At 35.6% G+C, this 234,752-nt stretch overlaps 3 protein-coding genes and 1 long non-coding RNA gene across 4 annotated transcripts; 3 read left to right on the top strand and 1 right to left on the bottom strand.

The window, feature by feature from the left end:
* Positions 1-22,938: 22,938 nt before the first annotated feature.
* Positions 22,939-24,913, bottom strand: LOC127537820 (uncharacterized). Its single transcript, XR_007947615.1, has 3 exons — positions 24,780-24,913; positions 23,778-23,959; positions 22,939-23,599 (listed from the first exon to the last, which is right to left on the bottom strand). It is a non-coding gene; the product is annotated as an uncharacterized LOC127537820 (long non-coding RNA).
* A 36,956-nt stretch (positions 24,914-61,869) lies between these two features.
* Positions 61,870-111,727, top strand: LOC127564905 (sodium-coupled monocarboxylate transporter 1-like). The gene is made up of 15 exons (XM_052001740.1): positions 61,870-62,578; positions 70,800-70,865; positions 75,352-75,403; positions 80,788-80,855; positions 81,382-81,536; positions 91,560-91,700; positions 93,420-93,549; positions 97,293-97,381; positions 100,535-100,647; positions 101,692-101,759; positions 102,860-102,946; positions 104,725-104,939; positions 105,386-105,489; positions 105,984-106,063; positions 108,017-111,727. The coding sequence occupies exons 1-15, from the start codon at positions 62,228-62,230 to the stop codon at positions 108,137-108,139; spliced, it is 1,842 nt and encodes a 613-aa protein (XP_051857700.1). The 5' UTR covers positions 61,870-62,227; the 3' UTR covers positions 108,140-111,727.
* Positions 111,728-130,796: 19,069 nt separating this feature from the next.
* On the top strand, positions 130,797-167,163 carry LOC127564901 (sodium-coupled monocarboxylate transporter 1-like). Its single transcript, XM_052001738.1, has 16 exons — positions 130,797-132,715; positions 133,781-133,846; positions 136,264-136,315; positions 141,950-142,017; positions 143,179-143,333; positions 145,217-145,357; positions 149,112-149,241; positions 151,290-151,378; positions 152,903-153,015; positions 156,305-156,372; positions 156,972-157,058; positions 158,373-158,560; positions 159,991-160,094; positions 162,042-162,121; positions 164,645-164,746; positions 166,844-167,163. The coding sequence occupies exons 1-15, from the start codon at positions 132,368-132,370 to the stop codon at positions 164,732-164,734; spliced, it is 1,779 nt and encodes a 592-aa protein (XP_051857698.1). The 5' UTR covers positions 130,797-132,367; the 3' UTR covers positions 164,735-164,746; positions 166,844-167,163.
* A 4,247-nt stretch (positions 167,164-171,410) lies between these two features.
* On the top strand, positions 171,411-213,934 carry LOC127538761 (sodium-coupled monocarboxylate transporter 1-like). The gene is given in 16 exon segments (XM_051962502.1): positions 171,411-171,761; positions 176,037-176,102; positions 180,308-180,359; positions 180,797-180,864; positions 181,655-181,809; positions 182,762-182,902; positions 185,941-186,070; positions 189,997-190,085; positions 193,930-194,042; positions 196,352-196,419; positions 200,289-200,375; positions 206,598-206,771; positions 206,773-206,804; positions 207,522-207,625; positions 212,198-212,277; positions 213,812-213,934. Coding segments are annotated over 16 exon segments (1,833 nt in total).
* Positions 213,935-234,752: the final 20,818 nt, after the last annotated feature.

Raw genomic sequence — 234,752 nt, 5'->3', positions numbered from 1 at the left:
AACCCCTATTTTTTTTTAAGATAAACATTTACACTTCTGAGATTTTTTCTGTAGATATTGTTAGTTATAGCTTCCCTGCTAATTAAATGATGACACCATTGCCTCTGGGAGCATTCCCATATGAAATCTGATTTGCTGAAGTCTACAGGCAAATGCATTTATTATATACTTAGATCCCCTTCCCAAGAAATTCAGCACAAAATAAAAACATTTTAATAAGTACTTGCTATGGGTAAGACAAGAGGTGGCGTATCATAGTAGATGGAGGGCATCTGAGTCAGGGTAACTTGAATTCAAGTTAAGCTTCTTAAACATGCTGAGTGACTTTAGGTCAATCATTCTAACTGCTAAGAATGACCTGACAATGAAACAGCAGATTCCATTATTATTCTGTGTTGGTAGGAGTTTCCTCAACAGCTATTCATTTCCTCAACAACAAATGAAATCAATGCCTCCTGCTCCAACCCTGAAATATGTAAGGCCATATAGTAAGGGTTAAGGATATAAAGTTTAATAATAAATTCCCTGCTCTTAAAGACATTCTACAAGAATCAAAGATGGGAGAGAGAGAATAGAAAAGGGTAGGGGAATAATCTTGATAGATTGAATCTTTCAATCTGTATTTTCTTTTCAAAGATTTGCTTTCTCCAAAGTAATCTTGATGTTATAGTTAATTAGTTCAACTCTATATGCTTCCCACTCCTTCTGCTAGGTAGAGATGGCTATGGCCACTGCTTTCTGATCCCAACTGGACTATTTAATATGACAAGACAATCCTTTTATTCTTCAAATCAGTCAATTGAGATTTATTAAATACCTACTAAGTGTGCCAAGTACTGTGCTGAGCACTAGAGATAAAAGTAAAAAAAAAGATAAAAGACACTTTCAAGAGTTTACAATCTAATGTAAACATATGTACCAACAAGGTGATCTCAAAGGTGGTCCCAGAAATTCCATGATATGAGGAGCAGTTGAAAGAACTGGACACTTTTAGCCTGGGAAGTTGGGTGGTCTTTCCTCTAGGAAAGAAGACTGAAGTTGGAATCCAGTGGAATGGCAATCAATCAATCAACATTTATTAAATACCTACTATAAAGGAAGGACCAACAACAACCTCTGTAAGTGAAGTAGGAGCTGCCCCACTGGGAACCCACATGGAACTGGCTAGTTGAACAAGAGCTCCTCTTTTCTTCTCTTTTCCTTTTCTTTCTTCTTTCTCTTCCCTTCCCTCTGTCTACATGGGGTATAATTCCCAAAGGAATATAAATTCTTATTGCTGAAACCTCAGGATAGCTTGGGGTTTATGGGTTAGGATCCACCTTAAACCTAAACCACTCTCTCACTGATTGATCAACAATAGATTCCAGGCCAAGCCCCGCTTGGTTATTGTTTGGACCCTGATTGGCTCAGAATAAATGTAACTAGCAATTCATTCTCTTTTGGCCTGAAACACTCTGGGTTTTCCCTCCTCAGATTGAATTTTATTTTATTTTTTTTGGTTAGGTAAAAGTGGCCATTTTTTTGCCAGTTCTTTCTCACTTTGCCTTAATCACTGAATGGGTGTTGCCTCAGTCAAACTTAGACTTGTTAAAGTCTTAGCTCAAAAAGGCCAAAGTCTCCCATTGCATCCAGAGCAATTTCCATTCATCCCAATCTGTATGTTGTCACTGGACCCAGCTAGCTCTGGAGGGAAAAGTGAGGCAGGTAACCTTGCATAGCCCTCCCCCACTTCAATCCAATTCACTTGCATGTCATGGCATTATTGAGGTTCAGAAGGAACCCCCAAAAGTTGGAGGTGCAGACTGGTGTCACAAGGTGTCTCAAAAAGAACTTGCAGGCTTGAACCCATATCCAAGTCAAGGGACAAAGTTTATTGTAATTGTAACGTCAATTGAAGTCTAAGTTCCAAAAGAATTTAGCAAAGAACAAGGAGCAAGGAGACAAATTTATCTTGTTCTTCATGTCACTGATATGCTAACTTTATGGCCCAAAGATAGAAGTGAGGTCTCAGGAATTTGGTCATCACTGACCAACAGATTGTGTATCTGATAGTCAGCAATATTGGTAGGATTATCCTAAGGCCAGAAGACTTTAGAGTCATTGACAGACAGATTGTTAGACTAATAGCACTCTAAGGTCAGAGGGCCTCAGGATTCCTAATATATCTTTCCTAAAGTCTAAGGGAAGAAATATTATATTCCTAGGTCAGAATATTTTTACAATCATTGATGGACAGATTGTTAAAACCATAGCCCTCTAAGGTCGGGGGTCTCAGGATCACTGATTCTACTTTAGAATCATTGACAGATTGTTAGAAGAGAAATGTTCTAAAGTCAGGAGATCTTAAAATTATTGCTATATCCCTATCAGCATCATATTCTGATGTTGTGGTTCTCCTTGAGAACAGAGGACAAGCAACAATAACTATGTGCCAAGCATTGTGTGAAATACACAGTGAAAGACAAAAACAGTCCACTCCTTGAGGAGCTAACAATTTAAGGAGGGAAAGAACATGCTATGTACAAATAGGTATAAATTAGATAATTATCCTCTAATTCATTTTTTTATCTTTTGTGTGGGACAGTAGTGACACAAAAACAGACTCTAAGAGTAAGAGAAGAAAAAAAGGGGTTTATTACAATCTGGGAAGAAAGGGCAACTCCCATCTGACAAGGAATGAAAAGCACAAATTGCAGACACAGGATTATAGAGACCCTCACCAGAAGCCCCACCCCACCCTCTGACCTTTTCTTCCATTGGCTGGAGAGTTCTAATTTACCCAGACAAATAAATATGGAGGGGGAAAGACAGGAGAGAAATGTTTGTTTATCTAAAATAATTGAACACCTGCAACTTTTAACTATAGCTCAACTTGTTAATGCAGTCTCAAGTCACAATTAGGAGATAGCCTCATCCTTATGAGAGGTCTTCACTCAATTTATTCCATACAATCCCTCCTCTTTATTTATGAACCTTTGAAGACATCTTACACCATTCTTTTTTTAATTATTTATTTCTTTAAATTATTTATTTTATTATTTATTATTTTTATTATTATTTATTTCTTATTCTTTTTTATTACATTATTTTTATTTTCATTATGTTTCATATAGTTATTATAAGTTGTATATGAGTTGCTTTTTATTTTCTCTCTTTAAAATAGTATTTTCTTTTTTTTTTAATTATAGCTTTTTATTTACAAGTTATATGCATAGGTAATTTTTTAGCATTGACAATTGCCAAACCTTCTGTTCCAATTTTTCCTCTCCTTCCCTCACCCCCTTCCCAAAATGGCAGGTTGACCAATACATGTTAAATATGTTAAAGTATAAATTAAATACAAAATAAGTATACATGTCCAAACAGTTATTTTGCAGTACAAAAAGAATCAGACTCTGAAATAGTGTACAATTAGCCTGTGAAGGAAATCAAAAATGCAGGCTGACAAAAATAGAGGGATTGGGAATTCTATGTAATGGTTCTTAGTCATCTCCCAGAGCTCTTTCGCTATGTCACACCAATTTTGGTACATTTCCTTAATCATCTGATTCTCAGTTTCCAATCCCTCTGATTCATCCTTTTTCTTAGTGGAGTACTGCTTCTCTAGTCTGAGTGGCTTGTTCTGCTAATAAATCCAATGCCTTTGTGATCTGGTTAATAATTATTTCGACCATGGTCTGGAGTCTAATGATCCTATTCAGCATATTAATTGAGGTTCTATACCCCCAACTCCCATCTGGGGCTACTGCCCCAACTATTTGTGTTTCTAGCAATTGGAGTAGATAACCTTCCACAAATAAAAATTCTTATTGTGAAAGTCAGCAACAACAAAAATACTAAAAGAAACAGACAATTATGTACATCTAGCAACAGATAAATGACTAAGCCAAAACTCACTTACTTATTTAGGATATAATGACCACATATTTTCAGATAGGAATCTGCAAGATCTTACACATTTGAATTATGCACATAACTTTTACTGAATATTTGCCCTGATTATAGAAATTTACTATAAGTGGAAAAAGCAGGGCATGGTTATAATAATAATAATAAAAAAAAACTGGTCCTTCAGTACTCAGCCTGAAGGCTAACGTACCCTTAGCTAATTGTATGCAATAATAATTCCACTTTATAGCCAGACTCAAGAATGATCAGATAGGAGATAAATAAGACTGATGTGATTTATAATGTGGGATTTGGCACCAATTGATGGCAGGTACCAAAAGCTGGGGTACGGTCATGTGAAGAATTCATAATGGCCATTCTCTTTGGCAAAAGATAGATTTATTTAGGGGAGACGTTATAGACAAAATGAAGGGATACAATAAACACCAAAAATGATAAATTATATGAAATAGAGTGGGAAGGCATATAACAGACAAGTTCCTCAGTGAAATTCATAATTATCCAGTAGAAAGGGAGCACCCCATGAGGTTGGGATATGCCCTTAGCTGGCAGGCTAAATCTTGAAAGGGACTTAGCCCTCTAAAAGAGTAGGAGAAGTGGAGTTGGGAAGCAGAGTGGAGTTAGGGAAGATACCAGGCAGCGTGGGGGAGGAGAAAGATACTATAATGACAACTGAAGTGGGCTAAAATTCCAAAATTTTTGCAAAAGGATTTAGCAAAGAACCAGGAGCAAGGAAATAAGTTTACAGGAGGCAGGTAGGTGGCTCAGTGGATAGAGCACCAGCCCTGAAGTCAAGAGGACCTGAGGTCAGATTTCAAATCTGAACTCAGACACTTTACACTTCCTAGTTGTGTGACCCTGGGCAAGTCACTTAACCCCAATTGCCTCAGCAAAAAATAAATAAGTAAATTTATAAGAAGAGTTAGAAAGACCCAGAACTTTATGTTACTTATTTGCTAATTTTATACTTACAAGTAAGTATGAGGGATGGTCTATTCACTCTTGTCTCAGGAACTTGGTTATCACTGACAGCAATGTTTGTAGGACTATACTATATAGTATTCCTAAGGCCAGGAGACTTTAACATTATCTGACATTGATAGACAGATTGTTAGAACAATAGTGCTCTAAATTCAGGGGACCTCAGGATTACTGCTATATTTCCTCTAGAAGGTGCACCTTATCAAAACTCAGGGGAAAGTGATCCTCTACAGGAGCTAGAAGTAGCAAAGTGTTAGATCACATCCTCTTGTCTCTCCCACTTATTTATTTAAATGTGATTAGAAACTAAGTTAGGCTGAAACTCATTGAGATGGTCAATAAGCTTTTCTTAAGTGTGTGGCAGATACTGTGATAAGTACTGGGAGTACATAAAAAAGTCAAAGATATTCTGTGCCTTCAAAGAGCTTTCTATGGAATGGGAGATCCAACAAGCAAAGAAATACGTATAAGCAAGTTATACAGAATAAATAGGAAATAATCAAGAGGAATGGCACTGGAATTGAAAGAAGCTAGAGAATGCTTCCTGTAGAAAATGGGATTTTAGATGAGACTTTAAAGGAAATCAAGGAGATAGGTAGTCAGAGGTGAGGAGAGAGAGCACCCTGGACATGAAGGATAGCCAGAGAAAATGTCCAGATGGAGTGTCTTGTTTATGGAGACAAGTAGGATATCAGTACTGCTGGATTGAAGACTGTCTAGGAGTTAGGTGTAAAAAGACTGGAAAGGCAAGAAAGATTAGGTGATAAGGAGCTTGGAATGCCAAACAGGATTTTGCATTTGATACTGAAGTTGATAGAAAGCCACTGGAGTTTATTGAGTAGAGATAGGGAGATGATGACACAGTTAGATCTTTTCTTTGGAAAATCACTCTGGCAACTGAGTGGAAAATGAATTGGAACAGGGAGAGATTTGAGTCTGGAAAGTCCACAAAGAGCTCCTTCAATAGTCCAAATATGAGGAAATGAGCACTTTTACTAGAATGGTGACCATGTCCAAAGAGAAAACAGGTCTTTTCAAGAGATGTTGCAAAGATAAATTCAACAGACTTGGATATGGGAAATGAGAGATTGATAATGAGGAGCCCAAGAGGGACTTTGCAAGCCTGAGGGACCAGGAGGATAGGGTTGCTTTTTACTGTAAAAAAGAAGAGGAGGTGGATACTGGGAAAGGTTTAGGGGAAAAGATAATGAGTTCCATTTTGAACACGGTGAGTTAAAGATATCTACTAGATATCGAGTTTAAATGTCTGAAAGACAATCAGAAGTTTGAGACTGAACCTCAGTAAAGAGATTAAGGCTGAAAAGATAGATTTGAGAATCATCAACATAGACATGATAATTAAATCCATGGGAACTGATGTAGTATAGAAAAAATATAGTAAATAAAAATATCAAAGAAGACGCAGTAGAGAATGTGGTAGGAAATCTATGCTAGCTGTGACCTTGGTGAGGATCCAAAAAATAAGACGGATTGACAGGGAGGAGAAGAACTCAGAGAATGCCCAAAAATCTAGAAAGAAGGTATCAAGGGAGAGAGTGATGAAGTATCACAGGTTGTAGAGGGGTTAAAGAGTGAGGACTGAGAAAAAAAGCTTTTGGATTTGGCAGTTAAGAGGTCATTGCTAATTTGAGAAACAGCGGTTTTGATGAAATGATGAAGTAGGAAGTCCTATTGTAGGGGGCTAAGAGAGTGAGTTTAGCCACAAAGGGCATGGGATGATAGTTAAGGGAGATGGAAAGATCAAGTGAGGGTTTTGGAAGATGTTGGAGACATGGTCATATTTGCAGCCAATAGGAAATGAGGCAGTAGGCAGGGAGAAATTGAAGATCAGTGATAGATCAGGGATGACTAGAGGGAGCAATCTGTTAGAGGAGGTGGGATGGAATGGGATTTTTTGATCGGATAGAGGGGTTAGCCTTGGCAAGGAATAAAACATTGTATCAGATGAAACAGGGATGAAGGAGGAGAAAGTGTCAGAATACACCCGAAGGAGATGAGGAAGAGGCAAAAAGAAGAAGTTCATATAAATATCCTCAATTTTTTTTTTCTGCAGTTCTTAGCTGAGAGAGGATGGGTATAAGGAGTTATGGAAAATTTGAGAAGGGATGAGAAATGGGAGAGTGAGAAATTAGATTGATAAGGGATCAGTGAGGGTAAAGTTGACTTTGTGGTGGAAACAGTTGCATGATTTTTTCCACTTTCCCTCAGTAGCTTAAGTGGAGGAGTGAAGGCAGTAGATAGTGAGATAGTAGAGATAGTGAATGCAAGGGTGAGGCTTGGCCAACCGGAGATATGATAAAAATGTGTGACCCATATTTATCTAGTACTTTGGGGCAATTATCTAAGACTTTGTGTCCTTGAGATTCTCTATCTGGATTGATATGAGGAGTTTTCTATATCAAAGTTTCTTAGACTGTCGGGATGGTGACCCCATCTAGAGTAACGTGGGGGTCTCAAAAAATTTGGGCAAGTATCAAATATTACCCCAAGATTTAATTATTTATGTAAAAATAAAGCACATCCATCTATTAGGATGCAGATTTGCTTCCATCTTTAATAAATGGTAAAATTATATACATATATGGCAAAGAATTATTTTAAAATAAATCTCTTATTTATATGAACTGATGCTAAGTGAAATGAGCAGAACCAGGAAATCCTTATACAGACAACAAGATTATACGATGATCAATTCTGATGGACATGACTCACTTCAACAACAAAATGATTCAAACTATTCCAATAACCTTGTGATGAAGAGAGCCATCTACACCCAGTGAGAGGACTATGACAACTCACTTTGGTTCACAACATGGCAGTTTCACTCTTTTTGTTGTTGTTTGTTTGCATTTTATTTTACTTCTCACTTTTTTTTCTGGTTTGATTTGATTTTTCTTGTGAAGCACGATAATTGTATAAATATGTATGCATCTATTTGATTTAACATATATTTCTACCATGTTTAACATATACTGGACTACTTGCCATCTAACGGAGAGGATGGGGAAAGAGGGGAAAATTGGAACACAAGGTTTTCCAAGGGCTAATGTTGAATGATTGTCCATGTATATGTTTTGAAAAATAAGAAGTTTTAATAAAGGAAAATAAAATAAAATAAATCTCTTTATGCTTTATTATCAATAAAAGTTTGATTTGCCAGCAGGCTTTGCTTTGCTTTGTTGGCTTTATGGCTTACATCTCTCTGGATACAAAGGCAAGTGAAAAAAAGCTGCCCTCTGGGAGCTTACTTTCATTTCTATTCTTGCATATAACAGAAAATGTTTATTGAATTAAGTGATTGAGAAGAGCAATTAGTTTCTGTGGTAGTAGATGCAAAGGCCTGCAAATTGGTAAACCACTCTTAACTTTACTTAGCCCCACTTCTGAATGAACAGCTTTCAGCACCTGGGCTTTCATATTTAAATATGAAATATTTCTTTGAATGAATTTTTTAGTGAACCATATAATGGAATTGTGGTGTTTGTCATGGGGCAGCTAGAACACAATATCCAAGAGGCAGCCTCAGATGCTCAATTAGGTTTATGAACCTCAAGATAAAAATTGTAACACTACAAGAAGTGGCTGGCAATTCCATACAGGAGACAAACAGCGACACAGAGAGAGAATAAAGGGAGATAAAGAGAGAATAGAGACAGAATAGAAAGAGAGAGAGAAACAGAGAAAGCGAGAATAGAGGGATAGATAGAAACAGAGATATACAGAGAATAGAGGGAGAAACAGACACATATAGAGAGAAAGATAATAGAGGAAGAAACGAGACAGACACAAAGAGAGAGAGAATAGAGGGAGAGAGACACAGAGAAACATATAGAGGGAGAAACAGAGACAGACACACACAGATAATAGAGGGAGAAACAGACAGAGACAGACACAGAGAGAGAAAGAATAGAGGGAGAAACAGACACAGAGGGAGAAAGAATAGAGGGAGAAACAGAGAGACACACACACAGAGAATAGAGGGAGAAACAGACACACACATACATAGAGAGAGAATGAAGGGAGAAAGACAGAGACACACAGAGAGAGAGAGAGAAAATAGAGGAAGAAACAGAGAGAGAGAAAGAGAGACAGAGACAGAGACAGAGAGACACATAGAGGAAGAAAAAGACCGAGACAGATAAACACACAAAGAATAGAGAGAGAGACAGACAAACACAGAAAAAGAGAGAATAGAGAGAGAAACAGACATACAGAGGGAGTGAGAATAGAAGGAGAGAGAGATAGGGAGAGAAAAAACAGAGGGAGAAACAGTCAAACACAGAGAATAGAGGGAGAAACAGAGACAGACACACAGAGAGAAGAGAGAGAAAGACAGCAGCAGAGAGAGAATAAAGGGAGACACAGAGAAAATAGAATAGGAGAGAGAATAGAGAAAGAAATAACAGACACGGAGAGCGAGAATAGAGGGAGACATAAACACACACACACACACAGAGAGAGAGAGAGAGAGAGAGAGAGAGAGAGAGAGAGAGAGAGAGAGAAGAGAGAGAGAATGGTGGAGAGAGAGACAAAAAAAGACAGAGAATAGGAGGGGGAGAAAAGAAAGAGAAGACAGAAACAGAGACAGAGAGACTGTGCTGGACTGAAGCCCATTTGAACCTTAGCCCAATTTGGTTTTGTAAACCAAATCCAAACAAAACCACATTTAGTTTGATTTTGACTCAATCACAAAACGAATTCTTGACCTTGTGACCGGACTTCTGGCCTTTTTTTTTTTTTTTTTTTTTCTGTCTTGAGTTTTATTATATGTGTGTATATATAAGTTTGACTTTTCAGACTTGGTACTTGGAACTGTTTGTTCTTGGAATACAAGAAAAGGATTCTACTTCTTAAAAGAGTTTTTTTTAAATAAACCCAGAAGTTGTGGAAGGTATGTTCTGTTTGTTGATTCTCTTCTGAGCCTGGGGAATCTATAAACTGGTGGGAGCTGGATTGGGAGAAATGGAAAGCTGTTTGAAGGAAAGGAAAAGTATAAGAGGAGAGAGTTCCAAATAACCAGAGACTCTGGGCTTTAAACAAAGAAGCTTTGTCAAATCCAACTAACCCAGCAAAAGCTCCCAGGTCCTTGGCCTTGGTGGGAGGAGGCACAAGGTAGCCTGACTACGTGGGAGGGTTGACTGTTGAAGGCCAACAAAGCCTTCTGTCTGTCAAAGCCCAATTTCCTAGTCCTTTGTTGATCTAATTGGCTTTTGTTGATTCTGGAACCTTGAATATCCAGATTTCAACCAGGTATTTTGGTTGTTAAAATGGTGAAAAAATAAATCCAGAAAAGATAGTCCAGGGAAAGGGAAGATTGCATAATTTGCTTCTGGTTTTAAATATTTACTTTGTTAATCCTTTAAGAAGCTTTTTTCTACCCCCTCACCCTACCCCCCCCAAAAAAAAATTATTCTGAGTACAATGTGTTCTATTATTATGTACATTTTCTTGAAATGGAAATTTAATTATATAATTTGATTCCTCTCGTGTTCTATGCACATGATGTTTTTTCTTTTTCTGTTTTCTGTGTATTTTGTATATAACTTTTAAATACACAAATATATTTTTAAAAAAGAAAAAAGAAACTTATTCCTTTTTCCTTTCTCTTTCTTTTTTTCTTTCTCCCTCCTTTTCTTCCTTCTCCTCTTTTCTTCTCTTCCTCCTCCTCTTCCTCCTTTTTTCTTCTTTTTCTTCTCTTCTCTGATTAAATTAAGAATAGAGGTTGAATTACATTGAAGTCTTCTTGATAGGAAAGCAGCTAAGTGGTATAGTGGATGGAGTCTGTAAAATAGAAATAATGTAATGCTGGAGAAACTGAGGCAGGAGAGAGATTAGAGAGTTTTTAATATTTTATTAATGGGAGAGTAAGATTGATTGGACAGGACTCTCGTCTCAAATTATCCAGTCAGACAGAGATAAGTATACTGGGACCAAGGAATCCATGTTGGTCCCAGGGCTGGAGGAGACTGTCATCCCAAAGAATCCAGCGTCCAGCATACAGCCGCCAGCCACTACCCTCCAGGAATGAATGGAGGAACCCCAACTTCTTAAATACATTTTCTCTAAACAAAGGAAGGGGTAAGAAGTGAGGGAAAACCTCTATCAGGATAGGAAGGCCATAAATCCTAGAAAACCCAGAGACAGGATGTCTGAATACAAAGATGTAAAGATATCAATGAGATATCTTGGAATATTTTAGAGGGATATTGTAAATCCTTGAGGACAGAAAAGAGTCAGGAGGCCTACTCTCTTGTTTATCCTGCTAATTTATAACCTTTGAACAAATAGTCCCCAGTCTTACTGGGTCAGAGGGGGATTTACAACTAAAGAGATTGAGACAGAACAGTTAAGGAAACTGAGACAAGGGAAACTGAGTCAGGACAGTTAAAGAGAACTGTGACATAACAATAATAATAGCACCTACCTTCACAGGATTGTTGTGAGGATCCGATTTTATTTGATGTAAATTGCTTAACACAGTGTCTGGCATATTAGACACTGTATAAATGTTAGCTATTATTATTATTAGCAGGTAAAAACTCTTTCAATTTGAATCAGGAAGGCCTAAGTTCAAATCCAACCTTAAACATCTCCTAGTTGGGTGATTGAATGTTTCCTCATCTATAAAAATGGGTATAATAAACTTAATAAATTACTAAAAATGAATTTTAAAATTAATAACATGAAATTATACCAATAAAATTGATATAACAGTATTTACCTCACTGGCTTGTTATAAGGATCAAACAAAATAGATTAAATATAGCAAATTTCAAACCTTAAAGTGTCGTATAAATGCTAGCCTTTATTACTGATATATTTTGAGAGAACCAAAAAAGGGCTTCTTAAACTTTTTCCACTCATGACTGAAAAATTTGTGTGCAACTCCAGATACATTAGTATATAAATAGGTATACAAATCAAACATTTACTGATAATAAATTATAATTTTGTGACACCCCCCTCTCCCCCCCTCTCCCCCCCCCCCCCCCCCCGCTCCCCCATACATTGTTATATGATCCCATATGGGGTCATGACCCATAGTTTAAAAAGCTTTGCTGTATAGCAATATATGACATCCTTGGAAGTATGGTGAAACCTATGGCCCTCTTCTCAGAATCATTTTCTTAAATACATAAAATAAAATAAAATAAAATGTGGTCTTACAAAAGAAACCAATTGGATTGAAATACAATTATCAGAATACTAAAAACAATAAGTTTATGGAATCCAGGCTATGAATCCCTAATTAGGGAGACAGTGCTGTTTGGTTGTAAAAAAAAAAAAAAATGCTAGATTTGAAACGAGGGGAACTGGTTTCAAATTTTGTCTCTTCTTATTAGCTGCGTAATTTTATTTTATTTTTTTGTTGTTCTTTTTTTTTTTTTAATTTAAATTTTATTTTATTTAATAATAACTTTGTATTGACAGAATCCAGGCCAGGGTAATTTTTTACAACATTATCCCTTGCACTCGCTTATGTTTTGTTTTTTCCCCTTCCTCCCTCTACCCCCCCCCCAAGATGGCAAGCAGTCCTATATACATTAGATATGTTAGCTGTGTAATTTTAAATAAATCTCTTTTCTGATTTTGGGATTTGGCTTCAAAGTTAGTCCCTTGTGGCTACTCCATCCATTCATTCCCTTGATTGATCCATACAATAACCTTTTGGGCTTGACTACATCCCTATCTCACATTTTGTAGGTGAGGAAAGTAAGGTTTAGGGAAATTAAGTGAGTTCAAATAGATCTTTAGTAAGTGAGTCAGGTACTATTCCCTTATCATTATGGTTTCTAGCCTTTTTTTTCCCTTATGAATGGTTTGTATGTTATTGATAATTCTTCCTTCAGTTATATGCCAACCCTGATTTCCAGAGAAAAATCCAGCTTGCTATAGGAAATGGATGCTTTTATGTGATAGCATATTGTCTGAATATTTCTTATAGGATTTTGCATTTCTGTTTTTGAGGACAACTAACTTAACTACATTTTTCTTTCTTGGTGTTCATTTTTTTCAGAATATGATATTAAAATTGTATTTACTATTTGAGTTATATAGCAGATCATCCTTCTCTACAAGACTTCATTTAACATGGAAAGTATTTGTTTTTCAAAAATTTGGAAAAGTCTTCTAATGCTCAACTTCTTAAACCCCATATGGGGTCTCATAACTGAATGTGGGTGTTGCAAAATTGTGATTTGTTATCAGAAAATGTTTGATTTATATACCTACTTTGGATGTCTATATACCCGGGGTCACTAGTGGAAAAAGCTAAGAAGCTCTAATCTAATGAATCCATCAAGATCAGATGCCTTTTAAATGGTGGATAATTATTAAGTTTTTTTCTACTTCTGCTTCATTCTCTATTTTTTCTTGGGTTAATCTTGGTTTGTTTTGCCTGAGGGTTTTTTGGAAGTAGTTATTCAATAATATTTGCTTTATTGAAACTGTTAGTTCACAAATATGATATTTAATTAGATATCTGTATATTATGTATTTGAAAATAATCTAATTTAAAAAAATCTATATTAAAGGTTATAGCTCCACTTTCATTCTTACATTCATTGATTTAAATACATTTTAAATCGAATTTTTCTCCATTTTTTATTAACTGGTCTTGATGAGGTATGGTTTGTGGCAGGAAAATGGGTTGGTCTCCTAGTTCTCCAGAATACCAACTTAGGGTTCGCAGTGAGAAACGCTACATAAAAGGCTATGATAGGAAAAGGCACTTTATTAAAGAGAGAGACACCAAGATGTTCTCTTAGTGGGCAAAGTCAAAGAATTGCCAAGAGACATTTTCTCAGGGCTTACTTTTATATAGAAACAAAACAATTGCATCCGAAAGGAGCATACTTGAGATAGGTGTGGGAAGAGTCTGTCCCAGGGAATGTAGGTTTTGCATCCAAAAGGTGCATAATGTGTGGAAGAGAGTCTTTCCCAGGGAATGTAGGTTTTGCATCCAAAAGGTGCATAATATGTGGGAAGAGAGTCTTTCCCAGGGAATATAGGTTTTGCATCCAAAAGGTGCATAATGTGTGGGAAGAGAGTCTTTCCCAGGGAATGTAGGTTTTGCATCCAAAAGGTGCATAATGTGTGGGAAGAGAGTTTTTCCCAGAGAATGTAGGTTTTGCATCCAAAAGGTGAATAATGTGTGGGAAGAATCTTTCCCAGGGAATGTAGATGCTTTTCTGGTCAAGGTTGTATTGTCCTCATCAGTCTAATAGTTTAGCAACGTTATTTTAGCAATGTTATTTTTAAAATAATCAATTATTGTTTTAGTTGATTCTATTTTTTGTGCTTTTGCTTCATTTTGCTTCCCCTCCTATTTGGTATTAGTATTTCCCTTTCCCACTTTCACTTGTCATTTTCTGAATTTGGAGTATTTTTAACAGTGCTTTGGGGGGATTTGAATTCCTTTTGCTTATTATTTATTCCTAATTTTATTGAACTGGAGCATTAAGAATGTGATCGAATTCTGTCTCTGCATTTACAAAGTGTATCTTTGTAATTGACAATATCATGGTTTGGGAATGATCATGTGCACTTTGGAAAAAAAGTATCTTCTCTTTTCCTGTGATTATATTCTTAATATATTGTACTCAATAAATTAAATAATCATATAAACAAAATAAAATTAAACACCAATTATATGTCAGGCAGTTAGCTAAGTGCTGGGGATACAAAGACACAGTCCCTTGAACTCAGAGAGTTCATAATGTAACTTAAAGTCTCATAGTCTAATTTCGGTCTTAAACAGGTTATTAAAAAGTATTTGTCCAGCCAGGTTCACTTCCAAAATTCAGCCTTGAGGATGGATAGAGTCACTCCTTTATTTGCAGGGCACTTCAGAGTTGAATCACCAGCTAGGTGCTTTTCATTGTTCCATCATTTTTGAGTTGTACTTGACCCTTCACGACCCCATTTTAGGTTTTCCTAGAAAAGATACTAGAATGGCTTGCCATTTCCTTCCAGAAAATTAAGTGATTTGCCCAAGGTCACATGGCTAGCAAGGCTACATTTGAATTCACCGAGAGCTGCACTTTATCCACTCCACCACTTGGCTGTCCCTTTACTAAATCCAACTGCCAACGAACTCCAGTAGGGTTCTAGTTCTTAATCCTTTCAAGTTTCTAAAGGCCCTTTTTGCACTAGAGAGGAATAAAGAGAAAAACAGGAAAGAAAAGGCAGCCCAATCCCTAATACATGTACTCATTGGCTGATCCTGTAGTGAGAAGCTCTAAAACTCAGCCCAGAGGGGATTCTGCAAACATGGAGCCTGAGATTCCATCCACTGGAGTAGGAGTGAACTTGATGGAACAATGTGATAGTTCTTTAAGTTTGAGCCACCTGCCCCCAGGGATAGAGGTGAAAGAAGGGAACACTCCCTTGGGAGGATGTTTTGGTACTGTGGGTCTTATTCTATCTTTTCAGTACATATCCCTGTGTAAAAGCTGATTGAAGGTAAATGGTAACATGATATCAAGGCAGTAATCACTAACTGATATTGGAAGGAAACACACTGGAATGGGCGCTTGAGCCAATAGAGTTAGAAAGATACCACCAATTCCTCCGAGGTTATCCCTTAAATGCTGGCAGGAAGATGTAGCCAGCCTTGCTCTAAGGACCGACCTGCTAGTTGGAAGAATAAGTCTAGAATTTATAGGAACTATGTGTTCATCTGCCAAAAAATGGAGTGATGAAGTTAGAGATTTGTGTGGGTAGAGAGCTGCCTCAAAGTCTGAAAGACCTGTGTTCTTGTCCTACTGTAATGCCGGAGAAACTGAGGCAGGAGAGAGATTAGAGAGTTTTAATATTTTATTAATGGGAGAGTAAGATTGACTGGACAAGCCTCTCATTTGGAATTATCCAAGTGCTGAATGGGAGAATCTCAAATCTTTAAGTACCTTTTTGGAGACAAAGAAGAGGAAAGGAGGGAAAGTTTCTATCAGGAAAGGGAGGCCATAAATCCTAAAAAAAAATCCAGAGATAGGATGTCTGAATACAAAGAAATAAAGATATCGTGGGGTATCTTGGAATATTTTAGAGGGATATTGTAAATCCTTGAGGACAGAAAAGAGTCAGGAGGCCTACTCTCTTGTTTATCTTGCTAATTTATAACCTGAGAGCAAATAATCCTTAGTTTTACTGGATCAGAGGGGGATTTACAAATAAAGGGATTGAGACAGAACAGTTAAGGAAATTGGGACAAGGCAAATTCGTACAGGGAAACTGAGTCAGGACAGTTAAAGAGAACTGTGGCATAACACTACTTCTGATCCAAATTGTCTGTGTGACAAGTCACAACCTTTTAATGTAACTGCAGATGTCTAAGAATTCTTTTTTGGTAGAGGTAGCTCCTTAGACCAGTGAAAAGATGGGAATGGACCCTTCAAATGGAGTGTCCATCAATTACATCATTCTTGACTTTATACTAATTTTCCCCACACCTGTTTGATGTGAGAATATCTATAAATTTTAAAATGCTCTATAATTATGAAATATTATTGCTATTGTTTGGGTGCTAACTAATCCTTTTATTTCCTAGCTCTCTTTAATCATCCTATCAACAGCATCCACCCTGGACATCCTTCTATTTGCCCTCCATTACCTCCCTTCCTAGAGGCCATGTTCCTTCCTGCCCTGGTAAAGTTAATCCACCAGGTTGCCCAAGGAAGAACGAACTGAGCCAGGTTAGAAACACAATTCCCAGTAGTGACTTCAGACTCTTGAGTGGACACTGAGCTTCCATCCAAGGAAGATTCAGTCTTAAAAAAAGAAAAAAAAATCATTGCCCTTTAATTTCACTGATCTTTCCCCCTGATGAAAAAACTCCCTCACTATCAATCACTCCCCTATGTTTCTTATCATCCCTTCTTGGAACATAAGTTCCCTGAGAACAAAAATTTTTGCACTTTTGTATTTATATTTATCCCAAGTGCCTAGAACTTAGTAAATGCTTAATAAATTTGTATTGACTAACTACTTGGCAAATAGTAGTCACTTAAATGGTTTTTCATTCATTCAGTGTAGTATCTTCTCAGGTTGCACGAGTCCTCCAGGCTAGTTTTAAGTTTCATCACTTGAGCCCATAAATCTGGCTTATGTTATTACATTCTACTTTGCTTACCTGTTGCCAAGGTACAAACAGAGTCTGACAAGAGAAGGCTTGTTCTTCTGGATTTCAGAATATCTGGGGCTCTCTGCCCTCCTCCCAGCGCCATGTATCTGTGGGACTCGGAAGAATCAAAATGGCCAAAAGGGCAAGGGAAAGAATTGAGATGAGGATTGACAGTGGATTGGGAAAAAGGCCTTCTTAAGATCTTGAGTACCTGGGAAAGGAGGAGAACTAAGGGTCTCCTAATAAAACAGACTCAGGTTCACTTTGTCCCAGTCTCAATTGAGAAAACTTGAGGAAAGCACTTTGAAAAGACAAATCATGGCAATGTGGGAGGCTGATACCAACTCCCTTTGCAAGCAAACTGTTTAGAAAATTAGCAGGTTGTTTTATTGAGGTCTTGAGAAAAGCAAAACAGAACTCACAATTGGGAAGGATTAAGGTTGTTTCCTTTGGCCTTAGGGCAGCAGGGGAATAATGGATGGCAAGCATAGAGGGATAGATTTAGGGTTCATGGGAGGGGCAAGTTTCCTAATAATTAGAGCTCCGGAGGGGTTGGGGTTTCACCTCACTGGAGGTCTTCAGAACCTGGATGACCATTTGTTGGGTATATTACAGTAGGGGATTCCTTTTATGTATGGTATGAGATCCTTTCCTATGATGGGATTGACAGCATCCAGTGAACAACCCTTGATTTGTGCCTTAGCAACCCACAGTCAGGACTAAGCAGAACTCCCAGTAAACATTGCTCCTCTTGATTCCTTCCAACAGCTTTACTCCCTGAGCTTCTCAAACAGCCAATCAATCAACAAGTGATTTTTTTTCTATTTAGACACTGTGCTGTCATTGGGGTCAAAATAAAGTTCCTGTCTTCAAGGAACAGATTTGGGGAAAAAACATAAAACAGAATGAGATTAGCTCTGATTTATCCTGCATATATCTTACTTGTACATAATTTTTTGCATGTTGTCTCTCCCATAAGCAGATGAATTCCCCAAGAACAGAAATTTTGTTTTTCTTTGTATCCCCATAAGTGCTGGCACTTAGTACAGTACCTGGCTTAATAAATGTTGGTTGATTCTTTTTGGCCTTTTCATATCCAGCATTCAGCAGAGTGCTTGGAACATACTAGACATTTAATAAATGCTAGTTGACTTTCCTGTGTATCGCTAGCTTTTAACACAGTGCCTGGAATATAATAGACATTTAATAAATGCTGTTTTATTATTATTTTTGCTTTTTTTTTGTATTCCCATTGCTTATTAGCACTGTGTCTAGCATATAGTAGGTGCTTAATAAATGCTCATTGATTTAGTTTTTTGGGAGGACCTTTCTTTATATCTCCAGTGCTTAGCACTGTGCTTGGCACATAGTTGGTGCCCAATAAATGTTAGTCGAGGAGTATGTGTGTGTGTGTGTTTTGCTAGATTTGAATTCAGGAAGACTCATCTTTCTGATTCTAAGCCCAAAGGTAGTATAAACATCAGAGAAAAGTTCCATCTTTAGCTAAATTTTTAAAGAAAAAACAAAACAAAACAAAACAAAACCCCCCAGGGATTCTGCAAGGTAAAAAGATAAAGAAGGAATGAAAGTTCTATAGTTTATAGTGTCAGATATCATTCCCTAATATTAAGGGAGGAATCTGGGTGACCATAAATAGCCACTTCCTGGAGATAGCTATTTTTATTGTCATTCATTATCACCCAGAACTATAAAGCTGCAGACAGTTTCAGTTATTTAGATGTTCTAGATCCCTTTAGGGTAAAGAGCAGAGACTGAGGAGGAGGTCATGGTAGGAAAAGTGAAAAAAAGATGTGTAATGGAGGAGTTTGGGATGGGGGAGGGGGACAAGTGGTTAAGGCAAAAAGGTAAGAAATGAAAGTTCTATAGTTTATAGTGTCAGACAATCATTTCCTAAAATTAAGGGAGGAATCTGGGTGACCATAAATAGCCACATCCTGGAGATAGCTATTTTTATTGCCATTCATTATCACCCAGGACTATAAAGCATCAGACCATTTCAATAATTTTTTTTTTGTTCTATATCCCTTTAGGGTATAGATCAGAGACTGAGGAGGAGGTGGTGGGAGGAAAAGTGAGAAAAGTTGTGGAATGGAGGAGTTTGGGATGGGGGGGTAGGGACAAGTGGAGCTGAGCTCCTGTCCCTCTGGTCACTGAGCTGTGAAACTGAACTGGGTGAAGAGAGATTAGAGAGACCTTGTCCTCCTGAATGCTGATAATTTCAGGAGTTCTGATCCCTCACTATGGATCCTTGAAATTCTGTGTAACTCCTGAGCATAAGAATAAATGCGTATTGTCAAGAATGGATGTGAGGGCAATATCAAAATTATCCCATGATCAATTCTGATGAACGTAACTGTTTCCAATAATGAGATGATTGAAATCAGTTCCAATGATCTTGTGATGGAGAGAGCCATCTACAGCCAGAGAGAGAGAGAGGACTGTGGGAGATAAATGTGGATCACAACATAGCATTCTCACTCTTTTTGTTGTTGTTTATTTGTATTTTGTTTTCTTACTCATTTACTTTCCTTTTTGATCTGATTTTTTTTGTGTGTTTGCAGCAAGAGAATTGTATAAATATTGACTTTAACATATATTTTAACACGTATAACATAGATTGGATTGCTTGCCATCTAGGGGAGGAGATGGGGGGAAGGAGGGGAAAACCTGAAACACAAGGCTATGCAAGGGGCAATGTTGAAAAATTATCCTTGCATATGTTTTGAAAATAAAAAACTTTAAAAATTTAAAAAAATATTACATCACACAAAAAAAGAATGGATGTGACTTACAGTGAGTTTCAGGACTGACTCCCAAATGAGTAATTCAGTGTTTATGAACTGTGATTTATGAACTGACATGATGAGAAAGAAAAATGATGAATGTTTGAAAAAGGCAACTGGGGTTAAGTGATTTGTTACACAGGTCACATAGCTAGCAAGTGTCTGAGAACTCAGATTTTTCTGACTTTAGGGCTGATACTCACTATATCACCTAGTTGTCCCACTAATATACTGTCAGAGAGAGGGGGGAGAGAGGGAGGGAGGAAGGAAGGAAGGAAGGAAGGAAGGAAGGAAGAAAAGAAGGAAGGAAGGAAAGAAGAAAGGAAGAAAGGAAGGAAGGAAGGAAGGAAAAGAAGGAAGGAAGAAAGGAAGAAAGAAAGAAAGAAGGAAGGAAGGAAGGAAAAGAAGGAAGGAAGGAAGGAAGAAAGGAAGTTATCTACAAAAATATAGCAGCTATATTCCTATAGCTAGGAATTAAAAATCAAAGAGATATCTATCAATCAGGAAATCACTAAACACACTGATTATAATGATATATTATTGTGCTATAAGAAATGACAAGCAGGATGATTTCAGAAAAATCTGAAAAGTCATATATGAATAATGCAAAGTGAAGAGAACCAGAATAATGTTATAAACAGTAACAATATTGTTTAATGAAGAATTGTGAATGATTTAGCTATTCTCTGCAATACAATGATCCAAAACAATCCTAAAAAACTAATAATGAATCATACTATGCACTTCCAGAGAAAGAACTGATATTGTTTGAATCCAGACTGAAGTATGAGATTTCTCACTTTCTTTCACTCTTTTTCTTTAATCAAGTCTTTCTTGTACAAAATAATTAATATGGAAAAGTTTTATATGATGTCATTTGTAAATAATCATGAACATAAACATGACCTGGGAGATCTTGTTTTTTTTTTTTTAACTTGTTGAGATTTAATAGGTAATTGAGAGATGCCAAGAGGATTAGTAAAATATCTGTGGAAAAACATTGAGTGAAACTAGAGTTCATATAATAGAAGCAATGCTAAGTTCATCTAATGTCCATGTCCAAAGCCACTGGCAACATGCTACTTTTTGTTTAGCAAAAAACAGTGGAACTTAGTGAGTTCCAAAGAAAGCATTCTGCATAAGGGAGCAAGCCCCCTACTACACAAATAAGCTATTGTTCCATTAGAGGACGAAAAATAGCTTCTTAGTGCTCAGGAGGAAAGACAACGTTTAGATCATTGCTACTTACCTGATCACAGGGAACTTGTCTGGATGGAAAAAAACAAATGATACAGAGAGGACTTGCCCTAGCCTGTGACATAGACTCTGGACTTCAGAGTCACAGAATCAATCAACAACCATTTATTAAGCAGTGCCAAGAAACCCCATGGACTGTTGGTTCACAGGGTCCTGAAGTTGGACAAGACTGAATATAAAAAGTACCAGGAAATGTGCTAAGTGCTAGCAGTATAAAAAAAGTAAAAAAAATTAAACCGAAAAGATGCTTGATCACAGGAGAGAAAACAAACAACTATGATTATATAATATATGTGTGTGTGTGTGTGTGTGTGTGTATAATCATATTATATTATATATATAGTAATTGGGAAGTAATTTAAGAAAGAACACACTGATACCCTCTGACCCAGCAGTGTTATTACCAGGCTTATATCCCAAAGAGATCATAAAGAAGGGAAAGAGACCTGTATGTGCAAGAATGTTTGTAGCAGCCCTATTTGTAGTGGCCAGAAACTGGAAAATGAATGGATGCCCATCAATTGGAGAATGGCTGGGTAAATTGTGGAATATTATTGTTCTGTAAGAAACGATCAACAGGATGATTTTAGAGAGGCCTGGAGAGACACATGAACTGATGCTGAGTGAAATGAGCAGAAATGAGCAGCGATCACTGTATACAACAACAGCAAGATTATAGGATGATCAATTCTGAAGGACTTGGCTCTCTTCAACAATGAGAGATTCCATTTGTTCCAATTGTTCAATGATGAAGAGAGCCATCTACACCCAGAGAAAGGACTGTGGGAACTGAGTGTGGACCACAACATAGCATTCTCATTCTTTCTGTCGCTTGCTTGCATTTTATTTTCCATCTCAGTTTTTTTTTCTTTCTAGATTCGATTTTTCTTGTGCAGCAAGATAACTATATAAATATGTATACAGATATGGGACTTAACATATATTTTAACATATTTAACATGTATTGGACTGCCTGCCATCAAGGGCGTGGGGGGAAGGAGGGGGAAATTTGGAACAGAAGGTTTTGCAAGGGTCAATGTTGAAAAAATTTCCCATGCATATGTTTTATAAATAAAAAGCTATAATAAAAAGAAGGAAAATAGAGTTATGTAAAAGTTAAAAAAAAAAAAAAAAGGAACGTACTGACCACTGATGGGATTAGGAAAGACATCTTGCAAAAAGTGGAACTTCAGGTAAGTCTTTAAGAAAGGCAGAAGGTGGAGAAGAAGGAGAATGTTCCATTGAAAAAATAAGGATTTGTGTGCTAGGAACAGCAAGAAGTATTTGATCTTTCAGACTCCCAACTGCCTGGCTTCTTAAACTATGGGTCACCGCCCTATCTGGATTCTCATAACTGAATGAAGCTATAATATATTATCAGTAAATGTTTGATGTGTATACCTATTTTATATACCTATATACCCAAGGTCATGAAAAAAAATTCTGCACTGAAAAGGGGTTGCAAATGGAAAAAGCTTAAGAAGCCTTGCCCTATTCACTGTCCCACTTATCAGTCTCAGTGTCCTAGTTTTATTCCAGGTAAAAAAGGTATGTAAAACCTGTGTCACAGGGTGGTTCTAAGTGGCAGACATTCATGGCTAAGAATCTGCTCATCTTTGAGTCTCTAGTTCAAAACAAGTCTCATGTACATTGAGACACTCATGATTTAGTTGTAGCTGGGTATCTGCATATGGGAAGAGGGGACCCTAACAGAAAATGGAAAGAAAAAAAGTCAAACCCTACAATGACATCTTGAGGTTAAGTTGGTCATTCATTGCTCTAGTGATGATCTGCTAGTTCTCTCTCATCCATTAACCGGAGGCCAATGAAATGGTTGATCTATAAATCGGTTTATGTGAAATTCAAACCTTAAGTAAACATCATATCTTGAAAACAACAAGATCCAGCTCAGAGTTCACATGTGTCATTTTCTTAATTCCACTGGTTAAAAGTACAGGAGGAAAAAAAATTTCCTAGAATAGTGCTACCCTCCTTTTCTGGGTACCTCCTATGACTCTTTAACTTTCTGTAGTGGGTACAAAACTACATCTGGGGGACCACATTCAGTTCCAAGGACCATATTTTCAAAGGATGCTGAAAACCTGGAGCTGGCCCAGAGAAGGCTAACCAGAGGGTCCTGAAGGCCATGCCATATGAGAATAATCAAAAAGAATTAGGAATTGATTTTTTTTTTTTTTTGGCTCGGAGAAGAAAACATGTCTTACTTAAGTCCCTTTATTTTCTCTTTCATAAAGGTTCCAAATGCCTTGTCTTTAGTTAGCTCTCACCATTTTCCAACTCTCTTTCTCTTTCTGGGTCCCTTAAATGCATGTGATCTTCTGTGTTGTTCCAGATCTTTGTGTAGCTTGGGTTCTCTCCATGTAACTATCTGGGCTTTCCTAAGGCCCATAGAACAAGCCCAAGAACCCATCCAGGAATGGGAACATCAACATTTCTAGGATGTCAGTTTGACAATGCCAGCCATAGTGATGAATCCTAGATGATCCTAGACAGCACCAGAACAAAAATGTGTCATTCTGTGTGGGACAAGAACCTCAGACAAGAGATTATCTTCCTTTTATTTTAATTTTTTCATTGATTAAAATTTATTTAATCTAAAACTACCATTAAAAATTATTAAACTTTTATTTTTTAAATTATCATTTTTTCTTTCTTCCTCTTACCTCCTAGTGGCAGAGCCAACACGGTTCAGGGAATCCATAATTCTTGGAACTTGCTATTCAAGGAAGGTGACATGACTTGCAAGTGAATTGGATTTGAGTGAGGCAGACCATGCAAAGTCCCACCTCACTTTCTCTCCCAGAGCCATATGGGTCAAGTGGCAAGATGTAAATCAGGAGATGCCCTGGATAAAATGGGAGGCCTTAGTCTTTTTAAGCGAAGGTCTTTCTCAGGTCTCAGTTTGTCTGAGGCAACACTCATTCAGTAATTAAGGCTAGGTGAGAAAAAATTTATTATTTAAAATTATTTAACCTTAGCTTCAGTTTCCTCCTCTGTAAAACGGAGATGATAATATCCTGGGGTTATTGTGAGGATTAAAGGAGATAATAACTATAAAATGCTTAGCATAGAGCATATATATTTAAATATTCATATTTATGTGATCTATGTTGATATTACATATAAATATTAGCTATTATTATGTTGCTATTGAAGACAAAAATTGTAATCTTTTTTCACTTTAAATAAAAAATGTCTGAGTTGCAGTTGTTAAAAAAAAAAAAAGAAAGAAAGGAGGCCGAAAAAAATGGCCTCTTTTACAGTTAAAAAAAAAAACAAACAAACAATCTGGAAGGGAAGACTCTGGGTTTCTGGTCAAAACAGAAACAACTGCTGTTTACATTTACTCTGAGCCATCAGAAATCAAAAAATGACCAGATGAGGTTTGGGCTGGGGCCTATTGTTGATCAATCAGTGAGTCACGATAATTTAGGTTTAAGACACTGTCCTTAAAAAAAGAAATCTAGCCTATATACATGATATCGTTTCAACAATCAAAATTTATATTTCTATAGGCAGAGTAGCCACAGATGAGGGTTTGATCCCTATGTAGAAAGAAGGATAGATGGGAGGGAGGGATGGTGGAAAGGAAGGAAGGAAAGAGACTCATTGCCCAATTGGAATCGGCTACTTGGGTACCCAATGGAGCAACTACTATTACTCACGGGATGTTGTTTCTCCTTGGTTCTTGAAGAAGTTCTTAACCCAGAGAAGCTGGAACTTGCCCTAGAACAAGGACAACGGAGTCAGCAGTTATACAAAGGTATCCTGTGATCTTCTTAACCTTATAATCACCTGCACTGTGGCCAGTAGTGTGAGGATGGAAATTATTTACTCTGAAAAATCAATATGCCATTTCAGTTCAATCATTTGTACATACTGTTAAATGATTTGCATACTAAAGGAGACAGTACATTCCAGTAATTCTGTAATGAAGTCATGGATTCAGACCAAAACAAAACAAAACAAAAAACAAATTTCCAAAACATTTTCCTTGTTAATAAGAGCAAATTAAAATTTTGAGTGAAGTGAATAATTTGAGTGAATAAGAGTGAAATCAAATTCTTCTTTTTCTCCTCCTCCTCCTTCTTCTTCTCTCTCTCTCTCTCTCTCTCTCTCTCTCTCTCTCTCTCTCTCTCTCTCTGTTTCTCTCTGTCTCTCTGTCTCTCTCTCTCTCTCTCTCTCTCCCCCCCCCCCCCCAGCCTCTCATGTACCCAATTGATATTGATGGGCACAAGAGCTTTAATTGCTTCATTTTTCCAACTAAAGCCTGTTTTCTTCTCCTTAGGGAACCTTGCGACCCCCACTCCCAAGAGACTCCATATTGATGTCAGACTTATTACAGACAGCCCATTATGGTGGTCCTATTGCAGTGCGTACCTTCTATCCACTGCATCATCTAGATGCCCCAGGACTTAATCTATTCTCCTATAAAATGAGGGCTCAAACTAGGGGATTTCTCAGCAAATTTTAGGCTTTAAATCTTTGATGAAAGTTAGAATTTAAAACATGAAGGATTAGCAGCAAGTGGTAGCAGATGTGAGAGTTTTACTTGCTGCCTTACAACTGTCTTCAAACTGTTATTAAATGTGTACACTGATTAAGTTTGTTTACCTCTAAGTTTTGGACTGTCCCTTGGCTCCAGTCCACTCTATGTAAGGCTTTTATTGGGGTACTTCCTGGGTCTCAGGGCTTGTGAATGCTGAAGGTGATAAGTACATGGAGATGGTGAGCATGGCGGTTCTTGGCTTGCCTCCCGGTGTACTTGTTGGGTTCATAGCTTATCTAACCAATCAGATATTATAATTGCCTCTGCTGTTGCTAGAAGTTAAGCTTTACTTTCTCCATAAATTCTACTGTAGTGTATCAAAATCTTAACCCTTTAAATAACCATATCAGTTTTATTTCATGGTCTACTTTTAAACCATTTGTCCTATTAGTATAATCCTGCTCAATCTTTCATAAACCACAATACTGGATTATTCCCACCATCTATCTTCTTCGACCCAATTGAATTCTACTGAGTGATGCTGAAGCAAGTTAACTCTCACTTCTATACATATGGCTTTGAAACTGACCTATCCAGCCCTCCTCTCCTCTCCTCCCTCTCCCTTGCTTCCTTCATTCACTTCAATACTCTATCTCCTTTCGTCTCTTCTTCATTTTCATTTTCTTCTTTGTCTTCTCCTTCTTTCTGTCATCTTAAGGAAAAAGAGCTTAAGGGTCACCTCAGCCATGCTAGTTACACCTAAAGAGGAACAATATAACCTAATTATTTTCCTCCATCATCCCCCCAGATTCTCCATTTGTGCAACTTGAATTAGCTCTCTGTAACTGAATAATTTGTGAAAAAAGCCCTAATTTTTCATTTAGAAATCAGGTTACCTAATCTTGTGTCCTGGTTTATATCCTGTTAATTGTTTGCCTTTAATGCATAACTCTTCCTGTCTCAGAATCATGAACCTTATTTGCTCTTCTATTTCTTACCCTTTTAGCTTTGTTACTTGAGCTCTTGCCGTATTGCTTGTGTACTATCAATGTGGGGAATTCCCAGTAACTATTTCCTACAATCAATGCTCAATGTCTTGTTCCCTAAAGCTTGAGGCACTTACAAAATGTTTGTGGCAGCCCTGTTTGTAGTGGCTAGAAGCTGGAAAATGAATGGATGTCCATCCATTGGAGAATGGTTGAGTAAATTGTGGTATATGAACATTATGGAATATTATTGTTCTGTAAGAAATGACCAGCAAGATGAATACAGAGAAGACTGGTGAGACTTACATGAACTGATGCTAAGTGAAATGAGCAGAAACAGGAGATCATTATATATCTCAACAACGATACTGTATGAAGATGTATTCTGATGGAAGTGGATCTCTTCAATAAAGAGAGCTAATTCAGTTTCAATGGATCAAGGATGGACAGAAGCAGCTACACCCAAAGAAGAACACTGGGAAATGAATATAAACTTCTTGCATTTTTGTTTTTCTTCCCGGGTTATTTATACCTTCTGAATCCAACTCTCCCTGTGCAACAAGAAAACTGTTCGGTTCTGCACACATATATTGTATCTAGGATATACTATAACCTATTTAAAATGTAAAGGACTGCTTGCCATCTCGGGGAGAGGGTGGAAGGAGGGAGGGGAAAAATCGGAACAGAAGTGAGTGCAAAGGATAATGCTGTAAAAAATTACCCTGGCATGGGTTCTGTCATTAAAAAGTTTAAATAAATAAAGATTAAAAAAAAAAAAAAAGCTTGAGGCACTTATTATCTTGGTGTCCCATCCTATTCCTTGGTTCCTTTGGAACTTAAACCTAGGATTTTGTTGCCTCATATTTTCTCAATCATTAAATACTAGTAGCTTAAATAATGTCATAAAGGAGTATGGATTACTTAAAAGAACACAGAGCTAATACTCAGTATATCTAGGTTCATATTATGGTTTATAGATGCTTAATGGAAGGAGGGCTAGACTTAAAGGCAAAAGACCTTTCTAGCTAGCAAATTGTGGGTATTGTATGAACCAAAGTGATTCCATCTTGTAAAACTGGCTCCATTTTGAAACCAAAGTTTCATTTTTTCCTATAAATTCTACCTGCTTTTAATTATGGGAATTGAGTAACATCCTGTTTCATATTTGGAAAAGTCTATCTTCTCTTTCTTCCCCCTACTAGCTCTTAAAACTCACTCAACCCTCTCTCAACTTGGAAAACTCCCCTCATTTTTCTTCTAGTTAGAAATCACATTATCTAATCTTGTATCCTTGTTTATGGCCTATTCATTATTTGCTTTTAATGTATACAAATCTTTCTACCCATGTATTTGGGATCTAGTTCCAAGTTGAGGCTTCCTTTTCCCAATTTGTTATGTAATTGGTATGTATTGCATAATAAATCAATAAGTTTAGAAGCTTTATTTACTCTCAGTTATTTAAATCAGCACTTATGCTACACCTGGGAAGATCATATTGCAACTCTAGACTTCAGCTTCTTCACCTGTAAAATCAGAGGATCCTACCTGTGAGCAACCTATAGAGCTATATTTCCATATAGGAATAAAGACTTAGAGAAAGGTCATGTCAGCTGACAGAGTTTGTCGTACAAACAAGACACTGACCCCCTGAACTGATAAATGGATAAAAATCACCCCAAAACGAAAAGTCGGTGAAAGGTAACTGCAAGCACTAGTGTGTATGCTTAATGACTTAGAGTTTTCTGCCATTTTTGAACATGGGTTGTATGATGAAGGAGGGGAAATATGTCAAAAGGAAAATACAATGGAAGGACCAAGAAATCTGTTAATTTTGTCATCCCCAGTTAATTGGGATGATGAGGGAAGATAGAAAATAAAAGCCACATTCTTCCCTCTCTTCCCCCTTCCCCACTATCTATAAGCATGAATCCTCCAGGAAGTGTTCCTGGGTAGATCACCATTTTAAACCAATTTACTTCATATAATCCTGATCCCCTTTTATCTTTGACCCTTTATCTAAAAGATAGACATCTTTTATCTATCCCTTATCTTTATCATATTTCTAACACAGCTCTAAATCTATAAGCCTGTGATATTTTTAGACCTTATCTAAAAGGGCCCTTACATACACTAAGTTTAGAAGATGTTAAACTGTTTATTCTTTTTAAAAATTAAACTTTTAATGAACAAAAGTTATTTTTCTTTCTCTTTCCTCCATTAAAAAAACAGTGAAATAAAACTCTTGTCAAAAACATACATCATCAAACAGAGCATATTCCTCCTGCATTGGCTGTGTCCAAAAATATATGGCTCAGTCTGTACCTTAAAATCTTTATCCTTTTATCAGGAGCTAAGTAGCCTCCTTCATCACAGATCTTCTGCAATCTTAATTGATCATCCCATTGATATAAATTCTTAAAGCTTTCAATGTATAAATTGTCCTGGTTTCTTTTTTTCACTTCACTCTTCATCAGTTCAAACAAATCTTTCCAGGTTTCTCTGAAACCATTCCCTTCATCTTTTCCTCTGGAACAATAATATTCCATCACATCCACATGCTAGAATTTGTCCAACTGTTCTCCATTGATGAATACCCATTAATTTCCAATAATTTTAGCCTCTTAAGTAGAAATCAAGATGTGTCATGTCAAAAGGAATCTGTGATCTTATCAACTGAGGATCAGTTCTTCAAGTTAGCAAATAAATGAGCTGTTATCCTTGAGGGAAAAGAACCAGTTTGTTTTTATTTGTTTGTTTTCACAAGCATGGATCTCCAAATGCAAAGCTTGGCTATTTCTCTTATTAACATGAATGGTCACAGTAAAACAGTCCATTGAAAAAAGAGCTAGCCATTTCTGCACCCATCACAGATGCTACAATAGTACACAGAATTGTTCAAGTAGGACATGAAGCTGAATGTCCCCAGTGTCCCCAGTACTTCCCCGGGCCCCATAACCCCCTATTTATGGTTCCATGGAGTCACTCTAAATACTATAGCAAGGACCAGCGTGAGCAGAAGCCAGGAGAACCTCAAGAGGAGCTGAAAAGCCAATACACAGACAAATATCCCTCCCACATCTTCCACTCAGTCCCCAACCTCATTTCCTCACCAACTCAGCAGCATCTGCACAGGACTTAGCCCACTTCCTGTCCTTACACATTTTCCCTGAAATGTTAATCTTTCCCAGAGGGATATTACAGTACAATCTGTCCATCTGTCCTCCCCTAGTTCATGGTCAATCAATTGACACAACACACCAGGGACAGACTGGAATGAAGCTAGGAAACCAAGGGGAAGAGGCAGGAACTCAAATCTGTATCCACCAGACATAAAATGTCCTGAGACGGCTAAGATCATCTGATGAATGCTAAGAAATTCAGAGGATCAAAGACATTCAGGGGCTGAAGGGAGTGCAAGATTGATGAGAATGGTTCTCACATTCTGTGAATTGCTTCAAACTTTGGCAAAAAGAACTATGATCTGAGAATCCTGGAGCTGTCCAGCTCCCAAAAGGCAGAGGAGAAGAAAAGTCCAACCCTATGGCTTGGGGCAGGATGGAATAGGAAAAAGATGCAGAAAAAATGGAGATAGAGATGCTGATCTAGGCAGACATATGAGGGATCCAGACCGAAAGCTAGGGAGCCCAAGACATAGAAATGGAGACCAAGGCCATAGGGACAATGAGACAGATAAACTATGCTACCCCATCCCCAAAACACACATTCACTGGAACTCAATGTGGAGTTTCTTTGCCACTTTCCCCCTCTCTTTCTGCAAGGGTCCTTCCTCCTTCCACTTATTCCAATCATATCCCTTATTTTTTGGACATCCCTTCCCCCTCATTCCACCCGTTAGTGCATTTCTTTCATTTGGGGTAGAGATTTGAAGGGGTCCTAAATCTCCATTCCTCTATTGCTCCTACCATCCCATCTCTGCTTCGTCATTTTTGGTCTTTTTATTTGTATGGATAAAATTAAGAAGAAAATAATATAATTTCTCTCCTTATCCCATAAGTTATATTGTCCTACCTGTACCTACCTCATTTATCCACCCTGACCTCTAGACAACTTATACATTATTTATTTGAGGTTCATGCTATAGTAACAAACTAGTATTTAATTGTATATACAGATGGTTGCTAGGTATATTCACTGTCAATTTTATCTAATCTGGGCTTATTGTTCGTTTTGGGGGGTTGTTTGGAGTCTATTTTATTTTTGCTTTTTAAATATAACCAAAAAATCATCTTAAAAAAGAACTAGATGACAATAATCAGAAATGAGAGGGGACTTCAGTTTAAAATTCTCCTGATGCTGGTGGGAGTGGAGGAGGAGCAAGGAGGCTGTCCAACAAAGCTCAGGTCCTGAAGTAACTTGGTTATCTTTATGTCTGAAAGAGCTCCGTGTAAGACTCTGACTTCCCCAACCTGGCTTAAGGGAGTGTCCTAATGCCTCTATAGTTCTCCATGATCCTCTTATAATGTCAGCTTCACATTACATAATATATGCTGTAAAATTCCAGGAAGACAAAGAAGACATACAAAAATGAGAGGGCAGAGGCCTGTGATGTGCTCAGAAAGGCATTTTATATTTTTAAAAATATTTTAACAGCAGTTATTACACTGTCTCCTATTTCATCTTTGACCTGTTCAAATTTAGTCGCAGCTACTTTTATGGGTCTGTTCTTTCTATTGCATTCTTCCTCCCTTTATTTATTTGAGCAAATCATTAGACCCTTCTAGACCTCAGTTTCCTCATCTGTAAAATGAATAATTTGGCCTAGATAACCTTTGAGTCCTTTCCATAACTAAATCCAAATTTGAGTTTCTCATTTTTGTATTTTTGGTATTTGACAGCTTTATTTGAACAGGCAAGGAGAGCCTTCCTTTTGGCAGGGAAAAAAAAATGCAAGGAGGAATGTGTTTTTCACAAATCAATAAAGAGAACTTTAATCCTTACTTTTGAACTCATTGAGTAAGGTTATTTCCTTGTGGGTATGCAGATCAAAGCCCAATGCATGAGATTCTTATCCATAACCTCCTTTAAAGAAGTTCACTTCATAATCTGGGAGAGGACCTTCCTTATTGTCTTTTGATTTTGAGAGTTTGCCAGTGGAACACATGGATGAGTTTTCCCTTGCTCTTGCCACATTACCAGCCCATGCCTTTTTTTCAATCATACATTTCTTTCAGGGTATCCCTTTTCCTGCTTCTTCTTTGCAGTTCCTTTTCTGTTAAATGCTTTAAATTCTCATATCCACCGTGTGCTTTTATATGACTTTTTTTACACTGTAGTAAAAATGTACAGCAGTTTAAATAAGAGAAATGATGCCTAAAAGGACTTAAAAATTGGTTTCTGGGATACAGTAGAAAGACTCCTGAATTTAGAATCAATAGATTTGATTTTACTCATGTATGACCTTGGGCAAGCTAATTAACTCATTAAGCTTCATGTTTCTTCCTTGGATCTCAAACCCTTCTATCTTCTTCAGGGGATTGTCTGCATAGTATTCCAGATTCTATTTCTAATCTTCAGTCTCTCCCTACCTGCATTAGTTACCTGCTACCTAGACATGCCCATGTCTCCCTCATCCTGAAAAAAATTCTATAAGAAATGATCAGCAGGATGATTTCAGAAAGGCCTGGAGAGACTTAGATGAACTGATGCTGAATGAAATCAGCAGAACCAGGAGATCATTATACATGGCAACAGCAAGATTATATGATGATCAATTCTAATGGACTTGACTCTTTTCAACAGTGAGGTGATTGAAGGCAGTTTCAATAGACTTGTGATGGAAAGTGCCATCTACATCTAAAAAGAGGACTATGAGGATTGAATATGAATTACAACATATATTTTCAACTTTTTTGTTATTTGTTTTTTTTTCTTTCTCATTTTTTCCTTTTTGATCTGATCTTTCTTGTGCAGCATGATAAATGTGGAATTATGTTTAGATGAATTGCACATGTTTAACCTATATTGGATTACTATATTACTATAATAGAATATATATACTCCATACTATATATGGAAGAGGTGGAAGAAGGGAGGGAGAAAAATTTGGAACACAAGATTTTGCAAGTGGATGTTGAAAACTATCTTCACATGTATTTTGAAAATAAAAAGCTAGAGGCAAGTAGGTGGCACAGTGAATAGAGCCCCAGCCTTAGCCCTGAAGTCAGGAAGACCTGAATTCAAATCTAGCCTTAGACACTTAACACTTCCTAGCTATTGACCCTGAGCAAATACTTTACACCAATTGCCTCAGGGGGAAAAAAGGAAAGGAAAGAAAAAAAAATTTAATGCCAGCTTAAAGAAAAAAAAGGATAGTTATTTAGCTCTCTCTCTCTTAGACCAAAGATGATCATGGTGGGCTCATGACTTATATGCCCTTTGGAAGAGGGGTGTTCCCCAGGGTGACAATCAACTCTGATTAGTTAATAATTAATGAAAAAAATGAATATTACAATGAAGGAATGAACTTATTAAAATGAATTTTGATGATGTCATTTGCTTCTGAGTTACCCCCAGCCTTGGGCAATCTATTCAAAGGACTGATCTCCACCCAAACATGAGTGGAACACAGTGGCTTCCCCAGCTGAGCACAATGGCTTCCCCACCTGGGCAAGGTCCAGATAGTAGAAAAGCTTAACTCAGTCTTCAGAGACTAAGGTCTTGAATTGAAGATAAAAGAAAAGGGGGAAACCATTGATTATTAATTATAATTTCTCTCAAGCCCTAGACAATTTCCACTCATAAACTCTAGTCTCCCACTATCAACTGTCTTTTGGATATCTCAAAATGAATATCCACAAGACACGTCAAACTCAATAGGTTCAAAATAAAACTTATCTTTCCTCTAAAGCCCTCTTTCTTCCTAGCTTCCCTATTCCTATTGAGGGCACCAACAGTCTCCAGTCACCTAGACTCTCAATCTCCATGGACTCCTTAACTCCTTACTCTCATTCACTCTACTGTTTCTGTTTCCAAATGGTAGATCTTAATCCCATAGGAATAAATGGGCAGGATGAGTTGATCCTCCTATGGAGCATGCACTGAATGGCCTTGGTCACTTGGGAGAAAGCTCTTATTTCTTTGACATGACTTAGCTAACCCTGGATAGTTCCTTATATATAAGGGCTAAAAAGTATTTGTAGCTTTAAAAAGGAGGGAAACTACACCAAAGTTGTCAGAGTGTTAGCTAATAATCCAGGGCAAGTAGAATTTAAAGAGGTTTTTTCTTTCCTGTCCACTTACCTTTTCTTTCTATTTCTCTCTGTCTCTATAGTTATTCCTTGACATTTTCCACATGGCAAATAGATGCTCCTCTCTAGACTACTTATAAATGGGTAGTTTGGTAGCTGCATAAATAGAACTAGAGGGACACCTAAAACTGGGCTCACCTATGTGGTACAGTGGATAGAACAGGAAAACTTACTTAGACTTAGACTTACTTAGTATAGAACTGGTTGCAGCATGTCTTTATTTTCAGCTAAAATCAGCTAGATGTTGACATGCTCAAGTTGCAGAAAGGAAGATATGAGTTCAAATCTAGCTTCAAAAAGTTACTAGCTTCATGACCAGGCAAATTATTTAACCTATGCTACAATTTCCTTAAATGTAAAAATGGGGATAATAATATCTTATGGTTCCTATGTGACATCTAGGTGATATCGTAGTAGATAGAGTAGAGGATCAGGACTCAGGAAAACTTCCTAAATTCAAATCTGGCCTCAGTTACTTACTAGCTGTGTGACCCTAGGTAAATCACTTAACCCTATTTGCCTCAGTTTCCTCATCTGTGAAATAAGACACAGAAGGAAATGGCAAAGCATTCCATTATCTTTGTCAAGAAAATTGCAAATGGGGTTACAGAGAGTTGGACTGAAACAACTGAACAATGTTTGAATACTAGAAACCTGTTAGTTCAAAGTTGAATTATTTTCCCTTTTAAGACAGGCTTTCCAAGTCCAGTGTGTTTGGAAATCAGAGATATGGCTAGGTGGATGTGGGGGGAGGGTGGAATCAGTAAGAGTAAATGACATTTTAACCTTCTGTTAGATTCATTTCAATCTGCTATCTCTTGAGTCATCCTCAATCCTCTCCATCTATCCACAATCCCAGCATCCCATTGACAGTCAATATGTCCTGAACATCCTGGGACTTACTAGCCCAATTTTGCTAATTCTCCCTATACTAACTCCCTCCTGCTCCTTTCCTACCCCTTACTTATAACTAGTTTTCCCAGATTTGAGATATTTCGAGGTAAGCACTGAGACCCAATCCCAAAAGAGATGGAGAAAGGTCATTCCCAGGACCTATCTTGGAGACAGGGCATTGATGAAGAGTCAGTACCCATCACCAATATCACACAGACGTATACACCCAGATCAGACAGGGATGAAGAGTAGTAAACATCAATAATCGGAGGACACGAAGTGGAAATCAGTATCATCCCTATCCCATTTGGAGCGGGGTAATAAGGGGAATAAGATATTTTTCTCATTAATCCCCTAAGAAACAGGAAATTAAATTTTATAAAATTTATAAAATTATATTTTAAAAAATAAATTTACAAAATTTCAAAGAGAGTTTAGAAAGAGAGTTTAGAATTTATTTAAATGGAGCTAAATTATCTTCTTACTACCAAATTTCCATTTGATTTTAATAATCCCTTCATTCCTGGGACTCCTGTGATAGTTATTATTTGTTTGTTTAATTTCTAATTTATAGAATAAAATATATGTTTATTATTCCATATTATTCCATAATAATAATAAAAAAGATAATAAAACATAAAACTACAAACCTATTATGTACAACTGGCTATTTCTTTTAAATATATAATAAAGCTAAATGTACATTTCTTTTTTCCTTCCCTCCCCCTATCCTAGAATTGGCTACCATTGGACATAAATAGGTGTGTGTGTGTGTGTGTGTGTGTGTGTGTGCATGTATAAATTTATATACATACTTCTACTTATTAGTTCTTTCTGCAAATAATATCTTTCTTTATATGTCCTTTATTTTTAATGTATAATAGGCAAAATGACTTAGATATTCAAAATCATTCCTAAAACAATATTGCTAGCATGATAAATATGGAAATATGTTTAGAAAAATTGCATATGTTTAATTTATATTGAATTTCTTGCTGTCTAGGGGATGGGGGAAGTAGGGAGGAAGGGAGAAAAATATTGATCACAAGATTTTGCAAGGGTGAATGAATTGCATCTATTTTGAAAAATAAAAGGCTATTATAAAAAAAATTCAAATTTAAAAACATTGCTAAAAATTTAACCCCAGTTGCCTAAAAAAATAGAGAGAGAAAGAAAAGAAAAGAAAACAATATTGCTGTTACTGTATGCAACATACTCTTGGTTCTTCTCACTTTGCTCAACCATTTCATGGAAGTCTTCTCTATGCCTTTCTAAGATCATTAAGTTCATCATTTCTTATAGCCATCACAACATACACCACAACTTGCCCAGCCATTTTTTTAATCAATGGAGAATCCCTGCAATTTCCAGTTCTTTCCCACCACAAAGGGAATTGCTATAAACATCCCATTCACATTCAGAGTTATAATTACTATTTGTGAATTTCCTTCCAGCTTATTTTTAGTCACCACTTTCTTTCTCAGCTTCTCTTTTTACCCCATATCTGTCATTTTCTCCCCTTCCCCACTCCCATTCCACTCACTCCTCCAAGTTTTTTTAAATGTTTTTTTTTAAGTGAGATTTGAGTTCCAGCATTTGAATTATAGAAGACAAATTGTAGTATGCTCAAATGAGTTCCTGAGACTTCTTTTTGCTTCTCTTCCAGCATTTGGAATCCTCTGATCGTTTCTACCTAGTTCTTAATATCTTGCTAAAGGGCAAAAGGATATAGTTCTACCAGAAATTCAGCTCTTCTGACCTGATAGAATTCAGAGTATTCTATCCAAGCAATCCTTACTGCTTTCCTTGCTGGTGTTATTAACGATATTAGCAAATTAGAAATATATTAAAGGATTTAGAATATATTTTCCATGTTTCTTTGAAGTGGGAATAAACATGTTTACTTCTCTAAATGACTTTCCCAATTGTGGGTTTGTTTGCAGAAGGCATCAAGAGTACTTATGTTGAAATATTCTCCCTGAATTCCTCTCCTGTTTTTCAGGTTTGGTTGGGATGGTAAATTATAGTCTGGCAGCCTCCAGGTTCCTCTCTTTGTTTTCATTCTCATCTTCTCTGTTCTAGGAAACTCAGAGTCTAAAAGAAATTAAAACCATTAGCACCAAATGCTGACCAAGCACCACTGCTGGGGCAGGTGAATTAGCCTTGTTGGAGTATCAAGGGTGTTGGAAAGAGAAACTGAAGGTGGTTCAAACCATCACCACCCACTTGACCCAATTTTCCCTCTCACCCTGGTGATTGCTGACCAAGGATCCTGAACCCAAGAGTCTTGGGAATAGCAATGTCCTCTGGGGAACTCCAGCCTCATCCCCCACCCTCATTCTCATCATCCAAGATCCCAATGCATGTTCTGTAGATAATATCCCTATCCAAGATCCAGGGAAGAAAATTCTCATCATCACAGTCCATGTCTTAGTCAAACAATTCAATCTAGGAATAGATTTGGGGTTTAAAATAGAGAGTGAAACATTCATTTTTGAACATTCCCGTTCTGAGACTTTGTTTTGCTTGAATATGAAATTTGTTGGGACTTTTTTCATTTTCCTTCTTGTTTAATTGTACAATTGAGGAAGGGATGGAGAGCTAGAGAAAATAATTGCTTACTCATTGGAAAGCAATAAAATTAAATTTGGGAAAAAAGAAACAGATATGTTCTTTTCAGTGGGAATGGCTTTAAAGATGTGATACTAAACGGTAGCTTAGTTTACTGCTGCCTTATGATAATAATAATAGCAATAACATTTATGTAATGCTGAAACCTTTCCATGTGACTTATAACTGAAACCTCCTATATGTATTGCCTCTATGTGAATTACTTGAAAATAGGGAGTTTTGGAGACACTAATGCATTGTTGGTGGGGTTGTGAAATGATCCAACCATTTTGGAGAGCAATTAGGAACTTTTCCCAAAGAGCTATAAAATTGTATAGACCTTTGATCCAACAGTCACTACTGGGTCTGTATCCTAAGGAGGGCATAAAAGATGGGAAATCACCCACATGTGCAAAAAATATTTGTTGCAGCTCTTTTTGTAGTGGCAAAAAATTGGAAAACGAATGAATGCCCTTTGGTTGGGGAATGGCTGAGTAAGTTATGGCACAGAATGTAATGGAATAGTATTATTCTCTAAGAAATGATGTGCAGACTGATTTCAGAAAAGTCTGGAAAGACTTACATGAACTGATGCTAACTGAAATGAGCAGAACCAAGAGAACATTGTATATAGTAACAACAAGATTATGTGATGATTCATTGTGATGGATTTGGCTCTTTTCAGTAATGAGATGATTCAAGGCAATTCCAATAGACTTGGGATAGAAAGTGCCATCCACATCCAGAAAGAGTGTAAAGAATATGGATTCAAACATTGTATTTTCACCTTTTGTTGTTGTAGTTTATTTGCTTGGTTTTTTTCTTTCTCATGTTTTTTCCCCTTTTGATTTGATTTTTCTTGTACAATACCACAAATATGGAAATATATTTAGAAGAATTGCACATGTTTAACCTATATCATATTATTTGCTGTCTTGGACAGAGAGAGAAAAATTTAAGGTATTTAATGAAATTCCTTTCTTCCTTTCTTTCTTTCTACTCTACATGTTAATAGTATTTTATTTTTCCAAAAGCATGTAAGGATAGTTTTCAACATTCACCCTTACAAAACCTTGTATTCCAAATTTTTCTTTATTAATGGTAATTACCTAATGGAATTTATGACCAAACAAGAAACAGAGAACATTATGAAATGCAAAATGGGTAATTTTGATTAAATTAAAAAGGTTTTTGCACAAACAAAACCAATGCAGACAAGGTTAGAAACTATGTAGAAAGCTGGGAAACAATTTTTATTTGATAAAAGTCTCATTTCTTAACTATATAGAGAAAGGAGTCAAATTTATAAGAATACAAATCATTCTCCAAATGATAAATGGGGGAAAGCTAGGTGGTGCAGTGATAGAGCACCAGCCCTAAAGTCAGCAGGACCTGAGTTCAAATGTGATCTCAGACACTTAACACTTCCTAGCTGTGTGACCGCTGGGCAAGTCACTTAACTCCAATTACTTCAGCAAAAAAAAAAAAAAAAATCAACACAAATGATAAATGATCAAAGGATATGAACAATTTTCAGATGAAGACATTGCAGGGGTCCTCAAACTTTTTAAATAGGGGGCCAGTTCATTGTCCCTCAGACTGTTGGAGGACTGGACTATAGTAAAAACAAAAACTTTGTTTTGTGGGCCTTTAAATAAAGAAACTTCATAGCCCTGGGTGAGGGGGATAAATGTCCTCAGCTGCTGCATCTGACCCACGGGCATAATTTGAGGAGCCCTGCATTAAAACAATCTATAGTCATATGAAAAAATGCTATAAATCATTATTGATTTGAGAAGTGCAAGTTAAAGCAACTCTGGCTAAAATGACAGGAAAAAATAATAAATATTGGAGGACATGTGAGAAAATGGAACACTAATGCATTGTTGGTGGAGTTGTGAACTGATCCAAGCATTCTGGAGAGCAATTTGGAGCTATACCCAAAAGACTATAAAACTGTATATACCCTTTGATCCAGGTAGTGTCACTACTGGGTCTGTATCCCAAAGAGTTCATAAAAGACAAGAAAGGACCCACATGTGCAAAAATATTTGGAGTAGCTCTTTTTGTAATGGCAAGGAATTGGAAATTGAGGGGATAGTCATCAACTGGGGAATGGCTGAACAAACTGTGATGTATGAATGTAATGGTATTGTTCTATAAGAAATGGGCAGGCTGATTTCAGAAAAGTCTGGAAAGAGTTACATGAACTGATGTCCAGTGATATGAACAGAACCAGGAGAATATTGTACCCAGCAACAGCAAGATTATATGATGATCAATTATAATAAGCTTAATTCTTCTCAGCTATGTAGTAATCCAATGGAAAATGCCATCCACATCCAGAGAGAGAACTATGAAGACTGAAAGTGGATCAAAGCACTGTATTTTTACCTTTGTTGTTGCTGTTTGTTTGTTTGTTTTTTAATTTCTCGTGGGTTTTTTCATTTTTGTTCTGATTTTTCTTGCACAATATGACAAATATGGAAATATGTTTAAAGGTTTTATACATGTACCGCCTATATCAGATTGCTTGCTATCTTGGGAAGTGGAGAGGTAAAGAAAGAAAGGAGAAGAAAATTTGGAGCTCAAAATCTTACAAAAATGAATTTTGAAAAACAATCTTTATGTGTAATTGTAATGTAATTGGGAAAATAAAATACTACTAAAATAACTAAATTTTTTTTAATGTTTCAAAAAAATCAGCTGCCATATGTATCATATAGATTGTTTTTGGAGGAGGATATTTTCTTTCAATATATTTCAATTTATCTTTCAATAACAGCACCCTATCAACAAATGAATATTTATTAAGTTCATACTTCTATATAGACCAGATATTCTGTGAGGAATGGAAGATGGGAAGAAAAATTAAGATGAAGCAATTTCTACCCGCTACCTCTAAGGGGAGACCATATAGAAATAATATATATGCAAAGTGTGTGTGTGTGTGTGTGTGTGTGTGTGTGTGTGTGTGTGTGTGTGGTGCACGTATAGGGGCAGTTAGGTGGTGCCATAATGCATAGAAAGCAAGCTCTAGAATCAGAAAGACCTGAATTTAAATTCAGCCCCAGACACTTCCTAGCTGTGTGACCTGGGCAAAGTGTGTGTGACCTCTTTCTTCCTCAGTTTTTTCATCTGTAAAATGGTGATAATAAAACTCCTACCTTCTGGGGACTACTGTAAAGCATTGTGCAAATCTTAAAGAATGCTAGCTGATATTATTATTATTGTTGGGGAACTACATAGCATAATGAATGGAGCATTGAACCTGGACTTAGACATTTATTAGCTGTGTGACCCTGGGCAAGTTACTTAACTCTGTCTCAGTTTCTTCATCTGTAAAATGAGCTGGAGAAGGAAATGGCAAACCACTCCAGTGTCTCTGCCAAGAAAACCCAAATGGAGTCAGAGAAAGTTGGACATGATCGAATAACAACATTTATTATTGCTACAAGATAATTTGGTAAAATCAGGAAAGGCCTCAAGTAAGAACCAGCATTTGCTGTTGTTCATCCTTCATTCTTGAAAAGGACCAGTCGATGGGATGATGTCTTGATTTGCAATTGAATTTGATTTAAATGAGACAAAGCTGATCAAAGTCTCATTCTCCTCTCCAGAATCCTGGGAGTACAATGGGAATCCACAGATCAAAACGATTAATGATGATCCATTGGCCAATCAGTGTATATATAAGATATGTAAATATAGTGTTATTCTTTGTACATCACTTTGAAGAGGACCAGTGATATCACACGTCTTGATTTTTCCAGGAATTCGATTTAAGTGAGGCAGAATTACCCAAAGTTGTCAGGCTCACTTTCACTCTCAGAGTTATCAGTCCCAAGACAAAAAGTCAGTATAGTTGGGGATGGTCTAGGATGCAGACCTAGGTGTGTGATGTCTGACTAAGCTTTAAGCAACCTTCCCTCATTTAAATCCAATCCATTTGCATGTCATGGTATGAGTCTCTGATGTCAAGAATAAAAAACAAAAAATAATAAGTGCTCCACAGCCCCTGCTTCAGCCCCCTATTTAGTCTTTAGAACAAATTGTTCTCATCACCCATCCCAAGAAGAAGCCCTCATGTGCTTGGGGTAGACTTCCCTCTCGATTCATCAATGGGTTTGAAGCCTATCAATTACACTACTTATGCTCCCTCAGTTTTATTGGGGTGTGGCCACTGTGCATGCTACAGCTTGTTGGAGCCACAAGTGAGAGTTAGGAGAAAGGTAAATATCAAAGGTGGATGATCCACCCTGAAAGGGGTTTGACAAGCCCTTATACCAGAGGTGCTATTCCTTCCTGAATACCTCACAAACAAACAAACAAATAAGCAACAAACGAATAAATAAATAAAGAATGGTAAAAGAATTTCATCCAAATATTCATCCAATATCATACATATGTATATAATAAATTAGGATGATCAATAGAGGGAAGACACCCGGAGCTGCTTCCCTATCATTTTGAGTCAGGTATTAAATTTAACCTATACTGGAATGCTTTGAAGAAGTGTAAAGTGTACTAGGAATTGAAAAGTATGTTGTAGTATATTTTATAATCACCCTTCCCAACAGTCTCATTCTGAAGTTACAAGAAAGCCAGCAATAACACCGAACAGTAATAGAGCAATTGAGTTTGCTTCCTGCTAAAAATGAGTGAGTGATGAGTGAGGAAAATGACTCAGATTGCCCTCTTCAAAATATGACGTAGAATAGAGGGAGGGTTTCTTCTGACACTGATAAATCTGAGTTTCATGTACTGTCTATGATATAAACCACACCTTTACCAGTTGCTTCCTTTAAATCTTACAAATTAATACGTTATTGCTAGAGTGTTAAGATGGCTCGATTCATACTGTGTTTATTTTAATCTCCTAGCAAGGAACAAGGAAACAAACTAACTCTCAACCACAAACCTTTTGTTGCAAGACTTAGCTCCAAGAATTGTCTCTAGAAGAAATATTTTGTCATTCTTGGGATCAAGGTACATTTATTCAATACTTCCTCCTTGGGGGAAAAGAATGTTGGCCAAAGTTCTTATTGGATTGTGACCTTTTAACTGTGGTTATTGTTCTAGATATTATCACTCAATATGATCATCCTTTAGGGAGCTCTTCTCCTCCATATTTGGAATCAAATTTACGGAAAATGTGTATCTTCCTGGCCAAGCGCCAAGCCATCCACCTTTGATATCAGTGATAGAAACCAATTATAGCAGTGTCAGACTTTGCTTCTTCCTATAAAACACCTGGCTCTCTTCCATATGCCCAAGTAACCCTGATGAATGCTCTCACTGAACCAAGAGGAGGCGTGAAAGCCTAGAATGACCTGGGTATAAGGGCCATTTGCTTTAAATGGTATTACAAAGTAGAAGTCATCAAAACAATCTGGTACAGGCTAAGAAATAGAGTAGTTTGAGTGCCCAAGATGGACACTAGACATCGATTTCTTAGTGAGCAATTATCAGCAGTATTATCTCTTAATACAAGTGTAGTTAGGAGGACATTCTTAATACAAGTATTCTTAGAAGAATTGCACATGTTTAACTTATAATCTAATATATATACAATCTATAAATCCAATAAACACGGGCAATTTAACCTATGTTAGATTATTTGCTCTCTAAGAGAACGGGGGGAGGGAGGAAGAAAAACTTGAAACACAAGATTTTGCAAGGGTGAATGTTGAAAATTATCCTTTCCAAGGGAATCCCAATAAACTTTGGATAGAAAACTTCAGAGACAGAACTATGGAGATTTAATGTAAATCTACACATTTTATATGAACTTCTTTTTTCTGTTTTTTTCCTCTCTCCTGGGTTTTTTCCTTCTTGTTCTGATTTCTCTCTCTCAACATGATTCATAAAGAAATGTGTATTAACATTGTTGGTGGAGTTGTGAACTGATCCAACCATTCTGGAAAGCAATTTGGAACTATATCCAAAGGACTATCAAACTGTGCTTATTTTTTGATCCAGCAGTGTTTCTATTGGGTCAGTATCCCAAAGAGATCATAAAGGAGGAAAAAGGACCCATGTGTGCAAAAAATGTTTGTGGCAGCCCTCTTTGTAGTGGCAAGAAACTGGAAACCGAGTGGGTGCTCATCAGTTGGAGAATGGCTGAATAAGTTATGGCATATGAATGTTATGGAATATTATTGTTCTGTAAGAAAACATCAGCAGGATGATTTCAGAGAGTCTTGGAGAGACTTACATGAAGTGATACTAAGTGAAATGAGCAGGACCAGGAGGTCATTATAAATGGTAATAGCAAGATTATATGATAATCAATTCTGATATTTGTGGCTCTCTTCAACAATGAGATGATTCAGGACAGTTCTAATGGCCTTGTGATGAAGAGAGCCATTTACACCCAAAGAGAGGATTGTGGGAACTGAGTGTGGATCACAACATAGTAGTTTCACCCTTTTTGTTGTTTGTTTGCATTTTGTTTTCTTTCTCATTTTTTTTCCTTTTTGATCTGATTTTTCTTGTGCAACATATTTGTGGAAATATGTATAGAAGAATGCACATGTTTAATATATACTGGATTATTTGCCATCTAGGAAAGGAATGAGGGGAAGGAAGGGAAAAATTTAGAACACAAGATTTTGTAAGGGTGAATGCTGAAAATTATCCATGTATATATTTTGAAAATAAAAAGCTTTAATTAAAAAAAAAGAAATGTGTATTAAAAAGTTAATATACATGTATAACCAGAAAAAAGCAATAAAAAAGAAAAATTGTTAAAAGAAAACTATCCTTGCATGTATTTTGAAAATTAAAAAATATATATTATTAAAAAAGAATACATCAGTTAAAAAAATACAAGTATACATAACTTCACACTGCAAGCTTGATTGCTGTTTTTTAAAGACTGTGCTAATTGAATTTTTATCATTTCAAGTAAGTGCACTGGGAGGAAAGGAGTTTGCAGTGAGAGGAATTTTTAGGCATGTATTTTTTTTTAAGTCTTTTTTTTTTTTTTTTTTTTTTGAGGCAATTGAGGTTAAGTGACTTGTCCAGGGTCACACAGCTAGGAAGTGTTAAGTGTCTAAGTTTAAATTTGAACTCAGGTCCTCCTGACTTCAGAGTTGGTACTCTATCCACTGCGCCACCTAGCTGCCCCATGTGTTTTTTTTTTTTTAAGGGGCAGAATTATTTCACAGGATGAGCAATCATCCCCAATTGATTTAGTAATTATGAATTTTCATATTTCACAATTGCTTTGAGTGAGATAAACCTTTATCTCTTCTGGGATATGGGTAAGCCTGTGGGAGATTTCTAGTTAATGTGACAACATAATGACTATTCTTAACCAAGAAAACACCTTTCCACTGGTACTGAAAACAATGAGTCAACCAGCAACTGTTTATTAAGCATTTCCTTTGTGCCAGGCACTATGCTAGTCACTGAAGATACAGAGATAAAAGTGAATCAATCCCTGTCCTCAAGGGGCTTATGTTCTATCAGGAGAAAAAATAAGTACCCTTACAAGTACAGACAAAATGATTTTGGTGAAGAGGAACTGATAATTGGATGTATCAGGAGGTTTCCTTTATTTCATTATATACACTCATTCCTTCCTTCCTTCCTTTAATTTATCAGGAGGCTTCATTTAGGAGGCAATGAAAGAATACTATTCAATTTTCCTTTGGGTGAGAAAATACAGCAGAAATGATTGTATCCTAATATTAAGGAGGATTTTCCTGGAACTCCTGCATTTCATAAAAACACAAAACTAAAAGATAGGCCCACAGAATGTTGGGGTATAAGAGACCCTAGAAATTATTTAGTCTAATCTCATTTCTTTTCTATAAATATTTTCTACAAAAATTTGTAGATGTAAACATTTAGAAACCTTGAAATAAGTATGTGTTTTTTTTTGACAAGTATAGCCTAAGCATGCTATATAACATGATGTCTATGGAACAATTTGTTCGAATTTCAAGTGATCTTTTTATAAACTCTTGAGACGTGACCTGTTTATAACTTACAGGCTGATTATACTTCAAGAAAAATAAGGAAAATGGGAAGCTAGAGTACAGCAAGCTAGTCCAGGTCCTAGAAAATCTTAAAATCACTTCTAAAACTGAATAAGTGATCTTGGGCCTCTCACTTTACTTCCCAGAGTGTCAGGCAGCTCTCTAAAACAGGCTTTTAAAAAAAAATAGCTTTTTTTTTCAAAATACATACAAATTTTCAACATTCTCCCTTCCAAAACCTTGTGTTTCAAATTGTTCTCCCTCTTTTCCCCCCACATGTTTAATATGTTAAACATGTGCAATTCTTCTAAACATATTTCTACATTTATCATGCTGCACAAGCGAAATCAAATCAAAAAGGGAAAAAATGAGAAACAAAAGTAAGCAAACAACAATAAAAAAATGAAAATTCTATGTTGTGATTCACAATCATTCCCCATAGTCCTCTTTCTGGATGCAAATGGCTCTCTTCATCACAAACGACAGGCTTTCTTAACATTTGTTGGTATTATGGATCCCTTGAGCACTCCAGTACAGTCTATGGCTTCCTGCTTGGAATCATGGTTTTAAATGAGTAAAATAAAATGCAGAGGATTGCAAAGGAAACCAATTGTATAGAAAGACAGTTCTTAAAATATTTTTTAAAAAGTTCCAGACTCCAGGTTAATAACTCTTGTTATAAAACTATTAAGTTATAAAATAATTGCCACATTGGTAAAGAGAGTTGTTCACTTAACAGGGGTCCTTAAACTATGCCAGATGCAGCAGCTGAGGGCGTTTATCCTCCTCACCCAGGGCTATGAAGTTTCTTTATTTAAAGGCCCACAAAACAAAGTTTTTGTTTTTACTATAGTCTGGCCCTCCAACAGTCTGAGGGACAGTGAACTGGCCCCCTATTTAAAAAGTTTGAGGACCCCTGAAGAGTACCTCATACCAATTGAATTCAATCACAGAAACAGATTTTTTTTTAAAAGGGTAAAGCACTAATTTTGAGGGTATTAGGATTCTATTCCCCTTCCCTCTAAAACTCACTCCATCCTTCCTTAGGATACTTTGTGTTGGTGTTGGACAGAATTTCATCTTGTTGTCTACTTCTGTCCAACTCTTTGTGACCCCATTTGAAGTTTTCTTGGCAGAGATTCTAGAGTGGTTTGCCATTTTTTCTCCAGATCATTTTACAGATGAGGAAACTAAGGCAAACAGGGGTAAGCGACTTGCCCAGGATCACACAGCTACTAAGTGTCTGAGACCAGATTTGAACTTATGAAGATGAATCTTATTGACTCCAAGCCCCATCCTCTGCATAAGATGGCACCTCCTAGAAGCATATTTTATCTTATATTAATGCAAAAACATCAGTCATGACTTGGCTATTCTTTCCCTAGAAGCTATCTGTTTGTTATTTGTAGCCTAATATAATGGGATGATGATGATGATGATGATGATGAAGATGATGTTAACATTTATATAGCATCTATTACATGCCAGGAACTGTGCTAAGTGCCTTACTCATTTGATTCTCACAACAATTCTGGGAGGTAAGTGCTATAATTGCCATTTTATAAATAAGGAAACTAAGGCAAACAAGGAGTAAGTGACCTGCTCAGGTTCACAGAGCTATGGAAGCTATGAATACATCTCTACCAGTTTCATTCGAAGGCGATATCTCTCCCAAAATCTCTTTTGTCAAGGATCTCTACCTAGGATTGCCCAGGAACATAAGAATGTATAACTCATATCTTGGTGTAGAAAAAGAGCCCTTTGTTTCTATGCAAATACTCAAAACGTCAATATAATTTCTTTCTATAATGCTGGACTCTTAATCTGGGACATGTGAATTTAATGGAGTTTTTTTAATTAAAAAAAATTAGGTTATATATGTATATTCATTTTTTACATTTTCCATATGAGTCATGTTGGGAGAGAAAAATCAGAAATGGGAACAGCTATGAGAAAGGAAAAAAAGAAGAAGAAATGTGAAAATAATATACAGTGGTCCACATTCAATCTCTATTAGGTCTGTCTTTGGGCATGGATGCATTTTCCATCCAAAATTTATTGAGATTTCCTTGAATCACTGAATTGAGAAGAAATATGTCTATCATAGTTGATCATCAGACAATCTTATTGTTACTGTATACATATTTAAAAAATATTTTTAATAACTGATTTCCCTTGTAATCTGATATATTTTATTTTTTGCATTTAAACACTGAATTAAGCCTTCATCAAAGTGCCTTGTCTTTTTAATCATTTCCAGTTTTTCTTGTATCTGACTTGCTTTCTATATATTTATTTGCATGTTTTCTTCTGCCCTTGGATTGTAAGTTTCTTTGTATCCACAGCACTTATTGTAATGTTTGCCACAAAATAAATGCTTAACCAATATTTATTGATTGCTTGAAAAGGATCCGGTTACTTACCATCTAGGAAAGGAGATGGGGGGAGAGGGAGAAGAAAAAAATTTGGAACACAAGGTTTTGCAGGGGTGAATGAATGTTGAAAACAATGCATATTTTTGAAAATAAAAAGCTTTATTAGAAAAAGAATTTTTAAAAAGGGATCCAGGATAGACAAAAAAGTTAAGAATTACTGATTTAAGAGGTTCCTCAGCTTGCTGGATGGATCCCCTGTGGGGTGATTTATGGAAGGGCATGAATGGGGAGTCACTCTGGATAGGAAGGCATGGATGCATGAACCCTTGGAGACTGTACCCACCTGGTTGAGAACAGAGTTCCATAATACAATGGAATATCCAGAAATCTGCCCTGGGAGGGGATCCTGGAGGTAATCATCTTCTTTCCAGAGGAAAGGCCTTATAAAAAGTAACTGACGGCTGGCTCACAGAGAACTTGGATATTCCACCAATAAATACAGTCATAATTACATTATCCTGGTCTCCACCCCAGGATCTTCCTTCTTTAATCTTGGCTCCACATTGCTCAGCGTATATCTGACGTCTTCTTCAAATCCCACTTATATCCTTTCTGTTGCAACACTATAATTTTCTGTGTGAAAAACCACATCCTGATTTCAGTATTAATGGGAAATAAATTTTGACCAGAAGAAATGAAGGCAGGCAGAGGAGCCCAGAAGAAATGAGTTTCTATCCCTTTCAGCTTTGAAAAAAAATAAATTTTTATACTTTAACATATTTAACATGTATTGGTCAACCTGCCATCTGGGGGAGGGGATGGGGAGAAGGAGGGGAAAAATTGGAACAAAAAGTTTGGCAATTGCCAATGCTGTAAAATTACCCATGCATATAATTTGTAAATAAAAAGCTATAATTAAAAAAAAAGAAAAGAATAAATTTTCTTTCATAGCAGAAAGAATGTTAGATTTGGAGTCAGGAATCCTGTCTTAGAAACTTACTAGCTGTGTGACTTAATCACTTGGTGCCTTAATTTCCTCATTTGTAAAATGGGGAGAAAAATAGCTACCTTCCAAGGTAGTGTGAATCAAATGAAATATGTGAAGTGCCTCGCAGATCTTAAATTGGCTTATTATTGTTGTTATTTTTTGCATGATTTTCTCAAACTCCAATTTCACAGATACACAGAAACTCAGTTTGGGAAGAACCCTTGCCTGACCAAGAACTGTCTTCTGTACTGTCACTTAACATTCTAATCTCTTCCAGTCCTAGTGATTGTATTTTCGAATGCATATGTGTATTTTACACAATTGTTGTCATTGTCTATAGTATAGACAATATTATTATTAATATATTGTATAGACTCTATATAATACTCTTAGTTATGCTTATTTTATTTAGAATTATTTCATGAGTGGCTAGTCAGTGTCATGCCTGGAATCAGAAAAATCTGAATTCAAATCTGACCTCAAACACATAAAAGCTGTATGACCCTGGGCAAGTTACTTAACCCTGTTTGTCTCAATTTCCTCATCTATAAAATGAGCTGGAGGAAGAAATGGCAAACTTCTCTAGTATCTTTGCTTAAAAAAAAATCCAAATAGGGTCACAAAGAGCTGAAAATAATTGAAAATGCCTAAAACATTATTTTGTGTAGACTTTTCAAGATTTCTGCACATTCTTCTTTGGTGTTTATCCCATTAATAAAGGCTAATTAATAATATAAATAACATCATATTGTTATATTTTGCTATGATATTATTTTTCTAATTATATTTTTCTAGTAAATTTATTTTTAATACACATTGCTTTATGAATCACATTGGGAGAGAAAAAAAAAAAGAAAATATAAGTGAACATAGCATGTGTTGATTTACATTCAGTCTCCTTAGTTCTTTTTCTGGATGCAGATGGCATTTTCTGTCCAAAGTCTACTGGGATTGCTTTGGATCACTGAACCACTGAGAAGAACCAAGGCTTTCATGGTTGATCATCGCACATTTTTGCTATTATTGTGGACAACGTAGTCCTTATTCTGCTTGTTTCATTCAGCACCAGTTCACGTAAATCTTTACAGGCCTTTCTAAAATCGGCTTGCTTATCATTTTTTATAGAACAATAATATTTCATTATTTTCATATACCACAACTTATTCAGCCATTCCCCAATTGATGGACATATTATTATTATATTTTGCTATTACAAATATTTCATAACTATACATATCTTTGTACAAATGAAACTTTTTTCCTTCTCAATTACTTATGCAAGGCAGTTTGGTATTATAGGTGGCTTGCTGGACTCTGAAGTTGGAAAAACTCTGAATATCAACACAGTATGAAAGAAGAGCCTTGGCTAGCAGTTATGTCTGACTTTTCACATCCCTGTTTGGGATTTTCTGGGCAAAGATCCTGAAGTGGTTTGCCATTTCCTTTTCCAGCTCATTTACAGATGAGGAAACTGAGGCAAACATGGTAAAGTGACTTGTCACCAGGCTCACACAGCTGGGTCCTCATAATTCCAGGGCTGGTATCCCTTCTACTTCATCACCCAGCTGCCTTCACAAAGTACAATATGAAGGCAGTATTATTCCTTGGAGACACGGTCTCCATCATGGGGCCAAGTGCTTATCCTGAAAGAGCAAGCTTTTCAGAAAGCATTCTCCAATCCGCATTATCAGGAACTCTGAATGAGCAGACATATTTCCCCAGAGCCCTGCCAGAGCTGGGATTATTCTTGGAATTCTTTGGGATTTCCCCCCTTTCCCATTTCCTCCCTTGGTTTCTTTATATGAAGTGATACCTCATCATTATTTGAAGTTGCATTGCTGGGATAGTTACGTGGAACACCTATTTCAGGATACGACAGTCTCTTTCTCTACGTTGTACAAAGCTTTCTGGTAAAACTCCCTCCACCCTTGCCTCTCCCAAGTATAACTGACACAGATATTATTACTGACAACCTTTCTCTGTAAAACAGAAAGAGGTTTGTGGTCTAGCAAAAGACTTTTTTGACTTAACTCAATACTCAGAACCAGCAAAAATAAAAACTGGGATAAAAAGTCATGGGATCATAAGTCTAGAGGTGGAAGAGACTTCAGAGGCTAATCTTTTCATTTTACAAGATCAGGAAACTGAGTCTCAGAGATGGGAAGTGATTAATCCAAGGTCTCAAAGGTAGTAAATGCCAGAAGGAGGATTTCAACCCACATGCATCTGACTCCAAGACCTGTCCTTTCTATAGATTTCATCAACAAGAAATTGATCATCTAGATCAGCTGTGGTGGACTTAGCTCTTTTCAACAATGAGGTGATTCAGGGCCAATAGATTTGTAATGAAGAGAGCCATCTGCACTCAGAGAGAAAACTGTGGGGATTGACTATGGATCACAACATAGCATTTTCACTTTTTTGTTGTTATTTGTTTGCTTATTTTTTTCTCATTTTTTTCTGTTTGATCTGATTTTTCTTATGCAGCATGATAAATGTGAAAATCTGTTTTGAAGAAATGCACATGTTAAACTTGTATTGGATATTCTCCCTGTGCAGCGGGAGAACTGTTCGGTTCTGCAAATATGTATTGTATCTAGGATATACTGCAACATATTTAACATTTATAGGACTGCTTGCCATCTTGGGGGGGGGGTGGAGGGAGGGAGGGGAAAAAACGAAACATAAGCGATTGCAAGGGATAATGTTGTATAAAAATTATCCTGGCATGGATTCTGTCAATACAAAGTTATTATTAAATAAAATAAAATAAAAAAAAAATAAACTTGTATTGGATTGTTGTCTACAGGAAAGGGGTGAAGAAAGAAAAGGAAAAAAAAATTGGAACACAAGGTTTTGCAGGGGTGAATGCTGAAGATTATTTTTACATGTATTTTGAAAAATAAAATGCATTTTTGTTTTCCTTCTCAGGTTTTTTCCTTTCTTTCTAGATCCGATTTTTCTTATGCAGCAAGATAACAATATAAATATGGATACATATATTGGATTTAACATATACTTTACATATTTAACATGTATTGGACTACCTACCATCTAGGGGAGGGGGTGGGGGGAAGGAGGGGAAAATTTGGAACAGAAGATTTTGCAAGGGTCAGTGTTAAAAAATTACACATATGTTTTGCAAATAAGCTATAATAATTAAAAAAAACAAAAAAGAAAAAGAAAAAACTATTATAAAAAAAAGTTGATCATCTTAAATCTTGGAAAGGATGTGGGAAAACTGGGACATTAATGCATTATTGGTAGAGTTGTGAAATGATCCAACCATTCTGGAGAGCAATTTGCAACTACACCCAAAGGGCTATCACACTTTGATTCATTAGTGTCTCTACTGGGTGTATATCCTAAAGAGATCTTAAAAGAGGGAAAAGGAGCCATATGTGCAAAAATGTTTGCAGCAGCTCTTTTTGTAGTGGCAAAGAACTGGAAAGACAGTGAATGTCCATCACTTGGGGAATGGCAGAATAAGTTATGGTATAGAAATGTAATAGAATATCATTGTTCTATAAGAAATGACCAATAGGATGATTTCAGAGAGTCCTGGAGAGACTTATATTAACTGATGCTAAGTGAAGTGAGCAGAACCAGGAGATCATTGTACACGGCAATAGCAAAATTATAGGATGATCAGTTCTGATGGATATGGCTCTTTTCAACAGTGAGATGATTCAAGGCAGTTCCAATAGACTTATGATGGAAAGTGCCATCTGCATTGAGAGAGAGAATTATAGATACTGAATGTGAATCGAAGCATAGTACTTTCACCTTTTTATTATTATTTGTTTGCTTGCTTTTTTTCCTTTCTCTTGTTTTTTTCCCTTTTGATCTGATTTTTTTGCACAGCATTATGAATATAGAAATATGCTTAAAAGAATTGCATGAGTTTAACCTGTATTGGATTGTTTGCTATCTTGGGGAGGAAGGAAGAAAATGAGAAAAATCTGGAATACAAGGTTATGCAAGAGTGAATGTTGAAGACTATCTTTGCATGCATTTGGGGGTGGGGGAATAAAATGCTATTAAAATTTAAAAAAAAGATCATTAAATCAGAAGTTCAGATTTATATCAGAAAAGGACTCTAAACTATGCCTAAAGAGCTTTCAAACTATGCATCCCTTTTGATCTAGCAGTGGCTGTACTGGGCTTGTGTCTCAGAGAGGTCATAATGTGTAAAAATGTTTGTGGCAGCCCCTTGTGTATTGACAAGGAACTGGAAGCTGAGTGGATGCCCATCAGTTGGAAAATGGCTGAGTAAGTTATGGTATATCAATGTTATAGAATATTATTGTTCTGTAAGAAACAATCAGCAGGATGATTTCAGAAAGGCCTGGAGAAACTTACATGAACTGATGCTAAGAGGAAGGAGAAGAACCAGGAGATCATTATGTACTTCAACACAATACTATATGATGATCAATTCTAATGGACGTAGCCCTCTTCAACAATGAGATGATTCAGACCCTTTCCAATGATTTTGTGATGATGAGAGACATCTATACCCAGAGAGAGAACTGTGGGAACTGAGTGTGGACCACAACATTGTATTTTCACTTTTTTTATTGTGATTTGCTTGAATTTTGTTTCCTTTCTCATTTTTTCAGTTTTCAATATGATTTTTCTTGTGCAGCAAGATAATTGTATAAATATGTATACCTGTATTGGATTTAACATATATTTTACCATGTTTAAAAAAATAAAAATAAATTTAGTTTTTTTTAAAAGATCAGACATTGAAGAGAAGGTTCCATCTTGCACTGGTAGAGTTTTCTCATCTAGAATTTCCTTATGCCAGATGAAATCACAAGTTCAGTCCCTATTCATTATGTAGCATTTTAAAGTCTACAAAGAGCTTTCCATACATTTTAGCATTGGATCTTTTTTTTTTATTAAAGCTTTTTATTTTCAAAATAGATGAATGGATAATTTTCAACAATTACTCTTGCAAAAGCTTGTGTTCCAAGTTTTTTCCCTTTATCCCCCACCCCCAACCCTAGATGTCAAGTAATCCAATGTATTTTAAATGTATAATTCTTCAACATGTATTTCCACAATTATCTTGCTGCATGAGAAAAATCAGATCAACAAGGAAAAAGAATGAGAAAGAAAACAAAATGCAAACAAACAATGACAAAAAGTGAAAATACTACGTTGTGATCCATACTCACTTCCTACAGTTCTCTCTCTGGGTGCAGATGGCTCTCTTCTTCTTTTTGCTAATTTTTTATTATAACTTTTTATTTACATGCATATGCATGGGTAATTTTTCTTTTTTTTCTTTTTTTATTTTGAGATTTTTTTCTTTTATTATCTTTTTTTTTTAAATAATTTTTTATTGATAGAATGCATGCCAGGGTAATTTTTTACAGCATTATCCCTTGCATTCATTTCTGTTCCGATATTTCCCCTCCCTCCCTCCACCCCTTTCCCCAGATGGCAAGAGTCCTTTACATGTTGAATGGGTTGCAGTATATCCTAGATACAATATATGTGTGTAGAACTGAACAGTTTTCTTGTTGCACAGGGAGAATTGAATTCAGAAGGTATAAATAACCCGGGAGGAAAAACAAAAATGCAAGCAGTTTATATTCATTTCCAGTGTTCTTTCTCTGGGTGTAGCTGCTTCTGTCTATCTTTGATAAATTAAGGCTCTCTTTATCAAAGAGGTCCACTTCCATCAGAATACATCCTCAAATAGTATCATTGTTGAGGTATATAATGATCTCCTGGTTCTGCTCATTTCACTCAGCATCAGTTCATGTAAGTCTCGCCAGTCCTCTCTGTATTCATCCTGCTGGTCATTCCTTACAGAACAATAATATTCCATAACGTTCATATACCACAATTTACTCAACCATTCTCCAATTGATGGACATCCTTTCATTTTCCAGCTTCTAGCCACTACAAACAAGGCTGCCACAAACATTTTGGCACATACAGGTCCCTTTCCCTTCTTTAAGATCTCTTTGGGATATAAGCCCAGTAGAAACACTGCTGGATCAAAGGGTATGCACACTTTGATAACTTTTTGAGCATAGTTCCAAATTGCTCTCCAGAATGACTGGATGTGTTCACAGTTCCACCAACAACGTATCAGTGTCCATGGGTAATTTTTCAACATCAACTCTTGTAAAACCTTCCGTTCCAACTTTTCCGCTCCTTCTCCCCACCTCCTCCCCTAGATGGCAGACAGTCCAATACAGATTAAATATGTTAAAGTATATGTTAAATCTAATATATGTATACATATTTATACAGTTATCTTGCTGCAAAGGAAAAATAGGATTTAGAAAGAATGTAAAAATAATCTGAGAAGGAAAATAAAAATGTAAGCAAACAACAACAGAAAGAGTGTAAATGCTATGTTGTGGTCCACACTTATTTCCCAGAGTTCTTTCACTGGGTGTAGCTCATTCTATTCATTACTGATCAAATGGAACTGATTTGGATCCTCTCATTTATTGAAGATGGCCACTTCCATCAGAATTGATCATCATATAGTTCTGTTGTTGAAGTATATAATGATCTCCTGGTCCTGCTCATTTCACTCAGCATCAGTTCATGTAAGTCTCTTCAGGCCTTTCTGAAATCCTCCTGCTGATCATTTCTTACAGAACAATAATATTCCATAACATTCATATACCACAACTTGTTCAGCTATTCTTCAGCTGATGGGCATCCACTCAGTTTCCAGTTTCTGGCCACTACAAACAGGGCTGCCACAAACATTTTTGCACATGTGGGTCCCTTTCCTTCCTTTATGATCTCTTTGGTGTACAGGCCCAAGAGAGATCCTGCTGGGTCAAAGAGTATGCACAGTTTGATAGCCTTTTGAGCACAGTTCCAAATTAGCATTGGCTCTGTTGAGGCTACTGGATGCAATCACTCTTCCTGTATTAGATCACTAGAGGCATTGGATATAGGGTGAGATCCCAAAAGTATGCTGGGATTATGGGCTGGCGTCACAAGACATCCCAAAAGAATCTGTAGGCATAAACCTCCAAATCAAGGGGCAAAGATTTTTTTAAAAATGATAGCTTTTTATTTTCAAAATACATGCAAAGATAGTTGTCAACATTCATCCTTGGAAAACCATGTGTTCCAAATTTTTTCCTCCTTCTCTTCTCCCACCCCCTCCCCTAGACAGCAAGTAATCCAATATATGTTAAACATGTGCAATTCTTCTATACTTATATCCACAATTAACATACTGCACAAAAAAGACACAGATTTTATTGCGCTAAGAATGGGCTACATTCGAAGAGGAGTTACTTAGGAAAGGGATTTTAGCAATTAGCAAGAGTAAAGTGGAACTCGCAATTAACCAGGACTCATGAGATGGGAGTACACCATGGTAAGCTAACCCTAAAAAGGATTTAGCATCCTAAAAAGAGTTAGCAAAGATCTACAGTATGAGCAGACTTTTTATAGGGGAAATATAATTCTGGGGTTTGAGATGGCTTTGAACTTGGCTTTCTGATTGGATTATAGTAAAGGTGGGATTTGTAGTGACTTCCACCTGGGGTGGAACTGTAATCATATGAACATTTGAGCAAAAGGCTAACTTAAGAACGAAAGGTATAAGTAACATCAAAATGGTCCATCTACAATCCTATCAATGCTCCTTCCTGCTTGCCTCATAAAGTAACCAGGTTTCCAGATTGTTTATAGATTGGCTTTCTCTTCTAATACCTCTTCCTGGCTACCCAGGAAGTCATCAGATCCTCACAACATCCCTAGAGAGGTAAATGCTACAGGAAAAGTAGAAGACAACAAGCATTTATTAAACACCCGTAGACCAAGCATAGTGCTAAGCTATAATTATTATCTCATTTGATCTTTATAATAACTCTGTGAGGGATATGTTCTTATCATCCCCATTTTACTGTTGAGGAAACTGAGGCATACATAGTTTAGGCCCTAGCCCTGGGTCACAAAAGTTAGTAATTGTCTGAGTCAAGATTTGAACTCAGACTTCCTGACTTCAGACCTGTAGTCTATCCATTGCTTCACGTTATTATCCTTATTACACAAATGAGGAAACTGAGTTAAGTGATTCACTTGAATTATACAGCTACTATATGTCAAGGATCACTCTAGAACTTTGATCTTATGGCTCTCTTCCAACAATGAGATGATTCAAACCAGTTCCAATTGTTCAGTGATGAAGAGAGCCATCTACACCCAGAGAGAGAACCGTGGGAACTGAGTGTGGACCCCAACATAGCTTTTTCACTCTTTTTGTTGTTGCTTACTTGCATTTTATTTTCTTCTCTTTTTTCTTATGAAGCATGATAATTGTATAAATATGTATGCATATATTGGATTTAATATATATTTCTACCATGTTTAACATATATTGGACTACTTGCCATTTATGGGAGGGTGTAGGGGAAAGAGGGGAAAATTGAAACACAGGGTTTTTGCAAGGGCTAATGTTGAAGAATTGACCATGCAGCATATGTTTTGAAAAATAAAAAGCTTTAATTAAAAACAAAAAACAAAAACCTTTGGTCTTCTTGATTCGGACTCCAGAACTTTTTCACTTCTTCTTATAGCTAAATATTATGTGTGATGTAAATATTATAAATGGAGACTGACAAGAAGGAGTGGGAAGTAAAACCAGATAAAACGAGAAACTTTCAAGGAGTGATACTCTTAAGACTTTACTAACACCCAGAGATTTCTCAGTACTAGAAACAGGTTAAGCAATTCTATAGGGTGGAAAGCAGCTGAAGAAACACCTACAGTGTTCTCTGGTATCTTCATGACCCATGGTTCTCTTTAAAGTGTATGAACCAATGGAAAGGTATTCATTTCTTCTACCACCATTTCCCTATTTCTTTAAATCCTAGAGTATCAACTTCAAAAAGGCATCCTGAGAAGGCGATTTGATTCTTATGGTAAGCACCAAAACTCACCAGACTAGTTCCTACAAATGAACCAAGTGTGAGACATAATTACAAATCATGCATTTGTTTAAATGATTGAATTACCTAGATTAAGTTTTCCTCCAGGAGATTATTATTCCTTCATAAAAAATACAGAGAGAATTCTTAGTTACAAATGTATATTCTATGCATTCTCTCATATAACTATGTATTATATATAACAACATGTGTAATATATATCCATATATTATCAGGACATTTGTATATCCTGAATGAAGCATATGCGTGATAACAATGTTGTATTTTTTTCCTTTTTAGAAGAGATGATAAACTTTATTTTACTTAATAATCTTTGTTGAATAAACATTTTCCTTTTTTTCTTTTAACATTTGTATTTAAAGTTTTGAGTTCCAAATTCTATTCTTCCCCTTTCCCCCTTTATGAAATGGTAAGCAATTAGATATACATTATACATGTGCAATTAAGTAAAACATTTCCATATTACCCATTTTATACAAGAAGACTTAAATAAAATAAAAAACTAAGAGAAAGTTTCAGTTTGTAGTCAATCAATATCACATCTCTCTCCGGAGTTGGATAGTCTTAGGTCATTGCATTGTTGAGAATAGCTAAGTCATTCACAATTCTTCATGGAATATTGTTACTCTTACTGTGTACAATGTTCCCCTAGTTCTGTTCACTTCACTCTGTATCAGTTCCTATAAGTTTTTCTAGGTTTTCCTAAATCATTATGCTTGTCATTTCTTATATCACAATAATATAAGAAACAACTAAGTTTAATACCTTCACAAATAAATAGGTAAAATAGGAAGCTGTGTATTGTATATGCCAAATAAAGAAGGAAAAAGGCAGTCTTAGACTGAAAAGGGATCTGAGAAATAATAATAATAACTTGAATTTATATAGTTTTTTAAAAGTTTGCAACATATTTAACAATTTTTCTTATTGTATTCTTAAAACAACTCCCTCTTATAGATGAGAAATTTGAGGTAGATAGAGAGAAATTGAACGGCTCAAAATCATAAGCTAATCATCAGCTATTTAAGGTGAGATCTAAACTCAGATCTTCTTCCATTTTGGTACAGTGGTCTATCTTCTCAACTGCCTAGCTATTGGTACCTGATCTACCTTAATCCTGTTATTTTCCAGAATAGGAAATTGAGGCTCAGAGAAATTATGAATAATACTAATGGCAAAGAATACCTACTTCAGAAGGTGAAAGTAAGTCCCTTAGAAGAAAACTGTGGCATTGGAGAGACATCATTTTTGTGTAATAGTTATTTTATTTATAATGCCAGCATTTAAAATTTTATTTATTTATTCAATTTTTCACAGCTACATTCAAAACAATTTTTACATTTGTTTTTTTTTAAACTTTTGAGTTTCAGATTCTTTCCCTTATCCCCAGCTCTAGACCCCATTAAGAAAGCACATGTGAAGTTATGCAAAACATTTTCTTAAAAGTCATATTGTGAAAGAAAACATAAATATCCTATCCTAACGCCCCCAAAAAACTTTTAAAAAAAATACAGGGGAGATACAACACACAGAAAGAGAGAGAGAGAGAGAGAGAGAGAGAGAGAGAGAGAGAGAGAGAGAGAGAGAGAGAGAGAGAGAGAGAGAAGAGAGAGAAGAGAGAGAGAGAGAGAGAGAGAGAGAGAGAGAGAGAGAGAGAGAGAGAGAGAGAGAGAGAGAGAGAGAGGGAGAGAGAATTCTTCAATCTGTATTCAGACACAATAAGTTCCTTCTCTGGGTATGGACAACATTATTCATCATAAGTCCTTCAGGGCAATTGTGAATCATGGTACAGCTGAGAATAACCAAGTCATTTGCAGCTGATCCTCCCAGAATATTGCATTTACTTGGTATACAGCACATTTCACTTTGCTTGTGTTCATGGAGGACTTTTCGATGTTTTTTCTGGGAGCATCCTGCTCAGCACTGCTCATAGAACATTCCATCATAGTCACATACTATAACTTATTCAGCCATTCCCCAGTTGATGGGCAACCCTTCAATTTCCAATTTTTTGCCCTGAGAAAAGAGGTACTAGAAATATTTTTGCATCTATAAATCTTTTTTCCTTTTTGTAAAATCTCTTTTGGTACTAATGTCTAATAGTGGTATTATTAGGTCAAAGGATATATGTGAATTTATAATCCTTTGGACATAGATCATATCTTTTGATCATTTATCAATTGGGGCAGGCTCTTAAAATCTCAGCATTTAATGAAAAGAGATCAGTGACACTCTGGAACGCCAAAGACAATCATGGCAATAGGCTCTCTGCTTATCTGCCCTTGGAAGAGAAGTATTCCTGAGAGTAGCACTTAACTGATTAGGTAAAGATTGATGAGAGGTGGTCTTTAGAGAAGGAGCTCATTCCAATGACAGGCTGAGAGTGACTTTGTGCCACTCTTAGGCAGAATTATCTCTATACCAAGACTTGGGCAATTTTGATGAAAAGATCCACTGCCATCTGGTGAATAGAATTCCCCTAAGATTAGAGATATCTGCTAAGACTGGGTGGAGTCTGGCCAAGATTGAGGAGAGTTAATTCCGTGTTCTTCAAGATATTGAACTTTGAAATGAGTATAGAAAAATGAGGGAACTCTCCAAATCATTGGTTGTTAATAATCATTTGTTTCTCTCAAAAAATCTACTACCCAGCAATCATATTACATAAGGCTTGTGGCTTGAATGACTGGGTTATTAGAAATATTTTTAAGGTAATGGGGTGCAGTTTTGATTCTTCCTGTACCAGGTCACCAGAATGAGGAGGTTAGCCACCAAATGATGAGGTACAGGGTCAGACCCCCCCCAAAATTGAGGTTACAAGCTGGTGTAGCAAGTTTCCTCAAAAGAGTTTGTAGGCGTAGATCCTCCAAATCCAAGAGCAAAGAATTTATTGTGCTGTTATAGGCTAAAATTCAGGGGTCCTCAAACTACGGCCCGCGGGCCAGATGCAGCAGCTGAGGACATTTATCCCCTTCACCCAGGGCTATGAAGTTTTTTATTTAAAGGCCCACAAAACAAAGTTTTTGTTTTTACTATAGTCCGCCCCTCCAACAGACTGAGGGACAGTGAACTGCTCCCCTATTTAAAAAGTTTGAGGACCCCTGGAAGAGAAGTTAGCAAGAAAAAGGGGTTTTAACAATTATCAAGGAGAAAGACAGGTTCCCTAATAGAATTCATAATTAACCAGGAGGAAGATGCCATAAAGTGGAAGATGCCATAAAATGCTACTGACTGGAGGGCTCAATTCTTAGAGAAGTTAGCAGACTAACGCCCAAAATGGGGTTAGTGGGCAAGTGGATTACACCATTGACTGGTGGGCAAACCATGAAAGGGATTTAGCACCCTAAAAAGAATTAGCTATAACAAGATGTAAACCATTGACTGATGGGCTAAATCCAGAGAAGTTAGTGTAAATCTACAGGACAAACAGATCTTTTATAGGGGAAATATAACCTGGGGGTTGGCCATCATAACTGGGCTTTCCGATTGGATAAGTAAAGGTGGACTTTCTAGAGACCCTCATCAGGAATGAAACTGTAATCAAAAGTCCACTTGAACAAAAAGCCCTACTTCATAAGAAGGAAAGGCCCACTGAAGGCTGAGAACTCTATATTTCTATTTCTATACGATCAGTGCTCCTCTTAGCTTGGCTAAGGGAGTATTATAATCCTATTGATGCTTCAGTTTTCCATGCTACCGCCTACTTAGATACCCATTGAAATTGCATCAATGCATCAATGCATAATTGCATAAATGCATAGAATTCGCATAATTATTGCAACACAGAATCTTGAATATTATCAAGAGTAGGCTTTTGTATTATCTGATTTGCAGATGTGTCTTTATAAACATATGTGTCCCAATATTACTAAGATCACACACATGGCTATAGTCCCAATAGCAAACAAATACTTTTTTTTTGTTTGTTTGTTGTTGTTGTTGTTGTTGTTGTTGTTGTTGTTTTTCCCTTCCATCCTTTAGAAATCTGGAGAAGGTAAAATCTACGGATCTTTCTCCACAATCAGAGAAGTTATTTGTTAAAAGAAAAATCCCTCGGTTTATTTTCCCGTAATGCAAGGAGTTGCAGAGACAGTCTAACACATACTCCTCCTCCAGCCTCTCCCTCTCCTTTTAAATTTGCATCTGCCCTTCCCGATGGGGTGGCCAAAGTTCCCACTTCCTGCTAGTTGGCTGGCCAAGGTTCGGAGACATCGCACTCCTTACCTGTGTCACCAGCCTCACTCAAGTCTCCGGGATCCAGCCCAGCTTTGCTGTCCCCGGAGGCTGCCAAGCAGTGAGTCGCTGGCAGCTGAGTCACTTACACCTGCTGAATCTCTTTGCACACCTTCCCACACTTCCAGTCCCGGGTTCCGAGTGCCCGGCTCCAGGCGCGTCCAGCTGCGCTCTCTGCCCGTCCCCCGGGTGGGTGGGTGGGCCAAGCAGGAGATCCTCCCCCAGAAGACTCCAGGGGTCCGGCGGATTGACATAAGGACACTTGTGTCACCCTCCGCTCCAGCCAGGTGCTCCCCGAGACGCCGGCTCCCTCCGGCACTTGCGCTGCGCAGTCATGAGCGCGCCGCGGGAAATCGGCACCTTCGTGGTGTGGGACTACTTGGTGTTCGCCGCGATGCTGCTCATCTCCGCGGCCATCGGGGTGTACTATGCCTTCGCGGGGGGCGGCCAGCAGACCTCCAAGGACTTCCTGATGGGCGGCCGGAAAATGACCGCCGTCCCCGTGGCGCTGTCCCTCACCGCCAGCTTCATGTCCGCGGTCACCGTCCTGGGGACCCCCTCGGAGGTCTATCGCTATGGAGCCATTTTCTGCATCTTTGCCATCACTTACGCCTTAGTGGTCATCGTCAGCGCTGAGGTCTTCCTTCCAGTCTTTTACAAACTAGGAATTACCAGCACCTACGAGGTAAGATGCCCCCTTGACCTCTGGGGAGTTTGAGATCTTACAATATTGAATTTGGCTTTCCCATTGGAAAAACAAAGGTGGAGTTTCTAGAGACCCTCATCAGGGATGGAACTGGACTCAAAAGTCCACCTGAACAAAAAGCCCTTCTCAATAAGAATGAAAGGCCCACTTAAGGCTGAAATCTCTAATATTTCTGTTTCTATACAATCAGTGCTCCTCTTAGCTTGGCTAAGGGAGTATTATAATTATATTCTAAATCCACAATGGGATTGTAGATTTAGAATTGGAAGAGACCTTAAGGGTCATCAAGATCAACCTTCCCTTCCTATTGGGTCCCAGAAGAGATTAAATGACATGGCCAGGGTCACTCTAGTATTAAGTGCTAAGTCCTCCGATTCTAAATTCTGTAACATACTTCCTCCCCATTTACGAAATCCTTTCTCCTTTCCCTGTCATCTCTTGGGAACGCTGCAATGACACTATCAAATGTTTATTTAGTCATCCTCTCAACCTTGTTGGTTCATTGGGAAGCAGAAGGGTGGAAGGATTTCCACTACAATTTGTTGATTTCAGGAGCTTAACACAGTCCCTTTCCCTCCTGAAATTTGCCATAGGGATGATATATCCCAAATTAAAGTTGGAATGAGAGCTAGAAAAATAATATTACTAGCTCAAATTAGTGAGAGGGGACAAACAAACTGAGCAGGGAACCAAGAGAGCTGAGCTTGGATCTATTTTGAATTCATTTTCCAGGTAAAATAGTAAAGCACCTGTTAACCCCCCAATCCTGGCAATTAACTTTCTTATGTCCTGGCACAAAGCAATTATCCTATTTCTTCCTCCATTTGTTATCTCTAAAGGGTGAGATTAAGTACATCCTGTTCTTCTCTCATACCTATATAAAGAAAACAAGGCTTTTTCTAGAGGATAGATAGCTGATCTTGAGGTCACGAAGGCCTGCATTCAAGTTTTGCTTCTCAGTGACTATAGACAAGTAACCTAATCTTTCAGTGTAGGGCAATTCATTAAGACATAAATGACAGATGATTGATCTGCATTAATGAAGGGAGTGTTCAGACTGGGAGTTCTATACAATAATAAAATCTCATATCTGGAAACACAGATACACACACACACAGGTATGTAATAGAGATCGGGACATATACTATGTGTATATGATAGAAATAAACATTATCTTAAGATGTTCGTGATACTAGCACTTTTCTCCAATATACTTCTTAGAATCATGGCATACATATGCATAGGTGAGGTGACATGATTTAGTAGATAGATAAATGACCTTACAAGATAATTTACAATATAAAAATATAATAAATATTTATTGATTTAAATTTTATTTATGATTTAATTTATGTTTATGTGTAAATAGATCTTTATATATATATACAGAGAGAGACTCGTATGTATATTTATATAACCATATGTGTATAGAGAGAGGGGAGGACAAAGAGATGGAGAGACAGGGATAGGCAGAGAAAAGGAGAAAGATAGAGAGAGGAAGAGGAGAAAGAGAAAGAGAGACAGAGAAAGGAAGAGAGAGTGACAGAGAGTGGAAGAGAAAGACAGAAGGAGGAAGAAAGAGAAAAGAGGGTTAGAATGGAGAGAGGGAGAGAGGGGTAGAGAGAAAGGTGAAGGCAGAGACAGAGACAGATACACAGAGAATGAGAGAGATAGAGACAGAGAGACAGAGAAGGGGGAGGAATGGAGGGAGAGAGGTAGAGGGAAAGAGAGAGGGAGGAGAACAGGAAGAGAGAGGGAGAGGGAGAGAAGAAAGGGAGAGGGAAAGAGGACTTTTATTTTTATCAGGAGAGAAAACAGGAGGTTAGGGCCAGAAGGACTAATCTACTCTCCTTAGAAAGGGGAAGGTATAGTTCTAGAATTATAATGCTTCATTAAATATTGTTAGTCTAGGGGATATGATTTTCACATTCAATCTAACTTCAGATGAATCTTTCATTACTGGGGAAAATGAAATCCTACTTTACATCCAAGGCGACCACTTTTCACAAAATAGAGAGAGAGGGAGAGAAGAGAGGGAGAGGGGGAGAGAAAGGGAGAGAAGGGTGGAGGGGGAGAAAAGGAGGGAGATAGGCAGAGGGAGACACAGAAGGAAAGGAAGAAGAGGAAGAAAAAGAAGGAGAGAGGGGAAGAGAGGGGGAAAGGGAGAGGAAGAGAAGGGAAGAGGGAGAATGAGAGGAGAGGAAAAGGGGGGGGAGAAAGAGAGGGAGAAAGGGAGGAAGATAGGCAGAGGGAGAGGCAGAGAGAGAGAAGAAATGGGAGGAGAGGGAGAAGAAGAAGGAGAGTGAGAGAGGGGAAGGAAAGGAAGAGAAGGAGAAGAAAAGGGAGAGGGTGAGAGAGAGGGAGAGAGAGGAGTAAGGAGTGGATTTGTGATTTTATTGTAGTAAAAAACTCTCTCCCCACTGCAGATCAGAAACTTCTCTGAATCTTTTGGTGTCAGTGATTTTTGCTGCTTCCACAGCCAGTCTCGTAGGTCTGAAGTCAGACTTGCAGCTTTCCTGGCTTCTCCCCATCATCGGGATGACCCCACAACTCCGGGACCCTCCTCTGTCTCTGTGATCTTTTGAACCTGTACCGTCCTGACATTCATAGCAAAAAGTGCACACAATAGAAATATAGGCTGTGCTTCTGTAAACTACTTTAGAGAAAGCTGTTGGGCTCCTGGAAATCATTCATTGTCCTTCTTTCTACCTGCAGTGGGACTGGGAGCTCCGGGAGGGCCATATTGTCTTTTTTCTAAATTCTCTCTCACCCCAGGCCTGGCTCAAGGGGTGCTCTGCGTACTCAGGACACTGAAGAATCTGTTGACACTGCACAGGGTTCAGGCTTAATCAAGATAGCTTGAAATTTAAAAAGGGGGTGGGAGACAAGAGCCATGACGGAGAAGGGTTTTTGACAGGTGACACAGAAAGTTCAGCCTTGAATTTGTGGTTGGACAGAGATGCCTTCAGCGGTCATCTTCACCTCCCTCCCTTCCTCGTCTGTTAATTAATACTTTGAATCCCAACAGATAGTGTTCTATTTCATACAGCATAACAACCAGGGGTCAGCAGTTCCTAGTTAGTCTGTTGGCTCCAATTGACAGAACCGATGGGCAATTTCATAGTGAGGATGGTTCTGTTTCCGTGAGGTACAATGGAAAGGGTTGTTTTTTGAGTCAAAGGATCTGAGTTCGAATCCTGATCTTGCCACTTCTGTGACTTATCCACCCTTTATGGGACTGTTTGCCTTTCTGTAAAATGAAGGGGTTGAGCTATCTCTGGTCTCTTCCCTATCCATCCAAGTTTGTGTGCTGCCTCCCCTTAGTTTCCTTCAATGCTCAGTTTAAGTGCAAGTCTTTTCCTGGAAAAATTTCCAGATCTTCACAGTTGATATTGGTTTTTATTTCCTCTCCTCTTACTCCCAGCAAATTATCTCATTATTAATTTGTTTTAGATTCAGAGCTGGGAGAGATTCTTTCCTTATCCAACTGTCAGATTTTAAAGATGAGTAAACAGACAGGTTAAGTCACCTGCACAGGTAGTAAGTAGCAGTGCCTAGATTCAAACTCAGGACCTCATTTTCTAAATCCTCTTTCACCTGTCCCAATTATCTCATTTATATTTCCCTATAGCTCTATTCTCCTATGGAATGTAAGCCTCATAAAGCAGGGGCTATTTTTTTTGTTTTGTTTTGTTTTGTTTTGTTTTTATCTGTGTATCTCTAATACTCAGGGGAGTGTCATGGGCAATTGTTTGCTCTATGGGGAGGGGTGGGGCTCATGTTCTGATTTTATTGGTACTAGAACTCCTCAAAAAAACCACACACACACAAACAACTCCTACTACTCATCACTGTCTTAAACTATTAGACTTCTTTCTTTCCCTTCCTTCTCTTCCTCTTCCCTTCTTTCTCTCCCTTCTTCTCTTCTTTTCCCCCTCCCTTCTCTCCTCCCTCCCTTCTTCTCAATGTCTTTCTGTTTTTGTCTCTTTCTCTCTTTTCCCCTTTCCCTCTTCTCCTCTTCTTTCTCTCTATCTTTCTCCCTTTGTTTTTGTGTCTGTCCTTCTCTCTGTCTCTCTATCTCTTCCCTTCCTTCCCTTTCCTCTCCTCTGAATTTCTTTTGCAGTCTGATGAACTTGATGGATCCTTCTCAGGATGATTGGTTTTAAATGCATTAAATACATGAGGTTAAAGAAACCAATTATAATGAAATATAGTTAACAAAATATTGAAGAAAAACAAACAATAGCAATTTCATGATCCCCAGATTAAGAACTTTTGTCAGAGCAGTCATTTTCAAATTTTAGGACTCCCTTATTCTCTTAAAAATTATTAAGGAGCTTTTAAAATCTGATAGCTTTTGTTGTTGTGGGTTATATTTACTATTATTAACTGTATTGGAAATTAAAAATCCTGGTATTGTTAGGAAATTTATTTTAAACCCATAGGGTCCCTGAAGGGGTCATGGGATCCCCAGGGATCCCTCAACTCTCCTTTGAGATTTGCGGTTTTAGACAGTTGTCTGGAGGAATAAGATTAAGTGAATTGCCCAGTGTCACACTGCTGCAGAAGGAGGAATCAATCCCAGGTCTTCTTTCACAAGCCCTTTCTCTGTCCCTATTGCCACTCATATGGTAAGTGCTTGATGAATGCTTGTTGGAATGAACTGGAGAGTGTCATTTAAAAAAAATCAGCTGACATTGCTGTGAGATGGATCATGGCTATTTCCCCATGTTCCTGCAGGAAGTAGCATCTTCTTCTTGTTTAGCTGTTTCAGTCATGCTCAACTCTTTGTGACACCTTTTAGGGTTTTCTTGACAGAGATACTGGAGAGATTTGCCATTTCTTTCTTCAGCCCATTTTACAGATGAGGAAACTGAGGCAAGCAAAGTAAAGTGACTTGTTCAGAGTCACACAGCTAGCAAATATCTGAGGCTGGATTCGAACTCAGGAAGATTCCTGATTGCAAGCTCAACACTCTTATCTATTGTTCCCCCTAGCTGCCTATGATTACTCTGGAGTGATGGGATGTAACCCAGGTAGACAGGGCTGAGTCTAGGAAAATATGGGAAAAATGCCTGGATAGAGAGCAATCATTCAAGAGAAATTGGTCAAAAGTGAGAGGAAAAGGGAACTTTAGAAGCACATCAGATAAATAGAAGCCGTGAGTTCCAGTGGTCTTGTGATGAAGAGACACAACTACACCCAGAGAGAGGACTGTGGGAACTGAGTGTGGACCACAACATAGCATTCTCATTCTTTTTGTTGTTATTTAATTGCATTTTGTTTTCTTTCTCATTTTTTTTCCTTTTTGATCTGATTTTTCTTGTGCAGCGTGATAATTGCATAAATATGTATACATATGCTGGATTTAATATATAATTTAAACATGTTTAACATATATTGGATTACTTGCCATCTAGGGGAGAGGATGGGGGGAAAGGAGGGGAAATTAGAATGCAAGGTTTTGCAAGAGTCTGTTGAAAAATTATACATGCATATGTTTTGAAAATAAAAAAAACTTTAATAAAAATAAATAAATAGAGGCTATGGAAGAAGCCATTAAAGAAGGAGGTTTTCATCTCTTTTGTATTGTTAATTCTTTGGAGGACTGATGAAGCCTATGAACAATGTTTGTCAATGAATAAGATATATATAAGACTACAAAAAATCAATTATATTGAAATATAGTTAATCAATTAAAAAACAAGTTTACCAATTCCAGAAAAGCTAAAGTGTTTCTCTAGGACTTTCTTTTCATGTAAGATAAAAAAAAAAAATTGGGGCATCTGGATGGTACAATGGATAGAATACTAGACCTAATATCAATAGGATCTGAATTTAGATTTGATCTCATCTGTATGGCCCTGTTTGCCACCATTTCCTCATTTGTAAAATGAGCTGGAGAAGGAAATGGCAAACCACTCCAGTATCTATGCCAAGAAAACTTCAAGTAGGGTCATGGAGAGTTGATTATAATTGAACAACCCTAAAAATTGATTGTTCAATTGGAAGTGTAAATATTCCAAGCTCAACCTTATTGCTTGGGTTTCACATCTTTTTAATGTTTTGCCTTCCTTTAACACTAGCTGCTAAAAGTCATTTTGGGAAAATATAATTAACTATGTCTTAGAAGCCTACAAGAAAGGCAGTGTGACCTAGTAGAAAAAATAATGCAAATAAGAAAACAAAGGTTAGAATCCCAATTCTGATACTTACTGGCTCTGTGATTATGGGCAAATCACTTAACTTGTCTAAACCTCCTCATCTGAAAAATAGGGAAGAATAATACAGTTATCACCCACATCATAGGATTGTGTGATTGTGAAGGATTTTTTTTTTATTTTTATCTATATCCCTGTTTTTTCTCCTACTCCAGTATTGATCAAGGGCGGGGGGTGGGGGGGAAGGGGGACGGAGCTCTTAAGAAATGAGTCTGTCCCCTTTGGGATGACTTGATTGTAAAGAAAGAGGCCTTCAAAGAGACTTCTTCCTAAAGTGCTGTAACAAATTCCCCAAATGGAGAGAAATCTACTAAACCTCAGTTTCTTCTTTTTTTTCTTTTCTCAATAGTATTTTATTTTTCCAAATACATGTGAAGATAGTTTTCAACATTCATTTTAATAAGACTCTGTATTCCAATTTTTTCCCTCTTTCTTAACCTCCCCTCTCCCCAAGATAACAATCTGACAAACAAACCTTTTGAACACAATTCCATATTTGTCATCTTATGCAAGAAAAGTAAGACCAAAAGGCAAAAAACCATGAGAAAGAGAAAGCAAACAAACAAACAAATGAAGGTGAAAATACTACCTTCAATCCACAATCAGCTTCCACATTTTTCTCTCTGGATGCAGATGACATTTTCTATCCCAAGTCTATTGCAATTATCTTGAATCATTGCATTGATTATCACATAACCTTGCCATCTACAATGTTTTCTTGGTACTGTAGAACCTTGTTTCTTAAACTGTGGATTGTAGCCCCATATGGAAACTTATAACTTATAATTTAATGTGGAGGTTGGGAAATTTTGATTTATTATTAGTAATGATTTGTATTACTATTTTATATACCTAGATACCCCAGATCACATAAAAATTTCTTGGGGGGAAAGAGATCTCTAACAGAAAAGGTTTAAGAAGCCCTAGTCTAGAGGTAGAAGCACATTGGGGCATCTTTGGGATCTCCACTTACAGGAAAGAGATCCTCTTTAATAAACATTTTTGTAGCAGCCCTTTTTGTGGTGGCAAAGAATTGGAAAATGAATAGATGACCATCAGTTGGAGAATGGTTGAATAAATTATAGCATATGAAAGTAATTGAATATTATTGTTCTATAAAAAATGACGAACAAGCTGATTTTAGAAAGGCTTGGAAAGATTTACATGAACTGATGCTGAGTGAAACAAATAGAATCAGGAATGCACTGTACACAGTAAGTACCAAAGACTTGGTTCAATGATCCAAGGCAGTTCCAATAAATTTTGGATAGAAAATGCCATCTGAATCCAGAGAAAGAACTATGGAAACCGAATGTAAATCAACATATGTTGCTTTAAAAAAAATTTTTTTCCTCTGTTTTTTTTTCCTCTTGTGATTTTCTCCTTTTGCTATGATTTTTCTCTCTGTCCAACATGATTCATTAGAAATGTGTTTTAAAAAAGCAATAACATATATGTATAACCAGAAAAAAGAAAACAATAAAAAAGGGGAAAACACTCTATTAAGATAATATCAGTCTTCTAGGGGGGATAACAGATAACAAAAAGTGAGATAAAGGTATTTGTCTTTATTTAGGTCAAGCAATATTCTATGTAGGACTTGCAAATTTCGTATAGATAAACAAGTAATAGTGTCCCTTTAATTAATTCACTTCCCCTGACTTTGAACCCTGTTTTGTTTGCACTGTCCTATATGGTAGAGTTGGACTGTTGTTAACTTGAGCCATCAATGGGAATTTCTTCCTTTATCATTAGTTTCATGATTCCTAGATTGCTCTTCCAATTTCTCAAGGATCCTGAGAAGGGTTTATTCATTTGGGGGATGGATGACAGGTGATGGTCCTACAAAGGATCTGGGCTCTTCTGCAGAGTTTGATCTTCTGATTCTTGTAGATCTAAAACTATGTTAGACACTCTTCTAGCATGGGAAGTATTGGTCATGTCTACTAAAGTATTTTACCTTTTTTTCTTTTCTAAAGTACTTAGAGCTTCGTTTTAATAAATACGTTCGCCTCTGTGGGACCATTCTGTTCATCATTCAAACGGTAAGTAGCTCTCCAGTGGACTTTTTATACTTTTGCAATCTAAAGTGTTTTGGTCAAATATCTATGGAAACTGGGTGTCTTGTTCATTGAGAAGCTTCTAAAAGAGTTTACAAAAGGTCTAAGTGAGAAGGAAAAGGTAAAAAGAGAAATAGGAGAAAATGAGGATGACAGTACTTTTGTTATTATAGAGTATAGAGAACAGAGTTTCAATGAACTCAGAAAATGTTCGGAGTTTAAATCTTACTAGACAGTCACTAGTTTTGTAATATGGGGCAAGTCAAAGCTTTTCTGGGTCTCAGTTTCCCCCAGACAATAATAGGATCTACCTCCTAATGAGATATTTCTAAAGTATGTTGCAGACCTTAAAGTACTACATAAATTCTAGTTGTTTATAATAACAATTATTATTGCCACAATAATGATTGTTATTCACAAATAGGATTATTTAGATGAATCTGTAGACCTGGTCTGAAAAAGGCATATAAGCTTACTCACTTGGGGCAATATCTATTAAATCCCAATTTCTTAAATTAAAAAAAAAATGTTGTGAATGACTTAATATGGCAAAGATATTTAAAGACTGTATTGGAAATGCTCAAGAATTACTGATAATTCCCCACATATAGTTAAGAATTGCAAAGCACTTTTCTCAGTGTACCCTTATGGGGTGTGAATATACAAAGGATTTGATGTGTTCTGCAAAAAGGGCTCCTACTATGGGACAGTAGTAACCACTACAGAACCAGATAGCAACTCTGATTGACAAACTCATATTGACATAGATTTGGAACTGAAGGAGTTAAATCCCCTCATTTTGACAAATGAGGAAACTGAGACCTGAATAAGAATAATAATTTCCCAAAGCCACACAGCTGGTAAATAGGATAGCAAGATTTGAATCTGCATCTTGCTGATCCCTGGTCCAGAACTCAATGCCTGCTCCTATTTGATCATTAGCTTATGTCTTTAGAGCTAGAAAAGTATTTGACAAGTCTTATTTTTTTTACTTTTATACTTAAAGAAAGGAAACTGAGGTTTAGAGAAGTTAAACAAACTTGAAATGATTTTTTAAACTAAAATAAATTAGAATGTGTATTTTTAATATCTGCTGATTATAGGATGACAAAAATGAGTCTGGAAGTGATTGAAAATAGCCCAAGACAGTCTTTTGTGAGAGAATTTAATAAATAAATACTTGGAGGAATGGAAACAAAAATACTTAAACTGAGGAAAATTTAATTTTTGAAATGAAAATTTAATTAAAAATGAAAATGGTAAAGTTGTAAAACCAGGATTTGAATCCAGATCCTCTGACCCCCAAACTCAACATCCCTTCCTTTTCTTTTCTTTTCTTTCCAATCATATGTAAAGGCAATTTTTGACATTCATTTAAAAAAATTCAAATTTTCTCCCTCCCTTCTTCACCTCTTCCTTCCCTAAAATAGTAAACAATTTGTTATAGGTTACATATGTATACTCATGGAAGATATATTTTCATACCACTCATCCAACATTCTGCTTTGTTTTCACTTAAAAATATTATTTTAGATAATGTAAATTTATGGTTATTATTTCCGCTTTAGAGATGAGGACCCTTCGTTTTAGAGCAAGGACCTAATTTGCTTTGGGCCATGCAGTTTCTATGAAGCTGAAGTAGACTTCACACTGAGTTCTTACTCTCAATGTACTTTTCTATTCATTGGGATGATAAGAATCAAATATCAGGAAGAGGAATTAAAAAACAACAATGGCTACTTGTACAGAGAATCATCATTTTTGTTTGACACTTTGAGGAGAAGAGATTGAAAAAGGCATGTATGAATCAAAGGTGGCTTTCAAAAAAATTATTAGGTCTTTAATAAAAGAAATACCAAATGCTTACTCAACTGAAAACCAGCCTTTAAACTGGGAGGTCATAAAAATCACACATTGATGAGCTCTCCTTCAAAGCCAAGCATTTCCTAAAAAAAAAAAAAATCCTAGAACACAGGAATGTGCCAGGGAAATTGGCTCAACCTGGTTCAAAAGCTTGGCAAAGTAAGTCATTTTGAAGCCAGGAATGCTAATTGTTGCCTGAAGTGTTTGGGGTTACTGATGTGGCAAAGGGCTGTCCCAAAGAGCCTCTCTGATTCATCAGGTTCCGTACTTCATCGTGGATAAGGATTTTGGCAAAGCACAGTCAATCTCTGAGGAGTGAACCAGTGATAAAAGGTAGAAGACTTTTCTTCTTCATTTTGCCCATCGAAAGTCACGTAGACCTTTGTCATGGTGACTTGAATGTTGTTTGGGCCAACTTTATCCTGATTCTCCAGGTGTAGGAGCGGAATAAAGAGGGAGAAAAGGGAAACTGGTCATGCTTCTTGGCTTGAGCTACTGAGAGAAGTCTATAGCTAATGTGTACAATTAATGATTCCCACTTGCCCTGCCAATTCAATCCTTCCCTACATTCTTTGAAGTGCTCAGAAAAGTGATTGCTTAGGAGTGAGAAACTCTCGTTCCCTCCCACCCCAAGAAAATTTCTGGACATGTTTATTGCTTTTTCAGTTACCCACACACATACATAGCAGTGAACATGAAATGTAATTTTGTTTTAAAAATGATGTGGGGACAGTTAGGTCACAGTGGATAAAGCACTGGTCCTGTATTCAGAAGGACTTGTGTTCTCAGACACTAACCAGCTGGGGGACCCTAGACAAATCACTTAATCCTGATTGCCTCCCTAAATAAATAATAATCATAATGGTGCCAAGTTATTAGGAAATGGTTCCATTAAGAGAAATAAAGATTATATTTTACTGGTCGGAAAATAGTTAAGCAGACTAAGCTATACCAATGAGTATGATATAGTCCCACAAAGAAAAAAAAAGAAGAATATGTAGAAATATGAGAATATCTATAAAAAGTCCTTCTAATGAAGAGAGAGTAAAGATGGAGCATGGGAGTACAGAATGCCAAAGCTGGAAGCTAGAATGCCCTAGTTGAATAGGGATCCCTTTCACATCATCTCCACAATGGGGCAATGGAAAAATCACTGGCTCCAGAAGAGAACCTGAGTTCCAATCTCATCTTTGGTGATTGCTACCTGTTACTTTTGGCACATCATCTAGGAGCTCAATTTTCTCATGTGTAAAATAAAATGCAGAGTCAAAATTAGGTAGATTCCATCCAGCTCTGTGTCTGAGCCCTATGCTTGTCCAGTTTGCATGTGAAGATCTTCACCAATGGGAAACTCATCTCCTTGAAAGGTCATCCCACTGTTGGACAGCTCCAAATTCTGCCTCTGACATTTTGATACTTTTTTCTGGTTCAGTTCTCTGGAGGGGGGGAAGAGGATGTTCAGTCCCTCTTGCACAAGAATTCTTCAAACACTTGAATTTAGCCATCTGGCCTCTCTTCTTTATGACCCTCAGCCCATATGCCACAGATTTTCTCTTCTCTAGGCTGACTATCTGCTAGCCCTTTAGTCAACGCCAATTTTGTCTGTCTCTCTGGCGATAGGCTCTAGTTTTTCAGTGTCTTTCTTGAAATGTGATCAGATTCAACAAGAGTGGGTGTGGGTGTGATTCATTTTTGGAAATTCCTGAACTGTTCAACAAATATTTATTGAGTCTCTAATTGTATGCAAAACATTATATTAAATACAAAGAAGAAAACAAACGAGTTTCTCCACTAATGAAGCTTATCATCTAGTAGGAATCCAAAGATATGTGCATAAATAACAACAATAATGTTATAATAAAAGGTGTAATGTTCAGAGTTGGCAATAGTTACTAGATCCAATTGAAATATTATTCATATGTGGGGTACATTATTTTTAAACATAAATATGAGCTAATATGTACAAAGTGTTTTGTGAAGTTTAAAGTACTATATAAATACTACAGTAGTAGTTAGATATAGTTACTACTATAGCTACTACTAAATATAGTACTGTATAGATCTTATTATTATTAACTACAAGTTGAAAACTCAAAAGAAAAGAATGGCCAGAGAGTAGGAAAATAATTAATAGCTAGTAATAAATAAAGTTGACATGAAGGAGGGGGAAAGCAAGACTTTCCTAATGAATCCTGACCCAGGTGGAGGTATCAGGGTAAAGAAAATTCAAAAGGTTCTCATGGAGCTAATGGGAGAAGACAAGACCATCCAGGAGGAGCAGGTAAAAACATTGGATAAAAGGACTTGTAGTTTTCATCCATTTATCATTTAATGATGAACATATATGTAATTTAATAGGAACGTTAGTTACACATGTAGTCAACAAAACATGAAAATTAATTGTTGGGTCCATACAATGAAATTACTTATTCTGGAAATGAAACCAGCTGGAAGACACAAAAGGCAATGGATGCTTTCTCTCCATGTACAAAATAAGTTAAATAAGAGTTATTATTCAATTGAACAATAACTGGGCTTTAAATTTTAAAAATTAATATATTGTTAAGCTATATTATTTGAGTTTCTTACTCTGGTTTTCCTTTTCTAGATTCTGTATACTGGAATTGTTATTTATGCTCCAGCTCTTGCTTTGAATCAAGGTAAATTTTTGAATCGTCAAGGAGAATGGTTTGACGTAGCACCATGAAAGAGATGATTTTCCGGTGATTTTCATGGAATCATGGGAGCTTAATCTAAGATCAAAGGTTTTTACATATTGTAGTTATGAGAAGAAACTTTTGAAGTGAGCTCAATCAACCCTTCATTTTACAGTTAAGGAAACTGAAGCCCACAGAGGTTAAGTAAATTGCCTAAGGTCTCAGAGATACTAAGTGGCTCAGTTAGAATTTGAACTCAATTCCTTTGATATCCCTCCCCTCAAATCCAGTATTTTCTTTCCAGTTCATAAAGTTATCTTTTATAAATTTCATGAGAGGTATGGGAAATATTTCCTCCTCTTACACAGTAATTCTCTTTATGTGATAAAAACACTTTCTAGAATCTTAGAATCTTTGAGTTGAAGAGACATTAAGCTCCATAGTTCCATTTCATAATACTTTATTTGGTATCTTATTTATTTATTTAATATTTTTCACCAAATACATTCAAAACAAAAATTTTTTAATATTAACATTTTTGAGTTTTGGGGCAGCTAGTTGGTGTAGTGGATAGACCATCAGCCTTGAAGTCAAGAGGACCTGAGTTTAAATTTGACTTCATTCACTTAACTCCTGGCTGTGTGTCTGGGCAAGTCACTTAACTTCAATTGTCTCAAAACCAAAACAAACAAACAAAAAAACCCTGAGTTTTAAATTCTTTCCCTTATCCCCACCCATAATGAAGAAACCACATGTGAAGTTCATAAAAGTTCCATAAAAGTCAAGTATATAACACTGTATTTAAAAAGCATATGTTTACTTTTTTCAAGCAAAAAGACTAAGAAGAAAGTTCTACATATTTTACGCTTTAAAAATTATCCTATCTCTATGTCCTGCTCAATTGCCTTCTGTCTTTATGTGCTTTATTTATTTATCTTTATTTTTGGATTAATAAGCTTTTTTCTTTTTTGCTTTAAAAATATTAGAATATACAAATCCATAACTTTGTCCCATACTACTCACCTTTAATGTTATCTCCTACATCTCTCCCTAAAGGCAGTCATCTGTGAAGTTCTGCTGACTTGCTTCTAATATACCTTTAAAAATATTACAGTGACCCAATTTTAGAGTTATCTGTCATAATTCTCATTTCCTTTTTTTTTTTTTTGCTGAGGTAATTGGGGTTAAGTGACTTGCCCAGGATCACACAGCTAGAAAGTGTTAAGTGTCTGAGACCAGTAGATTTATCTATTCTCAATCCATTTTGGCACAGGGATGTCATTTTGGTCTGCTTCATTTCTGACCTCAGCTTATTGAAAACTTCCTAGGCAACCTGGTGTCCCTTTCCATTTTGTCATATCTGTACTGAACAAATTCCAATACCTGATTGTTTTAGCCTATTAAAATTTAGATCTCTCAAATTCAAGAGATTGAGTAGTCTGTGTCTTTCTGGTAACAGGGTACCTAGAATTATAGTTTTTATTTTAATTTAAATTTGAACTTGAGGACTTTGGTTTAGACTTGCAGGGGTCCTCAAACTTTTTAAATAGGGGGCCAGTTCACTGTCCCTCAGACTGTTGGAGGGCCGGACTATAGTAAAAACAAAAACTTTGTTTTGTGGGCCTTTAAATAAAGAAACTTCATAACCCTGGGTGAGGGGGATAAACGTCCTCAGCTGCCGCATCTGGCTCATGGGCCGTAGTTTGAGGACCCCTGGACTGTACACCATCACACTCAGCCTAAGAGTAATTTATTTGGGAAAGAAAAAGACAGGGGAAGCTAGATTGTGCAGTGACTAGAGTACTGGCCCTGAAGTCAATCTGGTCTCAAGACACTTAACATTTCCTAGCTGTGTGATTCTGGGCAAGCCAATTTTATCCCCAATGACCTTGCCAAGAAATCAAAAACAAACAAACAAACAAAAAACAAAAAGAAAGTAATTTTTATTTTATCTTTGAAAAGTGGATTTTATCTTTGGAAGTCCAGCATGGAATTCAGAAAGTCAGCATTGTACATGCAGCTCCTTAGTGGGGAGTTCGTGCTTATCTTTGTACTTATCTTAATTATACATATGATGTCTGTTACGTAGTGCTGATAACAAACTCTTGGAATTATGATACTATGGAACTTGAACTCTTCTGATTTTTTACAATAGATATAAAAAAAAACCCACTAGTCATCAGTTACTTGGGATGTACTTTGGAATCATTGTAATGATGTTTGACTTGATGTTCACTATTCTATCCAGAAAGCTCAGAATCCTTTGTAACTCTAACATTGTTATACAATCACATTGGTTTAGTTCATATTTCATGAATACATCTATTGCCATTAGAAGTAATCTTTACAAAATATTTATTTGCTTCTAAATGAAGTTCAGTTTTAATTTTAATTTAGGAAAAAAGTCTAGGAACACTAATTTTCATCTATTAAAATATCTGGGCCTTTTATTTTTATTAGTGCCTTGGTCTCTCTAAGAAAGGGAATAGACATTTATACAGCTCCTTCTGTGTGCTATGTACTATACTAAATATTTTACTAAAATATTTAGTATATATAATATATACATACTATATGTTATATATATATTATAATACAAATTTATTTTATATATATATATATGTATATGTAATGTAAAATACTAAATACTTTGATCCTCACAAAAATCCTGGGAGTTAAGGGCTGGTATTAGCACCCAGGTTCTCTGATCCTCTGTTCCTTCCTTAACACAGTGCTGCCTTGAAGAAAAGGGCTTGCTTATGAGGCATTCGGCCGCAGAAATCTGAATGTATATTCCTTCCTACTATCCGTGAGATAGTGGACAATTCTCTTAACTTCACCTCAGTCTCAATTTCCCCATCTGTAAAATGGGGATGGCCAGTATAACTCAGGAAGACAAGTTAAAATTGGCTATGAGACATTGGGCAAGTCATTTAACCATGTTTGCCTCAGTTTTCTCATCTGAAAAATGAGCTGGAGAAGGAAATGGCTAACTACTCCAGTATCTTTGCAAGAAAACCCTAAATAAGTTCAGGAAGAGTTGAATATGACTCAAACAGCAATGGGGTTGGGGATAATAGTAAAAATTCTTATAGTACTTATATCACTGAAGTTTTATGGATTAAATGAGGCATTGTAAATAAATAACTTTACAGCTCTTGTAGTGGTATAAAAATGTCAATTATTATTATTATTATTAATTACTATTCCTCTTATTATGTTTCCTGACATACACTCAGTGATAGATTTCTTTAAACATTTAACTTTGACCTAAAAAAAAAGCCACTAGGTGGCACAGGTGGATAGAGGGCTAGACTAAATTCTACCTTAGATACTTTCTGGCCATATAATCTTGAATAAGTCACTTAACTTTTGTCTGGCTCAGTTTTCTCACCTGTAAAATGGAATAGTAACAGCACTGACCTCCTGAGGTTTCTCCAAGGATCAAATGATATACACAAAGTGTTCTGTACACTTTAAAGTATTATATACATGCTAGCTATTTTTGTAATTGTTATTATTTTTATTGCCAGTCTGCTTCTCTGATCCCCTTCCATTCCTAATCTGCTGGAAGGGCCTACTTCATTCTAATCACTTTCATAATCCTGCTCCTTTCATAAATACCTTCTTTCATTAATGGAAGGAGAGGGAACACTTTTCTGAGCCCTATCTTTTCTAAACATACAAGGTATAACTACTCTTCTCTAACCTGACACCCCATCAACTACACTGACTTTTTTGCTTAGAAAAAATAGAAATACGTGTTTTATTCATTCATTCCTTTCAGGCTTATTTCTATTCTTTCTATGTCTTTGAGATTCAATGAATTAAAAAAAAATGGAATTCTGGATCTGGAGTCAGGAAGAATTGGATTCAGATTTTACCTGAGATGCTTACTAGCTGAATGACTATGGGAAGGTCCATTAATGTCCTTGGTCATGTTCGTTGACCTCAGTTTGTTCTCTCTAGTCTAAAATCCCACTGAATTCTAAAGTTCCGCTTGTGATTTATGTCTGCTTACTATCCGTCCACACTTTAGAATCATAAAAACCAAGGATAAATAGAACAAGAAAGGATCTTAAGAGCACCTCTTCCTCAGCTCCTTTATTGTACAGTTGTGATAACTACACTAAATTGTTTTGAATTGTAAGGTATTAGAGAAGTAATTAGAACATGACATCTTTTTTTGTTTATTTTTATTTTTTATTAAAGCTTTTTATTTTCAAAACGTATGTATGGATAATTTTTCAACATTGACCCTTGCAAAATCTTGTGTTCTAAATTTCCCTCCCGCCTTCCTGAGCATGACATCTCTTAAATTCAATCTGTCTCATAAACTGAATCAGAAAATGTCAATGGCATCCAGAGAGAGAACTAGGGAGACCGAATGTGGATTGAAGCATAGTGTTTTCACCTTTTGTTTGTTTGTTTTTTCTCATGTTTTTTTCCACTTTTAGTCTGATTTTTCTTGCATAACATGATAAATATGGAAATATGTTTAAAAGGAATGCACATGTTTTATCTACATTGGATTATCAGCTGTCTTGGGGAGAGAAGAGATAAGGGAGGGAGGAAGAAAAATTTGGAACGTTGTCTTATAAAAATGAATGTTGAAAACTATCTTTGCATGTTTTTAGAAAAATAAAATACTATTGAGGAAAAAGTAGAATCAATGGATTTAGTGTTGGGTGAGACCTTAGAAGTATGTTATTTGCAAAGATTGTGAGATTTGGTGTTGGAAGACGACCTTAATTTAAATCCTGGCTCTTTTGCTACCTATCTGTGTGACCTTGAGTAAATTATGTAGAGCTTCATTTTCCTTCTTTATAGGATGTAGAGTTTCTTTGTCTAAGAGCGCCTCTCAGGTCATATCCAGCTCTAAGTCCTTTGAAAAGAAAGAAGGAAGTAAGGAAGAGAGAAAAGAAGAAATGGAGGGAGGGAAGGAGGAGAGAGAGAAGAAGAAAGGGAGGGAAAGAGGGAAGGAAAGAGGGAGGAAGAGAGGGAAGGAGGGAAGAAGAGAGAGAGGGAGAGAGGGAGGGAAAGAGGGAGGGAAGAAGGAAAGGAGGGAAGGAGGAGAGAAAGAGGCAAAGAGGAAAGGAGGGAGAGAGGGAGGAAGGAAGGAAAAAAGGAAGGAAGGAAGGAAGGAAGGAAGAAAGGAAGGAAAGAAGAAAGGAAGAAAGGAAAATGAAGTTCAGAGATATGTAGTCATTTGTTCAAGTTCACACAGCATTTGGATGCAGGTCCAAAAAGAATATTCTGTACTGTGACTATATTTATTTCATGACAACTTTCTGAAGTTTGGAAAATAACTTTCAAGAAGCTATGGCACCATACCATTTCATGAAATGAAGATGCATTTGTTTTTTTTTTTTTTTCTGTTTTTGCAGTCACTGGATTTGATCTGTGGGGCGCAGTTGTTGCCACTGGGGTGGTCTGCACTTTCTACTGTACGATGGTATGTTTATTCCCTGTTTCTACAGCCAATTCTCCATTGGCTTTGCACAATTTAAATTTCTAGTAGCCAGTCACTGTTCTTTTCATGACAGAAAATTGATTGCCCATATTTTTTAAATTACACTAGAAGGATTGTCAAGTTGGAATTATTTTTTAAAAATCCACTAATTATTTCTTCCTCAGTCATTTGATTCTTTGTTGGTAGTATAGGGGGGCAGGGTGGAGGGAAATAGGACTAGAAGGTGGAATAAAGAAGAATACTTTGGGGAAAGAAATTTTGGATACAGTGCTCTGTTCTGAACTGATGGAGCAGTGTGGGAGGAAGAATGCTGGATTCCACATCAGGAAATCAGGATTCAAATCTTATTTAACCTTGAATAAGCCACTTATAATATCAGTGAATCTCATTTTTCTTATGGGTAAAAGAAGGTGTTGCACTTAATGGCTTCTAAAAGCCCTTTCAGGTCTAAATCTATGAACTTGTCATCAGAATGATAATTCTCCAAATGAACTTTTTCTCAATGAAGGGTGGTCTCAAAGCTGTTGTCTGGACAGATGTTTTCCAAGTTGGTATCATGGTAGCAGGATTTGCATCCGTGATCATACAGGCTACTGTGGTTCAAGGTGGGATCAACAACATTCTTAATGATTCCTATTATGGAGGAAGACTGAACTTCTGGGAGTAAGTTTCCATTTATCCTTTGTGTTATTTGTTATTTGTCAGTAAATAAGCAGAATAAATTTTCAATAGAAACACAGTACCCTTTAAAATAATAGCGAGTGAAAATATGTTTAAAAGGCTTGCATATGTATAAACCCACATCAGACTGTTTGCTATCTTGAGGAGGAATGAGGTAAGAAAGAGAGAAAGAAAAAATTTGAATCACAAAATCTTACAAAAATAAATGTTGAAAACTATCTTTACATGTATTAGGAAAAATAAAATACTATTGAGAAAAATAAATAGACCCTGAATAGTGTGTTGGACCTAGAGAGAAACCAAAGAATTGACCCCTAAGGCAAGCAGATAGGAAGCACTGGTAGAGTTATGTTTAGCCCCACGGTCCCACCCTTTGGAGAGATTGTCAAGTCTGAAATCCAAGTTATGTCCAAACCCCTCACTTTTCCATGTCCTGTCAAATATTTCAATCATGTCCCTGAGGTTAAATTTTCAAAAAATCTACTCATGGGCCATCCCATGACGCTGCCTTCTTTCGGGTCAATCATCCGTGGCATTCTGCCTTGTGCTATCTTCTTCTTACTTTTCCCTCATACCATGTGGTATCTACCCTGATTCCGTGCTTCTAAATCCCATTTCTCCTCCTTACAGCTAATTAACTCTGTTAGGGTATTCAGGATTTAGCCTGTCAGCTAAGGGCATGCTCTAACCTCATGGGAGGCTCCCTTTCTACTGGGTAATTGAGTTCCACTGAGGAACTTGTCTTTCATACGCTCTTTCACTCTATTTCAGATTTACCATTCCTGATGTTGATTGCATCCCTGCATTTTGTCTGTAATCTATTTCCCTAAATAAATCTACCTTTTGCCAGAGAGAATGACCACTATGAATTCTTCACACGACTGAACCCCACTTTTGGCGCCTATCATTATCTGGCGTCTACTTCATCCATTTTGGTCATAGAAATACATGAGCATGGCAAAGGGGAAGGAAAAGGGGAAAGACACCACCAGGCAGAGTGCTATGGTGGGCTGACCCAACAGAAGGCAGCAGCCATAGGATGGCCCATAAGTAGATTTTATAGGGAAAACTTAACTTAAGGGACATGACTAGGCTTTCTGATAAGACATGGCAAGGTGAGCCTGCTGGAGATCCCTACAGAGGGTGGGGCTCAGGGGTTTGATATAATTTGGATTTCAGAATGGACAGCCTCTCCAGAGGATGGAACTATGGAATTAAACTGATCTCTATCAGTGCCTTCCGCCTGCTTGCCTCAGGGATCAATTCTTTAGTTTCTCTCTGCCCAAAATGCCATTCAAGATCTTATCTCTCTCTGTCTTTCTCTGTCTCCGTCTCTATCTCTTTCTCTCTCTCTCTCTCTCTCTCTCTCTCTCTCTCTCTCTCTCTCTCACACACACACACACACACACACACACACACTGATTGTGTAATCATTGACATATCATTCAGACTTGACATTTCCTACATGACTCTTAGAAAATGACAAATTTGGGGGCTATTTTGCTAATGTGTTGTGTGTGTGTTTTTTTTTTTTTTTTTAATAAAGAAACTTTTTTATATACACCTACTATGTGCCAGACTATGCTAAGGACTTTGCAATTATAATAGCCTTAGGAGATAGACTGCTATTATTATCCCCATTTTGTTACTCTTGTTGAGTCTTTTATTGAGTCTGACTTTCTGTGATCCCCCCCCCCCCACTCCTGCATGATCTAACTTCCTAGGGGACCATGTAAGAGAGACTAGGTGACTTGTCCCTGTTCACATACTTAATGATTAGGTACTGAATGTTTCTGACAGAGAGAAACTAAAGAATTAATCCCTGAGGTAAGTAGGGAGAAAGCTGATAGAGATCAGTTTAGCTCCATGGCCTCACCCTCTGTCCATTCTGCAATTCAAATTATGTCAAGCCCCTAAACCTCATTTTTTGTAGAAGTCTCCAACAGTCTCACCTTGCCACGCTCTGTCAGAAATCCTAATCATGTTCCTGAGGTTAAATTTTCCCTATAAAATCTACTTATGGGCCATCCCATGGCTGCTGTCAAGTATTGGGTCAAACTGCCTCATGTTGTGTTTTCTCTTTCCCCTTCTCCATACCACGTGGTATCTCTCCTATTTCCATTATGCTTCCCAACTCCACTTCTCCTTACATCTAATTAACTCTTTTAGGGTGCTAAGTCCCTTTCAGGATTTAGCCTGCCAACTAAAGACATGCCCTAATTCATAATTGTGAATTCTCCTTGTTGTTCATATGCTCTCTCACTCTTTTTCATATTTACCATTCCCAGTGTCTATTGTATCTCTCCATTTTGTCTGTAACGTATTCCTCTAAATAAATCTACCTTTTGCCCAAGAGAATGGTCACTGGGAATTCTTCACATGACCGAACCCCAACTTTTGGTAACTCCCATGATTTGGTGCAAAATCCTACATCATAGACCATATCATCTAATATGGCTCAAAGATAAGATCTAAACTCAGATTTCTCCTGATTTTGCTTCCATCACTCTTTCAATTGTCCCAGGATAAACTATATGAATACAGCATGCTGCATTTTAGGCACAAATCTACTAGAAATAATTTTACTTAATTTAACATTATTATTCAAACATTTCAGAGGAGGAATGGGGAGAGAGAAAGAGACTGAAACAGAAAGACAATATTCAAACTGGCATGCCTTACTCCCATTGTCTTTCCCATGACCTTAGAAATGTCCTTCTACCCCAATGCAATTTGTGGTAACATTTATAACAATCTTTAGCAAAGGAAAATGATAATAATAGTATATTAAAATTTAGTTTGAGGTAATATTCCAGAACAAGACTCAATACTAGATTCTTTTCTTGACTATTTTCCTTAAGGATTATAAGGATGTCTTCCCAGAAATCAATATCTCAATCCTTTCAGAATGGAAAGAGGTTCACTTGCTTTAGGGTGGGAGGAACAAAAGGTCTTAACAAGACATGAGGTGCCTTTGTTTAAAATTTTTTTTCAGTCCTTAATCCACTTCTTTAGAAAGGCCTTTTGTCTTCAATTTAGAATTCGTCTGTCTTGGGATGGGAGGAAAGGGAGGAAAGAAAATCTGGAAAACGATGTTAGAATAGAGAAATACTTTTTCTTAATTTCTATTGAACCCAAAAGGAAGTTTTAAAGGAACTTCCATGGTTCCCCTATTTTGTGCAAATAGCACAATTAATTGAAGCATAATCTACTTTTGTTTATTTTATAGCTTTTTTTTTTTTTTTTTGGTGGGGGGAGATATTACTTTCCCAGGGTCACACAGCTTGTATTTGAGGTCATATTTGAATTCAGGTCCTCCTGATTCTGTGACCAGTACTGAAAGATCAATCCCAAAATTTAAGATCAATCTTAAATGCTTATTTGTCATCTTCTACTTACATGCTACTATTTCATTTATTTATTTATTTATTTTATCAATAGCTAGCTGCTCCCATTTGCTCATTTTAAATCTCAATTTTGTATTGAGACACTTAACAGTGTGGCTCTGTGGGCAAATCCCTTAACCCCAATTGCCTTGCCCCCCCCAAAAAAAGTAGCAAAATATTTGCTCTCATTAGTTCAGAATATACCATTACCTGTGTTTTCAGATAATATAGTTAATTTAGAAAAGAGGCAAGCTATTTTAGATGTTAGAACACTCTGAGTTGAGGTGCAAAGGCACAGTTCAAACATGTCTGAGTCTCCAGCCAGCCATTTACTCTCTAATAGTAGCCATAAGGATATGCAGATTAACAGTCCTAACTGAGATCAGGGTGGGTCCAATATAAAAGCCAATGCAACTCTATCCTGCTGGTCAATTGGCCAAAGTAGATATGATATGGACTTACTCAGATATTCTGAGTTTATATTCTGATTCTTTTAACATAACTGTAGCTATCACCTGGAAAATATCCTTATTATTTGTACAATCCTACAAATTATTTTAAGTATTATTACTATTCCCTAATCTGAACTTTTGGAGCATACTACAAGTGGATGATTGGAAAGGTTATAAAATACCTGGCTTATATCAGACAGTTGACATTATTTTAGGAGCACATTTTTTAACCGACTTTGAGATTTCTTTGAGGGATTGTCGCAATGCACTGCTCAGTCCTGCATGCATACTTCCAGACATCCCCAAGTCATGTCCTAGATTCATTTCATAAGACTATCGGCTTAGAAGTTGAATGATGAGAAGCTGCACTATCATTCTGAGAACCTCCAATTATAACTCCATAGTCATAGGTAGAATCATGAATCTTTGAACTGTCCAACATTGATGAGTGAGTCCATCAGATATGGCCCATGGCTTATCTATCATTCAAGAAATTATGAATGTTGGGTCATTGCTTTGTCTACATCAGAGTATTAATTTGTTGTTGTTGTTGCTTGTACTTTGTTCTTGGAGAGCACCATGACATCAGGGAGATGATGCCGTGACATATGAGTGAATTGGATTTAAGTGAGGGAGGGCTGAGCCAAGTCCCCAGCTTCACTTTCCCCTCCAGAGCCATTGGGGTCCAGAGGCAAGCTATAGATCAAGATGACTGGAGATGACCCTCCGAGAGTGACAATTTCATCCACTGATGGAGAGGACAGAATGCTCGTGAGGTTCTCCACCATAGGAGTGATGTAGAGACTTCCCAAACCCATCTGGAACTGATTTAATAAGTTCCTATAAGAAAAGTGCAGGGCTTTGATAATTGTACCAGCTAGTGTATACTCCAGATTGAAATGGCATTGTTAGTTTTGTCACAGAAATAAAAATTTAATTAAACATGGCTTATTTTCCCTATGCAGTTAGGACCCTAAGTGGTTGAGGGGTCTAGTTAAATTGTGTCAGACAGTTTTTGTCTTAGAGCAATGAGTACTGGAAGGTGTTAAAGAGAGGGTAATTTTAAAATCCCAGAAATCAATATCTCAATCCTTTCAGAATGGTATGTCTTAGTTTGCTTGTTTTACCTAATAGCCTACTTTTAGATTCTATAATAAAAGAGCAATATCTCAGTTCAGTTGTACCAGGAACTATAGTTATAATTTATTACCTTTCATGTAGTAACAGTAGAAAGAACAGAATGGCCCTAAGTGATAACAATTCATACATCATTCATTACATTGTGTATACTGATATACAGATTTAATACCTCTGGCCATTGAAACTTGTTGCGTTCAGTCATGTGTGATGGACTTTTCATTGGCAAAGATCCTGAAGCGGTTTGCCATTTCCTTCTCCAGATTATTTAACAATTGAGAAAACTGAGGCAACCAGGGTTAAGTGGCTTGCTCAGGGTCATAGCTAGTAAGTGTCAAAAGCCAGATTTGAACTCAGGTTTTCTTAACTCCAAACCCAGTGTGAATTATCCACTGGGCCATCTACTTGTTCACCAGAACAGTCCCTTGTGCAATTTCAGTCAAACATTATGAAATAACAGCAACAATAATATTAACCATAGCTAACATTTATATAGGGCTTACTATATATATACTCTCTCTCTCTCTATATATATATGTATATGTATATTTATTTATTTATATACTAGGCACTGTGCTAAGTACTTTACAAGTACTATCTCATTTGATCCTCATAACAACCTTGAGAGGTAGGAGCTGTTATGATCCTTATCTTATGGAAAATGAAATAAGCAGAGTTTGAATGACCTGACCAGAATTACATAGCTACTGTCTTAGGGCAGCTTGGAACTCTGATCTCTGTATTTACAGATCCATAACCTAACTGCCTAAATGACTAGAAGACTTTCTTTTATTTAATTTTTTATTTTGAATCATTTATTTTATATCACCTATATGTTCCTGTCTCTCCTCATTCCAGAGAGCCTTCTCTCATGAAAAAAGACAGAAAAAAGAAAACCTGTTCATTATGTGTGAAATTAATTGAGTGAAGACTCTCTCATGGGAATATAGCCTTAAACCATACCTTAATTGTGATTTGAGATTTTATAATAACAAACAGAACTATAGTTAAGAAGTTGCAGGTTTTTGTCCCCTCCTGTTTCCCACCACCTTTTAATGCAATTAAGTACTTCTTTTTTTATTCTCTTATTTCTGGGTTACATTTCTGCCCAATTAGAATGTAATCCTGGACTCCTCCGAACAAGTAAGAAAAGACCAGGCTGGGGGTGGGGGTGGGCTTTGGGGGCTTCTGCATTCAGGCTATTTAATCTTGTATTTTGTAGTTTTTACTTTGCACTCCATTTACTGACAAATATCTTGTCAAATGGGAGATGCCCTTTCTTGCGAGATCGTAATAAACCCCCTTTTGCTTTTCTTTACTCTGAAAGTTTGAATGTTTTTGTGGTGAATACTGTCCCACACAGTTATAAGTAACCAAATTCTGATATTGCTGTAGTTTTGCACAACCAAATTGCTCCTTCTACCTTCCTCCCATCTGCAGAAAAAGGATGGGGAAGCTTTTTTTTTTTTTTTTCATATCTCTTCTTTAGAAGACTTTCTTTTAGAAAAGATGAAGTCCTTCTTGAGGATGGGGATGAGGAAATCCTTGTAATCACATGCTCTTTTATGTGAAGGGTTTACTTGATTTTAAGAACAGTTCCTTCCCAGGTCTTTATACCTCTAAAAGCACAACAAAGTCATAAACACCAAACGAGCCAACAAACAGTGAGATGGTGTAATTCCCTAAGGAGAAGGAAGCAATTCATATCTACTCCATCCCACATTCCCATCTGCCCAGTGCTGAGGACTAAGCAAGGTATAATTTGGATTAAAATCAGCTTAGTTCCAGAGCTGGGAGATGAATTATAAGAGTTTATTATTTAATTTTAGCTTACCTCTAACAACATACAAGATGACTACAGACAAGGATGGTAATAAACTTCTTTATCTAATGACAGATTTGCCCTGTCTCTTAAATGATCAAATTCTGCCAGCCTAAGCAGTTCAACCCTGCTACACCAAAAAAAAACAAAAACAAAAACAAAAAAACTTCTTATAAGCATTTAAATGGTCCCTCATTTCTCTTTAGTTGATCATGGAAGTCTTTTGAAGAGATATTGCTCTTGGACCCAGCTGGCTTTTACTTGGGATTCAAGTCACAGAATCCTTTCACCATCAAAGAAAAATATATACTAATATTGCACTCTGTGTTTTAAGTACAAATCCAACAGAAATAATTATTTGATATTAATCTAATATTCAAGCATTTTTATTTTAGAAAGATGTCTAAACTGGTATAGCATAACCCCTTCCCAACCCTTATGTTGTTTAATCAAGTGTGATTCTTCATGATCCCATCTGGGGGTTTTTTGGCAAAGATACTGGAGTGGTTTGCCATATCCTTCTCCAATTTATTTTACAGATTAGGAAACTGAGGCAGAGTGAAGTGATATGCCCAGAGTCATCCAGCTAGTAAGAATATAAGGCTAGATTTAAATTCAGGAAGATGACTCTACCTCTACCAATTACTTAGTTGATCCTCAATATATACCTCTATCTCAGGATGATTTGAAGTAGCAGGGATCTTGAACAAGGAAAAAAAATAATAAAATTTTTTTAAAAATTAAAAAATTAAAAATTAAAAAAAACCCAAAAAACAAAAATCAGGACACTGTTGAAAGAATTTTCAGGGTTCTTACCAGCCACGGAACGAATAAACTAGTATAGGTAGTTATGCTGAAGTTTAGGTGATGGACATATGTGTCTAATAACCTGAAAGATGAGGCCCATAAAGTGACAGTATATTTTAGGACAAGAGGGGATGCTAAAAGGGTTATAAACATAGCTATTTACATCAGACTAAAGAAAACAATATCTTCTTTATCAGTGAGTTAATAACATTTGCTAAATTCCTACTGTACATTTTATAAAGAGGGAAGAAAAGGGAGTGAGTTCTTGGAACTATTCAAAAGTTTAGGAGTTTTGGGGGGGTTCTTTTGTTTTTGTAATTATAAAGTGATGGGGGGAAATGAAACTTAGAAGTAGTCACTCAAAAAATTGTGTTACACAGAAAAATAAAATAAAATAATTAATAGCAAATAGAGCACCAAATGGAGTCAGTTATGTTCTCCTAAAAATCTATTCTCAATACCATTCTTTTCTTGATTCCTCCCCTCAAGTTATTCTAAAAATCTCCATCTAAGAAACAATATTTCAGTTCTTTCTAAATGAAAAAAGGTAGGTCACAGCTCATTTATTTCTGGGTTTGAGGAGAAGACCAGGCTCTAAACAAGACAAGAGATATTCTTTCTTCAAAATTTATTTTTCATCTCTAATCCATTTCCTTAAGGAAGGCCTTTTGTCATTGACTAATTAATTGGTCATTTTTCAAAGAATAATTGGTCATCTTTTCAAGATCAGCAAGGGGGAATCTTGAATGGTTTTAGGCCAGGGAAATATTATTTCTTAGTGTTTTCAGTTGAACTAAAAAGGTTTTTTTTTTGTTTGTTTGTTTGTTTGTTTGTTTGTTTGTTTGTTTTTTGCTGAGGCAGTTGGGGTTAAGTGACTTGTCCAGGGTCACACAGCTAGGAGGTGTTAAGTGTCTGAGACTAGATTTGAACTCAGATCCTCCTGACTTCAGGGCTGGTGCTCTAAAAAGTTTTTAAAAATATGCTTCTGTGATATTCTACTGTACTATTTTTTAAAATGCTAAATAGCAAATATATTAATGATTAGAATCTCATTGTGTTTGACTTGAGGGAACTTTAGAGATTATTTAGTACCTAGAGGTCAAATATATGGGCTACAGGTAGCACAATATTTCTTAGTATATAAAGAGGTCTTCAATGTCAGGTGTGATTAACAATGGAATTGATAAAAATTAATCCCTGAGGTAGGCTGATAGAGATCAATTTAGCTCCATGGTTCCACTCTCTGGGAAGATTGCCCTGTCTGGAATTCAAGTTATGTCAACCTCCTGAGCCCTACCTTCTGTAAAAGCCTCCATCAGTCTCACCTTGCCATGCTCTGTCAGAAATCCCAGTCATTTCCCTGGGATTAAGTTTTCCCTATAAAATCTGCTTTATGGTCTATCCCATGGCTGCTGCCTTCCATTGGGTCAGTCCACCATAGCCCTCTGCCTGGTGGTGTCTTTCCCCTTCCCCTTCCCCCATGCTCCCTGATATCCCCCCTAACTCCATCATGCTTTTCAACCCCACTTCTCCTCCTTGTAGCTAATTAACTCTTGTAGGGTGCTGAGTCCCTTTCAGGACTTATCCTGCCAGCTAAGGGAATGCTCCAACCTCACAAAGGGCTCCCTTTCTGCTGGATAATTGTGAGTTCCACAAAGGAGCTTGTTTTTATATGCTCTCCCACTCTATTTCATGTTTGCCATTCCCATTGTTTATGTGTCCCTTTATTTTGTCTGTAACCTATTCCCTAAGTAAATCTACCTTTTGTCAAAGAAAATGGCTATTGTGAATTCTTCCCATGACTGAACCCCAGCTTTTAGTGGCTACCATCATCTGGTATCTCTACACAACCCACATCATTTTGGTGCTCTAACTATATCAGTATAGACTCAGATTAAAATATAATTGGAAAACATTTAATGAAATAATTTTTTAAAATTTACACATATTTAAAAGAATAGCAAGTTATACACAATAGATTTCCAATTTCATGTGTAAGTATTCTTTTTATTACATAGTTATAAAAGTGCTTGTTTTATTCCATAAATTAATAATAAAACAAATAAAATATTTAAAAAGAGAAATAAAAAACATGAATGTTACATTTTAAAACTAAGTCAATTTGTACTCTGCAGGGATTTTTATGTACAAATTAATGGCGCCGCATTTATATTGGAGTTTGGTTTAATCAACACCATTACTTTGTGGAAGAGGGAAATTGAGGAACATTGACATTCATGAGTATCTACATAAAAACAAGGCATCCTTCCTCCCCCTTATGTTTTGAGTGTCAAAGAAACAACTTTTTATTTCATCAACCTCAAATGTGAAATAATTCAGCAATGTAATTTTGTATGTATGGCAGGTTGACATTGTCTGTCTCCTATTATTTTCTGTCTAGTTTCAATCCAAATCCTTTGCAAAGACATAGCTTTTGGACAATCATCATCGGCGGGACCTTCACATGGACCACCATCTATGGTGTCAACCAGTCCCAAGTCCAGCGGTACATTTCCTGCAAAAACAGATTCCATGCAAAAATGTAAGAAAAATTCTAGTATACATACATATCTTTTAATTATAAAGGAGTATAACTCTTTTATGTAATTAGTTTATATAACAATAGTGATGATAAAGATGATGGTGAAAGGCAGTTTGGTATAGGGCAGTGATTCCAAATATATACATATATATAAATATATTTGTTTTTGTTATTCTGAGAATCTCTTTTATTTTACTCATCACATTCTTTTAGATTTATTTATTAAATGCTTATAATCATTACACTGATAAGTTTTGTACCCAAATCTACAAATTAAACTTGATTTCATAATTTCATATAATTATAAAATATTTTATTTTACTTCTAAATATGAAAACTGACGTAATTGCTGCATGACCACCAAAATTATTGATCATGATCAATCACTGTAGGAATAGATCTATAATGTCTCAAACATATCATACTTGTCACAGAGGAGAAATATATTTGTAAAATAATCAAGCAACTTCTTACTGTTTAAGATACCATTAAATAATTTTTAGGCCAACTAGGTGGCACTGTAGAGTGTCAAATCTGGAGTCAGGAATTCTCATCTTCTATTTGCCTCAGTTTCCTCATATGTAAAATGGACTGGAGAAGTGTCCAACTAATATCTCTGTTATTAGAGATCCCAAAATGGAGCATGAAATGACTGAACAACAAAAATAATTTTTAGTTTAAATGCTTTATACCTTTGTATGAATTAATATATAACACTCCCCACAATTTTGTTAAATGGCTTAGAAATGTTAATAAACTTAACTGGGTTAAACTGAGCTAGTTTTTCAAGAGTAGGGGGTTCTTTTCTTTTGGGTGATTTGAGGAAATGACACTCTAACACAAGAAGTATCTTCCTCATTAGCCTGCCCCAGTACCTAAAGTTCCCATCATTAAAAATATATTCTTCATCAAAATGGAAATATCTATAGGAGGGGCAATGGATTAAACCATTATTATCCATTAGTATGAATGAGTTGGAAAGTAGTCTAGCTTAATGGGTAGAGGCTGCTCTAAGAGTCATCACCAGTTTCCAGTTCTGTTTCTGATACACACTAGCTGTGTGACCTCCTCTATGCCTTAGACAGCTCCATAAGAATATAGATAACAGAGCCAATGGGTATCAGCTTTGGATTGTAGGGGAGCTTCCTTAATGGGAAATCCCTATACCAATAACATCTTAGGTCTGGACACTCTAACTTATCAAAGTAGAGTTTCCTAGTCATAGTAATAGTAATAATAAAAATGATGATGACAACATAATAGCTAGCATTTATATAGCATTTTAAACTTTGAAAAGTTTTATAAATATTATCTACTCTGAATTTGTGTCTTGATTTTCTCTCATACCATAATAATTTTCTGTAGTCAGATATTTTTTTTAGTTTTTTTTCTCATTTTTTTTGGCCTTTTCCCTTTCTTTTAAATTTGAGGAAATTGAGGCAGACAGAGTTTAAATGATTTACCCATATTACATAGGTAATAAGTATCTGAATCTGAATTTGAATTTAGGTCCTTTTAAAAAATATTTCAAAGTCAAAACCCAAATTTATTATTGTACCAGTATAATGGAACATATGAAATACAATAACTTAGGTCTTCCTGACTCCAAGCCTAGTACTCCATCATCTGTGTCATTGAGCTATAATTTTAGTTTCTAAAATGTTTTGAACATAAGTGATTGATTTATTAATTATTTGTTATTATCATTATTTTCACTAGGTCCCTTTACATAAATCTCATAGGACTCTGGGCAATTCTTACCTGTGCAGTATTCTGTGGACTTGCTCTTTATTCAAGGTATCATGACTGTGATCCTTGGACAGCGAAGAAAGTATCAGCCCTCGATCAGGTAGTTTTCTTATGACTGCCTTAGATGAACTAACCAAGAGAATTACAAAACGATCTCTTCATTTTATTTTATTTTTGTTTTTTAATTAACAAAGCTTAATAATTGCCAAATAGAACAAGGATTTCTATATGCATAATAGAACAGAAAAAGAGTATTGTAGTGAGCCTTCTACTTGATCTGCCTTGGGAATTTCTGCAAGTTAAAACACATAAGAAATAGACACACTAGAAACTCACTTTCATGAACTTCTGGAAAACATATGGAAAATTTATACCATAGTTGTGATAGATGAAGAATCCTAGACCCAAATTTAGGATGTAGATATGTGAAGAAAAATACTTATAATGATAAGCAGAAATATTTCTATCTGAATAACAACTCAAATAGAACTCAGTAATGAATTCATTTGGTCAGATTGAGTAGGAGTGTAAAAATTGTTGAAATGATTCTCACTTGTGTCTAGTCTTTTGAAAAGAAGTGATCCTCAAACTATACATCAGAAACTGAGTTACTATTTAAAAAAATCACAAAACTCCGGAAGGCTTTTTCTGAGAAATGACTCCAGAACATGGTCTGTCTTCTGAAAAGTTTCTTAATAATGATGAAACAGGTTCATCTCTGTTTATTGAATTCTAATTTTAAAAATACTAGTGAATCAAATGCTACTAGTTCATTCACATGCTAGCATACACATTGTCATAAAATACACTTTTTGGAAAATTTAATTTGTAACATCTTTGAAAATTCTTTGGCAATTAAATTTTCCAGTGGAGGAAAAAAGGCTGTAATTAAGTAACTTTAACAAAATATTCCTTGTTTTAGAACTATAGGCTTTTTTGAAAATAGAAAAACTTTCTTATCATTTGACATTTAATAGAGTTCATCCTAAGAAACCAAGTTAGTATGTGTGTATGTACATAAGCATATATGTATTATACACACATATACATATATACATGTAGATATTTTCAACCAACCTGGTTCCTTGAAATAAATTCTACCAATGTCAAATAATAGAAAAGCTTTCATATACATATAAGTGTATATGTGTTTATATATACATATATCTTTATATAATGCATATATATACATATATTACATATATATGTGTATACACACACACACACACACACACACTATTTATTGTTAATCATCTGACAGTGATATCTCAATAATTCAACTTTTGGATCCAGATCTTTTTCATTAAGGAAATTAAAAGAATAGTTTTTATTCATATAATGCTTTAAGATTTACAAAGGACTTTCCTTACATACAACAATACTATGATACTAGTAGTATAAGTATTGTATATATTATTATTATATTAATAATCCATTTTTATATTAGACTATAATATATAATATGTAATTATGCAAAACAGTATTAGTAACAGTAGTAACATTGTAATATTATGTAATGATATAAAATTATAAATTATCATGATATGTAATAACATTATTATATTTTTATTATTATGACATATGCCAATTATATTATGCATATGATATACACAATATAATACATGTTATATATGTGCGTTATACCTATTTTACAAATGAGGAAATTAAAGATCACATAGGTTAAATGATTTGACCAGTTTGTAAGTGCCAGAATTTGAATCCAGGTCTCTTCACTTCAGTTTTAGAAGGTCTAACCACTATATTACACTGTAATGATTATGAAAAAAAATTTAATATTCTAGAACTTTGATCAAATTATGACATTATATATGCTCCAATTTCCAGGGGAACCTTTCTTAGAATTCTGTTTGAAGATTGTTATGAAGGACTTGGAGAAAATTATGGCTTTTAGAAATGTCTTTTTCTTTCAATGTCAGTATGTAATTTGGGTTTTTTTTATGATAATAGCTTTTTATTTTTCAAAATGTATGCAAAGATAGTTTTCAACATTCACCTTTGCAAGATTTGTGTTTTGCACAGTTTGATTGAGGCAGCCCCCATTCAATGATATAAATTTGAGAGACAATCATCTCCCCAATAGTATAGTGCAAATTAACTAGAAAGTGCATTTCTTCATATTTGATTTAGAATCAGCTCCAATGAGATGAATAAGTGGGTCAAAGCTTCCTCGGGAGGTATCTGTGGTCTTTCATGTTATTATTGCAGAAACAATGTAGTGAATATTGGTCACAAGTCAGAGAATCTTATTAACAATAACAAGGGTTTTCCAAAAGGTGAGAAAACCATTTGGGGAAGGTGACTTAGTCTTCAAAGGACTGTGTGTTCCACTGTGGTGGGAATTATATCGCTGCCTATTCTTCACCCTACCTTTATAAGAAAGATTCAGATGATCAAAAAGAAAGCTGATCTCAAGGGACTTGTTTGAGAAAGCAAACACCAGGATTTCTCTTGGACTTCATGGTCATTCGAACCTATTGTTTAGATCAAAGCTTCTTAAACTGTGGTTTGCCACCCCATGTATAGTCTCACAACTAAATGTGGCGGTTGTGAAATTTTGATTTATTGATAATTTGCATATTTATTTTATATACCTATAAACCTGGATCGTGTAAAAATTTCTTAGGTGAAAAGAAATTGCAAGTGGAAAAAGTTTAAGAAACCCTGGTTTAGAACACCTGATTCAGACACAGGTATTTTGAAAAGAATAGAAAAGGGTTATCAAAATCTTGGAATACTAAATCAATTTTTTTTTTCATAAAAATCATTTCTGTAGCAGTAGCTTTTATTGTGTCACAATTATCCTGCTCCAGACCTTGTACTCCCTTGCCTAAGACTTCAGGCAGCTTAATAGCATAGTCTCACACATAATATTTGTCCAGAAACACATTCAACAGAGGGAACACATAAACACTCAAAGAAAAGTTATTCCTCTAAACTGTGAAAAAGATCAACTGATTCTCTTGCTGTTCTCTGGCCAAGACAATCAGCTTTGCAGCCACATTTTAAGAGCCAGTTTTGGAACAATAGCCTAGAGACTATATCCCTGTTTTTATCTATTAACTGCAGATAGCCTACACCAGTAGTTTTCAAACTTTTGTTTTCAGTATCTTTATCCTATTAAAAATTATTGAGGATCTCTCCAAAACATTTTTGTTTATCTGGATTATATTTATAGATATTTACCATATTGGAAATAAAAACTATTTTTGAATTTGTAGACCCTCTAAAAGGGTTTCAGAGATCCTTAGGATTCTCTAGACCATACTTTGAGAACCACTGGCTTACACAATTGGAGAGAAGCCAATACACAATTAAAATATTGACAGTACTTGCTGCTTTTCCATCCCAGAAGCTCACATGCTCTGCTTTCCGTTAATATGCTAAAACTTATCCAATACTATATACATATACACATCTTTAGTATAGTCCAAGAGTTCTTAACATGGATTTTTTTGGAGGCTTGTAAATAGATTTGGGGGGAGGGTCTGGATGAAAAAAAAAAAACCTTTATTTTATTTCTGACTGAAATTTAAGCATTTCCTTCAATTGTCAATTTTTTAAAAAACAAAATACTTTATTCTGAGAAAGTGTTCATGGGTGCTTTAGGGGTCCATTGCACAAACAAAAGAATGCAATATAATTTAGAAATATTTACTTTTAAAAAGGTAAAAAAAAAGTTTGTCACACGTTAAATAGTTATTTGAATTATGCATTTGGGTGAAATAGCTCATTCTCTGATAATGATGGATAAGTGAAAAATTGATCTAGAATAGTATATGCCAAATGATCAGGGACACATTAGTAAAGCTTGAACTTTTTCAGCTCATGCCCTATCTGGTGCTGGACATTTTACAAGATTATCCAGGACTCCCGGGACTTTTTGTGGCCTGTGCTTACAGTGGAACATTGAGGTATGGACTTTATTTAATTAATGAAATGTAATTTCACACAATAGTGTTTTATAAAAACTTTCATATTCCATAAGCTAAGACAATTTACATATGCATTCCATGTAATACTTTAAGAAACTATTGTAGCCAGGAGTTCAGTATCAATTCTGATGTTTACCTGCCAGTGCAGATCATTACATCTCATGTTATTTCAATTAACTCATCTATAAAATAAAGATAATGATACTTTAAGGACAGTATTATTGAAAAACAACAAAAACAACAAAAAAACTATTGTGATTTCATCAATGGGTATACCAATCAAGACTGAGAACTCTCTACTCCTTTATAAAATGCTCTGGACTTAAAAAAAAAAAAAACAAAAAACCTAGAGAATACTTATTAGTCATCATTGCCTTCAGATTCGACACGGTTGATTTTTAGACAATGGTCAATTGCTGACCCCATACTAGATGCTTATCTAACCTTCAAGGAACCATCAAAGCTATTCTTTATAACCCTAGAGAACACAGGATCATCTCCATGACACAATGCAGCATCCAAGTATAACTTTGTTCACTGTGTTAATTAACTATATCATAACTGTGGTTATTTTATAACACAATTCCACTCCAGACTTTTAGCTATTTGAGGCTTCCATGTTTAATGACTTTTTATGGGAGTGCATGAACTCCATATAACTTCTGAAGCTTTAATAATAAATCTCTTTCCCAATTTGTATAGAAGAATCACACATGTTTTAACATATATTGGATCACTTCCTTCTAGGGGAGAAGTTGGAGGGAAGGAAGGGGAAAAATTACAACACAAGGTTTTTAATTAAAAAAAAAAAAAAAGAAATCTCCCAGAGATTTCATTTTTTTTTTAAAACAGATGCCCAATTCATGTATTGAAAATACATGGAAAGACCCTGTAGCATAGTGGATAGTGTCAGGAGACAGGAAAACCTAAGTTCAACTTCTGCCTTTGATACTTCCTAGATATATGAACTTGGGCTAGTCACAACTTCTCTGATTTCAACGTAACACTAAAATTGTAAAATATAGAAGCATTACAATCTGTGTTCTAGGAGGGAGCTCCTTCTCTTCCCAAATCACTATTGATTTGTTATTAGACCAACATGGCTACAAAATGGATAAGGACATGTAGAAGCTTTAAGTACCTTTTCTTTTATTTAATTCAATATATGTATCCCAACTAAGGATTTAAGCTATTTCCCTGATTCATCTATTTTGGAAACTTGATCTTTAAGATTCAATCCCTTTTTTTGTTGTCAAATCAATTTAGTCATATCTGACCTATTTGGGGTTTTCTTGACAGAGATGCTAGCGTGATTTGCCATTTCCTTCTCTAATTCATTTTACAGATGGGGAAACTGAGGCAACAGGATTAAGTGACTTGCTCAGGGTCACCCAGTTAGTAAGTGTCTGAGGTCATATTTGAACTTAGGAAGATGAATCTTCCTGCTTCCCAACTCACTGCTCTGTGCACTATGGTGTCCCTCAAATCGTTTTAATGAATGATATTCATCAGGCTGTTTGTAGAACAGAATGGAGAAAAACAAGTCAATAAGACCTGCATTTAAATTCTACACAGATTGGTTAGCTCAACCTAAGCAAGTGACTTCACCTATTAGTGTCCCCAGGTTACTCTCTGAAGGACATGTTTCAGAACAGTTGCTGCTCTTATTGATAGAGTATTCATACCTAGTTCCCCATACTAAGGAATCCCAAATACAGATTCTCTCCCTTTCCTTCCCCTGCCTCCCACCACTGTAATATATTTTAGTGAAGATGGCCTCTAATAGTCCTTTTATTAGACATCAAACATAAACATATATATATATATATACATACACTTGTATATATACAAGATATACCGCTCAATAAGCATACATATATACATACACACATATATATAGGTAATTATGTGTCAATGCATGCATTGTGTATGTATTTATGTGTGTGTCCATAATACCTGAGACATTTATGTATTGTGAGTATATGTATATTTCTAGGTAAATATACATATATATACTCATATGTGTATATAACATAAATATCTAGAGAGATGATATATGTAAACAATATGCATATATGTGCACATGTATACATTTAGACACATGGATAGATATACATGTATATATGTGCATGTGTATATGTACATGTGTATATACATGTACATATGTATATATACACACATGCACATATATATGTGTATGGATAGAAGTTTTTTCTTCAGCCTTGTCAAATCATGTCTTTCTGAATTTCAAAGGCAGAATAATGCAATAAAAGTCCTGAATTTGAACTTAAAATATCGAATTCAAGATATCTCAGGCTTATCACTTATTAATTTTGTCATCAAAGTTATTTTCTTTATCAGAACCTCAATGACTTCCTTCGTTAAATGAGAGTTTTGGAATAAGGCACTTCCAGTTTGAAATTAGATCCTTTCAGAAAGCATGTAGGTAACATTAACAGAGTTACAGGAGAATATAAGCTCTTTAAAGGCAGGTACTGCCTTATATTTTTATTTTTGCATCCCCCACATCTAGAACAGAACTTAGTATATAATATGAATGTTTATTGATTGGATTGTCAATTGAACTGAGTTCAACTGGGTGTGGAAAAGTATGGAATCAGATAGTGGGGAAAGTCTGGAGTCAGAGGCCTTGGATTCAAATCCTTCTGAAGATTACTATCAAGGAGCAGCTAGGTGATACAGTGGATAGAGCCTCAGCCCTGAAGTCAGGAGGACCTGAGTTCTCAGACACTTAACACTTCCTGGCTGTGTGATCCTGGGCAAGTTACTTAACCCCAATTGCCTCAGCAAAACAAACAAATAAATAAATAAATAAATTACTATCTGTTTATGACTTTGGGCTTAAATTTCCTTGCAGCCATTCTAAGGAATATCTCCCTGAATTTCAGGGTCCTCATGTGTATTAGTTAGATGGTTTCTGGAATTTATAGTTCTAGAATGAAGAGCTTATGAATTCACATTGATGGTCATTACCAATTTTTTTAAAGTTTCTTCTTTCCAGTTATTAAGTTATTAACAATATTTATTAAATATGGTAAATGAATAAATAAAAATAAATAAGCAAATGAATGAATGAATGAATGAGTAAAAAACTTTCCTTTCTCTCCCCAGCACAGTATCCTCCAGCATCAATGCTTTAGCTGCAGTAACAATCGAAGACCTCGTCAAACCTTACTTCCCATCCCTCTCAGAAAAGACTCTGTCTTGGCTTTCTAAAGGAACAAGTGAGTCTCCATTGAATATTTTAACTTTTTCAAATGACATCAAAGGGATGGATGTTTACAAAATCAAAACCTTTATCGCCAGATCTCTGGGTCAGTTTAGGTTAAACAGACATTTTTGTGCTAATGTGAGAGCCTAGATTTAGGATTGAAAGCCTAATTTATATTGGATTTAGATTCTGAAGGGAATCTTATATCATTAGAAAATCACAGAATCTTAGATTCTGAACCTTATTTGCCATTTCATCCCCTGTATCTTAACTGGCCTTCCTTCTATATCACATCTATAAAGAAGCCATCCAATCTTCGCTTGAAGACATCCAGCGCTGGCACAGAGGGAGAAGGGGTGTGGGAAAAAGATGGCAATCACCTCTTTCTCCAGTAGTTTGACTTTTTGGCAAGTTCTAATTATTATAATGGGTAGTTTGGTGCCTCCAAAACACCATGACTGAAGTCAGAAAAGCTGGAATTCTTGAATACAAATCTGGCCTCAGACACTTTCTAGTTGTGTGACCCTGAGTAAGTCACTTAACCATGTTTGCCTCAGTTTCCTTATCTGTAAAATGAGCTGGAGAAGGAAATGGCGAACTACTCTAGTATCTTTGTTAAAAAAATACTCCAAAGGGGCTCATAAAGAGTTGGACGTGACTGAAACAATGTTCAGAATAGAAATGCTCTATTACTGGTAAACTGGATGAAGATATACATTTTCTTCTAAACACAAATGTTTGTAGAGGATTAGATTTAAAACACAATAGTTGTTAGGTTTATAATCCCCACAGTTAATCCCAGGGATTCTTTTCTTGATATAATCTAGTGTTTCAACTAATCCTAAACACAATACTAGAGTATTACTTATCAACCTTGCCTATTGATGTTCTGGCAGAAAAATACATCCCATTTTTACCTTTTACCTGTTTTGATCGGTGTGGCTATTCTTTAGCCCAGTAAATTATCTTCTAGTATGAAAGCCATGATGAATATATTCCACTGAGAATGTTAACTATTAACATTAATCTGAATTTAGCTTTCCATCTGCTCTTTTAGGTATACTGTATGGAGCCCTGTGCATTGGAATGGCAGCCCTGGCGTCACTCATGGGAGCCTTGTTACAGGTGAGAGTGAAATTTTGGCAACTCTGGAAAACAATAAATTGTGAGAAGTCAACGAGGAGTTTACTTTTCATTTAAACGATACTTCAAAATTTCTAGCTTTTGCTCACTCTGTGCACTGGAAGGCATTTTCATAGCTGACGAATCTACTTTTAATCATTCACTGAAATGTGGACGATGAAGAGAAATTGAATCTTGGAATGCCCTCATGAGATGCCATTTCTGTTAGTCATTTCCGTATAAAACTCTGAGATAAACTGAAAGTGTCTTTTAGGCGGCATGTCTTTCTGTATACAAACACACACAAACACATATGTCTCTCTATATGTATATATACACATATATGTATATATATGTGAGTGATTATAGACATACATCTATGTGCATATATATGTAATATCTATTTCTCTCAGCATATTCCTTGCATCCATCTATCCACCTTTCTTTCCTCTCTCCCCTTTTCTCCTTTTGTTTCCTCATCTCTCTCCCTTTTCTTCTCTCTCTCCCGCTTTTCTCTCTCTTCCTCTCTCTCCCTCTGCTCTTTCTCTCTCCCCTTTCTCTCTTCCTCCTCTCTCTCTTCTCATTTTATCTCTTTTTTCTCCTCTCTCTTTTCTTTTTCTCTCTTCTCTCTGTCTCTTTCTCTTTCACACTTTTCTCTTATTTTCTGTCTCTTTCTCTCCCTCTCAGTTTCTCATTGTCTCTGTCTCTGTCTGTCTGTCTGTCTCTCTTTTCTCTGTGTGTGTCCATGTGTGCGTCAGTCATTACTCAGGTACACTCTAAATGAGTGATATCAGGAACTGATTTCTTTCTATCTACCTTTCTATATTTCTGTATCCAATATCAGTTTACCTCTACTATAATATATGTACCAACTTCTTCCACTTAGGCATTCTTGTAGTGACTCCCCTAAGGAAGATTTGGCTTTCTTTTGTGATTCATTCCCACACTCCAGCAAGCTTCTTTTCTCCTCTGGGAAAACCAATATGTGTTGTTGACTGGTTATGGACTAATATTGCATTATTTGCCACTCAAATGGAAAAACTCATCTTTTCTTGAGAATGTACCTTTCATGACTAATTTGTGACATTTTATTCTCTCGATAGGCAGCGCTCAGCATCTTTGGTATGATTGGAGGACCACTTTTGGGCTTGTTTTCTCTGGGGATCTTGGTCCCCATTGCCAATTCCCTTGTAAGTATGAACTAGGATTATGGAGATAATCTCCTTCCCCAGAGTGAATGAATGAATGAAAAAGAAGTCAGTAAGCATTTACTATGTGCCAAGGATGATGCTAACTAAGCACTGAGGATAGAATTGTAAAGGGAGTTTCTACCCTCAAGGAGATTACACTGTAAGAAGGGAAGACAGTATGTCAGGTAGTGGTGCTCAGGGAGGAGTTTTGGTGTGGCGAGTCCCTGGATAGTGGGTTGGTATAGGAGGCAGTCCATTGACTTGGTCAGTGCTATGAATTCTGTGTCCAGAACATGACAGGCAAGAAAGAATGTGGATGAGGCACTTGGAGGTGCGCCGATGATAAGACCACCCCCGGGGCAGTGGGATGGTATGTAGAGATATAAAATCATATAAATCTGGAGCTAGAAGGTTTCTTGGAGACCATTTAGTCCGATCCTTTTGAGAATTTAAGTGACTCGCCCAAAGTTTCACCTGGTAAACATCAGAGGCAGGATTTAAACCCAGATCCTCTTATTCCAAAGCCTTTACTCTGTACCTTAAGAGGAAGCAATATCTGTTCTCTGGTGCCTGCTAGATGTTATTGTTCAGTGATTTTTAGTCATGTCCAATTGTTTGTGACCACATTTGGGGGTTTCTTGGCAAAAATATTGGAGTGGTTTGCCATTTCCTTCTCCAACTCATTTTAAAGATGAAGAAACTGAGTCAAATAGCTAGGGAGTATATGAGGTCAAATTTGAACCTAGTAGGATGTAGCTTCCAGACTTGATCTGGTGCTCTATGCACCCAACAGCCCTATGAGGTAAGTATGTAAATGGTAACGAGCAGGGGAAAGAAGTGAAGATGGGCAACTGTCTAAAAGAGAAATGGACAAGACTTAGTGACTGACTGAGTATAGGAATGAACAGGAAAGATCACAGGATCATAGATCTACATGGGGAAAGAACCTTAGAGAAGATTGAACTCAGTTTTCTTATTTAACAAATGAGCAGACTGAGGCTGATCTAGATTAAGTGATTTTCCCAGACTCAGGATGCAGAATAAGATATCCATTTGTTAGACTCAACAAGAATTTGTTTTCTTCATTATGTATATTTGTAACAAAGATTTTGTTTTGTTTTCTTTTTAGTTTGGGAGTGGGAGAAATGGGAGGGAGAAACATTAGATTTCTAGTTGAAAAAATATTTTAAAACTTTTTTTTAGACACAAAAGGTTATTTCTCAAAAATTATATCAGTAGTAACAGTCAGAATTTAAGCAACTTTGAATCCTAATCCTGAGCTTTTTCTCTTTCCCCACGACTAAATAATAAATAAAAATTTGCTAACTCTGTGCTATGTGTGTCAGAATGCTTGGCACATAGTAGGGGTTTAATGTTTGTTTGTTTGTTTTTAATATTTTGTTTGTCCCAGTTACATGTAAAACAATATTTTTCATTTGTTTTTAAAACTTTGAGCTCCAGATTCTCTCCCTTTCTTCCTCCCCACTATTGAAAAGGCACATATGAAGTTATGCAAAATATTTTCATAAGTCATATTGTAAAAGAAAGCATCGATTTCTCTTCCCCAAAAAAGTTATAAAAAATGATGCTTTAATATGTATTCAAACACAATCAGTTCTTTCTCTGAGCATGAATAGCATGTTTTATAGATATGTTTATTGCTTTATATGTGCCAGGAACTCTGACATGGGAAAAGTTTGCTTCAATATTTCACCGTTTCCTTTTTCCTTCCAAAAAAACCTTATTGTTTTCTTCTCAAAAGCACTTCTCTTTTACAGGGGGCATTTGTAGGACTCATTTTTGGATTTGCCATTTCCCTTTGGGTTGGAATTGGAGCTCAGCTTTATCCCCCCCTTCCAGAAAGGACTTTACCCTTGAGTCTTGTTACTGATGGTTGTAACATAACCAGTCCAGACCACCAGGGAAACTTGACAATGACCACCACAGAAATGCCATTTTCTACAAGTCCCCTTCAAATTCACAATGTTGAAAGGTAAGTGTAATAAGTTTTACAATATCATGGTGTTTTTTTCCTACTAAGTAAGAAACAGGTAGGAGGCAGATGATTCCAAAAACTGTCCCCACTTTGCCTTGGAATCACTGATGTCTGTATATTTTGGGTTGGTCATCCCATATACCTCCATGGATCTTTGAACTCACCAATATGTGAACCTCCTTTGAAAAAAAAAACCAAACCAGATGCTCCCCAAAAACCCAAACCAAATTAAATCAAACAAACAAAAAAAAGATCCCAATCCCAATATTATTTGCCTGTTCATTTTATTTGACTCTCCTCCATGTCTTCCCATAAGGGGGAGCCAATGTAACATTCTTCCCCTACTTGTCTTAACATTCTATGGAACATACTGATTGCTCATTGTTTTTGATATGAGATTTGTAGATTAATCTTATAATGAATCTTTTCCTTTTTCTTTATAGAACTCCCCTAATGGATAATTGGTATTCCTTATCATATCTGTACTTCAGCACCATTGGAACTTTGGTCACTCTATTGGTGGGAATAATTGTTAGCCTCCTATCAGGTACCTGTTTCTGCATTTTATTTATTTATTTTTTTTGAGATAACTTTTACATGGCAATTTACAGTCACTTGTAATCGGTGATTCTGTATTACAGTTCTGCTATGTGAATTGTTTCCTCCAATTGTAAATGGGAAACTTGAATGATTTATTTGAACAACAAACATTTATAAAGATTTCACTAATAGGGGCATTGGGATAGAGAGATGAAAAAGAAGTTTTTTTTAATTATGTTTTTACCACTTTTTTGGGTTTTATTTCCCTTTCTTCTTGAAAAGTTTCCTAAGAGAGCAGTTTAAGACTAAGAGAAAGGAGGAAGAGAATTTTAGTAGAGGATAGTGTTTCTTGGGGGTTTTGATTAAAAACTGATAAAATGTCTTTTCTTCTGGTAAATCAAGATAGGATTTTAAACTGGAGGAATTTTTATTTCTGAATGTTCTCAGTTTAATTAAAAAAGGAGATTTGACTATGCTTCCCTAATTGACTGTGTTTTTCAGGAGGAAGAAAACAGACAATAGATAACAGTTTCCTACTAACAAAAGAAGACTTTTTATCCAACTTTAACTTTTTAAAGAGGGTACGTTTTTTCTTTATATAAAAAAGATCATTTCTATCATTTTGTAACTCCTTCACTCTTCTCCTCTCCAAACACAGTGGGAAAAAGAGCCAATTAATAATCCCCTAATGATACCTCCACAAAAGTCTCACTTCTAGTGATGGAGGTTGCTCTCAAGAGGTCAAAGCCTAGGCCAATGGAATAGGAGCTCTGGCACCTGGCAAGTGCTATCTCTAAAAACCCCTCTAGCTAATTTTATAAAGGTTTAACACCAAAAGTTTGGCTATCAGATAATGGTTCCCCTCCCCTTGCCATGGTAATTTGTGAAGTCATGGTGGAGAGAGAGCTAGCCATAAGCCCAGAAGACCTGAATTCAAATTCTGCTTTTAATATAATTGGCTGTGTGATTTTGAGCAAGATAGCTAGCAATTTTTCAAGACTCCAGGTTGCTGATTGATTATAGGCTTATAATGGAAGAAGGAGTTCCTCATACCAATGAAATTGCGAAATCACAAAAACATAAACTTTCTCTGTTTCTCTTTGAATCTGTCTCTCTCTCTCTTTTTCTCTCTGTTTCTGTACCTTTCTCTTCCCATATATAGGCTGCTTTAAAACTCTAAGTACAGTTTTAAGTTTATTAAAGTTAATTAAAACTTAAAATTGCACTATGACTTTTGGGACATCTGATAGATTTGTTTATGTGTCTGTAATATATATAGATATGAATATGTCTATCTCTATCTAAATGTCTGTGTGTGTGTATGTGTGTATAAAATTGGATTTTGCAATGCTAATGTTCTTGTATAAATTTTTCCCCTGGTTATGCTTACTTACTCTGTATCAGTCCATATAAATCTTCCTAGATTTTTCTGAAACATCTCTTTCTACATTTATTACACTACAATAGCATTCTATTACATTGATTTACCAAATCAGCCATTCCCCAATTGGTGGGTATCCTTAGTTTCCAATTTTGATGTCACAAAATGAGATGCTATAAATATTTCTTATGTATTGGACCTTTTCCTCCAAAAGTGATTTTTATCAGTGCATATGCCTTCCACCTATAAACCCTTCTCCAACATAAATACATTCATTTTTACACATTTACAAATATGTGAATATATAAACACATGCACATGTGTGTATATGTGTACACATATATTATGCATATGTGTATATGTGTGTATATTTACATTGTTGAGGAACAGTTATATATGGAAGAAATATAAACTGATAAAAAATTTTTTTTGAGCTTACAAAATTTAATGATGTGTTTGTTCTATATTATTCCTTCATTAGAATAGGAAGCCAGTTATAATAATATCAACTAAAATTTATGTGGCATTCTGAGGTTTACAAAATGCTTTATAAATGTTATCTCATTTTATTTATTTTTATAATTTCTTTTTCTCATTTTGTTTCTTTTAAAACAATTAACCTGAGAGATTCATATATTATCACCCTCATTTTATATATGAGGAAACTGAAGCAGAAAAGAGTTTAAATTCTTGCCCAGGATCACATAGCTAGGAAGTGTCTAAGACTAGATTTGAACTCAGATATTCCAACGCCAATCCAATGTGTTACTTAGGAATTTTTTGATTAAACTATCAATAATTTGTAATTTTGCAATTGTGTGTTTACATGGTCCATCCTACCCTCATTCCTTCATTAAAATCCAAGTCTCTTGCTTCATAATAACAGGGAATCATTTCTGGGTTCTTGAACATTGTAGTAGTGGAACCCAAGCAGACGCTTCCCTAGTTGGAAAGGCTTTGAGCTGAGCAACTGAAAGGTTCATCACCAAAAGGTTGGCTAATAGAAGGAAAAGTTTGTCAGCTACAACTCTTGAAGACATCTAGTACGACAGACTGGGGTATGATTCCTACTAGTGGAGGGAGAACCTTGGCTGATAAAGCTACCCATCTTCAAAGTATTGATGAAACTAGTTAACTTTTTTTTTTTTCCTAGAAGTCAATTTTAAATCATCAACCTTATGCGATGGAAGATGGCGGCACTTATAACCCTACTTTCAGCCACAGTGAAATGAACTTAACAGAAGGCTGGGGGAAGACCAATGAGGCACGTTTTTGAGGCAGCTTTTATACTGGATGAACTTGAATACCTTGCTGCTTTTTATATTTTTTCTAAGATCATTGAATTGTATTAAGATTTTGTTTTAGAATATCTCTGATATTTTTATACACTCTGCTGAAACTCTTAGTGCTTCAGGTAACTCTCTAGGTGATTACTTTCTTTGAGAGAGGATGTTTCCTCATTTGAGAATTCCTCCTGCCTATGAAATCACGTGACTAATACCCATTATTCTTCCTGCATGCTTTTTGTTGATCTTCCTTTTTTTTTTTTTTTTTTCTGATTCATTTTGACTTCTAACTTGGCTGCATTTCTGGGTTCTGATGATGTCTCATCCTAATATTTATTCTTTTGGTCTTTGTTCTTCCTGTTGGATGGAATACCCTTTGCTTTCCTTGGTCCTGGTGCTGATAACCTCTCTTTCCCACAATCTGCCATGAAAAACAAACCAACAAAACCATATGCAGCACCTTCTATTCTTGATTTGACATCTCAAGAAAATGTCTGTAATCCAAAGTGGATCACCTAGAAATCAGATCATTCCATTACATCTGTAATCCATAGTGGATCACCTAGAAATCAGATCTATAATCCATAGTGGATCACCTAGCAATTGGATTATTCCATCACGTTTGCAATCCATAGTGGATCACCTAGAAATCAGATCATTCCATTACACCTGTAATCCATAGTAGGTTACCTAACAATCAGATCCTTCCATCACTTCTGTAATCCATAGTGGATCCCAAAAATCAAATCATTACATTTTATCCACAACAAAATCTTTGAAAATATAATCTAAAGACACTAAAATCAAGATAATGTTTCAATGACTAGAATTTTTTTTTTCTTGCCTAATTATTCATTCAGTTTAATAATTTAATCACTGTGTAAAGACATTGGAATTTTTCTTCAATGATGTCCTTCAGCTCTTTAGATACAAAAAGCTGAAAGTTGATTTATTAACTTCTTTTACCTTCTTTTCAGTCTAACTATCTGGATCTATCAGGATTTAGTTGTAAACTTCTCCACCTCCCCCTCCCCCCAAGCCCCATCCCATTTTTACAACATATACAATTTGAGGAATATGTAAATTGCCAAGTTTTGGGTTTTTTAAAAATTACTGTTGACTAAATACTAAAAACAGCTTGGCTGTGTCACAGTGGTATCAAATGAAAACAGAGTCTCATGTTAACCAGGAAAACCACCAATTAACATTATCTGTATTATATTGTATTTTTATTTATTTTTGTTAAACATTTCTAATTACACTTTTAAATGAATTGGCAGTACTGGGCAGTTTTGTTCTTAGCTCCCTCCTGCTGCCCTGTCCCTGAATGAGATATATCTGGTTTAGTGAATGCTAGTCTAGGACTAAGGGAGGTCTGAGTTCAAGCCTTACCTTTATGACAAATTCAGATTTTGTGGTCCCTGGGTCATAAAGTATCTGAAGTTCTTAGTGCCTTAAGAAACTCCTTAATTAAGCCTGTGAATTGTAGAGTAAGTCTCAACCTACATTCCTAAAGGGAATTATATCTCTGGGAGGTCTCATACCAAAGAAGTTTCAGAAACAGTTAAAAAACAAAAAGAAGAAATATGTATATGCCTTTTTAAAGTTTTATAATAAGAAAACAGTTTCTCTACTATTTGAGTAATAGTATATTGTAAGACTATGTTGAAATATTCCAGCACAAAATGTTTTTAAAAATAGAAAGAGGGTTATTTTCAACAAAGAATATAAATATTCATATATTCATTCAATAAGGATTTATCAAGTGCCTGCTATGAACTTGGCACAAAGAATAAATGTAGAACAGCTTCTACTCTCAAAGAATTACTTTCTATTAGACCCAGAATGTAAACACATACATCTATGTAGCATCTAACTAAATTATTTAATATGCATATGCTTCAAGCACTGGTGGAATTCTAGTATTGATACTTTTAAAAGACATGTTAATGTTTTAGACAAAGTGGTAGTTTTGAGATCAGGAGTCATGGTTCAAAAATCTGATTCAGACCTGGGAGGGTCACTTATTGAGAGCTCCCTTAGTTTCCTCATTATAAAATGGGGAAAATAGTATAACATTACCTACCTCACAGAGCTGTTGAGAGGGGAAGGCTTTCTTTGAAAAATCTTAAGAGTTCTGGAGAAATGTGAGCTACTATTATGTATAAAGGGGAAATGTAATTAATTTTTCTTATAATTTTACAAATGAGCAGGCTGTTGATGTTTTTATTTTTGTATCTAGTTTGACTGAAATCAATTAATATTTATTTCAAAAATAGTTAAGTAGTCATATAAATGTCAGCCATATTCTGTATGTTAAATGAATATTCATATCAGGTATTTAAATATTGTCTCGGGAATGAAAATCAACCATCTTATTTATTAACCTTCTTATTTGAATTGAGCTTTAAAGTGACTGAGATATGAGAAGGTATAATTCTTATCTTACCAAGAGTTATCCTGACATTTCCAGTCAATCCAGTCACATTGGGAGGATCAGTGGATGATGTTATACTCTTGAAAGTGGCTTTGAGATAAAGGCAGATACTAAGAAAAGTAATGTGGGTGATATAATCCTGGGGAATTCCCCTTCCTTTTTAATTTTGGTGTATTTTGGACAAAGCTGAAGTGATGGCCTTAAAAGGTGCTACCCATCATAATCAATAGGCAAATGTTAGTCATTTATCTAAAAGTTAGACTGTTCTAGACTTATTTTGAAAACACAAAAGGCTTTATTTAGCTGAGAGCAACCTAAACAAGATTTAAAAGCTTAAATGGAGATAGCTAGCATTTAGTTATTCAGAGTTTGGAAAGCATTTTACATATATTAACTCATTTGATTCTCTATTCATTTGATTCTTCAACTTCCTAGAGAAAGATTTCCACAAATGAGGAAACTGAAAGTAATCAGTCAGAGGCAGGATTTTAATTCAGGTCTTCCTGCCTCCAAAGCCCACATAAATATTTATGCTACTAGCTGTAGGCCAGAAACCATGGAAAAAGTCCAAGTGGGTTATGAATAATAGAAAACAGGTTTGAATCCCACTTGTAAATACTTGCTTAGCCTGTATGAACCACAGTTTCCTCATCTGAAAACTGGGCATGTAGTCAAAGAGATTTTCAGAAGACTGTGGGAAAGGGGAAGAGAAGAACCATTGGTAATACAGTTAACAGGCTGTCTGTAGCCTTCTAGGCACACCTGTGTCTCAAAATCTCCTTCACAAGTAGACAAAATGATGTAAACCACTAAGTAGTATATATAAATGTCAGCTATATTCTGTATGACTTTGGTGATGTCACTTAACTACTAATGCAAATCATACTTGTCTACCTCTCAAGATGAATGTGAGTTGCATTTGTGATATGATGACCCAGAGCATTTCTATTGTATAAGAACTGTTAATATTGTGATATTCTATTACAGGCATCAGCATTTGCTTCTAAGTTATTGACTAGGTGACTTTAAATATGCTAAGTTGTGAAAAAATATGTGGGTCTTTTGTGTTATAATAAAAATTATTGCATTATTTTTGCTTACTCATTTTCCTTGATTAAACTTTTCCAGAGATCTTCTACAATTGTGTATTTTTTGGGGAGTGGAGAATTTTGAATTGAATTTCATTTATTTTATTTCATACTTTTTACAGAGGGATATCTTACTTCCTGTATCAAAAAAATTTTTTTTTCAAATAGTATAAGTATTTTGTATGGACGTGTAAAAAAAGAAATCCTTTTCATTTGAGACTACTAATTGACATTCCATAACAGTCTGCAGATTATTAAAAGTCTTTCATTGTTATGCCACAGTTCTCTTTAACTGTCCTGACTCAGTTTCCCTGTACGAGTTTCCCTTGTCTCAGTTTCCTTAACTGTTCTATCTCAATCTCTTTAGTTGTAAATCCCCCTCTGAAAACTAAGGATTATTCACCCTCAGGTTATAAATTAGCAAGGTAAATAAGAGAGTATATTCCTGACTGTTTTGTATCCTCAAGGATTTACAATATCCCTTTAGAATATTCCAAGATAACCCACGATATCTTTACTTCTTTGTATTCAGACATCCTGTCTTGGGATTTTTTAAGAGTTTTATGGCTTTCCCCTCCTGATAGAAACTTTCCCTCCCTTCCTCTTCTTTGTCTCCAAAAAGGTATTTAAGAAGTTGGGGTTCTTCCATTCATTGCTGGAGTATGGCGGCTGGCAGTTGTATGCTGGACTCCTCCAGCCCTGGGACCAACATGAATTCCTTGGTCCCAGTATATCTTTATCTCTGTCTGACTGGATAATCTGAGACGAGAGTTCTGTCCAGTCGATCTTACTCTCCCATTAATAAAATATTAAAACTCTCTAATCTCTCTCCTGCCTCAGTTTCTCTGGCATTAGATCATCTATACTAGCTGTGATTTCTAAAGTGACTTAGTTATGTTCTTTTCTGTTTTTTAAAATATAACAATATTTTAATTTTTAATTTAATTTTTAAATTTTAATTTAATTAAAACTTCCCAATAACTGCCTTTCTCAAAAACTAGAACTTTATTCTCCCCCCCCCCCAAATTGTTATGCAAAATAGATTAATATGGTGGCTGTATATTTAACATTTATACTCTTATACTCACAGTTCCTCTCCATTGCCCAACTCTATTGATAAGAGAGAAGCATGTTCTAGCTCCTAGAACTAAGTGTAATAGTCATTCTGGGATTACTCTTAAAACATACTCAAATTTGTCAGATTTGGTCTCCAGAGAATGACTGCTACTCCTAGGTTCAGGTGTACTTTAGGTACATCAAGTGTATATTTGTGGAGACAATTAGATGGCACCGTGGATAAAAGCTGAAATCAAGAGGACCTGAGTTCAAATCCAGCTTCAACACAATACTTACTAGCTGTGTGACTCTGGGGAAGTAACTTTTTTTTTTTTTTTTTTTGCTAAGGCAATTGGGGTTAAGTGACTTTGCCCAGGGTCACACAGCTAGGAAGGTCACACAGCTAGGACCTGGGGCAAATCACTTAACCCCAATTGCCTTGTAAAAAAATAAAATAATTTTTTAAAAAGTGTACATTTGTGCTCCCAAAATTGTAGCCCATTAGCCTCCACTGTTAGGCTACTTCTTAACAGTCAGCCTACAAAAGCAATTAGCTCAAAGAAGTAGCAATTACTAAGCTGTTATACTAAGAATAGTAGCTACAAACTATCCCCCTCATAAGCCAGGGACACACTGTCCCACAAATGTACAGTGTTCATGGGAAGACTGAGAATGAGGATGAGGGTGATAAGGAATGCTCACAGGGAACATAATCCCAAAGGCAATTTGTGTTTGAGGTACTGGAGGCCATCTGTCCTTTTCCTCTTACTTCGGTAGTTCTTACATTACTTCCCTCAGTATCTCTGCTGGGTGGTTTCTTCAGTTGGGTTCCCATGTTCCATTCCTCTCTATAGATTGTATTCCTTGAAGCTTCTTCTGTAATGCCGGAGAAACTGAGGCAGGAGAGAGATTAGAGAGTTTTTAATATTTTATTAATGGGAGAGTAAGATTGACTGGACAGGACTCTCGTCTCAGATTATCCAGTCAGACAGAGATAAGTATACTGGGACCAAGGAATCCATATTGGTCCCAGGGCTGGAGGACCCAAAGAATCCAGCATCCAGCATACAGCTGCCAGACGCCATTCTCCAGCAATGAATGGAGGAACCCCAACTTCTTAAATACCTTTTTGGAGACAAAGAAGAGAAAGGGAGGGAAGGTTTTTTTATCAGGGAGGGGAAGCCATAAAACCTAAAAATTCCAGAGACAAAGAAGTAAAGATATCATGGGTTAATCTTGGAATATTCTAAAGGAATACTGTAAATCCATAAAAGAATCAGGAGATCTACTCTTTTATCTTGCTAATTTATAACCTGAGAGCGAATAATCCTTCGTTTTACTGGGTCAGAAACAGAACAGTTAAGGAAACTGAGACAAGGGAAACTGAGTCAGGACAGTTAAAGAGAACTGTGGCATAACATTCCACACTCTTTCTCCTAAATATTCAAACCTTTGAATCTTAGCACCTTCCTCTAGATACCCAGGAGTTCTTTGACCCACCTTATGTAAAGCAAATGAGCCAAAAATAAAACTAGAAAAAATGTAAGGACTCATATGGCAAGAGCAAATCTCTCCCTGATAACCCCAGAGTTAACAGCTGTACAAAGGCTCCCTTGTTGCAAGCATGTCAGGCCCTCTCCAGTTCTGGAGCACCATCTCAGCCAGAGAATCCAGTTTGAGATGGACAGTTAGGTCTGTGGTCATTTATGCACTTAACTCAGTCTCTGCTTACAAAGCAGCAGGGTCCAAGGCCCAGTCAGAGAGGCAGCCCTCTCCATGGGGGAAGGATGAGGCTTGTAGTAGCTCCACCCGTCCCCACCCAGAGAAACAGGACTGCTATTAGAATACAGATTTCTGAGCAGATTATGCAGTTAGACCATCAAGGCAGGCAAACTCCAAACTTTTTAGGTGCCTCAAGCCAAACTTCAAGGTCCTTTGAAATGCTGAAATACTTAATGAACTGGGGTTACAGGAATGGAAAAACAGATCGGAGAGACTGCCAGTGTCAGGACAGGTGTCTGATTTCTAAAACTTTTCTAAAAAAAATAATCTCAAAACTGAGTCTGCCAGGGAAATTTTAACAAAATAAGGGAGTCTAAAACTAAAGCATCCAAATTCAATCTGAACTAGTGAGATAGGGGGTGGGGCAGAGATGCCTAAGGCAAAGTGAATAGGAAACTAGGGGTTCCCATTCTTTCAGGTATTTTGAAAAAAATACACCAGTTTCCCCAATGTTCTATCTCTACCTCCCCTTTTTTTCTCATGGAAAGGAATTATCAAATGACCATTCCCCATATAAATCCCAAGAGCAAATCAAAATCCCTATACATAACAGACTAATACAGTAGCATTTCCTAAAAAGGCCTAAAAAGCCCTCAAACATGACAGCAATAATTACATAGTTTTAACAAATCCCATCCCAAGTCTTAAACACACAGTAATAGATGATCCAGGCAAGGTTTAACAGTCAGTCATCAACCATTCCCAAAGTCCCTCATATCAGTCCAAAGTACACTCGATGCAGGGTCCAGTCCATGGTCTCATTTTAAAACTGCTGCTTCAGGCTATGAAATGACAGGAGGCTCTCATTCCTTGCAGAGTGGGTGTGTGCCTGGTGACAATCAAAGCTGATCAAAGCTGATCCAGGTTCCAGAAGCAAGCCAATATCTGTAATTTGACCAAAATCTAGAACAAAAACACAAATCTAACACATAAAGATTGGATCAGTCTCAGATAGAAAGACTCAGTTCACCAGACTGTTGCAAAACATGAGGAGGCCAAAATGGATTGGCCAGCAGTTTCCTATGTGACGAGACGAGTTTGCTTACAGGCCAAGCAAACGGCTGCAGTCTTACAGACCCCTGTTAATTGTCCAGTTATCATGTAGAAACCTTAAAGGAACAAAACACAAATATCCAGTAACAGACAGATGACCAGGCGAAATACTCAGTTGCCCAAGCATTTAGGATACAATGATTACATATAACCAGACTGAAAATAGCAGGGCATGACATAATTGAATTGCATTAACAATTCTATTGACCATTGCTCTGATCAGAGAGATCAGTTACAAAAGGAAAAAATGCAAGAACATAACTATAACATAACATAAGCAGCTGAGTTTTAACAGCTTATCAATCAATTGTCCCAGTAACTGTCACAGGGTGTGTTATGCCACAGTTCTCTTTAACTGTCCTGACTCAGTTTCCCTTGTCTCAGTTTCCTTAACTGTTCTGTCTCTGACCCAGTAAAACTAAGGATTATTTGCTCTCGGGTTATAAATTAGCAAGATAAAAGAGTAGATCTCCTGATTCTTTTATGGATTTACAATATTCCTTTAGAATATTCCAAGATTAACCCATGATATCTTTACTTCTTTGTCTCTGGAATTTTTAGGTTTTATGGCTTCCCCTCCCTGATAAAAAAAAACTTTCCCTCCCTTTCTCTTCTTTGTCTCCAAAAAGGTATTTAAGAAGTTGGGGTTCCTCCATTCATTGCTGGAGAATGGCGTCTGGCAGCTGTATGCTGGACGCTGGATTCTTTGGGTCCTCCAGCCCTGGGACCAATATGGATTCCTTGGTCCCAGTATACTTATCTCTGTCTGACTGGATAATCTGAGACGAGAGTCCTGTCCAGTCAATCTTACTCTCCCATTAATAAAATATTAAAAACTCTCTAATCTCTCTCCTGCCTCAGTTTCTCTGGCATTACAGGTGGAGCTTTAAAACTCCCAAATAGCATTAACTAATTAATTCTAAGCCCAAAAACTCCAATAACAGATGTCATTAATCAAAACAATTATTTATCATATCCTTATAAGTCATAACAGAAAGCAATTTTGTCTCAGTAAGTTCACAACTTAGAACAATTATCATATCTAGACATTATACATACAAATCAGTTTGCTTTTAAAATACCCAATACATAGAAAAATATCCCAAATTGCATATTGTCCATAACAAAAACATTTTCAAAAGGACAAAGAAAAAAACCTATTATGTTCAGAGGCCCTTTAAATAACCTCAGGATGACCCAATACAATCAATTTAAACTTATACAAAAAACCCAATTCCACATAAAAGAATTCAAGAAGGTTCTTTTTAACATAGCAATTAAACTTTTAGAAATACTCAGACCAAAGTATGGATCACATTTATGACCATATCTCTTAACCAAGAAAACTTTTATCTATCAAAAAAAACAAGTATTCAATCAATTTAACCTAAAAATAAGCATGTCCTTAAAAATCACACTTTGCTGCACTGCCGCAATCAGATAAGAAAAAAACGGCAGGAACACACTTTAGAGGGGTGAGGGGAGGAGAGGATTCCACATGGCCACCCTTTCCCCACTCCTGCCCCCTAGAAAAAAAATTTCCCTCAGCTTCCCCACTCAGTTTCCTACATGGGGATCCTTTTCAAGATTTAACCCATCAGTTTCCCAATATCAGGTTTCTTCCCAAATCCACCCATTTCCAACTTTCTCTTTCCCCCTGACTACATACTTAAACAATCTCCTTAAAGAACTTTCCTTCCCAGATGCTCCTTTGGTAAAGTAGCAGAAGGCAGTGGGAGTGGGTGACTCCTTCCCCCACCTCTTCACCTACTCCCAAAAGTCTTTCACCTTCCTAAAACCATGCAAACCTCTAATTTCCCCTACAAATCAGTCCTTCCTAAATCACCTGTATTCCTCTTTCCTTTTCCCTTCAAAAACCTGTAAGATTCACCCTATAGTGAATAACCCAAACCTCCACAAAACCCACACATGTCCAGCAGAGCTGGATTTAAAGTATAACTTATGTTAACAATAACTCAATATATTTCAAAAGGTAACAAACTGAATCAAACTAATACAGCTGTTTTTAAAAGTTTTTTTTCTTCTACCACATTTCTTCTAAAAGCTATTAGCATCTTATCTCTAGAGCTTTTTATTGCCCAGGCCAGGCTAAGCTTGAATTTTATTGCTCTTTACTCTAGTAGGCTTTTCCTAAAAAAAAATTTAAAATCACAAGCAAATTTTCCTTAATCATTGTTCTTAAAACTTAAAGCTCTTAAATCAGCAAACAGACTAGGGGGTGTTTCCAAGACCTCCACCCCCCAGAGAGAGGTATGTTTCACCTTGAATTCCCTTTTCCCATTCCAGAATCCAAAGGGACTTCTGTGAACTTCCAAGGAAGCCCATTTAGTGCTTTTCTCTGCCTTCACAGAGAATGCCTAGATATTCCATTCAAACTTCTTTCCTTTAAAATGTTAGCACACTGCTCTTCTCTCTCTATATATATATTATAACTTTCCAAACTTTCAAATCCCTTTCAATCTATTTTTTTTTCCTTTTTTCTTCCTTTCCCTTTTCTCCCTTTTTCTCACAGGCTGCTGCAGTCAGCCAGAGACAGAGAGAGAGAGAGAAAGATTTTTCAAACTTCTTGATATTTTCTAAGCCTGCAACACAGAGGCTGAATTCTTATCTCTTACAAGCTTATTGTAACTTTGAACACAGACACACACAAACAAACATGGAGCTCCAATTTACTATGCACAATTGCAACGTTGTTTTCCAACCAACAACATAACAGACAAACCACACAGAACATAGAACATATATCACACAGACTACACAGTTACAACATTAAGCAAACATATACCCAGAGGATATTTTCCAGCGTCCCAGAAAATACCCGTCTCAGAATTTTTAAACCCGTCGGTATTTATTCTGAGACCACAGGTTGCTAGCAACAGAACAGACCAGAACCAGAATCAGAACCAGATGGTACCCCAAAAGGTACCCAGACAGACTTACTCTCCCGAATGCCGAATCAAATGCCGAATCGATTTCGTTGTCCACTGTAGGCCGGACTGAGGCTGAAGAACCGCTTCCTTTTTTTTTTTTTTTTTTTCCTCAAGGAACAGACCCAGGTCCTGATCCCCCCTCAGGCCTAGGTGGAGACGGAGAGGTCTCTAATCTCTAATCCAGTTCTCAGTTTCTATTATCTCGGTAGGACCTCCAAATTGTAATGCCGGAGAAACTGAGGCAGGAGAGAGATTAGAGAGTTTTTAATATTTTATTAATGGGAGAGTAAGATTGACTGGACAGGACTCTCGTCTCAGATTATCCAGTCAGACAGAGATAAGTATACTGGGACCAAGGAATCCATATTGGTCCCAGGGCTGGAGGACCCAAAGAATCCAGCGTCCAGCATACAGCTGCCAGACGCCATTCTCCAGCAATGAATGGAGGAACCCCAACTTCTTAAATACCTTTTTGGAGACAAAGAAGAGAAAGGGAGGGAAAGTTTTTTTTATCAGGGAGGGGAAGCCATAAAACCTAAAAATTCCAACTCGAGAATGTATTTCCCTATAAAATTCAGCACAAATCTTTATATTTTGATTTTTTTACTAGTTCTAAAAATCCATTGATGCAGGGAATTGTTGGTAAGGAAACTCTCTTTTCTACTCCAGTACAAAATCTAATCACTTTTGGCCTGGAGTTTTACAACAGCTTCCTAATTGGTTGGCCTGCCTCAAAGGAATTCCTCTGTCCAATCCAATTTTTACACAGCTGCCAAAGTGATTTTCAGAAAGTACAAATATGATTATTTCATTCTCTCACTCAATAAACATGTGACTCCCAATACTGACAGGAACAAATGTAAAATCTCTGGAATTCAAAGTTGTTCACCACTTGACCCCTTTTTGCCTTTCCAATCTTATTGCTGTTCCTCATGTATAAATTCAATCTCTAGTCTCTGTGCTTTCAGCAACCAAATGGTGTCAACATCTAATAGAATTCGACATGCGTCAAGACCGGTTCTCTTGGCCAAGACTTCCTTGACCAATTCAATAGAAATGAAGGATCTTTTTGAGCCATTATAATAAGCTTTGTTTTTTGGAGCAGAGCTGCTCGGTTTTGTAGACTCTTCATTTAGGTTCCTGAAATCTAATTGTTTGAAGAGAAAGTCTAGTGTACCAGATACAATGAGTATTTGTGCATGTCTTTGTTTATGTCTATATTTGTAACTACCTTGATTTTCAGATATGGTAAGTTTTAAATTATCCCAGCATGTCTATTTTTTTTTAATTTAGCATGGTATTCAATGCTTAGCAACATATCTAGAACATAGTAGGCATTTAAAAATGCTTGTTCACACAACTATATCATTACCCCATCTGGAAACAAACCAGTTTTAATCATTCTAGACCACTTCAGATCCTCCAAGAGAAAATAAGGAGCATATTTCTTATCTTACTCTTCGCTCCTCTGGGAATTCTATGAATCCCATGAGTCTTTGCCTATAGCCCTCCATCTGGCTACAAGTAAAGTTTGGTGTTTCTTCACCAAAAATAAATGGGATGGGTGTATTAGTTGTAAAAGTTCCTGTTTCACATCATTGGTGTTGAACTTGGTACACAAGGTTTTGTTCTATGTTTAAACACTTAACAGCCTAAAAAGAGGAACTGACCTCAAGGTCAATAAAACCCCCAGAAATGGAAAACAATGTAAGTGATATCACTTTGCCCAGAAAAAGGAATACCAAGTTCCCTGTAATAAAAGTGGAGCTAGAATCAACTTTCTTGGAGCAATACGCTTTTAAGTGATGAGGTTCGGCACCAAATGATGAGGTTAGGCAACAAATAATGGGGTTCAGAGAGCAATCCCTAGTTCAAATATGAGGTACAAGGCACACATGAATTCATATGGATTTTTTGTTTGCCCAAAGGTACTTTTATTTATGAGAAGAGATTACAGACAAAATGAAGAGGGAAAATAGACACTGGGACTGGTAAATATGAAATAGATTTGGGAGAGCATAGAGTTAGCAAGAAAAGGGGTTTTAACAATTAACAATGGAAAAGACTAGTGCCCCAATGGATCTCACAATTAACCAGGAGAAAGGGAATACATCATGAAGTGAGAAAAACCATTTACTGACAGCCTAAATCCACAGAGGATTTTTAGTAGCCTAAAAAATTTAGCTATAACAAGGAGAAAGACACCATAAGACAAGGGGGAGGGGAGAGCAAAGACATAATGAAACCCCAGGGAGAGGTGAGAAAAGTAGGTAACCCCACCTAGTTACTCAGAACCTCATCATTTGGACAAATGTCCCACTATATAGATTAGTTCTGTACTAAGTATCTTGAGGAAATATGGGGAACATAGCATACAAAAATATATCTCATCCATGAAAAATGGACAATTATATCTCCCCCACTAAGGAAATGAAACATTCAAATTCTTAGGAAAAAAATAGATGGGCTAAAAGTTTTTTTACATTTTAAAAATATATTTTCCCTCAATTACATATTAAAACAATTGTTTAGTGTTTTTTTTTTTTAATTTTCAGTTCCAAATTCTATCCCTCCCTCCCTGAAACAGTATGTGATTAGATATAGTTGCTACAATTTTTTTTGTTTTAAAGATTTAATCTATTTAATCTAAAATTTTTAAAAATTAAACTAAATTAACAATACATTCAATAGATTTTTTTATAACATTGAGTTAAGTAATAAATATTTGTTTTTGTCTTTTCTTGTGAGTTTATGTTGATATATCTTCATTTATTTGAAATTTTTTCTTTCCAGGAGAAAAATGCATATTACAGTATCTGTAAACACAACAATATGTTTACACTGATTTTTGAATTCAGTACATTTTGGAATGTTGGAATACTCATTAAATCCAACATCATTTGTAACAGAGAAAGAGAAAGAAATACATTAAATTAAGACATTTTATGATTAAAATAGCAGCAGCTTTTGAAAGATGATTTTTATTAAATCAAGTCATTGCACTTGGTAATTTTATTGCTACAGCAAAACAAGGTCATTTTATTATTCTGACACCTTTCATTTTTTAAGTTTGAGTGATTCAACATAGCATTTCCACTCCCTCTGTTTTTGTCCGCTGGCATTTTTGATTTCCTTCTCAGATTATTTTTATCTTATTTCTCTAAAGGGCTGAAACTCTGAGTTAATGCACTGGAATTAGACAACTGAGCACTTAAGGCTAATTACTGATTAGACAATACTCTATTAGCATATGCTTGGAAAATGGCCCTTCCCACTATTCTGTGTTGGCTTGATCTTTTGGTGTATACAGAGAATTGTAGGAGGGATTAGGGGGTGGAGTAAGACAAGCCAGAGTCACTTTGTCGGTAGATGAGGAGAAGGAAGGTTGTGGAGATCCTGTGTCCATTCCCTGCACTTCTACCCCTAAAGATCAAGAATAAAGACCAAGGACTTTTGCTTATCCTGACTTTGATTGATTCTAAGGTATCCAGGGTGCTTACTCGGTCTTCACATATTTCTAAGTCCAATTTTTCTTGTGCAGCAAAATAACTATATGGATATGTATACATATATTGTATTTAACATATACTTTAACATATTTAACATATATTGGTCTATCTGCCATCTAGGGGAGGGAGGAAGGAGGGAAAAAGTTGGAACAGAAGGTTTTACAAGGGTTAATGCTAAAAAATTGCCCATGCATATATCTTGTAAATAAAATATAGTAGCTTTTTATTTATATATATATAATATATATATAGATATAGATATAAGATATATAGATATATATATATAGATATATTAAAAAAAGTTTGAGTGATTGTCTTATTCTGCTCATCCATTATAAGTTTTTGTGTGGACAAAATGTTTAAAGATAATTTGGAGCATTTTGTTATGCTATGATCACAATGAGGAAAAAGAAGATAAAGTTCTATGACATCAAGAGTACTTTTCCATTTTCATCATCAGAGAAATCTTAATACCTCTAAAGAAAAAAAGTTATGGACACAACAAATATATTTTTTTAAATTGGGAGTATTCATTTGTGATTCCTGTAGGAAGGTATTTGAATACTGAATTAATGCATTACATGTCAAAAACTGACATGCCTATACATGCAGTACATTCTCAGATATTTCAGCATTTTAATGGCCACAATAGATTGTTGATATACCTTTAGTAAAACAATACTTATTTCTTAACAGATCTGAAGCCAGTTTAAAAGCTTTTCTCTCCATGACTCCAAAAGTGAAACAAAAAAGAAAGGAAAAAAAAGACCTAAAATCTGTTTTGTAACTTTCAGATCCTAGCACCTCAGCTTTATCAGTTGCTTAAGAACTTACCAGAAAGATATCATTCTTAATTTTTCTCAAAGTTCTAAACTGGGACAAAAGATTTGCTTTAAATGGCCTTGAGGAAAGGAGTTGCTCTGGGATAGGGAGAGGCAATTAAAATGCTTTTTTTAAAAAAAGATAATTATTCATTTTATAGGAAGGGTTTGTTTATCTGACCTGAGTGATCAGGCAGCATTTAATTGCCTTGCAAAGTCATCAGGAAGAAATGAAAACAAACCATTGTATCTTCAAGTTCTGAAGTAAGAAATTAAATTGGAAATGGATTTTGTGGCAAGAAAGAAAAATTGCCCACAAACTTGAAAGTTTTATCTTCACTCTTCCAGTAGCCAATTGTGCAGTGGATTTGAGATGTAGAAAAAAATGATGCTAATTTGTAAAAAGACACATTCAGAGGGGGAAAGAAGGAAAACTGGATCTGAAAATACAATCTGATGTGTGATCTGGATGGAGAGAAATGCCAGCAAGATTGTGCTGGAGCCAGTTGGACTGACTCATGAATTAATTGTTCAATTTTCTATCAGTATATTTACATTATGGAACTCAGAAAAAGGTTACAAATATGGACTTGGGTTATTTTTCTGTTGTTTGTGACTTTTGAGATGAAGATTGTTTTAATAATAATAATAAATAGACTAAATTTAAAACTGAGTGGAAGGTACATGATTTTCTCTCAGAGAGCCAATTGTTAAATATTTACCAGCATTCTCCAGAAAGGTTAAGAAATTAGTGTTAAAAGAAGAGGGTGAAATAAAACTGAGCAAACTTTGATACCTTTGCCTTCAAAGCCTATGTAGAGGAATTTTTTTCAAAGTATAGTCCTCTTATAAATGACCAGTAAGTTAAGAAAAAGGAAATTCTGGCTGCTTCATAACCTTGTTGTCTTACTCCCTGTGGAAAAAATGATTATTTCTTTATGTTATTTCTTCCTGAGCTTCCCTTATGTAACTTCGAAAACCTAGCTTGCTGAAACAATTTGTACCTTAAGGAATTCCTCCTTACTTTATTCCAGTGTTGGCATAATATGCGTGAGCAGAAGATATTGGGGTTAATTGGTCGAAAATTTTTCTTTAACAGCCTGACAATATTAGAGTACCTATCTTGTCACCAGGCATATATTTTGGAAATCAAAACTAAAGAAAGACAAAGCGACAATATATCTACAGAGACTGCTTTCCTTTTGTTTTTGTTTTTTTGCAAGGCAATTGGGATTAAATGACTGGCCAAGAATCACACAGTTATTAAGAGTTAAATGTCTGAGGTCAAATTTGAACTCAGATTCTCCTGACTCCAGAGCCAGTACTCTAACCATTGTGCTATCTAAATGCCTGTGTTTTCTTTTTATTAACAACCGAAATGATTTTATTCCAGTGAATAAATGCTACAGTGATAATGGGAACACTAAACCAACTTATTCTTATCCTTTATCAGGAAATGCTAAAAGGAGCCCATTCCTGAAACATGCCATCCAGTTGCAATCATCAATCATAATTGCACACAAAAAAGGTCACTTTAGCCAGACTATCTTGTTAGCATATAACATGTGAAGCTGGAACTCTTAATTAGCTCTCACACCTAATTATTGTTAGCAACTCTAATCCATCCATCTATCCAGTCTCCAACTTCTGAAACTGTCTTAACTTTATACTAGTGTGGGGCTGGTCAGTCATACCTGGCTTCTCCTTGATACTTCCCTAACCTCTCTCCAACTCCTCTCCTACTTTTCCTCTTATTCCCTAAACCTTACCCTTATTCTTCCTGTCTCCTGAGACTTTAAGGGTTCTCCAATGTGGAACCAAGTTGCCTAATCATTATGATTCTGTCTCAACTAATCATATTTGCTTAAACCCATGAGTGTAATAGCTAAGAAACCTATTAACTATGTAACTGATAAATGTCTAACTGATTGTTTCATGTCAAAATGAGCCATTATTCTCTCCCAAAAATCATATGTGCTTGTAAGAGAAAAGACGAAGTGTGAGAGTGACAAAGGCAATGCATGGTGCAGAGTGATGGACTGATCATAGACTTATCCTCTCCAAGCTAAATAGTCACATTCAACAAAAAGCAGTTGTACCAAGAAAAAAATTACTACCAGGAGAATTAATGTCAACACATTAGAGCACTCCTCTGAGTAGGAACAGTTTGCCAGCTTGGAGGGAAAGTTGAGTCAACATATAGTTGACAACAATAGAGCAGAAAAGGAGAGGAGAGCTTTCAGACATTTGCCAGTATTCATCTGGGTTAGAACACTCTCATACATCAAAAATGATTTGATGAAAATGTTGGGGAAATTCTGCAATTGTTAAATGAAAAATCAAAACTCTATAGGGTTTACCAGCAGGATAGTTCATCCATCTCTAAGAAGGCAACATTTAATTCCATCAAAAGTAAAATACAAGTGAAGCTTACAGAGATGCAGGATTCTTGGTTTAGTAGGAAGGCAAATGAAATTAGTTTTATTTCTAATAACAATTCAAAGGGCTTTTATCATATCCTGAAACTTATGTAAGAGCCAACGACTTATAGTAAATCTCAACTACTCAGTGTGGATGGAGCCACATCGATTAATGATAATGGCATGATCATAGAGAGATGGGCTGAACACTTCCAAAGTGTCCTCAATAGACTGTCATCTATTGGTAAATGATAATATCACTGACTGTTTATCTCAGGTTGAAATCAATCTCTCCCTAGCTGAAATTCCAACGGAAGAAAAGCTTTTTAATGTCATTTGACTCATTTTCTAATGCAAAATACCTGATACTGATTCAATTCTAGTTGAGATTTGCAAGGTGGGGAATCCACTGGGGTCTATATACAAGAAATTTTCCAGATTGTGGGGAAAGAGGAGATTATCTCCAAAAGTTTAGGAATGCCTTTATTATCCATATCTATAAAGTTAAATGAAATAGATCATCCTACGACAATCACAGTGGGGTTTCTCTCTTAGTCATTTGCTAGCAAGATTCTTGCCAGAGTCCTTCTTAATAAGCTGATCCTTCAGCAGGAAGATAGTTATTTATTAGAGAGTCAGTATGGCTTCAGAAAGGGCCAAGAACAGTCAATATGGTATTTGCTGCCCCCAAACTTCTGGAGAAATGCCAGGAGCAGAACAGAGATTTGTACATAATATTTATAGAGTTGACCAAGGTCTTTGATACTGTCAGTCACGAGGGTTTGTTTATGTCAAAATTATGTCAAAATTGCCCAGAGAACTTCATCAGTATTGTATATTATTTTCATAGCAGCATGCTTCTGGATAATGAATGATGCTCTTGTACTTTCCCAGGCTCCAGTGGAGATTTCCAATGTTTTTAAGCATGATATTATCAGTTGTGTCGGTAAAAGCCTTCAATGAGGATTAACAGAGTATAGGGGTCAATTATCACACTTTTGGCAAATTCTTCAACTTGAAAAAGCTACAAGCCAAGATTAAAGTAGAGGGAACGTTTGTGCAGATGATTGTGCTTTCAATGTAGTGGCTGAAATTGAAATGCAACAAAGTGTGGATCAATTCTCCACTCTGATGCTAATTTTGCCATAGCAATTAACACCATCGAAACACAGGTGGTCCATCAGGATCAGACCATCCAGACATGGAACCATTGTTATAGCAAATGGAAAAATTTTGAATACTGTGGATAAGTTCACTTATCTTGGCAGTATACTTTCCAGGGATGTCCACATTGATTATGAGACTGAAACATGCACTGTCAGAGCTAGCTCAGTGTTCGGGAGACTCCAAAGGAAAGTGTGTGAGAGAAGAGGAACTAGATTAACTATCAAATTAAAGCTCCACAGAGCCATTGTCCTGTTCTCATTGTTATATGGGAAACCTGGACAGGATGTTAGCCATGTCTGGAAACAGAGCATTCTGAACTCGTATTGGTCTGATCAGGCACAGTTGGATACACTGTAACGTGATTCTAACACAGTGATATTATTCTGGTCCTCTTCAAGAACAAAGGACAATAATCACACCATTAACCATTCTTCAATACTGAGTTCATGTATCCTGATAGAAAACAGCCTTTGCTCCTCTGGCGTTTGAGACAAAAAGGACAGGATAACTGGGCTAGTAAACTTTTCTCTAACTAAAGAAGAAAATGCACCACTTTGGAGCTGACATTGTGTTTTTAGGTAAGATAAAAATTAAAACTAGAATGTTTATTTCTAGGGTACAACTGTACCTTCATTCATGATGAATGTTTTTCTGGAAGGAACTGTGAAAAATTTAATAGAGAGTGTGTGATCTATTGGAACTGAACTTTGAAATGGCTAACTATATGTATGAGCACATCCAGCTTCAATGTCTACAAGTATATATATATTATGAGAGAGATTTTATTATTCAAAAAAGTTTTCTGTTGATATCATTGTTTTTATATTGCCTAAACTTTCCCCCTAATCCTTCTCCTCTTCCTCCCAGAGAGCTATCCCATATAACAAAGAACTTTTTTTATAAGAAAAAAAGAAGAGGAAGAAAAGAAAAACAATTCACAAAATCAATCAATTCATCCAAAACATTTGGAAATATATGTAAATGTCCCCCCAGTGGAACTCCCATCTCTGCAAACTGTCTTCTCACATTTCTTCTTTGAGCTCAATGCTTGTTTTTTAATTTTGCCAATTTTACTTTTTATTGTTTTGTAGTTATTCTTGCCTTTTACATTGATTGATGTAGTCACTGAATATATTGTTTTCTTATTTTTGTTTAACTTTATGTCATTTCATGTAAATTTTCCCATGCTTCTTCCCATACATCATATTTTTTCTTTCTTACAATACAGATGTATTCTTGAAGAGGGCATTTATTAACTGTGCATGGTCGGTAGACAAAACACTTCTAATGATTGATATCACTGATGATCATATTGTTGTTTACCTTGATATCACTAGCTGCATTTTGTAAGGTAATAAAGAGTTATCGGGTGCTTGATACAGATAATCTAAGTGAAATAGCTATTTTACTGTAGAATCTAAAGTTGAAAAAGAAACCAGTCTCCTTACACGTTACTTCCTATCATGTACTCTTTGATTCAGTGATACTGATCTCTTTGCTGTTCTATGAACAGACTGGGTATTTTCTCTGGCTATCTTCCAAGGCTGGACTGCTCTTCCTCCTCAATTCTACTACTGACTTCCCTAAATTACTAATACTACTACTGACTGCTATTGATTACTGTTAAGTCCCAGCTAAAATCCTGTCTTCTATAAGAAACCTTTATCAAACCTTCTTAATTCTCTCATCTCTATTAATGATTTCCTATTAATCAGGTTTATAGCTTCTGCTTTGTGTCTTCCCCATTAGATTGTCTGCTCCTTGAAGGCAAGGGACTGTGTACTTTCTCTTTTTATGTCCCCAGCACTTTGCACAGTGCCTGATACAATGCCTAATTAATGTTTATTGTTTGATAGATAAGTGGCTCTAAATGCTATTCTAAAAATGATTAAAATGACATTTTCTTTAACAACTTGCAAATTTACAAAATTCTTATTTATTTTTCAGGTTCATCTCCCATGGAAATGCATCCAGGTCAGAACCAAAAATGACAAGACACTGATTTGTTGGGTACTGAGGTTATTTCATTCTTTATTTTTTCTATTTATTATATTTACATTTTAGCCATAGGAAAAATTATCCATATGCAGCTGTTTTTTTTTTCTTTTAAGTTATGTGTATGAAGAAATATGGTATTGTTGAGGTTACAGGGTGTGCATGGTTTGATAGCCCTTTGGGTATAATTCCAAATTGCTCTCCAGAATTGTTGGATCAGTTCACAACACCACCAACAATGTAGTAGTCAGACTGAATGCCAACAGAGGGTTAGCAGGGAAGGGGATTGCCATGCTGACTTGTGGGCTAACCCTAAAAGAGATTTAGCACCTTAAAAAGAGTTAGCTATAACAAGGAGTGGGTGATTGACTGGTGTGATAAATTCATAGAGAATTTAGGGAATATTTTCAGTACAAGCTGATCTTTAGAAGATGAAATATAGCCTCAGAGATTTGACATCATAACTTGGCTTTCTGATTGGATAGTACAGATGGGGTTTCTATTGGCCCATCAGGGGTAGGACTATAATCAGAAGTCCATGAACAAAAGGCCCATTTAAAGATAAGATCACCCCATCCATACCCTTCCTTCACTACATTTGTGTAAGTTAACCTTATCTATCAATCTATCTTATCAAAAAGCTTCAGGCTTTTTCTGCTAAAGCCCACCTAGTTGTCCAGGACCCCATCAGTATCATGGATTTGCCAATATTGGATCATGGTGTCAGAAAGCTCTCAGTTCAGATCCAACCTCAGACATTTACTTGTTGAGTAACATTGGGCAAGTAAATTAACTTTTTGTGTCTTAGTTGCCTCATTTGTAAAACAGGAATAATAAAGTGAGGATCAAAGGAAACTTTCCTCCCTTCTTTCCTGCTTTTCTTCCTTCTTTTTTTTTGTTTTTTCTTTTTGTTCTTGATCAACATCATCTTCTTCTCCTCCTCTTTTTCCTCCTTCTTCTCTCCATATATATACATACATATATCACTTTGAAAAACTAAATTTTTTCTAGAGTTCTAGCGTCAACATCTGCATTCAAAACCCTCCTCTAATACTTCTTCTGTGATCTTGGACCCATGATTTTACCTCCCTAGATGTCATATGCCCTCACATGTAAAATGAAAGGGTTACACAAGGTAGCCTCTTGGGTTCCATTCAACTCCCAATCTGTAAGCATAAATCACATTATCATCCTGGATCTCAGTTTCCTCATTTGTAAGCTGAGGATGTTGCGATACAGAGTCTCTTTCTCTAGAATGAGACAATTCTTGGTTCAATGGATAGAGTATTGTAGCTGGAGTTAGGAAGATCTGAGTTTAAATCCTGATTTCTATTTGTCACACTTATTACTTATGACTCTAGACAAATCAGTTAACCTCTCTGACTCTGTAAAATGAGGATATTACTAGTATCTAATTCCCAGCATTATTATAATGGTGAAATGAGATATTTGTAAAGCATTTTGCAAACCTTAACATGTTATATACATTTTAGTTATTATTCACCTAAAATTCTATGATCTTCTGTAGGGATATGCCAAAAATGTTGAGGTACCATGGTAGGGGTTGCAGTGTCCTAAAGAATTTAGGCTCAACCTCTGTCTAAATCAAACAAGGGCATTTATTTGGTCATTTACTTGGGGGTAAGGGTGACACACCTTTTGGTCCTCCTCCTTAAAGGAGAAGGGCAAACCAATGGAAGGAGGTGAGAAGGGAAAGTAAGAAAAAACAGAATTGGGCAGAGCAAGAAAATTGGATGAATTCAGAAAAAAGTTTGCATATATTTAAACAATATTAATATATATATATTATATATTTTGTGTATCCCTGTAATTGGATTAAGGTGTGCTTGGAAAAAGGTAAAAGATCCTTTCTTCTAATGTGCTTCCTGAGATTGATAGCGATAACATTATTTGGACTGGGGTAGAAGCTAAAATTTCATGGCTTCTTCCTAAAATGGGGATGATAATCTCCAAAATGTTTATTTATCCCACAAAGCTGTGGGGTAGGGAAGAGTCAAATGAGATGCTATATGTAAAAGATTTTGCAGTTTTCAAAGAGTAATAAGAATGAATGAAAGAGCTCATGAAGTAGGGTATTGTGAAAAGCCAGTTCAAAAGCTAGTTACCATTATTCTCTTAATATTCTCACCTGGGAATTCCAGGTCATGGGGTGTAACTATTTTTATGGGGCTTGATCTAGATTTCTAGACCAGATTATCTTCCAGAAATAACGCCCCTGACTATATTGCTGGGAGCCATGAATGAATGGAATTGTTTCCCGAGTAGATTCTCTGCAACTGGGTTTGTTTTATCATCTCTGTCTCCTGTTCCCCACTCCTCAGTGTTAGAGTGTGAAGTGGTGCCTCATAATTTTTCTAAATTACATTGCTGTAATCGTTATGTTGAGGTCTAGCTTTGGGGTACCTAAATGAAATTAGGGTTAAAGTCTAGTGGCAGGTTTGGGGTACAGATTCGGCGCAAGGGGGTCTAGTAGCGGCGGGAGTTCCCAATAAAAGCATTTATTGGCCCAGAGAGCTAGATTGATAAAAGAGGTTTATTATTGGATAAGTAAAGTTAAAGTATAGGCGAAGGTAGAGATAAGGAGGGCACTGGACAGAGGGTCCAGTGGACAGAGGGTCCTCACATGGTAGCCATGTTTGGAATCTCTGCAAAGAGGGGTTCCCAGCAGGGCCTTTTTATAATAGGAGACTTAGCTCGGAGGGGCTTTCAGGTGTAGCCCCAAAGTTGGCTCAGATCCGGGTGGGGCTGGGAACAGGTCAGATCTTCTATTGGAATTCAAAAGGACCAGGATGTGTGAGTTAAAGGGCAATTTACATTATAAACTAGGAGAGGGTGGGAATCTAGAAAGGAATCTTTCCCGCATCAGTTAGTCAATTCAACACCAGGCTGAAAAAAGTGTTTTTCCAAGACAGAAGTCTCTCTTCTCCCCATGCCCCTCCACTCTGGTACACAAGACTCCTGTGAAATTGCCTTCACTCCTCTTCCCTTCTATAAATTTATCTGGTGAGGATATTCCCAATTCCCTGTTCCAGAGACACCTTTTAATCTCTTAGTCAAAATGCCCCAAATGAAGCCCTTTTAATTCTAGTGGAACTTAATCTCACTCGAAACTGAACGAGTTTCGGACAAATTGGGCGTAAACTGATTTCTTGGTAAATTTAATTGTATTGGCGATGTACATAATTTAAGAAATAGCTGTTTCCTTCATAGTTATGCTTAGTAAATTGAGACTAAACGGCAGTAGAATTAGATTAATTAATTAGACTAATTAATTTACAACTCTAGATTAAGGAGCCATAAAGTTCGAAAGCAGGGGAGGATTTTTCTTTTCTTACAGCAGGGGATAGTAAAGATAAGATTCAAACACCTTTCCATTGTTCTCTCTTTCTTTTATATTTACATTTTCCTTAAGGGGTAGCCCAAACTTTTTGCTGGGTCAAGGTCTCAGACCACCAATCTGGATCCTCCCCACTCCGTCAATTTTGACGTCTCCAAACTAGCCAATCGGAGAAGCCCGTCTCAGCTGAACCGAGGTTAGCCGGGCAATTTTAACCCAGACCATCCTCCTAGAGCCAGATCTCCTCCTTCCTCCACCCCTTCACGCCAGCTTCTAACTCCAGGCGGTTTTCTTAGTGGACGTCTCTTGTCCGAGATTCTGCTGGAGTCTCCGGCGCGCTCTCTCCACCCAGCTAAGCAGAGCCTCGTCTGCCCCGGGGGTTCAGTGGAGGCAGAAGCGCAGCGCTTCTGGAGTCTGGGCCATCCTTGGAGAGACCAGGCTGACGGAGGCCTGCACACTGGAGGTCAGGACGCCAGCCCTCATTGGCACGGACAGCTGCAGTCCCCCGAGGACCGGGGCTCTTTAAGCAGGCAGCTCCCCTCGACGTTCTTTGGAGAGCAGAAAGTTTGCGCCTCTCAACCATGGGCACACAGCGGGACGCCAGGACCTTCGATGTGTGGGACTACGTGGTATTCGCTGGGATGCTGTTAACGTCCGCAATCATAGGCATTTATTATGCCTTCAATAAAAAGCAGCAGACCCAGAAAGACTTTTTGATAGGTGGTCGGAAAATGACGGCGCTGCCCGTGGCGCTGTCCCTCACTTCTAGTTTCGTGTCTGCCATCACTATCCTGGGTATCCCTGCCGAGATCTATCGCTTTGGGGCTGTATTCACCATGTATGGCTTCTCCTACATCCTTATGGTGGTCATCACGTCGGAAGTCTTTATTCCAGTCTTTTATAAACTGGGAATTACCAGCACTTACGAGGTAAGGAGACATCACTGCCCACCATCTTTCGGGGTTTGAGGAAAGTGTGGAAGAAATAAAATGGATTTGGAGCTGGAAATGAGATTAGAGGGGATCTCTCTAACAAAGACTCGGAGACCAGTTTTCTTACATGCACACACAAGGAAAATGCTTCAGACTTCCGGGCTCCAGAACCCGGGCCACCCATTCCAAATCCAGAGCACTGGCTTCCCTCTAGGTAAACAAATTAGAATACTTGCTGGATTTCTTCAGCAGACGGTTAAGGAAGCCATCGAGGTTAAGTGATCACACATCTAGTAAGTATCTGAGGTTGCATTTGAACTCAGTTGAGGTGTTCTGTCCACTGTTCCACCTAGTTGCCCTGTTCCTTAAAGACAGGGACTATTTTCATTTTTATCCATGCGCTCAAAGCATGCTGTATAAAACTTTGCATAAAGTAGAAATGCGATTAATAAATTCAGAGTGGAATTTTTTTTTTTTTAAATGAGCAGGATATTTTTGATCATTCTCCTAGTGGCTTTTTCTAGAAGTTTTGAATGAACATCTGTGAATGGGGTCTTTGCAGAGTGGAGGATGGAGTCTCTTTTTTTGGTAGTGTTGTACCCAGGGGAATATGGGACAACTATCTGGCTGCAAAGCCAGAAGATAAGTGGATGAAAAAACAATTTAAGAAAATAGATCGAGACAATTCAAGGAAAAACTGATCATAAAACAATTCAAGGAAATGGACAATCCAAGAAAAAACAAATCGATCAAAAACAATTCAATAGAGCAATAGAGATTTAATAGTTCATTTTAATTTAAATTAAGTTGAAATATTAAAATTTAATGGAGAAACAGATCAAGATAATAGATAAAACCAAACTGATCAAAGCCTGCCTCTGCCACTAGTTAACTGTGACCTTGGGCAAGTAACTTAATTTCTCCTAGCTTGTTTTCTTATTTTTACAATGACAGGGTTGGACTCCATGACCTCTGGGTCCCTTCCAGCTCCAAATATGTAATAGTGTGGACAGAGTGGGTCATCCATACTAATGATTCTACTCTCCTTTTGATTTTTCAAAGTATCTAGAGCTTCGTTTTAACAAATGCATTCGCCTCTGTGGAACCTTTCTGTTCATCCTTCAAACGGTAAGTGATTCTCCAGTGTGTCCCATCTGTTTACCCTCATCCTCTTTTGTTTAAAATATTTTGGCAAAGTTATTTTTATCAAGACATTGCTAAAAGTGGGAAACAAAAGAGGGCTAGAAAGATCTAGGAAGAGAATGCACAAGTTTCTGCCACTGCAGAAGCCTCAGCACAGAGATATTGAGAATTTAGCTTTCTGAGATGATGTAATGATTTAGATTAAACTGAATTTCTCACCTGAGCAAATCCCACAATTCATTTCCTTTGAGCAATAGCTGTTTATTCTGAATTTCCTAAGTTAAAAAAAAAAAAAAAAGACTGCAGACATAATTCAGATGACAAAGATATTTGAGTGATTCATTGATAGCACTCAGGAAATAACAATAAATAACAAAATCCATAATTTTAAGGATTGCAAAGGATTTTCCTCCTAACTACTCCATGGGGATAAAGGCTGTTAACTATACAAAGGATGGTAAACATATGAAGGCTGTGAATATTCTAAGAATGGGATGGCTTCTGAAAAGGGGATTCCCATTGGGAGAACAGTCTCTGTAACCTGATCCAGTTGGCCACTGTGGTTTAAGAAATAAGCCTTTAAGCATTGCTCTTGAGGTAGGACATTTGTGGCTATCTACCCTAATTCCTAGCATTTTACAGATTATTTTACAGATTTTGACCAGGCCACATCTATAGTGAATTAATGAGTTAGAATCTGAAATCTGCTCCTTTGAGCACTTCAAGGTGCTTGCCTGAGGCATGGAGATATTTTCTGTGTACACTCTCTGTTTTTTTTTTTTTTTTTTTTAATATATGAAATTTTTGAGTTTCAAATTCTTTCCTTCTCTCCAGTCCCTTTCCCACCCATTGAGAAGGGAAGCAATATGTCAGTTATTCATATGATTTCATCATGCAAAATATATTTTCCTATTAGAGGTGTAATGTTAAGTCATTAGTTCCCATAGCTACTGTCAGCTTTGATTTGAACTCACATCTTCCTGACTCCATTTCATTCAGCAGAAAACCACAGAATCCTAAATTTTAGAGCTTCAAAATGACCTTAAATATCAACTGGTCCAACCTTTTTCTTATATACTTAACAAAACTGAGTTTCAAAGAGATTAAATAACTTGTCTCAAATCAATCAAAAAAGAATTTGAGTTCTCGGACCAGAGCCTCCATTGGTTTCCCATAGAGTTCCATAGTACTCTATGGTATTGTGGTGCTTCCCATGCTTTCTCTCACTTTGAACAATTAATCTTATTATCACCATTGTTCCCATTGACCCCTTTCTCTTCAACCCCATTTTAAAGATGAGGAAGCTGGTGTTCATAATTGGGTTTTGAACTCCAGATCTGTAGAGCAGGACTCTGAGCTCCACTGAAATGGGAGGGTGAGAAATGAGTGTCAGAAAGGAAAGAAATAATAGAAGGGAATAAGTATATTAAGTATCTACATGTGCCTGGAACTGTCTGGGGGATAGGGTGCTATTTATTATTTTCATTTTACAGTTGAGGAAACTGAGGCAAACTTAAATGATTTGATCAAGGTCATACAACTAGTAAGTTTCTGAGGTTAGATTTTAACTTCTTGTGGATTCCAGGCCCAGCATTCTTATCTACTAAGATACATAGATTCATTGAGAGATTTTCTAAGACCTTTCTAGTAACTACAAATTTTGTTGCCCTAAAGACAAATATGAAGGCTCCCCAGAAATATCTGTATGAAGCTCACAAAATTCTTTTGTCTGTAGTTATTTGAAATGGAATTGCTCTTTCTATCTGTTACTGATGAGCTTTGCCAGTAATATATAGAAATGCTGATAATTTGTATGGGCTTATTTTATTCCCTGCAACTTCGCTAAAGCTGTTGTTTCTGGTAGGTTTTTGGATACAAAATATTTGAAATAACATATTAATATTTGAGAAGCAGTTGGGATTAAATGACTTCTTCAGGGCCATATAGTTAGTAACACATAATTAATTGTCTGAGATCATATTTGAACTCTGGTCCTCCAGAGCCTGTGCTCTATACACTGCACTACCTAGCTACCCTCATCTGTAAAATGGTTTTAATAGTACCTCTCACCTTGTAAAATTGAGTGAGAATTAAATGAGAATTATGTATGGCATTTTGCAAACCTTAAAGAACTTTTAAAATGCTACTTACTACTATTAAATATAAAATCCATCAAATGCACAGGTTAATTATTGGATTTTATGCAGGGAGCCCAGTTATGCTGGAAACAGAACTGCATATGCTGAAGAACATAGACTAGAAAGAGATGGAGCTCTTAATTCCTCACCCAAAATATATTGCATTGATAGGAAGAAAGAGAATAGGGAATTTGAATGCTAAGTAGGTTATAATTAAGGTTGGATAATTTCATGTTCATATTTCATACTGATTTTTTTCCCTAGGTTTTGTACATTGGAGTTGTCATTTATGCGCCAGCTCTTGCTATGAATCAAGGTAAATTTTGTACGGTAAACAGTGTTTCTGGTGGTCATTTTTGGATAAGCCCAATTAACTCTTAGGGATGGGGATGAACTGATAATACTTTTCCATGATGAACAGGTGAGCTTTTGGTGGCTTTCATGGGTTCATCTGAGCTCTCAGAAAAAGATGAATCTTAGATATTATTGTTTAGTCATATCTGACTCTTCATGACTTTCCCTCCCCACCTCCATCCCCCACCCCCCTGGAGTTTTCTTGGCAAAGATACTGAAATTGCTATTTCCTTCTCCATCATATTTTACATATGGGGAAACTGAGGCAAACAGGGTTAAGTGACATGTCCAAAGTCACACAGCTAATACATGTCTGAGGTCAGATTTGAGAGGTCTTCCTGATGTCAGTCTTAACATTCTGTGCACTATATGGCATCACCTAGTGGCCACTGGAGTGAAAATACGTAGAGAAAATCCTGGGGGGGAAAAGTACCAGAGTGCTGTCTGCAAAGGATAAAAAAGCATCGATGGATTGGTTCATATCCAGAAATCCTTATTTAGAGAAAGAACTATGGAGTCTGAATGCATATTGAAGCACACTATTTTCACTTTTTTTCAATCTTTTTTCCTTCCTGTGGTTTCCCTTTTTTGTTCTGATTCTTTCACAACATGATTAATATGAAAATATCAAATTTGATTATACATGTATAAGATTGCTTACTGTCGAGGGGGGGAGAGAAAAAATTGGAGTTCAAAATCTTACAGAAATGAATGTTAAACTATCTTTACATGTAATTGGAAAAAGATAAAATACTTATTAAGTAAAAAAAAAAAAAATAGAAAAGGGGATGTTGGAGAAACCAGCCAAGCCAAGGAAGGGGCCAGAAGGGACTTCCAAAAGTGAAGTTCAGGAATAGAACTTCCACAGGGAAGAAATAATACAGGGTATAAAACAAAAAAGATTGGTCTAGATGAGAGCTTTTGAAATGATAGGGTCATAGAAAGATAGTCATTACCTGAGTTCAAATCCAGTTTTAGATGTTTAACACTCATTAGTTGTGTAAATCTTGAGCAAATTACTGAATCCCACTTGCTTTGCATAAAAAGAAAATAAACGCAAACAGATTTCCTGTTTGAATGACTAGAGCAGCATTCAGGTAGTTGCCATTTTGCTCTCAGCTGAGTAATGAAACAAAGCTCCTTGTCTCTGTGCAGATCTCAGTAACAGAAAGTGTTTTTCACCTGGTATTTATAAAACATCTTGGAATTGTTAGAAATAATTACATTTCCTGAGTTTTATCCCCCTGAAGCAATTGAGATTAAGTGACTTTCCCAGGACATGCTAAGTGTCTGAGGCCACATTTGAACTTAGGTCCTCTGACTTTAATGTTGCTGCTCCATCCACTATACCAATTAACTGCCCCAAATTTCTTGCTTTTTAAAATAGACACAATAATATTATTAATCAGAAGTACTTTGGAATCACTGCAAGAATGGAATTTTGTGTATCTAAAATGCTGTTCCATACAGAATTCTTTGAATGTCCTATAACATTATCAGAAGTGCCAATGATGATTTTTGTAAATCTCTAATCATTAGAAATAGTCTTCTTGTGGATTTCTTTGACAAAGGGACCTAACTGAGTTTCAATTGATAAATGATGGACAGAAGCAGCTACACCCAAAGAAAGAACACTGGGAAACGAATGGGAACTATCTGCATTTTTGTTTTTCTTCCTGGGTTATTTTTACCTTCTGAATCCAATTCTCCCTGTGCAACAAGAGAACTGTTCAGTTCTGCAAACATACATTGTATCTAGGATATACTGCAACATATCTAACATATATAGGACTGCTTGCCATCTAGGGGAGGGGGGGAGGGGGGGAGGGGAAAAATCGGAACAGAAACGGGTGCAAGGGTTAATGTTGTAAAAAATTACCCTGGCATGGATTCTGTCAATATAAAGTTATTATTAAATAAAATAAAAAATAAAATAAAATAAAATGGAAAAAAATAGAAATAGTCTTCTTAAATTATTGGTTTGTTTGTAATTTGATCTAAATTAATTAAATTAACTAATTTAAATTAATTTTATAAAGTCTAAGTTTTAGATTTAATGTAGGTTTAAATTGAATTCTAAGAACACTTTAACAAAAGTGGTCTCTGTTTTCACTATTCCCAACCTCAGGGGGTTAAAAGGATTTGGGAGTATCGGAAAGGTGAATATTGGCTATTAGAAAAACACCTGCTTCATACTTTGTAACTTAGGAAGATTAAGCTTCTATCTCCTTTATTGAAATAGCTTGAAGTTAAGTAAGATCCAGCAGTAAGTGCTTGAGAAATTGATGATGCTTGATCTCAGGTTGGGGTAGGGGCCATGACTTTGACATCATAGCTGGACTGAGGTTGGATCCTGTTTTTGCCACTTCCTACCTGTTCTTCAATCACTTTTCTTATCTCTAAAATGATAGGGTTGAGCCCTTCCAGATGAAAATCCTATTATGATCATGTATGGACTTATGTCTTATATACATTTTATTTTCCTCCAAAAAATTCTTTTTAACCATTCTATTTTTTTTTTTTTTTTTTTTTTTTGGTGAGGCAATTGGTGTTAAGTGACTTGCCCAGGGTCACACAGCCAGGAAGTGTTAAGTGAGGCCAAGATTTGAACTGAGATCCTCCTGACTTCAGAGCTGGTGCTCTATCCACTATGTCCCTAGCTGCCCCCCTTTTAAAGCACTTAATAAGTATTTAGTGACTTGATTCAAAAGAAGCACCATTACACATACTGAATAGCAAATAAATCCATTTATCCAGTTTATCGCAAATGAAAAATCAGAGAACTTATACTTAACAGAATATGCTGAACAAGTCACAAAATGAATGAGTACTTCCTTAGGGAAGTTTTATCCAGAAAGATCTCTTAAGTTTTTGAGTTCCAAATTCTTACCTTCCCTTCCCTCCCTTCCTCCCTCAGACAGTAAACAATCTGATAGATGTTACACATGTGCAATTATGTAAGACATTTCCATATTTAGTTATTTTGTGGAAAAGGAACAAGAAAAAGAAAATGAAAAATAATAAACTTTGTATTTGGTCCGTATTCACACACCGTCAGTTTTTTCCTCTGCAGGTGGATAGCATTTTTCATCATGAGTCCTCTAGGAGTGTCTTAGATCATTATATTGCTGAGAATAGTTAAATCACTTAGAATTGTTCACCGTCTAATAATACCGTCGTGTACACTGTTCTGGTTCTGCTCACTTCATTGAATAAGACATTTTGAATGTGGGGTTTATCTTTCAAAAGTCACCCAGTCCAATCTGTGCCCCTTCCACAAACCACACCTGTTGTCTTCCTGGAAGCTTCCAGTAAGGGTGGAATCACTATTCCTACAAGCACTATAAAATTACATTGCAAGTTGTGGAATCATAGAGTCTAGAATGAGAAGAAACATTAGAAATAATCTGACTCCTCCTTTCCTTTCATAAGTAAGGGTACAGAGAATCACTTGTCCCGGGTGATACAGGTGGGTTTTGAGAACTTGCTATCTCTGATTCAAAATCTTGATTCTATGGTGCTTTGAATGAGGAGAAAATGGGGTTCAGTGCAGATCGTTTCTTATAGAACAATATTCCATAACATTCATATACCATAATTTATTCAGCCATTCTCCAATTGATGGGCATCCACTCAGTTATGGAATATTATTCTACAAGAAATGATCAGCAGGATGATTTCAGAGAGGCCTGGAGAGAATTACATGAACTGATGCTAAGTGAAATAAGCAGAATGAGGAGATCATTGTACACAGCAACAACAAAATTATATTATCAACTGGGACAGACATGGTTCTTTGCAACAATGAGGTGATTCAGATCACTTCCAATGGTCTTGTGCACCCAGAGAGGATGGATCACAACATAGTAGTTTCACCATTTTTGTTGTTTGTTTGCATTTTGTTTTCTTTTTCCTTTTTGATCTGATTTTTCTTGTGTAGCATGATAATTGTGGAAATATGTTTTGAAGAATTGTATATGTTTAACATTGGATTGCTTGCCTTCTGGGGGTGGGAGAAAGGGAACAGAAAAAAATGGAACAGAAGATTTGCAGGGGTGAATGTTGAAAATTATCTATGCATGTTTTAAAAATCAAGCTTTGATCAAAAAAGAAGATACATGCAGCTTTACTTACTTGTTAGCCCTTTGAGCACTTTGCTTATATGCAATCTCTATATATATCTGTATTGTCTACATGATTTTTCTGGGTTTGATCATATATTGTGGTAGTTTATAACTCTTTTCTGTATCTCTTGGAATCACAGGGTTATAAACTCCAGCATATGAAGGACTAAGTTGTAAACTGGGCGATAATAAAGCTCTTGAATCATATGGCATTAAGTCCTAAAAACGATTGATCTTGGTGGAAGGAGGCATGATACATTTTAGTAACTTTTTAAAACAGTTCATATAAATATAACTATGTCTTGAGGAGTGGAAGCTTTCTAGTAACATTTTATTCCACAGGAAAAGTGATAACAATCTGGCCTCCATTTGGAAACCTTATGTATTAATATATATGGTTAAGGTTATGCCCCAGTTCCATTAGCAGGATTGGAGTACATGAGCATACACATAAGTATATATATGAATAATTGCCAGAAGAGCTTGATGACAAATGACAGTTGCTGTGAATATAGTTTTCTATTGTAATCTTAGATGATTTCTGGACATAAAAAGAGAATGTGGGATGACGTGGTTGGGAGAGGAGGAAGAAAAAACTTTAGAGCTCATTGACCCTAGTTCCATCATCCAGATGAGTTAAAGTGAATTATTGTTTTTGAAAGAGACAATGGAGACGGAATGTGAATCCGAAGTGGTGTACTTTCACCTTGTTTTGTTTGCTTTTTCTTTCTTGTTATCTTCTCCCTTTTGGTCTGTTTTTCTTGCACAACATGACAAATATGTAAATATGTTTAAAAAGATAGCACATGTTGAACCTATATCCTGTTGCTTGCTGTCTTGGGAAGGGGGAAGGTAACAGGAGATAGGGAGAAACATTTGGAGCACAAAGTTTTATAAAAGTGAATTTGGAAAAAATAAACACAAAGAAAAGATACGTTAGAGATGGCATATTGTAAAAAACATTGGAATCAAAGGAACTGGGTTCAATTCCCAATTCTAATAAATATTTCCAATTATCTCATTTTGTGGGCATGTCACTTTACCTTTCTAAGCTTCCATTCCTTTTGTAAAACCTTAGACAAGATCTCAGGTTCCTTCAAATTGTAAATTGTGTGTGTTTGTGTGTGTGTGCGTTTATGTATGCGTGCTTGTGTGTGTGGTGTGTGTGTGTAAGTGATGATTGAGTTTAAGTAACATCCCAGGATCACACACTTAATAAGTGCTAAATGTTTAAGGCCAAATATGAACTGACTATAGGGCCAGTGTTCTGTCCACTGCTCCATCTAGCTGATGTTCAAATGCTAAAATCTTTAAGGTCATCTAATCAATCCCTTCATTTTGCAAACAGTGACTTAATCATACTCCCAAAGTCTCCATGCATTTGGAACCATAATTTGATTCCCTGAACCCAAATGAAAAGCTTTTCCCACTGACGTAGTGTTTTGTTTTGTGACATATCATTTTTCCTGCAGCTACGGGACTCAATTTGTGGGGCACAATTCTTGTCACGGGAGTGATCTGCATCTTCTACAGCTCAATGGTAAGACTATCTTCAATTTCTATAGGATATTGCTGATTACTTATACACTTAATCACTTTTACATCATTGTGATTTTGATATATTGTGCAGTGGCATATGAAATTAGATGAGAATGTTGGGAGTTCTGTGGAAGTCACAGAGGACACAAAAATTTAGAAACTCAGAAATACATAAATTATATACACATGTTTTATCTGGTAAACCATAATAATTCAGGCCAAAACTTTTTACATAGATTTTTCAGATTCTGTGAGTGACATACTCCTAACTCCCATGACTTGGTAACATTTAAAGGTCTACTGACCAAGCACCCTACTATAACTTAATTTTTCATAGAGGAATATTGTAGTGAAAACCAGCTTATATTCCCTCCTCAGATGATTTTTTTTTCTGTTTATTTTTGTTGACTCTAATGGGAAGAGGTTATTCACTTTTTTTTTTTTTTTTTGGATGGGAGAAGGAATCCTGGATTCCTTACAAGTTGCTGGATTTTTTTCCTAGTAAGAATTAGAATTATATGGGGTTTCTCCTTAAGCTGAATTCAGAGTGAGTTAGTTTAAAATTCCTGTGTGACCATAGAAAGGTCAGCTCTCTGGGCTGCAGTTGCATCATTTATAGAATGAGTGATCTCAAAATGTTCCTTTTAGTTCACATCTATGATCCTATAATTGGAATGGTAATATGTACTATAAACAGTAAGATTAATGTAATAGAAACAATACATTGTTATGTGGGTCAAACATATGCTATATTTTATATAATAGATTTTGACACCATTTTATAATGTAATTATCATATAATGTGCTACAGATGATGTACAATTTATATCGTAATATATCGTATGATGTTATGTGATACATTGCATTATGTTGCATGACATGTTTGTTACATCATATTTAATGTTTATACATTACATGCAATATAATATGTTATATAACATACAACACATATAGCTTATAACCATAAGTATTTATTAGTAGATGGGACATTTATATTATCATTTATAGATTTGTGCATGTGATATCCCATTTATCCATAAACATTTGTGTGCCACATGTGTTAAATGTAATAAACAGATTGCATATAACATGTCATAGGCCATAATGTATTGTGATATTAAATATACGATTTTTATAACACAAAATATTCTTTCTCCAAAAGGGTGGGTTCAAAGCTGTTGTCTGGATACATGTTTTCCAAGCTGGGATCAAGGTGGCTGGAATCTTTTCCGTGATCATACAGGGTACTCTGGTTGAAGGTGGAATCAGCAATGTCCTAAACAATTCCTATTATGGAGGAAGGTTAAATTTCTGGGAGTAAGTTTCCATTTTCCACAGGGAATGCATATGTGTTTTCAAGATAAATCTTCAATTTAAAATGGCTTTAAGGATGGCATGAAGTCCATCAGCAAGCACTTAACATGCCAGGTCTTGTGCCTTGCACAGGGAAAACAAAAATATGGAAAGATTGAAAGAGGCTGCCTTCAAGGAGCTTACATTTTAATGGGGGAGACATTATACATAGAAGTAGAAAATGATAAATAAGCTAGGATTTACTTGATATGCCTTGAACCCCATGTTGGGATGGATCTTAAGTTCAAAAACCACTTCTGATATTTGTCATTTTTGTGGCCATAGGCTGGTGAAATGACTTCTTTTTCACCCTTAATTTTCTACAAGATGAGGATGACACCATTAGTATCTTCTAAGAGGCAGCATAAATGTATTTATAGGGTTGGCCTTGAGGTATGAATATTTGGGTTCAAATAATGCCTCTTACCTATTCTAGCTGTGTGAACCTGGTCAAGTCATCATTTTCCTGTGGCCCAAACAGCTCCCTAAGGTTAAAGATTGTAAATGAGTTGCCAATCTGGATTGGTGGAGAGTATTTCTATGTTGGGATTTCCTTATACTAAAGAAATCACAAAAGTCTTAACTTTAAAAAATATATCTCAGAATAATTATGAGAATGAAGTGAGATCATTATCCATTGCCATTAGAAATGTATTTAAGAGACAGCTAGATGGCTTGATGGATAGAGCACAGGACCAGTGCTCCCAGTCGTCCTGGAATCTGTCTGCAGACACTTAATAGTGTCTGCTGTGTAACTCTGAGCAAGTCACTTAACCTCAGTTGCCTTGGGGTGGGGGTGGGGGGAGGAATGCTATCTGGAGATTATAAGATTGTAACTTTTTATAGATCACATATTTAAAGGTTGGAAGTTCCTAGATTGTTCTTCCAGTTTCTTCTGTATGCATTGAGCTATTTGATATTAATTACCCACATGAAGTCACACAGAACATTTTTATATTAGCCATGTTGACCAAAAAAAGCAAGAAAACTAAAGTGAAAAAAGTATATTGCACTTTTAAAAAAGATAAATGCAGTTATCTTAAAAAATATAAAAAGTATCTTTTTTAAAACATAGATTTCCTATTTCAAAGAGATGGAAGAACCTACAAAATTCATTTTGAATCTGATTGTCACTAATAATGAAGAGCAAAATCCAGGGGAGGGGAGAATGATGGGACACTCTGGGAGAAAGTGACTACATTACCTTTGAATTTGTCATAGAGAGACAAGAAAGCTTTACATAGTCTGATGTGTTTTAGATTATGGGGGAATACATTTCAATGGGTTCAAGGGAATTTAGCCCTCATAAGGTACAATATTCTGAAGGGAAATTCTGAAGATACAAAGGAAAACATTTCTGATTTACAGTAAAATGAGAAATTGCCTAAGAAATAGCCACTCTCTTGAGAAAAAAGTAAATACATGAATGATTAGAATCGCAGCATATTGGTGCTGGAGGATCCTCTAGCAAGAGGATCATTGTATAATTGCATCATTTCACAAATGAGGAAACACGTTCGAAGATTTAGTAACTTGTCCCATAGGTAACAAATGGTGGGATCCGAACTCAAACTCTGGTTTCAGTGCTCTTTTCTTTGTCCCCTAGAACCTCTTGTAAGCCAAATCCCTTATTTCTTAGACAGGGAATCTGAGGAAAATTATAGTTTAATAATCAGTACTGTCAAAGACCAGCCTCCCCTACCATTATGTAGCAAATTTCAGTGGGAAAACTATTTCACTGATCAATGTGAAATTTTGGGGCAGTGTTCATTTCGTCCTGTAGTCTAACTTGCTTTCTCTGTTACTTTTTTTTTTTTTTTTGGTTGTTATTGTTGTTTTTATTTTAGCTTCAATCCCAATCCTCTTAGAAGGTATACCTTCTGGTCCATTGTCATTGGTGGTACTATCACCTGGCTCGGTGTCTTTGCTACCAATCCAGCTCAAGTCCAGAGGTACAATTCCTGCAAAAGCCGATTCCATGCAAAAATGTAAGAGCTATTCCAGTATTCTCTCTACATATAGATTTATAAATTATCCTTTGGTTTTTATGAAAGACTTTTTGTATAATAATCTTTAATTCTTTTAATATATCATATAGAATGTATTTATGTATTTCATATATATAATTTATATATCATATATAATTTTAAATATAACAATTACACAATTATATTTATATAATTAATGATAATGATGAGGGACAGACAATATGGCCTCATAGTTAGAGGACAAGCATTAGAGTTAATGAAAATTGTATCTTGCTTCTAAAGTATATTAGCTATGAGGCAATTTCTGGCATATACTGGGCAAATCATTTAATCTCTCAGATCCTTAGTTCTTTGCCTAAGAAAAGCAAAGACATAATTACAAATACAATCCATGTTTTACAAAATGAGGAGACTGAGGTTCAGAAAGGTTGAGGTTTGCCCAAGTTCACGCAGATGTCAGAAGTGAAATATGAACACAGGTCTTTTAACAAGTCAATCAAGTATCTTGCCACTGGATGTAGATGGGTCAGGAAAAGAAGGTGAGGCTGATGACTTTGCACAGTCCTGCTTCACTTCAATCTAGTTCAGTTGCATGTTAAGATATCTCCTTCATAGTATCGTGGTTCTCTTCAAGAACGAAGGACAAACAATAACCTGTGAATAGTATTGCTGTTCTACCAGCTTTCTGAGGGGACCAGGAATACCCTTATTTGAAAAACAGTAGTTGGTTTATATCTTTGAGTCAAAGGAGTGAAAGCATTTTGAGGAATGGAAGCCAACCAGTTTAAAGGCATTGAGATGAGAGATAGAGCGAATGCTTTGTGTGTGGAAGTGATAAGACCATTTTTTGGGTAATAGAAAAGAAAGGATAAATGGGTTAGAAGATGAAAGGGGGACCAGATTATAAAGGGCTGGCTTTATTATAAAGCAGATGGCTTTATTTGGAGCAAATGTTTAGTAAAAAGAAATAGAGTTTATTGGGGTCAATTAATGGAGCATTTTGAATGCCAGACTAAATTTGGATTTTACCTGTAGGCAAAGGGCAAGACACTGATGATTCCAGAGTTAGATTGTTTCTGAAAAACATTATTCTCATCAGGCGTACAGGATTGAATTTTCAAAGAGGATTGCCTCAGGAGAAAGATAAGCCAGTAGTGTAAACCTGGTGTGATGATAAAATACTTGTTGTCCTCAACAAGAAATATTTCATTAAGCCCTTATGATGTACCAAGCATTGAGTTATGCGCTAACAGAAAAAAAGTTCCTGCTTTCAGGAAATTTAAATTTTATTCTACTTGCAGTTTTTTTCTCAATATTTTCTTTTTCCAATTACATGTAAAGGTAGTTTTCAGTATTCTTCTTTGTAACATTTTGAATTTCAATTTTTTTTTTCCTTCCCCTGTTTTACTCCTTCAAGAGAGCAAACAATCTGATAGGTTATACCTATACAATCATTTTTTAACCTATTTCCATATTGATCAATATACGTAGTTTTAAAGATACATATAAAGGATTTGGATTGTAAGTTTCTTGAAACTGCATCTCTAGCACAATGCCTGGTATGTAGTAAGAGGCACTTTAGTAAGTGTTTATTGGATTGGATATACAAAGTGACTGGGAGAAAGAGGTTTCTGGGAATTGAAATGGGTCAGGAAAGCTCAAATGAGCTGAACTTTGAAAGAAACTAGAGATTCTAAGAGACAGGTAAGGAGAGAATGTATCCCAGGTGTGGGGATAGGATGTGTAAAGGGAGAGATAGGAGATAGAATATTATGTATAAGGAGCAGAAAGATCAATTTGACTGAACCAAAGACTAGGGCAAGGGATACAAAGAAAGGGGAAAAGAAATTCTCTGCCCTCAAGAAGCTTACGTTTTAACGGTGAAAGACAACATCACAAAAAGTTGAAAAGCAGGTGTGATGGGAAAATCCCTAGTACCTCAACTGGATGAGAAATGGAGATGATTAATCTGGATGTTTTGTCTTAAAAGGAGGCTCTGAAAGGAGCTTTTTACCATCTATTCATAAGAAAGATGGGGCACCAGGGACATCTAGTATTGATGAGTAATCTATAATAAGATTTAAAGTATATTGGATCAAGGTTTGAAATGGATCTTGAAACTGCCCCAAAGAGGGATTTACATTTGATCGTACAAGCAACAAGAATTGGTTGAGAAGTGATTCTTCTCAATTGGTTTTTTAAAAAAATTATTAATAGTATATTATTTTTCCAGTTACATGTAAAAGATAATTTTCAACATTTTTTGTAAGGTTTGAGTTCAAAACTTTTTCCTCTATCCCTCCCTTACCTCTCACCTCCCCATGCTAGGAAGCAATCTGATATAGATTATATGTGTATTAATTTTTAGTGTATTTACATGTGAGTCATGTTGGAAAATGAAAAATCAGAAGAAAAAATCAGAAAGAGAAAAAACCATGAGAAAAAAACCAAATGAGAATAGTATGCTTTGCTCTACATTCAATCTCCATAGTTCTCTCTTTGGATGTAGCATTTTTCAAAATTTATTGGAATTGGATTCTCAAGTATTTGGATACAGATTAGTAGATCCAAATTTTTAAAACTGGGCCATTAGAAGAATAGTGATAATATCAGCAGAACTAGCATAGTCTAATACTAGGGGATTATATACTTGTGTGTGTGTGTGTGTGTGTGTGTGTGTGGTCAATATGAGATCCTTTCCAACTGTTGGAACATACTTAATCTATCATACGTCTTGCACTTGTCCTTTGTATAACCCACAATTATGTTTTCTTCAAGGAAGTTTTAGTGTTCCATGATTACAGCCATACTGTGTCATCAGAATATTACTATTATTTTAAAGATTTTTTTTTTGTGACAAGAAATAAGTAATTTAGGATCATTCAAAGAACTATACAATTTTTTAAGTGCAATGTAGATTGCTTTTTTAAAAATAGGTTTTTATTTTTCAAAATACATGCAAAGATAGTTTTCAACATTCACCCTTGCAAAACCTTGTGTTTTTCATCCTTCCCCTCCCCCCCATCTCTTTCCCTTAGACAGCAAGCAATCCAATATAGGTTAAACATGTACAATTCTTCTAAATATTTCCACATTTGTCATGCTGCACATAGCGTGCTCTTTTGAGAGAAAAAAAGTGCCGTTCTAACCTGGATTCAAATGTAGCAGCATGGCTTAGGCCAAATCACCTCGCCTCTTTTGTTTTTAAATGAATAAGCATTTATTTTCTGTCCCTCCCGTTTCCCCATTAAAAAGCAAGAATATTCTTTGCAACAAATGAGCATGAACAAGTAGGATAAAATTTTCCCATTGGCCATGTCCAAAAATGTGTACCTCATTTTGCAAGTTGAATAAATCTTTTAAGTGAGGGGCAGCATTCTTCACTACTCATTTTGTCGTGATATTGAGCAGAATTCTCCTGGTTGTGCTCATTTCACTCTCAGTTCCTATAAGTCTTCTCAAAGTTCTCTGAAATTATCCCTTTGGTTTACAGAGCAAAATGCATTCATAGTCAACTTATCTGTTTTCCTTCATTACATGCTGTTATAAAGAGAAATGCTGATACTAGAGTAAACCAAACAAATTTTCTTTTTCCAACTAAATGGTTTATTCATTTGCTTAATTATTTTATTTTATTTACATTATTTTTTGCTTGATGAAGCATGGAAGCAAAATGGTAATGCCTATTTTTTCCTCTAGGTGATATTTCTTAAAAGCCCTGGCATGTTAATGATATTTTATTTCTTTCTTGTAGGTCCATTTATTTAAATCTTATAGGATGCTGGGGAATTCTTGGCACTGTAACTTTGTGTGGTCTTATCCTTTATTCAAGATATCGTGACTGTGATCCTTGGACGGCAAAGAAAGTGTTAGCACCAGACCAGGTTCAGTATTTTATATTTTATATAAAACATTTAAAAATATCTTATGCTATTTTATAAAAAATTTTCATTTTATAAAAACATTAACATAGACTACGAAATAGGTAGGCACACTAGAAACTCTGTTAAGATTGGGCAGATTTGTATGTTATGATATACATGGATATGTATACATATATCTGGATGATAAATCCTAAGTATAAAATTAAAAATTAAATGTGGAAACTTGAAGAAGACACTAAGAGAAATTGATATTTCTGGCTGAACAACTATAATAGATTGGTCTCAAAAATGAGTTTTAAAGGACAATTCAAATATAAATATAAAGCAACAGGAAATCATGCAATATTTGAACAATACATTCTATCATTGAATCAAATGGCTCAGATTTAAGACATCTTTGAAAGTTCAATGTACTTAACACTTTTGAAGCTTCTAGGGCAATTTTCCAATAGAAGTGAATATTTTTCTTTTATGTGCTTTCTTTTGTTTTTATATCATTTTCATTTCTGAATGAATTGCTCCTTTTCACCCAACCTCTTGTAACAAAAAATCTTTAGTAGCATTTTTTTAAAATTGATGTAAAGATTGTTTTCAACATACACCTTTGGAAAATCTTTTCTCCCTTTCCTCTCCTTCCTCCCCAAGCCAGGAAGCAATTCAATGTATATTAAACATATGCAATTCTTCTAAACATTTCCACATTCATCATGCTGTACAAGAAAAATCACATCAAAAAGGAAAAAAATGAGAAAGAAAAAAATCAGGAAACAACAAAAAGAAGTGAAAATACTGTTCTTTGACAGTCACATTCAATCTTCATAGTTCTTCTGGATGTGATTGGCTTTTCTATCACAAGTCTTGGTTTCTTTTCTTTTTTTTTTTTAATCAATAATTGACTAAAGGCACAAATGGAATGATTATTACGTTTTCAGATGACCAAGAACTGGGAAGATAGTTAACACACTGGACAAAAGAGTCAGGAAACACAAAGACATTTATAGGCCAAATCTTTTCCTTATATCAAATATAATAAAATGAAATTTAGTAGAAATAAATACAAATCCTTATAAGAGTCAGCTTTTCAACAACCCCCTCCAACCCAAACACAACAAAAGAAATCAAACTTTCTTGTGTAACATGATAAATGTGGAAATATGTACATTAGAATTGTATGTATTTAACATTGGATTACTTGCTGTCTAGGGAAAGATATGGGAGAAAGGGAGGGAGAAAAATTTAAAACACAAGATTTTGCAAGGGTGAATCAAAATGTTCTTTTATAGTATTTTTTTACTCTTATTCATCATTTCCATTGGTTGACCCTGACAAGGGATACCTGTGATCCATTAGGTTACTCTTGTCGAAACCATCTTTAGAAAGTTATTCACAAGTCAGAGAGGGTCAGGATTTTTCTGGAAGATGAGGAAAACATTTTGGGGACAGCTATTTGTTTTATCTTATTCAGTAAATTTTGTCACTGAAGGATAACATTACATTGCCCATATTAGGGTGCTTGAATATAATGGTACATTATTTCTGACATATTTTGTGTTATAATTATTTCTGTATGAAATACTGAGCTTGATAAACAGAGAGAAGCAGGGGAAAAATTTACTCTATACAAAGTAAAATAAGCAGAGCCAGAAAAATTGTGTGTGTGTGTGTGTGTGTGTGTGTGTGTGTACAATGACTTTTTATTTAATGCTATAATGATTTAAGTTTAAAAATCAATCACAAAATATTCAAAACTGAATATTACAAATTTAAAAATAATATGGGAGTATTATGAGAAGACACGGTTCTTCCTCACCTCATTCCTTGGGCCAAAAAGGTAGAGAGGGTGTGGGAGGGGCAGAGCTGGAGAGAGGTATTCATTCAGAATAAAATTTAGGTGATATAAAAACAAACCCAATGCAATCTATTTAAAAGCAAAACATTCATCTATTTAAAATAGCTCATTCTCTGACCATACTAGATTGATGAAGTCATCAATGATTATAAATTCATTTCTATAAGGACCAACGTTAGTAAACTTTGGACTTTTTCAGCTCATACCCTATTTAGTATTGGACATTCTACGAGATTTTCCAGGACTACCAGGACTCTTTGTGGCATGTATATATAGCGCAACATTAAGGTATGAACATTATGTAATGAATGAAGTGTGATTTTTTTTTTTTGAGTGCTTTGTAAAGATCTATATATTTCATGAGCTCAGGATGAATTCTAGCAAAAGGAATGATGAGCTTGTAATTTAGATGGTATACTGTTATCTTCACAGGCATATATATATATATATATGTATATGTGTATGTGTGTATGTGTGTGTGTATATATATATGTATGTATATATATATACACACACACACACACATATATATATATTTTTTTTCCCCCAATGTCTTTTATATATGGTCTTCAATACTTGCTCTAACCAAGAAAAATCTTCTCAAGTTTATATATGATTGACTAATATCTTTGGATTTACCCTGGCTGGTTAACCAACAATAGACCTTTGTTGGGACTATACTGGAGGCCTTTCCTACTAGAGTTAATATTTTACTCTTAAGAGTTCTAGATGTGCATTAATCATATCAGAGAGGTGGTTTTTCTATCCCTAAGAGCCTAATTGTCATAATGTTTTCATATTTCCAGTGAGATTTCAATAATTTTATGTCAAGTTTTTCATTTTTTTCCTAAAGATTTCACTATTTGTCAAAAACCAGATGAATGAGTTGTATGGGTCAGTAGCATGAAATAGTAGATAGTAGATAGAATGTGGGAATCTAAATGCTTCCTAGCTTTGTGATCCAAAGCATAACATTTGACATCTCTGGGTTTCGCTCAGTGCTCTAAGACAGATGTCATCCACCTTGAGTGTCCAACACTCCGTTTTGACAATCTTTTGTCAATCTGTTGACAAAATTGTCAAATTTTTGACAGTTTCTTAGAAAAATGCTTTTAAATGTATAAAGTTGCAAAAAACCCCAATATATTATATTGACATTCATTTTAAAAACTATTTTTAAAAAACAAGTTAACAAGTGCTGGATTAGGAATTTCTGTAGAATCTAAGAATTTAACATTGCAATGAGTTTGTGATTGGTGGATGGAGATCCTACAATCATGAAATCCTAGGTTATTGATATATCAGCATACAAGGATGGTTACAAAATGGGTAAAGACGTTCAGAATGTAGAGTAGCCATTTCTGTGATGAATTTTACATATTTGCTGAATTTATGTGTGTTGGTATGTATACTGAATTATACACATTTGCTTTTTCAAGGATCCTATGTTTTATGCTCAAGCTAGCTTAATCTTTGTGAATTATGTCTCTTGTGAACTTGGGATTTTCTGATTTCTCTTAGGGAATGAGATTTGTTGATATTTTAAGCATTAGGGATATGATAGCATAGTGGAAGAAAATTGGCTATGAAGTAAGAATGAAGTGGTAGTCATATTGGCTGTTGGCTATGGGCCTCTTCTATAAAATGGGGTATGTTTGTATTACATAGCTTCAGAGAATCATTTCAGCTCAAGTGTCTGAAATCCTAGAAATAGAATAAAATATTGGATAATACTAATTTTTAAAAATTCCTTCCAGTTTTTGTATTAAATGGAGTAAAGCAAAAAAAGTTTTTCCTTTGTCTTTTTTCTAGCGCCGTGTCTGCCAGTGTCAATGCTTTAGCTGCAGTAACAATTTCAGATATCGTCAAACCTTTCTTCCCATCGCTCTCGGAAAAGACTGTATTTTGGCTTTGTAGAGGGACAAGTAAGTGACTGTTGACCATTTCAGTTTTTCATATTACATCCGAGAGAGGGATATTTGCAGTGTCAAGCTTTTTGTCCCTGGGGACCTGGTCCAGTTTGGGGGAAATATGTTTTTGCACTGACAGGGAATCCTAGATTTAGAACTAGAGGAAAGCTTAGAGGTCACAGAATCTTAGAGCTAGACAAAATTTCATTTGCTGTTTAGTTTATCTTGTGTTTGGAAACTGGTGTCACTTCTCCATTGTACTCAAGTGATTATCTTGAAAACTTCTGAAAGGAAGAAAGGATAAAAGGTAGGAAGGGAATGAGGGAGTGAGAAAAGGAGGGAGGGAGAAAAGAAGGGAAGGAAAGTAAAGATGGAAGGGAATGATGAAAAGAGAAAGGAAAGGAAATAAAAAGGGGAAACTGAGGGAAGAAAAGAAGAGAGGAGTAAGAGAATGAAGGAAATAGCATTTATTATTTTATGTATATGACATGGATAGTTGGGTAATGAAGTAGAATGCTGGTCCTGGAGTCAGGAAGAGATCTAACAGTGACTAGCTGTGTGATCCTGGCCAAGTTACTGTTTGTCTCAATTTCGTCATTTGTAAAATGAGGTGGAGAAGGCAAGTTACTCAAGTATCTTTTCCAAGAATGGAGTCATGAGACTGAACAACAACATATTAATGACTACATCCTAATGCAGCTCATTCCACATTCAGATAATTCTAATAGTTTCTTCTCCCCACCTCCACCCCTTTAGTCAAGGCTAATTTTTCCTCTTTGCAAATTTCAATTGCTTCTTTTGCTCTCTGGAGACAAAAATCCCTCTTCCAGGTAACATATCCTAAAATACTTGAATAGAACTATTAATCCCTGTAATTCTTCTAGGCTATGTAATATTAGTTTACACACGATAGATTTTTTTTTTTAAGCTTCCCAATTACATATATTATTTTGTTTGATCCTCACCACAGCCATGTGAGTTAGGTACTATTATTATTAATTTTATAGAGGAAGCAGTCAGAGATTAAGTGACTTGAAAAGGACCACGGATCCAGTAAGTATCTGAGGGAAAATTTGATTTCAGATTTTCTTCTTTCTTTTCTTTAAATTTTTTTTTTAAATAATAGCCTTTTATTACACATGCAAAGATAGTTTTCAACATTCATCTTTGCAAAACTTTGTATTCCAAAAAGCAAAACATGAAGAAAACAACAACAAAAAAAAAGGTTTTGATCCACATTCAGTCTCCATAGTTCTCTCTGGATGAGTCTATTTTCATCATATCTATTAGGATTATCTTGAATCACCTCATTATTGAAAAGAGCCATGTCCTATCAAATTGATCATCACATAATCTTGCTGTGGCTTTGTACAATATTGTCTTGATTCTGCTCTCTTCACTCAGTATCAGATCCTGTAAGTTTCTCCAGGCTTTTCTGAAACAATCTTGATCATCATTTCTTATAGAACAATAATATTCCATAACATTTATATACCATAACCCAGTTCCTTGCCACTACAAAAAGGGCTGCCACAAACATTTTTGCACATGTGGGTCTTTTCCCCTTTTCCATGATCTCTTTGGGATACAGGCTCAGCAGAGACACTGTTGGATCAAAGGGAATGCACAATTTTTAGTCTCTTAGGCCATATGAACTCAGATTTTTTTTTTTTTTGACTTCAGGCCCTATTATTCACTATTTAGTCTACCTATTTACAATACAGTCTATTTACTTAAATATCCTTAGTTATTTGATTCAGCTGCCTGGTTTTACAGATGAAGAAACTGAGTCTCAGAGAGGTTAAGAAATTCCACACAAGCAGCAGAGACAAGGTTTAAACGTATGTCTTCTGTTCATATACAATGGGGCAAAAACTAGAAGCAGTTCAGAAACTTTATCTTAGACCAAGCAAGAATTAATGAGATCTCAACTAGGGTAATTGGAGCTGTGTGAGTGGAGAGAAGGTGATCGATGTGAAGGATATTATAGAAATCAATAGACCTTGAATGTTACATGAATTGGGAATATAAGTAGTGTGACTATATATATAGAAAGGGGCAAAGCTAACTTGAGGTTTTAAATTTGGATGGTGTAAGAGAATAGTGGTTTCTTCAACAGGAACTTTGTGGGGGGTAATTATTTGGAATCCCACAGTGATGTAATGTCATCCTTCATCAAAAGAGGAAGAACTAAGCCTGGAACTGCCAAAAGCCAGGGAGGAATATGTCTTATTTTTGAAGAAGTGACATACAGTAATGGATAACTTGGTTAACAAATGTTTGCTGGCTTGACTCTAAAGTAGCAATCGCAATACATGTTGTGCCAGTCTCAACCAATTAATCAACAAACATTTATTAGATACCCAATATGTGCCAGGTGATATGCACAAAAGTGAGACATTTCTGGTCCCAAGGACTTTATGATCTGCTGGGGCGATAGCAATCTTATCACTTTCCCCCTGGATTATTGAAATAGCCTCCTAATTGTTTTCTAGTCCTCAAGTGGAGAGTCTAAAAAGGTATGTCCATATACTCCAGTTTTCGGATTGGTCTATGCAAGGGTCTTTCTGTCCTCCACACAGCTGTCTATGTGATTTTCCTAAAGTTTTGGTCTCATCATATTTGGCTGCCTACTCAATAATTTTCAAGGGTTCCTTCTTCTAGGTTCAAATATTAATTTTTTTATCTAGCATTTCAGTCTCTTCACAACTGTATCCATTTTTCTTGTAATCATATTACGCTTTATTCCCTTTAATGCAACATTATGTCTATCCATTTTGTTTTACTTGCTGTTACTTGCACATGGTGGTATTACATATTTGAAGTGTTTTTTTCTCTCCTCTGCCTTGGAATATTTGGTTTCTTTCAAGATCCAAGCTTTAAAACCTTCTGTAGGAACTCCTTTAATTGCTAGTGTTCTTGCTCGAAAATTATCTCTCTAAAATTACCTTTATGCCTATATTGTCACCTTTATTAGAATATAATATAGAATAGAATGTTTTCTTTTTGTCCTTACATCCCCAACATCTAACAGAATTCCCTGATACCTATTAAGCACTTATATTTATTAGTTGATTGATTTCAACTAATCCTGAAGCACAATCCCCAGGAGTCTTATCTATCAATTTTACAAACACTTGGGAAAACACGTCCATGGTTTTTCATTTTTTTTTTTACCTACTTTTATCTATATGGCCATCCTTCAGGCCAGTCCAATTCTCTAGGTTTGAAATCTTTGAATGTGTTATTTAGAGACTATTAATCATCTGCATCACAATGATTTGGACTTTGTCTGCTTCCCCAGGTTTGTTTTATGGACTTCTGTGCATTGCAATGGCAGCTTTGGCATCTCTTTTGGGAGCACTGTTACAGGTAACAGTTTTGTAGAACATTCAGAAGTCATCTCGTTCATACATATACTGTGTAGCTTTTCTTTGGGGTTTTGTGGGAATGACCTTCCCTGAATCCTGCTGTGCTATTGTTCAAAGTATCAACCTAAAGATCTCTTTCCTTAGTCAAACTCCTAGAAAAATGCTGTTCACATAACTATCTCTACCTTCTCTCTGATTTCTCAACTCTTTGTAGTCTGGCTTCTGACCTCATTATTTAACTGAAATCATTTTCCAAAATTGCCTTCCAAAAATTTCTGTTAGTTGATAAATCTGATGCTTTTCTTCCCTGCTAATCATATTTGTGTATATTTTTGTCCCACTTGTATCTTCGTGTCAGACAACTCTTTCAATCTCCTTTTCTGCTTCAATATCCAGGCCATAAATCCTATCTTGTCCAGTGACTCCACTACATCCCTTTGACATGTTTTCAAACTTAATTTACTCTCCATCAAATACTCTATCAAGCCTCTTTTTCATTTTGGAGAAGTCACTATTACTAGTCTCTAATCCATCCTTTTCTGACTAAATTGGAAAACTGGCCTCTCACAGCTAATCTGCAGCACTTTATTCTCCTTATAGGTAGCAGTTACTATCTTTGGTGTGATTGGTGGACCCCTTTTGGCCGTGTTTTCTTTGGGCATCTTGGTCCCTTTTGCCAACTCAATAGTAAGTATAAAATATGAATGTGATGTTTAGCCTATATTGAATGTCTTGAGGAGGAGGAAGGAGAGGGAGAAAACATGATGGTGAATATTTACAAAAGTTAAAAAAAAAAAAATTATCTTTGTTTTTGGAAAAATAAAATACAAGAAAAAATTTAAATTAAAAAAAAATTTGAATGTTAATACTGTGTCTTCCCTTTTCAAGAATAGTGGAAATTAGTGATTTTTTCCAAAGATAGTCTTTTCCTAAGAGCTTTTGGCTTTTACACCCTCTTAGCCCCATTGCTTTTTTCCCTTAAGTTCTAAAGCATTTCAGGAATTGTTTGAACGAGATAGCTCTCTAAAAAGAAGTCTGCTCTTTTGGGACCAAGACTTTAAGATAAATCAAATGCTAAGTAACATTTTGTCACCTACGACTTTTATGCTCTTTCCACTATAGCATTCATTCTTAGGTGTATACATACTACTGTAATTTTGCTGCATGTACATGCTGTTTCTCCCTGGTAGACTGGAAGCTCCTTGAAAGGAGGGGCTATCTCATTTTTATTTTGTATACCCATTGCCTCACTTGGTACTTTGCAGGCACCGAGTAAATGTTGACTGATAAATACATGCCAGGTACTTTGCTGGGTTGTAGGGATTCACTGACCAAAATGATACCCATTTTAGACCTCTCAGTTATATTCAATTATACCTTAAAATGAGTGTAAGAATTTGAGCTTTAAATACTACTGTCAATCACACTAAACAAGTATCTAACCTGCTGGTGGCTGGAGCTGAACAGTGCAGAACAGCCAAGAGATAGGATCCAAACAGCAGTTTAATTTGTTTGTGAGGAAAATGGCGTGTCAGTGGAGTTTTCTTTGTAAGGAAGAAAAGAAACTAGACACAGGTTACTTCCTTTTCCTCAAAAAAGGGGAGGGAATTAAAAAAAATTTATGTGATAGTTTTGTCATTTATCTGAAATAAATAGATTGTATACAGTTGATTTTCCATTTCATGTTCAGTCATAATTATTGTACTATGCTATGAAAATGTTTGCTAATAATTAAGTTAATAATTTTTAAAATAAATTAAAATTTTATTTAAAATAACAATAGCTTTTTATTTTCAAAATACATATAAAGATAGTTTTCAATATTCCCCTCTGCAAAACCTTGTCTTTCAAATCTTTCTTCCTCCCTTTCTCTAACCCCTTCCCCTAGACATCATGCAATCTAATATGTTAAACATGTGCAATTGTTCTATACTTATTTTCACATAAAATTTTCTTTTGAAAAAGAAAAACTATTGTTTTCCTCTCATTTCTATTTTACAGGGGGTTTTTGTAGGGCTTATTGCTGGATTTATTGCTTCCCTCTGGGTTGGAATTGGAGCTCAGCTATATCCCCCACTTCCAGAGCACACTTTACCTTTGAAACTTGTTACTGATGGCTGTGCCATGCAGAACACAACACTAGAAGGTCCATTGTCTCCAAATGCTTTTGAAGTTCATAATGTTGAAAGGTATTGAAATACATTTCATAATGTCACTTAAAAAATACTTAAATAACAGAAAACAGAAGATTTCTTATGGCTTTAATCACTGATAATACACTTTAGATTGATGATTATTTTACTTCACTACTGATATTTGTTATGAGTTTTTTTTTTAATAGAAACTAGAATCTGCAGTCTCATTAATAGTTGAATACCTTGTAAAAATGCAAATCTCAATCTTTACAGATTTCTTCCCAACCTGTTTGATCCTCATCCATGTCTTCCCTTGAATACTAATCACGATTGATTTTTTTAGCTTAGATTTTAAAATATTGAATTAAAGTTTTTATTGAGCAAAATTCTATTTTCTTTTCTATTCTCCCATTGATAAACATTTCCCTACCTGTTTAATCCTTATCCATATCTTCTCTTGAATATTAACTTGAGGAATCCACTTTTTAAAATTATATTTTAACATTGAATTCAAGTTTTTTAATGAGCAAAATTCTATTCTCTTTTATACACTCCCACTGAAAAAAGAAAAAAAATGATTAAAAAACCCACCTCACACAATAAATAAACACATAATAGAGAGACAGATAGACAAATCTGCCTAATCTTTTCCTTATTCTTTACTGGGTCACCTATGTCATTAATACAAAAATAATTCTATTTTTTGCAAAAAACCTTTCCTGATCTCTCTTTATGTTGCTGCTTTCCCTTTACAATTATCTCCAATTTATTTTGACTGCATTTTCATACATAGATGATTGCATCCTGACCCCCTCATTAGAATGTGAGTTCCTTCAAAGCATAGAATATTGTTTTTTTGGTTTTTTTTTTTTTTTGGTCTTTCCTTGCATCTCCAGAACTTAGCCTAGAGTGTAGCCCATAGTAGATATTTATTAAATACACACACACACACACACACACACACACACACACACACACACATGCAGTCAAACAAAATTAATTTCCTCATTGGCCAAATATGTGTGTCTTATCCCGAATATTGAGTCCCTTACCTCTTGGGATCCAGCTCGTTTCATCAAGAATCCTCTGGGATTGTTGTTGGTCCTCATTTTGGTTAGAGTTCTAAAATTTTGGATCTTTTTTAAACAAGACTTTGTTGTATATGTTTTCTTGGTTCTGCTCTTTTCACTCTGAATCTGTTAATACTGTCTTTCTGGGTTTCTCTGATGCTTTTCATTACTTCTTATGGTATAATAGTATTCCATTATGTCCATATGCTACAATTTATTCCATATAGTCCATAATAGTATTCCATTTTGTTCACAAGCCTGTTCTTAATTGATGAACACAGGAGTCAGCAACATAGTAGTATATTTTTTTTTTTTTTAATGTTTTATGCAACATGACAGCTGTCTATTGGTGTTTTTTAAATATGAAACCTGTAGATTAATCTTATAATGAAACTTTTCCTCCTTTCTTTATAGAACTCCCCTAATGGATAACTGGTATTCCTTATCATATCTGTACTACAGCCCCGTTGGAGTGTTTGTCACTATAATTGTGGCAGTAATTGTTAGCCTCCTAACAGGTATCTATCCCTAAATTGCTATTTTTTTGAACTTTTATATGGCAATTTTTGGTTACTTAAATCAAATGTTCTTTATTATGGTTCTGATAATATAATATATAAAAATTTCTTTGTAAATTAGGAACATTATTATTATTATTATTATTATTAAACACTGACTGGGGCAACTAGGGAGTACAGGTGTACAGAGTGCTGACCTTGTAAGACATGAGCATAAATCTGGCTTCAAATATTTAGTAATTATGTGACCTTGAGCAAGTCACTTAAAACTCTTTGCCTTAGTTTCCTTAGATATAATATGAACTAAAGAAGAAAACTACTCTAGCATGTTTTCCAATAAAACTTCAAATGGAGTCACCACAGATCAGGTCTGATTAAATAACATAAATTAAAAACAAAGGTAAACAAAGAAGTGATTTGCCCAGAATCACACTGCTAGTATGTGTTGAAGGCGTCAGTGAAGGTCAGGTCTTTTTGGCCCCAAGCCTAACATTTTACCTACTGTGGCACCTATGAGAAATGATGTCATCAAAATAAAAATAATCCCAGCTTCTGCACGAAGCCTTGTATGTTTTCCTTATAAAATTGGCTAATTATTCTAGCTACTTCTTATTCATATATAGGTGACTTCCTTTTTAGACTGAGCTTCTTCAAAGCATGGACATTTTTTTCCTATTTGTTTTTTGCTTTGCCTTTTTTTGCATCTTCAGTATAAAGCACAGTATTTGGTACAAAGTAGGTATTTGATGTGACTTGCCAGGTATACAAAGGTGAAATCAGTCACAACCCTACGAATCAGATACACATAAGTATAATATAATTTATAATTTAAAATTTGGCAAGAGTTCTGAAATGATAGGGAAATGCAAGACAAGAATGGTTTGCTGGTAATAGTCTAAAGGGAATTTTGCTTCAGGGAAACAGATTGGATCATGGGCATCAAACTGAAATAAAATGGGAGGCAGTAGATTGTACATACAATATAATTGTACAATATAATGTATATACAATATGATTTCTTTTATAGTACTTAGATTTATTTTGTTAACTATTTTTCGATTACATTTCAACCTCATTTGGGCTGTATTCAGGAATGTCAGCCATTGGCTATGTGTTTCAAACAAGTAATTAAAGCTTAAGAATGTAACAAAAAAAGTTATAATACTCTTCTATTTTTCTTTTCTTTTTTTTTTACTCTTCTATTTTTCAAAATATATGCAAAGATAGTCTTCAACATTCACCCTAGCAAAACCTTTGTTCCAAATTTTTCTCCCTTCCCCCTTTCCTAGACAGCAAGTAATCCAATGTAGATTAAGTGTGCCATTCTTCTAAACATGTTTTCACCTTTTATCATGCTGCACAAGAAAAATCAGATCAAAAGGGAGAGGGGGTGGGGGAAATGAAAAAAAAAAAAAACCCAGCAACAATAAAAAAGGTGAAAATACTATGTTGTGATCCACATACAGTCCCCATAGTCCTCTTTCTGGATGCAGATGGCTATCCAAATCCGTCACATAATCTTGTTATTTCTGTGTACAAATATTCTCTTCAAACGTGAAAAAGTGAGTTTTCTACTCACTTCATTTAGCATCAGTTCATCAGTAAAGGTCTCTACAAGCATTTCTGAAATCATCCTGCTGATCATTTCTTATAGAACAATAATATTCCTTTACATTCATATACCATAATTTATTCAGCCATTCCTTGATTGATGGGCACCCAGTTCCTTGCCATTACAAAAAGAGCTGCTACAAACATTTTTGCACATGTGGGTCCTTTCCCCTTTTTATGATCTCTTTGAGATATAAGCCCAATAATAACACTGCTGGATCAAAGGGTATGCACAGAAGAGTATACTTTTGAATCAGAAATTCTGAAAAATTATTTCACAGAGTAATTGCTAGCACAATTATTTTTCTGAAAGTGCAAATGATGTCTGTTTTTCAGGGGGAAGGAAACAGGTCATAGATAAGAGATTGCTACTAACCAAAGAAGATTTTTTATCCAACTTTGATTTTTTAAAGAAGGTATGTCACTCTTCATGTTTCTTCCAATAGGAGTGGATTATAATTTTCTCTGGAAATATGGGTAGGGGGAAAAAAAACAATTAGTGGACCTCTAATGGAAGGATTCTTCACCTTTGTGTACTGGACCCCTTTGCCAGTAATTCTCAGAATCATGCATAAAATAAATATAAAAGACACAGGTTTGCAAAAGAATTTTATTGTGTTGAAATACATTTACCAAAATATCCCCAAATCCAAAAATATGGTCATGTACCCCAGGATAAAAATCTTTGCTCTAATGATACCTTCCATTGGGGGTATTAATTATGATCTCTTTTGCTTTTGACAACACTATCAGAAATGAGCATTTGTAGTGACCTGGGCCATTGGCTTTATCCTCACAAATGTCCTTCAGTCAGTCACCAGCCAAGGGGAACAACCAAATAATAAATTCAGGAGCACCTGAGTTGAATCCTGCCTCAGACATTTATTAACTATGTGACACTGAGCAAGTCATTTACCCCTATTTGCCTCAGTTTCCTTATATGTAAAATGAACTGGAGAAGGAAATGCAAACCTCTTTGGTACCTTTGCCAAGAGCACCCAAATAGGATTACAAGAGTCAGACACAACTGAGAAATGAGCAAATGGCAAACGTGTGGCAGGCACTGTGCTTAGCTCTATAAAGAGAAAGGATGGTCCCTGCCCAAGGAGCTCATGTGCTAGTATAGAAGCTAGTATAGAAGTATATGAGTATATATGGATATGTAATACAGTGTTAGGTTTGAAATCAGGAAGACCCGAGTTCAAATCCAACCTCAAACATTTACTATGACCTTGGGCAAGTCCCAAGAGTACTCTGCCTCAGTTTCCTCATCTGAAAAATGGCTCATAATAGCACCTACCTGTCAGGGTGACTGAGATTCAAATAATATATATATATTTTAAATAATAATATCATTTTATTTTTCTAAACACATGCAAAGATTTTCAACATTCATACTTGCAAAATCCTGTGTTCCAAAATTTTCTGTCTCCATCCTCTTCCCCCATAGATAGCAAGCAATCCAAAATAAGTTATGTTCAATTCTTCTAAACATATTTGTTATGCTGCAGAAGAAAAATCAGATCACAAGGTAAATAAAAAAAAAAAACATAAGAAAAAAAACAAAGTAACAATAAAAAATGGTGAAAATACTTTCCTTTGATAAGGGAAGGGAGGTAATCTTAGAGGGAAAGAGTAAGTATCTGTTGGACTTTTTCATCTTTAGTATCCATGGACCTTTGGCATCTTTTTAGAAACATTCCTTTCAGGAACTTAATTCAAAGAGGAATCCTTTAATGCTGAGCAGGAATTTGTCACTTGAGGAATCACGTCTTTCGACAGTCCATTGAAATCAGATCTTTCCAGATCTTTATATTTTATTAAAAATTTTATTATGAAATCAATTTTATTATTAGTCAATTAAAATTTTATTAATTTAATTTTATTAAAAATTAAGTTGTGATATATCATAAGATAAAACATTTTTTAGGTTTAGAGTGAAAGGCTATTTTATGGAGGCAATATGTTACGATGGCAAAAGTCATTTTGAAGTCCTTTGGACTCCAAATATTTTGATTTGGGTTCAAATCCCACTTTTGATATTATCTTTGTTATAAGCACTATTACTTAATGTTTGAGTGTCCTGGCCGTGTCATTTAATACTCCTGGGCCTCATGTGTAAATGAAAAAAGTGGACTAAATGGCTTCTGAGCTCCTTCTGGCATGAAGTTTATGATCTATGAATATTCATTAACAACATAATTTTGATACAGTGAGGTTTAGTGATATGTCTATTCTATATAATAGAAAGGCAATGTAAGGAGGTTTTTTTTTTTTTTAAAGAAAATCTTTGTTTTGTAGGTGAATACTTCTCCTGTCTCCTCTTCACTTTATTTCTTTTTTAAACTTCATTTTTAATGCCCCATTATGGTAGGGAGTTAATTCTGAACCCTTAAAGCCTTTACTAATGGAGGCCAACCTCTAGTGGGTCCACTAAATCAGAAAGGCTTTAACTGTGGATCTGGTAACAGATTTCTTTTTTTCCCTTTTTCTTTCATTGGAGGACTAGCCTAAGTAAATTCAGTTCATGCCAAAAATCAAGAGAAGATTTAAAGAAAAAATTATTTCCCCCAATTAAATGTAAACATTTAAAAACATTTGTTAAAAAACACCTTAAAAATAAAGTTAAAAGTATCCTTTCATCTATATTCAGACACAGTCAGTTCTTTCTCTAGGTATTGACAGTAGTTTTCATCACAAATCCTTCAGAATTGTCTTGGATCACCAAGAAAAGATCTTTGCAGGCTACCATAATTCATGGAGACTACTTTATAAAGGCATAGAGGAAGGGGGAGAACCTAAGTTGATGGAATTTTTTGAAAATAATCAATGGAATATAATATAATGGAAATTTTTTTGAAAATAATCAATAGAGTATAATATAATGGAAAATAATCTTGGAAGTTTTTGAAAATAATCACTGTTAACTTTTCTTTCAGGAGAACCAAGTTGTAAACCAGCAGCTTCGTGTGATAGAAGATAGTGGAACTAAACCTGGTCAACGAACTAATGAATTAACACATCTTTAAAGATCAACTACAGTGAGCTATTCCTATTAGTCTGAATCTGTGAAATGGTTGCATTTGAATCGTCATTGCAGTGTTCCAATGGACTGGCACCAATAACCAATATTTTACATATAATAAATTTGCATAGTGCAAATCCAGATACAATTACCCCTTCCACATCATGACCCATCATGCTTTTGATGCATTTAGGCTTGGTATAAGAAATTAAATGGGAATTTGTGGGGAAGCTATACACAATACAAGAAGGCCAGAAGGTGATGCAGAAAAAGTCTGGAAACTTAGAAATGTATAAAATATTTGTAAAATATTATATAATATCAACATAGTTTATCTTTTAATAGTATAATAATTCAGACTTCAGGCACAAAGGGAGGGCCAAAACATTTTATGTTAATTATAGATATGTATTGAGATCTAGCTGCCAGACAGGTTCTTCACAGACAAATCAGAAGCACTAATAGGTAAAGATAAATGTGAACTAATCCTGTTCTCAAGGAAGCTCTGGCTTTCAAAACATCGAATTGAACTTTGCAGATGACAATAGAAAGATTCTTACAACTGGGAGATAAGCATTTATTAAGATCCTACTATATGCCAGGAACTCTACAGTGCATTTAAAAAAACAGTTTTTGATTTCAAGGATCATACTTTTTTTGGAGTGTAGAATGTATGTACATGTGGATTTTAAGCATTTAACTGGATTGGGCAATATGTTTTCTTCATGTATTTGGGTAATTATAGAATTGATACCTTTAAAAGGTATCAGGATAAAGGGGAAACTGAAGTCAGATTTAGATTGAAACTGAAGTCAGCTATATGAAAATCCTGTTCTGAACTTATACTTTCTAAATCTGTAAAATGGAAATATTGTATCTACCTCATAGGACTGTTGTGAGAAGACTTCTTACTTTGTAAAACTCAAAGTGCTATAGAAAAGTGATTTGTTGTTATTTTTGAACAAAGTAAATGTCTTTCTGGTGATTTTTAAATGGGTGGAATAGTGAAATTTTACCTTTTAAAAATCTATTTTATTATATAATAGTTGTTACTATTTTGGAAATTTCCATTTCTATTTAACAAATAAATTGCTTCTGGTACCAGGTTGAGTCGAAGCACTGAAGCCTATCCTAAGAGACCCATCGTCTGTAGATTCACTCATGCTTTTGGACTGAGTTCAGTCCTAGAGGAGCCTAGTCTTTAATAAGAGAGGTTATGCTGACCTTTCTCAAACTCTAGCTAATTATATTTCTACCCTCATGGGGGAAAATGATTTTAGGTTTAATTTTAGGTTGTGAGTTTTAAGTTAGGTCTTGTGTCACCAAATGGAGAGTGGATTGATAAATGGATGAAATGGATGGGTGAATGGATAGGATAGATAATGGATGGATGGATAGGTGCATAGCATAAATGTTAATTAAATAAATATAAATAATCACAAAACAAATTTACTGAGTTTTAAAGGAGGATTCAGAGCAGGGAGGAAGAAAAAAAAATCTTACAATCCAAGGGGTACTTTAAATGTTCTCTTGTTCAGCTGGGGTATGGCTGAACAGATTGTAGCATATAAAGATAAGATAATATTATTGATCTTAAGATGACGAAACAGACAATTACTGATGAGACAAATACTGGATGTATGAACTAATGCAGGGTAAAGTGAACCAAATCAAGAAGACAATTTGCAAGACAAAAACAAGAATATAGATTTTTTTTTTCACTTTTATATTTACATTTCCAAGTTGTCTCCTCTCCTCTTCCTCTCCCATCCAAAGAAAAATGAAAGCCATAACAAGTATATATGTAATGTGTATACTATTTAATTTATACTTTAATATATTTAACATCTACTGGTCATCCTGCCATCTAGGGGAGGGGGTGGGAGGAAGGAGGGGAAAAATTGGAACAAAAGGTTTGGCAATTATCAATGCTGTAAAATTACCCATGCATACAACTTGTAAATAAAAAGCTATTAACATTAAAAAAAAGTATATGTAATGGTGTAAAACAAATTTCCACATTAGTCATGAAATATAGTAATACTGTAAAGAAAAATGACTTTGAAAGGCTTGAGAACTTTGATCTAAACAATGACCAACTATGTCTCTATAGGATCTATGAAGAGCTTATTACCACTTCTTGAAAGTTGTGATGGACATCAAGTTCAGACCATTTATGGACATGGTCACAGTGGAAATGACTGAATCACTCTTATTATAGAGGATTGCCACTTTTTCACTGGAGAAGAAAGTCAAGAGGAGAAAGCCCCATAGGATGTTAGGCCTCGAATGAAATCAAGGGAGATAGCTAGGGGACATAGCGAAAAGAATACTGGCCCTGGAATCGGGAGTTCAAATTCAGCTTCAGAGACTTGACACTACTGTAACACTTAGCCTTTAATGTCTCTCCACTAAAAAATAAATAAAACCAAGGCTGACATTGATGATTGATGTGACTGATTTCACTTTATGGGAAACACTTGTTCGCTTGCCAATCCTTAAACAAGGAAATTAAAGTAGAATAAACACATTGCAATAGAACTTATAAAAAGCTTTAGAAACTGTACCTCTCGTTCTGCTCTTTAGAATTAAATACTTCATGTGACTAGTGTTTTCTTTTTCCTCAGGGAGACATTTATTGATTCCCCTAGAAAACTGGTAATTCATTAGTTTTAATCCATAAAGAAATATATGCCATTTTTCCAAAAAGGGAATTGTGCCCTTAATGATAAAAATCACATGTTTTTATGGTGTCATCAAAGTGATGGATGATTCGAGACTTAACCATAGTCTACAAAGAAATAAGGTAGTGGATTGTTTAAAGGATCATGGGAAGATAAATGGTAGGTCTGAGCAGGCACCAATGTATTTCCAAGGAATGATATGGGGGAAATAAAGGAAGGTACCAGTGGAAAAAATGAGGAGAAAATATGGCAAAAAATTTAAATCATACCACAGGAGTGGAAACATAAATTGTGGAGAGCTCTTTAAGCTCTACTGGTATTCCCCAAGTGTCAAGACATGTAACCACAGATTCTCTGGACAGATTGGTTAATACTTTCATTATGGATTTAAGAATATGAACAAGTATTCCTTTGAATCAGTGGGAATGTTTGGATCTGCATCACTGGGAGGAGTATCCACATTGTGAGATTATAGATACATCAATCTATCAAAATAACCAGAAATTTGCCACTGTGAAGTTGACACCAGAAAAATTCTCCTTTGTCCAAGAAAGGATATTGCAAGAGGTGGGAGGCTCAAAGGCAGTTTCAGAAATGAGAGATCTTGGGTATACACTAATGAAAATAGTTGCAAGCACATCATTCCACTTTTCACCCTAAACTTTCCTATTCTATCTTTTAACCCATACTGCCCAGCCTGTGTCTGACATCTTCAGACTACAATGAAATTATTTCCATCATAACAGTGATTTCTAGTGCAGAAGGCCACATCCTAGTTCCTAATGTCAAAGAGAAACTAATCTTGACCAGCAGAAGTAAAACAGGATTCTAAAAAATTCCATTTCAACCACTCTGAAACATCATTTCCTTTTGTACTTTGCCCACCACAAAGTATCTTCCATCTCCCTCAGTTCTGAAAAGAAAAGTGTTTTTTTTTTCTGTACAAATAGTTACTTGAAAGGTCCAATTTTACAGACAATCCAGAGTCGTAAAAGGGACCTCAGGTTATTTGTACCTAACCTAGCACTTAGCACAATGCCTGGCTCATAGTAGATGGTTATTAAATGTTTATTGACTGACTACCAAGAATTTTAGGGAAGGGGACAGAATAAGGGGGAGGAAAGATTTTGAATGAGAAAACATCTGTTTAACTTTGGCTCTGACCCTGTGGGCTCTTGGATGATTGTCTTAATCTTTCTGAACCTCTATCATTCTATAAAGTGAGAGGTTTGGTCTAGATGATCTTTGAGATCCTCAATGGCTTTAAATCTATGATCTTATGTCTTCTACAGTATTACTGACAAATGATCATCCAGGCCCTCATGCAACTCAAATATCAATGCATTTTGCATAATTGTGAATTGTGGATATAGGAAGGAAACAAGCATATACTAAATGATAGACTCATACTAAGTGATTTAAAAATATCTCATTTGATCTTCAAAAAAATCTTGGAAAAGTACAAGCTATTATCCCCTTTTCACAGTTGATGAAAGAGACAAACAGCTGTTACATGACTTGTCCAGGGTTACACACCCAGAAAATTTCTGAGGCCAAATTTGAATTCGTCTTCCTGATTCTTGGGCTCTATCCAATGCACCACTTCACTGCCAGAGTATTCCTAGTTATAACTTTTTTACTTTGCAGATTTCCCCATATTTCTGTGCATTATTCACCTTTGTCAATTAGTCCAAAACAAGCATTTACTAAACAATTATTTGTCAGATGCTGTGTTTTTGTTCTTAGGCTCTTGACATTAGTTTTAAAAATCAACACCAGCAGTATAATTAAAGAGTTATGAATCCATGCATATCTTTTGACCTAGCAATATAACTACTAGATCCATATCCCAAAAAAGATAAAAAGCAAAAAGGAAAAGGATCTATAGATACAAAAAATGTTTGTTCGCTTTTTTTCCCATGAGAGCAAAGAATTGGAAATCGAAGGGATGCCCATCAACTGGGGAATGGCTGAATAAACTGTGGTAAGTGATTATGATGGCATAGTATTGTGTCATAAGAAACAACGAGGGACAGCTAGATGGCACAATATAAAGCACCGGCCTTGGAGTCAAGAGGACTTGAATTTAAATCCAGCCTCAGATACTTAATACTTTCTAGCTGTATGATCCTGGGCAAGTCATTTAACCCCAATTGCCTAAAAAAAAAAAAAAAAAAAAAAAAAAAAGATGATAAGCAGGATGCTCTCAAAAAAAAAAAACAATATGGAAAGGCTGATGCAAAATGAAATGTACTGTGTACAAAGTAACACTAATACTGTAAGATGCTCAGGTGTGAATGACAACTATTCTCAGCAATACAATGATCTAAGGCAACTCTGAAGGATCTATGATGAAAAATGCTATCCATATCCAGAGAAAGAACTGATGGTATCTGAATGCAGACTGAAGCTTATTATAGAAATATTTTGCATGACTACACATAACCTCAATTGTGGGGATGGAATGAGAAAGAAGGAGAGAGACTCTGGAGCTCTAAATTTTAAAAATGAATTTTAAAAATGGTTTTTATATGTAAAAATAAAATACTGAAATAAAAAAAAAGTAATCAATGCCAGCAAATGCAGCCTCTTTTCCTCGGGATCCCAACCAATGACCTTTAGGCAGGGAAGCACATGTCATTTTGTAGTTGTCTTCCCCACAGTAGAAGTCAGATCACTCTAAAAGTTTCTATTAAGAATTCACCATTCTCTAGATATCTGAAAAGTGTACATGACCATGGAAAAGACAGACAAAAGTGAATTAATCCCTGCTCTGAAGGCATTTATATTTAAACAGGAGAAATATACATATAAAATGTATACATAATATTTACAAAATGAATACAAGCTAGTCTGGGAGGGTGAATAGGAAGTTGAGGGGAAGAAAGGAAATCAGGTAAGAGTTCACAAAAAAGACTGCAATTCAACAGGGTACTGAAGAAACCAGAGATTCCAAGAGACAGAAGTGAAGAAATGAATTCAGAACTAGCCTGGGCACAGACTAGATATTTAGTCTTGATTTGCTTTTTGTTTTTTGGTAAATTTTAAAATTTATTTTAAAGTTAAATAGAAAATGAGAAAAGAAAAAAATTGACATGTACACAGCAGAAGATTTAATATAAAACAATAAATTTCCATTTCAAGAAAGCTTTTATAGTAAACACTCCATATTGTTTTCAAAACTACTAAGCTTTTCTTTACTTCCTTGTAGGTTTTCTTTTGTTCTCTGTTGTTCACTTTTCACTATTTTTCCTCTCTCTCTCTCTCTCCCCACCTTTAAGCATTATTTGTTGAATTTATTCATCATAATTTTTTATCCTATTAAGATAGGATTTGATCTCACTGGGTATTAGATGAGTTTCTGACAAGTGTGTAAGCCAATTCTTTTAAGTAAATTTCTGAACCACTCTAAACCTAATCCTATTACACACATGGTCTATTTTGTAATTTGGATCAAAGGTAGGCCTGAGAAGTGGGACCTTTAATAAGGGGAATTCTCTAGAGACATTCTTTCCCTCTCATTTAAATTTGCTTCCTACTTCCCCAATCGACTGGCCAAAACTTTCATTTCCTTCTGGTTAGCTAGGGAAAGTTCAAGGATGCAGGTTTCCCAAAAGCAGCCACCAGCCCACTACATGGCATTTAAGCCTCCAGGCTCCCTCAATGTCACTTCCGTCGATTGATGTCCAGGAAATCAGGGAGATCCTAATAGCGCAGACGGTTCCTCTTGATCTCAGTCTCCTTCCATACTCGTCTCTCTAACTCGATCAAGCACCCTCCCAAGTGGACAGCTCCCTTCCTTCATTTAGAAGGAGTCATCGCACTCTCGGGACATTACCCTCTTAGGGCACAGAAACCCCGAGCCCCAGTGCCCCTGCTAATAGAAACCGACAGCAGGACCTCAGCTCGCCACCCTCGCCTGGCACGGATAGCCACACTCTCCGGAGCCAAGCAGTCACCGCGACGTGGCTTCTGCTTATTCTAAGAAAGTTTGCCATGGGCATCCGTCAAGAAACTGGGACTTTTGGCGTGTGGGACTATTTGGTGTTTGCCGGGATGCTGCTCATCTCCGCAGCCATAGGCGTTTATTATGCCTTCTCCAGGGGCGGCCAGCAGACCCCGAAGGACTTCATGATGGGTGGGAGGCAAATGACAGCAATCCCGGTGGCGTTGTCCCTCACCGCCAGCTTCATTTCGGCCATCACCGTCCTGGGGACGCCCTCGGAGGTCTATCGCTTTGGGGCCATTTTCAGCGTTTGGGCTTTCAGCCACATCATAGTGGTACTCATCACTGGTGAGATTTTCCTCCCAGTCTTTTACAGGTTGGAAATTACCAGCACCTATGAGGTAAGGCAACATCTCTTTATGTTGCCCTTCTTTTGAGGGTTTAATGAATGTAGAAGAAAGCTCATCACACTCGGTTTTTTTTTTTTTTTGTTGTTGTTGTTTTGTTGTTGTTGTTTTTGTTTTTAGCTGGAAAGGGTTTTCAATACACACAATGAGAAAGTTCTAGCCCAAATGTCTGCCCAATGTCACACAAGTAGCAAGTGTCTTCTCACTATAAATGAAGAGCTCTGTATGGCCCCTCTGCTACTTTTCCATATAGCAAGTCATCTCCTTTGCTTCTCACCATTTCTTGGGGAGGTGGGACCCTAAAGAGATAAATTCTTTCCCCCTCAATCTTGTTGGTTTAGAAGGAATATTGTTTTGATTGTTTTAAGGAGTTATGCAAACCCTCTGAAACGTGAGCCTTTGCTCCAGAGTCACCATACTCTATAATTAGAGTTAGAGAAATTATTAATATAAATTATTATTATTACATATAAATAAATAAATATAAATATAAAGTTATTAGCCCAATTTAGTGAGAAGGAGGAGAGAATTAGATTGGGAGTGAAGGAAGTGGGCGTTGACCTAAATTTCCTCATTTTTGGCTTACACAAGGCAATGAAGCACCAGTGTCTATCTCAACAGCTATGATCTATGTACCCTCCCTGTGAAGCTACATTAAACACCTTCCTTGCTTCTCCTTTCCCCATCTGTGAAAAGAGGAAGATAAATAGCCTGTTCTTCTATTATAGCAACATAAAGATCTCATCACATAGTGAGTCAGGAAGATGGGGATTTAAGGCTTGCCTCTAATCATGAACTCCTCCATTAGATTGTGAGCTACTTGAGAGTAGAGACAGTCTTTTGCTTTGTGTGTGTGTGTGTGTGTGTGTGTGTGTGTGTGTGTGTGTGTATTAATTGAACTTAGCACAGAAACTGGCTTATTGTAGTACTTTAGTGATTTCTGACTGACTAAAATATTAACTGTGCAATTTTGAGCAAGTCACTTAATATGCCCCCAAGTAGCTCTTTAAGATATTAAGTTGCAGAGTTTTGAACTTCATCAATGAAAGGAGTTTCCACAATTCTGTCTCCCTCTTTTAATGAAATCATAGGTCTGGACATATATACCCATATACCCCAAATCTAGAAAGTAGTTTAGGAAAAAATGCCAAGTTTTGTACATTTCCTATTATGGTCATTTTTATCTGTGCTATATTCCTGTCCTGCAAGGATTACAGCTGTGTTTTCTCTATTTTTAAAAATCTTCTCTAATCCCTAGTAAAATGCTCTGCACAAATTTACCAAAGAATTTTTGAGTTGAAAGGGACCTCAGTGGTTTAAGAATTAAGCACTTAAGAGTTTAATGTGTTCCAGCACACCATTGATGCTTAGTTACTTATGTGTTGGATTGAGATAAAACACAGGAATTGGAAAGAGAAAAAGGAAAAGAACATTTGAAAGTGATTTCAGGAAGTTCAAATTTTCTTAATTATGGGGTAAAACATACTTTGAAGTCTTAGGGAGTGCCATCTATCAATCAAATATTTATTGAGGGTTTCTTTGGTGCAAGCCATTCTTTATAACCTAAATTCTATTAGCCTATGACACACATAGAAAGAAATGTGTTTCTAGTTACCATTTCAGAATGACCAGGGCTACATTTAGGAAGTGCATGATTCTTCATAGAGATGGATGTTGGGTTAGGAGTTCTCTGAAATTAATCTTTCCCTTGAGATGGTTATCTTTTCCAAATGGGAAAACTTTTGTGGACAGATAGGAAGCTATATAGAGCAACCATCAGCACTAGAGACTGATTTACAAGCTTGAGTATCTCATATCTTTTTAGCTCTCTTGAAGCCTCTCATGACTCCTCCTCCTTCCATTCTCTCTTCTGAGAACCTTGCCTCATATTATACTGAAAAAATTGAGGTCATTCTTCCTCCCCACTCATCTCACATCGCCCAGACATTTTCTGTCACTATCTTCTCTCTTTCATTCTTATTTCACATGAAGAGGTGATCCTTCTCTTTACCAAGGAAAACCCCTCTACATGAATAAGTGATCCCATTCCATCACATCATTCCCAGTACATTGTACCTTCTGTCATACCTACTTTCTCATTCATCTTCAATCTGTTGCTGTCTATTGGTTGATATTTCTTTACCTATAAACATGCCAGTATCTCTTCCATCCTCAAAATCTCTTCATTTGATCCATTTGTCTGTGCTAGCTATCATCTTATATCTTTCTTCTCTTTTAATGATTAATCTCCTCGTTAAAGTTGTCTACAGTCAATGTGCCCTTTTCCTTCCTTTCATTGTCTTATCATCTATAATCTAACCTCCAATCTCATTTAAACAAATTTTCTTTCTCCAAAATTACCAACAATCTCATAATTGCCAAATTCAACAATATTTTCTCAATTTTCATCTTTCTTGACCTCTTTGCAAACTTTGACATTATCAATCATTCTCTCCTCTTTGATACTTTTCCTTCTAGGTTTTAATGACACTATTCTCTCCTGGTTCCCCTCTTATCTATCTGACCATTCCTCACTCTCCAGTATCTTCTTATCTCTTCTCCCTCTCTACAATTTCATTTAGTGATCTTATCAACTCTCATGAATTCAGTTATCTCTATGATGAAGATTCTCAAATGTGCTTATCTAGCATTAAGTGCTCTGCTGATGTCACATCTTCAATTGCTTATTGGTCATTTGAGACCATTTGAGTAATGGGGGTATTGGTGGGAAAAGATGGAGACAGCATTTGCAAATGCATAAAGGCAGAGATTAGCCAATGGAGAATAACCCAGGGAATAGTGAAGAAAATACTGTAAAGATATATTGGAGCCACGTGGTAGAAAAGCCTGAATGTTCAAATAGGCAGTCCATGTTTTATTTTGATAGACAATAAGGACAAGAATAGAGTAGGGAAGTGGTATTATTGAATTTGCCCTTTGGGAAGATTTTTTTTGACAATTATATAAAAGATTAAATGGAAAGAAATGGGAGAGGGGATTCAGGACAAAAAGATAAATTAGAAAACCATTACAGGTTAAGATAATAAAGGTAGTGGCAGTAGGAATTGGACTGGAAAGGGAGCGTGGGATGTTTGAGCTAGTCTGGAAATAGAAATGAAAGGATTTAGCTAGGGATTAGGGTGAGAAAAGGAGAGGGAAATTGGAGAAGGTTTTGAACTTGAGTAACTGAGCTTGACAAAAATAGGGAAATAAGGACATTTTTTAGCTTAATGAGCTTCTAGCACTATTGGTCTGTGGGTCTGATATTAGGCAAATTTCACCTTTGTTTAGAGCAGGGGTTCATAATCTGGGGTTTGTGAATTTATATTGTTTTAAAGAGACATCTGTATACCTGTATTTTAATATAACTGGTTTTCTTTTTAAACTCACATTTTTTTTTTTTTGCTGCATTTAAGAATTGTATTCTGAGAAAGGGGTCTCTAGATTTTACCAGACTGTCACAGAGGTATCCGTGGCTCAAAGGAAGGTTAAAAACTCCTGGTCTAGAGTTATTACAGCTTTCAAAACTCTTTCCTATAAAGGATCTCATTTGATCCTCACAGCAAATATATAGGAAGGTGAGGCTCATTATTGTTCCTGGAAACTTGCCCAGAGCTAGTAAAGTGACAGAGCCAGGTTTTGAACCTAGATCCTCTGTCCCCAAATCCTTGATCCAAATCACATGTGTGGTATGAGTTACACAAAATTTACTGATTTGAGATTTGAATCCAGGTGCCTAAAATTCTGTATTTTCCCCATAGATATAATCTGATAGAGAATTGTGATATGCACACACACACACACATAGAGGGAGACATAGACAGAGAGAAATAGAAAGAGAGAGACCAAAGAATAGAAAAAGAGACAGAAAGATGGGCAGAGAGAGACAGAAAGATACAGATGTAGAGTGAGACAGAAAGAGACAGAGACACACACATACACACAAATAGAGAGATACTGAGAGAGAGAGACAGAGAGATATTGCGAGAGGGAGAGAAAGAGAAAGAGAGAAAGACACACACACAGAGACAGAGACAGAGATAGAGAGATTGGAAGTCCATGTGCTGATGGAAAGTGGACTTCATATTTGAAGACCTAGGTTCAAATTCTGTCTTTGACATTTACTATCAATTATAACTTTTGAGGTCGGACATAATCTTTGAGGTCCTTTCTAGCTTGAAATGTTTGATACTATGATAGTGTGGGACACTGCTATATGAAACTATTGATTATGCATATTAACGATTTTACCTTTTGAATTTTTTTAAGTATTTAGAGCTTCGTTTCAATAAACACATTCGTCTCTGTGGAACAATATTCTTCATCTTTCAAACGGTTAGTATTTCTCCAGAATCCCTTTTATTTTTAAATAACATAAAGTGTTTGGAGAAACAAAGCACTTTGAGGTTTTTTTGTTTGATGCTTTGTCATCTGGTCATCTATTTTAAGGAATTACTAAGTGGATTTATGGAATGTTTAAATGAAAACTGAAAAGAAAAAAGAATTGAAAATAGGAAACCTGTTAATGCAGAGCACTGACCATGTTGATCCTTAAATAGCCTTTAGAAAATATTTTTTTTCCTAAACCAAGAGGTTCCAAGAAAAATCTAATTTAAAGGATAAAAAATATTTTCATTGAAAATTCTCTGGAGTTACTAGTAACTCCCAGATCTATGAGACCCTAAATTTTGCAAGGACTTTTCTTACAAATTTCTATAGTTATTTGGAGTGGAATATAAAGGATTTATGTGGCGGCCCAGCATGGAGGTGGGAGACTCCCTGTTGTGGAAACTGTCCAGCACTGAATATCCAGTTCCAAAGTTTTCCACAAGTAACAATCCAAAACTACAGAAACATATGCAGGGAAAGTTAACTTAAAAGTGTGGGGAGATAGGTCTCTGAGAAGCCAAGGCTGTTAATTATCATCTGAAGTGCTTGGGGTTACCAATGTGGCCAAGTGCTATCATAGAGTTTCTCCCTGATTTAGCAGTTTGGCATTTTCTCCATTATGAATGAGGATTTTGGTGAGATGTGCTGAAGTCTGATACAATGAAGAAGAGTCTCTCAACTATTAACCTTTTTCCTCTTGGCAACTGAAAGCCACATAGAGAGCTCTCACGTTGACTCAAATGGTACCTAGTTCAAATTTGCACCCCAATTCTCCAGAATGTAGGACAAGAATATTTAAAAAGAAGAGATGGAAAAAAGATCAATCTTGGTACTTGGCCTGAACCACTGAGCCCATGAATGTATGTATGTTGCTAGTGGTATCCATGTGCACTGCCAGTTGGGTCATCCCCATATCACTATCAGAAGTACTCAGAGAAGTTATTGTTGGAATCTTTACAAACTGTTAAGTCATTAGAGTTGATAGAGACAATAATTATCTAATTTAGCATGGTTCAGTATTATTGATCTGATCTTACAAGGAGATGTTTTGGGCCAGAACCTGAACTAAGGTACTAAGTAGAACTAATTGATACAATACTTGTGTTCACACCTTTAGAGAGCTCATACAAGCAAGAAGTATTTAAGTACTCATTGGAGTTCACAAATATGGGAGATTCACAAAGTAAATTTTGTAACTTTGTGAATTCACACCTCCCTTGAAGCTCTTAGGGCCAGAGAGCACTCTGGGAGAAAACCCATAATCCCATTCTCTCAGAAGAGATCATATATAAACCCAGTCAAGGGAGTTCAGCTGAATTTAGATTGAGAGGGGAGCGTCAAGTGAGTTCAGCCAGAAGCCCTCTCTTGGAGGAAAGACAGATTCACCTTTGTGCTGGCTGGAGGCTGAAGAAAGCAGAGGCAGAAACAAAGGACAAAGCTACAAGAGCTCTTAGAACTAAGCAGAAAGATAGACTTCTAAGAAAAAGTTAACTGGGCTATTTTGGAAGGAAAAAACAAACATTTGCATTTTATCACCTGGCTGTGTTTTGAGGTGATTATTACTTTCAATTGCAACTAAGGCTGCCTCCAGAAAACCTCCCCGAGAAACCTGCTCCCAGAGAGAACCATAATATATATTTTAAAGAAGAAGATCACCACAAGTTATGGGCTACCATTTCCTCCATTGTCTTCCCAGACATGCCTATGACTTGCTCATGAAATTTTGTCTTAAAGAATAGTACCCTGTTAGGTAGCTCAGTGGATAGAGCACCAGCCCTGAAGTCAGGAGGACCTGAGTTCAAATCTGATCTCAGACACTTAACACTTCCTAGCTGTGTGACCTTGGGCAAGTCACTTAACCCCAATTGCCTCAGGAAAAAAAAAAGAAGAAGAAAAAGAATAGTGCCCCTTCCATCAAAATAATAAAGAAGCTGTAGGGAAGTAATCCCATTAAAAGAAAATAAAGGACCTGTGATTTACTTTACTCTTTTAAAAAAAATTATGGTATAAAGCAAGCATTTCCTTAACACAGTATAATTTTAGAAGATGACTCCATTATGTACAACTTGCCATTTCCCTTAAATATATAACAATTATAATTTAAATGTCTTTTTCCCTCTCTCCCTTTTCCACTCACTAAAGATAGCTACTATTAGTGGAAAATGGCTAAGCAGATTGTGCTATATTAGTGAATATAATATGCTCCCCTAAAGACAAAAATAAAGTCTAGAAATTTGAAGACCTGTGCTAAATGAAAAAAAAAAATAGCAATAGGAGCCCAGGAGTATATAATGCCAGAGTGAAAGTGATCTTAGTGGTTACTGAGACCATTCTTTACTTGAGTAGATATCCTTTCTGCACTGTTTCTCATTAAGTGGTCATCCAGTCTCCCCACAGAGACCTCCAATGACAGTAATCTCACTATCTTTTTTGTGGTTTATTATTCTGCTGGGCACAGCTAAGTGGTGCAATGGATAGAACTCCATGCCTGGAGTTAGGGAAACTCATCCTTCTGGGTTCAAATGCAGCCTTACTAGTTGTGTGATCCTAAGCAAGTCACTTAACACTGTTTGCCTCAGTTTCCTCTCTATAAAATGAGCTGTAAATGGCAAACTCCTTCAGTATCTCTGCCAAGAAAATCCCAAATGGGGTCATAAAGAGTTGGATAACAAAATTTCCAATTATGGAAGTTTCGCCTTTGGTAAAGTCTGATCTCTTGCCTTCTGCCATACTTTTTTTTGGATTCTGCCTTCTGGAAGGGGAGCAAAACAAATCAAAATTTTCTTCCATTTCTCAGCCCTTCAGATACTTGAATTCAGCTATCACTCTTCTTCATTGCCATTACTGGCAATTTTTCTTCTCCAGGCTAAATATCCCTAGTTCTTTTGATCCCTTAATGATATGAAACATGATATCCTGAAATGGTTACAATTCTTCAGATGTGTTCTGTCTTCAGAAGCTCTTGAAGAAATAATGTTTATTATAAAAAATATGTATTCAGTACCTACAATGTATGGAGCACTGTAATAAATACAAAGAAGAACAAGACATGAAGATTACTTTTATGGAACTCAAAATATAATAAGGGAGATAAGACCCATGTATAAAAAATTAAAATAATACTTCAAAAGAAAATGTAACATTCAGAATTGGGAGAGTTTTACTGCAACATCATAAAACATCTATGTAATGACTAGCAGCTATTTTAAACAAATTTAAATATTTATTACAACACATTTCCAAATATGATGGAAAGGAACAGAAAGAAGGTAGAAAAGTGATGCATAAAATCACCACGAAGGGAGGGAAGAATGTAGCAGAATCTCACCAAATGGACCTTGGGGTCCAAAATAAGAAAAAATTCTAAAGTTCTAAGGGACCCAAAAGGGGTGAGGTGGGGAAAGGCAGTCAGCCAGGAAGAAAATATAAACTGTATTTGTAAAGCACTTTGCAAACCTTAAAGCAGTATATAAATGTTTATGTTTTATTATTATTATTTTATTATTTATTTTTATTATTATTAAAATTAGAATTAGATGAAGCTTCAGCATATTTTGATGAATGAATGAAAAAAAGCACTTACTATGAGCTTGTAATCAATTGCTGGACAGCTCCAAGTTCTGAAAGTTTCATTTTGGGCAAAGTCTGCCCCTGATTGCTTTGAGCAGACAAAAAAACTTTCAGGAAATTTACATTCCAATAAGAGAAAACTACTTACCTGTTTAAGGGACTAGAAGAAAAAGGGCAGGGGGATGTGGAGCTTGCACTTCAGTTATCATTGTTTGAAAATGGCTTGACAATCAGAGTCCAGGGTGCTGAGTTCTTGTAGGAGAGGATGAGGTGAGGATGTGGTTTGGAGATGATTGTATGTATAACTTTATCTTGGGTTTTGATTAAGCATCAAATCAGCAAAACATACAAATTAATCAGTGTGTTTCACATAGTGAAACTGCTTATTCTAGACAGATGAAACTCAATGACCTATAATAGAGAACTAGGTGTGTACATGAGAAGCTCTTCCTTCTATTTATACCCAAAAAAAGAAATGCAATTATAGGAAGAGGGAGAAAAATAAATTTGAACACTAATATAAACACTGTTATGTATTTGATTTTATATCCACAATTCATACTCTAGCTTTCCTTTTCTAGATTTTATATACTGGGATTGTTATTTATGCTCCAGCTCTGGCTTTGAATCAAGGTAAATTTTTGCACAATTTTGGGCCTACATGTGGTTAATTTTGAATAAATGTCTCCAGAGAGAAGGAGTCTCAAGGGCAAGAGGAATTAAGGAGCTGTGAATTTCAGAGAGGAAGTGATGGTGCAGGAAAATGTGTTTCTAGAGACAATGGTGTACCATAAGAGAGCATCCAGGTGTGAAAGGATGATGTGGTACTTCCTCCTCAAAGAAGGATCTGGGAGGAGCTTTGACAGATCACACTAAACCTAGTTGCAAAGCCAGGCTATGACACTAGATACTCTCCCTCCAAATCCAATCCTATTTTAACAGTAGATGTATCTGTTTTGTGAACTCTTATAAAAGAAAAAAAAACTTACTGAAATTTTGGGATGTGGTTCTTGAGAGTCAGTTGAAATGTATATATTTTATGGGGATTAATTTTCTCCTTTTTTCTTCAGTCACAGGATTTGATCTTTGGGGTGCAATCATTGTCACAGGAGTGGTCTGCACTTTCTACTGCACAATGGTATGTCTGCCATTTATTTCTATTGGAACATGTGAAAATTCTAGGACTCAGGCTGTCCCTCTTACTGTCAGAAAATGGGTTGCCCATATTTTTTTAATTACACAGGGAAGATGGGAATATTCAGAGAGGAAAAAATTGTATTTCCTCATAGTATTTGATGATTTCTTTGTTACAGTGGTAGTGATGAGAGTGGGGTGAGAATACTCAGGTTGATGTGGAGGGAGTTAGGCTCTTGATACAGTGCTATGTATTGAAGGGTAGGAATACTTAGGAAGCTTTTATAGTTTTGCTGGGAACCCTTGAGAAGCAGAACCAAGATGGTGGAGATTCATCTGACTTCTCCCAAATTCTCCTTTAAATATTTTAAAAATAATGTCTTTAAACAAATTCTGGAGCAGTAGAACCCATAAAAGGATAGGTTGAAACAATTTTCCAGCCCAACACAACTTAGAAGCTCAGCAGGAAAAGTCTTGCACCTGGCTGAGAATGAAGACAGTCTACTGGAATAGTAGACTGAGCCAACTGAGCCCAAGCTAGCCAGTAGGACAATTCTTCTCTCTTCTTTGCCTCTGTTGGATATGGAGCCAGAAGACTGGCCGTTATTCCCTAACTATGCCCCATACTACTATATTATTAACATACTAACTATGTTAATTTGGAAAAGTTATTTAATTTCTCTTTAATTAATTTAATTTAAGATTTTGGATTAAATAATTTCAAAGATTCCTTCCATGTCCTCTGAGCCAATGATCAAAATGGTAATATTTTAAATGTGCTTTCCCCAACAAAGGGTGGTTTCAAAGCTGTCATCTGGACAGATGTTTTCCAAGTTGGAATTATGGTGGCAGGACTTTTGTCTGTGATCATAAAGGCTGCTGAGATTCAAGGTGGGATCGACAATATTCTAAATGATTCTTATCATGGAGGAAGATTAAACTTCTGGGAGTAAGTTTTCTTTTGTCTGTGCCCGTGCATATGTATATATACACGTGTGTGGTATTTTAATATTTAATTAATTTTCTGTTATACTTATTTAGTTTTGTGAATTTTGAATAATACATTTAAAATTTTAATTTTAACAAGAAAGAGCATCTTCTATTAAGCACTGGGATTGTGCTAATTTCTGGATGACATTTTCTCAGCTCAATAGACAAGTAGAGGTGATTGGTCACATCAGCTAATCTTAATTTATCTCTATTAGACTTTAGTTAATTTAACTCCATTAGACTTTTCCACATCAAAGATGTTGTGTATGCTTCAGTACCTTAAGTTTGGGATAATTTTAAGGCTGGGATTACAAATGCAATATTTTCAGTCCCTGAAAGCAGTCAAAGAACATTTTACAAAGTTCAAAAATCAACTAGAATGGTGGCTATATTGAAAAATCAACACAAAATGATGCATAAGATAATAGTTCTATTGAATTTGTATAAGAAATATCAGTATTTTAAAAATTTAAATAATTAACCTTCTAAGTTTTTGTTTGTTGGTATCATTTATGTTCCTGAAGTTATTAAATCTTAGCACTATCTTAGAACTTTTAGGACGCCCTATTTATCTTGTTTGATCCTCACTACAAGCCTCCCAGTTGAGGCTTGTATAGTTGAGGAAACTGAGGCAGACAGAGATAAAGCGACTTGCCTTAAGTCATAAAGTTTCTGAGACTAGCTTTCAGCTCAAGCTTTCCTAACTCCAGATTCAGTATTCTGGCTACTGTGCTATCTAGTTGCCCAGGAACAGGACCTTATGTTTCTTTCATTTTTTTTTTTTATTTTATATTTCAAACTCCTAAAGGATGACTTTTTACTTCATTGGAATTAAATGTGAAAAGTTTCTACAGTATTACACTCTGTGCAATAGTCTGATATTTTGTCTCCTTTCCCTCCTTTTCATTTAGCTTCAATCCAAATCCTTTACAAAGGTATAGCTTCTGGACAATTACCATTGGGGGGACCTTCACATCAACCAGTATCTATGGCATCAATCAATCCCAGGTTCAGAGGTACATCGCTTGTAAAAGCAGGTTCCAAGCAAAAATGTAAGAGACTTTGGTATCAACAGTCTTCAAATATCCTTCAGTTTTTATAAAGATCTGTTTCACTCTTTGCATAATGGTAAATGGGGCAACTAAGTAGCAAAGTGGATAGAGTACCAGGTCTGGAGTCAGGAAGACTCATCTTCCTTAGTTCAAATCTAGCCTCAGATACTTACTAGCTATGTGACTCTAGGTAAGGTAATTAACCCAGTTTGCCTCAGTTTCCTCATCTGTAAAATGAGCTAGAGAAGGAATGGTAAATGAGGCAGCTAGGTGTCAAAGTGGATAGAGTACCAGGTCTGGAGGCAGGGAGACTTCTCTTCCTTAGTTCAAATTTGGCTTCAGACACGTACTATGTGACTCTGGGCAAATTAATAAATCTAGTTTGCCTCAGTTTCCTCATCTGTAAAATGAGCTAGAAAAGGAAATGGAAAACCACTTTAATATCTTTGCCAAGAAAACCCCAAATGGAGTCACAAAGAGTCAGACACAACTGGAAAACAATTGAAATAATAAATAATGTAACAACATAATAATGTAATAATACAGTAACATAATGGTAAGTGATGATGTTGAGGATGATAGAGATGATGGTGATAATGGTGATTATGATGATGATGGTGGAAGTAGTGATGATGATGGTGGTGGTGATGGGAGGCAGTGTGGTAAGATGTATAACATGTTGGCAATGAAGTCATTTCTGAATTTAGAGCTTTACTCTGATACCTACCAATTATGAGATCACAGACAAGTTTCATTTCACTGCTCAAGGCTCTGTTCATTTATATTCATTCAATCAACATTTACAGATAAATTTTTCCTCTGTACCATTGGCTTTTATTCAATGATAGAATCACAGATCTGTACAAACATGATGATAAGTTGATTTTCATAAAGAATTTTAATTTTAGCAAAGTGCTTTACATATTATCTCTCTCTTGAGTTTCAAAACAACATTAGCAGGTACTAGAAGTTTTGCCCCTGTTTTACAGATGAAAGAAATGATGCTGAGAAAGTTTAAGGTTACACGGCTAATAAAGGTTAAAGATAAAATTTGGATTCAATCCTTTGTGACATCAAAGCTTTATTTATTTTAAAATTTCAATAGTATTTTATTCTCTAATTACATGTAAATTATAATTACATTCATTTTGACACCAAGGCTTTAGAAAGACACTGTGATACACCAGTCAGAGCCCAGGGTTTGGATTTGGATCTTAATTCTGTCACTACAGGTGTTGGACAACTTACCTCTCTGGACTTGTTTCCTCATCTGTGATTTGAATAGTTTGAACAGATGACCCTTAGATTGCTTTTAATTCTAAAGGAGGAAGAAGGAAACGACTTCACTATTTTCAGCTAGTTGTCAGAGTAGATAGAGTGCTAGATTTGGAGTTAAGAAGATCTGAGTTCAAACCTCCCTCAGATACTTAGTGCTTCTTTGCAGGAGCAAACAACTTTCTTTTAGAGAACTTCAGTGAATCTTTTGAAAAAGGTAGAATCACTGGATCAAGGACTGACATCTTTCCTTGTTTTCTGACATTTATGGCTTGGATAAGATGAACCATTTTGATCTAAAGGATCCAACTAGGGATTATAGTTGATTACCATAGCAACATCTCAAACTATTTTGTGCAGGTGGCTCTACTTGAATGGCACTGTGGTCAATTACAGTAATCACAATGTGACTCTGAATGTGAATGTGACTATGGTAAGTGCAGGTGTGTAGATCTGAATAGAAGAGCACCATAAATACCTGCACTTATTTCCTTATAAAATGGAAGTGAATGCTCTTCTCCATCTTCCACTGTGTCTTCTGAATTCCAAAGTATCCAAGTATCTACTTAACTAGATGAGAAAATTAGAGGAGATACTTTTTGGGAACTATATATGAAAGTACAATCTTTGGAATAAACAAATATTTTATCAAAAACTTGGTTGTTTCATTATTATGTGGTGTGACAACACTCTTTGTAATGTAGAATTATTTTAATTACATATAATAATAATCTTTAATATTCATTTAAAAATTTAGTTTCTAAAATTCTCAAAAATCCTTCAAAAATATTCAAATTCTCTCTCCCTCTCATTCCCTTCCCTCTTTCCTTTTTGAAAAGGCAAGTTGAAACAAATCATACATGTGCCACATGCAAAATATATTTCCATATTAGTCGTGTTATGAAAGAAAACACAAACAAAAAAAATCCATAAAAACCCAGAGACAAGAAAAATAAAGAAAAGATTATACTTCAATCTACATTAAGATTCTATCAATTCTTTCTCTGGAGGAGGATATGATTTTTTTTTTTTATCATGAGTCCTTTGGAATTGTCTTGAATAGATAAGAATAGCTAGTTCATTCATAGTTGAACATTGTATAATGTTGCTGTTACAGGGTACAATGTTCTCCTAGTTCAACTCACTTCACTTTGTATCAGCTGATATGTCTTCCCATGTTTCTCTGGAACCATCCTGATTGTTATTCCTTATGACACAATAGTATTCTATCACAATCATATACTGCAACTTGTTCAACTATTCCCCAATTAATGGGAATGCTTTCCATTTCTACTTCTTTGTCACCACAAAAAGAGCTGCTATAAATATTTTTGTACAAAAGGTCATTTTTTTCCTTTTCCTTAAAAAAAAATCTCTTTTGAATACAGACCTAGTGATGGTACTGCTGTATCAAAGGAAATGTATGTACAATTTTACTGGGCATAGTTCAAAATTGCTCTCCAGAATGATTGTATCTAAAGAAAGCAGATAGTGGAGAATGAAAGAAGAAAGATCTTGAATCTTGGTTCTCAGGCTCCAAGTTTAGTGGCCATAATGTGATCTACATTTCTGATGTCAAAAAGATTGTTAAATCAGAGCAAAACCCATTTTTTGGGTCCAACTAAATGATAATGTGTATTTACTTTATGTAACTATGGAAACAAAAATGGTAATGCTTTGCTTTTTTTTTTTTTTTTTTTTTTTTACCCTTACATGATGCTACCTTTTAGGTTCAAATGATCGAATTTTATTCTTTGTTTTAGGTCTCTTTATATAAATCTTGTAGGACAATGGATCATTCTTGCCTGTACTGTTTTATGCGGGCTTGCCATTTATTCAAGGTACCATAACTGTGATCCTTGGACTTCAAAGAAAATATCAGCACCAGACCAGGTTCAGTAGTGTTGCTCTTTTGTGAATGCGTTTGTCAGATTAACAAAGCATATTATAAAATGACCATGCTTATTCAGAAAAATCCTACACATTAAGCAAAAAACATGGGGAAAAACTAGAAACTCATTGTTAAAAGTTGGTTTTACATATATTGGATAACTTGCCATCTAGGGAAGGGGGTGAGGGGAAAGAGGGGAAATTTGGCTTTGCATAAACATAAGGCTTTGCAGGGGTCAATGTTGAAAAATTATCCATGCATATGTTTTGAAAATAAAAAAGCTGTAATAAAAAAGAGTTGGTTTTAAAGATTTAGCAAATTTGCACTTTCAAAGTTATTGCTAAATGAGGAAGGAATCTTGTGTTCAAAATTAAAACATGGAGACAGATTTTAAGAGCATTTGTTAATAATATGTTTGACAATAATTAGACTAGATGAATCTCAGTTGTGTTTTAGAAATGAGCTAGAAAAGGAAATGGAAAACCACTTTAATATCTTTGCCAAGAAAACCCCAAATGGAGTCACAAAGAGTCAGACACAACTGGAAAACAATTGAAATAATAAATAATGTAACAACATAATAATGTAATAATACAGTAACATAATGGTAAGTGATGATGTTGAGGATGATAGAGATGATGGTGATAATGGTGATTATGATGATGATGGTGGAAGTAGTGATGATGATGGTGGTGGTGATGGGAGGCAGTGTGGTAAGATGTATAACATGTTGGCAATGAAGTCATTTCTGAATTTAGAGCTTTACTCTGATACCTACCAATTATGAGATCACAGACAAGTTTCATTTCACTGCTCAAGGCTCTGTTCATTTATATTCATTCAATAAACATTTACAGATAAATTTTTCCTCTGTACCATTGGCTTTTATTCAATGATAGAATCACAGATCTGTACAAACATGATGATAAGTTGATTTTCATAAAGAATTTTAATTTTAGCAAAGTGCTTTCCATATTATCTCTCTCTTGAGTTTCAAAACAACATTAGCAGGTACTAGAGGTTTTGCCCCTGTTTTACAGATGAAAGAAATAATGCTGAGAAAGTTTAAGGTTACACGGCTAATAAAGGTTAAAGATAAAATTTGGATTCAACCCTTTGTGACATCAAAGCTTTATTTATTTTAAAATTTCAATAGTATTTTATTCTCTAATTACATGTAAATTATAATTACATTCATTTTGACACCAAGGCTTTAGAGAGACACTGTGATACACCAGTCAGAGCCCAGGGTTTGGATTTGGATCTTAATTCTGTCACTACAGGTGTTGGACAACTTACCTCTCTGGACTTGTTTCCTCATCTGTGATTTGAATAGTTTGAACAGATGACCCTTAGATTGCTTTTAATTCTAAAGGAGGAAGAAGGAAACGACTTCACTATTTTCAGCTAGTTGTCAGAGTAGATAGAGTGCTAGATTTGGAGTTAAGAAGATCTGAGTTCAAACCTCCCTCAGATACTTAGTGCTTCTTTGCAGGAGCAAACAACTTTCTTTTAGAGAACTTCAGTGAATCTTTTGAAAAAGGTAGAATCACTGGATCAAGGACTGACATCTTTCCTTGTTTTCTGACATTAATGGCTTGGATAAGATGAACCATTTTGATCTAAAGGATACAACTAGGGATTATAGTTGATTACCATAGCAACATCTCAAACTATTTTGTGCAGGTGGCTCTACTTGAATGGCACTGTGGTCAATTACAGTAATCACAATGTGACTCTGAATGTGAATGTGACTATGGTAAGTGCAGGTGTGTAGATCTGAATAGAAGAGCACCATAAATACCTGCACTTATTTCCTTATAAAATGGAAGTGAATGCTCTTCTCCATCTTCCACTGTGTCTTCTGAATTCCAAAGTATCCAAGTATCTATTTAACTAGATGAGAAAATTAGAGGAGATACTTTTTTGGAACTATATATGAAAGTACAATCTTTGGAATAAACAAATATTTTATCAAAAACCTGGTTGTTTCATTATTATGTGGTGTGACAACACTCTTTGTAATGTAGAATTATTTTAATTACATATAATAATAATCTTTAATATTCATTTAAAAATTTAGTTTCTAAAATTCTCAAAAATCCTTCAAAAATATTCAAATTCTCTCTCCCTCTCATTCCCTTCCCTCTTTCCTTTTTGAAAAGGCAAGTTGAAACAAATCATACATGTGCCACATGCAAAATATATTTCCATATTAGTCGTGTTATGAAAGAAAACACAAACAAAAAAAATCCATAAAAACCCAGAGACAAGAAAAATAAAGAAAAGATTATACTTCAATCTACATTAAGATTCTATCAATTCTTTCTCTGGAGGAGGATATGATTTTTTTTTTTATCATGAGTCCTTTGGAATTGTCTTGAATAGATAAGAATAGCTAGTTCATTCATAGTTGAACATTGTATAATGTTGCTGTTACAGGGTACAATGTTCTCCTAGTTCAACTCACTTCACTTTGTATCAGCTGATATGTCTTCCCATGTTTCTCTGGAACCATCCTGATTGTTATTCCTTATGACACAATAGTATTCTATCACAATCATATACTGCAACTTGTTCAACTATTCCCCAATTAATGGGAATGCCTTCCATTTCTATTTCTTTGTCACCACAAAAAGAGCTGCTATAAATATTTTTGTACAAAAGGTCATTTTTTTCCTTTTCCTTTAAAAAAAAATCTCTTTTGGATACAGACCTAGTGATGGTATTGCTGTATCAAAGGAAATGTATGAACATTACTGGGCATAGTTCAAAATTGCCCTCCAGAATGATTGTATATAAAGAAAGCAGGTAATGGAGAACGAAAGAAGAAAGATGTTGAATCTTGGTTCTTAGGCTCCAAGTTTAGTGGCCATAATGTGATCTACATTTCTGATGTCAAAAAGATTGTTAAATCAGAGCAAAACCCATTTTTTGGGTCCAACTAAATGATAATGTGTATTTACTTTATGTAACTATGGAAACAAAAATGGTAATGCGTTGCTTTTTTTTTTTTTTTTTTACCCTTACATGATGCTACCTTTTAGGTTCAAATGATCGAATTTTATTCTTTGTTCTAGGTCTCTTTATATAAATCTTGTAGGACAATGGATCATTCTTGCCTGTACTGTTTTATGCGGACTTGCCATTTATTCAAGGTACCATAACTGTGATCCTTGGACTTCAAAGAAAATATCAGCACCAGACCAGGTTCAGTAGTGTTGCTCTTTTGTGAATGCGTTTGTCAGATTAACAAAGCATATTATAAAATGACCATGCTTATTCAGAAAAATCCTACACATTAAGCAAAAAACATGGGGAAAAACTAGAAACTCATTGTTAAAAGTTGGTTTTACATATATTGGATAACTTGCCATCTAGGGAAGGGGGTGAGGGGAAAGAGGGGAAATTTGGCTTTGCATAAACATAAGGCTTTGCAGGGGTCAATGTTGAAAAATTATCCATGCATATGTTTTGAAAATAAAAAAGCTGTAATAAAAAAGAGTTGGTTTTAAAGATTTAGCAAATTTGCACTTTCAAAGTTATTGCTAAATGAGGAAGGAATCTTGTGTTCAAAATTAAAACATGGAGACAGATTTTAAGAGCATTTGTTAATAATATGTTTGACAATAATTAGACTAGATGAATCTCAGTTGTGTTTTAGAAATTAGTTTGATTACAGATACAAAGATTGTTGCAAAGCAATGAGGAAATCATACAGTCATAGAGAAATACTGAAGTTTTTAAATCAATCAACAAACAGAAATAAAGTTTTGTTATAGAGCCAAACAATTATCTCAAACATTTATTTATGTGAAATAATTCATTCTCTGACAATGCTTAAATAACTGAGAAATTGATCTATCTCCTTCATCAGTTGGAAAAACAAAATTCTATTTTCTGATAAGTAAATCTGGGACTTTTTCAGCTCATGCCCTATTTAGTGATGGATATTCTACAAGATCATCCGGGACTCCCTGGACTCTTTGTGGCATGTGTATATGGTGGAACACTAAGGTATGGAGTTTATGTAATTCATGGAGTGTGATTTTTGGAGTGCTTTGCAATGACCTTCATATTTTTACAAGTTAAGTTGGATTTTAAATATAAGAACAATAAAAATGTAACTCATGTATATATTCTATTGTATACTTCAAAGAATTGTGATATCATTGATGTTCATAAGATAAATGAGATAAAAATTTTAAAGTGCTTAACATAGTGCCTGGCACATAGTGAACACTAAATAATCCTAATTATTATAATCATCATCATTTTTATCTAACATGTTACCATATTCTCTTTGAGGTTTCAATAACAATGAATAAATGTCATCATTGTTCACTTTCAAAAGGTTTGGATATTTATCAGAAATAGGTAGCCTAACAATTTTTCATTCATGTACATATACACATGCACATATATACAGATGTACACATGTATTTTTTCACAAACGACATTTGTATTTCAAGGAATTCCTTTTCCATATAAAAGTACTTTAAAAATGGGGCAAGACAATCATATCTGCTGATAAAGCACATCTTCTACCTCTTGATAAAGACGTGCTGGGTTAGAAATGTAGAATGAGACATACATGTCCGTACTTGGCCAATATGTGGAAATATTTTCCTTGCCTATGAATATTTCTTTTTTTTTTATTAAAGCTTTTTAGTTACAAAGCATATGCATGGGTAATTTTTCAGCATTGATCCTTGCAAAACCTTCTTTTCCAACTTTTCCCCTCCTTCTCCCCACCCTCTCCCCTAACTGGCAGGTAATCTAATACATGTTAAATATGTTGAAATACATGTTAGATCCAATATGTGTATACATATTTATACAGTTGTTTGGTTGCACAAGAAAAATCAGATCAAGAAGGAAGAAAAAGGAAAAACTGAGAAAGAAAACACAATGCAAGCAAATAACAAAGAGAGTGAGAATGCTATATTGTGCTCTACACTCACTTCCCATATGCCTCTCTCTGGGTGTAGATGGCTCTCTTCATCACTGCACAAGTGGAACTGGTTTGAATCATCTCATTGTTGGAAGAGAGCCATGTCCATCAGAATTGATCCTCGTAGAGTCTTGTTATTGGTACATATGTATTTTTGCACTAAGTTATACATATATGTGCATGTGTGTATGTGTCTGTACATATAAATACACATACAGAGGGAGAAAACACACACATACAGAAAGAGAAAGTGAGAGAAAATCACACCAGAAAGAGACAGAGACAAAGAAACAGATTCACACAAAGAGAGAGAGAGACACACACACACAGAGGCACACAGAAAGGGATAAAGGTAAGACAGAGACAGAGACAGAGAAATACACATACACACACACTGAGACAGCCAGAGACAGACAGACAGACAGAGAGAGAGAGAGAGAGAGAGAGAGAGAGACTCAGAGAGAGAAGCAGTATGGCATGATGGATTGTATTGGTTTTTATATTAGTTTTTGAGTTAAAACAACTGGATTCAAATTTTGCCTCATACTTTCTAGCTATATAATCATGGATAAATCACAACTTCTTTTTAACCTCAGGAAATGCTTCTAGAATTTTAGAATAAAGAAGTATTGTTTGTATTTGTGGAAGGGATTCCTTTCTATTCCAGTGAAATCTCTGGTTACTCATGGATTGACGTACATGTGTGGCTACAACATAGGAAAGGAAGGGGAGACAGCAAATGCACAATTATATATAGACAAGCTAAATATAGGATAAATAGAAATGATTAAGAGACAGATGGTACTAGAATTAAGAGAGGTTAGAAAAGGTTTCTTGCAGAACAGTGGCTTTTAGTTGGGTCTTGAAGGAATCCAGGGAAGCCGGGAGGCAGAGAGGAGGAGTGAGAGCTTCCAGGTATGAGGGACAGTGAGAGAGAGTTCCCAGAGTAGGGAAGTAGAATGGTTTGTTTGTGGAATAAGCATGAGACCAGTTATTGGCTCAAAGAATATATGATAGGGAGTATGGTATAAGTAAGTTCCAGGTAATAAAGGGCTTTGAATGTCAACAGGGAATATTATATTTAATCATGGAAATGATAGAGAACCAGTGGACTTTATTGAGTAGGGGGACAACATGGCTCAATTCCTGCATTTGAAATATACTAGCAATTCTAGTTTGTGCATATTATTTGGGCTACTCTTCAACAACTTGTATTCCAAAAGCATCGATTAGGTCAACAGTGCTTATGTAATTAATGCTTTTCATAGTATACATGCTAAGAAGCTTTCTCCACTAGTAAAATTGTAGATTTCCCCTTCCTCTACCTTTACTCTTCAAATAAAATTATAGCATATTTTAAGGAAGATGGACTACTAGTTCTTTCATTATAAAGATGAAAAAACCTCCCAATCTTTTTGCCTTCATCATGCTTATTTCTTTTCGGCCAGAAGAGAGAGAATTCAGTGTATAGAAAAAGAATTGACTTGAAATCAAAAGATTTAAAAAACCCCAAGTCTGTCTCTTGTTACATGTATTCCTCTCTCTCTCTAAAATGAAAGAGGTGGGGAGCAGGTTTGGACTGGATGATCTCTAAGAGTCCCTGATACTCTATAGTCTTCCAGTAAGACGAGGGTAGCATTAACAAAGTCACAGTAGAATGTAAACTCCCTGAAGGTAAGAATTATTGTCCATTTCTGACTTTTCTTCATTAAGGTCTTACAAGCTGTCTTGCTTGTGGAAGGAACTCAATTGAGTGCTTGTGGAATTAGATTGAATTCAATCAGGTACTACAATACTTTAAAAAACAAAACAGCATTGTAGTAATAAAGAAGCCTAGGTTTAAATTCTTGTTCTTCAATTTACTTCCCATAGGACCTCGGTCAAGTTATTTGCTTTTCTAGAACTTGATTTCCTTATTTATAAATTGGACAACTCTAGATTGATGATCTCATTTGTGGAATCAGGAGCCTTGGTTTGTCTTTTACTGCTTGGTATTGTTCTTCCTCTTCTGTCAAATGAGCTGGAAAAGGAAATGTCAGATTACTTTAGCATCTTGGCCAAAAAAAAAAAACCCAAATGGGGTCACAGATAGTTGAACACACCTGAAAAACTATTGAATAACAACAATGGTAGGTAGACTAGATATTATTATGTTAAAAGACTAGGGGAAATGCTTTACCATGAGAAACACGTCTATCTGTAGGCAGAAAAATAGAGCACATCTACCCTTTTTGCTATAACCATAGCTCATTAAGGCTTTGCCTTAATAGTTTTTTTTGGCCAGGATATTCTAAGTTTTACTTGATCATGGTGCTCAACTAACTAAACAGTATGTTTCTGTTATTCTCCAATTTTCTATGTCTCCATTGTTGAGTCTATTTTGGACTCCTTTCATTTGATTTTTTATTTCTCCAAAGATGATAAAAATGTTAGGAAGATTTTGCCAATGATTTCTTTCACATCTCTATGAAAGTTTTGGGCAAAAAAGAAAAATGCAAAGAATTAAAGAAATTCATTAATATATGAACTGAATTGCATATAATGATTACTACCAATTTTTGTTTTCCAACTTCTTCTTTATTTCTTTGTTCTTCATAATGGGCAGCTAGGTGACACAGTGGAAAGAATACCAGATTTGGAGTCAGGAAGACCTGAGTTCAAATAAGTCCTCAGCAACTTATTAGCTGAGAAACTTACTTACTGAGCTTAACCCTGCTTGCCTTGGTTTCCACATTACACGCTGATAAAATGAGATGGAAAGAAAATGCAAACCACTCCAGCATCTTTTCCAAGACAACTCTAAAAGGGGTCAAAAAGAGTTTGATGTGACTAAAAATGATCAAATAATAACAACAAAATCTTCTTAAAATACTTTAAAGTAATTAGGTTTTTACTTGTCTCTTTCAGCACAGTTTCCTCCAGTATCAATGCTTTAGCTTTAGTCACTATTGAAGACCTCATCAAACCTCATTTTCAGTCACTCTCAGAAAAGACTCTATCTTGGCTTTTGAAAGGAACAAGTAAGTGACCACTGAATTTTTACAATTTTATATATAAAATCTTTTTATTAATTTATTAAAAATATGGATAAATGTTTGCTATATCAAAAATCTTTATTCCTACATTCAGTCTGGCTGAATTGAGGATGGTCAACTATTTTTGTATTAAGAAGAGATCATAGATTTAGAAATAAAAGTTGCTGTAGATTTTACAGTATTGACAATTGTCAAGCCTTTTGTTCCAATTTTTCCCCTCCTTTCCCCCATCCCCTCCCCCAATGGCAGGTTGGCCAATACATGTTAAATATGTTAAAGTATAAATTAAATACAAAATAAATATATGTGTCTTAACAGTTATTTGACTGTACAAAAAGAATTGGACTCTGAAATAGTGTACAATTAGCCTGTAAAGGAAATCAAAAATGCAAATGGACAAAAAAATAGAGGGATTAGGAATTCTATGTAGTGGTTCATAGTCATCTCCCAGAGTTCTTTTGCTGGGTGTAGCTGGTTCAATTCATTATTGCTCTATTGGAACTTATTTGGTTCATCTCATTGCTGGAGATGGCCACATCCATCAGAATTGATCATCATATAGTATTGTTGTTGAAGTATATAAGGATCTCCTGGCGCTGCTCATTTCACTCAGCATCGGTTCCTGTCAGTCCCTGCAGGCCTTTCTGAAATCATCCTGCTGATTATTTCTTATCGAACAATAATATTCCATAATGGTCAATGATCTTTTCATGAAAGATGTTGGTGACTGTGAGTCTGCACTTAGCATATTCTAGGATCCTGTATATCTTATTAAAGTTAATATCTGAGAAATATCCTGAATTGACAATCCTAAAATAAAATCTCAGAAAAAGAAAAATAACTGTGCAATAATTACAAATAGAATTTCAGAGGGAAAAAAGAATGGATCAGTCACAAAAATGCTAAGTAGAAGAATGAAAGAAGAGCCAAAATAAGATTGACTGAAATTAGAACATTTGGAAAGAGACTAAATAACATAGAAAAAAAGATGATGGAAAACCTTTCCCAATAGTGAATTCTCTGAAAAATTAGAGTGGAGCAAAGAATTCATAAATTAAAAAATTTATTAAGGGCTTGCTATGCTAAGCACAGAGGATGCAGACAGAACAGTAAGCCAGTTCCTCCTTTTAGGGATCTTCAGTTCTAGTAGGGGAGACAACATGTAAAGAAGTTTTCAGCTCCAGCTCAGATGGTTCCATTGTACTTAGAGTTCAGCAGCAAAGCAGATAATGCCTTTTCCTTAATGCTCTACCCCTTGATAAATTCATACCAGCTTCTGATATTGAATCTTTTAACATCCTTTTGGTGGCAAGAATTTTCTATTCAAGTCTTCAGTATCTATGGTTATAGTTCATAGAGGAGCGGCCCTCAAGTTGCTTCTCTATGATGGTTGCTTCTATGAATGATGGCTGCAGGTATTGAGTTAAAAGCATTGCAATTGCTCAAAGCTCTTGGGTTCAAGATCCAAGCTGCCTCTATTAGATTATGAAGAGAGCTAGTGGTTTTGACTTCTCTGGAACATGTTGCATTCAGAGTGTCTTGTTGCTTCAGACAGGTTGACTTGTTTGCTCTGTGGGTGGCAAATGGCTCAAAGTTGAAAGGGTTGGCTGACTCCTTCATAGGAGTTACTTTCTAGGATGATCGCAGTGAGGGTTTATCTGGAAGCAGGACCAGTGGTCAATACAGGGGTATTGACAATCCAAGGAATCATTAATTCAATGTGACAAGAAGAAACATTGGAGCAAAGCAAAAGATCAGAACAGAAGAAAACATAAGCTATCCACTATTAAAAACATTATTAAAATTGATTTAGAAAACAGGGTTTGTAGAAACTGTTAACTTTAATGTATTTCTAAACCAAATTCTTTGAGTGTGTGTCGGAGCCATCCAGTTATACAAAATAGTTCTGAATAGAAGTACTGTGTTAGTGGTAAACTTAAAAAAAGTTATATAAGATTTTTGTTAAGCACAAATGTTTGTGAAGGATTAGCTAAATAATAGTTCATAGGCTTATGATCTCCACAGTTAATTCTAGGGATTCTTTACTTGATGTAGTCTAGTGTTTCAACTAATCCTTAAACACAACACAAGGGTTTTGTTTATCAAGTTTGCACATTGCTTTTGCTTTAGGAAATACACACCCTATTTTAACCCTTTTGCTTACTTTGATCTCTTTGGTAATCCATGGACTAGACTGATTATCAACTTGTTTAAAAACTATGATGAATTTATTGCATTGGGAATATTAATTAGGCACATTGGGATCTGAGACTGCTTTCAATCTATTCCCCCAGGTGTGTTGTATGGAGTTTTGTGCATTGGAATGGCAGCTCTAGCATCTCTCATTGGGGTTTTGTTACAGGTAAGAATAGACATCTTACAGTCCTATAGTGAAATCAGTGATGAGCAGTCACCACTGTGTTCTTTTTTTTTTTTTTTAAACTTTAGTTTTCAATCAAAAAGCATTTATTTGGGGGAGGTATTGTGGTAGGTATTGAGAATACTAACACAAAGCAACAGTTCCTTTTTTTCAAAGGAACTGAGATTTTCATCAGGAAGCAAGTACACATATTAGTGTATATAGGACAAATTATAAAGTAAATGATCATAAAGCAGTTTAGCATAAAGTGGTTTAGAAGAGAAGGCACAGGGAATTGAGATCGGGAAAAACTTTGCAGAGAAAGCAATGATAGAATGCTTCTTGAAGGAAGTTAAGGACTTTAAATGTTAAACAGAAGAGTTTTCAATGTATCCCAGAGGCTATAGGAGCTGTTAGAGTTTGTTTTGGAAAGTGATATAGTTATGTCTGTATTTATGGAAAATTACTCTTATTGACTTATATGTAGGGTGAATTAGGCAGAGATTTGGGACAAGTAGACCAATTACAAGGCTTTTGTAATAATTTAGGTGAGACATGAAGAGAGCCTATGTAAGTGGAGAGAAGGCAGTTAATGTAAGAAATGTGGAAGTAAAGATGGCATGATTTTTCAATTGATTAGATATGTAGAATAAGGAAAAAAATGAGAAATTGAGTATAATGCTTGGGTCACAAAATTGGGAAACTGGAAGAATTTTGGTGCCTTCAGCAGAAATAGGGAATTTTATAAGAGGAGAATAGATTTGGGGAGAAAGATAGAGTTTTGGCCCTGTTAAGTAGAGACCTATCATGTTGAATTTGAAGTATTTCTGGGACAAATTATACCTTATATACTCTAATTTTGGTTCACTCAGGCTGTTGAAATGCATTTTTATAACTGGAAAGCCAGTCCTCTTCATTCATTAAAATTGGGGCCTTGATGCTAACATGAATCTTGGGATGGTCTCAGAAGTTGCAGGTTTTGTTGACTATCTCATCAATTGGTTATTCTTCAGTTATTACCTCATTTGGGGTTTTCTTGGAAAAAATACTGGAGTGGCATTCCTAGTAGCATACCTTTCTGTCCATATTTATGACTAGTACTTGCCACTATTTGTCAGATATGGTCGTTGTTAATTTTTTTTTTTAACCCTTTCTGACACTTAGCATCCTTTGCCACTTTCTTCATCAGCATTCTTTCTATGCATAGTGATACATACATAGTGACTCTTGGTTAGTCAATCATCACTCTCAGATTTTAACTTTAAATATTTGCTATATTGCCTTCCTTTCTGTTATTCTCTATAACAGAATCTGAGTTGCAATATCATTCCAGTCCAACTCATATAGCTATAACACAGAGGATACAATAATCATGGAACTCAGTTTCTGCTTGAAGATCTGGAGTGAAAGCAACCTTACTACAATTCCATTTTTTGGACAGTTCTATTGATTAGGGGAAAGCTGGGTTTGGTGTTAGGAAGACCTGAGTTTAGTTTTGCATAACTTCATGTGTGCTTTCTTAGTGGGGGCTGGATGTGGGGATAAGGAGGAGAATATAGAACTCAAAGTTTTAAAATGTAAAAAAAAATTTTAAATGTAACTGGGGAAAAATTAAAAAGATAAAAAAATTTAAAAATATTAAACAAATAAATTAAGCAGGAAGACCTGAATTTAAATCAAGCTTCAGAAACTTCTTAGCTTGCCTTAGGCAAATCATTTAACCTGATTGCCAGTGGAAAAGGAAATAATAACAATTCCAGTATTGTTACCAAGAAAACTCCATGGACAGAGATCTGTGGGATCACAAAGAACTGAGCACGACTGAAATTCTGAACAACAATGATTAGGAAGTTTTTCCTTACATTGAATGGAATTGAATTTATAATCCAAAGCTTCTAATTCCCTTCTCCTAATTCCATTGTTGGAAATGATACTCAATGTATATAGCATCAAAATCTCAGGGATTTAGAATTGAAAAGAATCTTGAAGTACAAGCTCTTTATTTTTCAGATGAAGGATACATTATTCTCATATTAAATTGAGTGTCAGAAAAATTAAGTGACTGAGAACCACATAGCAAAATGAGTCTGTCAGTCAATGAACAAGAATTTCTTATGTTAAGATATGAAAGAGGTATGAAAGAAAAGGAGAAAATATTTCCTCTGTCCTTAAGGAGCTCACATTCTAATGGGGGAGATAACCTGTACATACAAGATATAAAAAGAATATGGATGGCAATCTTAGAAGGAAAACTTTAGCTTGGAGAAGGTTAGTGGGGCACCAGAAAAAAATCTTTTTAAATAAAATGGGATTTCTGCTGAATCTTGAAGGAAGCAGTGAGAGCATTCCTAGTACAAAGACCCAATGTCATGAGATTAACAACATATAGTGAAGACTAGATTCAAAATTAAGTTGGTTTGGTATGGGAAGGGAAGGAGCCAGTTAAGACTCTGTTGCATGAACACTGACTCCATCTTGTTCTGCCCCATGTATTATCCTGCAGCTTGTTGTTTTTTTCTACAAATCATTCATGAGAAACTAGATGGTATACAAGTCATCTATTGTTTCATAAATGCAGGTGAATGCAATTAATCATCATGTCTTAATTCTAGGAAAAGAAAGATCCCGAAACCTATTACCAAGTTCCTCCTCCCAACTTGACCGAAACTCACTCTTTTCCCCTCCCAATTTGTAAAGCCCCTAATCTTCCTGCAATTAGAAATCAGATCATTTAATTTTTGTATGCTAGCTTGTATTCTGTTGATTGTTTTCTTTTAATTAATTGGTCTTATTTGATTGTTTTTAATAGATAAAAATCTGTCTCATTCATATTCAGGGCCTTTGAACTGATTGGGAAGTCCATTGATTTGTTCATTTTTCCTGTTTGCTAATAAGTTGTAGTTCTCAGATTATTTTCTCAGTTATTATTAGTTATCCACCACAATATGGTATTTTATATACAAGGAAGAGCAAATAACTGTAATCCTTTGCCTATTCCACTATACCATATTGCCCAGATCATACCATTTGTCAAATTTTCTGAGGCTTCATCATATCAGATTTATCCTCATTGATTCTAGTGGCACTTGTTAGTCAGAAGCATTTATTAAGCACCACTTTGTGCCAGGCACTGTGAACTTATGTGTCAGGATCAACATTTTTAGGCTATTCTATCACCATAAATGAGTTCTCTTCTTACTCATAATATTAACTTCCCTGGCCATATTTCACCTTGGTCTCTTTTTTCCAAATTACCCCTAATATTTCTTTACCTGTTCCTGGACGGACTTGATATTTACTTTATTCATTGCCATAAGTGCACTGAAACCAACTCAAATGGAGAGATCTGATTATTAAAATTTTAATGTGAATATTTATACCTCAGAAATCAGGACTTGATTTATTATTTTGTTGATGTCTAGATTTAAAGAAGCAATGAAAAAAATGTTAATAATGCAGAATAAACCTAAAAATGTATTTTGTATGTAGATTTATAACATTTGTAATCTCAATTTACATAAAGCATATATAATATAAATTGTTATAATAATTATTTATGAAAAATTTTGTATGCAAATAAATTCCTATATAGTATAAATATATAGTGTGGTAATATAATATAAATATATACTGCGGCAATTAAAAAGGTTTGAAAGACATAGTTTCTGGGTAATTTAATCATTTTATTAATATGGCCAATTGTTTATTGACTGTTTATCAATGAAAAAGGGTCATTTCCCCCCTCCCTTTTTTCCATTTTAGGAATGCCAAACTATTAATATATCTCTCCCCTTGTTTCTTCTCCATTATTGGAGACCTAGATTGTAATGAGTCTCTCACAACTAATTTGTGACTTCTTATTTTGTTCTTAGGCAGCCATCAGTGTCTTTGGTATCATCGGTGGGCCCCTTTTGGGTTTGTTTTCTCTGGGCATCTTAGTTCCCTTTGTCAACTCAATGGTAAGTTATAAAGGATAAAAGTGAATATAATGTCTTTCCTTAAAGTGTGGTGGAAATTAGCAGTTTTTCTCACTGGTAAAAATGTAGCTCATGATAGCTCAAGTTAGTAGGTTTTATTTAAAAAATTTTTTTTAAATCTTCACTCATTCATTCATTATTTATTTTTAATTTTAATAGTATTTTATTTTCCCAAATACATGCAATGAGGTTTTCATCATTCACTTTTGCAAAACCTTGTGTTCCAAAATTTTCTTCCTCTATCTCTTCCTCTTCCCTCCCCAAGACAGCAATTAATCTGATATAGAGTAAATATGTACAATTCTTCTACCCATATTTCTATAGTTGTGATGTTGCACAAGAAAAATCAGATCAAAAGGGGAAAAAACACAAGAAAGGGAAAAAAGAAACAAGCAAACAAACAACAACAACAACAAAAAGGTGAAAATGTCATGATTTGACCCATTGTTCTCTTTCTCTCTGGATGAGGATGGCATTTTCCATCGTAAGTCTATTGGAATTGCCTTGAATCACCTCATTGTTGAAAAGAGCCACGTCCATCACAGTTGATAATCACATAATCTTGTTGTTGCTGTGTACAATGCTCTCTTGCTTCTGCTCAATTCCCTCAGCATCAGTTCATGTAAGTCTTTCCAGACTTTTCTGAAATCAGCCTGCTCACCATTTCTTATAGAGCAATAATATTCTATTACACTCATATACCATAATGTATTCAGCCATTCTCCAAATGATGGTATCAACTTAATTTCCAGGTCCTTGAAGTCAATGGCTTTTCTTGTAGTTTAAAAATGCTTTTATCGACCCAATTGGGATAATAGAATAGCAAATTTAGAGTCAGAAGAGACCTTGGATATCATATTAACTACAGGTGTTAAATATTCATCTTCTTTCCCTTGTGCATCATATTTAACAAAATTAATAAAAATACAATACAATAAAATCATATCACATTTTGAAATTCAGTCAATCTGTATCCCATAGAGATGCTTTGTTTGTATTTGAGTTTGACACTAATGATTATAACCCCATATGAGGTCTTATACCTGAAGTAGGGATTGCGAAATTATGATTTATTATTAAAAATGTTTTGTTTAAATGCATATTTTACATATCTATATACCAAGCATCATATACAAATTTCGCAGGTAAAAAGGGGTCATGAGTGGAAAAAGTATAAGAAGCCATGCTGTAAACTAGCCCTCTCATATCACAAATGAAAGGACTGAAGCTTCAGGAGCTTAATCAGTCTTCCCAAGCTTCCATGTATAGCAAGTGACTGAATGTGGATTCTAATTCATGTCCTATGTCTCTAGGTCAGCATTCCTTCCCTCCATTGCTCCCTTATTCTTTTTTTTTTTTTTGATGCAAAGTTTTTTTTTTTTAAATTTTTATTTTTTATTTAATGATTACTTTATATTGACAACATTATTCCTTGCACTCGTTTCTTTTCTGATTTTTTTCCCCCTCCCTCCCTCCACCCCCTCCCCTAGATGGCAAGCAGTCCTTTATATGTTGGATTTGTTGCAGTATATCCTAGATACAATATATGTTTGCAGAACCGAACAGTTCTCTTGTTGCATAGGGAGAATTGGATTCAGAAGGTATAAATAACCCGGGAAGAAAAACTAAAATGCAGATAGTTCACATTCGTTTCCCAGTGTTCTTTCTTTGGGTGTAGCTGCTTTTGTCCGTCATTTATCAATTGAAACTCAGTTAGGTCTCTTTGTCAAAGAAATCCACTTCCATCAAAATATGTCCTCATACAATATCGTTGTCGAAGTGTATAATGATCTCCTGGTTCTGCTCATTTCACTTAGCATCAGTTCATGTAAGTCTCGCCAGTCCTCTCTGTATTCATCCTGCTGGTCATTTCTTACAGAACAATAATATTCCATAACATTCATATACCACAATTTACCCAGCCATTCTCCAATTGATGGGCATCCATTCATTTTCCAGTTTCTAGCCACTACAAACAGGGCTGCCACAAACATTTTGGCACATACAGGTCCCTTTCCCTTCTTTAGTATCTCTTTGGGATATAAGCCCAATAGAAACACTGCTGGATCAAAGGGTATGTACAATTTGATAATTTTTTGGGCATAATTCCACATTGCTCTCCAGAATGGTTGGATTCGTTCACAACTCCACCAACAATGCATTAGTGTCCCAGTTTTCCCGCATCCCCTCCAACATTCATCATTATTTTTTCCTGTCATCTTAGCCAATCTGACAGGTGTGTAGTGGTATCTCAGAGTTGTCTTAATTTGCATTTCTCTGATCAATAATGATTTGGAACACTCTTTCATATGAGTGGTAATAGTTTCAATTTCATCCTCTGAAAATTGTCTGTTCATATCCTTTGACCATTTATCAATTGGAGAATTGCTTGATTTCTTATAAATTTGAGTCAGTTCTCTATATATTTTAGAAATGAGGCCTTTATCAGAACCTTTAACTGTGAAGATGGTTTCCCAGTTTGTTGCTTCCCTTCTAATCTTGTTTGCATTAGTTTTGTTTGTACAAAGGCTTTTTAATTTGATGTAATCAAAATTTTCTATTTTGTGATCAGTAATGGTCTCTACTTCATCTTTGGTCACAAATTTCTTTCTCCTCCACAAGTCTGAGAGATAAACTATTCTATGTTCCTCTAATTTATTTATAATCTCGTTCTTTATGCCTACGTCATGGACCCATTTTGATCTTATCTTGGTATATGGTGTTAGGTGTGGGTCCATGCCTAATTTCTGCCATACTAATTTCCAATTATCCCAGCAGTTTTTATCAAATAATGAATTCTTTTCCAGAAGTTAGGGGCTTTGGGTTTGTCAAACACTAGATTGCTATAGTTGACTATTCTGTCTTGTGAACCTAACCTTTTCCACTGATCCACTAATCTATTTCTTAGCCAATACCAAATGGTTTTGGTGACTGCTGCTTTATAATATAATTTTAGATCAGGTACAGCTAGGCCACCTTCATTTGATTTTTTTTTCATTAATTCCCTTGAAATTCTCGACTTTTTATTGTTCCATATGAATTTTGTTGTTATTTTTTCTAGATCATTAAAATATTTTCTTGGAAGTCTGATTGGTATAGCACTAAATAAATAGATTAGTTTAGGGAGTATTGTCATCTTTATTATGTTCGCTCGGCCGATCCAAGAGCACTTAATATTTTTCCAATTATTTAAGTTTGACTTTATTTGTGTGGAGACTTTTTTATAATTTTGCTCATATAATTCCTGACTTTCCTTTGGTAGATAGATTCCCAAATATTTTATGGTATCAACAGTTATTCTGAATGGAATTTCTCTTTGTATCTCTTGCTGTTGAGTTTTGTTGGAGATGTATAAAAATGCTGAGGATTTATGGGGATTTATTTTGTAGCCAGCTACTTTGCTAAAATTATGAATTATTTCTAATAGCTTTTTAGTAGAATCTCTGGGGTTCTCTAGGTATACCATCATATCATCTGCAAAGAGTGATAGTTTGGTTTCTTCATTGCCTACTCTAATTCCTTTAATATCTTTCTCGACTCTTATTGCCGAGGCTAGTGTTTCTAATACGATATTAAATAATAATGGTGATAGAGGGCAACCTTGCTTCACTCCAGATCTTACTGGGAAAGGTTCCAGTTTTTCTCCATTGCATATGATGCTTACTGATGGTTTTAAATACATGCTCCTGACTATTTTAAGGAAAAGTCCATTTATTCCTATGCTCTCAAGTGTTTTTATTAGGAATGGATGTTGGATTTTATCAAATGCTTTTTCTGCATCTATTGAGATGATCATATGGTTTTTGTTTGTTTGATTATTGATATAGTCAATTATGCTAATAGTTTTCCTAATATTGAACCAGCCCTGCATTCCTGGTATAAATCCTACTTGGTCATAGTGTATTATCCTGGGGATGATTTTCTGTAATCTTTTTGCTAATATTTTATTTAAGATTTTAGCATCAATATTCATTAGGGAGATTGGTCTATAATTTTCTTTCTCTGTTTTCAGCCTACCTGGTTTAGGTATCAGTACCATGTCTGTGTCATAAAAGGAGTTTGGTAGGACTCCTTCAGTCCCTATTTTTTCAAATAGTTTATTTAGCATTGGAGTTAATTGTTCTTTAAATGTTTGGTAGAATTCACATGTAAATCCATCTGGTCCTGGGGATTTTTTCTTAGGGAGTTGATTGATAGTTTGTTCTATTTCTTTTTTCTGAGATGGGACTGTTTAGGATTGCTCCCTTATTCTAATATCCTACAGCACAAAGCTAGCAGAAATCACATTTGTCACCTTAAAACAGCAATAATCCCTGTTATATTGTTGTATTGTACCAAAAAAAGTACTCCTATCTTTTAAGTATTTGTAGGTGTTCATTCAGTTCAGTCATTTTTCTATTGTGTCTAATTCTTCATGACCCCATTTGAGATTTTCTTGACAAATACATTTCAATGTCTTGTAATATCCTTCTCCAGCTCATTTTATAGATGAGAAAACTGAAGAAAACCAGATTAATTGACTTACCCAGGGTCACACAAATAGTGTCTGAAGCTGTATTTCAATTCAGATGTTTCTAATTCCAGGCTTGATGCTCTATCCACTGTGTCACCTACCTGTCCAGCTGCTCATAGGATGATAATAATGGTAGTAATTGTTAGTATTTAAATAACTCTTCAAGATTTGCAAAACACTTTACAAACATTATTTTGTTCTCAAAATATATTGATAAGGTAGATACTATTAATGATACCCATTTTATAGATGAGGAAACAGATTAAGTGACTTGTCCAGGGTCACTCAACTAAGAAGTTTCTGAGGTTGGATTTGAATGGAAGTTTTCTCAAGTCTAGTACTACCATTTAATAATAGAGATGATCTCCCCCAAATGGTGTTTGTTTTTAAATTCTGAGATGTGATGTCATATTTTGTAAGAAAGAACTATGAAATCTGATCTGGAATCAAATTGGTATTTCAATCAATTCATGATAAAATTTTCTAGCTTTGTCCTGGAATAAGATGAAGTCAGGAGAGATATTGGGTCAGGGAAAGAATTTTCACTCAGTTCATTGGGTCAAGGATTTAGAGCTGGTGGGAGACCTTAGGGATCACCCAGTCCAGCTCCTTCTTTTTGACAATTAGAGAATCTGAGGATGCTGAGAGGCGAAGTACCCCATGGCTCAGCTGAGTTTGGGTAACTGATTAAATATTGCCATTGACAGAGATAAGAAACTTGAGAAAGAAGCACCTGGTTAGTGAGGAAAGATGAGTTTGCTTTTGGCTATGGTGAATTTAACCATCGGCTGAATTTTCATAGTATTTTGGTCACAGGATTTTCAAGTTGGAAGAGACATCAGAGATTGTCTTGCCCAATCAATGTCAATCCAACAGTTTCCAACCCAACTTTCTCAAGGAATGATGATCCAATCTTTGTTTGCAGATCTCTAGTGAAAGGAACCCTCCTTCCCAAGGAGACCATTCCATTTTGGAACAGCTATTTTGTAAGGAAGTTTGCTTTTTTGTGATTAATATTTTACTCATTTTCTTTCCAGTCCAAAGGTAACTTTTTTTTTTTCTATTGGGGTTAAGTAACTTGCCCAGGATCACACAGCCAGGAAGTATTAAGTGTTGGGGTCAAATTTGAACTCGGATTCTCCTGACTTCAGGTCTGGTGCTCTCTCCACTGCATCACTAGCTGCCCCCCCAAATAACTTTCTTGGTGTGAGATGCTCAAGTTCAGAGACATCTCTATTCCAAATGTTCATATGAACTATTATTAGTGTCTGACATATGGTAGAGCTGGTGGGAGACCTTAGGGATCATCCAGTCCAGCTCCTTCTTTTTGACAATTAGAGAATCTGAGGATGCTGAGAGGAGAAGTACCCCATGGCTCAGCTGAGTTTGGGTAACTGATCAAATATTGCCATTGACAGAGAAAAGGAACTTGAGAAAGAAGCACCTGGTTAGTGAGGGAAGATGAGTTTGCTTTTGGCTATGGTGAATTTAACCATCGGCTGAATTTTCATAGTATTTTGGTCACAGGATTTCCAAGTTGGAAGAACTTCTGAGCTCATATTGGTCTCATCATCCATAGTCAGACACACTATACTTTGATTCCAGTGTAGTGATGCCATTTTAATCCTCTTCAAAAATGAAGGACAGCAGCCAACCAATTTTCTGACTCTCAAAGCACTTCTATTTTGCAGGGCGGATTTGTAGGGCTCATGGCTGGATTTATCATTTCCTTTTGGATTGGAATTGGAGCTCAACTCTATCCCCCACTTCCGGAGAGGACTTTACCTTTGAGTCTCGTTACTGATGGCTGTAACATAACTGGCTTCCACCACCAAGGGAAATGGAACACAACCACAGAAAGGTCATTTTTCTACTAGTACTTTTCATAGTTCTGAAAGGTATTGAAATAAATTTTATAATGTTTCTTTAAAAAAAAAACCTACATGAGAGACAGGAAGAAGAAAGAAGACTTCTGGAAAGTTTACTGGATTTTGAATTAAAAGTTGTAGGTTTAAATTTCTGCTTTGCCATTATTCTGCTCTGCTATTCACTAGCTATGTAATGATGAATAAGGTCACTTAAGGCCTATAGGTTTCACTTATAATATGAGAGGATTGGATTCAGTAATGTTTATGGATCCTGTCTAGGAATAAATTTATAATTCAAGGACATTTGTTTTTGACTGGTGATGCTTAAATGCTTCAATGGATCTAGCATTCTATCTATATTGGGATACTCTAGAACAATACAGATCCCAGACTGTTCCTGCCCCTTCATCCTATTAAGTTTTATTTATTTGTTTTTTGCTGAGGTGATTGGGATTAAGTGACTTGCTGAGGGTCCCACAGCTAGAAAGTGTTAAATGTTTGAGGTCAGATTTGAACTCAGGTCCTCCTGACTTCAGGGCTGATGCTCTATTCACCATATCAACTAGTTCTCCCATCCTATTAATTCTTGTCTTTGTTGCCTCCACAGGGATATCCAATTAAAAGGGACCTTCCTCTCTTTTATGATTTTAGGCATTCCAAGGAAATACTTGGGCTGTTCATTGCTTTGCCCAACTTTACCTTGAGGCTTGGTCAAATAAATAACAAACATCCTTTTTTGCCTCCTAGAACTCCCCTAATGGATAATTGGTACTCCTTATCATATATGCACTTCAGTACCGTTGGAACCTTGGTCACTATATTTGTGGGAATTATCATCAGCCTCCTAACAGGTATCTATTTTTAGTTCCTATCCATCTGAGGTAACATTTATATGGCAATTTATAGTTACTTCTATTAATTTTTTTTTACTACAGTTTTGTTAGTAGAACATAGGAATTATTTCCTCCAGAGAGATAAGTATTTATTTAGAGCTTACTTTATATCCTATACTCTGCCAAGAAATAGTTATACAAATACAAGCAAACAACATAGTTCCTACCCTAAAATATAAGAAGCTTACATTTTAATGACATGAACTGAATTAGTTAATAAAACTAGGAGAAATTTTAAACAGTAAAATATAATAAAAATCCTAGCTAATTTGATTTTTGGAAAATGGGAAAGCCAAATTACTAGTATCAAAAATGAAAAAAAGAAAAGAAATTAAGGTCATCCTGAGAAACTATTTTGTCAACTGTATACACTCCCCAAAATCTCACAAGTTAAATGAAAGGAATGACTACTTAAAAAATGTAAAATGCTCAGATTACTAGAACAAGAAATAGAGAATTTAGGAAATCCACTACTGGGAAAACAAATTGAATAAGCCATAAATGAATTTCTAAAGGAAAAGAAAAAAATATGGGACCAGATGGATTTATAAATAAATGCTACTCAACATTAAAAGAACAATTAATTTCAATATTGTACAAACTTTTTGTAAAAATTAGAAAATATATCTATTAAATTCCTTCTAAAATGCAACTATGATACTGCTACCCAAACCAGAGAGAGTCAAAACAGAGAAAGACAGTCAAAGACCAATATTTTTATTGACTATTGAAGCACTTTAAAAATTATTCATTTAAATTTATTTTTAATACACATCACTTTATGATTCATGTTGAGAGAGAAAAATCAAGAGTAAAAGTGAAAAATCATGGGAGAGAAAAAAACACAGAAAAAGAAATGAAAATAGCATGTGTTGATTTACATTCTATCTCCATAGTTCTTTTTTTGGATGCAGATGGCATTTTCTATTCAAAATTTATTGGGATTGCTTTGGAACATTGAACTCCTGAGAAGAACCAAGATTTTCATAGCTGATCATCACACATTCTTGCTGTTATTGTGTATTTTGTATTCCTGGTTCTGCTTGTTTCACTCAGTATCAGTTCATGTAGATCTTTCTAGGCCTTTCTAAAATTAGTTTGTTCTTCAATTTTTATAGAATAATAATATTCCATTATCTTCATATATCACAATTTTTTCAGCCATCTCCCCAATTGATGAGTGTCTCCTCATTTTCCAGTTCTTTGCTACTACAAAAAAAGCCGCTACAAATATTTTTGAATATTTTTAAATAAAAGTATTAACAAAGGAGCTACAATGACTCATCACAGAAATCATACATTATGAACAGATTGGGTTTCTACCCAGAATGCTGGGTTGGTTAAACTACAAACTTAATTGACAAAATTCTAATGGTATGAGACAACACAGAAAGAAGAAGTGGAAAGGGGGATAGGAAAGAGGAGGATATCCAAAGAGGAACAAGACTTCTGTGGAAGAGTAGGAAAAAAAGTTCAGAGTGGAATTAGGAGTGAGATGGAACATTGCTGGGTCCCTTCTTAAATTGGGGTCTGCAATCAGGAGAGTGCATCTCAAGGTGGATGTCTCTCCAGGATAGCAAGGGGGCTGCTGAGGAGCAGGAAAAGAAATCCAAAGCATGGGGTGGAGAGAATTATAAATGGAGAATTTGGGAAAAAACAATTTAATAGCAAGTATTTATTTAGCACCTACCATCGATGAAGCATTATGATTGTTACTGCAAAGATTTAGATGAAACTGAAAACAGTCCTGTCCTCAAGAAGCTTATTTTCCACTTGGGCAAAAAAAGGTATATATACAAAGGAAACACAAGTTTGGGAGTGCTAACAATTGGGAGGCTATTGTAAAGGCTTCTTTTCAACTCATTAACTATTTTTAAAAGAGCCTACTATGTGATAGGGGATATGAAGGAGACAGTCCTAGATCAAATAAGCTGAATCATTTGAGCCAAGCTTGGAAGTGAGCTAAGGGTTCTAAAAAGCAGAAGAATATGTCTTATCAAAACAACATTTTCTGATCACTTCAAATTTTTTTCTTGTTGGCTTATTAAATGGCATGGTTTACTATGCCATAATATAATTGGATGGTAAAGAAAATTTTAAATAAATATCCAAAAATTTTTATATTAGGTTTTTTCTTTGTATACATGACTTTGATTTTTGTGGGTTCTAGACCTGGGGTTTTTTCAGTGTTAGGTCCTTTCTATTCGGAAACTCACTCTAATATCAGTAATTCAAATAGTTTCAGATAATTATTTCATATCTTGTATATGATGTCACAGTTCATATCGTACATAGGCAGGAATCAAACCCAGGCCTCCTGGGTTTGTGAATGATTTCCTTGAGAGAAGAAACTGTCTTCTTATTCTAGTCATATTGTTAATAGATGGAAGAGCACTTCTCCCTTAAATGTCCCCCCCCCTTTGAGATAATTATAGAGTTATGTGACTTGCATACAGTAAATGTCTTTGATTGGATTTGAATTCAGCTCCTCCTAACCTCATGGCTGGTGCTCAATCCATTGGCCCACCTATCTGCCTCATACATGTTTTTTCATTCAGTTATTTTTTATTCTACTCACTCCTCTATATTGCCATTCAGACAAACATTCTAGTCATTTGTTTCCTGCTAGACATTTATAGGATGAAAACTGGGCATTCCAATGAGATTTGCTGTTTGCTACTAGCTGTGGCAGAGTACAATGCTCCCTTTGATTCATTTCCAGAATGTCACCAAATGTAAAGAATATAAATTAGCAATCAGAGCATTGGAATTTGTGTTTCTGTTGGCTGATTGCCTGTAATGTTCTTTTGTAATAGTCTAAGTAATTTTCCTTCTTTTCTCAGTTTTATAACAACAAAAAACCCTTTTTATAACATTTAATCTGAGTATAATCTCCATAACAATATTTATGGAATTCCCTTTTCATAACTTGATATAGGAAACGGGCTTTAAAAAAATAGGCTTCAGATTTATGAATGCGAAAATTTTCTTTTTCCTGACTTTAAAAATTCCAGTTGAAGGGTGGAATCCTGAAGCATTGCTTATTCATAATACCCGTGGAATTAATCAGAATGTAAACAAACCACCAAAATCTAAGATTTCATTTTTTATTATTTGGGCTTCCAGATTCTCAATGTGTTATTTTAGACTGCATGGAGAAACCTTAGCTCACATTTTCATTGAGTAGTTAACTCCAGAACCTATCCTGAGAAGATGGATTGGGGCTATCTTGGGTTGTCCAATGGAAAAGAAATCAGCTTTGTCTGCTTGGTCCCATAGGGAAGAAAATGGGGAAGGAGATCTTGGTCTTCTTATAAGTAAGAACTTTCTGAAAAGTAAAATCACTCAAAAAATGGGATGTCTTATGAGACTCTCTGAAATGGAAGATATTCAAATCTAGGTTTGATGAGCATTTCATTGCAAATTAAGGACTACCAGAACATAAGGGTGTACAGACAGTAAATCTAACAGCCCAAATATCAAGAAACAAATTATACATATACATGCAATACATACATATATGTATAAACATACATAATGTACATATTTATTATATTATTATATTTATTTATTGTTATATATTTTATTCTTTTTATTCTATTATATATCTAAATATTATATATGTATTTATTTATTATATTATATATACACATATAAACATACATACACAAATATTTATAGCCTATATATAGTCAAAATAAGACTTGTATACAAATACATGTAATAAAATTTAGACTATGGTAATATAATTAAGTGGTTGAAATTTATTAGAAGACATCTGAAGAAGAAGATTTGATTTGCTAGAAATATTATGTAAAAGTTTCATTAGGTGTCTTTTGGTATCTTTTCCAATTCTGTGATTCTGTGATGCTAGTCTTGTCTATTTTACCAATTTAACTTTTTTCTTATTCTGTCCCAAACTTTCCGACTATCTCTGAGACCCCTGTTTAAAAAACAAAACAAAACAAAACAAAACAAAACAAAAAAACCACCAGAAGTATTAAAGTAGCATCATGTTAGATTTTGTTGATTTCTTTAAAGACTTTAAAGCAGTAAACCAATAAAAACAAGATTTGTGAAAATGTTTAAAAAAAAAAAAAAGAGGGCTCAATTACAAAATATTCCTGCTAGGCAAATTATTCTTAGTGATGTGATATTTCTAACTTCTACCAAAAAAATAATTTGGAAGTGTGTACCTGAGACAAAACATTCACAAGGGCTTCAAAAGATTCCAACTATCCCATAAGTTTAGGGAAATAAAATAATTAGGTAATCCTAGAACTTCAGACAATACCCAGGGTTGTGAAGTATCTGTGCTTTCTCTAGTATGTGGAAAAACATCCCATGTGTCCTAGCATCCACATAACAATCTATAAAAACACTATTAAGTAAACTACAAATTTAATTTTGGATTAGAAATTCAAAATTGGCTTTGTTTCACAGACTAATGACTACAATTGGGTTTTCTAAAAATGCAAACTGTCTTTAAATGGAAAATAACGTCTAAAAATGCAAAACAATGTTTTTCAGGAGGAAGAAAACAGGATTTAGATGACAGTCTCCTACTAACTAAAGAAGATTTTTTATCTAACTTTGACTTTTTAAAGAGGGTATGTTGTCTTTCATTTTTGTTAAGAAACTCCTGCATTTTAAAGTAATAATGTCATGATTTTTTCTCCCTTGGAAATATGGGGAAAAAAGACATTGATCTTTGATATCTCCACCAAAGTTTCATTCTGATGAAGTGAAGTAACCCTTGGAGATTAAAGACAATGCCAAGAAGATGGCAACTTGGGAAGATTTTATTGATAATGGAAAGTTTCGTGCCTAGTTTCTGAAAACCAGTTTATCTAAATTTCTTTTATCATTAAGATGACATTTTTTCCAGTCAATTTATGAAGTCATATATTAAGCAATTTATGAAATCATATATTAAGTGGAAATATATGGCATATCATAGTGGAGAGAACCATCCTTGGGGACAGGAAAATATGGACTCATGATGTATGCTGGGAGTGTGACCCTAGGAAAGTTTTAGCCTCACAGTAACCTAGGCAAGTCTCTAAAACTATTAAGTTGCAAAGCAGATGGAGATCTGAATTGGTAGAGAGTTTCTTCAATATGAATCCCTTATACCAAAAGAATTGCAGTTTGGACCTCCTCCAATAAATTAAGGGGAAGCTGAATTACAAATAGGAGAAATATCTCTTCATAAATAACTTGTAATGTTTAATGATACGTGACTGTTATACATTATTCCCTTAATGGAATAGGAAATTATAGAAATTTTAGAAATAGGAAATTAGAACAGGAATTTATGGAACTTTTAAAAGAAATAGAACATCATCATAATAACAGGATGATAATAGGAGATAATTCCCCTCTTCTCCCTTCTTCTATCCTTCCCTTAAAATTCATCTTCAGTATCTTTTCTTGATAGGAGGGGATATGGAATTCTTAAACAATAGTATGTAAATTCTGTCCACTTAAGACTCTTAATTATTAGTTGACTAAAATGAGTTTGTTTGAGAATTTAATTATTTTGAAAAAATGTCAATTTTTTTCTGAATTTGTCAAATTTGAGTAGTTGTTTAATTTACACTCCACTCTCCTCCCAAGTAACTGATTTCACATTTTAAATTGTCTCTTGGAATGGTTTCGAGTATGAATTTACTGTCAGATTTTTTTTCCGTCATCCAAGAGCAATCTTGCTAAATTCAAAGAAATTCTTCATTAGAAGGATGGAGGTGATTTTTTTTTTTTTTTTGTGGTCCCAGCAGTTCACAAAGACCATTTATTAAGGCACATTAAAGGCTGAGATATGCTGGGAACAGTTCCTTCTAAGCTTAAATTTTCAGTGGAAGAATTTATATCCTGGAAATTGATAAACTCTATAAACTGAGTTTTATTTATTGTTGACTGTCTTAAGGAAGTGGTGCAGAAAATGTTATTAATACTGATTAAACTTAAAAGCCTGCTGTGTACTTTTTATTTTGGTGGGGAGGGAAGGAGCAGATTGTTAAACATTTACTAGCACATCATTCCATATACAAGTTGCAATCTGCACTAGTGGAAAGAATACTTACACAGATGAAAATCAACATTACTTGAAGTATTGATGTAATCATTTAATTTTTCTTTTAGGAAAAACTAATTTTGAACCCTCAGCCTTACACAAAGGAAGATGGTGGAATGGATAACCCTACCTTCAGCTATATTGAAATGTACTCCACAGATGAGAGTAGAAAAACCAGTAGGCCATACTGATGCAGAATGAACTTGAATGCTTTTTTTAAAAAAAAAATATACTTTTCTAAAATTATTGAATTGAATTTAGATTTTGCCTTAAAATACATCTAGAGTTTGTACGTGTTTTTGCTTTTGATTTGTGTGCCTGTTTTTTTGTTTTTTGTTTTTTTTTGGTCTATTTGCTTGTTCTGACTTTGAATTGAATTGTGTTTTTGAGATTTTGATCAAGTCTTGCTCTGTCTCTGCTTCTGTTGTTTTATTGGTCCTTTCAGACCAACCTACCTTGGACCAAATGCTGACGAACCTCCCTCTCCCCACCAATTCTCTCATGACAACAAAGAGGTTATGTCCCTCGTAATTTGAGATTTGCTAAACCTAGAACATACCTATCATCCAAAATGGATCACCTTCTAGAGATGAGATCATTCTATTGCATCTAATTAGACTGAAGTTCCCCATGATCTGACTAAATAGTCATATTTAAAAAAATATAGTTTTTTAATACTCTAAAGTTCCAGGGGTCCTCTAATTATGGCCCATGGGCTAGGTACGGCAGCTGAGTTCGATTATCCCCCTCACCCAGGGCTATGAAGTTTCTTTATTTAAAGGCCCACAAAACAAAGTTTTTGTTTTTATTATTGTCCGGCCTTCCAACAGTCAGAGGGACAGTGAACTGACCCCCTATTTAAAAAGTTTGAGGACCCCTGCAAGTCTAAACCACAGGCCTCAAGTTCAAATTTAAATTAAAATAAAAAAGGGACCCTCCATAAGGTTCTCTGCTGACTATATTTTGATTTAGTTTTGAATGTATTATTGAATTAATTTAATGTATTTGAATGTACATTGAATGTTAGTATTTGAATGTAATATCAAAATGTATTTGAATGTATTATCGATGTTTTATTTATGACTTATCAGTCATTTGCTTGAAATCATCCTAAAGTATTTATTAAGCTATTGTAAAATATTCCCCAGAAACGTTTTAATCTGGTTCTCTGAGAGTGTTGTGGGATGCACACAGCTCATTGACTGAGTGCTGGTCACCTTTCCTCTAAACAATCTGAAAAGATTTTTTCCAACTTTTTCTTGTTGAAAAATTACTCATTTAGTTTAAGAATTAATTAATCTGAAAGAACATCAACATTTTTTTTCTGAAAAGTGTCAGAGCTAAGTAGTTACACATTTAGCATATTTTCTCCAAGAGTAAGGATCTCATTGCGAGATTCTATTGCAAAATAATAGCTATGTGATACCCATGGTCACATAGCTAGTAAGCATCTTAGTCCAGATTTAAATTCAGGTCCTTTTCACTACACGGCTGGTTCTCAATCCATTGTGTCACCTACCTACTTCCAACTTGGTAATTCTTAAAACCTCTATACAAGAATATTGGTAGTATCTCTCTTGCATTCTTATTTCATTCATATATTTCTGCTTATTATGATCAGAAGTAAAGTTCTGTTGTTTGCTGTCCCTATAATGTCTGATTTTTGGTGTAGTTATTTAATTGCTAATGAAGAAATATTTAACATTTGTCTATCTCTCAAGATGAATGTGGGTACAAATCAAAGAACACATGACATTTTCTCTCTGGTGATAGAATATTATATAAAATTATATGCAATTTTCCCACGAATACAAACGTCATAGTACAATTTTAAGTTCTCATAGTACTGAGAAACTGTATTTTAATGACCAATATAATTAAGAAAATAAATTCAACTTTGGGTAAGTTCTTTTGTTGATCAACTCTAATTTATTCTATATATAGTTTGTTTGTACTTAACTGTTTTCAAAGTAAGTATACATTTGGCATTCCAAACCATTGGAGTTGTGCTCTCTCCAGTAGAGTTTGTTTCCTTGGCAGTTTAGCTCAAGAAAGGACCTCAGTGTCTGTTACCTTATTCTGCTAGATCATCTTCAGAATCTTCCTAAGATGAATCAAATGGAAGTGATTTAGTTTCCTGGCATGGTGCTGGTAAATTGTCCATTTTCTACAAAGCTGCCAAAGTGATCTTGAAGTAAAGCTCTAAACATGTCAGCCTCTTATTCAATAAATTCTAGTGGCTCCCTATTAGCTCCAAATGTAAAATCTCCTGTTAAATATTCAAAGTCCTTCATAATCTGGTCCCTTTCTACCTGTCCAGGCTTCTATCTTAATTCCCCCTTGCTCATATTTGCACATTTAATGAGAGTGAGAAATGCATTCTTGTTATTCCTAAACCAAGACACTCCACTCCTGACAGAGCATTTACATTGGCTTTCCTCCATACCTACAGTTATTTCCTACCTCATTGCCCCTTTTTGACTTCCCTGACTTCCTTCAAGTCCCAGTTAAATTCCATCCTCTGCAAAAAAAACTTTCCTCTAATTTATTCCGTATGTAACTTGATTGTACATAGTTGTTTGTGTATCATCTCCTCCATTAGAATGTGAGTGCCCCAAGACCATCACTGGTTTCTACTTCCCTGGTGCTTTGTACAGTGTCTGGCACAGTCTGTGTACTGTGCTTGCTCAATCAATGCTTGCATACTGACTGATTCATGCTTTTTGTGTGTCAAAGAAAAAAAAATGAAAATTGTATTCTGTTCATTCCCAGATGGGATTACATATTAGACATGACTGAGATGACTCAACAACAGAAAATTTATCATTAAGCTAATATTTTTGCATTTTTAGCTGACAGAAAGAGATATCCAACTGAAACTTGCTTTAAACTCTAAGCAGTGAAACTTGATGTGGGAGATGAAACCATTTGGGAATATAAATTTTGATTTGATCTTAGTTTTTATCCACTTCGGAGAGTCTATGTTGTTGAATTAAGAAATTCCCAAGCAAGGAAAACTGTTAAGAGCTGCCCATTAGGCAGCTGTTGGAGTACTTCATTCCCATTTGCAGATGGTGATACTAAGATAAGGAGATGTAAAAGGCACAACTCCAAAGACAGTGACAGTGGGAAGCATTTTACATTGCCATGGCTCATTGAACTCATTTACAAGTGGGAATGAAGTACTCCCAATGGATTTGTGATTCCACTAATACGGTTAATTCTATGTTTTCATCACAGTTCATCCATGTGTGTCTTGTTTAAATCCTTCTATGAATTCTTTGTAGATAGTCCATCCATATATGTGGGAGGAGTACTTTTTTCTTTTCTCTTTCCTACATCCCTCCCTCCTTCCCTTTCCTTTCCTTCCTTCCTTCTTCCTTCCATGTTTCCTTCCATCTTTCCTTCTCTTATTATCCTTCCTTCCTTCCTTCCCTCCCTCCCTTCCTCTCTCCTTTCTCTCTCTTCTTTCTCTTCCTTCCTTCCTTCCTTCCTTCCTTCCTTCCTTCCTTCCTTCCTTCCTTCCTTCCTTCCTTTCTTCTTTTCTTTCCATGTTGAAGATACCAAGGAACATTCAAAGTCCATTAGAAGAGTAATTTCCAGGCCTTTTTGGTCACACATCCTTATTGTTAAAAAAAAATTATGCATATACTTTTAGAGTGGAAAAATAATATATTTTAAAAAGATTTTCAGTTGAAGGAGGTTATGAATATTCTTCTAAACAGATATTGTGTTTATAAACTTGCTGGTATTAAGGTTGTATTTATTTTTTTATATATGTATGTTTATTTAAACATGATATAATGCATTTTTATACTCATAAACATACAAATACACAAAATTGATAACTTAAAATGGGGAGAAGTCTAGAATAAATATTTTAAAAATAATTTTTATTTAAGACTAAAAATTTTCATTCTTAGTATACAACATAATCATTAATAATATTTTGAATAATAATGTGAATGAATATTTATCTTTACTTCCTTCCCTGGTTTCCAATCATGATTTAACAGAGATGTGAAGATCTGAATCTACATGTGGTTTATCTTGATACTTGATTTTAATAGTTGCTAGAACATTTCACAAAGATATAATAATCAAGTGGGAAAAATATGTCATTTTCTGTGCTGATTGAAGCAAGGGAATAATTATTCAATTTCACCCATCTACTGTGCAAAAGTTTTTGTTGAATTTCTGTCTTCTCTTAGGACAGTTGTTCTTGCAAACAAATTGGAAGATGTTTCTTTTTAATTGAAACTTTTCTTTTGGGAGATTTGTAGACTAGTTGGAAAAATATTTCTAAGTCAATATAAAAGTTTTTCAGGTGATATTCTTGTTGTTCTTTTTCTTTTTTTTTTGAGGGAGAAGAAATGGAGAGAAATGCACAGAGATAGAGAGGAGTGGAGAAGGGGAGAGGGGGAAAGAGGCAAAAGGAAAGAGAGAGAAAGAGAGCAAGAAGAGGATAGAATGGAGGGGGGGAGAGACAGAAAGAGAGAGAGAGAACAGGTGGAGATGAAGAAGAAAAAGGAGGAAAAGAGGGAAGAGAAGGAAGAGAAGATGATGATGACGATGATGACATACTTTGTAATGTGACCAATGAAGGGTATGTCCTTGGAAAAGTGAGACAAATATCACTTCTGACATTTTCTTGGACTCTTGTTATGGGTATGATCTTTAATTAATGATTTTTTTTACAGGAATCTTTTCAGACCATTTGTCCTGTTGGTGAAGGTTAGCTTACTTGTAATCTGTATATGCATTTGACTGAACCCTCATAAACTGTAATACATAGTAGTATGCTAAAAGCAAACAATTAAATGAGGGAGTCTGATCAATAGCCTCCTTGTTGTGGAACAAAAGTTACTGTTGGCTTGTGACACATCATTCACTATCTGACACATAGCAGTGAGAAAAGAATTCTTGGCTTATATCTAAAATCATCCTAATTGCTTTATTGCTTTCATGGCCTAGATGCTGACCATAGGCTAACAATACAGAAAAAATGCCTTCGTATGTTAGAAACATTTGATTTGTTATATGGTGAAAATAAAGAAATGTATTGTGAGATGCAAACTTGCAAAACTGGTTGCAAAATATCCAAGGCCACTGTCTTTAACTTGGCCCACTAACACACCTCTTACCAAGAGATTGTCTATCAGTCAGACAAATATCTCTCTCACCTGTTCCCAGCAAATGCATATGCATTTATTTATTTTATTTGGCCAATTGCATTGTATAATTTTGTACCAAACTTGTCTCTTCAGTTTTGCATTTGAGTGCTTGAAGTTTCTTCAGAGATTCCTATCCTTGTCATTACCAAAATCCACCTGTTTCTTATTCCTGATATAGCTCTCTTATATCTGTAACTGTATAAATTTATCACTACATTAATCAACACTTTGGAATTCATTACTTTGAAAATATAGTGAATCCCCCTCTAGCTGTGAGAAATAAACTACTTGCCTGCTAATCAGAATATGGTCATTCATCCTAAAGAGAGAATAATATGAGTTCAAATGTGGTCTCGTTACTTACTAGCTATATGATCCTAAACAAGACCTCATTTTCCTCAACTACAAAGTAAGGATAATAATAGCACTTACCCCACAGGTTTGTTGTGAGGGTCAAATGAGATAATTTTTGTTAAATGTTTAGCACAGAGCCTGGCACACAGTAAGTGGTTAATAAATGCTTATCCCCTATCATTGCCTCTTCTTTTCTTCCTGTTTGTGCCAGGACAATATACATCAAGCATGAGCACCGGTGCTGCTGCATTTATTAACAATTAATAAAGCTTATTTTCCTTTCTAAAATATTTTAACAATATTTTATTTTCCCAAATACATGCAAATATTGTTTTCAACATTCACCTTTGCAAAACTTCATGTTCCAAATCTTTCTTCCTCTGCCTTCTTCTCCCTGCCTCCCCAAGACAGCAAGTAATCCCATATAGGTTAAACATATGCAATTCTTCTAAACATTTTCATATTCGTCATACTGCGCAAGAAAAATCAGATCAAAAAAGGGGAAAAAAACACGAGAAAGAAAAAAAGCTGAAGTAAATAAACAACAAAAGGTAAAAAATACTATGTTTTGATCCAAATTCAGTCTCCATAGTTCTCTCTCTGGTTGAAGATGGCACTTTGCATTATTGGAACTTGTCTTGAATCAATCACCTTGCTGAAAAGAAATTTATTTTCTTATAAAGAAGGAAAAATATGTTATAGTGCTTTCTCTTCTACACTACTTAATAAATCACTATATTAGAGTACTAATAAATATCTCACAAATAAGAAATAGTTCTTTTAAGAAATAGTTAACAGATGTAATTTGGTAGCACTTGAAACATCAAAAATGATAAAATATTAGGTGATGGGAAAAACTAAGATCATAGGATCATTACATCATGAAAATGGAAGCTTCTTGAGATAAGGGATTGTTTTATTCTTTGTAATTGTATCCTCGGGTCATTCACTGTGCCTTGTAGAAAGTATGAACAAATGTTTGTTGATTAGAATGTTTATTTTCTCAGAAGCTGCAACCTATGTGCAATTAGGATAAAAAAAAAAAAGCACGAGATACACTAGTCAGGAAGCATTGACAGAAATTGCTGTTATATCTGGAAAACTCCATAGTAATGAATGAATTGCCTTTTTAGGATACAGATTATATAGTGGAGGAAAATTTTGGAATTATTTATGATGGTTTGAAGAATTTCTGCTGCCACAGAACTATTAGCAACATGAAATACTATATATTTTTTAAAATAACTTTTTATTGATAGAACCCATGCCAGGGTAATTTTTTACAACATTATCCCTTGCATTCACTTCTGTTCCGATTTTTCCCCTCCCCCAGATGGCAAGCAGTCCTTTACAAAACATGAAATACTATTAAAGAAACCTGCATTTACCTACTAAATTATTAACTGCATCTTTAAATGTGTTGAGATCTAGCCAACCATCTAACATGAAGAAAACATGTGGCTGTTTTATGCTATCCTGTAAATTATTGCCTTGTTTCTGCTTATTCAATTTCCTCTGTTTAAACTTTCCTTAATCCTCTGCAGTTGTCAACGTCTTTAATTTGCAAATGCCAACTGAATGGCATCTCTATCATTACCTCTTACCTAGAGAGGTTAAACACCTTAGCTATAAGTCAAATAATTTAATAATTTAGTTTTATAATGACACAGAAGCTCCCAGACTCCAAGCCTATTTTATAATGACGCAGAAGCTCCCAGAACTCAAAGGTTCAAAGACGTCTTCTCCATCTCCCCTTTGGGTGGGAGGGAAGTTCAAGATCCGCTCTCTAATGTCCGTCACCGTTAGATGTGGGATACCAGAGTTAAGTGTTCTGAGGTCACAGAGATCATTTATACATGTGTTATTTTTACAACCACCGTTCTCAGAGCTCTCTCTCTCTTTGGTTCTCACGAGAACCCTGTGAAAGAGGGTAAGAAAGAAGGCAGAAAGGAAGACATTATTAAGTTGCCGCCAGGCGAGGGAGCGGCGCAGCCAAAGTGAGCTCACATTGAAGAGCCTCCCAGACGCTTTAAAAGCGTGACCTCATCTGATCCTCACAGTAACTAGGGGAGGTCCCGGGTGCTGTTATTCTCGCCACCTGAGGACACTGGCGCGTTAATTAAATTAGATACGGGGCGCAGAGCTAATAAACGCCTGAGGTAGGGTTTGAACTCTTGCCTTTGACGTCTTCCGGGGCAGAATTATCAAAGTAATCTATAACGTTGAATTATGGGAAGTACAGCGCCTGGCCCAATGAACAAATGCTTGCACAAGATCTGAATTTCCCAGCCTACAAAGCCTAGCAAGGTCAGGAGCGTCGCCACCTTTCGGCTTCACTCCCAAATTAACCGGGTGAGCAGCGCAAGTGAGGCAGAGGGCGATGGGGTAGGGCGCACGTTTTGCGCGCGCACTTCCCAGCACGTGGGGGATACAACGACTTCGGGCGTACGCAGGCGCAGATGTGCTTTAGCCGCGTGAGGATCAGTCACGTGTCGGCTTCCCGCAGTCTAGGCCCGAGAGCGCGTGAGCCGCTGCCGGGTCGGACGTCTTCTCTGCCTGGGGGTACGCGGTGTTGTGGGGCGTGCTGTTCTTCTCCATCTCCACGAGCGTACATCACGCGCCGGTGGGCGGCGGCCAGAGCTCAGAGGCCGACTTGTTGAGCGGGTTCTGGCGACGGCGCCCGTGTTTCTGTCACTCACAGCCAGTTTCACGTCGGCCATCACCGTGCTAGGCTCGCTAATCGAGGTGTACGGCTTTGGGGTTTTCTTCCTGCTCCTCGGCTTCACCTACGCCCAGGTGGGCCTCATCACCCCCGAGATCTATATGCCCGTCTTCTACCGGCTCTGCAGCACGAGCACCTACGCGGTGGGCGTCCCGCCTGCAGGCCTACTGTGTGCGGAGCACGTGGGGGGTGAGACAGGGACGGGAAGGCCATTCTAGGTTAGGAGGCCTATCTGCAGGGCACGTGTGGGGGGTACTAGAGAGAAAGAAAGGTGTTATCTAGCTTGGAAGGTTTTGTTCGGTGGTGTACAAGATGTAACAAAAGGCCAAAAATAAGGCATCTACTATTGAAGTGTGTGTGTGTGTATACATACACACTTATATATACATATACATATAAAATCATGTATGTGCATATATATCATGTATGTGCATATATATATATTTTTTTTCTATATAACACACATACTTACGCTAGGCACTGAGCTAAAGGGAAGGGGAGGAGAAATACGAGATGCAAAGTAAGGACTTCCCCCCCCCCCCAAAAAAAAAAAAAAGCCTTCTTTTAAGGTTTAACTAACATAACACCTTTTACAGAAAGCCTTTCTTCATCTGCCTTAATTTAAACTAGGGCTTTAAAGAAAATTATTTCCTCTCTAATTATATGTAAAAACAAATTTTTAGGTTTTTTTTTTTGAGTTTTGCGTTCCAAATTCTATCCCTCTCTCCTTTCCCTCTCCCCTCCCTGAGATGGTAAGCAATTTGATATGTTATATGTGTTATATGATATGATATGATATATGATATGTGTTATACATATGGAAAGCATTTTCATATTATTTTGTGCAAGAAGATTTGAACAACAAAAAAAGTGAAAAATTTTATGCTTCAGTCTGTATTAAGACAGTTTTTTCCCTGGAGGCAGATAGCATTTTTCATCATGATTCCTTTGGGATTGTCTTATATGGTTATATTGCAGAGAAATAGCCAAGTCATTATGATATGATACTGCTGATGGTGTGTGAAATTTTCTCCTGGTTCTACTCATTTCACCTTGTGTTTATTCATGTACATCTTTCCTGGTTTTTCTGAAAGCACCCCCCCCCCCCCACCTTGTCATTTCTTATGACACAATAGTATTCTATCACAATCCAAATAATTTATATCAATTGGAATTAATTGTTGATTAAATATTTGGTAGAATTTACTTGTGAAGTCAAATGGCCCTGGGGATTATTTCTTAGGGAGTTCATTGATGGCTTGTTCAATTTATTTTTCTAAGATGAAGTTATTTAAGTATTCTGTTGTTTTGGGCAATTTATATTTCATAATATTCTTTTCACTTAGATTTTCAGATTTATTGGCATATAATTGGACAAAAATACTTCTTAATGGTTTACTTTTTTCCTGATAAAAATTTATAATTTTCATTTTTGATACTGGAAAATTTTTTTTCTTTTTAAATCAAGTTAACAAATAACTTATCCGGTGTATTTCCCCCCCATAAAATAAGCTCCTAGTTTTATTTGTTAGCTTGGTAGTTTTCTTTCAATTTTATTAACCTCATCTGATTTTCAGGATTTCCAACTTGGTGCGAAATTGGGGATTTTTAATTTTTAGTTGCATGACCAATTCATTGTTCTACTCTTTCTCCATTTTATTGATCTAAGAATTTAGAGAAATAAATGTAATTCTACTGGTTTGACTGCATCTTTCAATTTTTGTTATGTTGTCTCGTTGTTGTCATTCTTTTTAATGAAATTAATTGTTTCTGATTTGTTCTTTGACCCACTTATTCTTTATGATTAGATTATTTACTTTCAAATTAATATTTAATTTATCTTTCTACTGCCCTTTATTGAATGTAATTTTTGTGCTTTATGATCAGAAAAGAATGTATTTAATTCTTTTGTTTTCTGCATTTGTGAGGTTTTAAGCCCCTAATCCATGATTAGTTTTTGTGTAGTATCAGGTGCCACCAAGAAAAGCAACATTCTTTTCTGTCTTTATTCTGTTTTCTCCAGAGGTCTGTCATATCAAACTTCTAAAATTCTATTTACCTCCTTTACTTCTTGTGTTTTTTTTTTTTTTAATTGTTGTTGTTGTTGTTAGCATTACCTAGTTTTGAGAAGGAAAATTTGAGTAGTTTTACTGTCTATTTTCTCTGGTAACTAATGCACCATCTTTAAGAATTTGGGTGCTATGCCCAAATATATACATTCTGGATGCTATGTGATATGTAAATATGTTTACTATTGATACTGCTTTATTGTCTGTGGTACCTTTGAGCAAGATGTACTTTATTTCCTTATTTTAATTTTTACTTTTGCTTTATCTGAATGCTTTTATAGTTTTTTAGTACTTGATTCCATATTGTCTTCTGGGTCCTCTCTCTCTCTCTCTCTCTCTCTCTCTCTCTTTTTCTCTCTTTTTTTTTTTTTGATGTCTTTTCTGCCCAGATCCTATTGCAGTGAGCAGATATCAAGAAAATTCATAGTAGATGGAGATCAACAGATTAATTTATGCTGGACCTAAAGCAACAGTAGATATTATATTAAAAGGAATTTAGAAAGAAATGAGATTTTTTTTTGCTGAGGCAATTAGGGTTAAGTGACTTGTACAGGGTCACACAGCTAAGGAAGTATTAAGTGTCTGAGGCCAAATTTGAACTCGAGTCTTCCTGACTTTTGGGCTGGCGCTCTATATCCACTGTGCCATCTAGCTGCCCCAGAAATGCGATTTTTTTAGTCATTCTAATGAGAACTCTTGACATGTTCTATCCCCTTATTGCCTATGGGGTGAGAGTTCCCAAAGCAGCCACCACTTGATGATTCAGTGGCTCCTGATGTCTACTCCTTGTTGGCTGATTTCTAAGGTGATGTGGGTGTCTCAGGTTCCTGACCCTGTCCCTGATTCAATCACCTTGTTCCTGCTTTGCTGAGGCCAAGGCTGTGTTGATGTGGCTGGATTTGGTTCTACTCTCTCCTTGTGCCTTTCCTGCTGACCTTCCATGTTGTCCAGGGCTGGAAAATTATTTCACTGTCTTTTTGTGGGTTTGGATCTTTAGAATTTGTTCAGTCATTATTTTAAGTCAGTTGGGAAACAGCTTGGGCTAGTCCCTGCCTTTACTTCCCCATCTTGGCCCCACCACCTACTTTATCACTTGTTATAAGTAATGCTATAATTTAGCTGTTAATGGTGCCTTTTATCTTTACATAGTAGCCTTCTAAGCTTGTATTGGTCTAATCAGTTACTGTTAAATGCATTATACCTTGACCCTCACATAGTGATGTCATTCTGATCACCCTTGAAGAATATTGAGGAATGTCAAGGGATCCTATGAACTGGTCATTTTGAGCTGCCATATTTTCCACTGGAACTAGAGTATGCATGAGGCCCCGAATGTATTGATGATGAAACCTCTCTTAAGCTGATGTAATTTTTTGTTTGAACCCCAAGCTGAACTCCTAGTATGTTCTTGATAGTCAAGGCAAATTACCAGTTAGTCTGTACCTACTGAGAAACTGCTTGTTTCTTTATTGTCTTATAAATAAGTAGATCCTCCTGTCTTCATGATCTAGCAGTTCCCAAAAGAAAAGAATGCTGCTTTTTTCATTGCCTTGCTCCTCCCCTTTGGGAGGAGTTTTGTCTTTTCCCCACCTTTACATTGGTTTTCCCCATCCCATACCACTCCCCTTTAGGAGATTTCTTAGTTTGTCTTCCTCCCTTTATTATACTGTCATAAATGTGTAAACTTTTATATAGATTGTGTGTGAACTCTGCTCTGGCTTTGGGTTCTACATGCATGTTTGTTTCTTGTGTAAGATATCTAGTTTCAGCACTTTTTCATGAACTCATAGCTTTGTTTTTGATTAACAGAATGGAAGATGACCAATTAGCCAAGTATATCTTCCTTAATTCTTTTTAACTTTAACTTTAACAGCTTTATCCAAAATTATAACTATATAAGCCAGGACCCAGAACTCGCAACTATTACTTTTTGTGAGTTTGCTTTAGTTTTGGGAGCTTTTCATATGCCATCTCTATGGTTCATACCCTCACCAAGGGTTTCTCCTAAAGCATTAGATTTTAACTCTTGTCTAGTTTCCAGAAAAAATAAATAGGGTCTCCAGCACCCATAGAGAAACTTAGACTAGCTAAGAAGACATACTTAAGACAGGCTTTATTTGATGCAACAACAAAGCTACCAAAAATATCCATAAAGGACTTATCTCTTTTTTTCTTCTCTGGAAGGGATCTATCTTTTCAGGGATTGCTTGTCTTTCCTATGTCATACTGTAAGTGAGATACCTCCTCTTTCCTTTTAAAATCAGAAAGGACTTGGGGCTGCTAGACGGTCAAATATACCTTCCCCTTGGATGAGGGGAACAGTCAGAACTCTTCATGGTCCTGGATTGTCAAGGGCCTCCTATTAGGGGGAAAGCCCCAAATTCAGGGGTAATGAATTTCTTGCAGTCTCTGCCACTGAAATAGAATGTATATAATGGAGCACTCAGGAAACTTTTGATTTGAGCTTGTTTGTTTACTTATTGCTTTCCACTTGCTCCAGCAACTCATTTTCCTTTGTCCAGGAACTTATTAATGTCAGCTTTTTTAATCTGATGCTTGTCTCTTAATCCATGTGATTTCTTTGATGGGTAAGATGGGGGAAGAGAAAAGGACACTGATTTTCTTTTCACATTTCTGTCCCTAATTCTACAGCCTGTGTTCCACATATAGCCATTTTTAAAAAGATGCCAAGATTCAAGGGTGTAGTTCATGTATATGAACTAAACAAGTATCATCCTCTTTCAGTTATTGATATGGTGTGGCTCTCGGGAATAATATAGTAAAAACCCCAATACTTTTCAAGAAAACCCCAGGCCACCCAGTTTTGGAAACGATATGGCCATTTTAGGAATTTAGCTATTGGGAGTGATATGTCACAACCTGATATCTTTATTCTACTAAACTATCCTTCAAGGATGTCCGATTTGTCATGCATAAGTTTAGGTTGCTCTCTTGTATCTGGACCCAAATAATAAGCACTCCTTAGTTTCATGAAAGAAGGGAGTTGTTGTAAGTCCTCATTACCAAACTTCCCATCGATCATCAAGGACGTTTTAGTTGAGGGATTTTCCCTTCTCCTGAGCAGGCCTACTAGTGCATACCTATGTTCCATTAGCAACCTTTGTGGTGAAGACACCTTATGCAATAGTATATTCTTTTTCCTGAACTCCCATCATGTACTTGATGCCAAAAAATATAACACGCATACGAGTTTGCTCTCAAGTAGGATCTTCCCTGGCTCTTTTTACTGCCCTTGATTCCCATTTCCTTTCCAGTTTCCAACTCATAAATAATACCTTTTCATTCATACACTGATGCTAGATTTACTTTTGTCAGCCTTATTCTACCATGAACTAAAGCTCCTTTTGACTATAAGAATAAGTTTTGAATTTTTCACATTTCAAACTGCTCTCCTAACCTACTACATCAATGATAATTGGTGGTGTGAGTAGATGACAAATATCCAAGAATATCCACTGTATACTTTTGCAAAAAGCAAATGAGATTTGAAAAGGAAAGAAGTGGTAAGACTTTAGCCCAGGGTAATGGCATGGAGACAGAAGAAACAGTGAGAATGGATTCTGAATCTTCTGCTTTTGAAGTCCTGGTGAAGAAGAGGAGAAAGAAATGGGAAAGGAAGAAGAAAAAGCTGAGTCATACAACAATTGATAAACACTGTGAAACACCTCCTAATGTGCTAAGTGCTGGGGATACAAATACTAAGAAGTCATTCCCTGTTGTCAAGTAGCTAAAGTCGAATGGGGACCAGGTGTAGAGAGCCAGAACTCTGGAGAAGTATACTTGAGAGGTATACTTGAAACAAGGTGTTAACTTGGAGGAATTGATGAGACAATGGTTATCTAGTTTACATATATGTTTAGTACTTAGCATGATGATGTAATAGTTCTCTAAATTCACACATGCATAGTGTGCTATAATGATGTAATTGTAATAGCGTATATGAGGACCAACAAGGACTGGAAAAGAGACATTCTGTCTCCCACTATCCTGGTGGCTCTCCTGCCTTCTGCATTCTTCCATTAAGATCAAGGCTCATCTAAAGGTGCCCCAGAAAGCTATCCTGGCCCCAGGCTAAGGAGACAGGAAGGAGATTCTCCTTTGTGAAGGAGATAATAAAGACTTTGGAATTTATTCCTGACTATTCTCTTGGTGATTATTCTGCTGAAACCAAGGTCCATTCAGAGGACCTCCAGAAAGCTAACCAGAACGTTACATTTTGGAGCCTGAACATGGATGTAAGGATTTACACTCATCAGCCTGATTGACACTATCATGAGTTCAGTGGAGAAGTCCCTGTGACCCAGAGTGAGTACAAAAATAGACGACCAGGAAACTTTGGTAAGGGTTAAACTAGTATTTCAGCTGAAGTGGGACAAATGCTTAGGAAAAAAAATCTTCCCCACTCCAAGGGAAGTGTGTAGAATGCCTAGTTAAGCTAATAAAACCCCAAGGTTTGATTGTAACTTGGAAGCAGATCATTGGACTTTTAGAAACATTAAAGTACTTGAGTTTTCTCCTTTGTTTTGAGATTCTCTAGGGAAGAAAAATTAGAGCTAGATAAGTGGAAACTTAGTGGGAGAGCAATTGATATTGAATTTTTTGAATATTATAATGATAATGGTCCTGATTCAATTCCTGAAGAAACATTCTATATATACACAACATAATACAGTTGGTTTTAGGGAATTACATAAGTTTTAGAATAAGGAAAAAGGAGAAAGAGCAGGAAGGGGGATGGTATTGTCTAATTTTTCATGCTTTTAAGCTATTTTGTTAAGAAAGTTAAGTTACAGTGCTGATGAAATTAAAAAGAGGGATGGTACTGACAACGAAGCTGAAAAGCATGAAGAATTAGACAAGGAAGGAGTTAAGTATAATGATACTTCACAACAGGAACTATTAGGGCATTCCCCATCCCTTGACTCTCCCCCTCAATTTCCTCTTCTTGGATGGAGGGAGAGAGAGGAGAGGGAAGGGCAAGGGCAATGACATAATCAGCAACACCCAATGCAGCAACTTTGTCCACCTCCTATAACACCTTTAGAAAAGGCATTAATTAAAGCGAAAAAGGAGAGGATATATCTTATTTAAGAATAAAAGCATACCATATGATTGAAGAATTTGATTCTTCAGGTCAAGCCAGGAGAAGATACACTCCTTTTGATCTGGAAATTATCAAAGATCTGAAAAAGGCTTGCACTCTTTATGGGGCTGCATCTTCTTATGTTAAGATGGTATTAGAGAATTTGGCTTATGAAATTTTAATTCCTAGTAATTGGAAATCTATAGCAAGGACATGTTTAGAACCTGGACAAAACTTGTGGCTTTCTGAATATAGTGAACTCTGTAGGATACAAGCCCAATGAAATAGGCAGACTGGAGTTAATATACAAATCACCTTTGATCAAGTAGCAGGTGTAGGTCCTTATGCAGACATGTTGGCACAGATTAATTACCCTTTGATAGCATATGAGCAAATTGCTGCTGCTACTGCTATCAAAGCATGGGCTCCTTCCCAGGAAAGCAAGATAGAGGCAAAGCCTTCACAAAAATAGAGCAAAGTCCAAATGAACCCTTTGCTGAGCATCATGTAGATAGAAAATACATGCTAAAAGTTAAAGATGATATGACACTTGGTAGTTTTAAGAAAATATGTACATCTCTTTTTCATGTTTCATATTGACATGTATTTGTGTAATAAAAATGGTTCCTACATATGAAGAATTTTATTTTTTACATTAAAAATCAAGACAATTTAAATAATCAAGATCAAGAACAATATTTATATTTGGAATTCAGCAACATTGAAATTTATTTAGCATCCTGAAGTATCACAATTGCTTTGAAGTTAGTGACAAATTTGTGGTTTAAATTATCTTGGAGTTATTTCATAATTTCCATTAAGTAAAATCCATGATTCATTTAACAGGAAATATAATGGCATAGATATGAATGGGAAGCATTCTGTGTTGGTTAGAGTAAATAGCCACATTGAGGAAAAGGCAGAGCTGCTGCAATGTCAGATTATTATCCTGGCCAAATTGATGGTACTGTGATGAAACTTGAGTCAATAGTTGTTTTCATTTCTGTTCTTTTTATTATTTATTTGGATCATTTTTTCTTACAGTGATAGAAGCAAAATCTGGTAGTTGATAGAGAACTGATCTTAGAGTTAGGATGCGTGGGTTCCCATGTTGCTTTTTATCCTCAGGATGCATTGCTCAGTGTCCTAGCCAGTTCTCTTTCTAACACTTGAAGTTGTAGAACAGCCACAAGTGTATAGGGAATTTGCTCATTACTGTGATCTGTCAAATTTTATCGGAGATTCTTGATATAAACATCTTTTTCTAAAGCTCTTATTTTTAATTGCATTGATATTGTTCATTCAAAAGCTTTTTAATTTATTTAAATGAAATTCTTTTATCATTTACAGTCATTTCTTTTTCTTATTTTTATGAATTTCCACTGGGATCTAGTTTTAGAAGGCACATTTTTGTTTTCCTTTTTTCTTATGTCATCTTATATTTTATTTGTATTTGGTTGGAAGTTCTAGGGCCATGAGAATCTTGAAAACTGGAAGGGGCTTTTAGAGGCCATCAGCAAACAGGGATAGTTTAGCTCACCTTTAGCTTTATTCCTTTTATTCTTTTGTTTTATTGCTATTACTAGCATCCTCAGAATTATATAAAAATATTAGAGAGTGGACATTCTTTCTTTATTTCTGCAAAAGGGAGCAGAAAAGGTTTTAGTGTATCCCCATTGTGTATGATGCTTACTTTTGGATTTTAGATATGTGCTTTTTATAATGTATATCTTTAAAAGATCCCTCCATGCCTATACTTTGTAATATTTTTAGCATAAAAGAGCATTGTACTTTGTCAAAAGCTTTTTTTACATCTGTTGAAATGATTATGTGGTTTTTGGATAGTTTTTGAATATGACTATGTTGGTGATTTTTCCTGATACGGAATCATCCTTGTCCCTTGGTATGAATTGCACTTGGTTATAATGAATAATTTCTTATATAAATCACTGTAATCTGTTCAGATTTTATAAATTTTTGAGTCCATATTCATTAATAATATTGGCCTCTGGTTTTCTATCTGTGTTTTAGAGATTAGTACTATATTTCATAAAAGGATTCTGGTGGATTCTCAGTTTTTGAAATAACTTATGAATTATGGATACTAATTGTTGTATATACTTACTAGAATTTTCTTGTGAATCTATCATCAGGTCCAGGGGTTTTCTCCTTTGATATAGTACAGATTAGATCTTTTTCCTTTTCAGAAATTGAGTTAAATAAGATATCTGTGTGGTCTTCTGTTACTTTAAATATTTTATATTTTTGAAAGTATTTCTCTATTTCTTTTGTGTTCTTGGTTTTGTTAGCATATAGCTGTTCTCTCCTGATTTTGCTGTGATTTTTACCTTGCTATTGACTACTTTATTGATTTGATTTTCTGCTCTTTTAAATCAAATTATCTGTGGGCTTATCAGGTTTTTTAGCCTTTAAAAACAAACTTTTAGTTTGATCATTTCAGGTTTTTTATTCCCAATTTATTTCTTTCCCTTCTGTGTTTTTTTAATATAACCTAATTTTGTATTTATTTTAGGCTTGTTTATTTATTCATTTTCCAATTTAAAAAAAGTGTGTATTCAACTCATTTAATCTTTTTTTCCCCATTTTGTTAATGTATGCTTATAAAGATATGATTTAATTCCCTGAGTACTGCTTCAGGTGCATCCCCAAAATTTGGCGTAGTGTTTCATCATTATCATTTTCTTTTACATAGTTATTCATTATTTCTGTAATTTGTTCTTTGAGTCACCCATTATTTAAGATTTCATTGTTAAGTGCCCTTTTGGGCCTGTATCTTTTAAGTGTGTTCCTTGAACCACTTTGTATTCTTACTGCATTATGGTTATTTCTATCTTTTTTACATTTGATTTAAATATTTCTGTGTCTTATATTTTGCAAAAGTTCCATTAAGTTCAGAGAAATTTATATTGTCTTTTGCTGTTTCATTTAGAAAAAGCCATAAGTCTTGACTGTAGTTTCTCCAACATTTTAATTCCATATTTTTCCTTTTATTTATCTTTTAGTCTCTTATCATTGTTGTGTTATTTGTTGTCATTGTCTTTTTGAAGCTCAGATTTTTTTTCTTTTCAAATTTGGATGCTAAGGCACTTGGAGCTTATAATTTTATTACTAATATTGGTTTGTTATCTGTGGTAACTTTCAACATATATGGCTTTCTCGTTTGCCCTTTTTATTTTTTGAATATATGTTTTTGCTTTGTGGGATAGTATGATAATAGCTCCTGCTTCTTTGAATTCACTTGATGCATGGTAAGTTTTTTGTCTATCCCCTTCAGTTTTATTTTGTGTATTTTCTTTTTCAAATGTATTTTTTGTAAGCAACAAATTGTAAGGTTTTGCTTTCTTATCAAATTTAATCACTCTTTCATTTTATTTGGATTGTTTAACATTTGGAGTTAGGTTTATGTTTTTATCCATCTAATTATACATTTTTTCTGAAGTTAGTTTTTTTTTTCCCATGCTGTTGTTGTGAACAAACACTGTCTTTTTGATTACTTCAATATTCTTTTGAGATGGCTTTGTTCCCACTGCCTCTGTTCCTTTCACCTCAGATCACCTCTTCTCTTTTCTCATCTCTTTTCCTTTGGGGTTTTGTTTATTATTTCTTCTCTCCTACTCTTACCTGGTTACACATTTCTATTCCATTTTTCTTCTCAGGAAGATTCTTACTTCCTCTTCTCTTTAGCTAGTCTTATTTTTTTTTTTTTTAATTTCATTTTTTGGCCCCCCTTCAAGAGGGATTTTTTTGATTTTCTTCATTTTTCATCATTTTTTGTTATCATAGAGCCTCATTCACTGATTCATGATTCTTAAATCTTTCTTCAGTAGTCTTAATACAGAAAAAAACTTTCGAAGCGTCCAGCCTAGGCTTTCCCACTTGGTTCTTTCTTATGTCATGGATGCCCCTTTTCTATTGTGTCTTACTTCCAGAACGGAGCCAGTTATTTTAAGTGTCAAAGAGGACACTGCCCCATGACTTCTACATCTTGTCTGAAAATCTTTCTGGGACTCTGATTTTCTACTCTTCCACGTGTCAGTTATTCCCCAAGGGTCCCAACACTCCTCTCTTTTGGAATGAGTATCCCCCAAGTCTAATCCAATTCAAGCCTGAAAAATCTTTTGAGACATCTCGGGATACCGGTCTTTGACCCCAAACTTTTGAGGTCCTCCTTCCCAACCTCAACACTATTACTCCCTTTTCAATCTTTTCTCCCTTCCACCTCATCTATTCCCTCTAGGATATTTTCTTTCTGATTCCACAGAATTTCTCTCTTCTGGTTGACTGATTTTTTTCCTCCCCTTTTTCATGTACTCTCCCATGTTGCAATGCAACCTTACAAAAGAAGCATTCATCTATAGGCAGGGAGTTGCCTGATTCTGTCTATTATGAGTCCTTTGCTTTTTCTTGGTTAATTCTACCAGATTTCCACTTTTACTCTTGCCTCCTGTACTTTTAGAAATAAGTCTCTTAACTGGTTTCTCTATGGCTGGTACTCTCCTTCCTATGGCATTATGCACTCCTCCTACATTTTTGTTTTTTGGAGTGTTTGAGAGTCTTGATAATCTCTACATGTTCCCCCCCCCAAAAAAAATGTTTCAAACTATTCTTTATTATTGAATTCCCATTTTTGGTTCTGAATGGTTAGACTTGGATTTGCAAAATAGGTTACCTTGGCCTGTAATTCTACACTGTAATGCTCTTTTGGAATACATTATTTATTCCATTGTCCCCTTTATTTCTTAGTGGATATAGATTAGTTTTATTTGAGTGGTGCTTTTTTTGTATTTCAAGGTCTTTCTCCATAGGAGAATTCATTGTTTCTGAATTTAATTTTTAAATTTAATGACTGTATATCTTTAGTTTGTAGCTTTTTTTTCTGAAGATGATTTATGAATTCTTTCAAATAATTTCATTTCCCAGGTTTAGAAGTTCTGGTCGATTATTTCCTTTATTATGGTGTTAAGATTGCTTATCCTATCTTTTGGGAGACTTCATATCTCTGCATTCTGTTTTTGAATGTTTTGCTTGAATAGTGAGCATATTTTTAATAATAGTATTGTTTTCTCTTCTTCTAGATTTTCACTTTTGTGTATTTGTACCCCCAGTCAATTATTATTTCTTTGCTTTAATCATTGCAGATTAAATTTTTTTCTTTCTGCTCAATATTTTTGCTGCAGAGAACACAAATTTAGCTCTCATAATTCTTGTTTCTCTCTTATGACATTTAGGACAGCATACTGTGGTTTCACATTTTCTTTATCTACACAGTCCTCTATCTTAAAGTATTAGCTCATTTTTCTTTGTTTTGCATTATTTATTCATATGCGTGTATATATTTGTATATATGTATATACATGTACATATGAACTTATTTACTATATCTGAAGACCATATTTCCTTCTGTTGTTATTTTGTTTATATTTCAAGGTCTTTTAGATTTTTTTCTTTCTGGAACCTTTGGTATTTTCAATCTTCTTCCTCCTTCTGATGTAATATAACTTCTAGAGGAGACAGCAATAATTTGAAGGCCCCTTGACCTTAGGGGACTTCTGTTCTAACAGTCAG

Source organism: Antechinus flavipes, chromosome 5 (assembly GCF_016432865.1).
Source record: "Antechinus flavipes isolate AdamAnt ecotype Samford, QLD, Australia chromosome 5, AdamAnt_v2, whole genome shotgun sequence".
Classification (NCBI taxonomy): Eukaryota; Metazoa; Chordata; class Mammalia; order Dasyuromorphia; family Dasyuridae; genus Antechinus; species Antechinus flavipes.
This window is presented reverse-complemented; position numbering and strand designations above follow the sequence as displayed.

Excerpts from the sequence above, each read along its gene's own strand:
- LOC127564905 (XM_052001740.1), top strand. The coding sequence starts at position 62,228 with ATGAGCGCGCCGCGGGAAATCGGCACCTTCGTGGTGTGGGACTACTTG. Across the intron at positions 70,866-75,351 it reads TTCTGTTCATCATTCAAACG|ATTCTGTATACTGGAATTGT; the intron begins GTAAGTAGCTCT and ends TTCCTTTTCTAG. Across the intron at positions 93,550-97,292 it reads AAGTATCAGCCCTCGATCAG|CTCATGCCCTATCTGGTGCT; the intron begins GTAGTTTTCTTA and ends GAACTTTTTCAG.
- LOC127564901 (XM_052001738.1), top strand. The coding sequence starts at position 132,368 with ATGGGCACACAGCGGGACGCCAGGACCTTCGATGTGTGGGACTACGTG. Across the intron at positions 142,018-143,178 it reads GCATCTTCTACAGCTCAATG|GGTGGGTTCAAAGCTGTTGT; the intron begins GTAAGACTATCT and ends TTTCTCCAAAAG. Across the intron at positions 153,016-156,304 it reads TTGGCTTTGTAGAGGGACAA|GTTTGTTTTATGGACTTCTG; the intron begins GTAAGTGACTGT and ends CTGCTTCCCCAG.